Source organism: Myotis myotis, unplaced genomic scaffold (assembly GCF_014108235.1).
Source record: "Myotis myotis isolate mMyoMyo1 unplaced genomic scaffold, mMyoMyo1.p scaffold_m19_p_10, whole genome shotgun sequence".
Lineage (NCBI taxonomy): Eukaryota > Metazoa > Chordata > Mammalia > Chiroptera > Vespertilionidae > Myotis > Myotis myotis.
This window is the reverse complement of record NW_023416314.1, coordinates 32682721-32971078: the sequence shown is the minus strand read 5'-3', so window position 1 is coordinate 32971078 and position 288358 is coordinate 32682721. Positions and strand designations below refer to the sequence as shown.

General features: G+C 37.5%; 1 pseudogene; it reads right to left on the bottom strand.

Annotated features, from left to right (window-relative positions):
* Positions 1 to 143378: 143378 nt before the first annotated feature.
* Positions 143379 to 269289, bottom strand: LOC118664172 (annotated as a pseudogene).
* Positions 269290 to 288358: the final 19069 nt, after the last annotated feature.

Below are 288358 nucleotides of genomic sequence, written 5' to 3'. Positions count from 1 at the left end.
CCTAGCTCCTTCTACCCCTTCACCTGCCTATCCAGTCTTTATCTCTCATTCTGGCCACCATTTCTCCTAAGCACTCTCTTCTGACTATCCTAGTCCCCTGTCATCACAATGATCATATTTGGTTGAAAGGTCCTGTGAACTCAAATCGCCTATGTCCCTCCTGACTGTAAGCTCAGGGTAATTAGGAATCTTTATTCTCTTCATCACTGTGAAGCCTCCAACAGCTAGCCCTGTAGCTTGCTCATAGCAATTGCTCAATTGTTGCCTGAATGAAAACTAAGGGAGAGAAAAGAAGCTTTTAGCTGATGAGATTGTGTATGTGGGTCAATCATCAAAAAGACGGTATTTGAATGACCTTTAAATGTGATTTTTTCCCCCCTTTTCTACTCAACCACTCTGTGTGCACCACACACACACACACACAGTAGGTGCCAGTTCCTTTCTTCATGTTGAATGAAGATCCTAGTCTACATTTTGTATCCCAAACCAAATGTTTGGTAAAAGTTAGCTAAAATTTTTCATTTTATTAATTGGAAGATACTCATCCAAAGTAGGGTAGAAACAAAACAAAAATAATAATAAGCCATTAATAGTTATTTACTCTATGTTTGGGAACTTTTTGGCCCTTTTATATAGATTATTTCACATAACCCTTACAACAACCCTGAAAGTTAAGTGTTCTGTTCCTTTATTGATAGGTAAATGGAACCTATGAGAGAAGTAACTTATAAATGTCTCATGGCTAACAGGTGGTGAAACTGGAGGTCGAGCTAGGTCTGTCTGATTTCAGAGACTATTCATACTCCACTGGAGCATAAAAGATGATGACCTCATCTCTCAAATGTAAGTAACATTTATGTTAAAATTAGGAGCCATTTTTCCCTTGGAAACAAGGTAAAGGATTTCTGATTTTTTTCGAGGTAATTATTTCACTCATCTGTTATTTCTGTTGTCACAATCAAATTTCTTAAAGATGTGTTTTATTTAAGCTCATGCTACTTAGAGTCTCCTTGTTCATAAATACCTGATTAATCCATACAGTTTGTTTCAGTGTCTTATATTCCATCTACCTCCAAAACTTTTAGTTACAATTGACTGTTTAGAACAAAAACATTATTTACTAAATAAAAGAAAACAGCAGTTTATATTAATGAGGAGTGTTTGCTACTCTCTTTCATTTATGTATGTATATACTTATATATATGTAAGGCATTGTAGATAAACACATTTGATTAAAATATGGGGAAATATGTTTCTTTCTGAATATTTTGTAATTTATTAATGTTTAAGTTGATTTATTCAGCTTAAGCTAAACTGATACATTATTCATATTAACGGAAACACATAAATAATGTTGATTTTTATCTTGAAAATCTCCTTTTACAAATTCACTAGGAAGCACGCTATAACTCATTGCCAATGCATTATCAACTCATTAGAACATGAAATTTACAAGAACTTTTGTTCAGCTCAAGGGAGAAATGCTGTAACATTTTCTCACAGTTAATGTGAAGCACAAATATACCACAGACACATCCGAAAAATGGCAAATTATTACTAACTGAACATTTTACAAAAATAACTTTTGAAATGTATTATAGGTGGCTGTCCCACTGCATTTTAACTCTCTGCAAACTAGCCCCTCAAGCAGGAGAACATTTACATTATTTTTCAAAATAAAGATGTCGACATGATGGCTGGGAAAAGTATCTATGCTCCTAACGTTTTCAGTGCTATCTGTCCTGTCAAAGCCTTCAGTATTATCTTGAAAACGGTCACCAGTCAGGAACCGAGTGAGAAAAGTGTCTGCAGTGATTCAGAATTCTGTTCACTGTGTCATCAAGGAGTCTCTTGAGGCCACTTTGGCAGATTAACTCAAACATCCATGGAGAGGAAAAGGAGTAAGGCAGATGGAGACTGATAGCATCAGACAAATATAAAGCTCTGACCAACCGTGCATTCACTTTGCAAACATTTATCTAAAACTTACTCTGGGCTCTGAAAATGTAAGGGATGGGCTTGTGGCCAATTCAGAAAAGTCAAGTTGGCCAGGTCATGGTGTATGGATCCATGTGACGGGAAAATGCAAAAGAGAAAGGTATAGTGGGTAAGAAAGGATGATTAGGAAAGTGTCATTAAAGTCACATCACAAAAGACTGGTGCCAAGGAGTATAAGCTTTATCCACACCTTTATCCTGTAGGTCTGGCAAGCAGAATAATGGTTCCCAAGAATGTATAGGCCCAAATCCCTAGGACCTGTGATTATTGTATCTTATATTTACAAAAGGATTTTAAAGATGTAATAAAATTCACATATTTTAGATAAAAAATAATTATCCAGATTATTATAATCTAATTACAGGAGTCCTTTAAAGCTGAAAATCTTTCTCAACTGTGTTCAGAGGGATACTGATACAAGGTTAGAAGAAGCGTGAGAAAGACAACATTGCTGCTTTGGAGTTGGAGGAAGATACCATGAGCCAAGGAAGGCAGAGCAGCCTCCAGGAGCTAGAAAGGGCACGGGAACAAATTCTCCCCTGGCACCTCCAGAAAGTAACACAACCCTGCCGATGCCTTGATTTTGCCAGTGAGATTCATGCCAGACGTTTGGCCTCCAGGTAATAAGTGTAAATTACTTTAAGTCCCGAAATTTCTGTTAATTTGTTACAGTAGCAATAAAAGAGTAATATATGCAGCATCCACTGAAAGTATTTCCAGAAAATACTAAGAGATAAAAGTAACCCTTAGAAATTATTTTGTCACAAATAAGACAACCTGGCAAATAGTGGTTTACATAAGTAATGTATTTTTTCTGCTCTAACAGGAAGTACAGAGGTAGGAACTCCAGGCCTGAGAAGCTATACAAGGACCCGGGGTCCTTCTTATCTTTCTGTTCAACCATTTCAACAATTTAACTTGCATGTCCATGGTCACAAGATGGCTGTTCTAGGGGTCAGGGCTGTGTGCCAGAGAGGAAGAAGAAAGAGGATGAAATTATAGGGAGCATGCTAAGAGAGGAGGTCCTCTTCCAAAAATATTCTTTAAAAAAGCTCAACCCATTGACTATGTTTAAATTTCATTGAGGAGGACTAGTTTCTTTATCCAACTCTTAGATAAAAGGAAGTCACAGATTAGTATTTTATGTGAACACATTGCCAGAGTTCTGATAATATGGAAGATATAGAAAAGGGATATTGGGAAAATAATGCACATTTCTGAATTGCAAGCCTTCTCAAACCTCTAATAAGTTAGTGTATGCTGTGATTCTCTAAGACAGTGGTTCTCAACCTTCTGGCCCTTTAAATACAGTTCCTCATGTTGTGACCCAACCATAAAATTATTTTCGTCGCTACTTCATAACTGTAATGTTGCTACTGTTATGAATCGGAATGTAAATATCTGATATGCAGGATGGTCTTAGGCGACCCCTGTGAAAGGGTCGTTCAACCGCCAAAGGGGTCGCAACCCACAGGTTGAGAACCACTGCTTTAAGCGAAATATGCAGCATTTCTCAACTTATTTGAATAAGGACAAGTATGTTTACTTATTTTCATGTGGGGGAAGACCTCACTAGCCTAGTGTACAGAATAGTTTGTAAAATAGTATGATAAGGAAGGAGCACCAACAAATAATTCTGAACAGGAGGACAGCCCGATCCAATATCAGTCTGAGAGCAGAGTGGCCATGGGCAATAGGGAGATACCCCTTTGTATATCTTGTGCTTCTGCTGCATTCAAGGTGCAAGCTCAGCCTAGGTATAGGAGGGGATTCCATAGGCCTTAGCATTAGGTTAGGGCAGTAATCCTTGAAAATTCTCAGAATCTTCTCTCTTAAACTGTGTACAATTGTTCAGCAATACAACTTATAAATTAGAGAATTGATTCTGTTTGCATAAATCTAAAGAAACTAATTTATCTTTGTCGTTTTTTAGATACATTGGAAAGCCTTTAGGAAGATAATACTGTAATCATGATTTTTCTTTTAAAGTGCAATACATTAAGAACATTGATTAAATCCTTAGTAATACTGAGGAGAGAGCTTAACCAACCAGTCTATGATTACGCACCTTCTGATGGTGATCTTAGAGCTAAAGCCCAATTCTGTGATTACCCAGAGTGATGGTTTTCCTATTATTCCCTGGGACCATTACACAGTGAACTTCTTTTAAATTATTGAATCTTTATTTTTAAAAGTATTACATATATTCCCTCCCCCCCACCCCCCGCCCACTGACCTCTTCTAGCCCGTCCCAGTCCCCTACCCCAGGCCTTCACCAACATATTGTCTGTGTTCATGGTTTATGCATATATACATACAAGTTATTTGGTTGATATCTTAATACCCACCCCTCACCTTCCCTCTGAGATACAGTTTTACCTGATGGAGGTACTAAGTTTCAGGGGACAGTACAGAATGCAGTGACTGTGCATGTATAGACTAGATAGACCATTCTTCTGTAAAATAAAACTACCATCTCCTACCTTCTAGGCTTCCAAGGAGTTCAAATGGATGAGTTTTGCAAATGACTTTATGATGATGATAATAGAATTCTACTTTATTTTTTTTTCTATTTGGAATTAAACAATTACCTCACCTCTTCAATTCAGTTAACGTATGTGAACATAGCAGTAAATTTAGTCACATATTTTAGTATAACATGTTATGGTCATCCTTATTTATTTATTGAGCACTTGTTAAGGACAGAGCCCAGTTTTGGGCAATGGAGAAACAATGTGTGGGTTGCATGGTTATTGTCCTCAAGGAGATTTTAGTTTGGGTGGAGAGGCAAACATAATTCAGAAACTGGCAACTAAACCTGAAAGGCAACTAGAGCCTCAAGAAAAGAATGGGGTTGGAGCAGAGGGAAAATCACAATAAGAGCTCTGTTACTTCAGACTTGGGAAGCATCAAAGGCTACCCAGGCTGAGAATTACATCGTTGGGACCCAAGGGGAACCACAGAATATCTCCTTGGCTTAGAAAAAGAAAGAAAACAGAAGAAAAAGAAGAAAATGAGACCTTCTCTCTGCCCACTGCAGGGAGCCGCCCTTCCTTTGTGTTCTCCTGATAACCTGGGCCCACTGCTATCTTTGCCAGTTTCCATTGTTGCCGTACTCTGTAAGACTGTTTACCTATGTGTGTAACCAAAGAGTGATTTGATCTCCTCTAGATAATTTACCAATACTCTTCCATTCTTGTATATTCCATAGCAAGCAGAGAGCCAGGCACACAAGTACTGTGTCGGTGTTAATTAAATGAATTAATAAGATATGAAAAATTTCAGGAGGGGGACTATTCCCCCTCATTATTCTTATTTCTAGGAATATAATAGGTAGAGGCATTCAAACCCTCATTAGTCTAGTCTGAGAAGCAGCCTAGAGGTGTGAGAAATATATCGGACATATAGTCGTCACCCTTAAGTACACATTCCATTTCTGCCGCTTGTTATCCTTGGGCTTCTAGGTGAGTGACAACCTTTCTAAACCTTCATTCCCATAGGAGAAAAAGAGAGGTAACTAGCCTAATAGACGACCATGCCCCTTATAGTTTTGTAAACTATAAAGGTTTTGCAATAAAAATTAAGTCATTCTGTTGCAGCAGGCACCCTCTGAGCTTGCATCATGTCCCTTGGCACACTTTGATTTGGCCACAGGGAGGCAGACAGGTTCATGCAAACGCAGGCTCACCATGACTTCCAGTGACCCACAACAGGCAGACAGAACTATCCTTCCACAACACAAAAAAAGAAGTCTAGAATAAACCACAGATTTTACTTAATAATAATATGTAAATATTGGTTCATTAATTGTAACAAAAGCACTGTACTTAAGTGAGATTTTAATAATAGAGAAAACTGTTAGGGAGGTGCTGTGTTTTTTAATTTTCGGTAAGCCTAGAAGTGCTCTAAAAATAAAGTCTATTCATAAAAAAGGAGAAAATTGTGTGCAATATGATTATGTCTAATCTAAAACTTCAGCATGTTGAATTTTGTGTGTGGTGACTTCAAATGTATGTATTTAAATCCAGGAACAGATGTCAAGTTTAACTATGCACTTTGTGACAATGGCACATTTTCATTGTTTCTGAGGTGGTTGAAAAACAAGTAAAACTAGCAACCAGTTTAAGATAATATATATTCTTGTATACTCTTTACAGCTAACATGGTCACTATGGTTCCCCTTTCACAGCTGAGGAGGAGACAGGCACAGAGATCTGAGGTCAAATATCATACAACCAGGAAGCAGTAAGTCAAGATTCAAACCCAGTCATTTGCCTTAACATCCATGCTGCTTTTGACCATCAGAAAGAGAACATATAAATATTGGCTGTAATATACACATACCATTTACAAGGAAACTTAAACCTAACTCTTCAGTTCCTTGACAGACAGCATGGCTGGAGTCCACTAAGTATCAGTGAACCATCTGTTCTCAAAATATTGGCTTGTTTATTAAACAATATTCTGTTCAAAGGTCACCATTTAAATAATGACAGAATAAAGCAACAGATACATTTCTGGATGAAATACTCTTTGTTAATACTCCTTGATTTGTTCACAGTCATTCCTAACTAATATTTATACCTGAGTGAAGTTCCCTTCCAAGCAAGCAGTCATGCTCCTAGGAATAATGAGCCAATTGGTCACCCTCATCTCAGCACAGAGCTCTAAATGGTATGGGATGCTCCAGGTGAGATTGCAACAGAGTCCTATAGAGAGTATAGGGCTTTCTTTCTCAGAACATTTGGTAGGATAGGTTTTTGGCTTATGGAATATTCCCCTACTCATTGCAATACACGTGTACTGCTGCTCACCTGTCCCCAAGGTGCATTTGTACTGGCTTTTATATGTGTGCTGTCTAAGGACTGGAGATTCTTCTCTGCTACAACAGTACTAGTGTCTCAGTATTGTTGGAACAATTTTACTATTGAATCAGAAAATAGGTTACTTAGGTATATTATTTATATGACCAACAGTTGGAGATGGCAGGGAATGTGCCCAGTAGGACAAGCAGCTCCACCTCGGGATGTTTTTTGTTGTTTTTTTTTTAAAAAAAATAAAATAAAATATATATATATATATATATATATATATATATATATATATAATTTCTAGTTTCTTTATTTATTGTTTTATTGCTTAAAGTATTACAAAGGGTATTACATATGTGTCCTTTTTTTACCCCCGCCCTTGACAATTCCCTGGCCTCCCCTACCCCCCAGTGTCTTATGTATTTTATTGATTTTTTACAGAGAGGAGGGAGAAGGATAGAGAGTTAGAAACATTGATGAGAGAGAAACATCGATCAGCTGCCTCCTGCACAACACCTACTGGGGATGTGCCTGCAACCAAGGTATATGCCCTTGGCTGGAATTGAACCTGGGACCCTTGAGTCCTCAGTCCAAAGCTCTATCCACTGAGCCAAACCAGTTAGGGCGGGATGGAGTTTGAATTCCAATTATCAATGGCATCTGTTCTTAGGATAGCCACAGGCAAGTTACTTAAGATTTCTGAACCTTGTTTTCTCTTTTGGATAATAGAGCCTACCAGAATGAGTAGTATCTAGGACTTAAGATTGCAATCTGTGTGATGTGTATGGTGCATGTGTGTGTGTATGTGTATGTGTGTATTTTCCATCGGAACCATAATTCAGAATTTGCTAATTCACTGTTTGTGATGGCTTTACACAACTGCCACAAATAATGAGATTTACCTGCATATATTTGTACCTTAATCTCCTTGAGGATGTTATTTACTTCTTTATATACTACTGTATCTGACAAGGCCTATTGTATAACAAGGACTCAATTTATTTTTGTGGAAGATAACCAGGGAGGAATTGAGCAATGGAGAGAAGAGAGAAAGAAGGATAGCAGGGACCAAATGTTAGATGATTGCATGAAAGATGGCTTTAATGTTCATCATAAGGTTAACATGTGACTATAGCTCAAGACTCTTCCCCCCATCAGGATTTAACTGCTAGGTTTTCATGGAAATGTTCCTTGTTAATGCTTTTCAGGCTTGCCATTCTGACTCACTGTCATTTCCACTGAATGCCAAATATACCTCTACATGCTTTTCATTTTTCTTCTTAAAAGATTTGCCACCATTTATAGCATCACCTTCTTCATCTGGGTCATCTGTTTTTCCATTTATGACAAGCTCTTGCTAAATCTATAAATGAGGTCAGAGTATCCTTACTTTAGGTAGATTCATCTTTCTCCCTCCGCTCCACACTTACTGCCGAGACTGCCTGTGCCCTGTCTACATGTTATTTTTCTTTTCAAGCAAGCTGAGCAAGAAACCAAAGGAGCAATTTAACAAGAGTAAAGCCATTTTTTGATCTATTGAAAATCTTTGACTAAAAGTGATAGTAATAATACTTCCCTGAGTAAAATGACAGCTACATGCCAGGCATCATTTTGAGCCATTTTATGTACCGTTTGTGCTGAACTGTGTCCCACAGAGTTCAAATGCTAAAGTCTTAATCTCTGCTACATCAGAATTGACTTTATTTGGAAATGAGGCCTTTAAAGAGGTAAATTGAGGTCATAAGACTAGTCCCTAAATCAATATGACTCATGTCCTTATAAAAATAAGAGATTAGAATGCAGACACACAGAGAAAAAAAGAAGACCATGAGAAAACAGAGGCAGATGATGGTTATCTAAGAGCCAAGGAGAGGGGTCATAGAATAAACCAATTCTGCTGAAAAGCCTTAATCTTAGAACTCTAGCCTCTAGAACTATAAGGAAATACATTTCTGTTGGTTAAATTCCCAGGCTGTGGTACTTTGTTATGGCAACCCTTAAAAATGAATCAATTTACATTACTTTGTGTTTATTTGTTTCCCATGGTACCCTATAAAGAGCAAAGATGCAGTCCTGTCCCCTTACTATAGAAGGTGAAAGTAAGGCTCAGGAATAATGTTTGAAGGGTGCCATTTGAAGTGGAAAATCAACCCACTGATTGATGTGAGTAAATACAACCTAGAGGCAAACATAATCTAAGTCAATGGGTTTATGGTCTGATTCTCACATATAAAATATGTTTTCTGGTTCCCTACACTATTCAGTAAACTGATTTTAAATGTCTATTTTGTGCCAGGCATTGTGATCTATACTGAGGATACAGAAAGAAGTAAAGCATAGCTTTACCCCATAAAACAGGGGTGGGCAAACTTTTTGACTCGAGGGCCACAATGGGTTCTTAAACTGGACCGGAGGGCCGGAACAAAAGCATGGATGGAGTGTTTGTGTGAACTAATATAAATTCAAAGTAAACATCATTACATAAAAGGGTATGGTCTTTTTTTTTCAATAGTTTTATTCATTTCAAATGGGCTGGATCCGGCCCGTGGGCCGTAGTTTGCCCACGGCTGCCATAGAAGCTCTTGGCCTTTTAGAGAAGGCATACACAAAATATCTTCAATCAGTATGTTGTATTGAAAATATTATCCTCATATATCCACCAAATCTCATTGTCACAACTCTAGACACAGACATAATTAACTCTGTTGAGGATCAAGACAGTCCTTACAGAAAAAATAATGACTCATCTGAGCCTCAAAGCATTAGATGGTCAGACAGAATAATAGCTGATCGCATCTCAAATGCAGACAACAACAGATTATGCTAAATTTTAGTCGTTTGCTGGGCAAATAAGCAGACGATCAGAGAAACATGAACTGAGGCACTCCTGAGCCATTTGAGGGTTTCATCCATACAAGTCTTGCGCTGACCTGTTATTGATCCTATGAACAGAGCATGGCTACCAATTCCAGCACAGTTACCTGCAAAGAGTGAACACCCTGCCAATCCCGATGATTGACTAACTGAACAACTGGCTTATAGTTGCCCATTTATTTTTAATCTGGGCTAATAATACCACCAACCTCTTCCCTTGGGAACCTATATGAAGATAAATGAGGTACTTTATGCCATAGGGTTCTGAACTCCTTAGCAGAAAAAATGTTAAAGTTAATTTACAGTCATATTATATATTCTTTAATAAATATTTGATTGGATGTGCATAGAATATCCATGATCCCTTAAGAGATTTAGAGGAAGATAGCCAAGAAAAGACCCATAGGCCTGAAACTGCCCAAATCCCAGAAGATGAGTTAAGCAATGCAATAAGTAAGGAGGTTGACCTATTTCTCATTTTAAGGGCAGAAATAAAATTACCATTCATATCTAGGAAAAGGCTTTCTTCCAATATTAAAATCAAGCTTTTTTCTAAAATACTTCTAAGTGGAGTTAAGTAAATATGAAACAAGCTCAGGCAAATAGAAAAATAGGCCCATGAAAAGTAATCATAGTATCAGGTCCTTGACTATAAATCCACTTCCTTTTATGGTGTTCCTGAGAAGTTGGGGTACACTGTGGAACAAAGCAAGGGCTTTGAAGTCAGAATGACCTGCTTTCCAGTCCTTTTTCTTCCAATTACAAGCCTTGTCGCCTTGAACAGTGAATGACTTACCTTTCTATGTTCTGATATGCTCACCCATAAAACAAAGATGGTAATAAGCAATGTGCAGACTTGCTGTGAGTACCCAAGAAACTAATTTTCAAAAAACATCCAGTACTCCCCCCAAAGTATAGCAAGGTAGTCACCAAATGTTATATATATATATATATTTCTTTCTATATATATATATTTCTTTCCACAAACTGAGTGGCTTTGAACAGGCATGCCATTAGACTGAACTTTAGCACTTAGGATATGTTAACCTTGTGAACTAGGCAAATGATGTATGTATGCCCAATGTCACCTTCTCAGCTAAAACTGCTTTGAAAACTGCCATCTAATTTTCTTTCCTTATCAGAGTGGTGGCAATTTAACCTCATTGCTGTGTTATTATCTCATGTAATCCTCAGTAGCCGCCTATGGAATAGGAACCGTTACTGTTGCTATTTCACTGATGAGGAATTGGGCTTTAGAAATGTTAATGAACTTACCAGGTTCAGAATGTTAGAGGGTACACAGGGAACTTCACTCCAGGATCAGTACAGCAGGTCTTGGGATAACATTGTTTCCTTCAACGTTGTTACGTGATAAAGTTGATGAGAAGGAAAAAGAAAATCAACTCCCACCTGAGGCACCTGTCTGCGTGGAGTTTGCGCTTTTCCCCAATATCTGCAAGTTTTCTCTGGGGGCTCCAGTTCCCCCTCAAGTCCCAAACATGTGCAGGTGAGGGAACCGGAGTGTCTCAAGCCTCCCAATCTGAGTGAGCATCTGAGAAAGTGCAGGTAAGGACGTGATATCCGGTACAGGACGGGTTCCCACCTTGCGCCTGAGCTGCTGGGATAGGCTCTGGCCACCCACGTGACCCTAAACTGGACTAAGGAGTTTGGAAAATAATCTTCCTTGTTTGTGTTATCTTTCTTAAGTGCATGCACAGCTCAATTTACTTCAATATTAGGAGTGTTTTGGGACTTTCTTTAGAAGTGATGTTCTTCTGACCAGACCTAAGCTGTAGGAACTTAACTTTGTTTATATCAATTAGCCTACTGCAAAATTAGTCTCCTTGGAGCTGTTTCACCTGAGGTGTAGTTTCCAAGATCAAGTGAAGACTTTCTGTGAAGAAAGATTGTGCTCCTAATGTCACCACTAGGTGGCCTCTATAGGAGAAGCAAATGTTTTTTTGTTTGTTTTGGTTTTTGTGCCTGTCTGTGTGTGAGTGTGTGTGTGTGTGTGTGTGTGTGTGTGTGTGTGTGTGTGTTAATTTAATCCAAGCAAAAATTTAATCTAGGTCCTGTTGAATGATAATAATCATATTGATTATATCTCATATTTCTATAGCATATTTATATTTTATAAGATTTGTGTGTCATTTGTATACAAACAAAAAGCAAACCTTGAGAAGCAGGATTAAAGAAATCATCTTCCCCAATTTTCAGGGAATAAAAGCGATTTCAAGAAACTATAACTAACTCTACCTTATTTTTTTTATATAGGTGTACTAACAGAGTGTAGTTTTGTTTTTTACTAAAATCTTTTAACTCCCTTAACATGTCTTAAGCCTCTAACCCAGGGGTGGGCAAACTTTTTGACTTGAGGGCCACAATGGGTTCTTAAACTGGACCAGAGGGCCGGAACAAAAGCATGGATGGAGTGTTTGTGTGAACTAATATAAATTCAAAGTAAACATCATTACATAAAAGGGTACGGTCTTTTTTTTCTTTAGTTTTATTCATTTCAAACGGGCCGGATCCGACCCGCGGGCAGTAGTTTGCCCACGGCTGCTCTAACCTCTCTTAACTGCCTATCTCTATGGTGAATTAGCAGTTGTAAAAGTAGTCTCTATATAATCTCACTCACTAGAGTTGTCTTTAGCAGATGCTGCTGGGCTGTGGGGAAAAAGTCCTGGCCAGTTGCCTCATTTGAGCTGCTTGTTAGCTTTGTGAACTAGACAAATTATTTATAAATGCTCAGTGTCACCTTCTCAGCTAAAAATGTGTTGAAAACTGCCATCTAATTTTCTCTCCTTATCAGAGTGGTGGCAATGTAGCCTCATCACCAGTAGCTATGCCCCCATGGCTCAGACTACCTCAGACGCCTACAGTAATTTGGATCTCTCTCTCCATCCCTGTGCCTTGTACTTAGAGTTCCCTACTTTATCTGTCCTTTAGGAGAGACTGCCTAGTTGAATAATCATAGTTTGGCTTAAATTTCCCATCAGTTACTCTGCCTCAGACTCTTTTTCCCAAATTCATCTTCTATAGCCTGAGGGCACTCTTCCTCACCCCCATCCCCCTCCCCCCCCCCAACCCTGATGCTTCTCAGTCAGTTCAGGCCCCAGGATAATGCAATGCAGCCAGCTCAGAGTCTGAGCTGTCTCTGGTCTCAGAGAGCAACCTGGGCAGAATATAAAAGAGGCAGGAGACATGAAGGATGGAAGAAGGGCAGAGCTCAAAACTGAGTTGGTGAAACTGTGAGAAGATATGGATAAAGGTTGGTTATGTTCTTCACTGGGGAGGGGAGCAAGAGCAGCATCTGGAAAGGCCCTTGTGCTTTTAAAATCTTGTGTGACCCAGGCATTCCATGCCCAAGCACAACCGGAGATCAGGAACAGACTTTGTGGGAGTTCCTGAAATGCAGGTGCCTCCCATCTTTATTGTGTCTACTGTGCCTGTAATCATTGGAGCCACATGTGTGGTGGAGGAATGGGGGTAGATTGTTGAAAAAGAAACCTACCCTTCCCCAAAAAAAGAGCTTACCAAACATTTAAAATATAATTATTACCTAGACCTAAATGTTAACAATCTAGTAAACATTTCTATCCTATTTACTTGTGTGGGCAGAATAGATGTAGATTCCAATAATTTAGGTTTAGATAACCTGATAGTGGGAAAAAAAACGAGTGGAAACACAAGGTCTAAGTTTAAAACAAACATTAAGGAAATGTAAATAAATGTAGGTTTCATGTCATTGTGGTTCCAATTTTGATAAGACTAAGCACAGACATATGTTGACATGTTTGTGAAACAATGCCTCTTTTTCAGTATGTTTTAGAGGAAGTCCACATGTTTTATAATTGCTAAAACGTGTATGTTTGTTTTTTTAACATTTTTGAATCAGAGTGCATCTTGAAATTGATGGTGTGAATCGGTTAAATTGATGGTATTTTAAAAATGATACATAAAGTAGGAATGCATCTTAAAACTAGCAGTATCTTAGAGTCAATGACTTATGTTAATAATGTATGGTAAATGAGCATTTAAATGGCATAGAAAGAGAAGCCCTTACAAGCCACTAAAGAGTTTCAGTCAATAGTTTTCAAACTTTGATGTACATCAAATTCAATGGAGGGCTATTGTCACATAAATTGCTACCTTCCCTCCACCCCACATTTTCAGATTCAGCACCTCTACATTTAATGCTGATACGGCTGGTCTGGGAACCACTACTCCCTCATTTAAGAAAACAATGTTTTGCTTGCTTTCTTATTTCTTTTATCTCAATTTTTACTGCCACTGACTACAAATTTTAGTTGAACTTTTTATAATATCACACCCAGAAAATTATCACTGCCTTCTAAATCTTCTGCTTACTGCTATTCTCTCCTCATTTAGACCCATATTTCCTATAAATAATAGTTATCATATCTAATTATATTGCTCCCCCAAACATACACATACACAGACACACACACACACACCCACACACCCACACACACACACGCCCATCCCTTAGCTTATAATTGAAGGCTGTCCATAGACCATAATCTTCCTGATCTAAGTCTACTCCCTTAAATGCTTTGACCCTAGATATAACCCAATAATATTTTATTAAATAGTTCCCCAATATGTGAGCTCCTTTTACAACCAAATGCCTTGCACTTACTCCTTGTTACTCACCTTGAAGGTAAAGGCGTACTTGTCCAGCAGAGACACCTTCCAGATTTAGTTCTAACACCATGTCCTCTTTCAATTTTTCCCTAACTACACCAGAAGAGATAATTATTTCTTGATATGAGGTTAATTATTACCATGTAGTGTACATTAGATAATCATCATGTGTGCTTGCTTACTTTCTCCCTCATCTAGATTATGGTGATTTTATGCTGAGATAACATTTTATCTCATTTTCCTTGAATGATTCACAGAGTCCATGGCACATAGTTGAGGCTCAATAAATGGTGTTAAATGGAAGTGTATTTTGAATCAAGCTAATTTCCTATTAAATAAGTGCCTTTAGCCCTAGCTGGTTTGGCTCAGTGGATGGAGTGTCGGCTTGCAGACTGAAGGGTCCCAGGTTCGATTCCAGTCAGGGGCATGTACCTTGGTTAAGGGCACATCCCCAGCGGGGGGCGTGCAGGAGGCAGCTGATCAATGTTTCTCTCTCATCGATGTTTCTAACTATCTCTCTCCCTTCCTCTCTCTAAAAAAATCAATAAAATATATTTTTAAAAAAATAAGTGCCTTTAGACTGACTTGTATGCAAGTTGTCTTTGTATACATGTGGTTCTATTTGAGTCAACAAAAGGTTAGTGAACATGTGGAAGTTATTATCTGAGGCATGGAAAGAATAGAGATGAAAAGATGTGCAAGATCAATTAGGCAGTACATGTATTTATTGAGCACCAGTAACATATTAAATATATCTAAAAATCTTTCAGAGTAAAAGGTTAATGATATTCTACCAGGGGACAATGTTTTGAAGAATGCTATGAAAATATCCTAGTGAGTTAGAGCCTCAATATTGCTTCTTGTAGAATTCCACCGAGGTTGAACCAGAGAGCTATCCAAGAAGAATTAAATCGCACTCACTGGGGCCAAGAGGAAAGATGGTCCCCTCCAGACATGAAAGGAGGTGAGTGCATTTAGAAATAAATGACGTGACAAAGACGCACAGTCCTCTTGAGGGTGGAGTAGGCACTCCAGCTGGAAAGCTCTCAGACTAAATCAGACAGCAAAAGGTCATGACTGACAAAGAGGGAATCTCTTCTAACTTTTAAATTTTTTTTTGCATTTTTTAAATGTTAATAAGAGACTACTTCAAGCCTCTTAATGTGTGACTCAGTTTCAAGTGTAAATTGAAGCAGGATAGACAAAGATAGCAGGTTCAAAAAGTTTGGTAAATACTTAGTAGGCTTCAATACCAGCACTCTTAATTAAATAATTTTAAAGTATTTTATTAGAAAAGTGCACAGGACCAGAGAAAGCATCCTAAGGCACGGGATCAGCTTGTTCTAACATCTATCAAGATTCCATATAGATGAATTATATGTGGCAGAGGCTCTCCAGTATAGTAAAAAAGGGGACATTTCAAAAAATATGGAAAATTCTACATATAGTTTTTTCTAATTTATGTTGACCTAATTAACCTTTTAGAAACCACTGAATGTCTAATCTGTATATAAAAAATTATTATTTACTGATAAAAAGTGAGGATTAGAAAAGTCACATAGCCAATAAGTGGAAGTTGTACATATTCAAACCCACTGCTTTCAGCTGTCAATTCTCTTTATCTGCCTGTCACCCCATCCTTCTGCATTACTAAGCATCCCTCTCCTGGATGTATCCAACACTATATTAGAGTTTTAAATCTATGCTTCTTTGATCAGGCACACTGAATGCTTCCCTTGAAGAAACGTATCTTTCCCAGGTTTCCAAAAGTCATCCTTCTGAGAACATTCATTGAGTCAGAGGTGATCTTAGTCCTTCACGCAATCATTTAAATTATTCTTACAAAATCTATTCTACCCTTAGTAAAAAAAATTAAAAAAATCTCTGCTAAAATATTTTTTAAATATATTTTATTGATTTTTTACAGAGAGGAAGGGAGAGGGATAGAGAATTAGAAACAACAATGAGAGAGAAACATCGATCAGCTGCCTCCTGCACACTCCCTATTGGAGATGTGCCTGCAACCAAGGTACATGCCCTTGACCAAAATAGAACCTAGGACCCTTCAGTCCACAGGCCAATGATCTATCCACTGAGCCAAACTGGTCAAGGCTGCTAAAATATTTTTAAGTCAAAGGAATATGAGCATGAAATGGTATTTTTAAAGATTGCAAAAAGGAAACATCAAAGTTAGAAAAAAAATAGTTATCTATTCCTCCGTATTAGCCCTCCATTCAAAATTAAATGCAACTATCCCTATCCAGTTTGGGTCAGTGGATAGGGCATCGGTCTGCAGACCAAAGGGTCCCAGGTTTGATTCAAGTCAAGGGCACGTACCTTGGTTTCAGGTTCCTTCTTGGCCCAGGGACTGGTCAGGGTGTGTGCAGGGGACAATTAATTTATGTGTTTCTCTCACATCAATGTTTCTCTCTGTTTTTCATTCTCTCTAAAATCAATGGAAAAATACCCTTGGGTGTGGCTTAAAATGTAAATGCAACTATAAATGGTTCCAGGTAAAGTCAATGTTTCACTCTTACTCTCTTCTAATGTACAAAATGAGAAGTATGAAATAAAAATTAATATAGCCAAAAGTCATCACTTATATTTGGTATTCTCACTTAGAAATGATAGATTTTCAGTGTAAAGTGAATTGCCCAATAATCTTTTGATTGAAAAGCAATATCATGTGATTTTTAGACATAGTTTTTAGAACCATTTAGATTTTCTTTTTTTTTAAATTTTCAGGTAAGTTTAGTTTTATAATTTAAGGAATCAGAAGACAAACTATGAGAAGTTCAGCTTTTTTTCTGTATTAACACTGCAGGAGGTAATATTCAATAATCTTAACAGCTGAGAAATGAGGTTATAGATAGATTTGCTTCTCTATACTATTCTATACTTTAGATTTTCGTAATATTACTATTGTTTCTCATATTAAAACACAAAAAAATGAACTTAAAAAGCCATAAATTTTCCCATTTATGTCAAGAATAGAGTGTTTTTTGATGGGTACTTTAATCTTCCATAGGAGGAGGCCTTTATTGCATAGCTCTAAACAAAGTTGGGACAGAGTGAATATTAAGAATAAAGAGCTCTGGTGTCTGGTCACTGGGATTTAAATCCAATTTAACCACTTCCTAGGTAGATGTATGACCCTTGCAAGAAGGTATTCAATCTCTCTGTGCCTCACTTTCCTAATCTGTAAAATGGAGTCCTTACAGTACCTTTAAACATAGGGTTTAAATAGGTGATGCATTATTTTAAATATAATTTTCAAAATATTATATGTAACATTAATAGAATCTGCCTGTCACCCCATCACTCAGGTAAGTCCTTAAAAATGGTTATTATTTCTAGTGGAAATTGCATTTATTTCAGTGTCTGAGATTTTGGTATCCAGATCACTTCCCTCCAAAACCATAAAGGCATTTCTTCTCTCAGCAAACATGATTGAATCCTTGACTAAATGGTGAGAATATAATGCTCAACAAAATGCAGTTCCTGGCCTCACGGAATTTATAAATCTTATGGAATGACAGACTAGAAGCAATAACGCAGTTTGTCAGCTTTAAGTTTTCAATTTATAAAAGAAAGGGTTGATCTATATTATTTTAATCTCTTTCTCCTCTGTAGGGCTAAATTTTATGAACTAAGTTTACATATAAAATTAATTTATTCTAACATTGTCTATCATGTGTCTGACCTCTGAGAGTAAATGCAACAATGAGCATATAAATGTTTTCAAATATATTACTTTGACTAAGTAGTAGGAGATTATGTTACTAATGAATCTTTCTCTTTGATTGTTTTGTTGGTTTTAAATCCAAAATTTAATTTTAATTAGACCTACCATTAAAATAAACCTTTATAAAGCTATGTGCTTATCCAAAGAGTAAATTCCACATTACTTAAATGAAGATATAATATAATGTAAAACTATTATGGTAGTGACAAAACTGAGTACACATTAGAAATACTGGATTTTGTAAGACTATTAGTAGGGCAGACCACTGCAATAATAAAAATGAAAATAATTAAAAAAGTAATCACTGTCATAATATTAGAGTTAGAATAAGGTTATGTATTAGAAATATATTAATTAGCTAGCATTGGACAGATTCAGTAATTGAGTGAATTAGAAGAGTTAACATGAGGAGGTTTCATATAATTAATTTCTAGTATTTTACCTTAAAAAAAACCCTATAGGATAGTGTAATTCATGGAAGGTTCATCCCCATTGTGGTAAAGAATGGAATTTAGCACAGTTCCAAGAACAAAAGTTATACTCAGTATATTTTGTTGAATTAAAGAACAAATAGTCTGATATATGTATGAGTTAAAGTGGAGAGATTGAACTTAGTTTAGTTGTAGCCACCAATAGAGGTAATGAAGACTTCTTAGGGGAGAGGAAGCAAGAAAACAAAATTACAAACAACCACTGGAGGGGTAAAAACCGCTAACCCAAGGAGGTGGGGCTTCAAGACAAAATACTGGATGGGAGAAAGGCAGGGCATAAAGGGCTGGGCAGGATGACTGAATTCTCAGGTGAAAGAGCCTTTACACAAAGGTCCTTGGCACCCTGTTAAGTCCTAATATTTAGATCATCCTGGAGAAAAAGTATACCATCTCCATCCTGCTCTCAAGTAAGAAAGAAATGTCTTCAATATGGCCATTCTTGGATTTTATTCCCTCAGACCCTGAAATGGAAGGAGAACCTAGTAGCAGGTCAATACTGCTTAAGACTGTTACGGGCTGAAGTAACAGAAGCTGACACACACACAGGGGTCCTATAAATCTACTCTTCTCTAAAAGGCACTTTCCAGGAAAAAAATGCAGTTTTCTCAAAGCTCTAGGGAAACAGTGCCTGAAGGGATGAGAGAATAAGCACTAAAAGAAAAAGTAGAATATTCCTTGGATTTGCCTTTCAACCCTTATGAAGGTTCTGCCGTGTGTGTGGCTGACTGTATTGGATAGCGAGCCTCGGTAAGGAGTAAAGCAAATGGCACAGCAGCACCTGTCACTTGGTGTAGAAGGGAGTCCTCCTCATGCATCATTCACAGTCTTCTCTGAAATAAAAGCAGATGAACAAAGAACTCAAGAAACAGAACGTCTGCTTTAAGGTGATAATTTGTACAAGATATGATTTGCATAAACATTTATATTGTAAAATTTTTGTTAAATTTTTAATTTACAAAATAGCATACCTTCATTACAACAATATAATGTAGAAAATATAGATATAAAAATAAGCGTAAAATTACATATTGCCCACATGTTTCCACTATATAGAAATAATATGTATTAAGATATTTGTTTTGATCTTCTTGTCATATATTATAAATAAAATCAATTATAAGTGAAATCATATGCTAGATATAATTTTATATTTTTTCAAATTAAGTATATCATAAATATAGATACATATTATATATTTTATATATTTTTTAATTGCATTATTTTTTGAATGATACATAATTTATCCTACATTTAACTAGTCCTTAGCGTTAGACATTTAAGTTGACTCTCATTTTCCCAAAGAGTGCTGCAATTAACACTCTTATTACTAAATCTTTTCTCATGTATATGATTATTTTCTAAAAACAAATTGGTAGAATTTAGGCTTGTTTCTCACCACCAAATGTTATATAAGCTATCATTTTTTATAGATTCAAAATGTCATCTTTATTATATAAAAAATTAAAACCTACATATGTATCTGTATTTTTGCAGGAGATTGCGGTGTTTTGGATTTTCTATAACTTTCAAAGGTGTGGTAAGGTAGCCCATACTCAATGCATATCCTTAAAATATAGATAGTAAGAATATATAATTATAAGTACTTACCCTAATCTAATTTAATTCCATCATCTTGAGCTTCATTTGAAAAACAAACTTAACCACATGCATTTTGTTAAATAGCCCATTGGGCTATGAAGGGAAAAAAGAACCAAGATTGATCTGACTTGCATGGGAAAAGGGATTAAATTTTTCTTAAAAAAATTAAAACTATTTGTAGTTATTTCAAAGTATATTTGCCTGCATGTAATAACATAAGACAAGTAATTAAAATATACATATATTTAAAGGGATAAAGTTATGATTTTCAGAGTGTATCTCCCTAAAAAAAAAAAAGGAATCAACTAAAGTCATTAAAAATCTTTAATGATACTAGAACAATTAGAAAATGCATTAGGATAAAAATATTTTCAACTATTTTCCATAACAATAGAAAAATATATCAAAACTAACAAGGAAATGTGAACAGTCATTTGAAGAGATCAGTTTTAAAACTTGTTAAAATGCCACAGTTAACATGACACAAATACAATTAAACATTGGCCAACTTTCCGAGTCTAGGGTTTATTTTAACTTCCTCATTTTGCTGACGGTAATAGCAGTTTCTGGTAGAATGATCACACTTTGAATTATCCCATCTGCGGTGTGAGTCCATATCTGGCTCTTTGTAGATGAATGCTCTTCCTCATTGTCATTTCCAAATTGATATTGCAAGCCTCAGATAAATATTAGCTTCATTATACTCAATCTATAAGGAATTAACGAGGGCAAAGACCAATTCAGGCAGTTTCAATATCCAAGGAAGAGATAGGAAGGGACTGAATGAGGAGTTGAGAAGAACCACTGTACACAGACCACCAATGTGAGAACCCTATGATTACCAATCAGACAATTTAAACTAGCGTTGGAATTTATTGTTGGCTCACCTCAGATTGTACATTTATTAGGTTACTTAATCTGCCAAATCTAATATCGTCCTAATATAAAGTGAGGAAAGTCATATTTTGGAGTTACCTTTACTGTCAAAGTTTTTGTCTGTTTATAGTTTCATTTTTTTCCATTAAATATTAACTTAGGCATTCTAGCAGAACACAACTCAGAGAGTGGGAAAAAAAAATAGGTGGAAGCAAAGGGTAGGATGCATTGATCTTATTTAAGTTTTTAGGCTTTTCATGAATCTATTTTGCAAAATATCTTAAAATATTAAAGAAAAAATAATAATTTTCCCTTAGACTCAGCAAATGTCTATGAATGGATAACTTTTCTTCAAATGTTCCATTCCTACTGCCATCTCTAAATTATCATATATATGACTGCTCACATTTCCTCTCAAAGAAAGCACAGCTCTGCCAAAGTGATGCATTTGCTTAGAAGTCTGCAGGCTCCCTTCTGTGTACACAGTGAAGTCAAAACACTCCATCCAGCCTTTTATTCATCTCCCTTTTTAATGTCAGTAACCCAACTTTTCAATTTCATTTCCCCATGTGTGTTTTTACGACCCTGTCACTTGTCAGAGAATCACTAGATTTGTCTATCTTTGCCCAATATTTCTCATCTCCATGCCTCTACTCACACAAAGAATGCTTTCCCCCTAATTTCTCCAAGCCTTCAAGTCCACTCAGCTGATGTTTACTCCATGAATCACTTCCTGATTTATTTGCACAAAAAACCCACCCTCCCTAGTTTACACACATTAATTTCTGTATACCACTAGTTTATACATATTAATTTCTGTATACCACTTAGTAATTATTATATTTCAGCTTCAGTTTTATTTTATATTTGGTTTATCCACCCCACAACATAAAAAGGATTCAAAAAGAAAATAGAATGTACTAGTAAATGCCTTTTAGATTCTATATCATCTACTTAAGCTGAGTGTGTTTAGTTCTAAAAAAAGTAATAAAACTGGTATAAATTTTTATAACAATTAACAGATAAGGAAAGTGAAATAGTTAACCTAAAGGACAGTTGAATGACAATTACTAACATTTTTTCTTGTATTATCTCTGTTTTTTTTCACCATTGCTCTTTATTTCCATCCACGCTCCTCCAAATCTCTCTCTCTCTCTCTCTCTCTCTCTCTCTCTCTCTCTCTCTCTCTCTCTCTCGTTTCTCTACTTTTCTGTAAGCACATATCAGTCAAGACCATCAGATTTTCTTTCTCAAATTTTGTAGACTGCTCAGTTTAACCTCTGAGACATACATATTAAAAAATCTCCTCTTTTCTCTCCCCACACCATTTAAAAACTGACCATCTCAATTCAACCTCCATTGCATACTTGGGGGAGTTAGTTGCCCTATTAGATCCCCTTAATTGCTGGAATTCTCAGAGACACCTGCTGGTGAGGTTCCATAAAGACTCTTTTGCCTGGCTGGCTTGGTTCAGAGGTTGAGCATCAACCTATGAACAAGGATGTCACGGTTCGATTCCCGGTCAGGGCACATGCCAGGGTTGTGGGCTGGATCCCCTGTATGGGGGGTGTGCAGGAGGGAGCAGATCAGTAATTACCTCTCATCGTTGATGTTTCTCTCTCTCTCTCTCTCTCTCTCTCTCTCTCTCTCTCTCTCTCTCCCTTCCTCTCTGAAATCAATAAAAATATTTTTTAAAAAATAATATTTTCATAGCAGAGCTTCCTATGAGCAGGATCGCACTTTCCCATTAGAGGTTAACAAGGGTCTCAGTTCCTGGAATGTATTTACTTCACATTTCCTTTTCTTTCACCTAAGATTATGTGTCACTTGATTTCCCTTTTCTTTGGTTTCTTTTATTTTATTTTTTCTCCAGCTTGTCTGTCTCCTCTGCAGCCTCCTGGATCTTACATTCATCAAACAACTGTATTGATCCATTATATATCCTTGCTCACATTTGTTAATCTGCTGTTGGCTCAGAACTTGAGAAGGACTCGATATTAATGTGTTCCAACAAAGCAATACTAAAAGAAGACTTCCTGATATTCACCATCCCTCAGACAGGGAAATTTATAGATCAGCTGAATTTAGCTGCCTTCACGATACCAATTGTGTCATTTCTGTTGACAATATCTGAGGTCCACCCATTGTCTAATTTGAACTTGAATTAGTTTAGATGATAGGAAAGTTACCTACCTATTTGAATTCACAAGTACTTTCAAAGAAATATCTATGGGCACAGAAATGATAGCTAAAATAATTTAAATTCCTGCTCTATCCTCTGTAATCATTCTGAACCCCCAAGTTTTTAATCTCAAAAATGAAATTGCTAAGAAACCTCCTTTGTAGGGTTATTGTAAGAACTGAAATGAAATCATGTGTATGAAAGCACCTAAGGACTTGCACTTAGTTGATAGTCAATATCTTCCTCACATTTCCTTTTTGCTAAATCCATTTGCCAGTAATTCTCCCAAAGAGAAATAAGACCCTTAACATACTCATGATCAGATATTACAATAAGCAGATTTTAGGGGACCTTGTATACTAGGTTAAGAAATTGCAGCCCTATTCTGTAGTCAATATATGATTTTACCTTATTGTAGTTATGTGGATAAATGAATATAAAAATTCCTTAGAAAAGCCCTAATAATAAAAGTCAGGAAGTCCAGTCTTCTTAATATAGCTTTTCTTAACCTTGGCTCCCAAAGAAAAAAATGCATTCATTTTTTTTCTAGGATTTTTTTTTTTTAATCTGTAAAAGCAAATACCTAGACTTACATTTCCCCCTATATTTACTATTAAAATCAAGATCCTTCCACATGGGTAAGCAGATTTGCAAGACCTAAGACACTAAAAACATGCCTCTTATTGCTGTTGTTATGTGAAGTGGGGTATGCAGTGCCCTAAACAGTGGAATAAGAGACCTATCTTTCAGTTCTTGCTCTCCCACAAACCAGCTGTCTAATCTTGTGAGACTAAGTTAACCTAGTTTTTTCCTTTGCTAATTGATTGAGTACAATGATTCTAAGAGAGCTTTCAACTTCACTATTTCTTAGTAGTCCATAGTATAAGTGATATTCGAAAGAAGCAGAAATAATTTGTATATGAGTTATACTTCCTTTTCAATCACTTTATAAAGGTTGCAGACATATACTGAATCTGAAATAAAAATTTATAATCTAACCATACAGTTTTTCAGATGATTCAGAGATTTTCCCAAAATTATCCCATGATAAAATACCAGATAGCTCTCTATTTTTTTAGATCTCTGTATCCCTCCTCATGTTTTAAATATTTCTCTTTAGATATCTCTCTCAGTGTTTTTAGATGTCTCTCTTGTTATTTTTACATTGACACTGACCCATATTTAATATGGATGATACAAGAAAAAGAATTACCCTCCAAAATACAATAATATACCTTAAAAATGCAATATTGGCAACTTAATTTTTCATATAATATAAATAATTGTTTTTTTGTTCTTAGTCTGTGTTTAATAAAATGCTGTAGGTACAACAGTGAACATGGCAAAAGACTGTACCGTGCAGTAAGTAAGAGAGGTAATAAGTAGACAACTGCAGTATTACATAGAACATGCTAAGATGGAGTTATACAGGGTATGATGGGAGCATGTGAAGAGAGTAGACATACTGGTACAGGGATATCCAGGGAAGGTGTCTCTGGGTGAAGCAATAACTAAGCACAAGTTTGAAGAGCTATCCATGCAGAAAGGATGTAAAAGACACTATATACCAATGGACAATCAGAGTAAGTATTTATAAATGGCAGATCTTGACAGAAGCTTCAAACGGTCTCTGGTGTTTCTTATGAATAGTTTGAAGAAGACAGTGCTAGGAGGTGATGCCAGAAATATAAGAATAGGCCTTGTAAAAAGCAACTGGCCTTGTAATACCTGGTATGAAAACTAGACTTTCTCCTGATTGTATCATGAATCCATTATTTGGAAACTGGTTATCAGGAGCAAGTATGAAGAAAAATAAACAATGCAAACAATAACACACTGGTACAAACATGAGTGCAGAGAACCTAAAACAGTTTAGGGGTAGTCTGAATTATAGGTTATTTTAAGCACAGCCAGTGCTGCTCAATAGTTAAGAGTCAGCCTATGTACAAGGAGGTCACGGGTCAATTTCTCATCAGGGCACATGCCCAGGTTGTGGGCTCAATCCCCAGTGTGGGGCATTCAGGAGGGAGCCATTCAGTGATTCTCCCTCATCACTGATATTTTTATCTCTCTCTCTCCCTCTTCCTTCCTCTCTAAAATAAATTTTTAAAAATTTTTTAAAGACTATTTTAAATCTCTTTCCTCTGGCTCTATCCAAACTTTAATCTGGTTTCACAAGGTTCTTCTAGAATATTTCAAGATCAAGGTTTTCAAGTCATATTTTAATGAAGTATAATAAATAGTGTAACCAATAGACTGGAATATAAGAAGGCTGGGTTCTGGTACCTGTTCTACCACTAATAAATTCTGCATCCTTGGAAAGATATAAAGGGTGTCCCAAAATTCACGCAAGAAGTAATTTTGTTAGAAAACACAGGTTTTCAATTAAATATTGTAAATTTTTATTGTTTCATAAAGCATATAGTATAGGGTTATGTATGGAATAGCATATTGGGAAGATGGCTTCAATGGCTTTGCTGGAACATACAAACTCTTTTGTTATTGCCTGAGCAGCCGCATTTTCGAAGAATGGTTCGGTTCGATGATGCTTCCAGCCCAAAATCTGCACCAAACAGTGACATATTGTAGATGCATTTGTTTCTCAACAAACACTCATGGATTTTCTGAACACCAAAAGTGACAATTTTGTTGATTAACCAAGCCATCAAGATGAAAATGAGCCTCATCGAAATTCAGCCACATTTATGCAAAACGGTCATGGAAAATTTCAACAAAAGAGTGCATATGTGCCAGCAAAGTTGTGGAGGCCATTTACCCAATATGCTATTCTTTACATAACCCTATACTGTATACTTTATGAATCAATAAAAAATGTACAATTTTTAATTATAAACCTGTGTCTTCTAACAAAATTACTTCTTGCGTGAATTTTGGGACACACTTTATAACGTCTATGGGTACCAATTTCTATAAACGAGAGTATTTAACTTATTTAACACCAAAGCTATTTTCAGAACTGTGATTCTGAATACTTATAACATGATCAGTGGATTGAAATTTTTGTTTATAAGTGGATACTTTCATGTGCCTTAAATCTGTATTATTTATATTATGTACACTAATAAAAGGAAAAATGCAAATTGACTGTACCTTTGTGATGCTTACCAGCCAGTCAGAAATGAGTATGCAAATTAAACCAACAAAGATGGTGGGTTAATTTGCATATGCAGGCACTGAGCGGCTGGGGGTGGAGCGGGACATTTGTGTCATTGCAGGCATTCCACACCGCCCCAGCCGTTCTGGGCCTCTGGGCAGTGTGGGAAGGCAGAAAGGCAGCTCCAGGCCAGAACGAAGGCTGAAAGGTGGCTCCAGGCTGGAGCAAAGGCTGAAAGGCGGCTCCCGCTGGAGCGAAGATGGTGCTGGCAGCCAGGGGAAGGAAGGCCCATTCTTCCACGAATCTTTGTGCATTGGCCTCTAGCTAAATTATAAAAAAGAATTTCTATCCTACATAATAAAAGGATAATATGCAAATTGACCTTAACTGCAGAACAACCTGGAATGACCGGTTACTATGACATGCACTGACCACCAGGGGGCAGACACTCAACTCAGGAGATGCTCTCTGGGGGTCAGTGCACTTCCAAGGGGAGCACTGCTCAGCCAGAAGCCAGGTTAAATGGCTGCGGGTGCAGTGGTGGTGGCGGGAGCCTTTCCCACCTCCTGGACAGCGCTAAGGATCCCCATAGGGAGTGGGGCCTAAGCCGTCAGTCTGACATCCCCCAAGGGGTCCCAGACTGCAAAAAACCACCCTCCAGAGTGCATGAATTTTCATGTACCGGGCCTGTAGTCATATAATAAATAGGTAAGTGGTGCCTTGTTCATAAACCTGAAAATTCCCATTTAACAAAACATAAGCAGATTGACTTCCCATTTAAAGCATTAAGTTGAGGATTCTTCAAGAGCTTTATGGTGTTTTCCCCTTCTTTTCATTCCTTGTGTTTAGTCCAACATATGACAAATAATGGGGACGGAATAATTGTTGAATGGAAAATATATTTTTGTAATAGAAATCGCTTTCTTGGAGATACGTTGCTGAATGTACACTAAACTTTTAGATTGTAATGGGTTAGTATTATTTAATAGTATATATTGGCATTAAGTCCACTAGACAAAGGAAATGATGAAGTAAAGATATTTAGATGATTCGCTCAAGGTGACTGTTCAAAGTCAGTTAAAAATAGTTCTATATATTTGAATTCTTGCTTTGGTTAAGACTATGCTGACTTTATTTTTTTTCCTTTTCATATGTTTGATTTCTGCTAGTAACCATTACCATTGTGAATAATAGGTGTTAAAAAAATGAGGCATTACTTCTTCACTCATTTATTTATATTACGCATTTCAGTCTTGTACCTATTTTCATAGGAGATCACTGGATCTTATAATTTTCAAAATGTCAACATTCAACCTCAGTAATGGCTTAATGCCAAGATTCTACACACTGTACTAGAACCAAAATAAGATGTCCATCTCTTAAACCCAGCAAACAAAATGGCCAGACAATTAATTTTCTCAAAGAAAATCCTGTTCAACTTATATTCTCATAAATAGACCATAGTTACATTGGTTTGAGTGCTAACAAATATTAAGTGATCTATAATTGGACATCCATTTCAAGTTATTCTTAATATTAATTCTAAGGACACCTTTGATATACAATCATTTAAACATTTATTGCTTAATCATTTTAAATATTTAAAGTGAATGTCATTGTGTTATTTGTTCTTGTTCTTCATTAGTTTGACATGAATAAACAATGAGTAGTGATTTTAGTACTATTTTACACAGTTTTGGTTAGAAAAGACTGAACACATTTCTGATAATTATTTTCAAGGTAATTAATGCACTTGAAATGTTGTCATTATAAATTAGTTCTTGAAGTGAAATTTAAAAACAAAACAGAAAACAGGTTTAGAATAGAATCGTAAAAGGTTTTATTATGTGTTAATAGAAATTTCAAGTTGAGTGAAGTGAATATATGTATATAAATAACAACTCCCACATAAGTTTATGAAACATGAAAGCACATTAATCTCATAAATCATAGAAACCTTCCATTGAGGTTGTTGAATTATGTCACCTAAATCTGGAACTTTTTGTATAATAGGAGCTATAATAATACTAAAAGGAATAAAATTCAGTTACAAACACTTACTCTTCACCCATTTATTTACATATGGGTGCACAAAATTAGTGTACTCAAGGGGGTGGGGGGGTCCCTCAGCCCAGCCTGCACCCTCTTACAGTCCAGGAGCCTAAAACATCAGTCGGACACCCTTAAGGCTGCCGCGAAGGCAGGAGAGGCTCCCACCACCACCACAATGGTCACCAGTTGTGAGCCTGGCTTCTGGCTGAGCGGAGCTCCCCCTGTGGGAGTGCACTGACCACCAGGGGCAGCTCCTGTGTTGAGCATCTGCCCCTTGGTGGTCAGTGTGTGTCATAGCAACCAGTCGTTCCACTGTTTGGTCAATTTGCATATTAGCCTTTTATTATATAGGATTCAATAACCCTAGAAGATGTATACTTTTAGTTTTGATTTATAGGCGAGTAGACTTAGATAACACTTTCTTAAAGAAATTTCCCAGAGTCACACGGTAAAATGTGGGTTTGCCAGGCTAAAAACACAATTCTATGCATCTTCAAAACCTATCATTTTTTACTACCACCCAGCCTTACCTAATTGTATTATAAATAATCTATAAAAACACAAAGTATTTTTATTATTTTGTTACTATTGTTGCTTCAAATTCTCCATTCTAGCCACACTGCTTAAATTCCCAGCTGTTCCCATTATAAATGATATATTTTTTTAAATGCTTGAATTCTCATAAATTAGATCACTAACCTAGCTGGCCAGTCCAAAGTAGCTTCAAATTCAAGAGACTGATACTATCTCTGTGACTTTCATGAGCTCAGTATAGACACTCCTGTGTTATTTTTATGTTTTTGCTTTTTAAGTCTTGTGCTTTCTTAATAACTTTTGGAGTAAAAAGTAATAAAGCTGAGCTCTTCAGCAGAATCCCTAGGGTATGAGGTCTCCCTGACCATACATGAGACTATGAATATGGAAATAGGCACAGCAGCTTTTTACAACATATGGCAAATATTTTCCATAGAAAGAAAAGTATGCATGCCGAAACCGGTTTGGCTCAGTGGATAGAGCGTCGGCCTGCGGACTGAGGGGTCCCAGGTTCGATTCCGGTCAAGGGCATGTACCTGGGTTGTGGGCACATCCCCAGTGGGGGATGTGCAGGAGGCAGCTGATCAATGTTTCTCTCCCATGGATGTTTCTAACTCTATCTCTCTCCCTTCCTCTCTGTAAAAAAATCAATAAAATATATTTAAAAAAAGAAAGAAAGAAAGAAAAGTATGCAATATTCTGATTCCTCAGAGTTGGTAGCAGACAGGCAATGACCATTGCCAGACAGTCTGTGATCCATGCTTATATACTGAAGATAGTTGACAAATAACATAAAAATCAGAAAAGTAGCATGTCAAGAGTCTCTTGTCCCAAACAGAAATTTAAGGAATTGGTTAATACATGGATCTGTTATGGTAGTATTGGCCATATCCTCATATTTGCATTTACATTGAGGGCATCATGAACATAACAAGTACATGTACACATGTTCCACAGACCACACTCAGCACACATATGTGTAAAGTGAAGTGAATAGTATTAAAATGTGGTCCCTATCTAGTTTGGTATAAAAGTAATTGAGTCACAGATCCCACTCCAAGCTCTGTCCCTAGCAGTCTATAGCAATCCAGGCAAACTAAACAACCTCTTCATCCTGAAAACCTCAACTGTCACATGGACTCGATGCTGCCATTCATGGTACAGCTGCTCTGAAAACTATAAAAGAACATCTAGAAAGAGCATATAGCCCACATACAGCACAGTCTTGTGGTGAATAGGCACCAGTGAGTAAATGACTCAAAATAGCCTGGCTGGCATGACTTAGTGGTTGAGTGTCAACGTATGAACCAGGAGGTCACAGTTCAATTCTGGGTCAGGGCACATGCCCCAGTTGCAGGTTTGATCCCAGTGGAGGGTGTGTGTGTGTGAGGGGGGGGGGGGGGGGGCAGCATGCAGGAGATAACCAGTCAATGATTCTCTCATCACTGATGTTTCTACCTCTCTCTCCCTCTCCCATCCTCTTAGAAATCAATAAAAATATAAATAAATTAATAAATAAATAAAATTAGAATTAAATTACCGAATGTCCACTGTACCAGGGACACTGAAATCCTGAGATGAATAAACTCATCCTCTTTCATTGAGTGCCTTATGATTGAACAGGTAGGTGGTTATTTCCACAAAATAATCATTACTGGAAATGGAACATGAATATAAAAGTTTTTGGTATATGTAGGGAATAGAAATAATTTACTTTTAAGAAAATGAAGTGTAAGGTAAGACATACCAGGCAATAAATATAGTGAAAAAGCAAACCCCAAAACCTCTGAGAGCATTTTAGGCCATGCTGAAATAAAAAAACGCTTACCTGTTGTTTTCCTCTTCTGTCCTCATACGTTGCTATAGCTTATGCTTTGGTTGAGAAGACAATTAATAAATATTACTGAGGTGAAACATTGCTGTAATTATCTGAAATATAACTAGAAATACACTTTTAAGTATGGTGGGGACAGTTCTTCCTTTAAACATTCAATAAATGTAATTAAGAGACATATATTGAGAACTATTATGTGCATGGTATTCTGATAAATCCTAGAAGAGATGATGGAGATTGAAAAAGACAAAAGAAGGTTGCCTGCTAAAGTCCGTCTCCATAGGAAACACACATTGTTTAAAACATTAGACTGGCAATTAAAATAGGTGGGTTTAGTTCTATCTCGGTCACATAAAAGGGGTCATTGGCTACAGGATTATGAACAAGTTGCCTTCTGAGCCGACTTCCTTTTCTTACAATAAAAATAAGATTTCTTAATTTATCAAACGCACAGGGTTATTTTAATTTGTAACTGTGACAACAGATGTGAAAGTCCTCAGTGCATGGTAAAGCTCATATACTTGGAAAAATAGGGCAGGGTTTTTAAAAAGCAGGTTTTACTCAGATCTGGCTAAGTGTTTTTTATGCCTTTTCATAAGTAATTCTCACAATAACCATAGAGAGATGAGAAGCCGGTTCAAACATTTTAAACATCTGTAAATCCACATGGCTAACAAGTATTGAAATTACAATTCAAGTCCGGGAAATAACTTGATACCTGACCTTAATTCTCACAGTCTTTATCATCTCTGTTTTTTTACAAAGTGCAAATGCTACAAGCCTACTTATAAAACCAGGGTCTGGTGAAAACAAACAAGGTGAAATGACAAACACGGATGTTTCCTCTGAGCTTCCGGAAGAACATAGTTGGCTAAGAATGAGAACGGGTCAGAATTTTGTTGATGCTGGAGAAAATCAGAGAATATTCACCACCCAGACCGTGCCCCAGGCCTCCAGAGAGAGCTGACGTGATGAGAAAGAAATGAAAGGAAATGCCAGGCAGACGAGCATTCATCAGCCAGCGTGGGCTACAGAAGCGCCTGGCCTGCAAGCAGCATGAGCGAGGCAGTCCAAGGAGAGAACACCATCCCACCAGCAAAGAAAGGCCTGCTTCCCCTGGTGAGAGGAAGAGAGGCAAAGGCTCTGGAGACAACCAACAACTGGACCAAAAAAGGAGACCAAAAAGGCCCAGCGGAGGACTGAGGGATGAACATGGCTTTAATTATCTGTGAAAGAGAGCTCCGTCTGCTGTATGTGGCTGTGAAGAAACTTGATGCCTTCAAATGCTGTGAGTCCCAGAAAGGCTGTTCTGTTCTCTGCAGGCCTGTGGACTGTACGGACCATGAAAACACATTTCATCGAAATAGGTTTGTAGGACATATTTGATTTCTTCTGTGACAGCTTCAAAATTAATCCTTAGGGTGAAAATGGAAAAAAATAAAAATAGAAAAATGCAGAGCAAAATAATGCGATAGGAGAGCAATATAGCCTCACGACAAAATAACTAAAGCTGAAAAAATGATTAAGGAAAAAAAATATAAAGGGAAGCATTTAGGGACTCAAAAATGAGGTCACATCCAGGTTGTGATGCGAGTCTATGTCAATGCCTAGCATCCATGTCTCTCGCCTCCTAGCTTTCTCCTGTTCTAGGTCCTAACCCATCAGGAACTCTACCTTCTGCAACAAGCCTTTCATTTATGGAGATGTAACAACATGGTGAAAGCCCCCAAACCCTAGGGTTCTTCATAGTGCATCTTAAAAGACACAAGAAACACCCAGAAATGAAGGACTTGTGGGATTTAGCAAAAGTGTTAAAATAGAAGTGTTTAAAGTGCAAGCCCAGGCAGACCAAGAAAGAAGGGGTATTTTGTGATTGAGAATGTGGCTTGTGGACTATAAGGTGTCACCTGAGTTCAAATCCTAGCTCTGCAATTTTCTGGTTTTATGAAAGACAGATATAGTAATCATCTTCTTTGAACCCCAGTTTCTTTACCTGAGATAATACCACCCATGTTTTTGTGAAGATTAAGTTAAATTTTATGATCCTTTTATTCAGTACCTGGCACAATAGGTATTCGAGTATTGTTAATTCTCTGTCTAGTGTTAGATAAAAATTAAACTTCTGAGTCCTATTTAATCCTATAATCACCATTTTATAAGTAGAATTCATAACCATGCCAACTGTAACTGTAAAGCAATTAAAATTGATTCCATTTTAACTTGCTTAAATCCATGTCTCCAGGAACGGCTGCCCTTCGATATCTTTGCATTAGATTCCAATGCTGTTTCTGCCCCACATTTTTTCCTGGTTCCCCTCTGAGGAATTGTTCTCAAAATCCTTTTTCTAAAAAAAAATTGTAAAGACTTTTTTTTTTTTTAATCATTCATGACACTGCAGCCCGAGGCATATTTTAGAAATACAATTATCATAATTTCCCTATTTAAACTCCTTCAGTGGTTTCTCAATTGTTAACCAAAGATAGAAAGACCGAGACCCTTCTTCCCAAGACCTAAAAGCTGTGCAAGATCTTGCTTCCCCTTCCTCCCACCTCCCTTCTTCCTCATTGGCCTCCAGCCACACCATCCTCCTTTCTCATCAAGAGCAGCCAGTTCTAATAATTTTAAGGAATTTATTTTTTTAAATCAGGTGTAGTTTCACAACAAAATTAAGAGAAAGGTACCGAGATTTCCCATCTACTCCATGCTCGCAAACATACAGAGAGAGCCTCCCTGATCAGCAACATCACCGCCAGAGTGGCCCATTATCACATCTGAGGAACCCACATTAACATAACAACCCAGAGTTCATACTGTATATGAGTTTAGAACCCATTTTTGGTGAACAAATATTCACGAAATAGATATGAAATATCCCTTAAACAATGTCAAATAATGCCCTTTAATTGTAAAGTTTTCTATCATTTTGACACTTATTTCACTACAGCACAACAAAATGGGACATGACATTATTCACAGTGAGCCTAAGTAAGTACCTGATTTGAGTAATAAAATAACTCAATGTTAATATCTGCCATACCATATTTACAGACATATAACATGGAGAGCATACATTTTAATGTAGAAAAAAATAAGTTAAATTTATTGCTTAGATTATTCAGTTTTGTAGCAGTCCAGTTAAGGTTTCACAGATTTTGCAAAATGACTTATCTAACTCCATTCAATCAGTAATTTAAAATAATCTATAGCGATGTCTTTGTCAGTTGTTCAACATTTAATTTATTCAAGAGCAGGCCTTTTATGAGGATATATTGACTCTGAGTGAGTTCTCTAAACCTTTTTTAATCCTTTAAAATTAATTTTGGTATGTGGACCCATGGAGAACCTATACTCCCCTGAAAAGATTTGCAAAATATTCTGTGAAGATCTGCTTGCACATTCTTAGGAAAGGATCTGAGGGTTTCATAAGATTCCTTAATGGATAAGTGAGCTGGTTAAGAAATGCATTGGTCAATTCCATTTAACAACTGCTTATTGTTAAATATACAGGTGTACCCAAAAATGTGTATACACTGTGACAGCTAATAACTGTTAAAATTTTGAAAATGAAATGTATTTTAATAAATACTGCCTTTATAATTATTCAAAGTGTGTATACATTTTGGGGGACACCCTATATTTGAAGTTTGGTGTTCAAGATTTTTGTGTATATACTATGAGTTAAGTACAATATATAATTATTGTTGTTTTGGGCTTTTGTTAACACACATATTAAGTAGAATATTGACCACAACATGGCTTAGTCAGCAAATATCACAACATAAAATGAGCAGGGGGAAATGGGTTGACAATATTCTCTTCCCACTGATGTAAGCTTTGATTTCATCTCATAATAATGAATTGCTACAAAGTATTGTCACTTGGAGTGGAATCAAATTATCTGGTATATTACCACTTTTAGTATGATAGTAAGAAAGTGAAGGAACAAAACTTTATGAGTCTTCCTACATACTCCTTTTTTTTTTAAATTTTGCATCAAAATTTATTTTGTGGCAAACTTCCTATATACTCTTAATTAATCATCTAGCAAGGGTACCTTCACTTAGCCAGCAGAGCCTAGAGTCAGTGCACTAAAACTCACAGCATAAGGAAGTCAACTATTCAGACATGAACATCATCTGAAATATCCCTTTGCAGATTCTGCCATGGAAATCAACCCAGGAGAGAGCTGTGGTCCTTTCCAAGTTACTCAAATCAAACCGATGTCATCATATGCAAGGTTATTTGGCATCCAGCTGCAATTTAATTGGCTATATTCTTTGTTTCTAAAGGGCAATATTGTGCACAATATGTAGGTGTTCTCTGTTTGCTATTGCATTGACCTTTACGGATTCTTAGAAATAGTCTTTGAGGTTTCTTTCCATTTTTTCCCCCCAGACTGAAACAGCTTATTAAATGGTTTCCTCTGGAGAGGTGTGTACTAAGACTGTCAACGATATTCAAAGCACTTATTATTATTATTATTAATTTTTTGCAGACTTTTAGTTTGCTTAACTTAGTTTTAGCTTTTTATTCCTGTTTCATAAATATAGAATGATCAATACCATGGAAATATTTAATTGGAAGACAATGTATAAAATACTTCATGTAAAAAAATTATCTTTGTAAAGGTATAGAGAGCTCAGAAAATAAAAACTAGTATTTATTTGAAAAATATGCTGTGCCAGGTCTTTATTTTATTTTCAACTGTAAAAAATGTCATTGATAATTGGGAGAAATTTGTCTTATTAAAGAGTTCAAGTAATTTGGAAAAAACCACAGAAGTATTTAAAGTGGATCTCATACAAGTGACGAATCATAGGATCCAAAAGAAGTGGTTTTATTTTCTATATTTAATAATGCCACCTAAGGAAAATATCACTGTTACTATAAATACTATTGTGTATTAATGCTTATCTATATAATAAGATTGTCTTATGATTTTATATATTTTTCCATTAGTAAACATTAGGTAAAAGTAATTGACTCAGAACTTTTGAAGATGAAGTCTTTGGCCTTCAAGGAGACAATGTATCCTTTTGTGAACTGTCTCAGATGCTAGAAGGAAATTGAGACTTTGTGACACATGAAAATTAGGAGTATGAAAAGCCAGTTTACATTGCTGAAAAGATGTTAGGAAAACAGGCTTGAGTCAGATAACAAGATTTCAAAGTCCTGGTTCCCATAGTACTACGTGTATGACCTTGGGCTATTCATTTAGCTTCTTTCATCTAAATTTTCTTATTATACAACCAGAATTCTGTTCCTCTCTGGGCTCTGTGTGCTTCTGCTTGTCTTTGTTTTCAGAAAGCCTCCTTCTATGACCCCTTCGTACTGTCACCATCAGGCCCAATCTATCAACAGCCTTACCCTTCACATTTCCAGAGGTAACATAGGCAGTCCAACATAGGGGATATCTAATTAGAGAGGCTTAGGTTTCAGCTACAGTAGTCAGTGACTGGAGAGAGAAAGCTCTGATTAGCTAGCCTAAGCCATGTGCTTATTTCACCAGCCTCTGCACGCAAAGCTAGTGGGGTCATGTGGAAAAAGAAGGAATGCTGGGTACACACACATGAAAAAACACACAACAAAAATCCACCATAGTTAGCTATTATTATCACCATTATTTCTTAATGTAACATACACATTTTTTCATGAAAGCACAGAGAGCAATAGTAGGCATTAATTCCCACTACCTCTTATAATTTAATTTTAGTTATCCACTGTATTTATTATTTTTAGTAGTTTAGAGAAATAACTTAAGCCATGTGACTGAATTATGGCCTTACATTATGTATGACAGATGGACTAGCAGAACATTAAAAATAATCTGACACTCTTAGAATAAAAATACACTATTTTTGAATAGAAAATTAGGCAGCAGATTAGTCATTCACTTGGATTATAGGGATGGATTTATTATCTCAAAACCTTAAACAAATCAGAGAAAGTTGTTAAACTATTTCTTCTGTAAAATGAGATTGGTGAAGCTCATACATTTCTATGTTATGATTGTAAGTCACAGTCTTCTATTTGATTATTACCTGTTTATAGGAAGATGGCTTTCCCCCACTCATTTATTCATTCGTTCGTTCACCAACCAACAACTTACAGCCTTGTCGTGATTGGAAGCTATGTTAAGAAACAAGGATATGGAGACTAATTATAGTAATACAATTCACGCTGGACTCATCTCCCTTTTCCATATACAGTATCTGGATATATAACTTGTGTGCTCTCAAAAATGGCGCTTGTTATTTAACTGATAAGATCCAACTGATGAGATAAGAGTGTTTAAGTTCAGAGGTATAGAAACATGGAAGAGGCACCTTCCTTAAGGCAAGGGTACTTAAGCATTTTCTCCTGTTACATCTGCGGTATCATCATTTGTACAATCCACAGCTCCTTAGCTACTAGTAACGCTGCTTAGCAGAACTGCATGGGCCGCAGCTCACAGAGTCCAAATGGGGTGCTAGGGTGTTGGGCAGCTGTTCTGAGGCCCATCTCTGTGAGCAGGAGGCAGCTGTACCTAGATGTAAACCAGTTTTTCTGCAATGCTTCCTTTGACACAGTGGTTCTCAACCTTCCTAATGCCGCGACACTTTAATACAGTTCCTCATGTTGTGGTGATCCTTAATTTCATTGTTACAAATTGAACATAATTAAAGCATAGTGATTAATCACAAAAACAATATGTAATTATATATGCGTTTTCCGATGGTCTTAGGCGACCCCTGTGAAAGGGTTGTTCGACCCCCAAGGGGGTCGTGACCCACAGGTTGAGAACCACTGCTTTGCCGGTTCATCGCTCAGGTCTTCTGTTCCTAACAACAGCACACTACTCTCATTTAACTTGATTTGCAATCTTGACCAAGCGCTGTTTTCTTCTGAGCCTAGGTTTTCTCATCTGTAAAGTTAGGACTGTAATAACATTCCCACTTCTTGCCTAAGATTGACAACCAATGAAAACCTACTCTGTCTTGCTTTGATTATCTATTACTCTAAGAAACATTTTAGCCATGCAAAGCCTCAGTTTTCATATGTGCATGGTAGAATAGCGATAATTCGGTCTCCTATTTAGTGAAAGCAAATACACACAGAGTCTATAAAATCAAATTGGAAATTATTAAATATTATTCCATATGTATAGTATGCAGGTGTCTCCACAACAGGATGGCCATGATCTCTGTTCTTCTAAAGACCAGTCTGGGAAAATAACATGCACATATATTTCATAATTAAATAGCAGTTGCACATCAATATAAGTGACATGGATGGGGACTTGCTGGAGAAAGGGGATCTCTATGTGAGTTGGAACACAAGGGGCAGTTTCAGGGTAAGGCTGCAAGAATTTGAAGAGAGATACAAAAATGAAACCTCTACTTGGTAAATAGCAGTAGGTGAAGTTTGCTCAGTGGGGCCACCAGCAGTTGACCCTGGTCTATCATTCCTAATTCCTTGACATAGGTATGACCTTGACAGATGGAGTTATTTAACTAGAACTTTCTCATTGCTGAATTAGCGTAGATACCCTACTTTTCATCAATAATCTCTTCTGAGAATTGTTTAATTAATGCTTGTATTTAGCTAATTAGTATTACCAGTTGTTTTTTTTTTCTCTCAAAGTCTCTATGAAATATAAAGTAATATTTGAGTTAAAACGCATCAGCCACACCAGGTAAGGAAGCGGGTACACGTGACCCCCAAGAACTTGTGCTTGGATATGTGCAAAGTTTTTTGTTGTTTTTTTTTCCCCAGCAAGACATAGCATGAAGGACCCCAGAATAGTTGGTGTTAGGTTAATAAAGAATATCTCTGTCCTTCTACAGGACAAACACAGCTAGTATTTTATCAGCAGAAGGTGTGTTCTCAATGACTGTTTATGCCTGGATGTTAGAAAAGAGGCCCTTCGATTGACAGACTCTAATAGAAACAGGAAGGGCTTCAATTACACGTTGCTGAGAATAACACCTTGTGCACAGAGACGTGCATTTTCAGTGTCATCATTTATTTCAAAGATACTCATGCAAACAGGCGGAGAGCTGACATCTACTCTGTTTGTTGCAGGGTGTTCTGATTATATATGGAAATGGAGGTTGTGATAGGTCAACTAAAACATGGAATGTTCACAATAACACAAAAAAATCCAGTCGTCAATGACTGGTTTCTTATTAATATCATCCCTGAGTGAACTTCCTGCTTTTTAGCTGAAAACTACCTTTAATCTTAATAAATTGATCCTCAATGCTTTTGTTCGGAAAAAGAGGTCAACTATATATACCTCTTGATTTGTTGTGGAGATTAAATAACTCAAAGTACATAAACTGTCTGACACAAAGAAGATTCACAAGAAGTGTAAGTTTATGTCACTCTCCTTTTCCTTGTAATTAATATGAAATGGATACTCAATAGACACTCAGTGACTGCTTATTGCCTGAATGCCTCATTTGACCATCAGAGAGGTAAATTCAAAGAGGAGAATAATGATTCACACTAGAACAATGACACATATGAATCCATTTACGTGAAAGAAATTGCTGGAGTTTATTTAGTTTATTTTCAGAAGACTAATTTTTTATTATATAATTATACTGGAGGAAAGATAACGTTTCTATAGTCAGGTTTTAGAATCCCAACACCCAACATTCATTTATTACCTGTTATTTTCAGAACGAAGAGTACAAAGATTTTTTTTTTTAAAAAAAAGTATGGCTGTTTTCTTTTAAGAACTCAAAGTATAATATAGAATATTTTTTAAATATATAAACACATTTGTTGTACAATTGGAAGGCCTACAGAAGGGTCAGCTATTTCCCAAGAACTCCACCAGACAAAGAAGAAGAACGATCACAACCTGGCTCAGCTATACTCACCAATTTCCTTTACATTCAGAGAAACTCAATCCCTTCAGATAGAGTCTGGGCTACCTACCTTGTTTGCAGTGCCCAGTGCAACATGAAAATGTGGGGACACCCTTTGTTCATAAACATGAAGGTTTTCCTTTCTTCCACAGACTCTTTCTTGACCTGGCATGGTGTTCTGCCTTTGCCTTTAGTGTCACTCTCCTTCAGGCAAGGGCTACTCCTGGGACATGTGCAGATCCTCTCAGGTTCCCAGGCCCTACCGTGCCAACTGGCTCCTGTGCACGACCCACCAGCTGGCACACTCCTCTCCCCCCAGCCATGCCCAGTCAGTGAGAGGTAGAACCAGCACCTCCCCTGCCCATGGGTCTTCTGGTTACCCACCCAAGGGGGTTGAGCCACCAACAAGTGATTGTAACCTCTTCCCTGGTATACATACTTGACAGGGAATTGGCAGAGGGTCATCTGCCGAACTATGTGGCCACCTGAAGGCAGGGAGGCTCCTGCCATGCCCCAGCCTGAGACCCTGAGGTTGGAAAATGCCAAGTGGCAGAGCAGCAGGCACTGGAAAACCCATCTTGGGAGGTCGCAGGTAGGGAGGCTGCCAGGCAGGGGATGCTCTTGAGCCAAGTCCCCAAGCCCTCAGAGCATGCTCCATTGACCCATTGGAATTCACTTCCAAACCCCAAATTCACAGATAATGTTAATAATTTCAAAACAGTGACTGCAGGACCCTTTGGGGCATACAGCCCTATGTGACTGCTCTGGTTGTATACCCATGAGGTCAACCCTGGCCAGTGTGTTGCTCAGGCAAAATACCAGAGAAAACAGGTAAACCATTAAGGTTTATTCCCAGAATTAAATGGTCTTCAGGAAAGTGTGAAGCAAGGGGGTAGAGTGAATGAGGCAGAGCTAATCAGCATTTCTGATCTCAAGGTTACAACCTAACCTCTTCAAGGCAGAAGAGCTCTTACTCGGAGGCTGCAATGGGAAGGTGGTGAGGCTGAGCCAGCTCCCAGATAAGTGCAGATTTGGTGACTCTGTTGCCCACAGGTCTCACCATCAGTTGGGTTTGGTCTTAACATATATCATAGCAAAAGGAGATGCAGCTAAGCTCTTTTCATATAATGATAGAGAATGGCTTTTCCCTTTAGACAGAGCTGGGTCCTGACACTGATTTGTGACTGTCTGACCATGGGCAAGTTGTTCTGTATCTCTAAGCTTTACTTCCCTTATTTGTAAATGGAATGGTGCCTCCCTTGCAGAGATTTTGGAAAGTCAAATGTACTGAAATTTGTAAAAAGTATCTTATACATTTAGAAACGAATGTTTATTTGTTAGTTATTTTTTCCTTTTATTTTATTTTTCCTTACAACATCTCTCAGTGTTGGGATATAATTGAATTGTTAAAGAAATTGACAGGAAATTTCACATAACCAAAACATCAAAGCATGTAACTGCCAAGATACTTAAAGAGAATCTATAGCAACATACCAAACTGAATCAATGCTGTGTCAATACTACCCTTAAACTGAAAAAACATAGTATGTGAGAAATGTTGCCTTAAGCAGAAAACAATCCCTACATGCATTGTCTAAACCTGGAAACTCATTATCTGATACAGACTAAGCAAATGTACACAGAAATGTTGTTGGCACAGGGGGGAAAGTCCTACAGGAGATAACTTGTTTAGCATCCTTGGTTTGGGTTGACCATCAAAAGTTTGGGGTAATAGAAAAATGCCAGAGATTGGGTATTTATCGGGGGGTTGTCCTTGACTTTGAGCAAGTTTCTTCACACATCTGAATCTCAACGATATGCCTAAGAATACCAAGGATGAACTTAGAAGAGACCAGTGATGAATGTGTATGTCTAATAAAAGTATCCCTTTTCTTTTCAAAGAAGTGGTGGCTCCTAGGTAACAGAGAAGTGGAATGAATCTGAAGGTTTAATATCTAGCCTGGAAACAGAATTGTGCCATTGAAATGAATAATATTGATATTTCTGTGTTTCCAATTTAATGTTTAGGAGGTAATATATATATATATATATATATATATATATATATATATACCAAAACAGATTGCTTCTAGATTTCAAAATACCCTGTTATAGACTGAGTGTTTGTATCCTCTCAAAATTTAGATGCTGAAGCCCTAATTTGCAATATGATGGTGTTTGGAGGCAGGGCCTTTGGGAGGATTAGGTAAGGTACCGAGGGTGGAGCCTCCGTGTTGGGATTAGTACCCTCATTAGAAAGGAAGACCAGTGCTCTCTTTTTACCATTTGAGGACTCAGCTCAAAGGTGGCCCATGTAAGCCAAGAAGTTGTCCTTCTTCAGAATTGTTATCTTTTGGCACCTAGATCATGAACATTGCAGTCACCAGACTGAGAAAAAAAAGTCTGGGAGCTTCAGTCGCCCGCCAGCCTGAAAATGGCCCTCAGCCCCTCACCCAGACTAGCCAGGCACCTCAGTGGGGACCCCTACCCTAAAGGGGGTGTGGCCAGCCTGAAAACAGCCATCAGCCCCTCACCCAGGCTGGCCAGGCACCCAAGAGGGACCCCCACCTTGATCCGGGACACCCTTCAGGGCAAACCAGCAGCCCCCATCCATGCATCAGGCCTCTATCCTATATAGTAAAAGGGTAATATGCAAACTGACCCTAACAGCAGAAACACTGGAAATGACTGGTCACTATGACACACACTGACCACCAGGGGACAGACACTCAATGCAGGAGCTGCCCTCTGGTGGTCAGGTCGCTCTCACATGGGAGGAGCTCTGCTCAGCCACAAGCCAGGCTGATGGCTGCCAGTAGAGCGGTGGTGGTGAGAGCCTCTCCTGCCTCCTCAGCAGCGCTAAGGATATCTGACTGCAGCTTAGGTCTGCTCTCCGCTGGCAAGTGGACATCCCCCGAGGGCTGCCAGAGGGATGTCTGATTGCCATCTTAGGCCCAATCCCCCAGGGAGCAGGTCCAAGCCAGCAGGTGGTCATCCCCTGAGGAGTCCCAGACTGTGAGAGAGCATAGTCCGGGCTGAGGGACCCTCCCCCCCCCGAGTGCACAATTTTTTGTGCACGGGGCCTCTGTTTTATTATAGCAGCCCAGACTGACTAAGACAATCCCCTAGAACTTGTTGAGAAAAGTATGAGTTTTGATTTATAAATAAATTCTGAACTTAATTTAATTCTCAGATATATTCTGATGATGTGATTATTTATTATTCATGACTCAAAGAGAGTTTTTATATTTTGATGAATTATTTGTTGTTATGTAATTGTCTTCTTTATTAAACATGAAACAAATGTAAAGACCGTGAACTTTTTCTATTTTTTAAAATATGTATTTTTATTGATTTCAGAGAAGAAGGGGAAGGGAGAGAGAGATAGAAACATCAGTGATGAGAGAGAATCATTGATCAGCTGCCTCCTGCAGGACCCACTAAGCTACAGCCCAGGCATGTGCCCTGCACAAGAATCCAACCATGACCCCCTGGTTCATAGGACAACAGTCAATCACTGAGCCACACAAACTTGGCAAGTTTATCTATCTCAAAACCTGCATAAAAATGATCTGTTGACTAAATAATTATTTTATAAGATTGAGCAATTTGAATTATTCTCATGGTTAGCCCCTTCATTAATATATGCTGTCTAATTATATCTGCAAATTAGTTGATTTAGCTTTTGCTGAAACTCTGTTCTAATCTGGATTATCTGTAGAATGAAGGATTATGTAAGAGTACATAAGCAGAAACATCCAGTAACAAACACATCAAATATTAATTAAATGTAACCACATAATGAATAGGAACTTCAAGATTGATGCTTTGCACATATAATCTAAAAACCAGCTGTTAGTTTAACTAAGAGAATCTGTCTTATATCTAGACAGATATTTAGTCAGTGACTGTATTTTTTTTTCCATGTGTGTGTTTGTGTGTGTGTGTGTGTATGTGTATGTTTCATCTTCGTTTTTGCTATTTGATACAAGGAAGTGATTTGACAAATAGTACATTATTCTGATAAGCAGTTCTATTCAAAGGGGTATACCAGGATTGAACTATGACCTCCTGGTTCACAGGTCTAGGCTCAACCATGCTGGTTGAGCAAAAATTTCCAGAAATGTTCTCTTATATCACACACACACACACACACACACACACACATATATATATTAGAGGCCCAATTCACAAAATTTGTGCAAGGGGCTCATCCCTCACCACAGTGACTGCCTTGGTCCCTTGCAGCCACAGGTTCATCCTGAAGGTTGTTCTGCTGTTCAGTCTAATTAGCATATTAGCTCTTTATTATATAGGGGATATATATATATATATATATATATATATATAGAGAGAGAGAGAGAGAGAGAGAGAGAGAGAGAGAAAGAGAGAGAGAGAGAGAGAGAGAGAGAGAGAGAGAGGAGTCTGAAAGAAATTCCAACAAATAGCAATTTAAAATAAATTCCAGAAATTTATATATCTCTGCTATTTGTTGATTTCTTCACAATAGATTCCAGAAACTTCAAATGTCTTTACAATTGAAATAATTTAAACAGAAATATAAAATCTAAATGATCACATGAATGGTAGAGCTAAAACTCAGTTTGCATTTCTGTGCCTTTATATAATCACTGTGTTTCACTGTTTCTTTGGAATTAATTGTTTAATGTAGGAATATGTATTACTAGTGGTGATCCTAGGACGCTCTTTTTTCTTTAAATTTGCAGTAAATCCATAATAACAATGAGGCTAACCACCAGGCACAAATTCTTTGTAGATGAGAGATGAGATGCAAAACTTCTTTCATAAAATTATTAGGCCTAAATACATGTTGGGTATATTATGTCTGTTGTTAATGCTATTTCATAATTATTAGTGAGATATAAAAACAAATTGCATCAGTAGCTATTATGAGTAATATTGAAGCACATACAAATAATACCTTCCTCAGAAAAATAATTTTGCTGATCTCATAAAATATCTAACTTGTAAAAAATAAAATTTAAGCCCTAGCTGTTTTGGCTCAGTGGATAGAGCGTCAGCCTGCGCACTCAAGGGTCCCGGTCAAGGGCGTATGCCCGGATTGCGGCTGGGTTCTAGTGGGAGGCGTGCAGGAAGTGGCCGATCAGTGATTCTCTCTCATCAATGATGTTTCTATCTTTCTCTCTCCCTCCCCCTTCCTCTCTGAAATCAATAAAAATATATTTTAAAAATAAATAAATAAAATAAAATGTATATTTTATAGAATAAATGCAGGCACTATGGACTAAAATATAGACAAGTACATGGTAATAGAGACATTTAAAAAGTTATCCATAATTTTTCTCCTTCTTCCCTTACCTGAGAAAACTGATGTAAACATTTCAATGTAGGGAAAGCTCTTCTGAAAGATATTAAGCTCAAACATTCAAACAAAGCACAGCCTCAGGGTGATTCTTTTCTTAGAAAGGACTGTATTTTCGTTATTCAGACTCTCATCTGAAGTGCAGAGTACCATGTTGATTCTGCAGGATGTACGAAATGCCAATGCAATGGAGTGAAATTTGCCCACCAAACAATAAGATGGGAAACAATGCCTTTCATATTCTTTGCAAATCTGTTAAAAAATCTCACCATGAGACCCTCTAGGAAGTACCTCTGCTGTCCTTTCCTCTGAATATCATTGTTTAATGGAAAGGGCATCATAAGAACATTTCAGGGGACCAGAGTGCTATTTGATGTTAGAAAAGCTTTATTTTGGCAGAACCTATCTTCTCAAATATATAGAAGACTAAGGCTCAGAGATGAGAACAGGCATCCCTAAACTCTTACAGGATGAGACTGTAACAGCTAGACAACTTAACTATCTGGCTTACTTGGTTCTTTTTTTTTTTAAATACATTTATTGTTATTAATTTCATAGAGGAAGGGGAGAGGAAGAGATAGAAACATCAATGATGATGAGAGAGAATCCTTGATCGGCTGCCTCCTGCATGTCCTCTACTGGGGATCGAGACCACAACCCATGCATGTATCCTTGATCAGAATTGAATCTGGGATCCTTCAGTCCACAGGCGATACTTTATCAACTGAGCTAAACCAACTAGGGTTGGCTTGCTTGGTTGTTGATTCTGTTTAAAGAGCTGGGGGTCAAGGTGAATAGAAGAAAGGAGGAAACAGGTTGACCATGGTAGCAAATGGGGGGGGGGGGGGGAGGCGGCGCGCAGAAAGGATTGATTTGTTTACTTAATGTGCTTCAGTTTTACTTGGAGAAGACAGAGAGCAGGAGTCTTTCTGAGTAAATACAATGTGAAAGTGATACAATCCCCAGGTACTCTAATACATTCATAGAATTTATGATAAAGTTGGGATCCTCATAAGAGCTATTATAAATATTTTACTAATTTGTAGCAATTTTTTTACATGATCATGTCCAAACAAAAAATATTTTGCCTTCCTGTCTGAGACTACTTCCTGTCTTCTTATTTAAAATAGTATACTTTGATGTCTAGTTCTAGCATAAATGGATACTTATAACTTATATTCCGATGATATAGAAGTTTTAATGTTAATTTTTGGTTGCTTAATATTGAACACTAACTATATATGCAGCTCTCTTTTTGCGAAGTTTCCCTGAACGGACAACTATTGAAGAACGCTACATTATACACCTCTGACTCTAGTTTTTATCTTCAAGAGGAAATGGGAGACTAAAAACTTACAAAGAAAAGTGTCCTCTTTCAATTTAAATTTTGGAAACATTCATAAAATGTTTGTAGACTCTAAAACATAGCGAATATTTTATTGTAATATTTTTATTTTAAGGTGATTTAATCACCTGTTTTTTAAAAGAAGATAATGAATATGAACTAAATGTTTGAATACAGTAAATCCTAAAGTAAGACATATTCAAAAGGGGATCAGAAATAGACAAATAAAAGAGAATGGAAGAAAAATCGGTACTTAGAAATATAGATGTGCTTTTAAAAATTAACATTCTAGGAAACTAAGAGATATAGGTCAAGAAATAATCAGAGAGTTAGCAAAACATATACAATAAGCCCCCCCGCCCAGCCCCTCCCACTGTGGCCCCTGATCCCCTGTCTGGCGGCAGCCCCCCTCTTGCTGACACTGCTCCCATGCGCTGATGGTGCTGGCACCGCTAGCACCCACTGACGGAAGGAAGAGATTGGGGCCAGCACTAGCAGCGGATGCAAGCAGGGCTGGCGCCTAGCTGTAGCTGCTGCTCCAATTGTTCCCCAGGAGAAGGGGAAGGTGGAGAAGCCCTCAGGAGCGATCGGGGCCAGCAGCCACTGCTCACACCTGCTGACAGTGCAGAGCAATCGGGTCTGCGCCAGGTGCCCGCAGTGGGTGCGAGTGCTGGGCAAGACAATGGCATGCAGGAGCAAAAACTTTTCATTAACCACCAGAGGCTCACCCAGATGACAGACCGACACTCAACCTTACTCTGGCGCCCCCACTCACCTGCTCCATCATCCTGCCATGTTCTGCACTCTGATGCCTGCTGCCAATGCCTGCCATGTTCCACGTGTGCCCCCTGGTGGTCAGCGCACGTCATAATGATTGGTTCTTTGGTTATTCTGCTGTTCGGTCTATTTGCATATTAGTCTTTTATTATATAGGACTAGAGGCCCAGTGCACGAAATCCGTGTATGGGTAGGGTCCCTAGCAGCTCCAACCGGGGCCTCCCTTCCCTGGCTGCTGGCTGCTGGCCAGGGCCTCCCTTCTCCCTTTCCTGGCTGCTGGCTGCTGGCTGTTGGCCGGGGCTTTTGTTTATTCTGCACCACCCCCTGGTGGTCAGCACATGTCATAGTGAGCGATCAAACTCCCATCACTCAAACCCTCAGTGGACATTTTGCATATATCCTATCTAATAATAGAGAAACAGGGTAATTAACCGTAACTTTGCTACCCTTCCCATTGGCTAATCAGCAAGACATGCAAATTAACTGACAACCAAGATGGCGGCTGGCAGCCAGGCAGCTGAAGTGAACAAGAGGCTTGCTTGCTCCAGTGATGGAGGAAGCCAAGGTTCCCTGCCTGCTGCTGCCAGCCTCTGAGCTGCAGTCTAAGAAACAATGTTGCAATTATAGAAGCTAAACAATCCCCAGAAATCTGCTTTCAGCCAGCCAGCCTCAGAGCTGGAGCTGAAACAGTGTTTCAATTATGGAATCCAAACAAACCCAGAGACCTGCTTTCAGCAGCCGAGGTCTCAGAGCTGGAGCTGAGCCCCAGAGCTAAAGCTGGCTCTCAGCTCCAGTGACAGCCATAGAAGGTAAATAAATCCAAGAATAAAACAAAAAAAAGAAAAAAAGGAGAGGTTGGGCGCTTCAGTCACCCGTCAGCCTGAAAACAGCCCTCAGCCCCTCACCCAGACTGGCCAGGCACCCCAGTGGGGACTCCCACCCTGAAGGGGGTGCGAACAGATGCAAACAGCCATTATCCCCTCATCCAGGCTGGCCGGCACCCAAGAGGGATCCCCACCCTGATCCGGGACACCCTTCGGGGCAAACCAGCCGGCCCCCACCCGTGCACCAGGCCTCTATCCTATATAGTAAAAGGGTAATATGCAAACTGACCCTAACAGCAGAAAGACTGGGAATGACTGGTCACTATGACACATACTGACCACCAGGGGGCAGATGCTCAATGCAGGAGCTGCCCCCTGGTGGTCAGGGCGCTCTCACATGGAAGGAGCTCTGTTCAGCCACAAGCCAGGCTGATGGCTGCCAGTACAGTGGTGGTGGTGGGAGCCTCTCCTGCCTCCTCAGCAGCGCTAAGGATGTCCAACTGCAGTTTAGGCCTGCTCCCTGCTGGCAAGTGGACATCCCCCTACGGCTGCTGGGCTTCCAGAGGGATGTCTGATTGTCTGATTGGCATCTTAGCCCCAATCCCCCAGGGAGCGGGCCTAGTCCAGCAGGTGGTCATCCCCTGAGGGGTCCCAGACTGCGAGAGGGAACAGGCCGGCCGGGCTGAGGGACCACCCCTCCCCCTGCTTCAAGTGCACAAATGTTTGTGCACTGGGCCTCTAATATATATATATATATATATATATATATATATATATATATATATATATATATACACACATATATATAGTAATTGATTTCAGAGAAGAAGGGAAAGGGAGAGAGAAATAGAAACATCCATGATGAGAGAGAATCATTGATTTGCTGCCTCCTGCATTCCCCCACTAGGGATTGAGCCTGCAACCCAGGCATGTGTCCTTAACCAGAATCAAACCTGGGACCTTTCACTCTGCAGACTAATGCTCTATCTACCTAGCCAAACCAGCTAGGACCATTATTGTGTATATTTATAGACTAGTAATTTTCATCTCATGGCACACATAAAGTAATTACTAAAATATGCTGCACACCAAAAATATATTATATTTTTGCACATCTGACAAAAATAGGTATAATTTTCATTCATTCACACCAAACAGCTTTTCTAAGGGAAAGGAGGTCAGTGCAATGACTAAATAGTCCAATATTGACTATTTAAAAAATGTTGCAGCACAACAGTTGAAATTGCTATTATAGACTACACTCATATGTTGCAGCTTCACAACCTTAAGGCTCACAAATATTAAAAATATTTTAAAGGATTTGCTTTTTAATACTTGAGAAGGATGGAATGCATTTGAGTTTTAATTTCACCTAACATACCATTTTAAAGTTGGCAATTCATAAGATGTGGTTTTCATCCTCATGATTAGTCATACCCAATAATATTAATGATTTCTTGTTGAGTTCAGACCTAAAGAATTCTAGAGAATGAAAGTATGTTTCCTAAAATAGTTCTACATGTATATATGCTACTATTGGATTTACAATATTTTAAGTTGTTGAAACTATAACATTAAATATTGCATTAACTCATTACAGACCTCAAAATATTGATTGTTCCAGTTTCCTGTAATAACATAAAAACCTCAAGTAAGTACAGCATTAAAATTACTATGAGGTAAAGCTGATTTTCTCCAGTTTACAGATACAGGAGATGAAGTTCACACATACATTCATTCATTCATTTGGCGATATTTAATCTCTGGGCTGTGCTCAATTCTGGTTGAGTGGTAAACAAGTGGACAGGTCCCCCTTCTTTCCTCACAGAGTATAAAATATAATACTTAAAAATGGACAAAGCAATGAACACATAGATTTCTGATTTTTATTTGAGAAAGGAGCTATAAAAGTAACAGATTGCTGTGATAGAGAAAAAGGGGGGACCTTGGATAGAATTTTATGTGTGAGTATCTAGAAAGGGTGATAAGGAAAGGAAGACAGACATTAAGTTGAAATCTGAAGCATGAGAAGAAGGGCCATATTCCAAGCACTGGTGGCAGGGCCATCTAAGCCAGAGGACAGTTATAATAAATGTTTTGATTTGGATATTTTTAAAAATTGAATAAGTCACCTTAGCCAGTTTGGCTCAGTGGACAGAGCATCAGCCCGCGTTCCCAGGTTTGATTTTGGTCAAGGCCATACCTGGGTTGCAGTCTCGATCCCTCGCCCTGGTCAGGGCACTTGCAGGCAACCATTTGATGTGTGTCTCTCGTATCAGTGTTTCTCCCTGGCTCTCCCCCTCCTTTTCATTCTCTCTAAAAAAATCAATGGAAAGGTATTGCATGTTTTAAAAATTCTTGTGGCACACCTGTTGTAAATCGCTGGTCTAGCTTCATGATTTTATAGTAGTCAGCCACCATGGAGTTTAACCTGGAGAAACTGAAGTTCAGACAGGTAAAGTTTCAGAGAGGAATGTTTGGAGAGAGAAGGAGGGAAAGAGAGAGAGAAAGAGAGAGAGAGAGAAAGAGGAAGAAGGAGAAGAAGAAGAAGGAGAAGGAGAAGGAGAAGGAGAAGGAGAAGGAGAAGGAGAAGGAGAAGAAGAAGAAGAAGAAGAAGAAGAAGAAGAAGAAGAAGAAGAAGAAGAAGAAGAAGAAAAAGAAGAAGAAGAAGAAGAAGAAGAAGAAGAAGAAGAAGAAGAAGAAGAAGAAGAAGAAGAAGAAGAAGAAGAAGAAATAATGAGACAGTAAGAGTGGATCAAATCATACCATTTTAGATTGCCCTGACTGGTTTGGCTCAGTGGATAGAGCATCGGCCTGTGGACTGAAGGGTCCCAGGTTCGATTGCGGTCAAGGGCATGTACCTTGGTTGCGGGCACATCCCCAGTAGGGGGTGTGCAGCAGGCAGCTGATCGATGTTTCTAACTCTCTATCCCTCTCCCTTCCTCTCTGTAAAAAATCAATAAAATATTTTTTTAAAAAAATCATACCATCTTAGAGCTAGAACTGACCCTTGACTCCATTTAGACCAAAATAATCCCATTAATGAATCTGAGAGGTTTAGTGTTTGGCCAAGACCTTACAAGTAACCTGAGCATAACTAGATGAAAATCCAGTTGCCTTTAATCTTGGGGATACATATAAGCAAGAAAAAAAACAACAAAATACAGCAAATTTTGAAGATGCTTAATGGGTTGAGTAATACTCCCTATTAAAATGTGATTGTGGGTGGGGTGGTGCAGGAAACCAATTCCAGCATGTTCAGCAGGGCAGAATCATCTGGAGTGGCAAGGGCATTTCCCCAGACCTGAATAGGATACATTAAAATGGTTGTTTGCTTCCAGACACTGAAAGGCATCTTAATCTACATGTTATTGCCTCCTACTGGCCAAAAACCTGAACAGCCTTAGGCTAATTCCCCCATTCTTACAATGGACTCTGTAGGAAACCCTGACCCTTTAAAGCGTATATCTCTGCCTCGCCTCAGGACAAGTTGTGTTAATAAAAAGCATGGGGTCCTGGGACAAGGAGACCTTAGACCTTAGAACTTAGAACTTAGCTCCTTCAGCTAGGATCCTCTGACCCCCAAATGCCTTTCAAAATTATGCTTCATCTCTGGACTCCTATTTAATCTATGCACAGCCTTCTCCAGATTTCCTGAACCCTTCTTAATGCCACAACAAGAACACTGGCAAGGTGGGAATCCAGAGATTTAATTATCTCTACTGTGAAACAATGTACAGGTGATTTGCAAGTGCTTGAAGCACAAAACAAACACATTTCTCCCAATACAGGTGAATGTTGTCCCATATGGCAGATTTTCATTTTTTTCATTATAATAAAGTAGGATTTGGAATTAAGAGATATGTTTTTTTATATACTAATGTTAACAAACCACGAGGGCAGAGAAAACCTGTTTCATCTCAACTTTTATTTTGGAAAGAGACTGCTGTTATTATGAAAGAGTAGTTTTATATGATCAGATCAATCTTTTCCCCAATTCTTTCTACCATTTAGTAGGCCATCTATCCCCTTCCAATCCTCCATCTCTTTTGGGAGAGAATTATACCCCTTCCAATACTATGGGAAAAGCAGGGCCATTTTTAAAGGGAAAGATAATAGATACCTCTAAGGATTGATGGAGAGATTAAAAATGTGTTTAAAGATGACACACAAATGGGTGAAGACACCCATTTAATACCTGAAACACAGCAGATACTTTCTGTCCTGTGTGCAAACTCTTTCCCTATAGTCTCATGTGTACAGAAGCTCACTCCAATTTCTCCTGCACACAGTTTCTGCGGTAAGTCCAACTATCCAGTAATCTAGAACTACTTATAATTAATATATTAATATCCAAATTATAATTAATATCCAAAGTTAAATAACATATTTGATTAGAGAGAAAGTCAATAGTTATCTCTATTATGAACTTCAAGATAACAATGGTTCAACTTGTTGATACAATAAGTTGGTGTTATCTCTGCTTTCCAGGACTGTTTATGCCAATGCAACCTGCATGTAAAACACCTAGGCTATGTGCTACAGATGAGTAATTCATTTGGAAGGTTTGTTGTACTTACAATTTTTCTGATTATTTTGGGTATCATTCAGTGTAGTGGAGTTATATTATAACATGGCCCTTTTAAGTCAAGAAAAACCTCTAGCCACCTATTGGCCCACCCTGGATTTTCAGGGTACAGGAAGGAACAAGGACATGTTATTGCCTTTTAGTTGCTCTTACTTTTTGTGTTATTGGGGATTTTATTGGGGTGGATAATGTGGCTAATGTGAATGATCAGTTTTATGTGCACTTAAATATATCTCCATCAAAAACATCAAGCAAAATTCAAGACTGATAGTATCTTTTTACATCTATATTATAAACAATAATGACAATTTGAACTATATATCATCCTCATGTTCATTATAGGTTATTTTATTTCTACTTCTTATCAAAATAATTCAGCAAATATTTATTAAGTGCTGTTAACTTTCCAATATACTTTTAAAATAAATAAGAATAAGTAATTAAATACCTATTATGATCCATGAGATAAATATAGCATTTACTCCTCATAACTCTGCAAGGATCAAGGGAAGCTAGCTGGACAAGATGGATAAACCTCAAAGAGCTTGGGCTGGGCTTCCTTCTGAACATAATCTGTATCAGTGAAGGATTTTAAGTGAAAGAGTCACATGATCCAATTTATAAAAAAATTATTTTGAGTACACATCCAGCTTAGTTCTGACTTTTAAAAGCTCTCAGAAGGTTTCATAGCAATTGTGTTTTTCTCAGTGTGACAGTATTCCTCTGCCTTCTTCCTACAATATTTCATCTTGAATCATCTTAGAAATAAATAGGCAAATAAACTTTCAGAATTAGTTCTGGAGCACTGTTCAGAGGAAGCGTGTGGGTGTGTGTAATGAGGTCAAGTTGCCAACAAAGATATCCCTATTTTGGAGCTGGGTGGTTGTGTGGGCAGGACACAGCCACCAAACAGATGTCCTAGGGCTCTAGTGCATGCAGGGGCTGAGGAGTAGAATTAAGATTCCATCCTTTGTAAAGAAGGAGCAATCTGTAACAAACCTTTGTACAACAAGATCAATCAATCAATGCTATTTAATCCTACTTGTCATCTGTATTGTAAAATTAACTAGAGAAGAATAAATGAGGCAAGATAGAAACAGAGTGAAAATATAGTAAGGAGCATCTTAGTTAAACTGTGTTTTTTTGAAAACGTTATGTAGTCCAATAAAGATATAAAATTGTACCACAGTGTTCCATACCTTCTTTTGATCTACAATATTTGTATTTGTTAGACTGTCTACTTCATAGTGGGAAAAATCTGTGACATAGTTAGCTTTTTAGTTAATTATACTAAAAAAAGGACACACAATGATGTAATGACATATTTTAAATCATAAGGCAAAGTATCCATTAGCATTTGATTGTGTTTAAGCTGATACAGTATTAAGCTGATACAGTATTCTCTGTAAAACAAAGTTGGAGAATAAAGTATTTTATCATCTATTCTTTGCTTTGACTAGTTTTAGGAGTACCCAGCATAATAAGAGACAGATGCTCTCCTGCATTCCCAGGACTTATTGTCACTATAACCCAGCAGAAATAAATAAATAAATAAATAAATAAATAAATAAATAAATAAATAAATAATGATATTCACAACTCTATTTACAGATGAAGAAACTGAGATTACAGGAAATTAAGTAATCTCCTCTAGGCTATAGCCAAATATATTGGGAAACATCACTGATGCATTGCTCTGTCTGCCTGAGAGGTCACGTGCTTTCCATTATCTTACTCAGCCTGTGCAAATATTTCAGGTATTTTTTTCCTGGTGTGACCAAATCCTGGATGCTTTCTTTTTCTCTTCCTACTTCTGAGAATGTAGAGCTATTTGCCTTCTTCCTATACATATTCCAGCAGAGCTGCTGTGTGTTTTCTGAGTCATCTGTAGTTGTTTTCTTTGTTGATCTACAGCAAGGGCTAGTTCACTAGAGGACAAATAGTAGTAAACACTCAACCTACCATAACTCTGCCTCTGTACAAATCATCACATCTTTTGGCATGGCATACTAATCATTTTTCAGTCCTTTAATTGATATTCATATAGTTGAATGAAAGTACTAAGGCCCAGACATAGAAAACCTTAAAACAACAAGACAAAACTAATTCCCAATCTGATTTTCCTCTGTCAAGTGAAGCCTTCCTGTGGACAATGATTTCATACATTAACCAGACATGAGAACTTGGAAGCTAATATACATCTTGTGCTGAAATTGGGTAATCTCAGTGAGAGTCAGCAGGTTCAGCAGGTACTCTTTATGGTTTTAACCATGAGAGAGAAATTCTGGTAAGAAAAGGGGGGAATTTAAAATTATTTTGGAAGGATACTAGCTGAATGGATTATAAAGCAAATAAAGTAAAAAAAAAAAATACCTAAGAAAATATTTATAAATATTAGCAAGTAAATAGTAGATAAATGCTTTATTAATCACTAGAGGCCTGATGCATAAAATTTGTGCGAGAGTAGGCCTTCCTTCCCCCAGCTGCCGGCACCAGCTTCCCTCCAGCACCTGGGACCAGGGCTTCCCTTGCAGCCCCAGCTTCGTTCGGAAGGTTGTCCGGTCTAATTAGCATATTACGCTTTTATTATTATAGATAATATTTAGAAGAAGCAGGTATTTTGGTCAAATGTGCCTGGAAACAAATGAGTAAATAACTGTTATTCATGTGAATGTGTTCCTTCTACCTGATATAAATAATGTTCTACAGAATATACTATCAGAAACACTGATTTAAGAGAACATTGGGCTGAAGATTGTATCATAACAATAATTTGGACCTCCTTTGGTACTAACTTGCTGTGTAAATTTGAACCACCATTAAGCATCCCTAATAAGGGAGTTGACCTAGAAAAGTGGTTATTGAAGTGTGGCTCCAAATAATAATCACCATCATCATCATCATAGGACAGTGATGGTGAACCTTTTGAGCTTGGCGTATCAGCATTTTGAAAAACCCTAACTTAACTCTGGTGCCGTGTCACATATAGAAATTTTTTGATATTTGCAACCATAGTAAAACACAGATTTGTATTTTTGATATTTATTTTATATATTTAAATGCCATTTAACAAAGAAAAATCAACCAAAAGAATGAGTTCGCGTGTCACCTCTGATATGGGTGTCATAGGTTCGCCATCACTGTCATAGGAGAACTTGTTCAAATGCAAATTATCAGGTCCCACCAAGACCCACAAAATCAGAAAATTTCAGAATGGGGTCCAGCAATTTATATTTGAATAAGACATTGATGTATATTTTATACACAATAAAACATGAGAACCTCTGAATTCGACTATCTGTAAAGTGTTCTTAACATCAATATTCTAGGTTACATAACCTACTTTCCAGAACAACTTAATTCGTGGTCAGCTAGTTTTAGGTCGTCTTAGGTACCTGGGTAACTCACAGGGAATATAGCCAGGGCAATGAGCTGTGAGAAAGGACCAGGAACTAGATATGAAGAAACTATATTAGAGAAGGCTATTTCGGCTTTAGACTTAGACTCACACCTATCAAGATGCATAAAAATGAGAGACATTTGCTCACAAAAAGAAGTCAACGTTTAAAAAAATTAGAACAGTAGGAATAACATAATCTCATAGTGAGGGGGTTAATCCCATACTGAAGATATTGGGACATTAGGGCTGTGGAAACTTCAAACAATTCATTCATTCCAACTGTTGCATTCCATTATAAGAAATCTGAAGCACAGATTTGAAAAGAAATTGTCTCACGAGTCAGCTTGTGAGGGAATTAAAACATGCTATATATTCATGTAGCAGGTGATTTTAAAATACTTGTTGAACTTGGTCCAACAGATTTGTTAAGTGGAGGTAAGACAAATTAGTATCTTTTGGGGCATGATTCTATGCACTTCATCAAGCAATCTGAATATAGCTTTAAACATTCATGTAAGAACCCATTTACTATGTCACTAAGACATTTTTGGAACTTCTAGGATACCCGTCAACTTAAAATTATCTGGAAATGAGTCATGTTCTGTCTATTCCATCAGATCTTGATTTTTTCATTATACCATGAATTAGACAGTCTGTCTCAGATCTATATACTGGTACCAGGGCTAAATTTTTTTATAGCTTCAGCTACAGGTGACCATGGTCTGGCCTCCTGTGTGAAAACGATACAAAATAAAACAAAACAATAGCAACAAAAAATAAAACCAATTTTCCAATGATTTTTATATGTGGCTCCATTTCATTTCTTATAAAAATGTTATTGAAAAAAACGGCATGGTTTACCTGTATCACTTTGGTATAGTGGCAAAATATTATTAAAACAAATCATTTTTTTATATTTAATCACTGAGGTATGTTTAGATGCTGTGATGACTTAATGAGGCCAAAGAGGCTTACCAATAATATTAATTCAAAAAAATTATTCAACAAACATTTTGCACTTACTATATGTCTGGTCAAGGTACTACAGCTTAAGAATCTAAAGATTTTTAAAATTGATTTTAAGAGGGCAGAGAGAGAGATATGCCTCCTGCACGCCCCCCACTGGGGATCAAGTCCTCAACCCTGGCATGTACCCTGATCAGGAATTGAACCAGCAACCTTTCTAGTGAATGGGATGATGCCCAATGAACTGAATGAATTGAGCCACACTGGCCAGGGCAAGAATGTAAAGATTTAAGAAAAAGACAATATTTGTATTCAAGAATACATAGTCCAAGTTACAGGAAAACAATCTAATTATTGTGATAAAGTTACAATTTTTTAACCTAAGCATATGCAAAATTTATCAATCCATTTTAGTGACTAAGTCTATAAAAATTTAATTCAGAATTTTCAAGGATATAGGGTAAATTAATGTTTTGATATTGTTGATTTTTAGATAATTACTTTTATTGACATACTACTTCTTTTATTATAGAGCAAACTTATAACATAAATATCACCTAATTTTATGGATAAGGAAATGGGTACCAGGAACCTTTATAGTGACTTTTCAGTCATATATCAATTCTATAAGAGATCCAGGATTCACAGCTAGATTAAATTCTGGGTGTAAAGTTTTCTATTCAATTAGAATTTTTTTTTTCTTTTTAAGGAAAAAAAGAGATAGGAGGAAATAAAGGAATGGCCAGGAAGCGAGAAACAGACAAAAAGAAACAAAAGAGAGAGAGAGAAAATGTAAACATAAAAGACTTTGTAAATAAGGGTGGGTGAGTAAGTCATTTAGTCAATTTGATAAAGCAATATATACAGTGTCCCCCCAAAATGTATATACACACTTTGAATAATTATAAAGGCAGTGTTTACTAAAATACATTTCATTTCAAAAATTGAGTTATCAGCTATTAAAGTGTATACATTTTGGGGGGACATCCTGTATATGTATCAAGTAGACATCATCAAGTTTCTGAGGAATAAGAATTTTTAGCCAATTTAGAAAAGTGAAACCTGGAATTAGTTTTTAGTCTCTTCTTTTACTTTTTCAGCCTCAAGTCATCTAGATCTTCTAAAATATATTATATTTTATATTTTATGTTGATTCAATTTTAATACTTGTTTAATATTTGTTTGAAAAAAAAAATCATGTCACAGAGAACAGAAGGGCCATGGAAGCAGTGGCACCACTATCCACAGAACCAATTGCTAGAGTATGAATAAAGTTGGAATGTTATTAGTATGTTTTACTATTGAGAAAAAATAGAATAATTTATCACTTTCACAGACCGGCTCTGAGTAACCATAATGATGAATTTTGTAACACCTCCATGGAGGAGACTTATTCTTTGTCAGTTCAAAATTATTCTTTCCTACTGTCACTTTCCCAATAGAGAATCCCTAGGAGCATGCATAGAGAATCACAACTGTATCCACATACAGAAGGAATAATAACATTTTCTTCTCTCCAAAAAGAAGAAATCCAATTATTTTTCATTACAGGAAGATGATACTGTTTTGGAAGATTGGCATTTTACCACCCTTACAATTAGCATTGCCATTATTGTTTTGAGATACCTTTGAGCAGTATATCCCTCTCTGGCTGAAAAATTTACTAAAGTTTCTTAGCATAGATAGAATTTCTCCACATTTTGAAAGTTGCCCACCTCTTGCAGTAGCACATATTTGCTATCCTCCATATTTGCCCTGCATTCAATCTCTATTCTCAAAAAAAGAAGTTATTTGTATATCCTATCTAATAAAAGACAAAAAGGGTAATTAACCGTACCTTTGTACGCTTCCCATTGGCTAATCAGGGCAATATGCAAATTAACTGCCAACAAAGATGGCGGCTGGCAGCCACGCAGCTGAAGTGAGCAGGAGGCTTGCTTGCTCTAGTGATGGAGAAAGCCAAGGTTCCCCGCCTGCCACGGCCCAGCTCTGAGCACCGGAAGCAACAATGTTTCAATTATAGAAGCTAAACAAACCCCAGATACCTGCTTTCAGCCGGCCGTGGCCTCAAGCTGGGAGCACTAGTAATGGCAACAATGTTTCAATTATAGAAGGTAAATAAGTCCCAGAATAAAAAAAAAAGGAGAGGTTGGGAGCTTCAGTTGCCCGCCAGCCTGAAAATGGCCCTCAGCCCCTCACCCAAACTGGCCAGGCACCCCAGTGGGGACCCACACCCTGAAGGGGGTGTGACCAGCTGCAAACAGCCATCAGCCCCTCACCCAGGCCAGCCAGGCCCCCAAGCGGGACCTCCACCCTGATCCGGGACACCCTTCAGGGCAAACCAGACGGCCCCCACCCATGCACCAGGCCTCTATCCTATATAATAAAAGGGTAATATGCAAACTGACCGTAAGAGCAGAAAGACTGGGAATGACTGGTCACTATGACACACACTGACCACCAGGGGGCAGACGCTCAATGCAGGAGCTGCCCTCTGGTGGTCAGTGCACTCCCACATGGGGGAGCTCTGCTCAGCCACAAGCCAGGCTGATGGCTGCCAGTACAGTGGTGATGGTGGGAGCCTCTCCTGCCTCCTCAGCAGCGCTAAGGATGTCTGACTACAGCTTAGGTCTGCTCCCCGCTGGCAAGTGGACATCCCCCAAGGGCTGCCAGGCTGCCAGAGGGATGTCTGATTGCCATCTTAGGCCCAAACTCCAATCCCCCGGGGAGCAGGTCTAAGTCAGCAGGTGGTCATCCCCCGAGGGGCCCCAGACTGAGAGAGGGCATAGGCTGGGCTGAGGTGAGGGACCCTCCCCTTCCCTGAGTACACCAATTTTTGTGCACCGGGCCTCTAGTGTATATATATATACCTAAATGACTGTTCAACCATTAGACCATTCAACTAGTAGCTATGACGTGCACTTACCACCAGTGGGCATATGCTCAACACACATGCATGGAAACATGGAGCAGACTGATGAATCTCAGAGGGAATGGGGTAGGAGGGTGGGAGGAGATTAACCAAAGATCTTATATACATACTAGAGGCCCGGTTCATGGATTCGTGTACTGGTGGGGTCCCTTGGCCTGGCCTTCAGGAATCAGGCTTAAACCGGCAATCTGACATCCCCTGAGGGGTCCAGGATTGTGAGAGGGCACAGGACAGGCCGAGGGACCTCTCCAGTGCATGAATCCGTGAACCAGGCATCTAGTAGTTCTATAAATGTTGAATTATTTTATTTGAATATGCTTTTATTGATTTTAGAGAGACAATAAGGGAGAGAGAGAAACATCAATGTGGGAGAGAAACATGGATCTGTTGCCTCCTGCACGCCCCCTGCTGGATATCAAACCTGCACCTGCAACCCATGCCTGGGCCTTGACTAGGAATAGAACCCACAATCTTCTGGTGCATGGGATGATGTTCAACCAACTAAGCCACACTGGCCAGAGCTAAATGTTTCATTCTTTCTCCAAGTACATTGTCACTTGTCCAAGCTCCTGAGCTAAGGTACAAGTTTGTAACGTTGGCATTCCACGTAAGGTAGAAAACATATGTCAATGTCATGTACTCCACAGAATTATATGAAACACTCTGGGAAACAAGAAAAAAACAAACTCTGGCAATTAGGAGATTTTTTTTTCAAACATAAGGATGGAAACAGAGAAAATTATAGCTAATACTTAGAAAGTGCTTGCCATGTTTCAAGCACTGTTCTAAGTGCTTTATATGCATGAGAATATATTTAATCCTCACTTCAACTTCATGAAAAAAAATGCTATTATTCCATTTTACATAGTAGAAATCTGATACACACTGAGGTTAAGTGACTTATGATCACCCAATTGGTACATAAAACCATGAGAGGAAAAGGTGGTTGAATTCAAACACCATACCCTACCTGTCATAGGGCCTAGGGAAAAGGTTTACATATCAGAAGTATGCACTCACTTAACTGCACTTACTGTAGTATGAGCTTTAGTTACATAACTAGGAAAAGTTTCTGAGGATAGATCAAAGGCGAAAGAAATATTGAGATTCTGGTCCTAGATCAGCCGTGGGCAAACTACGGCCCGTTTGAAATGAATAAAATTAAAAAAAAAAAAAGACTGTACCCTTTTATGTAATGATGTTTACTTTGAATTTATATTAGTTCACACAAACACTCCATCCATGCTTTTGTTCCGGCCCTCCGGTCCAGTTTAAGAACCCATTGTGGCCCTCGAGTCAAAAAGTTTGCCCACCCCTGTCTAGATCCTTACCAATTACTATTGAAGCTAAGGTCTTCCGGTTAGAATTTTCATGGCATTTTTTTGAACTTCCCAGGACCTCAATTTTTTCATCTCTAAAAGGAAATTGATCATAGACTCCAATGTCATGGGACTGGATTGAAGATGAAAATAGACAACACTCACAAAATTCTAAGCACAGAATCTGCCACATAAAGTTCAAAACAACCAAAAACACTGGCCCTCCCTAAGGTGATTTCTGTCAGCACTGCCACATCGGGCTGGTATTTACATGGCAACCATGGGGATAGAGAAAGGAAAGACACAGTGAACTGGGAAGAAATGGGAGGTGAGGCATTGCACTCTAATCATGTGGGTAGTTGTTTTAAATATACCTAAGTAGCCAAAACCGGTTTGGCTCAGTGGATAGAGCGTCGGCCTGCGGACTAAGGGGTCCCGGGTTCGATTCCAGTCAAGGGCATGTACCTGAGTTGCGGGCACATCCCCGGTGGGGAGATGTGCAGGAGGCAGCTGATCAATGTTTCTCTCTCATCGATGTTTCTAACTCTCTATCTCTCTCCCTTCCTCTCTGTAAAAAATCAATAAAATATTTAAAAAAATATATAAATAAATAAATAAATAAATAAATAAATAAATATACCTAAGTAGTAACTTACACCAAGTTTATGTGAGAGTCATATGAGACACTTTCAGACTCTCTACAATACCTCTCTATGAGGCTCTCTTTAGATGTCATATTAGCTCACGACTTCACATCATGCGTCTCAAAATGCTGTGTGAACATGGTCTTCTGACCATCCATAACTCATCTGAATTCTGACCCTGATAGCATTTCCCCCAACTCCTGCAAAGAGATGATTCAGTCCTGAGCTCTTAAGTCTCAATCTTAAATGCATTCTCTAAGGGTCTGCTTTTTTTTTTCTTAACTCTCGCCTATTTTATTCAATGTTTTTCTCTACAAAAGCTTAGCCAAGCAAGGGCTTTAAATTATGCACAACCTAGAGACATGAAAATGAAAGCAAGCAAAAGGCATTTCCCTCACATGCTCACCCTTGGCTCCCACGAAATAAGCCTTATGTTGGAATCATATGAACTCTGTGTGCCCTTTCTCATCTCATTCCTTAAATTAAGGCTTTTAATTGGGGTTCTCTTAGAAGAGTAGGGGAAAGAAATGTCTCAGGCCACAAAGTCAGAATATTGGTGGCATTTCAACTTTCTTAAAGAGTATATTTGATGTAAAGCAAATACACCATGCACTTCCCACAGCTTATGCAAAACATTGAAGCTGGTAGTTTACTATGGTGCTTTGACTTGGCCACGAAAAAAAAATACTTTATTAAGAAAATATTTAGATAAAAAGGTTTGTTTTTACACAGGTCATGTAGTATTTGATCTCTAGGTTTATGTAATAGTTAACGCAAACTCCCTTGATACTTTCCTACAGCACCCTCGGGTCTTCCCTTCGGCCTGCAAACTGAAAATACAACCAAAAACAAATAAAATATTCATCAACCTGCAAAGATCTCCTCACTTGTCCCCAGGGAACAGCCACAGGGAGAAATGCAGTAATATTACATTTTAAGAAACAACCCAATATACCAATATTGACTATTCAATTTACTTGTATGCTATCTTTATCTTTTAAAATCCTAGCATTCATAGCTAGTGTTCCTAGGTTGTTGTTGTTTTTTTAAAATTAATCTAAATACCAGCTACCTCTCACTCAGATGATTCATTAAAAAAAAAACACCTCACAAAATGTAATTTTTTACTATTACCATAACTGGAATTTTTATTTTTTTGTGGATGATTATGGTTTCACCTTTCATAGTTGTTGTTTTTTTCTGACCAATTCTAATTATGTCTCAAAGGTCTTTTTAAATGTAGTCTCAGTGCAAAATTTCAGAAGCAAGTAAGAGTCGAGTTTTGAACTAACCCCTCTAAATCTGCATAAAATAGCTTTATATTCATCTAACAAGTATTCCTATTAAGACTTTCTAAAGTTGTTTGTGCTATGTTCTTGACTGAAGGTCAGGTCCAATTCTCAAAGGATTTATGTTGGGTGGCATAAGTTCAATTATTAGTACTACACTACACAATCCTGGTGTAAAAAATTAAAGATTAAATCATCTATATGTGGTTTTTTTGTTTGTTTTGTTTGTTTTGTGTGTTTTGTTTAATCAAGGCTAAAATCTAGACTTTGCCGAGATCCCTAAAAATGCTAAAAATAACATAAGATTTTTTTAGGCATGTATACAATAAAAACAAAAACATGGAAGAAATGGGTTAACTGCCTTGGGCCAATGGTATGTTTTGATAACAACAGAAACTTAAAATTGCCAAAAAAATGTTTTGCTTTCAAGGGGAAAAAAGCAAGTATCCTTTCATACTATACATGGCAACATACATGCAGGTCAGCCAGGATTTAAACCAATAAGCAGTAGGAACATAGTTACCGAACACATACAGAGCAAAGGTGTTTGTCACGTGTGACAGTAAAACTGTTCTTGGTAATTATTCAAAAATCCCAGTAAATAGGAGAGTCTCCTGAAGACTGATGATGAGGAAAAGTAACTTTCTAAGTTTACCACCCACTCAAACAAATTTCACAATGTATCATGATAGATGGAGTCTATAAAGACTTTTTAAAAGAAATAATGATTATTAGAAGCCCATATGGATTTATAAGAAATTGTGCCAACCATTATTTTTAGTTGGATTACTTTATTAAGGAGATATTTTAAAAGTAATTTCAGTAAAGTTTTGACAGTCTAGATTGAGATAGATCCTTACTAACAGAGTGAAAGCAAGCAGGTAGAAGTAGAAAAAAAAGATGCACAGTTAGGTGGATTTGTAGTTCAAACCTTGGTGACAATTAATGGGAATTATTGCCTCAGTGCCAAACTAGAGGGAGACTTACTGCAGGTTGCCGAACTCAATCTGCTCAAAGTCATAGATGCAAGTGCAGAAGACACGGAAGCCTCACATGTTAAATTCATTGATGACTCGGGCCTGAGTGCCTAAAGTAACTGGGTCAAATCACAGCTGCAAGGTTTTAAAATGTCTCAGCAGATTGGGTCTAGTATGATGAAACTTGGTTCTATTAAAAAAAATTAAGTGCTTATTATGGGCAAGTCACAGTGGAACACACAAAGACCTAACTCAGTGTTTGCCAATCTTCTGTGATTGTGATCATACAAATTATTAGCTAAAAATACTAATTCTTATTTACCATCCCAGAAACCCTAAATGAGAATAATCTCCATGGAGATTGATAACAATTTTTAAAGCATGTCAGGTAACTTATCATTGTGAAAGTTTTGGTGACACTGGTCTACGTGAATTAGCCATTAGCCTCAAGAAGTTTGTAGAGGGGACATTACACACAAAATGTCGGTAAAAGTTGTATGTACAGTGAATGGCTATATGCATGAGAGATTTATTCTTATTAACCTCTGAATTGTAAAGCAAAAAATATAAAAGGATTTTAAATATTGAAAAGTTATTTTTCTCAGTGATGTTAATAAAGACAAAATTGCAATTGCCACTTAAATTTTTGTCTTTTTTTTTTTATTCCTCATATCTTTGTAAAAGACAAATGAGAGTGGTTAACGTGCCCTTTAGGAGAGAGAGTGTGTCCTTTTAATGCTCTTCGCAGTGTTTCTTTTTTGCCTAAAGCTGTGGTTGAATGATGTACTCAATTAGCTGGAAAATACAAAAGCAAGGCAAGATCTAAGACACATGGTTCACACAGAAGTACAGATGTGAAATCTGTGGTGAGCATAAGAAAACCTGGACAAGGCAGCCACGGTGCTCAGTGAAATTAGAAAGAATGACACATGAGGTTCCCATCCCTACATGCAAGATGACACTCCTCTGGAGTTTTTACATGGACACACACACACACACACACACACACACACACACACATTGTTGTATATGTGGCATTTCTGGGTTCTCCTTAGCTGATTAACTTTAATTTTCAAGTTCTGTGCTAAAGACTTTGTACTTCCTCATATATCCTACAACAGATCCCCTGAATCATAACAAAACATTCAGTTTACTGCTCATCTGCAAGCTTGAGCCTGCTAAGAAAACTATTCATATAAAGTCTCCTCAAATTGAGACTGTAATTTGGTCTTACCAAGCAACCATTGTATAGCCAACCACTTTAATGTAAAATCCCTAGAATGTGAAGCAGGATTGGCATATTATTTACCTTTTTGTATTTGGAATATTGGTTTATTTTTCATTGTTGCTACATTTAAGGAGAATAGTAAGGGATCCAAAGATGATAATGGGAAGTCAAAAATTAATCATTAGAAACAAATAATAAATTGGAAAGTTTTTATCTAAATTAAAGAAAACCATGAGTACATGTTATAATCACTGTTGCTGGGTATTTAAAATGTTCATAAAAAAGTGCTCAGACATACCCTGGCCAGTGTAGCTCAGTTGGTTGGGTATCATCCTGTGTACCAAGGGATTGCTGGTTTGATTCCTGGTCAGGGCGCATGCCAGGATTGGGGTTGCAGGCTCGATCCCTGGTGGGGGCCCTGCAGGAGGTAGTCAATTCATGTTCTACTCTCACATTGATGCTTCTCTTTCTGTCTCTCTAAATATCAATAAAAATATACTTTTAAAAATGGTTAGACAATCATTGTTGGCACAATATAGAAAATATTTTATATTTTAATTTAATATATGTAAAATAATTGAGATATCCTGAATTACACATTTTATTTAGAATAATTAAGCACTATCCTATTACTTGACTATTAATAAGACAATTTATAGTCATTGTAAGAATGATTTATTTTGAATTACTAAATTGAGAGAAGGGTGGGATAATTTTCTAAATTATTTATTCTAATGAAATAATAATAACAATAAATATTATTATTAAAGAAAATACACAAATGCATTCATAATAAACATTAGCTGGGAAAACCACCCTAGAAGACAGGAGAGTTTATATCACCACACCTGCTCATTCAGAGCTTCAATTGACACATAGCAGTCACATAATGTTTTCTTCAAACTAGGAATATGCTGAAGACTATGTCTACCGTAAAGAGTGCAGACCGCCTGCCCCTGAAGGCATATACTTGAAGACAGCAGCACTGAGATATCCTCAGACTCTGAAGCAAATGCGGAAGGTCCAAAAATATCCTGCTCCTTAAACAGGTTGCTTCTTTTTAACCTGGTGTGATTTATGCAAAGAATCTGTAAAATATTCCAGTTCATCAAAAATCAAATTTACATACATTCAAAGGATATTGTGAAAAATGATTAACTGAATGCATCACAATTCAGAGAGTGAATGTTGACTGGGGATTTTCAAATTGTAAATGAAAAACTAGGAGGTCAAATGAGTATACTGGATTGTAGAAAATAAGAAAAAGGAAACAAGAAGAGAGGGAGAGAGGAAGGGAGTAAAAGAGAGAAGGTAAGTTTCTCTCCCTGCAATGCTTTATATTCTAAAGTTATGTGAAACAGAGGGCTCGTTTTTCTTGTTTCAAATCAGGGAATAATTAATTGTGTTGCTTAATACCCATCAACTTGAAATATATTAAAAATTACTACAGACCTGTGTGCATTTATTAATCAATCTCATTGAGTTCTAGCTTAGAGACCTACAAGGAGAGAAACCTTTGCTTGTTAAAATTAAAATAAATTTTAATCAAGATTGTATTTCCTATTATTGACACACATGAGCAAAGTCTCAGAGAAGAAAATCATAGATGAATAATACACTTTCTAATAATTTTCAGTAACACCTAACATTCAGTGGAGGTTTTTCTAAAGGTTTGAATATTCAAGATTATGACCTGGTATATTAAAACTATTTAATATGGTTTTTATATTTTCTCACGCTGACATTAGAGCTGGCCCTTAATGAATAGAACACTTTTATTATATCTGATTCTGCTTCAGGGACAATAAATGGAATAAGATGTATGAACTTATATTCATCATTTAGGTCTCAAATAAGCAGAGCATTACATGACTTCTGAGATTAAACAATGCATTTCTGCTATTTTTTTTTAAAAGAATGCATAGACAGAGCTATTAATTTATCCTGGTTGTGTGACCAAATAAATGAGTGCAGTTGAAGAACAACATAGATAAAGTGACTGTTGCCTAGAAGGATACTGAACTCAAGAACAACAAAGCAAATCTATGCACTTGGTCTTAAATAATGAATTAAAAATTAACCAAATTACCTGCCATTTGACTTGTCAAATTTGTTTTTTCTTTCTGATCAAAGTAAAATGCAATTAAGACAAATCTTGGTTTAATTGGATCTCTCCCATGTGTTTCTAATCCGTCTAAACTGGAAATAACTACCTGGAATACTTGTGTCCTTTATTGTAAAACTAGAGACCCGATGCACGAAGTTCATGCAAGGGACTCGGCCCTCGCAGTCCCGGCTTCATCCAGAAGGACGTCCAGCTGTCGGTCTAATTAGCATATTATGCTTTTATTATTACAGATACCTCCACACTTGCTATATATTTTTAGAGAAATCCATGTCCCAAAGGCATGACCTCAGTCACAACCCTTCCACACAGTTGTTTCCAGCCAAGAGATATGCCTCCTATCCTAATGCCAGTGCTGGCCTGAAGTACAGAGAGAGCTACACTGAAAGGATTATGGGAGTAAGGCCTGGGCTGTTGTAGTTCTAGTCATTGATTAGCTAGAGTCTTAAAAAGACATAGGAAATGATAGCCTAATGACTCTATTTTGATAAAGGACAAAGACATACATTTATATAATATATTTTTATTTTGTTAATATATTTACATTTATAGATGTGTAAATATTTCTTCAATCAAAACATGTAGACATATCAATTTATTTTTACATATAAAGTATTCAATAAGCAGGATAAATATCCCGAGGAAACACCATTTTATTTATCGCTTTATGATGTGTTTTCTTTATTAAACTATCTTGATACTTTAATATGCACGACATATGTACAAATATACATTACTAAATACATGAAAAATAAAGTTATTTTAGAAATATATGCACATAAGAAACAAAATTTTGAGGTGAAAGAGATTAAATATCAAGTTAGAAAAAATAGGACATAGTGAAGAAATGTGTACTTATAGCTAAACAATTGATTTGAAAAGCAGAAAATAAGAGTACAGAAACTTTCACAAAACCAACACTTGTCTGTGATGTAACAAAATTAGCAATGCCCTGTCCCATCAACTTGGAAGGCTCAGCCAAAAACATCAAAATTACTCTTCATCACCACGAGGTGGCTCACTCTCTATATCTATGCCTGAGCAGAGAGGCCACTGTGGCCCCAGAGGTTGGAGGCAAGGCAATTCTCTCTAGAGAGTACGGAACAGAGGAAAATTATCCCCTCAAAGAAAACCGAAAGTCTTGAACAATGAAACACCTGAGCTTCTCCCCATTCAGTTCTCATCAGAATTGTGTTTACAGGGACAGGATAAGTAGAAAAGTTGGCCTTCGACTAGAGACATTTAGAATGCCAGATGGAAACCTGTCTAATAACCATTCTGCATCCTGTCTCATATACTTGTATTCATCATGTGAGAAAAATACCCAGGTGGGGAAAAAGGAGTGAGAGAGAGAAGAGAAAGCACCACCTAAAATTAAAACAGCAACAACAAATCGCATTTTCTACTTTTGATTGAATTTGGGAGTACAGTAGCATAAAGTTAAAGGTGAGGGAAATAAAAATAAGCCAGCAAAGATGGCAAATTTCACATGGAGAGGACTTACATTTTCCTAGGGTTTCAAGATGGCTCTTAGCAATCCGTTCCTCCACCAAACTGCATTTTTGTAGAGAGAATATAATAGGGCAGTAGCCCTAGGAGCTGGTAATGCCATCCAATGTATTGCTATAAAAAGCTTTACCATCTGGATCCTAATTCTCCTCAATATTGAAACTGTAGAGAACCTTCTTCTAATTTACAGCTATCACTCAGTGAAGCCCTGAAGGGTGCACATAATATGCCATTGTCAGAGCTAGTGTATAATCCAACACAATTCAGGGAAAATCAGCTTGTGAGTATAGCTACAGTACATGGTTTTCTCAGGATTCAGCCCCTCTTTGCATTTTGTGAATGCTTATATATTTTGCCTGTACTTTATTTCTTCTCCTTTTCCTTTTGCCTTGGTCAAAAGAGGTCTGTATAGTCATCATGTATGTGCAGAAAAGTCTGTGGACTGAACCATCAACCCTACCCTGTGGATGGCTGAGAAATGAAATGTGCATGATCTAACAGTACTGAACATTAACTCATTAATCTGCTTCTCTGATTCAATCCATAGTATTAATCCCTGGTCTTTATTAAAAAATATCCAAAGCTTTGTCAATTGTGACAAAGCTACCCAAATCAGGCTCTCAGAGGGAGAGGAGGGGGGAAAAAGGTGTTTCAAAATTAAGAAGGTTGGTGACTAGAAGCCAGCATAGCGACAGAGGGCTATTCACCTCTGGGTTCAAATAAAATTAAATTGATTCCCTCTCAGCAAAGGCAGCTCTGAATGGCCCTCCAGTGGCTCTTTACCTCCCTTACAAATCTACATTCAGGAGGAGTGAGGAAGACCAAGAATGAGAAAGATCGTCGCACAACTGAATTAAAGGACTTTCAGCTCCACAGAAGGCCTGGTAAATATCTCATCTTTGTATCTCATGTTGCTTGCAGAACGGTCATCATTGGCAAAACAGAAACACAAAGTTTTCTTTCTCTTTCCAAGATTTCATTCCAGGCACACACCACCCACCCAACATGAAAAAAAAAAAAAGTTATGTGCCCTCTATCTCCTTGATGCTTGTGATGTCCTGTGTTACTAGGAGGAATATCAGTACCTTGGGCTGAGCCAGGAGCTGCCACAACTCCATGGCGAAAGTATTATGAACAGCTTTTACTTCAAGTTAGACTACGAATCAGTGTGAAGGAGCAAAAAGTAAAGTTGTGCTTTCTTGGTGTATTTATTACTGCACAGCAGATGATAGGGTCGGTTTTACCAAATTACTTTAACGGTAATCATTGTAGAAACCATAGAGATTATGGGAGCTGAAAGCAAAGGCAGAAACTATATGTTAAATGTTTGCCGTGGACTGAAGGCCTCTATGGAGCGCTGCAAAAGGACTGGTTGCATTGAACATGAATGAAGAGCAAGGAAGCACACTTCTTTCTTCCCTCTATGCTCCAAAGAGGCAGCAGCCAGCATCACCTGCAGGGTCTTTTTGCTCCTTGGGTCCTTCCATGGAGTTATCACAGGAGGAAGTACCTGGCTGGCTGAGCTAGAAAATTCCTGACTCTAGCTGATGGCTCGACTTTCAATACTTTCAAGCATAACTCTAGATCTGCCGGAAGTGCCCTGCTCCCACATCAAATCTGAGGTCATCACATCAAGACAGACATGCCTTAGAGCAGTGGTTCTCAACCTTCTGGCCCTTTAATTACAGTTCCTCATGCTGTGACCCAACCATAAAATTATTGGTGTTGCTACTTCATAACTGTAATGTTGCTACTGTTATGAATCGTAATGTAAATATCTGATATGCAGGATCGTCTTAGGCGATCCCTGTGAAAGGGTCGTTCGACTGCCAAAGGGGTCGCGACCCACAGGTTGAGAACCGCTGCCTTAGAGGCACTTCCAAGAAGGGCAGTGGAAAGAGACACTACGTTTTAGAAGAGCAGCACACACAAACTGCTGCCCGTGGAAACAGTCACAAAACCCAGCATCACCGGACTAATTCGCTACTTACCACAAACGCCTGTACAGCCTCCCTGTTAAACTCAGTGATAACTCATGAGTACCGTGAGCCTGCTTGTATAGAGAAAGCAGTCTTCTAAACAACATTTCCCTTATGATCCTTTCAACTAATTGTCTAACTTTTGGCTATAAATCTCTCATAAAACTTTCTGTGAGGTGGTATGCATAAAACAATTAAAATAAATATAAAAAGAATGGGGAGATTAAAGATTAAAAGGTTGCTGAAATTTTTCTGTTAACTTTTCTTTCCCTAGAATTTTGGCTAAAAACACATCCAGACAGGTTAGGGGCCCTAACATATGCAGGTGAGCACCCAGAAGGCAAGGAGACACAAATCAACAAGCCCTAGTTCTGTTTGGAGTTTAAAGATAAGCCTGTTAGCTAAGAACCCCGCTGAGTGGAAGCCCAGAACCTGGCTCATTTCAGCAGAATATATACTGTTAATACTTTAATGATCATTTTCCCCACCTGACCACAACAGACAGACTTCTCTCAATCAACAACTTTCCCTCTCCAAAGCCACAGGATCCAAACACGTGTAAGAGCTCAAAAAGATGAAAAGGCATTTACTTCCCCACTTGCCCGGACAAACACAGCAATTTGCATGAATATTAAACTTCTGTGATTCAGCAACTTTCACTCCTGTCTGTATCACTAAATAGTAAATGCTGAGAAAGAGTTTGAATCACTTGGCTTTTATTTTAGAAGACTAAGGTATGTTTTTTCACAGCCTAAGAGAATATGGACAGGTCTTTAAATGACACATGCAGAGTTGCCAAACAATTGTCCACTAACTTACGGGGTTAGAAACACACCAGTACTAAACGGGGAGCTGGCGATGACACAGGAACCGGGGCTGTTGCCAATGCAGAGTACGAGTAAGGGTGGGGAGAGAGAAGAAGAGTTATCCTCTGCATCAAAACTTTAATCAGGAAAATCATGGCTCAACTATCAAACCCTCAGCGCTCTGCTCCCTCGAGTGAAAAGGAGTTTGTCAGTGGAAGTGATCGCTCTGACTGAGAAGGCGTCCGCAGACCTAACAAGAGAAATTGCAAGCACCTACCTGAGAGTGGATTGGGAGGCAGCTGGCACTTAGCAAAGAGGGCGAGTAGGAAACCGTCCTACCTTTCGCACGGAGCAACCTCCTCCCCCGGGGGACCGGCTTTTGGAAGAGGGTGCCGTCTTGCTGGGGCTGAGAAGCAGCGGGGAAGAGGTGGCAGACAGCCACGCGCTGTGGCAGCGGCGTGTCGCCGGTCCCCTGGAAACTGGGCTCCAGCGCCGCTCCTCCACTAGGTCAGGCGGCGGCCGCTGGTTCCTCAGCCAAAGAAGCTGGGACTGCAGTTGCTACTGCCGCCTCACTTGAGGGGAAAGCGCTGGCGTGTGTGAGTGTGTGTGTGTGTGTGTGTGTGTGTGTGTGTGCGCGCGCTAACTGCCAGCTCCAGGCTGAGAGGATGTGTTCTGCATACTCAAAACACTCAGGCAGGGAGGAGGTTCCTCCACAAAGACCTCAGGCTCCCCGCTGAGGAATCAGTCCACTGACCTTGCTCCTTGGGGATTCTGGCTGCATGGCTCACTCATCAATAGATTAAACAATCAATCAAATAAAGGAGATGAGATCCTTCTTAGATAGAGACAACTGCTTCCCTCAGAAGCACCAATTTTTTTAAAAAAAAAAGCATATTTCTACTCAACATTTTGTATCTAGAATTGATTTTTTCCCTTTCAGCCCCTATGTCTTGAGCACACAATGTAATCGATGAGTCCCTACATCAGAACTTTTCAGGTGTTTCCCCAGGCAGGGTAGGATCTTACCTAGAAGCCAGTTCAAATCAGAGATCTGTCCACAGAGTTCTGTCAGATGCAGACTTGGATATATAACAATCAATGATGACAGTTTTAACTAATGAGCTACTTTTAAATCAGGGACTCTATGTTGTAGTGGATATATTTGGGATTAGAGGCAGACTGAGTTCTGAGTTCAAATTCAACCTATGTTTTCTTTAAACATTAATCCAATGCCAAGTGTGAGGAAAGCCTTGGGCTATGAGTGAGTTGTTTAAAGTGCACCCGAAAATGCTTTGTAAAGTATAAAGGGTTAACCATAAAATAAATACATATATTTGTTTAAGTTGCCACAAAGAATGTGCAAAGTTCTATCAGACACAAATGAGCTTTTTCAGGCTGTATAGCCTAAATGCTATGAGAAAATTCCATTGCTGAGCTCTGAGGTATTCACAGTGATTTTGAGCCCAGAAGCAAAATGTCCTGAAAAGCCAAGAGAACTGGCTAACAAAATATTGTATTTTCCATTCTCATGGTGGGGTGGGGTGGGGGGGAGATCCACATATGTTGAGGGCTGATTTAAGTTAAACCTACATTTTTAAGACACTACTAACCACCCCTACAACTCTCTTCTACCCCATGGTTGTTCAAGGGTCAACTGTAATGCTTATCACAGCTTGTCTCTACAAGAAGGCTGGAAAACTAAGATGGAAATTTACCTTCCCTCAAATTAAGGTCTACCACTAGCAATAATAAGTCAAACTCGAATTAAGAAATGCAAGAGAGAGAGAATTTGAGCCTCATTGGAGGGCTATATGGATATATTCATATATCTTGAGGGCTATGTGCATATAGATTTATATGTAGATCTATGTATCTATTTATCTTTCTATGGCATCTTCCTTTACTAGGTATTTCAGTATACATTTTATAAGAGTAGTGATATTTTTATATATAATAAAGTACTTTATCAATTTCAGTAAGTGTAACATTTATATAAGCTGAATCTAATTTATTGCCCATTTTCCAGTTTTTTTACTTTAACCAAAACTGTCCTTTATAGCATATTTACTTCTAGGATAGTATCCAATCTATGGCCAGTTATTACCTTCAGTCATCATGTCTTTTTGGTCTTCTTTAATTTATAAATTCCATAGCTGTTCTTTTGCTTTTATGACATATTTGAAGATTTTATTTACCTTATTTTTATTAGAACATTTTCAATTTTGCATTTGACTTATGTTTTCAAAGGATTAGATTAAGGTTATGCATATCAGTTGGAACATTGCATAATTGATGGGCTCTTTTCAGAGTATCACAGAATCTCATATTCAAGTCACAGAATGTCCTCTGCCTCTTCTTTTTCTATAACTTTATTTTAAATATATTTTTATTGATTTCAGAGAGGGAGAGATAGAAACATCAAAGATAAAAGAAATCATTGATTGGATGCCTCCTGTATGCCCATGAGCCCACCACTTGGGCATATGCCCAGACCTGGAAACGAACCATCACCTCCTGCTTCATAGGTTGACTCTCAACCACTGAGCCATGCTGGAGGGGCTGATTCTATGACTTTTGATCACCCAATCATGTTTTATTTTTTCTATATCTACACTTTCTAATTACTCCCCCCCCCCCTTGTAACTAGTAAAGCAATCTATGGAAATGCTATGCACATATCTTGCATCCATAAAAATGTCCCTGTATATTAACCTCCATTAATAAAATGATGATTGCAAAATAATAGTTTTCTGACTCCAGTAATTTTTACATCATGTCTACCAGGTATTCTATTAGCAAGCACACTTCTTCTTTGCTATTTCTTTCTCTCTCTCTGCTTGATCAGGAAGTATTTTTATTTTTTTTCCAATGGTCTATAATTCAGTGATATTCTTATTTCTTTTAATGCTCTCAGATTTGTCATACCCCTGTACCTGGTTCCCATGTCTTCACAGCATGCCACATCTTTCTTTCTTTTTGGCAATTTTTAATTTTTAGAAATTTTTATTTTAGTTTTCTGGAATGATAATATATTCTAAAATCATCTTTAAAATATTTTACTCTAGTCCTGGAAGCAGCCATTCCTATGGAGTTTTGATTTTGGGTTTTTTTTTTTTGTGTGTGTGTTTGTGTTTTTTAAGTAAGGAATGGTGTTAGAGGCAATAGTCTGGCCATTGAGTGTGTTCATTTCTATAAGGATAATAGATGTTTTTGCTTCTTGGCTTTTGAAGCTAGCAAAGCTAGGAGATATATTTACATATATACACATGTACATGCACATAATTAAGGAACATAATGTACCTATATACATATCATGTGCACAAATTACATATATATATATATATATATATATATATATATATATATATATATATATATATATATATATATATATATAATTTGTATATATATATATTAGAGGCCCGGTGCACAAAAATTTCTGCACTCGGGGGGGAAGGGGGGGTCCCTCAGCCTGGCCTGTGTCCTCTTGCAGTCTGGGACCCCTCAGGAGATAATGCCCTGCTGGCTTAGGCCTGCTCCCAGGTGGCAGAGGGCAGGCCCAATCCCTAGGTGCAGCCCCAGGTCGGGCTCAGAGCAGGGCTGATTGGGGAGTTGGGGCGCCGTCCCCTGTCATGCACAGAGCAGGGTGGATCAGGAGGTTGTGATGCCACCCTCAGTCATGCTCAGGGTAGGGCCAATTGGGGGGTTGGGGCACCGCCCCCTGTCACACTCAAGGCAAGGTCGATGGGGAGGTTGTGGCACCACCCCCTGTCACACAAAGAGCAGGGCCCATCAGGGGGTTGGGGCGCTGCCCCCTGTCACGCACAGAGCGGGGCCCATCAGGGGGGTTGGGGCTCCGTACCCTGTGACGCACAGAGCAGGGCCAATCAGGGGGTTGGAGAGCTACCCCCTGTCATGCACAGAGCAGGGCCGATCAGGGTGTTGAGGAGCTCCCCACTGTCACTCACAGAGTAGGGCCAATAGGGGAGTTGGGGCACTGCCCCCTGTCACACTCAGGGCAGGGCAGATCAGGGGGTTGGGACGCCGCAATCTATCACCCACAGAGCAGGGCCGATCAGGGGGTTGGGGCGCCACCACTCTCACACTCAGGGAAGGGCCGATGGGGAGGTTATGGCTCTACCCCATCACACACAGAGCAGGGCCCGTGGGGGAAAGGGTGTTGGGGCAGCGCACCCTGTCACACACAGAGCAGGGCCAATCAGGGGGTTGAGGCGCTGCACCCTGTCACACACAGAGCCGCAGGGCGATCAGGGGGTTGGGGAGCTCCCCCCTATCAGGCACAGAGCAGGGCTGATCAGGAGGTTGGGGCGCCTTCCCCTGTCACGAACAGAGCAGGGCGGATAAGGAGGTTGTGACCCCGCCCCCTGTCACACACAGAGCCGCAGGGCCATCAGGGGGTTTGGGCACTGCCCCCTATCACGCTGATCCCGGTGCTGGGAGAAATATTACCCTTTTACTATATAGAATAGAGGCCTGGTGCATGGGTGGGGCTGGCTGGTTTGCCCTGAAGGGTGTCCTGGATCAGAGTGGGGGTTCCCACTGGGGTGCCTGGCCAGCTTTGGTGAGGGGATGATGGCTGTTTGCAGCTGGTCATACACCCTTCAGGGTGAGGGTCCCCACTGGGGTGCCTGGCCAGTTTGGGTGAGGGGCCGAGGGCTGTTTTCAGGCCGACTGAAGCTCCCAACTGCTCTTTTTTTTCTTTTTCTTTTTACTCTGGGCCTGCTTTAGCTCTGAGGCTCCAGCTCTTAGGCCTCCGCTGCTGAAAGAAGGTATCTGGTTTGTTTCGGTTCTATAATCGAAACAATGTATAACTCCAGCTCTGAGATCCCGGGCTCGCTGAAAGCAGGTTTCTGGGTTTTTGTTTAGCTTCTATATTTGTTACTATGTTTCTTAAACTGCAGGCTCAGAGGCCGGCAAGGCAGGCGGGGAACGTTGGAGTCCTCTGTCACTGAAGCAAGCAAGCCTCATGTTAGTTTCAAGCTGCCTGGCTGCCGGCCGCCATCTCGGCTGGCAGTTAATTTGCATATCTCGCTGATTAGCCAATGGGAAAGGTAGCGGTCATACGCCAATTACCATGTTTCTCTCTTATTAGATAGGATATATCAAGACATCAGCAGACTGCTACTTCAGTAAATTGCAAATACATACTTAAATACATATAAAAATATAGCATAAAATGCAAAAATGTGTATTTTTGCATTTTACTAAAGTACCAATATGCCAATTACTATATTTTAATGGTATGCAGAGCAAGATGTATTAGAATAGATAACATTAAAATTTTTCCAAAACATCCCAGGACATTCTAAGAGGGAAAAAAGCAAGTCACAGACTGGGAGATGTTTACAGTATACTAATTGCCAAGAGAGTTTTATATTAAGAAAGTATAAATATTTTTAAAATAAATTAAATCACTTGGAAAAATGGGGAGGGGTGATTTTTATAGACTCTTTAGGAGGAATTCTAATTCCCAATTACACATGAGAACTGCTCAACTTCACCATCACCAGATTAATATGAAAACCACAGCCAAGTTACAAATCAGCAGATCAGCAAACATTAAAGAGTATCACAATCCTAAATGTCAGCAAAGAAGCGGACCAGCAGGAGTGCTCTGGTAACATGGCTAATCAGTGCCCTTTAGAAAGCTTTGGGGCAGTAGCTACTAAAACTGAATACATGACATGAGCCAACTTTTCCATTCCTATTCCCAGGAACCACAGAAATGCTCACGCATGACCCAAATGAAGAGGGTGGCATTCATAGCAGAGTAACTTGTGATGGCTGCACAGCAAAAATACACAAGCTGGCTGCATAAATGAATGGCGGTTCATTCACGCTGTGGAAAAGTAACCAGCGGTAAAGACCAACCATGGTCTCCCTGCCTGCTTTGCTGGCCCAGCAGTGGCTGAAGTTGCTGCTGCAGCTGCTGCCTAGAGGATTTAGAATAGCAATCCTTGAACCACACCTGCACTTGTTGATCTGGTAAAGATTGAACCTGGTGGCCAGGGTGTCCCGATTCTTGGAGGTCAGTACTGGCTCTTCTCAAAGAGTTTCTCCACCTCCTGTTGCCACCTCTTGAGGCTTAGCAATGGTGAGGGCCCTGGAATATTTAGATCCTTGAATTTTCCACCCTTCTCTGTCCCCTGTGCATCCATAAATGATTCTGACACAAGTGCAAAAGCAATTCAATGGAGGAAAGATAGCTTCTTCAAAAAAATGATGCACACATACGGGTTAATATGAACTTTGGCCTATATCTCAAAACTTACATAAAAATTAACTCAAAGTGGAACACAGACTTAAATATGAAATATAAAACTTTTAGAAAAGTAGGAGAAAATCTTCAATATCTAGGGCTAGGCAGAGGTCTTAGACTTGACACCAAAAGCATGACCCATAAAATAAAAAAAAATAAAAAATGGTAAGTAGGATTTTACCTACATAAAATTAAAACCTTGTGTTCTGTGCAAGGCCTTGTTAAGACCATGAAAAGTGGTAGAAAATATTTGAAAAACACATATCTGGCAAAGATCTGGTATCTAGAGTATATAAAGAACTCTCAGAACTCAACAATAAACAAATAGACAATATCAGAAAAAGAGAAAAATTATATGAACAGAGATTTCTTCCAAGATGATACACAGATGGGAAAAAAAAAAGCCCATGGAGTGATGTTAAGCACATTAGCCACTAGAGAAATGTGAATTAAAATCACAATGAGATATCACTGACTACTTAGCAAAATGGGTAAGGTAAAAAAATAAATAAATAGCAGCAACACCCCATGCTGGTGAGAATTCACAGAAACTGGGTCACTCATATATTACTGGTGGGAATATAACATTGTGCAACCATTTAAAAACCAGTTTAATATTTTCTAAAATAAAGTAAACCATGCAAATACCATATGACACAGTAATTGAACTGTATGTTTATCTCAAAACAACAAAGACATATACACACAAATATCTATATGTGAACATTGATAATAACTTCATTCATAGTAGTCAAAAGTTGAAAATGACTCACATGCTTTACCAGAAGGGTTAAAATGTGGTCTATTTTATAGCATATTAATCAGCAATAAAAATGAATAAACTTTTGATACATGCAACAATCTAGATGAGTACCCAGGGAATTTTAATCCATTTGGAACTTATACTTGTGTATGGTGTGAGGAATGTATCTAACTGTGTATTTTTCCAAATGGTGTGGGAGCAGCGGTGGTAGCACGGCTGCCAGCAGACAGGGGGCCTGGGCCACGGTGGGAGGGGCCTGGATGGGGGTGCAGAGGATGGGCCGGGACCCGCCACAGTGCCTAGTGCAGCCTCATGGCCCACAGTTCCTTTCAAGGTGTACGAATTCGTGCACTCAGCCCATAGTATATAAATAAATTTGTACAGTGTGCATTTTTCTGACTTCTTCCACTAACCAAAATATTTTTGAGAGTTAAGAGCATTGCTGCATGTATCAACAGTTTCTTTTTATTGCTGAGTAGTATTCTCTTTTATAAATGCACAATTATTTTTCTATTCACCTGTTGATGGATGTTCGAGATGTTTTGGTCCTCTATCAACCTTTCTGTTTAACATCATACTGGAGAGTAAAGAAAACAGAAAAAGTCATTAAATGTATAAAGACCAGAAAAGATGTGTTAAAACAATCCCTAATCACGGACATGATTGTTAATTTATAAAATCATCAGGGAATAACAAAGAAAGTCCTAAGATTAATAAGCAAATTTACAAAGTTTCATAATAAAAGTTCACATTTAAAATACCAATTCTATATAGGAACAACAAATGGTTGGGAATATTTCTTTTGTGCATTTAAGATAGCTTTAAAATATATATACTCTAATAGCTGGTAGCTCAATTATGAAAATGCAATATATTGTAATAAACACCAACTTTATAATTATTCCAAGTGTGTATATACATTTTGGAACACCCTATATATAATACAGTGAAATAAATTGATAAAAATTGGAAAAAATCATTATACTGAAAACATAAAATGTTGCTTAATTAAATTAGATCTAAAAGAGAGATAGAATATGTTCATGGATTGGAAAGCTAAATATTGTTACTATTATAAATATTCTTCCCTAATTAAGCTACAGATTTTATATAATCTCATTAATAATCATTTCTGGGTTTCTAACAGGAATTGATAAGCTAAATCTAAAATAAATAAAGAAAAGTAAATGACTTAGAATAGACAAAATATGTTTAAAAAAGGATGACGTTGTAGGATACACAGTAGATGACTTCAGCTCTTTTTATAAGACTACAGTAATCAAGATAGCTTTGTATTTGTATAACAATTAGAATATAGATTAAAAATGGCACCAAATAAAGACCCACATGTAAAATTTCCACAAAGTCACCAACCTATTCAACACCAAAAGTGAAATACTTTCAATAATTACTGTTAAAACAACAGATTATTGGTATGAGAAGATAAAAGAATTTCCATGCCCTTTTCACACATCTATGAAATTATCTCAAGATAAATCAGTCAAATACCTAAATGGAAGAGCTAGAACTACAAAATTTTAGTGGAAAATGTAGGAGAATGTCTTCGTGACCTGGAGATAGACAAAGAGCTATCCTAGGTGAACCACAGAAAGCAATACCAAACAGAAAGGAAATGGTATTTTGGTAACTTTAACAGACATTTTTATTAAGATAGATCCTTAGAAGTGGAATATGGTTCTGAACATGATGCATATTTTAAAGAAGTCTGATGTTTTAATACCTTGGAAACTCTCCCCATAAATACCCACGGCTTTGGGGATTTGGGAATTTCCTTCGCCTCAGGATTGACCAGAGGGATTTGGAGAAGCAGAGTTAATGAAGCTTATCCTTCACCAGAGAACTGGCAGACATGGCAACAGTGAATGATATAAGTGATTACAAATAGCACCATATTTATAATCAGAGTAAACTGATCAATTTATATGAAGTAATGCAAAGACACATGATGGAAATGAGGTGTTTGAAGCAGAAGGAAGATCAAGAGCCCAGCTAGTGAAATGCAAGACAAGTTGAATAGTAGATGTTTGGGAAGAGAAATAGTACAATAAAGAATACAAAAAAAAAAAAGATAAAGGGGGAAATGAGAATTGCTTTGGCCTCTGGCATAAAGGAGAAGAGAAGAATAGAAGCTCATAAGTACAGGATATAGGGATATTCTTTGTCTTATTCACAGATTATCTGCAGTAACTAAATAGAGTGCAGCACTATTTCCTGAGTGGAAAAAAATGAGGTAATGACAAGAAAACAGACATGAGCGGCTACTATGGTGAAACTCTACTATGTATTCTTTCTAATGAGGAAACAATCATGCAAGTAGTTAAAAACAGAGTTTTTGCTTCAAACCTGATATATTATCATCATCTGTGTGCCATGGTTAAGATAATTTCTCTGTGCTTCTTTTTGCCATCTGGAAAAATGAAGACAATAGTTACATGAGGGTGTTATTGTAATGGCTTAAAGATTATCTATATAAAGCATAGAGCCCAGACGTTATACTAAAGCATAAGTGCTAAATAAAGTTGGTAACTAGTCATATTATTCAAATACTAGAGGCCCAGTGCACAAAATTTGTGCACGGGGGGGGGTTGTCCCTCAGCTGGCCTATACCCTCTTGCAATCTGGTACCCCTCAGGGAATGCCTGACTGCCAGTTTAGGCCCAATCCTGCATGCAGCAGTCCCTAAACTGGCAGTCGGACATCCCTCTTGCAATCTGGGACCACTGGTTCCTAACCACTCCCTGCCTGCCTGATTGGCCCTAACCACCTCTGCCTCATCCCCCACTGCTGCAGCTTCGTCTGGAGGACATCTGGAATGAGATCTGGAATGACATCCAGATGGTTGTTCGGCTCTCTGGTCTAATTAGCATATTATGCTTTTATTATTAGAGATTCCACTTCATTTAATTAACCATTTAGTACTTACATTTACTTTGTGTCAAAGTGTCTACTGTGTCAAACACTCTGATATGGACACAAGGAATGAAATAGTAAGGCTCTGTCATTATGGGCTCTATGTTGATAAAGTTACACTCTGCATGCCAGTGAATGCTCCTCTTTATGACTCCTATGTCCTGAATGTATTCTATAGATTACTCAGCCCACGTCACATTTTAGCTACCTGGTAAATACTTGCTCTTGAAACACACACATTGTTATTTGCTTACATCTTTAACTTCTAAGGTGTAAACACCTGGAGGTCAACAGGTGTGTCTGATTCCGCATTGTTATTCTCAATGCCCAGTACAACGCCTGACACATGTAAGGGCTTAATGCTTGTGAAGGGAGTTGAAATATCACACATACAAAACTAGCAGCTAGACTACTTGATTTAAAGATGAGTTTAATAAAGATCAGAAAATGAAGTTACCAAGAGAGTCCAAGTCACAAAGAGGTCATATGTATAAAGGAGATATAGCAGCAGAGTAGTGAAATGTTTGACCTCTGATCCACACTACCTGGTTTTAAACCACAACTCTGCCAGCAACAAACTTTGTGATCTGTGCATAACCTTAGGCAAAACTGTAGGTCTCAGTCTTCTCACATAAAATGGAGGTTGTAACTATATATCTCTCATACAGTTGCTATAAAGATTAAATTAATTAATATAAAGCATGTGTACAAATGCCTCACATATGGTACATGACCATCATACAATCATCATCTTAAAATTAATTTTTTTATCCCAAGGAGTGTGGCTCAGTGGCTGAGCACCAACCTGTAGACAGGTATGTCGCAGTTTGATTCTTAATCAGGGCACATGCCAGATTCCAGGCTCAGTCCCAGTAGGGGGTGTGCAGGAGGCAGCCAGTCAATGATTCTCTCTCATCATTGATGTTTTTATCTTTCTCTCCCTCTCTCTTCCTCTCTAAAATCAATAAAAATATATTTAAAAATAATAAGTTCTCCACAATCAGAACTTACTACCGCTACAGTAATATATACATAATCCTAAATCAAGCATTAGATTGCTGTCATATTTTTCATGCACTGCATGCTTATAAATAAAATATATAATCAAAGAAATAGTATTTGGAGCAAATGTGCAATCAAGTACAACAGACAGAACATTATTAGTCATTGAGGGAGAAAATGGACAAAATTCAAGAAGAAAATCAGAATGGAATTTTCAAAGTGAAACATATGAAGTAAAACCGAGAAAGATTAATTCCATTATCTCAAGGATGGTGTCTATTTTTCAGTATTATGATTTCACTGTACATATTCAAAGAATATTAAGTTAAATGAACTGATCTCCCAAGCAATAAAAAGGAGCTTTGGTAGATCCGTGGGAACTCAGAAAGGTGTCAAGGATAAAACACAGTGGAAAATCTTACAAAGCACCAGAAAAGCATCAGATCTATTCAGAAAAAAAAATTATTTCATAATTCTAAAACTCCAAATCGTGTTACCACATTTGACCCCAAGAGATATTTGGATTTGGATTTTGTATTACTAAGTGAACTCCAGCCTAGCTTGATTCAGCAGAACCCATTATCTCCCTTGCTGGTATCAGAGAACTCTATGCTTCAATTCTCACCACTCAGGTTGTATCCAGCTGAATTAACCCTGTTCCTTCCAGAGGGGTAGGAGACATTCAGAAATTTACTAAGAAACAAGGTCTGGTTCCAAATTCTGCTCTTCTAACACCAAATCAGCATTGTTTTTTTAAAGAATATGCATTACACTATACACAGAGAAACAGAGACACATGTATTTATATTAGTATTTATAGAACATACATCAATATTATAGACTAGAGGCCTGATACACAAAATTCATGCAAGGGGCTCGTCCCTCGCAGCTGTGGCTTCGTCTGGAAGGTCGTCCAGTCTAATTAGCATATTATGCTTTTATGATGATAATATAAAATAATATATATATGAATTGTATATATGCATATATATGTATAAGATATAATTCTATGTAATATATGTATAAATATAAATAAATGAATGTATTTAAAAACTGCAGAAAATAAACATCATAAACTATCATTCATAAAAATTTACTATATTTTTAAATATTTTCTGCCACTTCTCTCTCTCTGATAGACACATACACAAATGTATGCAAGTTTTTCCCCCCATAAAATTGGAATTTTGAAGGTCATGCAGCTTTGTAGCCAGTATTCTCACAAAGTTTATTATGAATGTCTTTCCATGGCATTATATATTAATGCACAGCATTTTTACTAGTACTAGTGTATTCCTTTATATGGGTATACCATGATTTATTTAACCAATCATCTACTTTTATATAATCAAGTAATTGCCCATTTATTCCTTAATATACATGACTACGCAGTGCAAATCCTTACGTACAAATTATTATCCTCATCCTAGTATTTGTTTAAGATGTTTTGCTGAAACCAGAATTACTAGGTCAAAGAACATAAACACAATTAGGCTGCACATACCTGCTGCTAAATTGTTTTCTAAAGAGATTATACTAATTTATGTTTTCAGAGCAATGTTTGCTACCACTTCCAATTATCTTCCCACTATAACACATCTCTGGGGGCCTAAAGGAGATAGTGGAGATTAGCCTGTAGAAAAATGTCTGTCTTTTTCAATAGCAACAGTGTGGAAAACAAATAAAAATAGGAATTGCCACTGGAGATAGCATATTTTATTCAGCATAAAATATGTTTTAGTTCATTTGGAAAGGCAATAGACATGGCTCACAGGAAATAACAAAGTAATAACAGAATCTTCGCATGATAAATAAGATTTTTAATCTGGAAACAAATTTTCATTTTTATTTCACAGATACATTGCAGTAAAAAATACTTAAATGAAAAAAAAATAAATGGGTAATGATCATTATGCTTATTTCCAAAAAGATTTCAAACTGTTCTGCTGTTTTTTAAAATAATTATTTAAACTCAGAACTATTCTAAATTTAAAAAAAAAAATCTGTAGAGATGTATAAATCACAAGTTCCATAATGACAAGCCAGTCACACAACATCTTCTCAATCCTGCAGTGGCTTCTGTGGAGATATGTGTAACACACATTTTCTAGTTCTACCCTGCAGGTATTTTTCCCTTCTTCCATTCTAGCACAGTCCATATTCTGACTGAGTGCTCATTTCTCCACATGACTACCTCATCCCAATAATGATTATTTTCATTCCCTTTTTCAACCTTGGTATGAGGTGTAATTCCTGTGAAGGAGCTGCGAGTGTTGACCTGTTTCTGGGAAAGATGTTATCACTGTGAAAAATGATTGATTTTTTTTTTCAGGTAAAGAAAGAGGGAAAGACATTTTAGAGGGGAAAAAGTTATGATAAGCAGTTATATAAATTGTGTACTTGTAAATTGGGAGATGAAATTTCTGAAGGAGAACTCAATAAGTATGAATCTTTATTGAGAGAATCTTTATTCTCTCAAATATATTTATTAAGCATCAGCTATATGCCAGCCTATTTTTTCCTCACTCAGGGGAAAATATAAAAATAAAAGTAAACAATAAAATTTTAATTGCTATTAAGTGTTAATGAAGATACTACAATAGGATAATATGAGAAAGGTTGACAAAAGGAGGGTAATTATCACATTTTTTAGGTTTGATGGTCAAAGTGAGCATCTTTAAGATATTTGGATGAAGACTTCAATAAAAACATGAGAATTTATGACAGATGAAAATTCAAGTGAAAAAAATAAAAAGGTCTAGGAGTATATAAAAGTTTTGCTAATCAAAAGTAGAGAGTAACTCACATAAAGAGGCCATAATATTTAGGACATCAGAGTTCATGTTGAAAAGTTTATTTAATACAAAGTGAAGTACAAAATAAATGGAGTATTTTAAACAGGGGAGTGGTATTGCCTAATTTTTTAAAAAGCCCTCTGTTTGGATATTATACTGTAGACTGGAATAGAAAGCTGGGAGACCAGGGCAAAATAGTAGTTAGATTGTCCAGATTAGAGAGAATGGCATCATAAGGTATGATGCACAGTGGATAAACAGTAAAACCGAAGTCACCTTATGAAGGAAAATCGACAAGACTTGCTTATGTTGTTAATACAGGGTGAAGTAAAGGGAAATGAGTCAGGCTTGTGGTTGCTGTTATTTTGTCTAAGTGCGTGGGCTGTGATACCATATACTGAGACATAAGATTGGGAAAAGAACTATAGGAGGTGAAAAGGGAATCAATAATTATTTTAGATATAATATTTCAGGTACATTTTTCTAGTTTCTGGTGGCTGCCAGCTGAATCACTCTAGTCTGTGCCTTGATGGTTACGTTGCCTCCTTTTCTGTCTGTGTGTATCTACTCTCCACCAGCCTCTCTCTTATGAAAACTCATATAATTGTATTTAAGATTCGCTGGATAACCCAAAATAATCTCTTCATCTCAATATTCTTAACACAATCACATCGAAAAAACTCTTTGGTTGCCACATAAGGAAATATCCATTCACAGATCCCAGGGTTTAGAATATGGCTATCTTTAAGGGGAGATCTTCAGCCTACTACAAATAGAAAATAAAAATAGAGGGATACATAGAAAAATAAAAATTTTAAAGTTTTTTTATGTGTGTGCAATGTAACAACAAAAATGAAAGTAGTATCTGCAAGGCAAGTGGAGGCATGTCATTTCCTTATTTGTTTGTGTGTTTATTTATAAAAATGACAGATGCTAGAACCTGTTTGTGTGCTGATGGAAAGAACCAGCCATGAACGAGAAATGGTAATGTAGGGGAGAATACTTTGGCTCATAAGTGATAAGTCTGTTTTGAAGGTTTAAGCAGGGGAATGAAATGGACAAGTTAGTGTTTTTTATATATTGTATTTGGAGCAGTGAGGACAGACAGATTGAAATAAGGAATTGGCATGTAGAGGCTACTGTAATAGGCCAGGTTAGAGTTGATGAAATCCTATAGACAAGAGAAGTATAGTGAGTAATATAATAGGCCACAGTGATATCTAGACATTTAAAGCAACTTGATTGTCTATTTTAAATCCAATCACCCTATTCTTAGCAATCTATTTGAACTTCTTGAACACATTTCAAGTTATTTCAGTGATTGAAAACATCTACAAACTCCTTGAAATCCATATCATGATTTTTGCTCAATTCAGTCTTGCCCAATTCGATTCTCTTTCTAGATTTTCCCATGTCTTACTGTTCCCCAGTGCAGTCCATTAGTTCCATCTCCATTGATTTTCTTTCTCTATATATTGAATCTTAGTGGCAGCTTTTAAGAAAACCTATTTACCATAGAAGTAAGCATTTATTACTTGATCCTCAGTTATAGTCATTGATCACCCATGTTTTTCAATATCATGTATGATTTGATTATGGTAGCTTTGTAGTAAGTATTGAAATTGGGAATTGTTAAGTCCTTCAAATTTGATTTTTTCTTTTTTACTCAAGGTTGCTTGCCTACTCTGGGTCCCTTTTATTTCCACATGATTTTTAGTACCAGCCTGACAGTTTTTGCACACAGAAAGAAGCTACTAGTTAATAAGGATTATGTTAAATATATAGATCTGAACCGCGTCCAGCATGGCCAGGGGTGAACCTGAGGAGTGGCGGTGAAGGATTAAAGAAGACAGACAAGAGAATACAGTTGGGGCCAGGTAGGATCACTGTCTGGATGAGGAGACAGTTACACAGTCTGTAAGTGGAAGCTTTATTTTATGGCCAGATTACACGAAGCAAAACAAGGGGAGTGGTCAACATGTTTACAATGTTCTTGGGAGTTTCACATCTATTTAGTTACTCAAGCCTTATTTTGGCAGCACTTGCTGCACCTCCCACAGCCCATTAGCTACCTAGCAACAAGGAAGGACTATAAGGTCAAGCTTACTAGTGCTAGGAGAGCTCTGCCCTCCAAGCTGGGACTTGTTTGTGGCCCTGCCACAGGTCAGGTCAGTCCGAGGCTTGACCCTAGCCACTCCCTACATAGATCAATTTAGGGAGTATCAACATCTTAATTATATTAAGTTTTCCCCTCTTTGATTGAACATAAGGTGTTTTTTCCCCATTTTATTATGAAATGCAGTCATAATTATTTCAGTCATTTTGTGCTGTTACCTTAACTTCTGGATATTTTATATTTACTTCTCCTATTTCTTCAATTATCATTCTTTTCTTTCTCATTTGACCTTGAGCTACTTTAAAGAACAATACACTCTTTATTTCTTAATTTGCTCCTATATATTTGTTTTAGTTCTACAACTGAAATGTAAGCTTCTTGAAGACAGGTTCCATATATTTAATTTTTGATTAAGGATGAGTGGAATAGAATTTTTCTGTCCATATTATATAATATTTTTGTATGATATTGTTATCTATTTTTATTTTTTCTTATTTCATATGTAAAATTTTCAATTGGTTCTAGTCTTCTAAAATCATATCCCAAACACTGGAAAAGCTATAAGGCATGAGAGTTCAGTAACCACTGAAATTTCCAACTTCATAGCATACCATAGTTCCAAATAAAATAATAATAAGTTGCTTAGAACACCTAAACTTATTAAACTATTTTACATTGTGTAAGTTTGTATATATTTTTCCATCAGTGTAAGAATTCTTATTTACTATGCCCTTACTTCTCTGGCAAATTAATGTTTATCAAATCCCACAACAAACATCATAAATTTCATGGCATCTACTCTGTATACCCACATCTCATGTATTTATCCATTCCCTTTAGGGTACTATCTTTAAACCTATTCCAATATTTTATTGTTGTATTTGTAAAAATATGATATGACTAGTGTCCTTTATTGTGAGCCCAATGTAAGCAAGGTCAATGTCTTGCTCTTCTGCATATCATATTGCCTCATATGGAGCCAAGTTCACCGTAAGTGCTCAGTAAACATGTGCTTAGATGTTTGAAAAATTAATTTCTTCATCTGTTTCAGTTTAAATATCTTATTTTATGAGGATAACAAAATTATTTACTATTGCATTAATTAATTATTTAATTGCCTTATCCACTACCTATCTAGACTGAGCAAGTTTACTTGGTATTCTGAATATGCTTCAATTTGCATAATTTTAAAAAGTTTTTAGTTTCCCTTACCCTTTCCTTAGGTGAGATATTGCTGGAAACATTCTTCCCTGGGAGAAGATGTTAATTCTGGACAAAGGCTAAGAGTTTGGCTTGGACTAAAAGGACTCTTTGGAAAAAGAGAAAATAACAGAACTTTTGATAATCACAAAAGCTTGCAGGAAATATTAGAATCTGGAGAGTCCCCAAATTAATATACTATACTATACTATACTATACTATACTATACTATACTATACTATACTATATATATGTATATATATATATATATACATATATATAATATATTTATATATATCCCATGTTCAAAGGCTGTTAAATCACATTGTTTACCAATATCTTCAGAAAAAAGTCACTTATACATTCATGATAAACAACCTGCTTCCCTATTTATAATGGGCTGGCCCTCTCGCAACTTCAGCATGAAATTATAGCTAATTTGCCTACAAACGTCAGGTGGTCATAATAATCTGGCCACTCAGTATATATATATGAAATATGCTCTGATCCGCAGCTTTAATTAGGAAATGAAGAGAATGAAACCTCCTGAAGCCTCATAGTTTTTAAGAGATGAAGCTCAATGAGAGTAAGAGAACCTCTCTCAAACAAAAGACCAGTTTTCCTCTTAAAGACATTCAATGCATTTTGAGTCTCAATGGGATGAGGGTAATGATTGAAATGCCAAAACATTGAAAGAACAGAGCTGAACCTGGCTCAGTCTCACAGGTCTGAGAAATAATGCTATGCTTTAAAACAAAAGATTGAGAGTTTCACATATAAGGAACCAAAGCTGTAATTACTTTTTTAAAATATATATATTTTATTGATTTTTCACAGAGTGGAAGGGAGAGGGATAGAGAGTTAGAAACATCGATGAGAGAGAAACATCAATCAGCTGCCTCCTGCAACCACCCCCCCCCCAATGGGGGTGTGCCTGCAACCAAGGTACATGCCCTTGACCAGAATCGAACCTGGGGCCTTTAAGTCCACAGGCCAACGCTCTATCCACTGAGCCGAACCGGTTAGGGCTATAATTACTTTTTATGAAATTGCAACCTAGCTCTGATGCAACAAGATCCCCTATGGTAATCTACTGCTCACTCTAATTTATTGAAAAAGGAAAATGCAATTCTCCCTGATAAAAGAAAATCATCACAAACTTCAACACTCCTGTCATACAAAATCTCAGGCATATAATAATTTGTAAAAATAAGCTCCATGCACAAAGGCAAGATAATGCGACCAATTCAAAAGAGAAAAATAAAGAACAAAGGAAGAAGCATATCACCGATGTATCAGATGATGCAAATATCATTAAAACATTTTTTAAAAAGTATGGTATGAAAGTTTTAAAAATAATGCTATGGACAAAAATGTATAAAAAGAGGAGAATTTCAAAAGAAAACTTAAACATATGATGTATTCTAATGAATCACCTAGAAATTAAAAAGTACAATATCTGCACTTAGTCCATTGGATAGAATTTTATAATGCTGCATTAGAAAATTCAAAGATTATTTTTAGAAATTGTCCAAAATGAAGCATAATACAAAAGAAAAAATGAGTTAACAAAAAAGAATGTGAGAAATGTGTCATACAGCCCAAAATCAAGCATAAATGAAATTTCATATCCATAAGAGAAGTTAAATACACACAATGTTTGAAATCAATGAATGGCTAAAAATTTCTGAAACTGAAGAAAAATATTATCCACCAAGTTAAAGATGTTAAGAAAGTTACAAATATTAAAAATAAATCACATCTAAGTTTACCATAGTCAAATTGCTAAAAAAGAAAAAAAAAGAGAGAAAATAAAAGACAGAGAATCTTGAAAGCAGATAAAAAAGACATTGTGATCAAAGAATAAAAGGAGAGGGAAAGAAAGAGGAACTTAATAGACTTTTTTTCAAAAAAGATATGCATCACAGGTATATGAAAAGGTGTTCAACATCACTGATCATCAGGGTAATGCAAATCAAAACCACAATAAGTTATCACCTAATACCTGTTAGGATGGCTAGCATCAAGGAGACAAGGGATAATAAGCATTAGTGAGGATATAATACAAAGGGGACCCTTGCGAGCTGTTGATAAAAATGTAAATTGATGCAGCCACTATGGGAAACAGTATGGAGTTTCCTCAAAATATTAGAAATAGAATTGACATCTGATCCAGTAATTTTACTTTGAGGTATATATCAAAGAGTTGTACAGTCATATTCATAGCAGCATTATTCACAATAGCTGAGATATGGAAACAACATAAATGTCCATCAATGGGTGAATGGACACAGAAGATTTGTATACACGGATGCATACAAGCAATGACATATTCAGGCATAAGAAAGAAGGAAATCCTGCTGTTTGTGTAAACATAAACATGGATGGACCTTGAGGGCATCATGCTAAGTGAAATAAGCCAGACAGAGAAAGATAAATACTGCATGGTACTACTTATATGTGGAATTCTAAAAAAAAAAATTTTTAAAAAAGTTCTAACTTATAGAAACAGAATATAGGAAGTGGTGATCAGAGCCTGGGGATGAAGTAAATAGGGAGAGCTTGGTTTAAAGGGCATGCACTTCAGCTATAAGATGAATAAAGTTTGAGTATCTAATATATAGCATGGTGACTACTGTCAATAACATTTTATTGTATAACTAGAGGCCCGGTGCACAAAAATTTGTGCACTCGGGGGGAGGGAGGTCCCTCAGCCTGGCCTGTGTCCTCTCACAGTGTGGGACCTCTCGGGGGATGACCACTTGCTGGCTTAGGCCTGCTCCCTGGGGGATTGGGCCTAAGATGGCAATCAGACATCCCTCTGGCAGCCCGGCAGCCATCAGGGGATGCCCACTTGCCAGCGGGGAGCAAACCTAAACTACAGTCAGACATCCTTAGTGCTGCTGAAGAGGCAGGAGAGGCTCCCACCACCACTGCTGTACTGGTAGCCATTAGCCTGGCTTGTGGCTGAGCAGAGCTCCCCCCTGTGAGAACACACTGACCACCAGAGGGCAGCTCTTGCATTGAGCGTCAGCCCCCTGGTGGTCAGTGTGTGTCAGAGTGACCAGTCATCCCCAGTCTTTCTGCTGTTAGGGTCAGTTTGCATATTACCCTTTTACTATATAGGATAAAGGCCTGATGCACGGGTGGGGGCTGGCTGGTTTGCCCTGAAGTGTGTCCCGGATCAGGGTGGGGGTCCTGATTGGGTGCCTGGCCATCCTGGATGAGGGGCTGATGGCTGTATGCAGCTGGTCACACTCCCTACAGCGTGGGGATCCCCACGGGGTGCCTGGCCAGTTTGGGTGAGGGGCTGAGGGTCGTATTCAGGCTAGCAGGTAACTAAAGCTCCCAACCTCTCCTTTTTTTCTTTTTTTTTATTCTGGGATTTATTTACCTTCTATAGCTGTCACTGGAGCTGAGAGCCGGCTCTAACTCTGAGGCCCGGCTCCAGCTCTGAGGCCGCGGCTGGCTGAAAGCAGGTATCTGGGGTTTGTTTAGCTTCTATAATTGAAACATTGATGCTTCAGGAGCTCAGAGCCAATCGCGGCAGGCAGGGAACCTTGGTTTCCTCCATTACTGGAGCAAGCAAGCCTCATTTTCGCTTCAGCTGTGTGGCTGCCAGCCGCCATCTTTGTTGGCAGTTAATTTGCATATCCTGCTGATTAGCCAATGGGAAGTGTAGTGGAGGTATGGTCAATAACCATGTTTGTCTATTATTAGATTGGATTGAAACTTTGGTAAGAGTAGAACTTAAATGTTCTCACCAAAAAAAAAAAAAAAAGTTATTGAGGTGATGGATGTGCTAATTAACTAGATTGGAATAATTATTTTACAATTTGTATGAATATTAAATCATCAAAATACACATTTTAAATATTATACAATTTTTTAAATTATATTTTATAATCTGGAAAATAGAAAAACTATACAAATAAAATATTAGTAGAAAATAAAGTATCTTTGCATTATCATTTTATGTATAATAAATGTACAAAATAGACTTCATTTCTATATACTAAAAACAGAAAATAAAATTGAAATATATTTTTACATTAGCACCAAAAAGACCATATATTTAGTAATTACAAGACCACTATACTGAAAGTTATCCTAAAACATTGCTTAGATTAATAAAAAACAAAGACATGAATATGTATATTTGTTGTGAAGATGTCTATTTTCTCCAAATTTATTTGTAAAATCAATGCATTTCCAATAAAATTCTTAGCTTGCATTTTGGAACTCAACAATCAGACTTTAAAGTTTATATGATAATGCAAAAACTTGGAATGGTCTAGATTCTATGTTTAAAATGGATAAATCTGACAAACTTACAACACCAAATTTTAAAATGCACTATGAAGCTACAGTAATTAAGACAGTGGAATAACAAGGAAAGAATAGACAAATGAACCAATTAAATGAAGTAGAGAATATATAAACACCCATAATTAAATATTCCCTTGATTTATGTTAAAGATTCCACTGCAACTTATTGGGAGAATGTATAGTTTTTCTAATAAATGTATCAGAAAAGTTGCATATATTTCTGACAGTGACCCATGACCTCTACCTCATACATAAACATAAATTACATTGATTTAAAACACAGATCAAAATGTAAAAGGTAGAATGCTAAAACTTCAAAAAGAAAATATAAATAATATTTTCTGAACTTTACACAAATTTCTAAAACAGGACACAACATTTACTAAATATAAAAAAGATTTATAAAATGATTTTAATTAAAACTAAGAATATCTGTTTATCATATGGCATCAGTTAGTACACCAAAAGCAAAAGACTAGCAGATATTTGGCAAAGGACTAAAATTGATAATATGCAAAGAATTATTAAAATTATCAAAAAAAGGCCACAATTTAATAAAATGTGAGAAACATGTGAAGGAAATTTTCCCTAAAAGAGGCTCTGTAGGGAATACCATATGAAAAAAGTGTACAACGTAATTAATTTTCTAGGAAGTGCAAATTAAAACAAAAAGATTCAAATATACCGCTTTTAGAATGGCTATAATTAAAAAGACTCACACTATCAAGTGTGGACTACAATATGAAGCAAATGACACTATCCTTCATTGAGTGCACACTGAGAACACTGTTTTTTTAAAAATATATTTTATTGATTTTTTACAGAGAGGAAGGGAGAGAGATAGAGAGTCAGAAACATCGATGAGAGAGAAACAACAATCAGTTGCCTCCTGCACACCCCCCACTGGGGATATGCCCGCAACTAAGGTACATGCCCTTGACCGGAATTGAACCTGGGACCCTTCAGTCCACAGGCTGATGCTCTATCCATTGAGCCAAACCGGTTTCAGCGATAAGACTGTTTTTTAATGCTGTTTCACAGTACCCATTCATTCTTAACATATGCCTACCTATGCTTCTATATTTCTAATATTTAACAGTATATTTAAGGGAAATGCAGTTTTAAGTCCATTATTAAACCTGTTCAAAGCAGATTTATAGCCCCCAAATGGAAACAAATGTCCATCAACAGAATAGTTAAAGTGTAGTATAGCGATACAATGGAATATTATGCATTAACCAAAAGAACCACTAGTATACTTAATAAAATGGATGAATTTCACAAATAAAATGTTAAACAAAAAAAGCCAGACATAAAGGTATACATGTTATCTCTGTGTGTGTGTGTGTGTGTGTGTGTGTGTGTGTGTGTGTTTGTGTGTATTCAAACAAAACAAAGTTATGGTCAAAGAAGTCAGAGCAATGAGAGTTTATTGACTAAGAAGGGATTCCTGACTTTTGTACATGTATGAAAATCGTGTCCTATGTTGTGGCTAATTGGTGGCAAAAATATACAAAAATTTATATCTTTACACTTAGTACTTATGCAGTGTAATATCTGTACGTCATATACCAGTACGAAAGTTACAGAAAGATTAAAAAAAATGAAATTTGCAGAGGTTATAAAATCAGTGTAAATTCACATGGCTTACACTTTGTGGAGCATGGCTGCCAAACCAGGTCGGTCTGTCTCTAAAATTCATGTTTTTAGTATTCATTTTCCCCACAGAGACTCTTTAAGACCACTGATCTCCTTTTTCTTTTTTTTCTTTCCAAACCTAAATTACATCAGGCTTCAAATGAAAGGTAGAGCCATTGACATGGTAGTGAATATGATTTATAGTTTTTAATAGCTTCTATTTTAACAGCTATTTATAGTTTTCCCTGAAGGGATTGCACTCATAGCCTTTCACCCAAAATTACCTAATGACACCAATCACATTGAGAAGTCTAACCTAGTTTAAATAAGAAGTAGAAGCAGGGATGTTTTGTCCTTATTTTTTTATTATTATTATTTTGGCCATATCCATAGGGAAAAACAAAACAAAAATGTAAAATTAAATGTGTGACAACCTTTCACAAATAACTAATCATCAGAGGCACAGTAACTTTATGCTGCCAAACTTCAAACACACACACACACACACACACACACACACACACACACACACACACATTTATTTTGTTATCACAGAGGAGTTACAGTTAGTAATAACGAATATCTATGAATGGGGATGTATATAAAACATACACAAAAGTAGAAAATCATGGTCCAATAGAAGTGAATGTCAACATGTGCTAGCCATAAGGATCAACATAATTTCAGTGACTGACCTTTACATTTGTTTCTGAGCTTCCTCAGAGACAAGGCAAAATAGTAAACCAATCAGAGGGTAAATATCTCCATTAGTCAAAGAAATAATACCCTTTATAAGACTGAAATCCAAAAGATTTCTTATCTATGACTTTATGGAGAGAATCTAACTGAGGGAATCTCTGCTATAATATGGTTGTTGCTCCTGAAATAGGGCATTTATATTGCTCATTCTGGCAGTGACTTTAAAATCCAAAGGGATAACTTTAAAATGCAATTTAATGAAGGTAAATTATCTTAGTTCAAAAGTAAAGGTTCTGACCAGTCATAATGATCTAAAGATAGAATTTCCTGGAGAGTTACATGATGTATTTTTCTTAAATACATATCGTACATAATTAGTACTCCTAACAGCACAAAAACAAGCATGCCCCTTATAATGGTTTCTGCATTAGCCCAAATCCCTAGTGAGACGACACACAGAGCAGAGCTATAATCCTGAGTAAGGTGGATCCTGCAACAGCGTCACCACTGATCAGTTACATAATATATCATGAGGGCTAAACAAGTCTTTATTGATATAAATCCCTGAAATGCTGGGGTTGTTTGTACTTGAAAAAAATTGATACATGTAGAAATCATGTTGACAGAATGCTTAAGAAAAGTGAAGTGAAAATCAGGATTGAAATTTTATTAAAATATGGAAGTAAAATCATTTTTTTCTCATCTAGATGAAGTACTACATTATCTCCATAAAAGATAAGGAACATATACATAAAGAGAAAGAAAGCTAATTTATTGCTGATTATGAGTACAAATTGTCCCAGATGTTTTACAAAACACTCTTTAAATTAAGCTTTAAAGACTCTTTGAAGGAGTTATTTCTTTTTATTGAAACGAGTTACAAGCAAAAGTTCAGATAGTTCACACAGTCAGTAAAGTGAGAGATAAGAAATGAACCCAATATATACAATATTCAAGTTTTATTTATTATTTTGTGCCAATTCTTAAACATTATGCTTTTCATCAGTAAACAATAGTGGGATGATGTCAATACACAAATAAGTAATAAGCTAACTTTGAAGATTTCTACTTAATAAAACTTGGCTGAAATATTTTTTACCAAAAAAAAAGTCCATTATAAAAGATATATGGGTAGGCAAAAGTAGGTTTATAGTTATGAGTACACGAAACACAGACTTTATATTCTTGTATTATTATTTACCAATTATTTATTTGTATTGTAAATGTAAACTTACTTTTGCACACCCATGTATGCAGATTGGTACAGCCACTATGGAAAACATAGTGGCTGTACCAACTTAATTTGTTGAGTTCCAGGCAATCTATAGATTTAATGCAATCCCCATTAAAATACCAGCAGCATATTTCACAAACCTAGAACAAACTCTCCAAAAATTTACCTGTAATAAAAAAAAGATCCCAAATAGCCACAGCAATTCTGAGAAAGAAGAACAAAGTTGGAGGGATCACAATACCAGATATCAAGCCGTATTACAAAGCCACTGTTCTCAAAACTGCCTGGTACTGGCACAAGACCAGACATGCAAACCAATAGAACAGAACAGAGAACCCAAACCATTATGCTCAATTAATATTTGAAAAAGGAGGCAATTGCATACAATGGAGTCAAGATAGTCTCTTCAATAAATAGTGTTAGGAAAATTGGACAGATACATGCAAACAAATGAAACTAGCCCACCAACTTATACACAAAAATAAACTCAAAATTGATAAAGGACTTAAATGTAAGACAGGAAACCATAAAAATCTTAGAAGAATCCATAGGCAGCAAAATATGACATAGCAGACATATGTCATAGTAATATCTTTACTGATACAGCTCCTAGGGCAATGGAAACTAAGGAGAAAATAAACAAATGGGGCTTCATCAAAATAAAAAGCTTCTTCACAGCAAAAGAAACCATCAACAAAACAACAAGAAAGCCCACTGCATGGGAGAACATATTTGCCAATGTTATATTTGATAAGGGCCTAATCTGCAAAATTTATAGGGAACTCATACTTCTTAACAAAAGGAAGATAAACAATTGAATCAAAAAATGGGCAAAAAACTTAAATAGACACTTTTTGAAAGTGGACATACAGAAGGCCCAGAGACATATGAAAACATGCTCAAAGTCACTAATCATCTGAGAGATGCAAATCAAAACAACAGTGAGGTACCATCTCACACCTGTCAGACTGGCCATCATCAACAAATCAACAAAGGACAAGTGCTGGCGAGGATGTGGAGAAAAAGGAACTCTAATGCACTGCTGGTGGGAATGCAGACTGGTGAGGCCACTATGGAAGACAGTATGGAGTTTTCTCAAAAAATTAAAAATGGAACTCCCATTTGACCCAGTAATCCCACTTCTAGGAATATATCCCAAGAAAATATAAACACCAATTAGAAAGGATATATGCATCCCTATGTTCATAGAGGCACAATTTACCATAGCTAAGATTTGGAAACAGCCTAAGTGCCCATCAGCAAATGAGTGGATTAAAAAACAGTGGTACAACTACACAATGGAACACTGTGCTGCTTTAAAAAACAAACAAACAAACAACAAAAAGAACCTCTTACCATCCGCAACAGCATGGATGGTACCAGAGAGCATTATGCTAAGTGAAATAAGCCAGTCGGATTAAAATAAATAGCACATGATCTCATTCATTTGTGGAATATAATGAACACTATAAACTGATAAACAAAAATAGATCCGGAGACATAGAAGCGTTGAACAGACGGTCAAACTTCAGAGGGAAAGCAGGGGAGGGAGGGTGCAAGAGATCAACCAAAGGACTTATATGCATGCATATAAGCATAACCAATGGACACAGACACTAGGGGGGTGAGGGCATGTGCTGGGGCATGGGGGTGGCCGGGGAGAAGTCAATGGGGGAAAAAGGAGTCATATGTAATGCTATATGTAATACTTTAAACAATAAAGAATTAAAAAAAAATATTCCTGCCTACACCTACAGGGTGACATCATCCATACCTTAACTATACTGTTAGGCTATTCCACAGTTGCCAGCCAAGGTCTTGAGGTTATAATTGTAAACCCGAGATGTAACAAAAACTGGGAAAGTCTCCATTTCTTCACGTAGACATACAGACACATTTCTAAAAACCTAGGATAATTTTACTTCCTACTTTTTAAATTTTAGGGAATAATCTATTCCCATATAATTAAATATTGATAAGTAATCATAGAAGGATTATACAACGTATTTCTTTATCAAATATAAGCATAAAGCAAAAGAAACTAATCAGGCATCTATTGTATGTTCCCTTTACAGTAATATATTTAAATCTTTTGATCAAGTCATTGTCCTAGGAAATAAACATAGGTTATTTAATATACCACTCAACTGATGCAGGCATAATCCATAAAGGAAAAGGGGTTAAAACTAGCTGTTTTGATTTGTTTGAATTTTTGCGTGATTTTTCTCTTTGATTATATTGTATGCAGTATTGTTCTATTTTAATCAATTCACACAGAAGTCAAAGCAATTTTTTTCAAATTTGTATCTCATTTAAAATTCTTCAAATAACTCACCATTGTAATTATAGTAAAGTAAAAACACCTTAATATGTTACCTGAGAGCTGCAATATCTGTCCGCTGAGTACCTCAGCTTTGTCCTGTCACCAATTCTTTCCATCTATTTTATACTGACATTGAACCATTATTTTAATAAGCACACACAGGCTTGAAAAACAAACTTTGAGGAAGGTATTGGTCAAACATGCTGTCTCCACCATTAAAGAACCTTATCTTACAGAACAATTATCAAAATTATTGGTTTGCAGCAAAAGCAATGATTAGAGGGAAATTTATACTATAAAATTGATAATTTAAAAGAAGAAACTTCTAAAATTGACCCCTGAATCCTTCTTGTTAGGAAATTAGAGAAATAATAACACTTTAAACTTGAAGCTAGCAGAAAAAAGAGTAATGGCAATTAGAATGGAACTAAATAATACTTAAAAGAGAAAAACAGAGCACTCAACAAACCAAATACTGGTTCTTAGAAAAGATCACAAAATTGACAAAAATTCTATGCTGTCTAACCAAGGGAAAAAAAGACACATAATAGAAAAATAGAAATGAAAGAGGAGTCAGAGTCATCCCTACAGAGTAATGGATGTCAAAGTATTAATAAAGGAATAACACAATTTTATGTCTTATATTTGATAACTTAGATAACATGAAGCAATACCTTGAAATACAGTCAACCTACTATGATTGTATTGCTGTCCATCTCTCCCTTAAAATCCTCCAGAAGTTGGATGCTCCTGTATTGGGTACATATACTAGCATGTTTACCAGGATTATGCCCCCTTGTTGGATCAATCCCTTTAGTATTATGTAGTGGCCTTCTTTGTCTCTTGTTATGGCCTTCATTTTGAAGTCTATTTTGTCAGATATAAGTATTGCCAGCCCAGCTTTTTTTCATTTCCATTTTCCTGGAAAAACCATTTCTATCCCATCACTTTTATTCTGTGTGAATCTTTTGTTCTGAGGTGGGTTTCTTGTTGACAGCATTTATACGGGTCATGTTTTCTTATCCATTCAGCTACCCTATGTCTTTTGATTGGAGTATTTAAGCATAGTACTGAAAGGAATAAAGTTGAAGTGCTCATGTTACCATAGTTAGCTAAATATTAATAAGAAGGATGCAAAAGGAATCAGACATTATTGATCCTAATGGGCTGGGACACTGAGCCTGTTGTTTCACTAGAAAGTTACTGTTTGCAGCCCTCCTGCCTCAACCCCACCCAGGGAACCACCAGTCTGTTCACCACAAATCACTGGGGAAAGAGATAGAACAATGGAGGGGGAGGTAAACATAAGTGCAATAGAAATCAAAATGGTGCAAGGGAGGTGATGGACATAGAGGCCTGTCAGTCTAACCTGGGAAAGGATCATTGATCAGAAGACCACAAGAGCCTGAGAAGTTGTTAGTTATGATCAAAATCTTCCAATAATTATCCTAACATGAGAAATTTTAAAATTCTACTTACTAAGCAATTAATCAAAAGCGTTTTGTATCTTATTTAGGTGTGCGTGCTATTGCATCAAAATCTACATTAGATTGTTATACAGAATGGTTTACGTAGTCATTTTTCCTTTTAACAATTTGAGCATTATAAATAGAGACTACCATATTGTGGGAGCTAAGTCAGTTTTTTATTTTGGTAAACAAATTGTTGTTAGTGCTTCACTTATTAATGAAGTATCCAGTGAAGGTCTATGTAATAGATATCCTCTCAATGCTTTAATATGAGGAAACACAGTATAGAAACACAGAAAGGAAAACTGACTTTGAAATGCATAGGGACAAGTAATGGGTGAAATGTGGGAGAGGCACTGCACTCAGAGGGGCATTCAAACAAATTTTCAAAGAAAACAGTAAATAAGTATGTTGATTTTTCAGGAGAAGGTGTGCATAGTGAAGTGCCAGGAAGAGTTATGTGGATGCTGGAGAAAGTACCATCTAGATAGAGAAAGGCAATAGGGGAGCACACGGTACCCTCAAAGAGCTATTTATAGTGAATAAGTGTTATAGTAAAGGGAATGTGTAAGAGATGGAAGAGAAGAACTTACCCTGACTGGTACTAACACTGGTGGACTGTATATGACATATGAAGTAATTAGGATTTATCTTCAAGAGAGTGGAGAAACACTGAATAACTTGAAGGAGGGTGAAATCATCCAATTTACATTTTAAAAGATTGCTCACAGACAGTATGGAGGATGAATTAGAGGACATGAGATTAAAGGCAAGAAGTTAATGCAGTTCCACAGATATGATAGTCAGTCACAGTAATATCACAGTGGCATATTTTTTAAACTTGCACTACATTTTATACAAATTTATGGCATGGGAAAAAGTTGTTAATATAGAAAATTGTGACATTTCTAGCAAATAAATAATGGAATACATTCAAATAAATAGATCCTTCCAAGTAGCACTAATTTTTTAATTTATAAAAGTATGTATTTATTTTAACACCGCTTTTTAAAATACTAGAGTCCTGGTGCACAAAATTCATGCACGGGTAGGGTTCCTAGGCCTGGCCAATGATCATGGCTGATCTGAGCCTTCTGTCTGCCTGCTGCCAGCTGGGTCCTTCCTTCGTTCTGCCCTGCCCCCCAGTGGTTAGCACACATCATAGTGAGTGATTGAACTCATGGTCTCCTGTTTGAACTCCCAAGGGGATACTTTGCATATTAGTCTTTTATATATATAGATATTTGCATCTGCCTTCACGGTTTATGTCATACCAAAAAATGTGTGAGTCTTTTTTTTGTATTACCTTTAAATTGTTACTAGCACAAATTTGAACAAAAACACAATTGCTTTACTTCATCTCACATCCTGTTTACAAATATCCTTGCTTTTTCTCAACATTGAATAAAAGGAACTTTGGTTCTTTAAAAAAAAAAATACATGGGGGCATAGGATTGGTGGGATTGGTGGAGTAGGTGAAGGGATTAAGAAAAGAAAAAAAACTCATTGAACTCAGACACAACACCAGTATAGTGATTACCAGAGGGAAAGAGGTGTGGGGATAGGCAGAAGAGGGTAAAGGGGGATAAATGGTGATGGAAGAGTATTGAATGTCAACTTTGGGTATTCAACATGAACACACAATACAATCTACCGATGATGTACTGTGGAATTCTACACTTGAAACCTACATAATTTTATTGACCAATGTAACTCAAATAAATTAAATTAAAAATATATAGGGCCTGAATTGTAATAATTCCCCACAGGTGCTTTGTAAAGGCTGCCTTTTTAATAAAGAACATGTATGCTTTTTCTGGTTCTGCTTTTTTTTTTTATCACCTCCTCTACTCACTCAGTTGAAACCTTATAGGCATTTGATTTTCTTAGTTATACTACTTATAGAACCACAGTTTTTATTCTTATAAAAACATTAGCCAGAGCCCTGGCAGGTGTGACTCAGTTGGTTGGAGCACTGTCCTGTGCACGGAAAGGTTGCAGGTTGCATTCCTGGTCAGGGCAGATAACTAGATTTCAGTTTTGATCCCTGTTCAGGGCATGTGCAAGAGGCAACCAATCAATGCTTCTCTCTCAAACTGATGTTTCTCTCTCTCTCTCTCTTTCTCTCTCTCCCTCTTTCTATCCCATTCCTTCCTATTTATCTATGTAATCATGTAAGCATGTCCTGGGTGAGAATTAAAAAGATTAATTGGATTCATGTGAGGATTAAAGACAATGTATGCATAATACTTAGATTTGTATCACCTTAAAAATCATTTTTTTAAAAGTCATTGGCCCTTTTCATATATCTGAAACTTATATATTAATTAATGTTACTCTATTACATTTGATTTTTTAAAAAGTCAGTTAACCCAAGTGAGAGGCATAAATAATCTGATTTAATTAGTCAAGGTTTCTAGATGGCCCAGGTTGGTAATATAGAGAAAAAGAATGGCCTAGAAAATGTATTATTATAACATTAATATTATACTAAATAGCACTTTATCTTTATTTGGATGGTTCATTTATAGCATAATTTGTCAAGACCTTCAGGCCTTTATTTTGGGAACCAACATTATTTTATGACATTTTATTTTTGGTGAAAAATAGAAATACTAGAATGAGAGACAATGTATCTTTACATTGGTTAGCATATTTATACTAAAAAATTTCTCTTATTATGACTTGGATTTGTATTCCCTAATTATTTTTTTACTAGCAATGTTTATGCTTAATTTAATCTAATTTTTCAATCTCTGTTATGATTCTACCTTTTGGGTCCTGTTTAAGAATACTTTGCCTAAGCATAAAGTCATGAAATATTTTACCTATATTTTTATTTTTATCTTTCATATATAGATCTATAAAATCAGAAGTTAATATCTATTACTAGTTTTTGTGAATGGTCTAATTTATTCTATGCATGGATAACTAATTTAACTAATTTTATTCCTTACCAACCAATCTACAGTTTCACTTATCATAAATCAAGTATTCATATAGAAAATATAAAAGTCTCAATTTTAAAATGATACAAATTCAGATAATTAACTATACGTTAGGAAAACCTTCTATACATTAGAACACATAACAAATACATGGTAAAATTTGTACAAGAAACACACACACACACACACAAACTATAAAATATTTACTGAACAAAGTATAAATCTTGATTAGATCCTAGAGAATAGAATGCTACAACACATATTTTTTTTTAATAAATGGGAAATTTTAATATAGGACTAATATATTAGATGCCATTATTAATGACTAGAGGCTTGGTGCATGAAATTTGTGCACTGGGGGGGGGGAGTGTCCCTCAACCCAGCCTGCACCCTCTCCAATCTGGGACCCCTCAGTCCCAGATCATCAGGCCTAAACCAGAAGTCGGACATTCCTCTCACAATCCAGGCCTGCTGGCTCTCAACCACTCACCTGCCTGCCTGCCTGTTTGGCCCTAACCACTTCTGCCTGCCAGCTTGATCACCCCCTAAACACTCCCCTGCCAGCCTGATCAACACCTAACTGCTCCCATGCCGGCCCAATCGCCCCAACTGTCCTCCCCTGCCAGTCTGGGTGCCCCCAACTGCCCTCCCCTGCTGGCCTGGTCACCCCCAACTGCCCTCTCCTGCCAGCCCAGTTGCCCCTAACTGTCCTCCCCTGCTGGCTTGATCACCCATAACTGCCCTCCACTGCCGGCCATCTTGTGGCTGTGGGTGACTCTGTCTTTGAGGGCGGGGAAGTCAATTAGCATATCCCCACTTTATTGGCTGTGGGTGCCACCATCTTTGTGGTGGTGTGAGGGTCAATTAGCATATTCCCTCTTTATTAGATAGGATGTTAAATATCTTAAATGTGTACTATATTTTTCTGTGTATAAGATGCCCCCTACTTTTCCAACCCAAAAGTAAAAAATCAATATCTTAAACATAAAACAGAACACAATTTTATTTAGTAATTACCACAGGTAATGTTTACATACCAGTACTATGATATTATGCAGCATATCACTTTATTCAGCCTGTGTTGAATCACTGCTCTCTTCTTCATCACTATTAGTTCCAGACATACCAATTTCTTCAACTTCTATTGTATCACTGCTGTCTTCTGAGTCACTGTCTCTATATGTGAGATCATCCTCATAAACTGGTGGCATTTTTTGAGCTAACATGGTTCTATGGCCAACCCTTCTTCCCTCATGAAATTGAAGCACTATTTTGGCTTTCTTGTAAAATCAAAAAATGTTCATTTCACTTGCAAACATTCTGGCCTGAGACTGAATAAGCTTGGTTGACACACATAAGCCACTCTGGCGCTGCTCCATAATCCAAGTCTTAAGCCTCTGCTTCAAGTTTGCCCATTCTGTTGGTTTTTCCTCTTAAGGCTTTCTTTTTTTTGGCATCTTGAGAAGTTGTTCTTCCTGTTTTCTCCACTGTCTTATCATACATTCAGTGGGAGGAGGTTCAGTTTTTTTCTCTGCAGCTCTTTCCTGGGTCTTCTATATAGTTGATTACATTCAGTTTGAATTTTGCAGAATAAGACAATTGCTTACTGGCATTTTCTTTTTCTTTTTTGACATCTTTATGGGCTCAGAATGCTCTGGTCCCTGTTGCATCTGTGCACTCTCTACCTCCACCTCCAATTACTGCATCAGCTGACGTCAGTAACTATAAGGCTCATGATTGGAGGGAGCCTATTTGACAAGGTATAGGCAGCTAAGGCACGCATCTTTATTGCTGGCTGACTTCCATGTATTTATAAGATGTCCTTGATTTTCAGTCTAACAATTTAAGAAAAAAAATAGTGTCTTACACATGGAAAAATACTGGTAAATTGTACTGGCATGATGTACTGGCCTTGCTTTTAGAAGATTTATGATGAAACATTAATATTAAAAAGTGAAGAGTTATGAGTTCTGAAACTGGAGTTTCAAATGTTTCTTATGAGCAAATGTACATATATATGAAAATGAGGTAAATTTACATCATCTTTGATATGTTTGGATTTTTTACATAATAATTTTTTGAAACAAAATAATTGTATTTAAAATACTTTTGCATGAACACCTGGAGAGACAATAAGAAGACCTAAATAATTTAAGAGATAAGCAATGTTCCTGAATTGTAGACTCAAAATGTTAAGTGTCAATTTTCCATTTTGTTCTGTAAAATTCAATGCAATATCAATTAAAAACCCTAGATTTCTTTTGAGATAACTGATGAGCTGCTTTTCAAATTTTATATGGAAATGGAAAGGACCAAATATGGGCAAGATGACATTAAAGAACCACAAAAAGGGAGAAGTAGTGTTACCCAATATCTATATATGTCATGAATTTACAGAGATTAAAAAGTGCTATTGGTGTGAGGGGCAAATCAATGAATGCAGTAAAATAAACAGTGCAGACACAGACCCACATATACAGGACTGGGAAAAAGTAGGTTTACAGATGTGCATATGGAAAATAATACAATGATTAATAAATAATAATATAAGAATAAATGTTTTGTGTACTCAAACTGTAAATCTACTTTTTCCCCACCATGTATGTATGCACCTTAAATGTACATATTTACTGTACAAATAATTTATTTAACTTGTGTGATGACTTTATACCATATCTTATAAAGAACTGTTGAAAGAGAATATTAGCCTAGGGACAAAATGACAATGGCAACATTAAAATAGATCTATGTGGATGACGTCTAAGAAATCAGAAGAAAATTTGGAAAATAACATTTGTTAAATAAGTTCTACACAAAGGTAGCATGAATAACCTAGGGCAGTGGTCGGCAAACTGCAGCCCCTTGAGTGTGGTTCTTCCACAAAATACCACATGCGGGTGCTCATGTACAGTGCAATTGAAACTTCATGGCCACACTGAAGGGGCCAAAGAGCCACATGTGGCTCGCGAGCTGCAGTTTGCCGACCACTGACCTAGGGAAATATGTTTCTACTACCAGAGGGACACAAGAATAGATTACAAAACCTGTGCTAGACTCTACCAATCTAAAGGATTGTGATTTTGTGTGCAATTCTCCAGAAAAAGGTAGATTGTTAGTAGAGATATTATATGGCAGTCATATAGTTATCCAAATATAACACTATTTAAAAAAAATCTCTTGATGGGTATTAGCATTTTTAGCCTGCTGTATGAGCCTCAGAGAGATTCAACAGCATTTGGGAGAATGCATTTTCCTTATAAGCAATAGCATATTATATATTCATCCCTCATAAGGATTTAAAGAATATAGATGTCAAAACAAAACACTCCAAAAAATTAAAAATAAAACTGCCATTTGACCCTGTGATACCACTTCTAGGAATAAATCCTAAGAATTCCAAAATACTAATCAGAAAGAATGTATGCACCCGTATGTTCATAGCAGCGCTAATTACAATAGCTAAGCTTGGGAAACAGCCCAAGTGCCCACCAGATGATTAGTGGATAAAAAAGCTGTGGTACATTTACACTAAGCAATATTATACAGCTATAAAAACGAAGGACCTCTTACCCTTTGAGACAGCATGGAAGGACCTGGAGAGTATTATGCTAAGCAAAATAAGCCGGTCAGAGAAAGACAGGTATCGTATGATCACACTCATATGTGAAATCTAAAGAGAAAAATTAACTGATAAATAAAATAGATCCAGAGACATAGAAGCATGGAATAGATGAATTAATCTCAAAGGGAAGTAGAGTGGGTAGGAGGAGACAGTTTAAAAAATGTATATGCATAACCTATGGATACAGATAATAGTGCAATGAAGACCTGGGGGGTGCAAAAGAGGTGTGGAGGGGGGTTCATTGGGGAAAAATACTTTCAATAATAAAGGTAATTTTTTTTTAAAGAAAACAATATATAGCATTAAAGGCTTAGAAGATTTGTAGAAGCTGTGTCACCCTTCATAAGAAATATAAATGATGATTTTTTTGGATAAATTGAAATTAAAAGAATCCTGTAAATTATACCATTGCATCTAATTTGCCAAATGCTTAAAACTAGAAATAAATGATAAATGCAAAGAAAACAGCAATCACCTTTTCTATTTCCTTTACCCTAGGGCTGCATTTAAGAAGACTCACTTGAGTGAGGTTAGGTTCAACTATGTAGAAGGAATGATTAGAGCTCACTGTAATGGTCTATCAGATTAGCTCAGGTGGTGTTATGATGTTAAGGTGGGCATCTAGCTAATCTTGCCATTATACCAACAAGCACTTGGGTATTATATAAAAACTAGAGGCCCAATACATGAAAATTTGTGCAAGAATAGGCCTTCCTTTCCCCTACTGCTGGCACCAGTTTCCTCCGGCACCTGGGACCCAGGCTTCCCTCTTCTTGCTACCCACAGGCACCCAGGACCCAGGCTGGCTTCCCTCCAGCCCGGCTTCATCAGGAAGGACATCTGGAATGATTTCCAGAAGACGTCCAGTGTAATTAGCATATTACCCTTTTATTATTATAGACTAGAAGCCCAATGCACAAAATTCGTGCAAGGGGGTTGCCCCCCCCCCCACTGCCACCACAGCTGCCTCAGCCCTCACCACCGTGGCTTCATCCAGAAGGCCATCCAGTCTAATTAGCATATTACACTTTTATTATTATAGATTTGCTACCTAGAGTAACACATTATCCACAGTCTACGCCAAAAACAACTACCCATTTAACATAAGATATAATTAATTACCCTTTTCCAGTTTTCCTAGTGTCTAGTTTCTGCCTTGCTGTATTTTTTCCAACTAAATCTTGGTACATATGTTTTTCTTTTGAACCTTTGCTTTCCACATCAAATTTATTTTCCAAAGATATTAAGCCAGTGACCTTTAAGCAGTGTCTTATTGCTATTATTGTTACCTTACATTGTACCAAAGTGTTTGACTCTTGTGGCTAAAACAATTTTCCACTGGTAGTGTGAGTGAAAAAAATATTGAGTAATATGGATCAGGCTTTGTGAAAATAATTATACATATTCTTCAAAATAAATAGGCATTTAAAATAACATTTGACTTTGATATGGGAGTAGACCATTGTGCGGATCTTTTTTTATTTTTAAATCACTGAAGGAACCACACAGAAAGAAAATTAAAAATAGATTTATGAGTGGCCAAATCGATGTCATAATTAATTCACTGAACCTCATGAACTTAACTTAAAAGCTAATTTAAAGCCTATTTACTCTTGTTATATATGTAATTCTAATCAGCCTTGCTATTTTATTGCTCTAAAAGGGTTGAAGAAGACACAAAGATAAGAAAAATTGAGACGTAATGAGGGGGGGAAAGCACAAGAGTTCAAAGGTACAAATTTGAAGTTATTTAATACTCTTTTAAAATCCTTTAAAAGTTACTCATTGCACTCAAGAATAAAATGCAAATATTGCTTTCATGACTTTAACATAATATTCCTTTGATTCATCTCTTTGCATTCATTCACATTTTCCTTCTTCTCTTCACTGTATTTGTTTCCCTTCTCCCCCTATATCTCTTTTTCTCTTCCTCTTCCATCCTCTGTCCTCCATCTTTCCAATTTTCCTCCACCCACACTGCCCTTGTGACTCTTTTCCAAACATAAACTCCATTCATCCTAGTATCCATGTAGTCTATTGCTACTACCTGAAATCACTCCTAACTATATATTTGTAAGGCTTGCTTTTTAAATCTTTCAGATATTAGTTCATTATGTCTCAGAGAGAATTTTCATGATTACTCCATCAAGCCAAGGTCTATCGTCTTACTGAATTTTAATTTTATTTATTGCTACTCATGTTTTTCTTTTTCTTCTTGATCCCTTCTCCTTACTATATGCCACCAAATAAAATATTGCCTTCATAGGGGTATCAACATCTTTCATCTTGTTTTTCTCTTACTCTTCAGAGCCAAGAATAACTTATTTGTAAATTATTGGAACTAGAAAAATGAGTCTTAAAGGAACAAATATCATAACAACCTTTTAACCAGACTGTAGGCTATTTCAGATTATCATCATGTTTATGTAGGTTGTTTTTAAAATAAGCATTTTATAATAGTTTTAGATTTATAAGAAAAATTACCAATAAGAACAAAATTTCTATGTAATCTTAACCAGCTTCCCCAATTATATAACATACTAGAGGCCCGGTGCACAAAAATTTGTGCACTCGGGGGGGGGGGGGGGAGGGGGAATCCCTCAGCCCGGTCTGTACCCTCTTGCAAACTGGAACCCCTCTGGGGAGGCCCACCTGCTGGCTTAGACCTGCTACCTGGGGGATTGGGCCTAAACTGGCAGTCAGACATCCCTCTGGCAGCCCGGTAGCCCTCGGAGGGTGTCCACTTCCCAGCAGAGAGCAGGCTTAAGCTGCAGTTGGACATCCTTAATGCTGCTGAGGAGGTGGGAGAGGCTCCCACCACCACCATTGTACTGGCAGCCATCAGCCTTGCTTGTGGCTGAGCAGAGCTCCCCCTGTGGGAGCGCACTTACCACCAGGGGGCAGCTCCTGCATTGAGCATCTGCCCCCTGGTGGTCAGTGTGTGTCATAGTGACCAGTCATTCCCAGTTGTTCTGCTGTTAGGGTCAATTTGCACATCACCCTTTTATTATATGCCTGGTGCATGGGTGGGGGCTGGTTGGTTTGCCCTGAAGGGTGTCCTTGCTCGGGGAGGGGTCCCCCCTGGGGTGCCTGTCCAGCCTGGGTGAGGGGGAAAGGGCCATTTTCAGGTTGGTCACACCCCTTTCAGGAAGGGGGGTCCTGCTGGGGTGCCTGGCCAGCCTGGGTGAGTGACTGATGACTGTTTACAGACTTGCCACAGCCCCTTCAGGGTGGGTGTCCCCACTGGGGTGCCTGGCCAGCCTTGGGTGAGGGGCTGATGGCTGTTTTCAGGCTGGCCACAGCCCCCAGCAGAGACCCTCACCCCTTGAGGATGTGGCCAGCCTGGATGAGGGGCTGATGGCTGTTTGCAGGCTGGCCACAGCCCCTTCAGAGTGCGGGTCCCCACTGAGGTGCCTGACCAGCCTGGGTGAGGGTCTGATGGCTGTTTTCAGGCTGGCCACAGCCCCCAGCCACCTAAGCTCCCAGTGGAGGCTGGCTGGAAGCACTTATCTGGGGCTTATTTATCTTCTATAATTGAAACTTTGTTGCCTTGAGCAGAGGCCACAGCCGACCAGGGCAGGTGGGAAGCTTGGCTTCCTCCATCACTGGGGCAACCAAGCCTCCTGCTTGCTCCAGCTTTGTGGCTGTCGACCGCCATCTTGGTTTGGGTTAATTTGCATATAGTCGCTCTGATTGGCTGGTGGGCATGGCTTGGGGCATAGTGAAGGTACGGTCAATTTGCATGTTTCTCATTTATTAGATTAGATTAGTGTGGTGCATTTGTCAAAACTAAATAATCACTATTAATACATTGTTATTAACTAAATTCTATATTTCATTCACTTTTAAAATCTAATATTCTTTTTTTTCTATTATAGGATATCATATTGCATTTAGTTGGCATGTCTTCTTTGGGTTTCTGCAACAGTTTTTCTGACTTTGCTTGTTTTTGATGATCTTGACAACTTTGAAGGTTACTGATCATGTATTTTGTAGAATATCAGTGGCTTTTTTTGGATATCATTCTCATGATTAGATTGGCATCTGAGTTTTGTAGAAGACCACAGAGATAAAATGCCATTTTCATAATGTCATGTCAAAGGCATATGCTATCAACATGACTTATAGCTGATATTAACCTTGAATGACTGGTTGGGGTAGTGTTTTTTTCATTTCTCCACTGTACAATTACTTATTTTCCCCTATCAATGCAGTATTTCTTGGGAAAAAAATCACTATTCACAGATATTACTTATAAAGTGGAATTTAAATTTCACTTCCTTGAAGGGAAATCATGTATATAGATTTTTTGAAATTATTTGTATGGTTTGTCTATTCTCCACTATTTATGTATTTATTCAACCATTTATGTACACTAATATGGAATCATGGGCATTTATTTTATACATTATTCATATTACTGTTAAAATTTTTCATTTTTGTCCTTTGGGAGTTCTTTCAGTAGGCATGTTGTTTCCTATTTCTATTAGAGCTTTTAACCTACTAATTACAGTTATTGTAAGTTATCTGTCTAATAATTCTAAAATCTTCACCATATCTGAGTCAGATATCATCCCCCCCCCCCTTTTTTGTCCTATAAGACTGCTTTTTTTTCCTATGACATTGCATGCTTTAATTTATTGTCAATAGCTGGGCATGACATTTCAGGTAACAGAAACTGAAATAAAGAGATTTTTATCATGAGGTTTGGTGTTAATCTGGCTGGGCTGGACTGTGTTTAGTTTTTGCTATAGCTATAGTTGCTAGAGGCTCTAAATTCCTCCACTGTCCTCTTTTATTTTCTTGTCATTTCTGTTGTCTTTAGATTTTCGTAAGTACTACTAAAAGAAGGTGAAGGGAGTAAGCAAAAATCATATATACATAGCACATGGACACAGACATCAGTGTGGTACTAGCCAGAGGTAAAGGGGGATGGGGGAAAGTGGAGGTGGGCAAAGTGGGGTATGGAGATGGAAAGAGACTTTGCTTGGGGTGATAGTCACACGATGCAGTGTGCAGATGAACCAGTGTCACCCCAACCAAAAGTATATGGATTGCTTCACAACTCTTTCAACTGTTATCACTGTTATTTTGGTGGGACACTGTTGATGTGGTAGTAACTGTGGGGAATGGAAAGAATTATATAATTTTATGATTAAATGTTATTCTAATAGTGAGCCTGTGTCCTTGTGCTATGACTTTCACAAGTGTTTCTTCTCTTTTTTCCCACCTAAAGTGAAAGAGAATGGCTAAGGGGGCTGGAGTTGGGTAATTGGGTTTCTGTGTAGGTGAGGTAATTTCTGGCAAAGTGTTTCCAAAGAAGAGTATGTTTTTGTTACGGTAAATGCTCTTTGAGTATTTCAACATAGTCGCTTTTCTCCTGCCACTCCATAGAGGAGGAAAGATTTTTCTTAGCTCTTTCCATGAGAACCTGGTGGGGTACCTGGACACAAAGCCTGTGAAATTGTGAGCCTCTTCCTAAGAGTGAAGTAGTTTCTCACTCTCAAGCTAGTGTGGTCCACACCCAGCCTCCAGAAACTTATCAAAATCACAACTTACCTCTCCTATTTGATTTTGCAGTGAGTAGGACTGGGGGCGGGGACTAGCCTAGGATACTTGAACCTTCTTCACTAACTATATGGCAGGTACCAGTTGGAAAGCCTGTGGCTTGTTAAAGACATTCTCTGTGGGAGCAAGTAGAGAGATGACAAAGCAAATTAGGGATGTTCTTCCAGGACTAAATCCAAAGAAAACACACATGACACAATATTTATAGCACTTATGAAAAAAGATGTGGGGACAAAGAGTAAGTGAGATATCCCCAAGCTCTGAATAAAACAGCAGTGAAGTGCCCTAACCAGTTTGGCTCAGTGGATAAAGCATCGGTCTACAGACTGAAAGGTCCCAGGTTTGATTTCAGTCAAAGGCATGTATCTTGGTTGCAGGCACATCCCCAGTAGGAGGTGTGCAGGAGGCAGCTGATCGATGTTTCTCTCTCATCGATGTTTCTAACTCTCTATCCCTCTTCCTTCCTCTCTGTAAAAAATCAATAAAATATATTTTAAAAAAGAAACAAAAAAGAAACAAAACAGCAGTGATGTGACACCACAAAGTTTCAGGTGTTAGCAGAAAATATGGAAGGAACTCCAGGGAGGGAATCAGTCATGTCTTAGAAAGTACCACCCAAGGTTCTGTGTGGGGGCAGGTATGCCATTCTACAGTATGCTAGTTCACATTATTTGTCACAGTTGATTATTTTAAAAGGGTTATTAAAGATTCTATTTCAACCAGGGTATTAGGAAAAGCAAAATTTACCAATGAAGATATTTTTAAAGCATAAAACTAAGAATTAAGACTGGGAAATTTTGCTAGATTTTGAATTAGAGATTGATTATAAATACCTCTTTGAGAGTAATATACCCTTCAAGATATTCCAATCTGCAAAAATCAATTCACCGAAGTCAATTCCATCTTCAGATTACTGTGTACAAGTCTCAAAAGGCAAATAGACTAGGTAAAACCTATTGAATCTGAACCAGTGAATAGTAAATCATTCCCTTTTATTCCATTGCACCTTATTTTTTTTTTCATTGTAAGAAACATTCTCTTCAATGCACAGGACGTCTGGATAACTTTGGACCTGTGAGCTATAAGGTTTGTCTAGAAGTAATTAGGAAGGAGATGGCTAATGCTGACCTGAGCTGATCCTGATTTTTAAAGAGGGAAGAAAGATAAAACATATATATTTGGTATGCCCACACCATGGTCATTGAAAAATAAAATGTTGTGAGAACAGTATAAGGTTTATTATAAGGATTTTCCATACCGTCTCTCTCTGACTCATTCTATTCATACAATGTGTTAGTGTTTTCAATATATGTCTCCCTCTGCCTACCTTACATTAAGGAAGATTTAGGTGTAGAGACCACCAAGTTAATCTATCAAGACTGGTTCATGGAGTGTATAAGGTTCAAAAGAGGACACAGAGCTCAAGAAAGTTAGTGTTTCCTGTTGCATAAGCTGGCCAAGGGCATGTCCCTTAGAAAAACCCGAGTCCTGCATATAGTGGCTCATTTCTATGGAGGAGCAAATGACCAAAGACCTATTCCTTTAGTGAACACTGTTAAAACCTCAATCTAATTTCTAAGGGAAATAGTTTCTTAAATTAATAGTTTAGGGAATAGAGCTTTGAGAGTAAAGAGTGACTTCTTTCTTTATGGGCATTCTTCTCTTTTGGGTGGTTTCTCAAATTATCCACTTAGATAAAAATGCCCAGGTTCACCTCTTAAAGACAGTCCTCCCCTTGCCTCAAAAGCCCCTTGGATGACAAAGTAGGAATCAAGATAGTGTCCAGAAAGATAAAGCTATGAGTATAGCCACTTAAATCTCTTTGAAGTGCATGCAGAAGAACTTAACCACTCCAGAATTTTTAACTGGGTAGATAAAAAGTCTACATCAAGGGGAGAAACCAAAGCACTGAATGGTAATGAACTGAATATTTGCACAGTCCCTAGGTGGTGCAAGTTAGGTCTTTGACCTTCCAGCTTAATGTCCTTTAGTTAACAGAAAAATGTAAGGAACTGGGTGGAAATAGAGTCACACCTCAGTGGAATAAAAAGTCAGAGAAATAGTCCTTTAATATCAGGTATTTTGTGGCATAGGAATGTGCAAATTTGAATCCACTGGATAAACTATAAAATTTTAAAATGATTTTCAATAACATTTTCCACTTTCTGAGAAAACTAGCCTCTATAGATTCCTTATGGTATACATAAAGAGGCCATTTGCCTTTAATTGTTTTTTAAAGTAACTCAGGATTAAAAAGTAAAGGGGGTGACCCCTAATTGCCTAGGGCTTTTTTTATAGGACCAAAGTTTTGGAAAGAACATTTATCATGGCTCGCAAAGGTAAATGTTGCACATACTATCTGCCTTATATTATTATCTTATGCATTTTTTACTTTTGAGAATCACTGGAGATTGTTCAGTGATACACTACCAGAGGTCGGATTTAAATACTCTGATGCTATCCAATATTTTCAAGCGTTCCTGATCCTTTATAATAGATGATAGCTGGGAGAAACTAGCTCAGTCTTAGATGTCTAGCCCATTCATTCCATTATTTTAGATCATCTAATTTCACAGTTCATAGAGAGAGCATGAAAAAACTGAACCTCATTCTATTTATGATGCCTCAGCTAAGGATATTTATTATATATAAAATTGAGAGTATTTATAATAATATAAGAAGTGTATTGAGTAGCAGAGAATATTCATTTATGCTCCCTAATTAAAGAATCTCTGGTTCCTAGGTCTTTTTGAATCAGAGACTTTTACAGTTCTAATCCCTTAGCAGTGGTTCTCAACCTTCTGGCTCTTTAAATACAGTTCCTCATGTTGTGACCCAACCATAAAATTATTTTTGTTGCTACTTCATAACTGTAATATTGCTACTGTTATGAATCATAATGTAAATATCTGATAGGCGGGATGGTCTTAGGTGACCCCTGTGAAAGGGTCGTTAAACTGCCAAAGGGGTCGGGACCCACAGGTTGAGAGCCTCTGCCTTAGAGGAATACACAGATGACCCTGGGTCACTGGGATATGCTTTCCCCAAACTTTTCTGCCTAAAGTCTCTTTGGTTAATCTCTCAGGATTAAGCATTCCAATTTTAAATTCCAATCTTACAAACTCTTAAGATTTTCTACAGTACTATCCCAAATGGCTTTATCCACCCTTTCTTCCTCTAACACTCTGTAAAGAAGGTTTATTCCAGACATGCTGAAAATCAGTTCCCAACAGGACCAACACTTTCCAGACTCTGTGTAATATTTTACTGAATTTTTTAAAATAAACTTTGACTTTAGACAAAAAAAGTTTGGGGAAGGCATATTCCAAGGAAGTATATCCATATATAACATGATCCATGTACACAGACCATAGTGTGGTGAAGGCCTGGGGCCGGGATGAGTGCAGGCTAGAAGGGGTGAATGGGGAAAAAAGGGGGGGCATCTGTAATACATTCAACAATAAAGATAAGTTTTAAAAAATAAATAAAATTGGAATCCTTCTCCATGAGGACACATACCTCTTATTCCTAATCTCCCCTTCACCATCAACTATCTGCATGTGGGTCTGTGTGTGGTATTGTATGAGAGTAGAAAAAAATGCAAAAATAACATTTTCCAAAATAAACATCAGTAGAGGAGAATATGAGCAAGTACATAGTGTTTACTTGAAATACTCAATCTTGGTAAACTCTTCAAGTCATAAAAAATGGCTATTCTGGAAGCTTTGGAAACATTAGTTACACAGAAGGAAGGTTAACTGATGGCCCAGAAGCCACATCAGAGAAGGCAAGATGGGTGAAGAATGCCACAAGATTAGAAACCGGTTTGGCTCAGTGGATAGAGCGTCGGCCTGCGGACTGAAAGGTCCCGGGTTCGATTCCCGTCAAGGGCATGTACCTGGGTTGCAGGCACATCCCCAGTAGGAGATGTGCAAGAGGCAGCTGATCGATGTTTCTCTCTCATCGATGTTTCTAACTCTCTATCTCTCTCCCTTCCTCTCTGTAAAAAAGTCAATAAAATATATTTAAAAAAAAGATTAATGTGGCTTTAAAAGCAGTTTTCACACCAAGATAATATTAGTATATCCTACATATTCTATTAATCCCCAGAGGGAAAGTAGGGGAGGGTGGGGATAAGGGGAAGGGATCAACCAAAGGACTTGTATGCATGCATATAAGCCAAACCAATGGACATGGACAACAGGGGGATGAGAGCATGAGTGGGGGGGTGAGGATGGGGGTTAATGGGGGGGGGGGCGGGATGAGGACACATTGGTAATTCCTTAACTAATAAAGAATTTAAAGATTAAAAAAAAAAAAACCTACAACACTGATCCATAATGCCACTTACACAGAAAAGGTAAATTTAGATAAAGGGACATGGGTTACTTTCTTACAAAAAGCTCTAGGATTGTTGTTGTTTGGAGTAAACTGGGAAGAAAAAATCTATCTTACAAAAAATATTTTCCTGTCTTCTGTTATCTTATTAACAATCTTAAAATCTTTCTCAACAACACAATTGTTCATATAGCAAATTAGAGAAACATTCCTCTATATTGTAAAAAATCTACTTTTACTCTAAGCAAGTAGGTCTTCTCTGTATGCATATGACAATTTTGGTGGTCTGTAGTTTACTTATTTTTAATTTAAGAAATCTTGTTCTTGCAATGCCTTAGGTGATAAGAAAATACAGATTCTCTCTCTTTTTTATTCTACTACTAAATCTCTGGTGTTGGACTTCTCATTTTAGTGATCCTGTGTCATGTTTTTCTGTTTGAAAAAAATATTCCAAAATGGAGAAATAAATCAAATTGATTATTGATGTATATGAATTGCTAGTACATGATGAGGGGCATTGCTATTACATGAGTGATCTATACTTTCTGATTGGCCTTACTGCTACACTCTGAAGTTATATACAAAGAAGAGTATAACTTTCTAAAGATTAGTGGTGATAGAATATAATACACTTATGAAGATTTATAAAGAGATAGTATGAAGTTGAAATAGGTACATTAATTCTTATCATTTTGTCCTTATAATAACTCAAATCAGGAAACAAACAGCAATATATACATTCATACATAAAGTAACTGAAATATTACTGAGGCTTAAGTGGAAAGGCGCTGGGAATTAAGCACCATAGGCATCTGCCCACCTCACCATCTCTGACCATTCCATGAACATTGGAATCTCAGGTCTACCTGTCAGCCTGCTGCCTGCTTTGGGAATCAATCATGGGGCACAGCCATGCCTATTTGTTCAAGTATTGGTTATGGCTTATTGAACAGCTGTGACAGAGACCTCATGGCCGACAAAGGCTACAATATTTACATGTTGGTCCTGTGTAGAAAATAGCTACTTATTCCAGCTCTATTTCATCAGTAGCTCAGGAATTTGATTTTTTTTATTTCAACCCTTGCTTGAGATTAGCTGGTATTCCGTATATAATGCTTGAGCCCAGCCAGCATTCCTAAAAGAAGGATTGAAAAAAGAAAGGATGGAGGAAAGAGAATAACAACTGAGCAAGTGTCTGGATTTGACCTTATCTAATCTCTTTAACACAAACTTTCTTGTCAATGAACTAATTAACCATAGTTTTATGACATAGAGCAAGTACTAGTAAGCACACAAAGGAATGAATAAGGAAATTATCTGCTACTCTTTAGTCACTGCTCAGATTTTTTTTAAAGGTCATACAAAAGGCCATAAATTCACTGGATTATTTTAAGAATAAATGACAAATCTTTGGATATACTCTCAACTTTTGTGTAAGAAGCACCACAGCCTGGCTTCTACCATGGCAAATGTTTTGTAGATAAATCTTCCCAGGTCTGTGGACAACTTTGATTATTAAACTGTACTCACATCATTTCTGCTGATTGCTTTGCTAACAAGCAAAGCTTTATTTTTGGTAAAATTGAGTCACATACAAACAGCACTTTAAAAACACAGCCATGTTCAATTTAGATTTCAAATGATATTAGATTCCAAGTTTTGCCTATTATATTAGACTAAAGAGTGTGAGAAGTTCATCAAACTAGTGAAGTTAATTAGTTAAGAACTCTTAGGTTTTAAACAGATTGAGCAATAGTACCAACTCACATTTCGATAAGTCTTGTCTAAGGCTGTTTCACTCTGTACCACTCTTTGTATAGAGCAGGCACTGGATGTCACCCTGCTTTAGGGGGTCCCACCCCCCCCCCCCCGCCAAGATCAAAACCAAACTATTGGGCAAGGCAATCAAGTCCTTTCCGGATCTACCTCTTGTCTACCAGTTAATGCTTGGTACATCTCTTCATACATCCCAGCTAAATTAAACTATCTGCTGTCTTCTTTATGTGTGCCATTCCTCTCACCCTCTATTTCTTTAAGCTACCCACTCTCATCTTTAAAAGTGGGAAAATCAAGTTGGATTTTTAAAAAAAAAAATATATATCTCTAGCTCTGAAATACTCAGAATTTCTGAAATTCTCAGAATTATTCTCCTAAAATCTAACGAGAAAGAAGATGAAATGGACATCCAAATCTTTTCTAAACCTCTGCAGGCTCTTTTCCCTAATATTCATTCCAGCAAGGTCAATTTCAGTGTTCAAAATCAAGAAACTGGAAAATTGCCTTCCTTACAAGTTTGCTTCTATCCATTTCACCTTTCTATTCAATATCATATTCCCTCTATATTTATCCAAATCCAGTCCTTCCTTCCATTTTATACACAGCAATTGGCACATTATATATATATATATATATATATATATATATATATATATATATATATATATAATTTTACTGGGAATTCCACTGTGGCTTTTCCAAATGCAGAAATCATTTTTTTAAATATATGCATACTGCCCATTCCAGAGTTTGCCCCCACCTCCTCCAATGCATATCACTGCCTTATACTTTGTAGTCACACAATAACTTAAAGGTATCTTTAACTTTGTCTTGCTTCAAATGTTCACCATGCCTCTGTTCAAGGGTACTTCTAACTGGACAACTATGAAGGCCATCTTTTATTAGTCCTTTTTCCAAATTCTACACTTTCCTATTAGAAATAATCTCACATTCCAAAATGTTTCCAGTGTTCTTAATATTTAATTACATTATTTGTGCATATCTAAATAGATATATACTTGAAGAATTTTCATTATTAATTTTTATTTCCCTAGTCAGTTCTGGTAAAACTCTTAGCACTGATAAGCATTAAATTTGTTGATTAGCTGATTTTTAATTTTTATCAGAAAGTCACATTGAAATCTACTGTTGAGTTGCATCTTGGATAGAAGAAACAAAATATTTTTGATGATATAATATAGGAGTCTTTTAATCAAAATCATTAAACTCACTCCTAAGTTCATTTGTTGACCATAGTTACCTGTTTGTTAGTAACAACCTTATGATACCAGTAAGCATCAAGTTTATAATACACTGGAAACAACACCAGAGTTCTTTCTTATCTCTTGCACAGCTGTTGATATTATAATGCTAGATATATGTCACTTATATTTGTCCAAACCCATAGAAGGTACCACAGAAAGAATGAACCCTAAGGTAAACTATGGACTTTATATGATTACGATATATCAATGAGGGTTCATCTTTGGTAAAAATATACCATTCTGGTGAGTGATATTGATAAAGGGAGAAACTATGCATGAGTGCAAAGAGGAGGTAGTATGGGAAATCTCTGTACCTCTCCACCATTTGATTGTAAATGTAAAACTGCTGTGAAAAAATAAATTCTTAAAAATCCAAAGAAGGAGAGAGAGAGAGAGAGAGAGAGAGAGAGAGAGAGAGAGAGAGAGAGAGAGAGAGGAGTTAAGGCAGCTGATGAAAATATCTCCAGAATTTCTGGATTTATGTAGAACTGTTGAATGCAAATTCAAGAACAAAAATTTAACTAATGTATATGTTCAATTTAACTGAAGAATGTGATCTCCCTTAATTGTTATGTTGTTTTTTTCTTAAAAGGTTTGGCACTTGTATTTTCTTTGGAAATTAAAAAAAAAATAATGATAAAATTCTCACTGCTGGTATGCAAACCTTCAGGAGCTGCTGCCATCAGAAATAGCCTGCAAACTCCAGTCATCCCCATTGGCTTACCATCTAAAATGGAATTTTTGGCCTGGCCAACATGGGTCAGCGGTTGAGCATCGACCTATGAACCAGGAGGCCATGATTCAATTTTAAGTCAGGGCTCATTCCCAGGTTGTGCGCATGGTCCCAGTGTGGGGTATGCAAGAGGCAGCTGATCAATGAATCTCCCTCATCATTAAAGTTTCTATCTCTCTCTCCCTCTCCCTTCCTCTCTAAATCAATAAAAATATATTTAAAACATAATGTTTGCTTTTTAGCCCGGACCTCATTCTTAAATATGGAATTCTCTACAATGTGGGAACATGCAGCTACCTTAAATCAGTATTTCCAGTTATAATACTCGAATTGGATATACTCAAATATATTTTAATTATGGGTATTTTAAGTGGACTATCAAATCTAATCTTACTATATAGTAAATCCTTAAATGTTATAAATAATCCTATATTTTACACACACATACACACACACACACACACACACACACACACACACACACACACCCTGCTCACAAAAACAAAGCAAAAACAAAGGAAGGAAGGAAGGAAGGAAGGAAGGAAGGAAGGAAGGAAGGAAGGAAGGAAGGAAGGAAGGAAGGAAGGAAGGAAGGAGGGGAGGGAGGGAGGGAGGGAGGGAGGGAGGGAGGGAGGGAGGGACGATAGGGAAAAGGAGAAAATGGGAGTAAGAAAGAGAAGACTAGAAGATACAAAAGAAGGATTTGCTAAAATTTAACACCATAGTTATTAAAATCCATTTCTAAAGTAATATTTCCTTACTAAAGAAAGAAATATTAATAAGCAAACATTTATGTAGTCTGGCACTTGGTAGCAGTGTGTTTAAAATATGATGTTTACACTTCAGAAATTTTTTATGTTTGAGAGAAGAATCCATACTATGATTTTTATCAGTAACTGCAAAGAAGACTGAATTACAGTAGTTCTAAGAAGAGTGAAAACTGCACCCATGATGTCATTTATGACAATAAAATTGAGATCAGGGTAGCGCTTTACTTCAGGTGGCTGAAATGCCTGGGGTTGAGCTGACTTTAAGAGCCACACTTACAAACCAATGAATAGTACAGGCAGTGCAGGCAGTCCATAAAAGACTAACCAGAGAGGGTGAGATGACTTTGAACCATGCCATTAAAGGAGTAAGTGGCAGCTCTGGGTTCATTTAGCTGAAATAAAAATCTTGGGGCTCATGAGAGTTGTTATTTTTTGTTCGTTTGTTTGTTTTGTGTTTTGTTTTGTTTTTATCCAAGGGGAAGCAGGAAAATCAAGCAATATGTATTTTTTGTGTGTGTGTTTAAGTTAAATTTGTTGGGGTGACATTGGTTAATAACATCATATACTATGTTTCAGCTATACAATTCTATGGTACATCATCTGTATATTGGGTGATGTGTCCACCACCCAAAGTCAAATCTTCTTCTGTCACTAAGTATTTGAGCCCCTCTATCCTTTCCTTTCCTACACCTTAACCCCCTTCCACTTGGTAACCACCATACTGTTATCTGGTCTATGAGTTTTTTGTTTGTTTTCCTTGTTTTTGTTTTTTTCCATTGGTTGCTTTCAGTTTTATATTCCACATATAAATTGAATCATATGATTTTTAACTTTTTCTGTGTGATTTAATTCACTTAGCCTGATATTTTCAAGATATATCCATGTTGTTACAAATGGCAGTATTTATCTTTTCTTATGGCTGAGTAGTATTCCATTGTATATATGTACCACATCTTCACTATCCAATCATCTATCAAAGAACACTTTGGTTGTTTCCATGTCTTGGCCACCATGAATAATGCTGCAATAAGGGTGCATATATATTTGTGAAAATATATTTTCAAATTTCTCAGGTAGATACCCATGAGAAAGGTTGCTGAGTCATATGGTAACTCTAGTTTTAATTTTTTGAGGACTCTCCATATGTTTTTCACAATGGCTGTACCAGTTTACATTCCCATCACAGTGAATGAGTGTTCCTTTTTCTCTACAACATCTCTAACACTTGCCATTACCTGTGTTGTGGATAATAACCATTCTAACAGGTATGAGGTGGTATCTTATTGTAGTTTTGATTTGCATTTACCTAACAGCTAGTGAAGCTGAACAGATTTTCATATATATTTCTTCTTGGGAGAAGTGTCCTTTGACTCAGATTTCAAATTATCCTCAAATTGAATAAATTACTATGGGAGCTACCAATCATCCTTCAGATGACTGCTGGATGGGGAATGGTTTAGAGCAGAATCAGGATGGACTAGAGAATCTTTATAATCTTCCAGTCTCAAGGAACTTCATGCGTAATCTTAATAATACCACCCCTTTCTTGTCATTGCACCTGATTAAAGACCACACTTGTCTTAACAACTACATTTAGAGGTGGGAGAAAAAAATGGTTCAAAAACTCAGGAACACTAAAATAAACTGGTCAGGTACACCAAACTCTAAATTCTTATAGACAAGAATCACTGTCCTAATATGTCTTCATTATCCAGGGCCTAGAACAGAGCCCAGTAAATATTGGATGAAACATGTTGAGTTCACATTACTGCTCTTTGTGTTTCTGCTTATATAAGCACTATTCTCCATGAGAGTGGAAAACCACACTCTAAATAATTACAATAGATCATTTCTAAGTATTTTTACAGTATTGATCTATTAGCATTACAAATATGTGATGCTGTTGAGCACAAAGATCTTTCTTGGATCTGAATCCAGTGACCCGAATCTTTCTTCCTCCCCTTCCTCAACACTGTTTTCTTTCATGACTAATCACCGTCTTCCTAGACAATGACAGCAAATCACCAACTGGTCTTCCAGCCTCCTGACTTTCCAGGTTAACTCCATCAGGTCATACTATGTAATGTTCCTATTTTAAAATCACCATTGGCTCCTGCACTGTCTCCAGGTAAAATCCAATCCCCTTAGCAACACACACACACACACACACACACACACACACACACACACACACAAACTTCTCAGACATCTGAGATTTTTTACTGTAGTTACCTTTGCTACAATATTTATCTTCAACTAGTCTTTCTGTGAACTACTTATACTTTAAGGCACAGATTATATGTCCTGATTCTGTACAAACTGCCCTAACTCTCTTGTCAAAGATAGAATTTATATCTTCCTCCATTGTTTTCATATGGAATTCTGACAACATTTTCTTTCTTTAAATTCTTAACTCTGTGATTTGGCTTTGTTTCCCCTGGGTGCTTAGAACATATAGGTAATTAATTTATATTTATTGACTAAATAAATATTTGAAAGTTTTAAATAAATAAAAAATAGTCACCAAAAATCAAAGCTAAGAATATTGTAAATCTCCCTCATCCCCCTCTCACAATATGTACCAAGATAGTGATTTTTACTACTGCATGGTTATTCCTTTAAATTACATTTTAAAAAGCCCATACATTTCTCTTTTTTTCACATTCTAGGTGAGAATAAAGCATAAAACAGATTTTTCAGAGTTGTTATTACAGGACACTGTGGCTAAACATACACATAAAAATGCTAGTTGGAAATATTAGAGATTTTGTAGTTATTGTATGTTTTAATTTTCAGTCTTCTATATACCCAAGTTGATTTCTAATAAATTTGTAAGTAATACAGCTGCTGTCTGTATTATACCTACTATTGAATATTTTAAGTAGTATATAAACTAATAATAAGGCATGGTGAACCATCACAGAAAATATAATAAACATAATCAAGGCTCTATTAAAGTGTTTTTTCTTATCTCAAATTTGTTTCATCCTTTCTAATATACCAGCAGTCAGTGTTGATAGAGTAGATGCCCCAACATCCATCATTTTTAACACCCTTGGTTTGTTCAAACTGTAATGAGAAAACATACTTTTCTTTATATTTTAGTTGCTGCCTTTCATAATTTGTTTTCTATATTTCTTCAAATATATAGACAACTAAAAACCTACCCTTGCCCTTAGTGACAACTTCAGCCCCTAATCAGTAATCACTAGGCATTTATTGGCATTCAGATCAATTGCATCAATGGAATGCACCAGAAATATAATAAAAGGTACAGTATGGAATGAGAATAGAAAGCCAGCCTAAGGACTGAAGCCTTAAAAGAAACAGCAGAGATCATGTTGCTACCAAACAAATAAAAGCATGACTTCTGCCATCACCTCTCGCTTTAATATTCTGGAAAGTAATTATCATATAATAATATCATTTGCCTTAGTAACCTTTTCCAGTGGATCTAATCCTATCATGTGACTTATCTTCCCACCACACCCCCCAGACAAATCTACATTAATTATTGTGCTCCTTAAGAAACTTCCAGGGAAGTCAGTCACCTTCACTCTACTCCCATGATGCTCTCAGGCAGGTTGAATTGTCTTCTTCCTTCTGAATGAGAGTATTAAGGGCAGAATTATTCCAATATTCATATATTGAAGGTCTAATACCCAGTATTTCAGAATGTGTTTGGAAATAGGGTCTTTAAAGAGGTAACTACAATTTAAGGAGGTCATTGAGGTGGAACCTATCCCAATTTGCCTGGTCTCCTTAGAAGAAGATATTAGGACACAGACACATATAGAATGACCATGTGAAGGCAGAGGGGAGGAGATGGCCATTTACAACCAAGGACAGGGGCCTTAGGGGAAGCCAACTCTGATCTCAGACATCTAGGGTTCAGAACTGTAATAAAATACATTTCTGTTGTTGAAATGCTCTCTGTGCTATTTCATCATGATTCTAGACTAGCAAACTAATATAGGAATACATTTTTGTTAATAAAACACCTTTAATTTTTTTATTGTAATGGATTTTGGCTAATTTGTTCTGGTTTCTTCTTGGTACAATTGGCATGATTTCACAACTTCTCTCCTACCCCTTTTTTAAAATTTCAAAAATGTGTTGGTGATAAGTTGTTGGGTGTAATGTATGAACAAAAACAAGTTCTTCAATCAGCAAATGTCAAGTACCTTCTTAGAACAGAGAAAGTAAAAAGCAAAGAGATAATATAGGCACTTGTCATCACGTTCAAAATGTAGGAGGGATGAAAACAGCAATATATTGTAAGGTTAAAATTATGATATGGTTCCTGTCCTGCTTTAGAGAACTTGCAATATAGCAGAGAAGTGGGAATATAGACTACCCAATTTTATACAACCAATGTCCTAAGAAATATCCTATATAATAAATAGGTAATATGCAGATTGACCATCACTCCAACACACAAGATGGCCACCTCCATGTGGTCAAAGATGCCCGCCACAAGATAGCCAGAAGGGGAGGGCAGTTGTGGGCGATTAGGTCAGAAGGAGAGGGCAGTTAGGGGTGACAAGGCTGGCAGGGGAGGGCAGTTAGGGGCAATTGGACTGGCAGGAGAGGGTAGTTAGGGGCAATCAAGCTGGCAGGGGAGGGCAGTTAGGGGTGACCAGGTCAGCAGGGGAGGGCAGTTAGGGGCAATTGGGTCAGCAGGGGAGCAATTAAGAGTCAATCAGGCTGGCAGGGGAGTGGTTAGGGGGTGATCAGGCTGGCAGGCAGAAGTAGTTAGGGGCAATCAGACAGGCAGGCAGGTGAGCATTTGGGCGCCAGCAGTCTGGATTGTGAGAGGGCTGTCCAAACGGGCAGTCAGACATCCCTCGAGGGGTCCCAGGTTGGAGAGGGTGCAGGCTGGGTTGAAGGACACCCCCCAAAGCACAAATTTTGTGCACCGGGCCTCTAGTATTATTGTAAAGTAGAAACAGAGTTATTTAGGAAACATTTAAAATGAGAAAAGAGAAAAAAAAGAAAAGAGAGAATTAAAGAAGGAAGAAGAGGGAGATTAAGAGAAAGAACATGTCTCCACATTTCATATTTTAAAAATTATAAAATTAACAATAAATTTAAATGATTCCCAATATCCTCCTCCTGCCTTCTCTTTATGTCATTTTGATAAGGGTCCATGAATGAAATGAATGTTCTGTCAGTTTTCATTTGTCAAAATAATTCTTCTTCAGTAACAAGTTGCTGTTTTCATGGTTTCTCCACTATGAAGCTTTCATGAATTCACCAGAAAATGACTTGGCTTATCATATCCTTTCCCATAGTACTTTGGACATTACTATCCTAGCATATACTATACTGCATGACAATTACTGGTTTACATGCCTTTCTCTTCTATTAGGCAGTAAGCCAATGGGACAACTTTAAGTCTTAAGTAATAATTCAGTAACCAAATGACTAAAATGACAATTAAGAAATACCGAAAACAGATATCTTTTGAGCTCAGGCAAGAAGGAAAGATAATCTTTGGACTTTTTTGAAAAAGTGCATTTGTGCTGAATAGTGAAATAATATGAATAGACTGAGTGACACTTTGGAGTGCTCATTCATTCAACAAATGTTCAATGGGGACCCATTATTGGTTAAGCATGGGGTTACTTGGAAGAACAACTGCAAAAGGCAAGTAAAAAAGTTTTTTTTAAAAAATATATTTTATTGATTTCTTACAGAGAGGAAGGGAGAGGGATAGAGAGTTAGAAACATCAATGAGAGAGAAACACCGATCAGCTGCCTCCTGCACACTCCCCACTGGGGATGTGCCCGCAACCAAGGTACATGCCCTTGACTGGAATCGAACCTGAGACCCTTGAGTCCACAGGCCGACACTCTATCCACTGAGCCAAACTGGTTAGGGCAGAAAATTTTTATAATAGAAAGAAAAAATAATAATAGGAAAGTACATAAAAATAACTGTTAATGGAACTTTTATCATCATTGCTATTAGTAAACACTGCCTCATTGTTTTCATCTTATGTTTCCCAAACTGGAAAGTAATAAATCAACATCAAATCTATAATTCAGTAAACTCAGTGGGAGCTGCACAAAATTGAAGTTTAAATTAAAATATTTAAGATCCTTAATACTATTAAATTAATGTCTTTTAAGGTGTGTTTTTTTTTTTTAAATATATTTTATTGATTTTTTACAGAGAGGAAGGGAGAGAGATAGAGAGTTAGAAACATCGATGAGAGAGAATCATCAATCAGCTGCCTCCTGCACATCTCCCACTGGGGATATGCCCGCAACCCAGGTACATGCCCTTGACCGGAATCGAACCCGGGACCTCTCAGTCCGCAGGCTGACGCTCTATCCACTGAGCCAAACCGGTTTTGGCAAGGTGTGTGTTTTTAAACCAAAGATGTTTATGGACACATTAAAATTTCATGATATGTGCATGTCCATCTATGAATGTTTTATGGCTTAGTAGAAAGCATGATTATAATGAACCTCGGCTTAATAAATTTTCTAGGAAAATGTCATTGTCATTATGCTCTTATTTTTACATTATGAGTTTTATGTTATCCTATCTAATAAAAGAGAAACATGGCAATTGGCGTACGACCGCTACCCTTCCCAATGGCAAATCAGCGAGATATGCAAATTAACTGCCAGCCAAGATGGCGGTCGGCAGCCAGGCAGCTTGAAACAAACATGAGTCTTGCTTGCTTCAGTAACGGAGGACTCCAACGTTCCCCTCCTGCCTTGCCGGCCTCTGAGCCTGCAGTCTGAAACATTGTAACAAATATAGAAGATAAACAAAACCCCAGAAACCAGCTTTCTGCCGGGAGCCGGTCCATGCTTGCTGTTTCAAGGGACCTGCCATATGGCATACGGTTCTTAATATGTTTGCTTACCTTCTTGGCACTATGTGTTTTAACCAAGGTCTCTGAGAAAGGTTGTTTCCCCAGGTAGGGATTTTCCCCTGAAGTTAGGGAGGGAATAAAACCTCTTAACTAGTGCCAGGTGGGTAATTAATCACTTTAACTACGAACAATCATGCTTAAGCTACATAATCTTTACTCCCTGGAATGAAGATAAGAAACGCCCTAACCTTTGTAATAGAGATTGATAGGATTGAATCAACTGGTATAAATACAGATGTAATAAGACAGCTAGAGACAGAACTTAGAATACGGAACCAGGAGAGACAGAACCTAGGCACAGAACCTACACAGAACGTTCCCTACAGACAGAAGAATTTCGCTGGAGAGAACATGGCAAAAGATCCTGGACTGAACCTGACTACAGAAATTGGCAAGAGAACCTGACTAGAACCTGGTATCTGAACCTGGCTGGAGAACCTAGCGAGGGAACATGGCTACAGAACCTGGCTGGGGCTCCGGACCAGAACCTCTCTGGAGATCCAGACCAGAACTTCGCTGGAGATCCTGGTTAGAGATCCTGGCTAGGCTGCTGATCAACTGAACGCTGTCTCCGTGTCATTCCTCCTTCCCCGACTCCATCCACACCTTTGGGGACCCCTGGACCTGCTGGGGTTGGACTCCGGCAGCTTTCAGCGAGCCGGGATCTCAGAGCTGGAGTTGATACAGTGTCTCGATTATAGAACCCAGCAGAGGCCTCAGAGCTAGAGCCAGAGCTAAAGCTGGTCCAAAAGAAAAAAGAAAAAAAAAGAAAAAAAGAGCAGTTGGGAGCTTCAGTCACCCATGAGCCTGAAAACAGCCCTCAGCCCCTCATCCAGACTGGCCAGGCACCCCAGTGGGGACCCCAACCCTAAAGGGTGTGTGACCAGCTGCAAACAGCCATCATCCTCTCATCCAGGCTGGCCAGGCACCCCAGTGGGGACCCCCACCCTGGTCCAGGACACCCTTCAGGGCAAACCAGCCAGCCCCACCCATGCACCAGGCCTCTATCCTATATAGTAAAAGGGTAATATGCCTCCCAGCACCGGGATCAGTGTGACAGTGGCGGCGCCCCAACCCCCTGATTGGCCCTGCTCTGTGGGTGATAGAGTGTGGCGCCCCAACCCCCTGATCGGCCCTGCTCTGTGGGTGATAGAGTGTGGCGCCCCAACCCCCTGATCCACCCTGCTCTGTGTGTGACAGGGGGAGGTGCCCCAACTCCCCTATCGACCCTACTCTGTGAGTGACAGGGGGAGCTCCTCAACCCCCTGATGGGCCCTGCTCTGTGCATGACAGGGGGGAGCTCCCCAACCCCCTGATCAACCCTGCTCTGTGCGTGACAGGGGGGAGCTCCCCAACCACCCTGATGGGCCCTGCTCTGTGCGTGACAGGGGGGAGCTCCCCAACCCCCTGATTGACCCTGCTCTGTGCATGACAGTGTAAGGAGCCCCAACCCACCTGATCGGCCCTGCTCCGTGAGTGACAGTGGGTGGTGCCGCAACCTCCCCATCAACCCTGCCTTGAGTGTGACAGGGGGCGGTGCCCCAACCCCCCAATTGGCCCTACCCTGAGCGTGACTGAGGGTGGGCATTGCAACCTCCCAATCCACCCTGCTCTGTGCATGACAGGGGGCAGCGCCCCAACTCCCCAATCAGCCCTGCTTTGAGCCCGACCAGGGGCTGCACCTAGGGATTGGGCCTGCCCTCTGCCACCCGGGAGCAGGCCTAAGCCAGCAGGTCGTTATTTCCCGAGGGGTCCCAGACTGTGAGAGGGCACAGGGCAGGCTGAGGGACCCCCCTCCCCCCCCCCCCCCGCGTGCACAAATTTTTGTGCACTGGGCCTCTAGTATTAAAATAAAGGAAATGCTGGATTAAGTACAGAGTATTAAGGATGTGCCTCTTTGAGGAGAACATAGAACTAAACTGACCCTTACACAGTCCCTCTCGAGTACATACTATTATTTGAACTTTACAGTTGGAGAAACTAAGACAGAGTTTGGTGATTTTCACAAATTCATAGAGCACATCACCACTGCATCTGTCAGGATACAGTATCCTGACCTTGCCATCCATTCAATGACCTTAAAGTCATTCATCTTCTTTGACCCTCCCCATCTGCAAAATAAGTGAGTTATTCTAGTTACCAATGATCACTAAAGTCTTTCTAAAGCTGATACTATGGTGTATGTGTCTACATTTATGATATAAGAATTACAGAGTCTTTTTCTTTCAAATTTTCTTTAAAATTAGGGCAAAAATAGGCCATAATCTCAGAGCTTTAAATAAAAAATAAAATAAAAACTTTATAGTAGCCCTAGCTGGTTTGGCTCAGTGGATAGAGTGTCGGCCTGCAGACTGAAGAGTCACGGGTTCGATTTCAGTCAAGGGCACATGCCTGGGTTGCGGGCTCGATCCCCAGTAAAGGGTGTGCAGGAGGCAGCTGATCAATGATTCTCTTTCATCACTGATTTTTCTATCTCTCCCTCTCCCTTCCTCTCTGAAATTAATAATAAAATATTTTAAAAACTTTATAGTATTCTGAATGGCAAAAAAAATTGTCAAGTAATACATAAATATATATATATATATATATATACATATATATATATCAACACAATGATATTTTTGGTCTCTTCTGGTTTTAAATACATATATTTGCAAGCACTTTATAAGAAATGAAATGGTAACTATCATTGTGTTTTTATTTCATATTTTATTAGTTATTATTTTGAGTAAAATAATAACTTTTCCTTACATATACATGGCATTATAGTCCTAAAATTGCTTTCACATATCTATTTTTCTTGATTCTGACATCTTGATTCCAATTAGAGAATTTTTTTTCTTATCATGATTTATCACTAGACAAAGCTCAGTGAGTATAAATAACTACAGCAGCATTTAAATGCATCTTCTGTTTCTGTGACCTTTCCTTCATGCATCTCTGCTGCCTTAGATTAATGCAGAACATTAGAATTAAAGTGGAAATTATTTTTTCAGGAATTATGTGCATCTCCCATATTACATCTTCCTACTTGTGTCAGTCTAATAGCTGTTCAAAATTATAAAAGGCATATGCTTCTTTTCACACTGAATGTAAACTCTCTGGCACAGAATGCAAAGTGTGGATCATAGAATGCTACACTAAATCAGGAAAAGGCAAAGCTCTCTGTAAGCACCTCTGCCCTAACCTTTGAGTATCAGCAGAAAAGAGGCATCAGGACACACATTCACATGCTTACTTAGTTCAGGTAAGGATACAATTTAAATAATTAGAGTCTAAGAAACGTCAGGTCATAAATGAGGGTGGCTCCCTGATGTCTTCCTTGCCCTTCCTGAAGACTTATCCTAGGTGAGATCAGAAGCTAAAGTTGTCAGACCAGAATCAAGTTGGGTCAAGGTGGAGGGAAACTAACTCTCCTCATTCTGGAACATTTTATACCCTATCAATCAAAAAGGCTACTGCTGAGACATCTTAAGCATTGAGTCTACTTTTTGTGTGCTTTGTTTTACATCCTCACTCAAGGACAAGCTCAGAGAGAGGATGGGAGAGAGAAACATCAATGTGAGAGAGAAACTTCAATCAGTAGTCTTTTGTTCGTGCCCCAACAAAAATCTAACCCAAAACTCAGGCATGTGCCCTGACCGGGATATCAAGCCCATAATCCTAGCATGAGCACTGCCTGGGAATCAAACCGTGACCTCCTGCTTCATAGGTCAATGCTGAACCATAAGCAACACCAGCTGGGCATTATTAGTACTCTCAGTATGAGAATCAGAAAAAAAAGTTTGAAAAATTCTAAACTTCTGATACATGTTTCCCAGTGTGTTCCTGCACTAGTAGTTTGTTTTTGATAATGTCTCGCACACTGCAGTATCAGTTTTATTTTTAACCCTTTTGAATTAATTTAAAAAATCATGCCTAGGCATCTAATTTTAATTTCTTACCTCTTAAGTGTTTTTTTCAAGTTTACTGACTCTATTTCTTCTTTAAACGATTTACTAGCACATGTGCTTTGGAAACTTCTCTTAGTGTGTTTAGATTTTTAATGTTTTTAGATTTTTTAATATATTAAAAACAATCATATATATTATCTAAAATATTTTCTTCAGAAAAATATATGAAGCCTTTCCATGATACCTTTGGGTAATGTGTTTTAGCTAAATCCCTCTTAATTCTAGCATTAAAAGAACACACACACATATGTTTTTGTAAAAGGCATTGCTAAAATTTAAATATATGAAAATCAACAGCATAATGATGCAATGTGCTATGAGATACTTTTATTTCCATTTAGTTCTCTTTCTAAAATTTAATTAAAATTAAAACCATATTAAAGCTAAAATTATTTTATATTATGACTGATTCACATTGTCTCATTTTATTTGATCTTATATTGCCAGAAATTCTGCATTATGAAAAATTCTTATCATAAAGTATTTTTTGACATTTTCTAAATCTCAGGCATATCTTTTAGGCTGACCTTTTCTTATCTGGGCTAGCCAAGATATTCCCCAAATTATCAGTAAAGTAAAAAAGAATAACCATGGTTGGAAGTTTTAACTACAGAAAGTACAGAGCTTTTTTATAATTTTTTCTGTCCTACAAACTCTGTATACTGTATATTATTTATTTAGTCATTCATTTATTTATGCAGCAAATATGTATTGAACACTCTAGAGCAGTGGTTCTCAACCTTGGCTGCACATTAGAATCACCTGGGAATCTTTTTAAAATCCTGATTTCTGCGCCTCATCCTCCAGAAATTCTGTTTCTTTGTTATGCGGTGAGGCCACAACATTAGTAACAAAGAAACAGAATTTCTGGAGGATGAGGCCCAGAAATCAGGATTTTAAAAAGATTCCCAGGTGATTCTATTGTGCAGCCAAGGTTGAGAACCACTGCTCTAGAGCCTACACTTCCCTGGTTCTTTATCTCATAAATGGAGCTAACACAGGATAGCTGTGAAAAGTATATAATCTTGCCTGTCAATAAAGATTTAAAACAGGAATTGATCTCTAATTATATGCTGTGACAGTTCTCTAAGCTATTATAAATTGTGGACACATAACTGGGTTTTTTTTAAGAGATCTTTCTGTTACACAATCAAACCCGCCATTACATATTGAAACCAAAGTTGCCTTTAGCTACAAGAGATATTCACTATTATTGAAATTTAGGATTTGTCTTTGTATTGCTAAGGATTTAAGAATTTCAGAAAAGCCATCCTTAATTTAAGCAAACAGTAATGTCTTGCTCAGGATTCTATTTGAGCAAGGCCACTGAAATAAATGAATGTGCATATGACTTCATTTTCAATGATGACTCTACAGTTCCAGAAAGCCATCGTTATGGGTGTTAGGCTGGGGCACCTCTGTGGTTAGGTCCTAGTCTCTCATCAATGCCTTCAGTATTGGAGAAGGAACAAACCACATCGTCCAGCTGCTTGACTTCAGTGTAGATCTGTGTTACCAGGTCAACAGCTAGACCCTTAGAGCTCATCCCAATACTTTTCCTCTCCTCTATTTGTTTCCATTTACCATTCACTTCTGTGGCCTTTTCACTTTTCACAGGCCCTAACACCAACCTCTTCTTGCTCATATGTCAAATCAGCTTGAATTTCTCCTCAGAAAACAGAATTCTGTTAACATTCACTGAGACATAATGTGTACTAGGCGCTGCACTAGATATTGGACTGGGTGGAGAAAAGAAAATGTCATATACACAGATTATGCATTATGTATAAGACAAGAGGCCGAGTGCATGAATTTGTGCATAGGGGGGGTCTCTCGTCCTGGCCGGCGATCGGGGCCGATCAGGGCCGACCAGCCAGGGGGAGGGACCGTGGGAGGTTAGCTATGGAAGAGCACTGACCACCAGGGGGAAGCTCCTGTGTTTAGCGTCTGCCCCTTGGTGGTCAGTGTGTGTCATAGCGACCAGTCAATAGGTCGTTTGGTCAACCAGTCATAACAGTTGCTTAAGCTTATATATATATATAGATAGATAGATAGATATCATGCTCAGTATTTTATGTAAGTAATTTTATTATCTAAAAATATCTGTGAAGTTGAGCCAAAGACCAAGTCCTCTGATCTTCTATTTCCTGATCCATCTATTTATAAAATTAAACCACTTATTTCACTCACATCCCTTTGAAGGTAATGAGTGGGAAAATGATTTTTCTGTCCTTTTGTGAGAGACTCTAAAAAATTGGCTTATAATTTGAACAACAACAAAAACAGAAGAAGAAGGAAGGAAGAAAGGAAGGAAGGGAAGAAAAGAGAAATATATAATATGATTGAGAGTATGAACCAATCAGTCAGGGTATTTCACCATGTTTTTAGCATGGTCTTGAGCAATTATGATTGACACAACTATGTATCAATCAGTATTATATCTATATATATAAAAGCCAAGCGACCGGAATAATGGAACAACCAGAACAACCGGAATGACCAGTTGCTATGATGCACACTGTGGTGGCCAGCCGGCCTGATTGGGGCCCCGATTGGCACACCCTAATGCCCTGCGGCCCCTCCTCCCAGACCCCTATCGGCCCCCCACCCCGATGGGGGCGGGGCCAGCGGCCAACCTCCCGCAGCCCCTCACCCCCGCCAGCCCAGCCCCTATCGGGCCCTATCAGGGCCGGCCAGCCAGCCGGACCCCATCTGTGCACAAATTCAAGCACCCGGCCTCCAGCGTATTATAAACATACCACAGAAACTTTATAATCAACCTATGTCCTAGGTAATGTTTTTATTGTACTGATGAGAACACAAAACTATAGAAGAGCACTTAAGTTCCTTGTCTGCTAAGACATAAATAGCAATTGCAGGCCTGTGTCTACCAACTCCAGATCTATGATTCTTTAGTCTTTTCTTAATTGGAGCATTTATAAGCCTTGAGAGCTTAAGAGGCACCAAGTTATCAAAGAACAGCTGAAGATGAGGGGAAACTGATAAATTCCAAGAAGAACTTCATAGCATTAAAGGATGTCATCCAGAGCATAAACATGCAGATCCACACCACCAAAGGACTTGTGTTCTATTAGTGTGTTTGGGAACAGTCCTACTTAAGCAGTTTTACAAATATATATATATATATATATATATATATATATATATATATATATATATATATATATATTTGTGTATATATATATATTTGTGTATATATATATATATTTGTATATATATATTTGTATATACATATATATATCATATATAGCATATCTATTATATCTATCATATATATTGACATAATGTTAGGCAAAAATGTTCTTTGAGTCATTTCTCTATAAAATTCCCTTCTTTTTTCAAGAAGGTTTGGATTTAGGTATCATCCCTAACTTTTATCTTATAGTCTTACAGTAATCAGTAATTAATCCTGTAGGAATAGCAATAATTAGCCTGTCCTCCTTTTATAGAGCTTAATAGCTCACAACATGCCTCTGCATACATTATCTCTAGTTGCAGATGCTGGTATGTGTAATCTAACTTCATCATTCTGAATTTTTAGATAAAGTGGACTTGAAAAATGGATGGTAAGTCATGTAACAGCGGCTATTTTTAAATTCTTTCTTTTAAAACTTTAGCATTTATCTTCTCTAAAATCTGGTAGCTGCAGGCTGTTTGCATTTCCTGATATTCTTTATCACCTAAACCTACCATTTTCTCTTGTTTTTTGATCAATTCAGAGCTTTTTCTAAGCTGTTAAACAAAGACACAGTAAAGCTTCTAAGGGGGAAAAATACATATTTTTAAAGGCACTAAAAATCCAAACCATAAATATCTAAGACTAAGAAAGCTTTTAGGTCATTGATTCTGCAATATTCCAAAGGTATAGCAATAGCTGAACCAACAAAATCAGTTACTCAAGAATAGAATGACTATTAATATCTTTAGATGCAATTTAATATCTTTGCTCTGAGAACACAATTTGCTTTTGAGTGGATGTTGTGGTTGTTTCCACTGAAAGGTAAATAACCTCCCTTCTTAGTAACATGCTTTAATGGAGAAGAGCCCATCCTATGACTGAACTAATGTGCCTCACCACACATCCGTAGTCCCATAGCTAATAAAAAGGATTATCAGGTGAATATAAATGTAGTTTACAGTTGCAATAGCTCACACCATTACTTTTTACCTCAATAAGTAAATCAAGCATTTATGTCTGAAAACTACTTAAAAGCTAACTTTTCCGATTCTGTATTCCTCTGACAGCATATAATGAATATATTGTCATGGAAAGTAACAAATTTTATTATAGCGCTAATGTTTAAAATTCCATCTGTTTCCATAAACTGAACAAGAATTACAGAGAAGCAGCCATGAATCATAAAATGCATAAGAAGTCTCCTAATAAGCAGCTTCTAAAAGACATTAAAAATAGTCAACACATTAACGATGGGATACTGTCTGTCTGACACATCAGTTATATTCACCAGTTGCTCAGAGCCCATTCATGTTTATCCCATAGATATCTGTAAAAGAAAGACACTGTCCTTTTAAAGTGGGAAACTATGCCTATTGGGTAGCAGAATAAACAAGTTCCACTTGCCATTTTGTGTATAGTCTTGCAATTTGAGAGCAGTAAACAAAGGACTTAGGCTACAGAATGAAAGAATTTCTTTCATCAAATTACTTATTCACTCATATGTCCTTCAAACATTTATTGAACCCCTATGATGTGTCAAATACTCTTTCCTGAAAAATTCAGAAAAAAAAGACATAGCCTCTGTCTTCCAGTAATCACAATTAGGTGGATATTGACAACGCATAAATAGGGTATATGCTAGAAGAGATATGTGTACTATAATCAGAGGGAAATTGAGGAAATATGGGGAGGGTTTTAAATAAAGACTAGGCATGAAGTAGGTGAAAAAGAAGATACATTATATTCTGTGGGTCATACTTTTTTGCACAGTAAAGGTGACTGATAGCAAGAATTTAAGGAGGATATAGTGTAATAGCCTAATTCATATCATTCCCCACCATTTAAAAATGAGAATACAAAAATATTTGAAAAGTTAAGTGGCTTTTAAGGGTCATTGTTTTAATTAAACTGAGACAGGCAAGGATTATCCCATTAATTAAAAAAAAGCAGTGTTACATGTACAGACACAATGGAATATTATTCGGCCATACAAAGAATGAAATCTTGCCATTTGTAACAGCATGAATGGACCTGGAGGGAATTATCCCAAGTGAAATAAGTCAGTCAGAGAAAGACATACCATGATTTCACTTTTATGCGGAATCTAAAAAACAAAACTAAAACAATCATAATTGCAGAGAACAGACTGATAGGCTGGGTCAAAAGGTGAGGGACTAATAAGTGCAAATTGGTATTTACAAAGTAATCATGGAATATAAAGTAGAGCATAGGGAAAATAGTCAAAAATATCGTAATAACTATGTATGGTGCCTGATGGGCACTAGAAATATCAGGGGAACACTATGTAAAGTACATGATTGTTTAACCTGAAACTAATACAAAATGATATTCAATATATGCTGTAATTTAAAAGTAAAAATTTAAAAAAATTACAGAGGAAAAAAGTCTGCCACCAAAAAAATAAATAAAAGAATTATTCCATTGATAGCGCCTTTTGTGTTTTTCACACACACATATAGTATATGCACATAGATTACTGATTAATAATAATTGATTATTACTTATAATTATATTTTTGTAATTATTTGTTTACAAGTTTCTTTAATCAAATAAATTATTTGTTATAATTCTATATTTGGGAAATTATTATTTTTTTGTTTTACCAATGTGTCTCTTAGCTTTCAATTTACCTTTAAGCCAAAATTCTTCCTAGAAAAATATATTTTTAAGAGTCTTGTTGGATTACTGCAAAGAGCCCTAGAATCAAACAGACATATTTTTAAAAATTGGGTTTATCTTTTATGGTTTGTATTGTCATTGGCCAACTACTAAACACCAGTTAATTCCTCTATAAAATAGGAATAATAATTTTTCAGGGTTATTATGAACTCTAGCAGAAACAATATATATGAACCACAGAATGGTGTATGGTTATTCATTTAATTACAATGTCTAGTGAGGGGTTTATGTAGAGAAGTTGTTAGAGTTAAATGTTCAATTATGAAAGAGAAATGTACATGCCTGACGCTCATAGAACTGTGAATTCAGTGGGTCACATAGCATACATAGCATATTATATTAGTGGCAAGAACCCTATGTGGTTTTGCTTACAGCTTTCCAACTGAGTGTCAGTACGGGGAGAAAACATTCATTCATTTCTTATTGCGTTATTTGCTGCTCCGCACATTATGCTAATGCAGAGTTTTCATGTTTCCTTGCTTTTCTTAGCGACTGCTTTTTACCAACCACTATATCCTCTTGCTATCACTCACCTTTACTGTGCAAAAAGTATGACCGACCGAAGAGTCTTCCACTCTACGGGAGAATTTGCTTCCTGAAAAAAGCAGATCTTCTTTCTTGCTGTATTGTGCAGGTCAAAGACATTGCAGCTAGAGGTGCCAATTGTCTTTCATTAGACATGCAAGCAATCGATCCAAAGGCAGTTTTTAAATTCTAGTTCTATCCCCAAGAGTTTGCTGCTGCTGGCATAAACTGATACACAATGGCTTTAAAGAGGTAATTAACAGATAATTAAATATTTATACTATGTATAAGCAATGGGCTAAGTGCCTCAGTGGGGGAATGGATTTAGACTTACTGGCTTATTTTGCATGGAGAAGCAATTGCCATAAGAGAGTAGAGAGTAACTAAAAGGGTCTTGTCTCCAGATTTTGGCCATGTGATCCCAGAGAACTAGAACTATGCTTATTTTCTCCTCTGCATTCAAGAAACAAAATGTGTTATATGTCTGTTTTTTTTTTTCCAGTTTTTGGACCATAAAGATGAATTAATAAATGATCTCCTTTTTAAGAGCATGCAGTCCAGACAGGTAACACAAACTGTTTCTTGACACACACATTATATAAATTTCATGTTGAAGAAGCCAATTTATTTGTTTATGGACTGTCTATGGTTGCTTCCACACTGCAACCAGAGTTGAATAATTGTGATAATGACCTTATTAACTACACATGTTAAAATATTTAGTATCTGGTCCTTTACAGGAAAAGTTTGCTGTCCTCTGTTTTAAAGGGATTTTTCAAATATCTTTTTTTTATCCTTAAAATATTGGGATAAGAATTGTGGGGAGGAGGTAAAAGAGGAGCAATGTGACTGTATTAGTCTTATTTTTCTACTTGCCTTGGGACTTGGACAATTTTTTGGGTGAACCACTTTAACAAAAGCTGCATTTGATAAATTATACAGTGATTCTTATTCATTTTATTTCTAGAAATGCAACCTTTTATTATTTATGGTCATTGTATTATTTATTGATTTTTTGTTTTTAGAGAGAGAAACATGGATTCTTCATTCCACTTATTTCTGCATTCATTGGTTGATTCTTGTATGTGCATTGACTGGATACAGAACCTATAACCTTGCATATGGGGACTACATTCTAACCAACTGAGCTACCCACCAGAGCCCATTTATGGTCATTTTTAATATTTTAAGATCCTATGTAGTAGAAGTTGGATGAGTCTGCAGAACACTGTTGCTCCACCAGCCAACACCTTACCCTCTCACCCTTCCTTCTTCTATTACGATGAGAACACTTATTTTGTTCAGGTTTGATCATTGTACATACGCAGGAGCAGAAAAGGCTGAATTTCTCCTCAGTTTAAGCTAATCAAGCTATTTATATTCCACTTAGCAAGTTGTCCTAGGTATACTCATGTGATATTTCTGGCCACTTACCAGTAAACATAAAATAATATCTTCTAGAGAGAGATGTGTTTCCACATTCTTGCCTAATGTTCTCAAAACAAAAGGCAACTGAATCTAAACACAATTACTGTTTATAATATGTGCCACTGCCCATATCAGAGATGGCTCTACTCTGGGGTGGGAATAGAATTGAGTGGGTGGGGCGATGTTCCGGTATGAACAAAGATACATTGATTAAAGTGACAAATCCTTCTGTTTAGATTTCTGCATTTTGGAAAGTATAATTACAGATTAGCTTTGAGACCCACTTTCATTTTTTTCTTCGTGCACTAATGTGTGGTTCTGGAAATACACAAAAATGATCATGTTATTCAAAGTAGTTGTTCATGTAAGCTGAAGATAATTGTGTACTGTTAAATAATTTATATATTACAGCAAAATGTGAATATATTCAGGTCTAAATATAACATTCCTGAAGCATAACATTTACATTGGCAAGTAAATGCTAATTGGATGTTAGAAGTGGGAAAGTATGTTCTAAATATTAACAAATTTCATCAATTAAATTTTCAAAAATTAAATAAAAGTTCATCAGTATTATGATCATTTGTATTTAAAATTTTTACATCTTTTAAACATAAAGGCCTTTTATTTTACCTTTTAATTTTACTAGGTATTTTTGAAAGTTTAGAAAATAATAATTTCATAAAATATGTAAAATAATTTTAATAGCTTATTCTTATATTTATTAGTATTTCATGACCTATTTTTAAATTTGTATATGTTGAATATAGTTTCCTTTTATTTTACATTTGTTAGCTTACTATGGAAATACAAATGTATTATGACTCCCATGTACACATCATGAAGCCTAAACAATCCTTCCCTGTTAGCCATCATCCATTTCCCCATATTATTTTGAAGCAAATCCAAACTATGTTTTTTCTTCCATTAATATTTTGGTTTGTAACATAAAAGGTAAAAATTATTTTCAACTTTATTTCATCTAAAATATATTAATTCAAGTTACTTTCTGTCATAAAATATCCAGCTAGTTTTCAAAATTCCAATGGTCTCTAAATGTTAAAAGGCTACTCCATATGGCTACTAAACTCTTGAAAGAAATGCAGGCAGTGTAATCCAGGAACTGAAATAAGTAAACTGAGTCTCAGAGGTGTTAGCAGTTTTTTCAAAGACAGATAACTAGGAGATGGTCATATCGAGACTAGAATTTAGGTTTTAAGTCAATAATCTTCCCACATCACCAACAACAGGGACTTGTTTTTTTAAGGCATCTCTACTGTAAGTTACTTAAGTGAAAGATCAAATTTAGGATAGCTTTAATTCTAAATAAGATATTTAAAAATCTCTATCTTTTCTCTAAACTATGATACAACTTTCAAATTTTTAGAAAGTTTTCCTTTTCTTTTCTTCTTTTCTTGACAAATGTGTGGTGCTACATTATCTTCTCAGAATAAAGGAAAGAAACATGCTTGTGGGATTGTCGGAAGCAATAAATACTGAATTTTACTTTTATGGATTCTGTGAAAGCAGTACACCATATATCCTCATTTCCTTTCTAAGTCAGAGAACTCTTTTATATCCTTAGGAAAACTCAAGAAGCTGAAACTATTTTAGAAAGTGTATATGTTTGCCCACATGTAGCATTTGCATTACTCAGTGTTTTATTGTGGTATAAAAAGTTCACAAAAGGTGACATAAAAAGTTCAATTTGGAAATTTACCCCCTAGGAATTTCCTCCAAAAATCTAGTTCTGGTGCTTAACATGGCATTTCTCTGACTGGAGTCATGCCCATCATCATAATAATGAAGTGATACCAGTCACTTCTTGTATCTTCTTTGTGTCGGGCTCCTTTCATATATGGCATGACAATTCAGTTAAGGGATTAGTGTGCATAAGACTTTGTTGATATCAGAATAAAGCAAAATAAATGCATAGTCAAAATGATGTAAACTCAGTACCCAGAACCTCCCACAGCCACATCAAAATTACAACTTAACTACAAAACAACCATCATTCAGAACTGCTAAAATCTAGCTGAACAAAAGTCCTATGAATAAGGATATAAAAAAGAAGCCATATCCAGACGGCTAGGAGGAGCACAGATGCAGAACAGCCTGGTCCCACACCCACGTGTGGCAGATAAAAATCAGGCTAGCCCTGGACAGCGTTCTCAGTGGTTAAGCCCATGGCCAAAGGGTCACGGGTTTAATTCTCAGTCAAGGGCATGTATCTGGGTTGTGGTCTGACCCCTGACCCCAGTGGGGGCACATACAGGAGGCAACTAATTGATGTATCCCTCTCACATCTCCTTCTCTCTCTTTCTCTCTCTCTCCCTCCATCTCTCCCTTCCTCCCTCCTCTCTCTCTCTCTCTCTCTCTCTCTCTCTCTCTCTCTCTCTCTCTCTCTCTCTCTCTCCTTTCTCTCTCCAAAATATCAATGGAAAAAATACCCTCAGAGGGAGGATTGACAACAACAACAATCAGGAGGGTCATCTCTGTTGCAGAGGGTCCCCCATAGGAGTGAGGGGCTCAGCTCAAAAGTCCCCTTACATGTAGGAGGAGGAACTGAATTGTCTGGCATTAGCTTGAGAGCTGGAGGGGCAGCTTTTTCTCAGGTCCAAGTGCTGGGAGAGGCCATTGCTCCTTTTTAGAGCCTTCCTCCTCACAGAGCCAGCAAGCTAGTGCTGGCTCAGTCCCGGACTGGGACCTGGTACATGTGAGAGGCACAACCAATTGAGGTGTCTCTCTCACATAGATGTTTTTCTCTCTCTCTTTCTCCTTCCCTCCCTCCCTCCCTCCCTCCCTCCCTCCCTTCCATCTCTCTAAAAATCATTAGCCTCCCAGTGGCCACCAACAATACTTATTCACTTACATGATACCTCATATTTTAGCTACTGCTACGTACAAGGGACTGCCCTAAATGTTGATACTAAAGTTTCAGACATGCACCTTTAGAAGGACTAAGTGGGTCTCTTTCCATGATGAATGAGCCAGATTGAAAGAATATGGGCTGATATATTGCCGTTATGATTTTCCCTTACTCTTTACTTTATTAATTGTATGTTTATTTGTTTGTTACCATTTATTGAAGGAGGCATTATAATAAATGAGTAGAATGCATGAATAATAAATGTTTGGGGTGGAACACAAATGTAAGGTAGTGTACTTCTTCAGTAGAAAGGGACTGATTTCTCACTGTGGAGCAGAGACAAAATTCAAAGCCTTAACTCTGTCACTGGCAGCAATTGGACCTTCTTTGCACAGGTATTTAACGTTAGTAAGTCTTGGTTTCAATATCTGTAAAATGGGGGAAATAGTACACACTTTATAGAAGTATTACAACATTTATAAATAACATGGAGTTCTTGGCACATAGCAGTCACTTAGGCAACAAAACAGAGCTATTTGCTAGAAAGACTGATTCTGAGTTAAACTCAAGCCAAATACATTTATTGAATTCAATACAGCATGCCTCTTATTTGGTACCTCATGCTGAGAACACACAAGGGAAAGAGACAGTGACTGTAATATTTATCACTCACATCAGTAGTCTTGGCTGATCAAAGGAAATACATTTACCAGTCAACTAAGAAGCAGCCTCATTTTGGTTGCTTGAATATGCAACCTTAAAGGAGGAAAACATCTAAGCCTGAATTCCATCAGAGCTCATTAATTTTGTGACAACAGAGCTGTTTACTTTGAAGCCAGTGAAAATGAAAATATTAGCACAGGGAGACAAATAGGTATTTGTGAAAGAATTAATTTACCTCTGAAAAGAATAGGCTGACTTAGCAATTAGGACTTTATGAAAGTTGAACAGTCTTTATTCAGTGACACCACTAGAATGAACATGTCTTTCGTTTTACTTCCATAGTATGAACTCTTGCACAAAATTAACATGCATGGGCAAAAAAAAAAAAAAAAAGAGAGAAAGAAAAAGTGGAGGAGGGGGTTGCAGAAAGACGTGTGTGTGTGTGTGTGTGTGTGTGTGTGTGTGTGTGTGTGTGTTGATCCTCATTCAAGGATTTTTCCACCCATTGATTTTTAGACAGAGTGGAAGGGAGGGGGAAAGACAGAGAGAAAAACATCCATGTGAGAGAGACACATCTATTGGTTGCTTCCTGCATGGGCCCCAACTGGGGGCTGAAGATTGAGCCTGCAACCAAGGTAAGTGCCCTTGACCAAAATCAAACCTAGGACCCTTCAGTCCTTGGGCTAATGTTCTAACCATTGAGAAAACTGGCTAGAACAAGACGTTTTAATTGATAACCCAAATGCATCAGAAAATATTTAACTTCCCTCGCCTGGCCCCATTTCCTTGGCTGTCTAATCTAGCTTCCTGGGATGGATTCAGTGGAAGGTGGAATGGAACTGTACCAACTAACCCTATTTAGAGAGAGTGATCCCAGAAGACCTATTCCCAGATGGGAATGGGAGGCAAGATGTTCTAGTGGAGGGAGAAAAGTCATAGTCAGCAAAGTAAGCAGGGGAGTAGAGGGCCCAAAGAGATGTGGGATCCATCAAATTAGACAACCCAGCAGTTAGGAAATTAGATGAATGAGCCAAAGCTTGGAGAGAGGGAATCAAAGGGGATATGGGAGAATGGCTAAATAACATTTCTAGGCTACTATTACTAATGAACCCTATATTTCTCTGTTCTTTCCTCTGATCGGAATTTTGGCAGGGCTGCCTGAGCTGGGGACACATCTCTCAAGCAGCAGAATCAGTCCCAGAACACGGAATCCAAGAAGCTGCTGCTGTAACTTCCAAAGGGCCCATTGGAGAGTCAGTGCTGGCCCAAATCGCCATCTGCTGTTTGTTTTGTCCCCTCCCCTCGTTTGGCTCTTCCCCTATGCTTCAGAGACTGACTCATTCCTAGTCAACACCAAGTGTCATTTGAGATAAAAAAATAATAGTAATAATGTCAGTTTCTACACAATATATTGGATTTAAAAAATTTACTATGTAACCTCTTTTTAATGTGTGTGTTTGTTGTTGTTGTTGTTGTTATTTCCCCCACCAGGACTTGTTGCAAATAGTCCATAATCCTAATTCAATTAAATCAATTTATATTGAATGTTTAATACTATTCCTGGTTATAAATAATGTAAGACTCTAGTTCTCTAACAGCCCAATAAGAAGGACACTATTCATATGTGTGGCCACTGACATCTGTTAGGGAGGTGCAAGAGGGGACTGAAGTATCAGAGACATGGGCCTAGCTTGGTGGTCTCAAACTGGAGACATGCACCTCAGGGCTCACTGATGTATTCCACGGGCATTGATTTCCAGGTCCTCAGTTGCTCTGCCTAATCTTACTGGTGATTTTAGTTTCTACCTCCTATTTAAATACTGTTCTTCTCTCATAATACAAAAGTAAGCATATAACACTGAAACATCTAGAATTACCATAGTGCACTGCCCAGAATTGACAAAATCAAAAACTCTACAATGTCAAATACACAGGAAGTTAAACATATTAGTACCAGAAAAGTCTCCTTTAATCAAAGCTTTATAATTCACCCACCATATCAACACAATTTTTCAATAAAATTTAAATTATTATGTTAATAATTACCAGAATTCCAGTTGTTGGCTCAACTGTATACTACTAATATTGGAACTAAAATATGTTTTAAATATAAAAAGTGCAGAAAATAAAAATACAGATATATCAATTATATTTGATTACATACTTCATTGTAAAAATATGATAGGTTGACTCATAAAAGATAAAAATATTCAAGTATGAAATGTATTACATTGGGATACAATTCTGAGGGAGAAGTGGGATAAGATGTAATATCAAGGAAAGAAAGAAGGAAAAAACTCATTTATATATTTTGAAAATGTATTTTGATGGTTATCAATTTATTGTCACATGGAATTCATTAGAGATCATGAAACCACATGGCATGATTATACTTATTCAATGATCCTATTGTAATAGTTTTTCTCACAAAGTCTAATTTATATAAAAATGATAGGACTACACCTTTTCTTTTGGTTGGTATTTGTTTTCTGTATATTTCTCTGTCCTGTGCTTTTACTTTCAATATATACATATATTGAAAGTAAATATGTAAAAGTAAATATATATATATATATATATTTACTTTTATATGTGTTTTTTAAATAATATATAGTTGGTTTTAAAAAGAAACTATTTAGTAATTATCTTTTAATTAGACTATGTAAGTTGACATTTATATTTAATGTGATTATTGATATGCATGGGTTTAAAACTATATTTTAGAATATTATTCTATTTATTGTGCCTAGTATTTGTTGTTTTTTCTCTTTCCTTGCCTTCTGCCAGGTCATCATTTTTAATTATACCACTTTTCACTTTGTTTATAAGATCAACATTCATTTACTAATATTTTAGTGGTTATCCTTATAATTTCAACATGCTTCTTTTATTATTAAAAGTTAGTTTTACCTTCTTCCTAGGCAATGCCAAAGAACTTCTGGTAGGAAATCTCCATTTACCTAGGATTCATCAAGCTAGCACCTGTTCATTGCTTTAGTTTTTAATGTTAACAGAATAGTCTGTCCTAATATGCTTCCCCCAAACTAAAACCAGTAATTAAAAAAAAAAATCATCTCTGTATTTATTTAAACTGCACTATATTTTTACTCAACTATTTTTCCATAAATCCTCCATTATTTTCAGAAAGTATGTTCTGAGACCTCCAATGGATGCCTCAAACTGCAGATAATACCGAACTCCATATAAACTACTAGAGCCTGTTGTGGAATTTGAAATCACATGGCACTGCCCACCCTCGAGTCGCCAGTCTGGCCCTGCCTCCCTCCCTGCGCCCCGCAGCAGCCGCGGCCCCTGCTGGTCCAGCCCTGCCTCCCTCTCCAGCCCTTGAAGCATCTGTGGCCGCTGCTGATCAGGCCCTCCCCCAGCGCAGGTGCGTGGAGGACCCTGCCTCCCGGCCCCTGACACTGCACATGCAACCTCCTCCTTCCGGTTGACCCGTTATGGTGTCCTGGTTAATTAGCATATTTCTCTATTTTTTATATACTTTTTCCTATAGGGACATACCTAAAATAAAGTTTAATTTATAAGTTAGTCATAGTAAGAGGTTAAAAAACATAATCAATAATAAAATAGAACAATTGTAATCAAGTGCTGCTTAAAAATGGGGACATATTTTCATTTTTAGGTAATTTCCTCATTGTGTGAACATCAAAGAGTGCACTTACACACACCTTGTCCGAATAGCCTTCTACACATCTAGGCTATATGGTATCATCTAATGCTCTGTGACTACAAACTTGTATAGCATGTTACTATAATGAATACTGCAGGCAATTATAACACAATGGTAAGTACAGGACTTTTATAAGACTGGCAGTACAGTAAGTTTGTTTATACCAACATCACCACAAACTCCTGGGTAATGCATTGAATGTTGATGACTAGTTTCCCATAAAAGGTGTCTGAGACCCTATGGGTAGGAGTGGTTGCTTTCAAGCTTGAGGGCCAATGAGCCTTTTTGCAATGATTAAGATATGGGTATATAGAGGAGGACAGGCTAGGAAGAGGAGGGAGGGAAGGTAAAACGGAGAGGTGAGTCCTACTGGGAAGTCAAATATGATGACACAAAGTCATCTCACAACCACACTTTGAGTCTTGCCTGAGCAAAGAGGGTCAAAAGCCTACCACATCGCTAGCTGATAGAAAAAAATTCAGCTTCATTAAAATCTTATGGCACCATCATCATACATGTGGTCTGATATTGACTGAAACATTGTTATGCAGTATATAACTGTATAACAACATAATGTAATAAAAGTTATATGAATGTAGTCTCTCTCTCTCAAAATAAATGGAACTGTACTTAACCTTTTTCTCTTCCAGGAAGCATTTTATGGCTTCTCCTTGGCATATCCGAATTGCCAGCATCATTACTCTTGGGCTTTGAGGTCGTTATTAAGTGAAATAAGGGTGACTTGAGCACAAGCACTGTGATTCTGGGACAGTAGTTCTAGTAACCAAGATGGTTAGTAACTACATGACTAACAGAGGGAGCATCATATCAGGCCTGGGGCAGGGCCAGACAGCATGAGATTTCATTATCATGCAGTTTAAAAGTTATGTGAAATAAGTCAGTCAGAGAAAGATAAATATCACATGCTCTCACTTATTTGTGGATTATAATGAACAACATAAACCGATGAACAAAAACAGATGCAGAGACAGAGAAGCATCGATCAGATGCTCAAAACTCAGAGGGAAGGCAGGGGAGGGTGGGGGTAAAGGGGAAAGATCAACCAAAATACTTGTATGCATGCATATAAGCATAAGTGATGGATGTGGACAACACGGGGGAGGGTGAGGACAGGATTGGGGGGATGAGGGGACATTGGGAGGATAAGGACACATTTGTAATATCTTATTCAATAAAGAAAGAAAGAAAAAAATTAAAAAAATAAAAGTTATGAACCATTTATTTCTGGGATTTTTTGAAATATTTTTTATTATTGATTTCAGAGAGGAAGGGAGAGGGAGAGAGAGATAGAAACATCAACGATGCTCAGGTTGACAGTGGGTAACAAAATGCACAAAATGAAACCATGGATGAGAGGGACTACTGTATATTTTCTTTGGATGACTTATTTCAGGCCTACTTTCTACAGGAGAAGATAATCTTCATGGGATTAAGGATATTTTAATCTTGTATGCTGTGTCTCATATCTGCATCTATCAAGGCTGATTTCAATCTATCAACAAGATATCACTAAGTGTAAATTTGGGAAGATAAGTATACAATTAGCTTCAGCACATGACTGAAAGTGAAATTTTTGTCACTTGCATTACAAATTGTTAGAAACCTATTAAACTAGATCCGAATTTCTCTTTTTTATTATGGCCTAAATGAATATTTTAAAAATGTCCTTGACACATGGGGTATTTTAAGAGAAAAAGTCTTGGAGTAAATTTTTATTACTATTTTATATGTATTTTCCTCCAAACCATTTGAGCTTTCTGCCGCATTAACATCTCTGTTTTTACTAAATCCAGCTATATTAAGTAATAAGATTATTTTCATGGCCGATTTGGATAAAAGTTGATTTGCCTATAAAATGAAATGTATATATATTTGCGTGTGCGTGTGTGCATGTGTGTATTCATCTTTGGTGAGGAGAGTGGTAGCTACGTTTACTTAACCATATTACCTACCCCTACCCCCAACACTCTAGACAGGCACAACCTACCTGATATGATTCTTTTAGTGCAACTCACTGCAAGTCTCCCATTTAAAATAAGACAAAGAGAAATTTGCAATAAACACAGATCATTGATATATTAGTAAACTAAAGGATTTCCTGCTAACAAGGTAAAGTATTTTTCTACATTAAAAAATGTGATTTACTCCAGAAAGAAAATAATTAAGTATTGGTCAATAGCTAAGGCATTTTAATAGTATCTCTCTAACAGCCAAAACTACATTAAAATAATAAAATCTGGACTTGAGAAAGTTTCATTCATTAAACAAAAATTCATTTTCTTCACACTGGAAAACGGTTAAAATGTTTTCTAAAATGGATATCAGATTAGGCAGATACAACTTCACATTGAAATACTTTGAGTTCATGTGGGTCCTAGAATCTGGAAGCATCAGCTGTTTGATGAATTCAAACTGGGATAAGAGCTCAGATTATATCAATGTCTTATGTATCACCAAAATGAATTAAGCATAGCATGTGTGCAGGGCTCCCTCTGTAACCAGCTAAGCCCTGTGGGGAATATTATAGAGGCCTGAAAAGGGCTCTGATCTCAGGGTGCTTTGAACTGGACTTGGGAACCAAACAAAGACAGATGAAATAATAAAAATGTAAGAACATTCAGTTGGGTGATACTATGTAGCTGCCATTTAGAACAGCGGTTCTCAACCTGTGGGTCGCGACCCCTTTGGGGGTCGAACGACCCTTTCACAGGGGTCGCCTAAGACTTTCGGAAAACACATATAAAATTACATATTTTTTGTGATTAATCGCTATGCTTTAATTATGTTCAATTTGTAACAATGAAATTGGGGGTCATCACATCATGAGGAACTGTATTAAAGGGTCGCGGCATTCGGAAGGTTGAGAACCACTGATTGAGAGGAAGGACAAATGAGTGTGGGCTACAGTGGTTAGAGAAGGATTTTTGTGACAATTCTCTGTGTGTGAGTATGTGTGTGTGTGTGTGAGAGAGAGAGAGAGAGAGAGAGAGAGAGAGAGAGAGAGAGAGAGAGAGAGACAGAGAGAGAGAGACAGAGAGAGAGAATGGAATATAAGTAAAAACTATTTTTCAGGCTTTTTAACCTGGATAGAATGGGGGGGGGGAGGAGTATAGTTTTTTTGGAGGGAAATAGCCTAAGCAAGGATTAGGAAAAATAATTATCAGGTGCCTGCTAGGACTAGTGAGATATTTAGAACACCACCCTGATTTCCTGGACTCATGTGGGCTAATGGGGCTGAAATGATACATAAGTGCCTAATGACCTTATAAGGCTAATAGAAAAGTAATAATGATAAGAATTAATAATAGTATATTTAATGTGTAAACTATGTACATGATTTAATTTTTACAACAATTCCATGTATGCTTTATTTCACTATACAGATGGGAAATGGATTCTTAGGAATGATATAAGCCAGCCCAAATCTCATACTAACAAATGACAGAGTTGGGCTCCAATTGACTCCACAGCTGATGTCCTACCCAGACTCTGCCAGCACAGGTAAAGTTTTAACAGAAGGTTACAAAAAGGAAGGTCATAAAAAAACCCCACCTCAATGCCTGATCTCTAGGGAGATAGAAAGGTATGTTTCCACAGAGTAGGAAACAGATTCTGATCCATACAATTTCTTTGTTTACTCCAGTTCTTTCATGTGGATTTGCCTTCTACATTCAGAGAAGTGATGGGTAAGAAGTATGACACAGTTGGACAAGCAGGCCTGTTCTTCACTTGGTAACTGACTTTCTAACTCCCCAGCCTCAGTTTCCTGAGACCTCTCTCCTGTATAGAATGGAGATATCAAGCCATCCTTGCCTGATCTCTGAGAGGGTGAAATGTCATAAGGTGTCTTATGTATTTAGCAAGAATATATGGCCCTAATTATTATGATTCCTTTGTTTCCAACACAAAGGAAATTACAGCTTATATTCTATTATAGTTTCTTAGTAAATAGAGACCCAATCAGGATTTGTTACATTCTGCTTTGTACATCTTGCTCACATCAAGGAACCTGAGTCTCAGAGAACAAAAACTATGGTTGATTTGTTTGCACCTCTCCCACCTGGTGATACAGGAAGCGTGTAGAATTTTTTAGACACAAGCAAGAAGTACCTTCTTTAAATAATGATAAAGACATATCTAGGAGATATAGATAGTAAATTCCCAGCAGATATTACTATTATCCATATTTTTTAGGTACAGACCCTGAGGTACAAAGAGGTTATTAGTCAACTTGCATAACTTATAACAGGTAGAGTTGAAGTTTAAAACAAATAGTGACCCAGCCGGTGTGGCTCAATGGCTGAACGTCAACCTATGAACTAGGAGGTCAAGGTTTGATTCCCTATCAGGGCACATGGCCGGGTTGTGGGCTCAATCCCCAGTACTGAGGGTACATGAGGCAGTCCATCAATGATTATCTCTCATCATTGATATTTCTATCTCTTTCTCCCTCTCCCTTCATCTCTGGAATCAATAAAAATATATTTGAAGAAAAACCAAAACATAAAACAAATAGTATAGTCCCAAGGTTTGCACTCAATTGTTTTACTGTAACAAATGTATTGGATTTTAATTTTAACTCACCCTCTTTATTACATAATACACACACACACACACACACACTCTTTTCATTACTGCATTAACAAATCTGTCACTTAATCTAAGTCAGATCAATTATTGGAAAATGGAAAACAAAGATATATTAAACATGGCCATAATCAGAAATGGAAATCAATAAGTGTCATAAATTGTTATGCAATCTATAGTCAAATAACATGTTGGGTGTAGCAGGAGTGCAGAGGATGGAATGTCCTGCTCTCCCTTGAGTGTCAGCAAAAGTTTCAGAGAAAAGATGAAGCTCTCAATTTTGAAAGATGACCAACGAGGCATTAAAAACAGGTATTGTCAGCTACTCATAAATGATAATTTAATGTGAAATTAAACTAGTAATGTAAAGTTTTATAAAGTGTGCTTGTCAGAACATTTGTTTCATGGGATATTAAAAAGATACCCTGTCTAAACAGGCAAGGCAAAACCTTACAGCTAAATAGGTTAAACAAAAACAGCCTCGATGGCATTTGTTATTTTTTTCAAGCTGGTGACAGGCTATAGAGTTTGTTCTGAAAATTAAGGTAATACCCCCCTCTAGATAACATTTCTCAGGGAAAAGCTTTTCAAGGACCACGTTTGTGCGATGTTGAATTAGGGCCTTCCCCTAATTTAGGGATGGTGAGGCTCAGCATGGGAACCATTCTGTACAATGGTCACTTCAGTATGTTTGTTAGATTTCATTACAGTCCACTTCCTCTTTGCTAGTTTTCTAACTCGGATGACCATACCCTTCTGCACTGTCCAACTCTAGAGGTTCTTGTAAGGCTTGCCTAATTTCAGTTATGTATGCACCTGGGTAACCAGTCATTCTCCATTATCCAAATAAATCCATTTTTGGGGATTTGTGCTCTTGCTAGTCACGTAGGCATCCCTGAATTAATGGAGATGTGATATTAATTTTAAGTGGCCTTCTATCATTGGTTGGAAGTTAAACATAGGAAAGTAAGAAAGAAGTTGGCATTACTCCTGGTTCTCAAAAAGTTTTGTCTGAATCAATAGCTGTCACTGTGGGGAAAAGGACTCAGGTGACAACTATAAAAATAACAAATGAAAGATACAAAGGGAATAATATGAACAAGAACAAAAGTATCACTGCCTCTTTCCTACCTACCCTTGTAGGATCTCAGACTTTTCAGAATCCTAGCTTTTCTAGTTCTCAGTAGATTTCTCATATGAACTCTTGAACCATCTTCTCTTGCTCCACTGCTAGGCATCCACTGGGCACCACTTCATTGAAGGCCCTCATATAGGGCCCTAGAGCACTAAGCACAATCAGACCACAGAGCTATAGTGTGCAGTTGTGTCACGTGGGAGAATGCCCCATCCCATTAGTACTATACCCCATGAGAGAGATTCCAAATGAACAATTATGACTGTCCAGTTTCCCACATTTGTTTGTTGTTGTTTTTATTAAGAAAAAAGAAAAGAAACAAAAGCTTCTGTTATTTTATAACTAGAGGCCCAGTGCATGAAATTCATTCATCAGAGGGGTTCCCTCAGCCCGGCCTGCACCCTCTCGAATATGGGACCCATTGGTGGATGTCTAACTGCCTCTCACAGTCCGGGACCACTGGCTCCTAACCCTCGCCTGCCTGCCTGCCTGATCGCCCCTAATCACCTCTGCCTGCCTGCCTGATCACTCCAAACTACTCCCCCGCTAGCCTGATCTCCCCTAACTTCCTCTGCCTCGCCCTGCACCCTGGACCCAGGATTCCCTCCTCCAGCCTGTCCCAGGCACCTGGGATCCGGGCTTCCCTTCCTCTGGCCAGCCACAGGCACCCAGGACCTGGGTCTGCTTTGCACAGGCTGGCCACAACCACAGGCACCTTGGACTGTGGAGCAGGTGGCTTGTCCCTCTCCTGGGCCGCAGCCTGGTTGGTTCCCATTCCTCTCTCATGAGCTCATTTGTGCCTGGCTGGTCCCCATTCCTCTCTCCCCAGTGTTGAGTGTCTGAGCAGTTACGGCATGACGGTGTGAGGGTGTGACAGCCTGAGGGCGTGACAACCATTTGCATATTAGCTCTTTATTATATAGGATGCTCTCTCACACATGTTACCACACTCCATCCCCACAACATGGAGGTCAAACAAGAATTACTATTGAAATTTTACATATGAGGAATCTGAGCCAAAGGGACTGTCAGAACAACAGCCTTTTCTACTGTTTTGATAATTCTCTAACGCAGCATCTTTTACAAACAACCCCAAGTGGGCTTGGGATAGATCTTAGGAAAATAAACAAAAGTACAGCTACTAGCCAAGCTGTTGGCAAATAAGTAAAATTATATACTAGTTTACACTGCTAACATAAAGATTCTTATGACCTGTTGCTGGTACTTCCCAGCATTTCTACTGTGGTTCTTGTTCACTATCATAGATTTCCTCCTTCTGAGAACATTTGGTCTCTGTAATCTTAAAACACATTTTTATAGTCTTTATATGCTCCACATCTAAATAGATTTATACACGCATGTAGAACTTAAAACTTTAAATATAATTGTATGCCTATTTAAATCAGCCACACCAAAACAAGATAGATGCAGATTTTAAAATAGATATATTCACACAAGTCATAGAAATTGAGGTGTGAAAATACATTTATAATCAAACATTTCGAATTATATCTATACTAGAGGCCTGATGCCTGAAATTCATGCACAAGGAGGGGGGGGAGGTCCCCTTAGCCCAGCCTGCACCCTCTCCAATCTGGGACCCCTCAGGGGATGTCCAATTGCCGGTTTAGGCCCGATCAGGATCAGGCTTAAACTGGCAATTGGACATCCTTCTCACCATCCTGGAATGCTGGCTCTTGATTGCTCACCTGCCTGCCTGCCTAGTTGCCTCTAACTGCCCCCCCCCCCCGCCAGCCTGGTCACCCCTAACTGCCCCAGGCTGCTGGCCAGGTTGCCCCAACTGACCCCTCCCTGCCAGCCTGGTCACTCCTAACTGCCCCCCCCCCCCCGCCGGCCTCGTTGCCTTTTACTGCCCCCCTTGCCGGCCTGGTCTCCCCCATCTGTACCCCTGCCTGCCTGGTCACCCCTAACTGCCCCCCCTGCCAGCCTGGTTACCCCACAAGCCTGCTATTCAGTCGTTTGGTCATCCCTCACTAACCCCCCTGCCAGCCTGGTTGCCCCATGCAGTCTGCTTGTTCAGTCCTTTGGTCGTCCCTCACTAACCCCTGTCTCAGCCTGGTAGCCCCTGACTTCCTCCCCACTCTGGCCTGGTCGCCTCTTACTGTGTCCCCTGCCTGCCTGGTCACCCCGAACTTCTCCCCCCTCCCACTGATGGCCTGGTCATAGGCAGTCATCTTGTGAGGGTGTGAGGGTTAATTTGCATATTACCTCTTTATTATATAGGATAGGTAGAATATTGACTCAGATTTCCCATGTATACAGAACTATAGAGGTCTTTTTAAGTTTTGTTTTGTTGTTGTTTTTTTTTAATTAGCCATTACTAGTTGACATGGACTCACATTTATTATTCATCTTTATTACCTCTGAGTATAAAAATGTTTTTTTAAGTTTACAAAAGAGGTTCACCTAGATAGATAACTAGAGTGAAGCTGGAATTATAGTCCAGGCCTTTGCACACCACAGTTCATGGTTAATCATCAAATGGTCCCTAAGGGTTTTCCAGACTTCACATTCTATAAGTTGATTTTTCAATCAATGAATATTTGTGGAGCAACAACTTTGCTCCAGACATCATACTAGTTGCTGAGATAAAATTTCTTGCTCTCAGAGAGTTTAATTTGAAATTGATGAATTGAGGAAGAGTAAGGTGGCAATGACAAAAAGTAGTAAGTAAATTCATATAGAAATGATAAAATTTATTTATTTGTTCATTTAAGAAATTATAATGTTTAAAAAATATATTTTTATTGATTTCAGAGAGGAAGGGAGAAGGAGAGATAAATAGAAACATCAATGATGAGAGAGGATCATTGATTGGCTGCCTTGTGCTTGTCCCCTACTGGGGGTCAAGCCTGCAACCCAGACACATGCCCTGACTGGGAATTGAATTGTGACCTTCTGGTTCATTGGTCAATGCTCAACCACTTAGCCACACAGGCTGGGCAGAAATGATAAATTTTTAAACTGTAATATTGTAAAGTGTTGTGAAAAATATAGAATAATGGGGATGAAGACTGATCATTAGCCTGGCCGTACTGTATGGATCTTAAAGGTCACGTTAAAATGTTTTAATATTTTTCTGAATGCAATTGAAGACTTTTAGGGGAATGTTATCATCTGATTTAGATTTTTATATATTACTTTGACCACTGATAGAAATAAATTGCAGGGGCAGAAGTAAAGTAGATATATCATCCAGGAAACTGCTATGTCATTCAGAAAATGAAAAATACTGGTTTGAACTAAGATAATAACAGTGGCTATAAATTCTTTATAATCCAAAAAGTTCCTGTATTATTCTTTTTTTTCCTCCTTAGGATGTTCAAATGTAGAGACATTGGTCACTTTCTGGCTCTGAAAAAGTCCTTCCATCAAAATCTGTTGCCAATTTCTGATTCATTATTTGAGCATAAAGAGACACATGAGAGCCCTTGGGCAGCCTTAGTTCAGTCTGCTCCCTACTGACAGCCTTCTTCAACCCACTCACATATGGGGACGTTGAGGTTCTCTGTGTCCCCCAAGGAAGTTTTATGCTTCTTATACCTTTGCCTTCCCTAATTTATGAGGGAATTTACTTTTAAACTCTTGACAGAGTCAGAGAGGGAAAGAAAGATGAGAGCCACAGGTTGTAATGGTAAAAATGAGAGGGAGCTGAAAGTATATAGCAGAGTCATGGACGAGAGGAGAGGCTGCAGAGCGGTGAAGATCACAAAAGCAGTCCTATTACCATTTGCTTGCTAGGATTCAAATGAAATTTTCTAGCATCTGTTTGCAGCTTACCAGGACCCAGTGGGACATGCCATGCACAGGAGATCCCAACAGGCATCACTATTTGACCATGCGAACAACAACTGAGAAAATAATTCCATACTCGCAAATGACAGATGAAAACAAAGCAGGGCCACAAGACTGGGGGAGCTGGAATGTTGGCAACATATTAGAACAAATGCTCAGCTTGACATGTAGCTTGACCCAAAATGGTATGCCTGCATGTTCATTAAGACACAATTCAAATGTCCGTTGTTTGTAGATATCATCATGGACTTATCTAGGTTGTTTTAGATCTGTTTCAGCATTTAATTTGTCTATTGTGAATATCTTACTTTGCATTAATCCTTTCTTTTTAATTCTCACCCGAGGATACTTTTTCCATTGATTTGTAGAGAGAGTGGAAGAGATAGGGAAAGACAGAGAGAAACATCAATGTGAGAGAAACACATCGACTGTAACCGGTTGCCTCCTGGGGAACAGCCTGCAACTAAGGTACATGCTCTTGAAGGGGGTCAAACTCGGGACCCTTCAGTCTGCAGGCCAACACTCTATCCACTGAGCAAAACCGGCCAGGGCTATGTTAATCCTTCTATTCAAGTCCTCTTCAAGGACTCTGAATTTAATTTATCATTGGATTTTCCTACCTTTAAGAATCTCTCTGGCCAGGCCACTGTGGGTCAATGGTTGAGTGTTGACCTATGAAGCAGGAGGTCACTGTTCAATTCCTGATCAGGGCACATATCTATATTGTAGGTTCAATCCCCAGGAGGGGGCTATGCAGGAGGAAGCCAATCAATGATTCTGTCATAATTGATGTTTCATTCTCTCTCTCTCTCCCTCTGCCTTCCTCTTGGAAATCCACGCAGGGAAAAAAATGGGGATTCAGATAATGGGACATAGGCAAACACACAAAAAAAGAAACACACTTTGTGTTTTGAACTGGCTTTAAAAAAGATACCTCTCAAGATGCACATCATGAGACTAATTACTAATGTTGCATAAAACCAGAAAATGACTAATCTTCAGGCTAACCTCCTTTTAAATTATCTATTTCATGAACAGAGTAAATACCTGGTCATAAAATTGGAACTAGGGCAAAACCTGTATTGGGAATAACATGGAAGAATAACATTAGGAAGGCTGGACAATTTGGTGGGCTGGACACAAACAAATTCGCTCAGATCTGTGTGAAACTACCTAACATTCTTCCACAGGAGAGCATTTAATCTGGAGAGAACAATAACACATACTGCTATCAAAGGTATTGGTTTAGGAAAAGTACTTCTATTTATATTTTTACTATCTACTAGAGGCCCAGTGTATGACATTCATGCACTGGGTGGGGGGTCCCCAGCCTGGCCTGTGCCCTCTTGCAGGCCAGAACCCTTTGGCGGACATCCCCCTAAGGGTCCTTAGCGCTGCCACAGAGGCAAAAGAGGCTCCCACCCCCACTGCTGCACTCACCAGCTGTGAGCGCAGCTTCTGGCTGAGAAGCACTCCTCTTATGTGAGCACACTGACCACCAGGGGGCAAGTCCTGTTTTGAGCGTCTGCCCCCTGGTGGTCAGTGCGTGTCATAGCGACTAGTCATTCTGGAGTTTGACCAATTTGCACATTAGCCTTTTATTATATAGGACTAGAGGCCCATTGCAGGAAGATTCCTGCAAAAATAGGGCTTCCTCAGGCCTATTCCTGCAAGAATAGGGCTTCCTGCGGCCTTGGCGGGCTTCGCTCCCTTCTCCGCTGCCTCACTCCCTCCCATCTCCCCTACCTCACTCCCTCCCATCTCCACTGCCTTGGCTCTGCTCCCATGTCTGCTGCCTTGGCTCCGCTCCCATCTCCACTGCCTCAGCTCCCTCCCTTCTCCACCGCTTTGCTCCCTTCTGCAGCGCTTGGCTTCCTTCTACTCTGTCTTCAGTCTCTGCTCCAAGCCTGCGTATGCAAATTAACTGCCATATTTGTTGGGTTAATTTGCATACTCATTCTGATTGGCTGGTGGGCATAGCAGAGTGACACTGATTTGCATGTTTCTCTTTTATTAGTGCAGATATTTTGTACTACTATTTAATTTATAATAAAGGGATAGTATAACAAAACTTAATTACTATTTGTAAATACTAATTTTAAGTATCCCATTCTAGAACTTAAACATATTTTTTCTTTTTATAGTTGTTTTTCTATGTTTTATCTAGTTAAAGAATGGTTTCTGTATAGTTTTGGGTGTTGTTTGATTTTGCTCTTTTGTGTGTGCATGTGTATCAGTGTATGAATGTGTGTGCCCATTTATAAAGCATATTGACATGGCTATATTCTATTTTTCTGCATAATCTTCAATGTTCCTTAGTTTTCTATTATTTCCATAACAAATTACCATGAATTCAGGGGATCACACCACATAAGTGTATCATATCACAGTTCTGTAGGTCAGAAGTCCTCAGCTGGGTTGATTCCTCAGCTTTCAAACTCATAGGTTCCAAATCAAGGTGATGGCAGGGTTGTCTTCCTTCCTGGTGACTGTGGAATAATCCGCTTCCAAACTCATTCATATTGTTGATAGAATTAAGTACCTAGTGCTTATAGAACTGAGACCTGCATGTCCTTGTTGACTGCTTATAGTGGGGCCATCCTAGTTCCTAGAGACTTCTATCTTGTGTTTGCATGGAGTCCCCTATATTTAAGAACCAGCAATTCCATGTCAAACCCTTCTCACACTTGGAATCTCTCTGATTCCCTCTTCTGCCATATTTCTTCTGCTTTTTCTGTTACTATCATCTCTCAACTTAGCTGGAGAGTGTTCTCTGATTTCGAAGGTCATGTGATTGAGTGGGTTCACCTAGATAATGCAAGGTAATTGATCTATGGCCTGTGACCTTATTTAAATACGTAAGATCCATTTTGCCACATGAGGTAACATCTTCACAAGTCTCACTGATTAGGATGTTGACAGTTTTGGGGAAGGACCATTATTTATCTAATCACAGTATGTATCATCTTTACAAACTTTATAACTTTGATATATCAGAATATTAAAGAACATTTTCTGAGGATATATATTTGTTTTTATTTTTGTATTTTCCAATTATAAATGACATCTTCTAACCTAGAGCTCTTGAATTATTTTCTTTCATCAAATATCAAGGAGATTATATATATATATATATATATATATATATATATATATATATATATGTATACATATATATATATCCTTTTCTTTAACCAAATATCAAGGAGCTATATATGTGTGTGTGTGTGTGTGTGTGTGTGTGTGTGTGTGTGTGTGTATATATATATATATATATATATCTCCTATCTAATAATAGATAAACATGGTAATTGACCATACCTTCGCTATGCCTCCCATTGGCTAATCAGCGTGATATGCTAATTAACCGGCAACAAAGATGGCAGCTAATTTTCATACTGCAGGCAGGGTGGTACAGCACAGCCGCCATCGTGAGCCGCCATCCCAGGCCACAGGCCGGCCCCAGAAGCCCCAGAAGCCAGTGATCGGGGGGAGATGGGGGTCCCCTGCCCAGGCCTGATGCCTCTGGCAGAGGCGTCAGGCATGGGCAAGGGGCTGATCCAGCCATCAGAGGGTGATGGAGGTCCACGCCTCTAGTAAAGGTGTCAGGCCTGGGTGAGGGCGGAGCCGGTGATCGGGGGGAGATGGGGGTCCTCTGCCCAGGCCTGATACCTCTGGCGGAGACGTCAGGCCTGGGCAAGGGGACGATCTGGCTATCAGAATGTCAGGCCTGGGTGAGGGTGGAGCTGGTGATCAGGGGCAAATGGGGGTCCCCTGCCCAGGCCTGAAGCCTGGGCCAGAGGAGTCAGGCCTTGGGTGTGGGGTCCCAAGCTGTCAATTGGTGTGAAGTGAACTATGGTGGAAACGCCGTTTCTGACCACTCATTGGTTAAGCTCCCTGTATGCCACTGGTAATATTCTTAGTAACTTGGGTAATAAGAATCCAAAAAGGTGATCTAGGGTTTTTCACCATACTCCTGATGAAAAAAATCAAAGGTCCACTGCTGAAGGGCTAGGAAATGTCATATCCTGCCCTAGCCAGTTTGGCTCAGTGGATAATGCCTTGGCCTGCCGATGGCAGGGTCTGAGTTCAGTTCTGACCAAGGGCATGTACCTAGGTTGCAGGCTCCTCCCTGGCCGTGGCCCAAATATATTATGCAGGATGCAACCAATCAAAGTATTCCTCTCACTTTGATGTTTCTCTCTGTCTTTCCCTTTCTCTTCCACATTATCTAAAAATCAATGGAAACATATCCTCAGGTGAAGATAAAAAAAATAATAAAGAAATTATTATATGAAAGACACATCTTGAAAATGCCTAAAGAAAGTTGTCATTTTTTCCTGGTGAAGGGACTGGAGTCCGTGTTGATGAAAAAAACCTTGCTCGCTGTGGTGACTGGCAGTGGCTGCAGCAGCGGGGTGATGGGGCTGGTGCCTTCCCCTGATCAGCCCGGTCACCTCCCACAAAGGGAGGCCAGACTGTGGCTTAGGCCCTATCCCCAAGGGGAGCAGGGAGCTGGCCTAAGCTGTCACTAGGACATCCCCTGAGTGCTCCCAGTATGTGAGAGGGGGCAGGCTGCGCTGAGGGCCACACCCCCCAGTGCATGTGAATTTTGTGCACCGGGCCCCCAATATATATATATGTATATATATCTCCAGCCAAAATATGCTAGAGAATATTAACATAGAGACAAATATATTATCATTTTAATGACCTCCAATATTATTTTATTAATCACCTTTTGGCATTCTGATGCTTTATATAAGCTACTTAAAATTATAGGAATTATCCATTCTTCTCATATATAGAGAAAGTATTTTTTCATAGAGGTTGCTACTCTATTTTAGCTTAGTATTTTTCAATGCAGATAGTGTTATATTTTAAAATTATTTAAATTTGTCATTTGTTCCTTTGATATTGTTATTTTTTATTCAAATCTTACCAAGTTATCATTTCTTCCCAGATCCTGTCAAATTTTTAGCTGTATAAAGTATGTCATACTGATGTAGGTGTAATATTTTTGTCCACCTTTCAAGGACTGATTGGCTTTCTGGGCATTTTTCAACAGAGGGCAGCATTTTGCATCCGTTCTGCTTTTTGGATGCATATTTCAATGACAGGCTCCAAATGTTCTGAAATCTTGCTCAAGCACACACTGTGAACAACATGTACAAGACCATTTCTATGGAAACAAAGGATGCATTTTCTTATCACAGAGCTTCTGGGAGATTCTTAAATCTTCTTTGAAAGGTAATAAATGTTCTTTAAATTAATAATTGTGGTGAAAAGAATAAAGAAAGAGTGCATGTTTGGGGAAAAATGAGTCAGCTTTAGAAGAAGGCAGCAATGACAGAAGGCTTTATCCAAAACTTTAGTACAATTGAAGATGACCGAACAACTAACCCAATAAGGCTTGAATTGGTTGCAGATAATGTAACTGATTTTGGCCAACCATTATAACTAAAGCTTTATACTTTACATGATTTAATTTTAAAAGTCTACATTATGTTTGTAATTCTCTTCATGATAAATTCTAATTTTTTACATGGCTCACAAGACCTTTTATGTCATAGCCCCAGGCCTCAAATGACAAGCAAGTTTCTGTATTCTAGTTCTAGTCAAAGTCAGTGTTTCCCGCCCTTTGTCCTTATTATCTCTCTACTCCACAATTTGAGCATACCAGAGAGCACATACTAATACTCAATAAGTAAAGTATAAAATGATACTGAGATTTAAAATGCTCCACTAAATAGCTTTGTAATACTTTTTTCCTAACATTTCTAATATTTGTCATATGTATATTTTTTTCTCACTTTAAAATCTTTAATTTCAGTAAATATTGTGCCTTTTTCCTTCCAGGGATCTTTGTGGAATGTAATCAGATGTTTTTGGAATCTGTGTTGAAATTCTTAATTGAAATATATCAAGGAAACTAGAAACTGTAATTCCAAAAGGAGCCTCAGGCTAAGGTACATCCACTCCTGATTTCTAAATGCATCACAATTTTAGGGCCATCTAGGCTGGAGGCCATGAAGGAGGTGAGAAATGATACAGTGTAATAGTTCTGACTTATCTGGACTGAGGTGAAAGGAAAGACAACTTCGTATGTAAGCAGAAATTCATAAACTTTGAAATGACCATGAAGCAACAAAAGGCCTGTCATTTGTCCAGCTTCCTTAAAGCACAGATAGGAAAATTATAGAATCCCTCTTGAAGCTTCTATTCAGGGTAAATACTCCCGCTGAGGCTGCTCAGTGCTGAAACACTTCCAGAGTGAGCACAAACGTTAGTCAAGGATTCTGGGAGGCACACAAGATGAAATCACAAAGAAGATAATATGTCTGTATAGTAGGGCCAGAGTCCTGGGATAAAATTGTGCCTCAAAAAGTTTCTTCATTTAAGATGATTAGAGACCTAACCAAATTGTGAGTGTAAATGCGCTTCCTTCTTTGTTTATCAAAAATCTTCAGCAACATCTCCAGGATCGTCTTCCTTACCTAAATTACCTCTAGTAAATTATATACTTTAAATATTTCTCAGGATTCTAGTCTGAACTTGCAATTTTATGATGCTGTGAACTCTGTAGGGAAGAAGGCCTAGAAGGGAAAAATGTCTCTTATTCATCATTTGTCCTTGGCACCAGGCCTGGCACAAGGTGTAGAATTGTAGATTTAAAAAATGAGTGGATACATGAATGAATAAAGAAAAAATGAAGAGTAATTTGTAAACATGTCTTCACTTTTTATTATAAAATATTTAAAACATTTGGAGAATAAAAATGTGATCCCACTTCCAGACTAAAAATGCAAATGCAACTAGTTTCCACATCACCTTTAGATGTTTATAAAATAAAAAGTAAATTATTATATAGAGAGCCTCTCTGGTATTTCTTCTCAACCTCATTTCCCCTTTTTTCATCCTCAAAGGCATAAATATTCTTTTTGTTTTAATTTTTATTTAACGATGAGTGAGAGAGAGAGAAAGAGAGAGAGAGAGATTTTTTTCACTTATTTATGCATTCATTAGTAGATTCTTGTCTGCGCCTTGACCAAGGATAGAACCTGCACCTTTGGTGTATCAGGACGAAGCTCTAACCAACTGAGCTACCCAAACAGAGCACGAATATTTTGAAGTAGGTGTTTAATCTTCTCTTTCATGTTTTTATATTTTAATTTCTGATGTATAATTTAATGAGCAATATGTATTATATTTATTTTATTAAACATAAACGATAATACTGTTTAAATGTTTGCAACTTAATTCTTTTACTCTATGCTATGCTTTCAAAATTTATGTTAACAACTAGATACATTCTATTCTAAGTGCTATATAATATTTATGAATAAAACACAGGTTATTCGTTCTACTACTAATGAACATTTTGGAAGAATAGAATTTGTTGCTATTATTTAAAATGCTAATTAGTCCTTTTGTGTGTCTTCTGTACACAAGTTCCAGGATGTCTTTAAGACTTGCACCCGTAACTGTAATGACTGGTTATTTCAAAATGAACATCCTCAACTTTTATAGATACCTACCTTACTCAACAGTGTTTGTAAAAATTTACATTCTCATAAGCACTGTATGAGTTTTCCAGTTTACTTACATTGTCATCAAACTTCAGTTCTATTCCATTCATCTATTTCAATCCCTGAGTCAATTCCACATGTTTTTAATTACTCAATATTTTTACCACATTAATATCATGTTAGTACATCTCTCACTTCTTAAACGGTCTCTCAAAATTATCTTTGCTGATCCTGCTCTACACTTTTCAATATTAATTTGAGGATCAATTTATCAAATACCATGAGAAATTCTATGGGGATCTGTGGCTACAATTGTATTGAATTTGTGGATAAATTTAGGAACAATTGGTATCTGTATTATATTAACTCATAATCCACTGATATCATTTATAATACTTTATAATTATGTCTACAAAGGCCTTCCAAATATTTGATAAATTTATCCCTGGAAACCTTCATTTCTTTCTTACAATTATATATGTTATTTCTGGGGTTGTTTGTGTCTTGTTTAGCTATCAAGTTTCACTAAGTTCATAAAATTAGCAGAGTAGCAGTTCTGTTTTCTATTTTATAAAACAACTAGAGGCCCAGTGCACAAAATCATGCACAGGTGGTGTCCCTCTCCTGGCTGGCGATCAAGGCCTATCGGGGGGCCTGCTGGCTGGGGGGAGGGATCAGGGATCCCTGGAAATTGGCCAGGATGGGGGAGGGGCCACGGGAGGTTGGCTGTGGGAGCCACTGACCACCAGGGGGCAGCTCCTGCATTGAGCATCTGCCCCCTGGTGGTCAGTGCACGCATAGCGACTGGTCCACCAGTTATTCCTGTCATTCCAGTCATTCAGTCATACCGGTCACTTAGGCTTTAATATATATAGATATTTTAAATAACACAGAGAATTTCTTCTGATAGCAACAGACTCATTATTTACCTCATTAAAGGATCATTGAGTCAGTTTCATTAAGAAAATTATAAAACAACTGATTTTAAACTGTCTTATGATTTAAAGTCACTTTTTAATTATAAATTTATATTTAAACTTAATAGAAATATTTTTCTTTTAAGTTTGATACTATTATTGACTTTTCTTACTTTTTTCTAAGAGCAGTCTATATATTTTAGAAATAAGAAATATTGGCTATTTTTATTCCTTTATTTTAGATTATATTCTTTTATTTTATATGTCTATATTTGATTTGTTTTATCAAGATTTGTTATTTTGCTAACTTCTTTGGTTTACCTCTTTATATGTCCAGAGATATCTGCTCAACATTTTGCTTTTAATTGACTTTGTGGGTCTTATGTTTTTTGTTGTTGTTGTTTTTTTTTCTGAGAGAGAGAAAATGAGGAGAGGGGGAGAGAGAGAGAGAGAGAGAGAGAGAGAGAGAGAGAGAGAGAGAGAGAGATTTGTTCTACACTTATTTATTCATTTATTGGTTGATTCTTTTTTGTGCCCTGACCACTAATGGAACCCACTACTTTGGCATATCCAGATGATGATCTAACCAACTGAGCTCCCTGGCTAGGGCCAACATTTTGCTTTTGGAAAAACTTGCTCATAGCAGGCATTGCAAATTCAATATAGAATGAGAGATGGGAAAGAATGAAGAGCAACTCTTATGTCAAATATTTGTATTACTTCTCTTATAAAAAAGCAGGTTCTGTCATTAGGCATTCTGTTCAGGGAAACCAGAGCCACTCCTTTTGTGTGGAAATTATCATAGAGTACCTCCCATCCACCACTGCAGCAGGAACCCTCACAGCACAGACACCAGGTCCATAGTTCCCACACCTGGGGGCGCTGTTCTCTGTGCCTCAGTACAGGAGGGCACTTGCCTCAACCTTTCATACTCCACCAGGATTCCAGGAAACTGGCTTTTCCACCTCATCCTTCTGTACAACTGATTGAGCTGTACATCTTCCCCTGGTCTGGTCTGAGACCCTGAATGGGTGTCTCTGAAGTCCTTTTCTAGAACAGTGTATGGTTGTCATTACCTTCAGTGGAATTGACCCTGGGAACCTCTGCACTTTACCAAAGTCTAAAAGAAACTTAGGGCAAATTGACTCTTCTTTCAAAGCTTCTTTTTTGAGAGTAAGAGGCGTCATAGGCTGATGGCTAGTCTTCTGTTAATTTAACCCAACTCCAAAGTCCCTGAGGACTCAGATCTGGGATAATTTAGGAGGCTGCTGGATTGTGTCTGTCTCTTAGTGATCATAGGTAAGGAAACAGTGTCAGAAGGTGCCAAACCCACTAGTTCATCTAGGCTCTTTCTTCTCCCAGAGAGCAGAGACCCACGGCATCTCCAAATCCAACTTCACCTCCCTCCTCATCCAGACACTAAGCTTGGAGCATAGGGACAAGAACTACCAAAGACCTAAACAGATCTACTTCCCCCAAAAGTACTTCTTCAATTCAACAAATCACCCCTATCTCCATCATCTTTTTTCCCCTAGTTTTATTGGGGTAATATATTTCTTTCCTCTACAGGTTAAAAGATAGATTTTAGTTATTTTTCTTAAGGTTTTCTTTAAATTTTGTAGATATAAATTTATCTACAAGCTTTTAAAAACAAATTAAATGGAAATCAGTGTTTCTATCACATTACCAAGTACCAGTATGTGAGGTATTTACATGCTTAAGTTACACTTTTAACACACCATCTTCTGCTATCATTATTGTGATATAAAGTTTTAGTTTTTATCTTTCCCATTAAATTTCCTGTTATTACTTTTCTATGTATCCAACAATTGACTTTACTAGCATATTATCAACTTCTGTGCTTGTCATTTCCCCCTACAACTTCTTTCTGCATCTCTTTTTCTTGACATTGTCTAGTCTTTAATAACTCTTTTCTAAAAAAATAAAAATATATATTTTTATTGATTTCAGAGTGAGGAAGGAAAAGGGAGAGAGGTAGAAACATTGATGAGAGAGAAACATTAATCTGCTCCATCTATTGGGAGTTGAGCCTGCATCCCAGGGTTTTGCCTGACTGGGAATTGAATGAGACTTCCTGGTGCATGGGGTGATGCTCAACCAACTGAGCCACAGGGACCAGGCTTTAGCAATTCTTTTTAGTAAGGAATTTTAGGTAATAAAGTCAACTGGTCTTGGTACATAGGAAAACATATTCATTACTTTTTTCACTTGTATTCTGCAGGTTATAGAATTCCAATTTGAGTTTTATCTCCAGCATTTTGGATATTACTCTGTGCTTCTTCTATCTTAGAAATGTTCTCATCTATCTTGTTTCTATGTTTACTTCACTGTCCTTTTCTATTATTCCTTCCTTTTTATGACAAAATCCATCATATTGTAGGAAGCCACAGGGGATAAAAATGGTGTTGAGAAGCAGAATAAAGCTAAGGAAGATGATGATACTGAAAATCATCAATTTATAGTGCCAAGAGAGAGGAGCAGAGAGATCAGAGAGCTTCATATTAGGGTGCTTTGAGGATGTCATGGCAGAAGGACAAGGCAATCAGTGAACTGAAGACTCTGCTGACAGCATTAGATGAACAGAATCTGATTCACAAGGGAAAGTCTGAAAGGAGTGATTTTACAGATTTATGTAACTTAGTTATAGCTTCTTTCTCATTAAGAAAATCCAATGCAAAGGAAATCTGGATCCGCTCAATCACCTGGAAACTTTTATTTCATCCTTAGTTCTGGCTCAGCACATTTTTCCATGGAGACAGCTCACTCTTGAGATGACCTGAACATTTTTATGGGATATCTTTGTTCTCATCCATTGTTCCAGGTTCAAAACACAGACCTTTTAACTTATTTCCTTGGTGTTCTGATGCCACTTACTAGTATCCCACTGTGTCAAAATAGATTTGACTGGATTTGATATAGACAGAGGGCTCCCATTTTCAACAATAAAAACTTAGCTTTGAATATTAGATATCTATATCCCCTTTTAAAATAAAATAAACATATAAAACTTTTTCTATTATAAAAAAATCATTTAACAATTTTTCCAGCTCTGGCTCTAATATATGCGGTATCTAAAGTCCTAGGATTTAGTCACTTTCTCTCTCCGTCTCCCTGGTTCTTTCTATCAAACTCTCACTTATTTCTCTCTTCTCTATTTCTTTTTCTTATTCTCTGATCCCTGTGCTTGAGGAAGAAAGAGATAATTTCTCCCACATTGCTTTACGTTGACATTATCTCCAGACCCTACTCCCAACTAAGTAAAGCCATTATTTTGGTTAATCAAGAATGTGGCCAAAGTTTGCCATCACAGATTGTGAGGTACCACCAAACAGAGTGTCCAATGGAGATTCCTCCCCCCTATGTCCTTAATTGCTAGGGCAGAGTTGCACTCAGGGGTTGTTAATCTGTCTACCAGAATTATATTTTTCTTCACAACACAATTAATAAAAATATGGAATCTCTTAATATATATAATGTAGTTAAAACAAGCAACAACACTATCCAGAGAAACTAGAATGCCATGAAATCAACATAGTTTGTAGTCAAAGTACTTATTGATGAGTAACTATAAGAAAGAAAAATCATAACTGAAACGCACCTTAAAGCACAGAATCAATTTGCACAAATATTGAATTACAATGAATTGGTGGAGTGAAAACGATGAGATACATCTATATCACATTCAGTAACAAAATAATTACATAGAAGAGAAATACACTTTACCTTATGCCACTGACCTTAGAGAAATTTAATTTTTTGATGCATCTGTAATGAGGACATACAGCTACCTATTATCTTATAAGTTTGTTTTGGGTCAGATGAAAGGATCCAGATTCTATCATTTAATTACTATGACTTAAATGACCAAAATTATTCTGAATCTCATATTCTTCTGTAAAATAGGATCACTAATATATAATTTCCAAGGCTATTAGGGAAATACAGAAAAAAATTATATTTGTTATGATGTTTCTACAAATATAGAAAAAAGTATTTAATCAATTCTAGTCCTTAAATTCTATTCCATTTTTTGAAAAGAGTAACAGCTTATAAAATGCAATTTACAAATATGGAAACAAAAATTAACCCTGGTGATCAATGGGGTGACGGATGTTGCATCCAGGCTGCCCTCACATCCAAAGAGTTAAAACAAAACTGAACATTTCATATTTAAAGAAAATAGTTACAAAGATCAGGATTTATTTTTCCCTCAATTCTTTGTTTGTTTTTTCCTCCCTAAAATTTGTACTGTTTTAATACAACTGCTTTTCACTCTAAACTAACACCTTTCAAATGTTGCAAGGTGAAGTGATGTGGAAATAACCAGAAAGCAAAAGGAATCAAGCGCACATGAACAAGCTGTATTCCTTTGAGAGAAGCAATTGTGTAACTACAGATGGAAATTGCAAGAAGTCACATTTACCAAGCAAGTTCCCTGTTCTTTCAATATTGGAAATGAAATCACTGTAAAGAGAGCTGTCAGACCATATATATTTCAAATAACCCAATCACTCTCCTTCTCTGTCTTCTTGCCCACACGTAAGATATTTTTCACTGCTTTTAATTCCATTAATGAGAGAGAAAGGACATTCAGGTAAATGCCTGTTATACAAAATAATACACTTATTCAGGACATAAGTGACTGGGTAGAGAACATCACTAAAAACAAAACATTTTCAGAAGACTTGAAGGACCTCATCTATAAAGTGGTTAAGTAGTAACAAAAACTGCTGTAACTCTATGGTGAGAATGAGCTGAAATAAAATGCATACATACATCATAAGGAAGTAGTCAAACATAATGTGTAATGCAGTGCTTTTATGTTTATATGACTGGAGAGGACCCCAGGCGGGCATAGAATTTAGTTCTTCCTGAGATAATCAGATACTGGTTACTCAGAAGGGTTTTAGGAATGGCTCCCATTATCTCCCCATCTGGTGAGAGTGATAGAGAGAGTAAAACCTTGAGAGGAAGAGCTCAGACTCTACACCAAACCGCCTGTGCTCAGTCTATGTGACTCCAGCCAACTCACTTATAGTTCTGTGCCCCAACTTCCTAGTCTGTATAACAGGGAATAACCAAGGCCCCTATCCCATAGGGCTTTTATACAGATTAAATGAGTTATATGATACAAATAAGTACTTAACAACATTAACTATGATTATTCATGGGCCATGGCATACTTACACCTTATGATCTCCAATTTATAGTTTGCAGGTGGCTATGCCAGAGAAGCAAGCTATCTAGTAGCCCTACTGGCTATATGTCTTCCAGAATAGTTGAGAATGGCCACAGGGGCATAAGACTGGGCCCCACCCTTACCCCTAAAAAGACACAGTTGAGCTTCTGGCCCTTGGGAGGAACTGATACCAGTTTCCTCCACTCAATAGCTGGTTGCCATTTATGTTCTTCTCTTCACACAATTAAGTTGAAACCTTTATAGACAAAAGGCACCTGCATCATTTATATTATTTTTAATAAGTGGTATCTTTTCATTAGTGACAATGAACCTAGTGACTACCACATGGGGAATATGGACATTCTGTTAGGGAACAGATGCATTAGAACATGGTCACAGGATTGATGGTATAAAAGTGTCCAAAATATTTCTGAATCCCATAAGGTTTCAAGTAGTAGAAATATCCATTCCAGACATTAATCAATAAAAGCAGTTCATCTGACCATGTTGCACTTCTTCATCAACCCCACTATAACTCTCTATTGCCCTTAAAATAAATGCCAACATTTTTTAACATGTTCACCTGCCTAATTTCTGTCTTATTGTGTACCAGTGTCTCTTATCTGTAGCCATGTTCTTTTTGGGATCTTTGAATGTGCCATGGATTTATTTATATAATCTCAATTTTTTTAAATATTAAATAAGAACATCACCTCATACTTATTTCAATCGGTTATTTAAAACAACAACAACAACAACAATTCAGCCCCGCCAGTGTGGCTCAGTGGCTGAGCATCAACCCATAAACCAAGAACTCATGGTTCAATTCCTGATCAGGGCACATGTCTGAGTTGTAGGCTCCATCCCCAGTAGGGGGTGTGCAGGAGGCAGCTGATTGGTGATTCTCTCATATTATTGATATTTTTTTCTATCTCTCCCTCTCCCTTCCTCTCTGAAATCAATAAAAACATATTAAAACAAAAAACATCTCAAAGTAAGAACAAATGTAAAGTCATTGACTCTTGTAAAAGACACAACTGGGTCGGGGTTCAAATGTTGTCACCTGAACTCTTGAAGCCTCTCTTTTGGCTATGCTTCTCTCTGGGTTGGCTACTCTCTCCAATAGATTCAGGAAAAGGTGGCCCCTCACAACCCCAGGTTGCTGCCTTCCCAGATAGCAATATCAAAGTCGCCCTTCCTCTCCTCCTCCTGGAGAGCCCGAAGCCTCAGCAGCTCTGCTCGGGGCAGATATTATCCCAAGGAACCATCTAAATGAAGTGACTGGGGAAATGGTTTCTCTGATTTGCTCAAGGTCACATGCTACCCCACGTGGCAAAGAATTGGGTGGCTCAGCTCTATCCAAACCCCATGGAAACAGAGGATGAGTTTTCATGACAATAGAAAAAGATGCTGAAAAGAAAAAAGCAGCATATCTGTCACAGTCCACCTTTCTCTTGCTAATTTCTTGTGTTACTTTTTTTTTTTCCTTTTTTCTGGCTTACTTTATTTTTTTTTATTATTTATTTATTTATTTATTTTTATTTTTATTTATTATTATTATTATTATTATTATTATTATTATTATTATTTTTTGCGTTTGGCCAAATTGAACAAACAATAATAAGGATAGAGAAAACAGAAAATAAATGGATTCATTGCCATAATCTTGGCTTTGATCTTTTATATAAGTCTAGATCAGAAACTAACAGTAGGAGGGAGGATATTATTAGTTTTAGCTAAATAAAAGTTGTTTATCAGAAATGAAAAGATCATCTGGGAATTTAGAACAATACAATGATAAATTTAGAATGAAACTTAGGTATCATTTACTTGTCCTCACATGCTTCTGATATGACAAACAGGTTCAGACATGTTTAGTAACTTACAAAAGGGCTACTGGAGAATATAGTAGTGTTGAAACAAACCTTGACCTCCAGTTCTAAGTCCAAAACTTTTCCCCTTATGATGAAACACACACTATGTTTCTATCCATTTAGACAGTTCTTCTACACTGACTATTCTCTTAGTAAAAATGAGGATTTCATGTCTTCAAAGGCACCACTGAATGTTAAAAGAATCTACCATAGAGAATGACAACATCATGCCAAATATGACTACAGGTTTTAATGCTTGACATTTCTAGGTTTGAATTGTCTCTGTCACTATTTTTAGGTGATGTGGTAATTGTCAAATTGATCTAACAAAGCCTTAGTTTTCCAAGCTAATCATGAAAACAGCTTAAGTTTACTCTAACTATCAAACTAGATCTTGGTTTAATGTACCTTCTTAGAGCCTGTCATATAATAGTGATCAATTAGCACTGCTTCCTTTCGCCACCACTCCCATGGAGAGGACACCTTTTTAGGAGATAAGATGATTTAGCAGAAGGCCTGGATCTTGTATGAGACTGGATACCAATCCCCACTCCTGCATTGCTGTATGTATAACTCATGTCTCTGACATTCAGGTTTCTCATCTGCTAACCAGGGATAATGCTGTTACATGTCCAACTCTGATGATTAAATGTCTGGCATATAGTAAGCACTCAGCATTTGCTATGTAACTGCTTGCATTATTTGTATTAGAAACCATTTGAAACATAATACAAATTTGATGGTTTATTACAATTTTTAAATGAGTTAAAATTTGTTATAAAAATATTTTTAATCTTTGACCTTATTTATTTAGAGAATAAAGACAATACCATGGAAACAATTTACTAGTAACTATATTTCTTCTTATACACCTGTTTCCAAGAAAAAACTACCATTAGAAAGTCCTTATAAGAATATTTGCCAAAAATAGTTTCTAAGCAATGTAGGTGATATCTATTAGATTATTTCTTAGCAATGACCATTTATATTAAAAACACATACTAATAATAATGAGGAGGAGGATAACAACAACTAATAGTATACTAAGTGCATCATATGTTATTGTTAATTCTCGAAACAACCCTCTGTATTATTTTCCTCACTTCACAGATGACAAAACAAGTTTTCCAGGGAGTTAAATAATAGCATGCTCAGGCTGACACATTTAGTAAGGTATTGACTCTGGATTTGAATCCAGATATAGTTGTTACCAAAGGGCTTTCATTTTATAGAAATCAAGTCACTTTTCATTTCCAATATATAAAATGCTCTATTTTCCTGTGAAGAGGGTGATGTAATAAAAAAATTAAAAGAAATATAGAGAAATTGAGAATACAAAAAAAGCAATACTGTAACCAGCTATTCCTTCTGAAATTCCTGGCTTCCTATTCAGTAGACAGTAACATGTACAAATACCTACACACTTGTAGTTGCTTATTTTGGTTGACTTCCATAGAAATTAAAATAAATTTTGTGCAACCTTTTCTTTCCTGGACACTAGTCTTATAATTAATGACACCACCTTTTCTACTAGGACTAATTAAATTTTGTTAATTAGAAATTGAAACCAGAAGTGATAGCTTGAGAATAACATGCTTTTACTATAGTGGAATTTATAAACATCAGATTAATGATTACATTCTGCACAAACAAAAATTATGCATATCCTCTGTAGGTAGAAGATGTCGATTTGCTTTCACAGTTTATGACAAGATCAAGCTCACATTTTTGTCCTCTGTGCCTGGGAAACTTTTCTCTTCTAGCCTCTAGGCATTTTCCTGCTATATAATTTGAAAACACCGCATCATGGACAGCAATGTGAAGGTTACGTCTTAAGGCTCAGTTTGGATCTAGGCTCTGCCACTTACTAACTATACAAACTTAACAATACTCACCTTCCTGACTTTCAGATTTTCCTCATCTGTAGATGGAGGATAGCTGTGCAGCCCGATTTTCAGATCTGTTTGAAGAACTGAATGAGAAAATGTATTTTACCATACTTGTTTGCAGATTGTAGAAGGCGAATGAAAAGCCCCTGATAGAGTGTGCAAGTGTGTGTCATGTGGTGTGAGTGTGTGACCATTTGCTGCAAGTGCTTAGGAGCTGCTTGTCCTCTCAACGTCTTCCTCTCCTGAAACGTTTTGCTTTGTTTTTATTTCAGGGGTGAATGCTCTCCTCCCTGGAGTTCCTGCCTCCCTCCCTGCCTCATTCTCTCTTCATCCTTTCTCCTTCTTTTCTTATTTGCCCCCTACATCCATAACTGTGTCTTTTCTGGTCTAAGTATAACAATAATATGGATGGTAAAGGTAATACCTAGTGTTTACTAAATACTACTTATAACATGTCAGGCATTGTTCAAAGCACGTTGCATCTTTTATCTCAAATTTATAACATCCTAATTCTATATAATAAAAGGCTAATATGCTAAGTGCCCCACCATTCGACCATCTGACCAGTCGCTATGACATGCACTGACCACCAGGGGGTAGACACTCCGACCAGTAGGTTAGCTTGCTGCTGGGGTCTGGCCAATCAGAACTGGGCGAGATGGGCCGGACATGCCCTGGAGCCCTCCCATGGTCCTTCCCCAGCCCCAATCATGCACCGGTGGAGTCCCTCGGCCTGGCCTGCATGCTCTCAGAATCCAGGACCCCTCCGGGGATGTCAGAGAGCTGATTTTGGCCTGATCCCCTCAGGCCAGGCCAAGGGACCCCACTGGTGAATGAATCCATGCATCTGGCCTCTCTGAATAACTCTCTCTCTCTCTCTCTCTCTCTCTCATCTCTCTCTGTATGTTATTGGTACTTTCAATATAAATGAGCTACAAAAAGTTTAGCAATTATTCTAACTACACCATCATCACTTTTTTCTCAGCACTATTGTCACGAAACAATAGCTGTCATGTGAACTCTCTTTCATAATTTAAATAGTGTTTTCTCGAGTAACTTCATTTTACTCTAACATAGCAAATTTGGAAATCCAGATACACAGCTTCCCCCCACACCCAGATTACAGGGCATTTACAAATTTTAGTTCCTGTGGACTTCGGATTTCAAGGAGAAACATGATCCTTCTGGTGTTGTTGAGCTACTACAGTGTTTAGTGAGAGTTCAGGAAAAAAATAGAAAAGAAACTAATATTGATTTTGTGACTGCATGGCTCCAGGAGAGTCCTGGGTATCTCACATATAGTGCAATAGCAGAAAGTCCATTTTTTAGTGCGTTCTTAAGTCAGGGTTAGTGAGGTTTCATAACTTGCCTATGGGTCAAGGGCACAGGCAGAAACAGAGCACAGGCCTGTTGGTTTTCAACATTCTTCTGATTATAGGTAGATGTTCATTCCTTCTGGGAAGGAAGGTTATGCTGTGTGCCTTTAAAAATCAGGTTCTTATCATTCACAGGAATTCCCTGGTGTTTAGGGCCATTTCAGTCATAGTTCTGATTCTTAGGACATTAGTTCCCTGCCCTCTAGAATACCAAAAAGATAACATATTAAATTGTATCTTAGCTCTCCCAAAGTTAATAGATGTTTAAATTGTTCCTGAGTTTTAATCAGAGAATGATTTTAACCCCTGAGAAAATCTGATTCAATAACAGTTGGAATGGTATTAAAATATGTAATTTAACCATCTTAGATATGAAAGACATTGATGGAATTTTTTGATAGACCCCGGCCTTTTCTCAAAATTTGGGTGCTGTAAAAACATCCCTTAAATCAATTGAACCATTTATTTCCTGGTGTTCTCATCTTTCCCTTACACTTGATGATTTTGCTTCTCTTGAATAACTGCAGATTGCAAATCATTTTAATGTTTATTTCTCCAATTGACTTTCCTCTGAGATGTGAATAATTCATCTCTACTTCTTTCTGTGAGTCTCAAGTGCCAAATCCTATTGTATGAAATGCTAATGTAATCTTGATGACTTTTGTGGGGAAAAGGAGGGAGAGTAAAGTCAATTTATCTTGAAAAAATATATGGCCTTCATTGAATTTTATATAAAAAGAGAAAAATAAATTAGTTGGAAAGACAACAGATTTTTATTTATTCAACATTACCTATTAAATTCTGTGGCATAATGCTTGGTATTTATATTGAGGTATGGGCCATAAATGTCAACAAACATTACTTTTACATTCCAGACAAAATGGTACCTTTCCAAAATATTAGAATGATTATATCATGAAATAAAATTGTTTGAGTTAGAAGGCACTCAAAAATATAAGGATAATATTGAAATGTGGCATGGCTAACTAAGAGTTGACATAACGGATATATGACTAGCTTTTCCCTTGAAATGGGGTCCAAAATTCGGGCGCTTTCACACATTTTGAAAGGAATCTGATTTGCAGTTCAACATTTTTGAACTGCCCGCAGGAAAGAATACCACAATTAGAAGACAAGACATTAGCAGAAATAAGGTATTTCTAAATGGCTCATACCATGATTAACAAAGGTGGCAAGATCCTCTCCCAAGGCCGGACATACTCTTTCCTTCTCTGGGGAAGCAGAGGCAGTTAGGGGAGAACCACAGAGTTGGACATCAGCAAGGCCATTGAAGGAGTCACTGTTGACCATCCTACAGAAGAATAAATACATGTAACAGAATCTAGAATGATTAGTCTGATCAGAAGCTGACTGAATAATGAAAGTAAGTTTTGATATGCTAACATATATTCTCTAGAATGAGTTTTCTAGTAATGTAGCCTAAAACTTTGCCGATAGAGCCCTCTCTGCCCACCTCTCTCCAGTCTCACCCCATGCCACTGTATTTTACACTTAACCAGTTCAATTTCAGTCCTTCAAACAGGTAATTTCAAAAGCTTCTATTTTCTTTCTGTCAGGGACATTCCTCTTTCAGAACATTCCATACATAGCACACCTCTCTTAGCCTTCAAGTCCTTTATTAAATGTTACCTTCACAGACCACCGTCCCAGGTCATCCTACTTAAGTGAGATCTGACTACTTAAATACACAGCACTCATAATTCTCTATGACTTCCCTGATTCTTTTCATCATTGTACTTTCAAAACTTTCATTGTATGTATTTATTTACCTCTGAAGCTACATTTTAATCAACTTGATAATAGAGCCCATGCATGCTTTCGTAGATGCCCAAGAAATGCCTGTGCATAAAGTAGAAGATGGAGGCATGGAGGAGAGGCATAGCAATATTTTCTAAGTGCTCAATGAAAAAAAGCAGAACATTTTTAGATAGAAAATTTGTCAAAGGAGTAGGATATAATTAAGTGAGGAAGACCCTATGCTTGCAGTATGGATGTTAAATAATTATAGCAAAATACCTTAGAGCCCTAGCTGATTTGGCTTAGTGGATAGGCAGGGGTGGGCAAACTTTTTGACTCGAGGGCCACAATGGGTTCTTAAACTGGACCGGAGGGCCGGAACAAAAGCATGGATGGAGTGTTTGTGTGAACTAATATAAATTCAAAGTAAACATCATTACATAAAAGGGTACGGTCTTTTTTTTTTTTAGTTTTATTCACTTCAAACGGGCCAGATTCGGCCCGCGGGCCATAGTTTGCCCATGGCTGGAGAGCGTTGGCCTGCAGACAGAAGTGTCCTAGGTTCAGTTCCGGTTAAGGGCACATACTGGGTTGCAACTTGAACCCCAGTAGGTGGGGGGGGGGGCATGCAGGAGGCAGTTAATCAATGATTCTCTCTCATCATTGATGCTTCTATCTCCCTCTTCCTTCCTCTCTGAAATCAATAAAAATATATTTTAAAAAAGAAAAAATAAATAAATAATGACTTAGAATCGTTTTTCTCTTACTACAGAGAAGTGAAAATTAAATGAAGAAATCTGTGGCACATGTAAAAAGATAAGATAAATATAGGACACTAAATGGCATCAAGGCAAGGACAACAATCTTATGGAAAGTTTGATAAGACTTTCACAGTTTTTATAGTACACAGGAGGGAAACTTGCAGCAGACTCCACTCCATGCTTTTTGCTGGTTTTGGCAGTTTGAAGAGACCTAGCTAACTTGTGTGGGCATATAATTACTTCAGGCAAGAGCTCAGTTGCCATGTATGCATTGCTGTTGGGAATACAAAGGTTACGGTCTTTTCAAAAACTGTTATTTATTGGAAGCCCCCAACTGCACATGCCATTTAACCTCACAATTCCACCTCTGGGACTCTGTCCTTAGATACCAATACAATATAGGTTTTATGTGCAGAGATGTTCATAATGTCATTTACAGCAATAAAATAGAATTCCCTTAAAGGCAGTCATATAGGAAAGATCACATAGTAACTAAATTTTGTTTCCAGAGAGTTTGTAATGGTGTGGGGAAATGCACGTTATTGTTTTAGTGAAAACAGGTGAATTTAAATATTTGCAATAATAATTTTATTTTATTTATTTGTATGATAAAACTATATTTTATTTTTTAAATTATTTATTGTTGAAAGTATCACATATGTCTCATTTTCCCTCATTGACCTCTCCCAGCCCACACCCACCCCCTAGCACTGGCCCTCACCCTCCTTTGTCTGTTTCCATTGGTTATGCTTATATTTAAAAATTGGGTAAGTCAACTGTATGAAATATACTTAGAGTCCTATATTTAAAATTTTAATTCCTTAGGACAGATAGCTAGGGTGGGGGATGCTGGGCAGGTTGTAACCCCACTGCTATGAGCTAGAGCTCGTTACTCACAGGCAGGCAGGCAGGCAGGCAGGCAGGCAGGCAGGGAGACCCAGCTCTGTTTGTGTCTAAGAGCTCATGGAAGGCCTAAGCACTCTTTTAAAGGGCTTCAAACTGATTAAATAAGGTCCACCCCAACTAGTATCCCTTTTGATTAACTTAAAGTGTATTGATTAAGGGCTTTAATTATATCTGCAGATCCCTTCACAGCAGTGGTAGTTAGTGTTTGATTGAATCGCTGGAGGAGGTGTGTGTTTGCTACAAAAGGGTTTCTGCCTACTTTCATCTCCCAGCTCTCTTGAGAGACAGCCCTGCAGCCACGTCCAACTGGCAACATCCTAGAAAAGGAATTCTGGGGCTGTGGTTCAGAACAGCCAAGCTGATGCATCAACAAGCCATCCCATTTCTTTTATAAACAGAAGAAGAAAAATAAACTGATTAAAATATTGCCTCGCTGGTATGGCTCAGTGGTTCAGCGTCAACCTATGAACCAGGATTCCTGGTCAGGGCACCTGTCCTGGTTGCAGGCTTGATCCACAGTGCAGGGTGTGCAGGAGGTAGCCAATCTATGTTTCTCTCTCATCATTGATGCTTCTATCTCTCTCCCCCCTTTCTATCTGAAATCAATAAAAATATATTTTTTAAAATCATAATATCTTTCATCATAATAGAAATAAAAGGAAAGATACTATTTCTTGTGACCTACTATGTGAAAGTTACATGACTTATACAATGTCATGTGTCTAATATTATAAAATATTTATAATTCTTTTGCTTTACTCATCAATTTGAATGTAAGTTATACAAGAAAGGAAGTTGGTCTGTCTTTTTCAATACTGTATTTCCTGAAGAGGATCTGGCACTTAAATACTTGCAAAATAAATAAATAAGAAAACCAAAAAACAAATAAATGTTCACCTTAAGGCTACAAAATAAATATGATCACCATTTCACAAATAAGAACATAAACATTTAAGCAAATAAGTGGTAGAAACAGGTTGCAAATCCCTAATTTGGTTCCAAAGTCTGAGTTCTTTGTATAATACTTTTCCACCCACTAAATATATTAGTTTACAAAGGCCCTTTGTGAATCCTAAGATGTCATTCAGATTAAGGAAATGTCATTACTCATTGTGTTGTCTCAGATAAGGAGAGGGGAAGGAGGAAGGGAAGCATGAGTGGGCACACTCGCCTCCATGGAGGAAGGCTGTAAAGCAGAGACCATGAGCTGTAGCAGGTGAGGTCAGTGGAAAGCCATTTTGTCTGGAAAGAGCCCTCATGGAGTGAGACAGCCTTTAAGACAACCAAGGTCAAAATGAAAATCAAACACATTATCCCTGCTTACATCCCAGCTACTGGAGTGTGAGCAAAGGAGTCGAGATTAAGTGATGGATGTCCCACTTAAATGACACTTTGCAAAGCCTTCCGCGTGTACTGGCAGAAGAGTCAGAGGAGAATAAACAACTTTCTTTAAGTTCCAAGAGCAGGACAGGGGAGACAGACAGAATGTCGCAGTCCTGGTCCGATTGATTTGTCAGCCGCTGATGCTAAAGAGCAGTCTCCAGAAGGAAGAGAAGGTTCACAAATGCACAGACTGAAGGAAGTTTGAGTTGCCTATAATGACATCCAGAGTACTTTATTTCTTTTATTTATTTGTAAAGAAAATCCATTACCCATTATACAGAACTGTAACAAAATGACATAAAAAAAGGTGAAAAAATGGTCATTATATATATATATATATATATATATATATATATATATATATATATATATATATATATTCTACTACTTCTACATTTTTTTTCAAGTTTTTACTTTCAATGTTTAGTAGAAATAAGTTTCAGGCTTAAATTAGGCTGTGGCAAACACACTTGCAAATCATTTATTGAAGCTTCCAATTAATAAAACCAAATAGATTAAAAGGCAAAATATAGTGAGAAATTATTTGAAAATTACAAATATTTCTTACTTGCTCATCCTATACTTTCTGTAAAGTGTGTTTTCCTTATGCATACATTTTACTGACTATAAAGTTTGGAGAAATGTAAGGAGTAGGGAAGAGCGACAGCAATATTTCAACAACAACAAAAAAGTATATGGTGATTTTTGAACAATGTGAAACTAAAGTAGTTACATCATACATCTAGGTGCAACTAGAATTCAAATTATGGGGGGAAATGCACATTAAAAATAATCCTCATCAAGAATGCATCCGGTGTAGACAGTGATTCATACATGCCTATAAGAATTAGACTTCCATTATGAAAAAGGTGAATCCCTTGGTAGGGAATGGGTGAAGTAACTACAATAACAAGGGAAAGATAGTTGCTTGAAATATAATTTTTTCTGGGTTATATTTCTCAATTAATTTATTTATGTCTTCAAATATTTTAATATTTATTGAGGATCTATTATGAACCTGCTACTATCCTAGGAATTTCTGATTTATTGGTTAGAAAACTAAGGTTTCTGGCTTACAGTATTGAGAGACTGGAGAATTTAGGCAAATAAGGAATCTCAATTTCACACAAATAACTGATGAGTTAATGTTGTGGACCACAGGAGAGACACCTCAACTCTTCTCAAGCTCCCATTTGACCCAGTGATCCCACTTCTAGGAATATATCCCAAGAAACTAGAAACACCAATCAGAAAGGATATATGCATGCCTATGTTCATAGCAGCACAATTCACCATAGCTAAGATATGGAAACAGCCTAACTGCCCATCAGCAGATGAGTGGATTAAAAAACTGTGGTATATCTACACAATGGAATATTATGCTGTGGTAAAAAAGAAGGAATTCTTACCATTTGCAATAGCATGGATGGAACTGGAGAGCATTATGCTAAGTGAAATGAGCCAGTCAGAGAAAGATAAATATCACATGATCTCACTCATTTATGAAATATAATGAACAACATAAACTGATGAACAAAAACAGATCCAAAGACAGAGAAGCATTGATTAGACCATCAAACCTCAGAGGGAAGGTAGGGGAGGATGGGGGTAAGGGGGAGAGATCAACCAAAGGACTTGTATGCATGCATATAAGCCTAACCAATGGACACAGACACCAGGGGGTGGGGGTGAGGGCATGAGTTGGGGGGGAGCACAATGGTGCAATAAGTACACATATGTAACACCTTAATCAATAAAGAAAAAAAAGAAACAAACAAAAAAGATTCTATATGTTTTTTAGAAGAGGTGATGCCTAAGATGAGCCTTGAACAAAAGAGCAGGAGTGAGCAAGATAAAGATGGTAGAGGCAGAGATGGCAAAAAGAAAAAATAAATACAAAGACACAGATAAGAGAGATCATGGCTGAGGGTGGAAAATTAAAATAGTTTACTGCATGAGTTCTTCAGAATATGTGGTTTATATGTACAATGGAATGCTACTCAGCTATAAGAAAGGATGAAATACTGCCATTTGTGACAATATAGATGGATCTGGAGAATATCTTGCTAAGCTAAATAAATCAGGCAGAAAAAGTCAAGAACAATATGATTTCAATCATATATAGGATATATAACTGAAATAAAACAAACAAACTCATAGACACAGACAACAGTATAGTGGTTACCAGAGGGAAATGGAGATTGGGTGCGGGGGGGGCAGGGGAGGGGTGGGTTGAAGAGAGAGAAAGAGAGTAATGAGGGTCAAATATATTGTAACAGAAGGAGATTTGACTTTGGATGGTGAACACACAATGCAATTTACAGATAATGTACTATGGAACTGCCTACTTGAAACATATATAATCTTATTAACCAATATCACTGCAACAAATTTAATAAATTTTAAAAATTAAATAGTTTACTGTGATTAGAGCATGAAATAATGATAAAATTGGTTTTAGGTGAGGCTGAAGAGATAAGCAGGGACTAGGTTATGAAGAAATTCATAATTCAAGATGTTTCTTTTTTTTTTCCAGAGTATTCAGAGGTCATTGAATTCTTTTAATCAGAGGAATTGTGTCTCTCCATTCCAGGTGTTGTGGTTTCTCACTGTCAGGTAATGAGGTCAGATTTCATAAGGACATGGGAGGCTTTGCTAAATAAACTCATTTCTCTCCCTAACTCTGAGACCTTCACAGAGCTGGCATGAACTCTGATTCACCACTTGGGGAAGGCCACTGTAATGACAGCCATGAAACTTTCAGAACATATTCCCACATTAAGAGCACACAAATACAGATCTATTACCAACCTGCAAAAGAAAATTACAGTCATACATCAGTGCTCTAAAAATTCAGTGAAGCTGGTTGCAATACCTTTACCCACTTGGCTTTGAAATTCTAGTCCAACATACTCCACAATTTTTAACTGTGAACTAACATTGAACAAAACTATCAGGACACTTGTCTATATTTATAGTGTATTAAGGGCCAAACAGTAAATAACAGTTCTTTGGCATCTTTGTGTACTAACTCCTTGGGAAAAGTAACTAGAGTGCAAGTCCACCTGCTTCTTCTTCTCTGTTTTGGCTTCATGATTCAAGAAACCAACAAAAGTCTCAGTAGATTCCAGAATTTTTTTCTCTTATTCTATAATATAACAATTGCAGATGATACAAACATCAGAAAAGTCACAGTGAAGGAGGAAATATTTGAAAACAAATATCTGGCAAGGCAGGTTAAAATAATGTATTTTAAGAATGGGAAACAACCCCTAAAAGGGGTAGGGATAAATGACTAAAAGAGAGTATGTCTTCTGGGTGCTGGTAATTTCTACTTCAACTTGGGTGCTTGTTATATGGCTTTGTTTTCTTTTTGAAAATTGAGTAGTTCATATGTAATTTGTGCTTTGGGGGTTTGTTTCTTTAATTTTGTCAGAAATGTGCTAATGAAAGTGAATTAAAATATATTTTAAACAGAAAATTGCTGTGTGAGTGGCTGGTGTATAGTAGATATTTGAAAATTATTTTTGGATTAAAAAGTATATAATTAATCATAACTACCTAATAAATAAATCCTCTCCAAAATTCCAAAGATATACCCTGGAAGTTATACCTATTTTCCTGAGGGTTGCACTCAAGTTACTCTTGCCAAAGAATTAGTACACAAAGATGCCAAAGAACTGTTTATTTTTGGTTCTACAACTGTCTCGGATGTTATATTTTTAAGTTGAGACTGGCAGTGATTGATTTTATACAGTTGCTGGATTTACTCTTCAAAATCAACAACCAATTGTGAACACCAATTAATGGACTAAAGATTTTTCTACCTGAAACCTCAATTCTATTTGATTCTAATGGCACATTTTAAAGGTGTTATTTATCCTTTTAGGATGAGAAAATAGAGGCTAGTTGCACTTAAGTAACACTATTAACTTCAGGTTCCCAATTCCATTAACAATAGTCTTGTTTCTACTTCAAAAAATGGCAGTCAGAGTAGAAGATTCCTGTTTGTCTACTCTAGTTGTTTCTATGTCAATCTGTTTTTCCAGTGCCCCAAAGACAGGCCCATGGCCTCTTACAGTGTGTGAACATGGCATGTGTTGGCGGATGGCATCTAAGGAAACTGACTCAAATTTCCAGAAGAGTGTGAGACTTTTCTGGGGTTCAGAAATGGAACTATGAGGTTCTATTGAAAACAACCCAGCATTGATATTAATTGCCCTTTTATTTTGTAAAAATCTGACTCTATAGAATGACTAAGAAGACTATGACCTGACCTCAATTTTTTTTCTTCCATTCTTAAATTTCCCATGAAACACCTTTAGAGTATTTGTATGTCCACTTATTCACTTCTAAGAGACTGGTTGACTTGTAGCTATAGGGTTTGTGTAAGCAGTGAACACAGTGAATTAGAAAAAGCATAGATCTAGAAGAAAAGTATAAGTAAAGAAACATTCTTTAAGGAGTTTTTACCGTGTGTCAGGTAATTTAAATATATGATCTTATTCTCAAAATGTGCTGTATATCTCTACCTTCCATTCTGGCAACTAATCTGAGTCAAATGTCTCACCCATTCATGAAATTAAGCCATTTATACCAAGTCAAACCATTTCAGAAAGATTCTTCTGTTACTTCACCTGAAAAGTGAAATCTTCCCCAATTAACAACTTTCTTCACTTCATTTTTCTTACCTATCCCTTCCCAGTAAATAGCTTTAGCTTGGAAAGACCCAATGACTAACACACAATTCTGGCTTGTATGCAAAGACTATTCTGTTTTCCTTTATTCTAACAACTCTCCATCTCTTCTTCCTAAATAAGAGCCATCTCTATTCTTCCTCCTCAAATCTGGGTCACGGATTGTCTTGCCTGGATTTACTTTTTCTGCTTATTATACTTTATTATTACCTTGTTTTGATTAGTAGGACCATGAAAAAGATTTTATCTTTCAGGAAATAGGCGATGCAATTTACAATCATACCTGCTTAGTCCAACTCTTGTTGTGACTTCTATCTGTTAATAGTGATTCTGATGGGTCCTTCTAGTTCTTGCTAGAGTCTTTACCCTTTTTAGGCTTATTAACAGTTCTCTATATTCATCCCTTCTATCTAACCAGTTATATCAAGAACACACATGTTTATGTTTAATAAAACTATACTTAAAAATGACAACTGAACAATAATGAACCTTGACAAAAACAACAAACTAAATCCAACAAGTCACACTTTACATGTACAGCAATTGAATATGGTAAAGATAAGAAAACTGAATAAAGTCACACAATTACAAGTGGGAGACTCAGAATTCAAAAACTTATCTGTAGAGAACCCAAATCCTGGGTTTTTATATCTATCACTTTATTAACACATATGCCCTAACAATGTATGTGGACTTGGCCTTCTTACTAGTTCTACTGGGCTTCAATTTCCTTGTTTTTAAAATGAACATCTTAACATTTATTTTACATATTTTTTATAATTTTGAAAACTAAAGTTGTAGATGTTTTATAATGGCACAATAGATAATATCAATATCTAAATATTATCTACTATTTGAACTACCTTCTTAACTTATGTTAAAATTTCACTATATGATTTAATTATTGTATTTTGCCAGTCCTGCCCCCCCCCCGTATTCTATAAACTGAAATGATAGAGAAATTCCTATGGATAAACATTTAAGACATATTAAAAAGATATTTAACTGAAATTATAGTCCCTAGGGATTTTATAATTCTTTTCCTAAAGGATTTTTCATTAGTCTATCATGTTAAAAGATAAATGGATGGCTGATTAGTTGATGTGCTTTTCTCTTAAAAACTTCTTTAAAAATTATAGCCTGAAAAAAAATCAATGCCTTGAATCATTGTTAGTTATATATAATATCAAGCAATAGGTAGCCAGAGTAATTGAAGAAATTATGCATAGCTTTCAGTGTCTTTCGGTAAGCCATGTTGAATGTCTAAAGGTTGAAACAGGCTAAGTCTAAGATGATCAGCAGTGGGCCATTATAAATAAAAGAAATTTTACTTTCTCTTTATTGTAATCAGTATTCCTTGTAACTCATGCTTGGCAGAATAATTCATTATATGCTAATATCCTATTGAAGTCAAAGAGCACACAAGTACAGGAACTAAATATGAGACAACTATTTTAAAATGGCATTTGTATTTATTACTTTAAAAAAGTTAAGATTACTCTCAAACTCAGTTTTAAGAGTCACTTGAAGAATACTATGTTGTAAAACAAAAATAAGTATGCATGTAGAGTCGTCTCTGCCCCTGATTCTTACTAATATTTGGTCTTCGACTGCAGTTCCTGACATAGAGTTCCTAAAACTATTATAATTTCTGAGTAACAGGAGTGTCTGACACAGAGGTCCTAAATCCCTGGGGATTCCCTGAATGATAGAAGCATCTATTTTTCTAATGTGTTGATTATTATAGGCATGTTCTTGCATAGTGGAAGTAGATGACCTCTTATAGTATTTTCTATTTTACTCTCTTTCCTCTTACCCTCTTTATATGGAGATTAAACAATATACTTCAAATAACATATGGGTCAAAAAAGAAATACTGGTATCAACTGAACTTAAAAAAAAATTTGAACCAAATAAAAATGAAAACACAACTTTTCAATATGTGTGGTATGCTACTAAAGCAGTGCTTAGAAATGAATTCATAGCATTGAATGACTATACCGAGAAGAAAAAAGATATAACATCAATAACATTACTTCCCAGCTTAGGAAACTAGAAAAGCAAAGTAAATTAAATTCAAAGGAAACGGAAGAAAGGAAATTATAAGATTTAGAGCAGAAAGAAATGAGGTTAAAAATAAAATATCAATAAGAATAATGTCTACATGATTTGGTAAATAATCATACTAGAACTAAAATACTAATCATATAAGTTAGCAGAAATGACAAATTGTCATGAGAAGTTTAAAAATATTGATTAATTTTATACTTTAATAAATTAAAAAAGCATGTTAAATATTAAAGGTAACTATTTGTTTTTAAAGTAGGTTATATAATTTCAAATTTGATAGAAGTAAACTTCCTAATAACAACATCAATAATAATAATATTATAATAATAATAAACTTAACTAAAGCAAAACAAAGGTGTGTGTTGGGGTGCGAGGGGGAGTCAAGAGAATACAAACAAAAAAAATAGGTAGCACAAATAACATCAAATAAAATCTAGAAACATTTATCAAAATATAACGTTAATCACAATGAATGTAAATATAACAAACTCATTAATAAAGAGGCAAATATATTCTAATGTATATTTTCAAATACAACTCTTATATTTAAAAGAAACACACCTAAAAACATGAAGACACATAAATTTGAATTTAAAAAAACCTTAAAAAATAATAAAAAATAAATGATATAATTATATTTATACTGGACAAAATAAAGTTCAATACAGGAAGAAAGAATATGAATATATATATATATATATATATATATATATATATATATATATATTCATATATATATATATGAGTTTGAATTTATATAACATGTAACAATGCAAATGTAAATGGACTAATAACATAACTTCAAATTATATATATTAAATTGAGGAAAAAGTAGGTAAACTGAGTAAATCAACCATCATAGTGGAACAATAAAGTATACCTCAGAACCTGATAGATTAATCATTTAAAAAAATAAATTTGTTGTTAAATAAATAATCAAAAAGTTTGATCTACCAGAATTATACAGGGGGAAAAAAAACACACAACTAAAAAAGAACACATATTTTTTCAAATATACACAGGACATTTATAAAAAAAATTCTGGTGCACAAATTTCTCCATCAAATCTAGAAACAAATCTAGAATTTTGTTTCTAGAGACATTGTGCGGTATTGCTTAGTTTTTCACTTTGCTTATCCACCTTGAGTCCTTCCTTCACAAACACTTCCTTAGCCGGTCGTCAATTCCATAAAGCTCTTTTCTCCTTAGAGATTCTTTTTGTCCACTTCCTTTCAAACAGCTTCTATCCTGCTTTCATGTAGATGGTGATGACCCCAATGACAATAATAATTACTACTATAAAAATCACTATCATTTTCATTTAAAATTTTCCATTTTAAAACAATGAAAGTATGTCCCACAATCTATTTAACTCTGGAGGCATAATATAAATAGACGTAACATTTGTCACCCAGGAATTCAGAGTAAAGTTGTGCCTCTGTGATGTTTACTGGCTAATTTTATCTACACAAAAGATCTTTTAAAGTAGGCATTATGCCCATACCTCATTTTTTAAAAATAGGGGGGAGGAGGGGGGAAAGGCGCAGAAAATTAGGTCACTTACCCAGGTTCACAAAGGGAAAGGGGCAAGAGCCATAATTCAAATTCCCTTTTCTCATATTAATATAAAAATAAATAAATAAATAAGCAAGCTTGTGTTTTATCTCTTTACTATGCTTTTCCTTCTATAGGATGTCCCAAAATAACATATATACAAACTTTGAATAATTAAAAAAGGCAGTGTTTATTAAAATACATTTCATTTTAAAAAATCGAGCTATCAGTTGTTAAAATTTCTATACATTTTTGGGACACCCTGTATATGTCAGGCAGTATTCTAGATTGTTTAATTGACCTAGAGCTTGAAGTAAAATAATACAGCTGGAAAATAAAGAGGGAAAAGGACATTCCAGACAGTACAGAAAATCTTACAGAAAGATATGAAGTTATAGCCCCAGGAAAACATTAATTATTCACAGTGATTGAAATAAAGGGCCCTATTGGACTTTTCACAGAGGAAGCAAGGGATACATTACAGGTGTAGTTTTTAATGCTAAACTGAAAAATATATTGAATGTTTTTAAGCAGGAGAGAAGCATATATTAATTTATATTTAGGAAAAACCTCCTATCCTGTCTATTAATAATATCACTGGAAACAATATTTAGTAGTTTTGTCTTTGAATTTAAAGCAAAACAAAATTTTATGCCCTTATCAATTGGTACAGTACTGTTAGCATCAGTAAATTTCCCAGTGGGGAAATAAATGTTAATAAAACTTGACTTCTGCCTTCCAGCAAAACCTGGTTTGATATTTAAAAAACTTGTCATGTTCTAAAACTGAAATTATTTTTATCAATATGTGTTTGCTTTGGAATTTCATCATCGGTTGACATTCTTGACTTTAAGCAGACATGTCTTATTAGTATGACCCGTAGCACTATTTTATGGTTACTTCTAGTGCCACTATAAATTTATAGAGCTTTGGTGCCTGCAGCATGGATTCCATCTTCAGAAGAGCAAGTTGAAGACAATGGATGACTTCTCTGGGGTTACACAAAGTATTTTCTGTGTTAGGAGGGATATTAATAAGTTCTAAATAAATTTACCAAAGAATATCTCAATGCCTTTAATATGTTTATATTCCTCATATATCAAGGAAGGGTTGCCAAAACACATTGGCCAAGGGACACCTACTTTCCTCCTAAGCAACGTGGGGCCACACATGAAGAGAATTGTGTTGTAACAATAATAAAATCACAATGTGTTAGACTTTTATTCTGTTACTGACATTCTTGTAGCAGAATTATATAATTTTATACTAGAGGCCCAGTGCACAAATTGATGCACCAGTGGGGTCCCTCAGCCTTGCCTGTGGGATCAGGCTGAAACCAGCTCTCTGACATCCCCTGAGGGGTCCCAGATTGTGAGAGGGTACAGGCCAGGCTGAGGGACCCCACTCCTGCACGATCAGGGCCAAGGAGGGACTCAGGAGGATGGCCAGCCAAGGAGGGACTGCAGGAGGGCTCCAGGGCATGTCCATCCAAACTCACTCAGTCCCGATTAGCCGAGCCTCAGAAGCAAGCTAACCTACTAGTCAGAGCATCTGCTCCCTGGTGGTCAGTGCATGTCATAGTGACTGGCCGCCTGGTTGACTGTCTGCCCCCTGATGGTCAGTGCACATCATAGTGAGCAGTTGAGCGGCCTTAGCATATCATTAGCATATTACGCTTTGGTTGAACAGCTGACTGGACAACTGGACACATAGCATATTAGGCTTTTATTATATAGGATATTTTCATTGAGTATAACATTTAAAAATAATTCTAAATAGTAGGCATGTAACTAACAGTGATAAACTGAAAGTCAAATAAATTAAGTGCATATAGTTATTGGTTGAACTAGTATTTGGAATTTAATATGTATAACTATGGAATCTATATCCTTGTCACTATGCTTTAGAGAAAAAGATATAATACAAAACCTGGAAATAGAGTGGCAATTCAAGAAGGAAATAACACCAAGGGCTCAGGCCTAGAGAAAACCCAATAAGAACATAATGTCTACCTGTGAGAGTCTAACATATAGTTAGCTCCTACAAGGCAGGATGTCTGAATATAATACCTGAACAAGGCAGTTATTATTTTTCAATCACTTGGGCTATGTTTGAAGGCCAAAGTCCAATCTCTAAGAGGAAAAGAGAGAGAAATGGAAAAAATATCCTCAGAATCTTGGAAGTTAAGTGAAGAAGGCTGCAGCCTAGGAAGAAATTGGATTCTAGCAACCAGAATTTAAAAAATGAATGAAACCTGGTGAGCATTACTATCTGGAACCACAGTGATACTCAGGTATAAAGGGAGAATTGTTAAGAGGATAGAGTTCTCACTTTGATGACCTGGATTCAAAGATGGATCTGTAATTTAACAAGCTTTTAGTTCACCATCTTGAAACTCAATTTATGAATCATCATCATCATAATAATATTTTCCTATCTCCTGTATGGTTAAAAATAGAGATAAGTTTATATAAACATGTTGACTATAGGATCTGTCAATTAAAAGTGTATGAAAATAGCCATGACCAGTTTGGCTCAGTGGATAGAGCGTTGGCCCGCAGACTGAAGGGTCCCAGGTTCAATTCTGGTCAAGGTCATGTACCTTGGTTGCGGGCACATCCCCAGTGGGGGGTGTGCAGGAGGCAACAGATCGATGTTTCTCTCTCATTGATGTTTCTAACTCTCTATTCCTCTCCCTTCCTCTCTGCAAAAAAATCAATAAAATATATATTTTTTAAAAAGTATGAAAATGATAGCACTAGTGTTATCTTACCTAATAATAGACAAACATGCAAATTGACCATACCTTTGCTATACCTTAAGCCACTCCCACAAGCCAATCACAGCAACTATATGCAAATTAACCCAACCAAGATGGCGGCCGGCAGCCACGGAGCTGGAGAAAGTAGGAGGCTTGGTTGCCCCAATGATGGAAGAAGCCAAGCTTTCCGGCTGGCTTTTGCCTCCTATTAAGGCAACAAAGTTTCAATTATAGAAAGTAAATAAACCCCAGATACCTGCCTCCAGTCACCATGGCCATGGAGCTGGAGCGAATTAAAAAAAAAACACACCAAAAAGGAAAGGCTGGGAGCTTTGGTCACCGGGGGTCTTGGTCAGTCTGAAAACAGCCACCAGACCCTCACCCAGGCTGGCCAGGCACCCCAGTGGTGACCCCCACCCTGAAGGGGGCTTGACCAGCCTGCAAACAGCGATCAGCCCCTCACCCAGGCTGGCCAGGCACCCCAGTGGGGACCCCCACCCTGAAGGGGGTTTGGGCAGCCTGAAAATGACCCTTAGCCCCTCACCCAGGCTGGCCAGGCACCCCAGTGGGGACCCCCATCCTGAAGGGGGTTTGGGCAGCCTGAAAATGTCCCTTAGCCCCTCACTCAGGCTGGCCAGGCACCCTAGCGGGACTCCCACCCTGATCCAGGGCACGCTTCAGGGCAAACAAGTCGGCCCCTACCCATGCACCAGACCTCTATTCTTTATAATAAAAGGGTAATAAGCAAATTGACCCTAACAGCAGAATGAATGGGAATGACTGGTCACTATGACACACACTGACCACCAGGGGGCAGACGCTCAGTACAGGAACTGCCCCTGGTGGTCAGTGCACTCCCACAGTAGGAGCTCTGCTCAACCACAAGCCAGTCTGTTGGCTGCCAGCACAGCAGTGGTGGCGGGAGCCTCTCCTGCCTCTCAGCAGCACTAAGGATGTCTGACTGCAGCTTAGGTCTGCTCCCCTCAGGCAAATGGACATCCTCTGATGGCTGCTAGGCTGCCAGAGGGATATCTGACTGCCAGCTAAGGCCTGATCCCCCAGGGAGCGGGCCTAAGCCAGCAGGTGGACATCCTCCAAGGGGTCCCAGACTTCAAGAGGGCATAGGCCGGGCTGAGGGATTTTTTTGCACCGGGCCTCTAGTGTTATATAATTACTAGAGGTCTGGTGCACAGATTCATGCACATTGAAAGGAAATTAATTAGAAGGTGGCTGGCGGGGAAGGACTGGGTGAGACCAGCCGGACATGCCCTGGAGCCAACCTCTCACAGTTCCTCCTTGCTGGCCACACTGGAGGTGGCACTAGGGCTCGAAGGGTGTCTGTGGAGTTAGCGGGGTCCCTCAGGCAGGTATGGTCCCTCAGCCTGGCCTACGGGGATCAGGCCAAAACCGCCAGTCCAATATGCCCTGAGGGGTCCCGGAGTGCAAGAGGTACTCTGCAAAGTTGCTGTCGCTTGGCAGCTCCTGCATTGAGTATCTTCCCCTTGGTGGTCAGTGTGCACCATACCTACCAGCCGATCGGCCAGTCACTTAGTCTTTTATATATATAGATATGCATTCATCTGACCAAAATTATTACAAAGAGCAAAATTTACTTAGTAGTAACACATTATTGTTTATGTTGGAATTGATCATCTTTCTTTTTAAAAAAATATATTTGTATTGATTTAAGGGAGGAATGGAGAGGAAGAGAGAAATGGAAACATCAAAAATGAGAGAGAATCATCTATCAGCTGCCTCTTGCATGCCCCATGTTGGAGATCAAGCCTGCAACATGAGTATGTGCCCTGACAGGGAATCAAACCCTGACCTCGTGGTTTATGGGTCGACGCTCAACCACTGCACACTGGCAGGGCTGATCATAATATACAATAAAACCCTAATATACAAATCAACCAAACAGCAGAACAACTGTCTTTATGATGTGCACTGACCATCAGAGGGCAGACGCTCAATGCAGGAGCTTCCCCGTGGTGGTCAGTGTGCTCCCAAAGGAGGCGCACCGCTCAACCAAAAGCCAGGCTCACAGCTGGCGAATGCAGTGGCAGTGGCAGGAGAGGGCCTAAGCCGTCAGGTGGGCATCCCCCAAGGAGTCCCAGACTGCGAGAGGGTTCAGGCAGGGCTGATAGACTCCACCCGCCCCCCCGCCCCAACAGTGCACAAATTTTGTGCCCTGGGCCTCTAGTCTTTATATATCCTATAAGAAATGTGTATTATATCATTATAGACTATAAAGAGATGACATTTATTAATCACAATTTGTACAGCTGATTTATTGTACTAGTACTTGCACATTAGAATTTTTAAAGTTATCTTCTGTCATATGTTTTATCTATATTTCCGCCTAACATTTTTGTTGAAATTTTGAAATGTTGAGAAGGGAATAGGTTCTAAATGCATTAATAGATATATAGTCCCATGTTGCACACTCTGTTCTGTTAGCACATATTTAGTTCTTTTAATGTTTCTGTATAGTAAAACTCACAGATTTTTAAGCACACACTTTCATTAGATTCAGCAGATGTATACATCTCTATCAGCATGTGGAACACTTCCTTCACCCTCTAAAGTTTCCCTGTACCAATTTCCAGGCAGATTCCCTCAGACACAATCATTGAATTGCATTTCTCTCACCATAGATTAGTTTTGCCTATTTGACAACAATATTTAAATGATTTATATATTATCTGCTTTTTCCTGTAAGATTTCTTTCACTCAGTATGTTGAGTTGGTTGCAACCATTTTTCTCTTCTTCCACTCATATGTGGGAATTCTGATTCTTCCACATCTTTATAAAAATTTAATACTTTTAGTCTTTTTTATGTAAGTATGTTTTCATGGTATCTCATGTGGTTTTAATTTTTATCTTTCTAATAATTAATGATGTTAAATAGTGTTCTATGCTTAATTGTCACTCATATATCTTTCTTTGTGAAGTGTCTTGTTCAAGTATTTTGCTTATTTTTTTTAATTTCAGGATGTTTTACATTGTAATATTGAGTTGTTGTTTCTTAGATATTTGTGATATAATTTGTTATATCTGTGATTTATGATTATTCTCTACTATATAGTTTTATCATGCTTTTCTACACAATTTTTAATTCTCTGCCTTTTAATTCTGGGATGTTAAGATAATTTGCATTTGATGTAATTTTTTACATGGTTCAATTTAAATCTAACATCTTAATATTTATTTTTATTTTTTTCCTGTTAATATTCTATTTCTCTCTCTCTCTCTCTCTCTCTCTCTCTCTCTCTCTCTCTATATATATATATATATATATATATATATATATATATATATATATTATCTACTGCCTTTGCCTACTCCTTTTTGCTATACTTTGGATTAACTAAATATGTTTTATAATATTTTTATCTCTTTTGTTTGCTTATTACCTATAATTATTTTAGTAATTGCTTTGGAGTTTACTTTATATATCTTTAACTTATCACAGTCTCCCTTCAACTACTATTATAACACTTTACATAAAGGAAGTGTTTATGTAACAGTGTGGTGATTGTGTGTGTGTGTAAAATAAAGAGAAAAAGAAATAGGAAATGTAAACCAGTAAGCTTCCTTCTTTTCTTTTTCTTTCCTTGAGACTTTTCACTTTTGTTGTAAAACATTTTACATATATATATATATATATATATATATATATATTTCATCATAGTGAATTAAAATGTCCTCAGTAAATATTATATAATGACTAGAGGCCTGGTGCATGAAATTCGTGCACAGGTATGGTCCCTAGGCTTGGCCTGTGATCAGGGCCATCTTCCCCAGCTGCCAGCAGCTGACCCCACCTCCCACCAACACCCACCCCCAGATCCCCATTTGCCATCAGGCGATCGGAGCCTGCTAGCCAGGGGTAGGGATCCAGAAGTTGGCCATTCCCAACTGTTTGCTGGCCCCGCCCCCACCACCTATTGCCCTCTATGTGTGGGCAATTGGCTGGGCAGGGGCCTTGGTCTGGCACTGCCCACGTCTGCCACCACCCATCCCCAGTTCCCCTTTCCCCATCAAGCGATCGGTCCTACAAGCTGGGGGCAGCTCCTGCATTGAGTGTCTTCCCCCTGGTGGTCAGTGTGCATCAATTGCCACCGGCCGTTCTGCCATTTGGTCAATTTGCATATTACCCTTTTATTATATAGAATCATTTGGACAGCATCTGGCCAACGAGAAAGCAAGATATCTTTTATGTTAAAGATGAGGCACTTAATGCTTCAGTGACTTAATAAAGACTCTGATTACTGGTGAATTACATCTTTCAAAAATAACATTAGCTCTTAAATACAAATATTTTCCAGATATCAGCTGACCATTACCCTAGAAATCAAACCCACAGCTAATGTGTATAACTGACACTATTTTTATATCACCTTTTAAAATGCATATGAACAAGCAAGGAATCCTCTAAAACCTGAGGCTATCTTCACTACGATGCCTGTTTATCATAATGACAGGATGTAAGGTATTTTAAGGAAAGAAATAAAGGATCGAAAAAAAGTCTGCAAACCATAACTTTCATGATAATAAATTAAGAAACCCTAACTGCCAGGCTATGAAACTCAATTGATGGGCAGTAGCCCTGAAACAAACAAACAAAAAAAATCACAAGTCTTAGAAACCAATAAAACTGCTGTGATAATAAATTTCTTCCCTTAAACGCAAGAAGTTGGATAATACTGTATTCAAAAGGCCAACTTTGTGAAAGTGATGGCTAAAGGATTGTTCCAATAAACACTGGGTGGAAAAACAACATATTTCCCTGTCATGCAAAAAAGAATTGCCAAACTGAACCTTTATCAAACGTGAATGTATAGGGTTCTTTCTATATAACCTAAAACTGTATTAGGCTCTACCTGAAGAGCTTATGTCTCTCTATAAATTAAAGAGGCAGAATTTCTATTGTAAGAATGATCACAAATACCTCTGCCTCTGTGTTTGAGGGGTGAGGTATTTGGGATGGCGACAAGGGAGTGGAGAAAACTATGACTCTCGGTACTACAATGTCAGATTGGCCTCTCTTGTTTGGAGGTCAGAGGTAGCTCATGTTAGATCAAATATAAAGATTTTGATTCTATATATTTTTGTATACTTTATGGAAAGTAAAAAGCACATAGCTGTTAATTTCCATGAACTAGGGCTACAACCCACAGATGATATATAATATTTACCTCACTACAGAATAATTGTTTATGTCCTTTCACTCAGTCCTCACTGACAGGCAGACTTGTCCTAATTTATATCTGATTGATTAGTGTTGACATCCATAAGTTTCACAAAACGGAATCGTAGACTTCTGCTCTGACTGAGATTAGATCTACCCTCCCACTTGAAAGAAGTAAAAAGTCAGAGAAAATATATGCATGAAAAGGGGGTATTATGGCAGTGGGCATCAGGCAATGAAAATCAGTGATCCCTGAGACAGAGGCAACAAACAAGTTGAGCCTCACAGTTGTCCCTGTTTACTGCCATGTGTGAAATTCCAGGTGACTGCTTAGAGCTGAGGGACCCAGGCAGAGCAAGAAAGGCCCCTTGAGTAGAAGACACAGTGCTGAGTCAGGAAGGTCCAAGTGGCTAGAGTTTGCAGGGCATAGTACCAGCCATAGGATTTGGGTGACCCACATGGGGCTTCCCTTAATCACTTAGAAAATACTAACCAGGTCATGTGCATTAGTGAAACATGCCCAAGTGAAAGTAAACAGCCATTATAAATAACTAGAAGGAAGAGAACCTAGCATTCACACAGACCAGGCTTAGTGCCAGCCATTAGCCAGATGGGAACACCAAATAGTTTATAGGGAACTGAGTAGAGTACTCAGAAAGGTCTTGTTTCACTGAAAAGGGATAATTAATCGTAGCCTAACAACTGCCCTTGTCCCACATAGCATCCATTAAGAGAAAGACCTGCAAGGATCAAACCATTTCCAAGTAGCATAACTGCATTTCCAGGGAGAAAATATATTTTAGGAACACAAAAAGTATCGGGCAATAAATAATGTAAAATCCACAAAGTCCAGCATCCAATAGAAATGTATTAGGCTTGCAAAGAAGCAGATAAATAAACCCACTAAAATCCAGCTCAGATCTTAGAAATTTTAGATCATAACATTAAAACAGTGACTTACTACTGTATTAGATATGGTTTCAAAGGTTGAGATAGATTTAATGTGTGAAAGCATGAAATATATAAAAGGTAGTGATGAAAACTACAATGCACCTGGAGAAAATGCCCACATTTCTGCATACATTCTTGATATTTATATGAATATTATCCATCTTATTTCCCAACTAGATTCATTAGGATTTTTGACATAATATTTCTTATTTGTTTGTTTGTTTGGTTGGTTGATTTTATCCTCTAATCATTGCAACATCTGGGTCGTCTTTTTGTCTGTTACTATAAACTGTTTCCTTTCCTTTCAGGATTGTGGGTCACATTTTATTATTTTTGTATAATTCTTAATTGAATGCTAGAGATATTTATAACAACTCAGTGAGATTGAAGCAAGTCAAATCTATCTTCAGAAAGTGCTATTAGCTTCTGACAGAGTTCTAAGCATGGGCTGAGTTGATATGTGGCAAGGTCCTCTTCTTTTGGGCTTCTTTCAGATTTAGCATGATTCGGTTTCAAAAGTAGGATCAACATTTTCTTATGACTGTTAGCCGAACTGTGAGAAATAGCTTTTACTTTCTGACAGGTAAGTAAGATATAATGCATGTTTTGGCAGAACAAACCCTGTACCCAGTTTTGAAAGCATGCTCTCCATAAGCAATGAAACTCTAACCTACTAAATTTCAGTTGCCTAATCCACAAACTAGATTTACTAATACCTCCATCATAGGGTGAGTATAAAGAACCAAGGAGGTAACAGCTTTACAGGGCTTAACAGAGTACCTGGCCCTTAAAATCTGTCAAGTGAAGAAGTAGAATTCTAAATCTAGGTTGTTAGATACCAGTGACACACTCTTACAGTGTTGGAGAAATACCGAGATGAACCATGGAGAAATACTCAGATGCTAAGCTACATGGGAGTTGCAGAATTTCATCATCAACCTCTTGAGGAAAATTCAAGACTACAAAGCTATTAAGTTTTATATTCAACTATTTAAATACAGACCTACTTTCATATGATTAATTTGAACATATTAATGGTGATAAAGAGCTTATGGAAGGCACACTGTTGTGATGGCCATGAGAAAGCCATTCCATTTGGCACAGCTTTCTGCATGAAGGGAATAAAGAAACTGGATCAGATGGACAACGCTATAGAACTTGCTGAAAGACACTTTACTAGTGAAAAAGAAAATAAATGACTAATTCCTTCAACTTTATGAGATTTTGACTTTTGATAAATTATTTAATAATTAAAGGGATTGTAAACACTTCAATCCCACTCTTAAAGAATTTACTAGCTGTAAACCTGGCTTTAAAAGTTGTTATATATATAATAGGGTAAGTCAAAATTAAATTTGTGAAATCAAACTTTCCTAGATGTCAATTCCTAGCTCAAATGCACACTTTCTACACATTAGACACGTGAGTTCATATCTCTAAGTCTCAATTTCCATATTTGTAGAATGAAAATAATGGCAATAATAACACCCAGGAGAATTGGGTAGTGCCATGATAAGTGAAATAATCCACATAAAATGTGATATAGAAGAATATCCACTGTGAATTCTTAATAAATGTTAGATTTTATTATCTAAGTAAAAAGTGCCATTTACCTGGTATAATTTGTGGTGGGATACCTATCTGGAAACTCTGTATATGTGTGTGTGTGTGTGTGTGTGTGTGTGTGTGTGTGTGTGTGTGTTATCAGCATAGAATTTGATTTAAAAGCTAGGTTTTGAGTATTAAATGTACATTATAAGAAATATTTCTAAACAGCTTTTTGTAAATGGGTCAACTTAATATTAAAGGATTAAATGTCTAATCTACATGGTAGTTTTCAAATGAATTAGCTGTGTATATTACTTTAGCATTGGATATAAACATAGCCATTGCCTAAATCTACATTTTTGTCAATGGTTATTTATCAAATATTATCATTATTGAAAACATGCATCCTTTTTACATAACTTACCTAACCTCATTTTTATATTCACATAACTTACTTAATCTTCTTTTTGTAGTCATCTAACTTATTTACCTAAGTTTCCAAGGCTCTAAAAGTGCTTAGTGATTGTGTAAGAGTAGAGTCCAATCATCCTGATTCTAATTTGGGGGCTACCCTAACAAAACAGAAACAAAGCTGACATTGTTATATTTCCACGGACTGAAAGAATTGCTTCACAGAGATCAAACTTATACTGTAAGTTAAGTTTTTTTAAAAAAATGGAAGCTATTATAAAATAATTATATAAAGGTTTCATGAACACATGGCCACATTCTTACTTTGCTAAGTAAAATGAGCATCCACTTGTGCTCTCTCCCTAGGAACACACACACACACACACACACACACACACACACATACACACACGTATAGGCGCTGGTGAGCACACAAGTACGTGTGTGTGTGTGTGTGTGTGTGTGTGTGTGTGTGTGTGTGTAATTACCCTTACTTTGGTATAGAAGAGTTACTAGCATACTATTATTTACTGTTAAATTGGATTTTATTGAGATTTGACTCATTAAACTAAAATATTTTTGGAATTTTGGGTGTGAAGTGAAACTCTAACACAAGTCATAATTATTCAAATATAATATAGCATGTTATGTTTTGATTTAACTCCCTAACCCAAAAGAAGTTAATTCCTTAAAACATCTTTTACTTATAATGAAAATTTTATTAGCTTTCCACATATAAGCTTAATACCTCTTTTTCTTCAGATATATTTGTTTAACTTTCAAAAATTATATTAATGAAATTTCTTTCTGTACAACTACAAAGTTTAAGTAGCCTCGTCCAGCCAAGATTACATAGGGCATGATCAATCTCTTAGCAAAAAAACATTCATGGTTAAAAGCTTGAAATTCTAATTTTTAAGGCAAAATGAGAATTTATTTTTATCTCAAACCAAATTATTGTTTGTTAGGAGAAATGTATTGCATTTCTGAAGCACCACAAGATAAAAATAATGCTGATATAGGCTGCATTTTCCTTTTTTGCAAGCCATTGTTTATTTAAGACTATTTTATTTTCGCTGTGCATATTTCTGGCTTTTTCTTCCCAAGCTGTTTGCTGTTTTATAGCAAATGAAAACATGTTTGCGGAAATTGCATATCAAACTGTTTATTGAGACTTAAATCTTCTGTGGCTGTTTTGTGTTTTATTCCAAACCTCTCAGTTGCCTGTCTCTTCTCTCTCTCTCTCTCTCTCTCTCTCTCTCTCTCTCTCTCTCTCTCTCTCTCTCTCTCTCTCTCCTCTCACTCACCAAAGAGCATTAGTATAATTAAAATCTTACATCTTATATACCCTTAGTCTGTCATTCATTCCAATAGTTTGGCTTGACACTGAGGTAAAGTGCAGCTATTTAATGTTGCTGAGTACATGAGTAAAGAAACAATAGTTGCATGCCCAGGGTCCAAGAACATTTCTATTTTACACATAACAAAAGAAGTTAATTTTTGCACATTATATTGGTTATAACATAGGTATGGCTACATATAGAGATTCAACAGTGGCTTAACCACAACAGTGTTATTGTTTTCTGAGGGTAAGTCCAAGTGTAAGCAGATTAGAACTAGGACTGCAGTGCCCCAGTGGTTCAGAAGTGGCTGTTTCCTGGTGGCTGCTATGCGTTTCTGAAATGCAGTCAACGGAGCTGGATAGAGGCAAAGGGAAGAAGGACCTTGACCCCACCAATGAAACAATAGCTCCAAAAGATGCACCGATCTCTCTTCTCTCTTGTATTGCTTTGACTGGAATTAGTTATAGTGGCTTAACTGGCTGTAAGGGAGTGATAAAAAAGTGATATCCCTATCAGGTGGTCACAAGCCTGCCTAAAACTCAGACTCCACTGCTGAAGAGGCGAGGACACAACCCTGGCTGGTGTGGCTCAGAGGGTTGGAGTGTCATCCCGTACACCAAAAAGCGGTGGGTTTGCTACCCCTGTCAAACCTGCAACTTACGTATGTGCCCTGACCTTCTGGTGCAAAGAGCCACTCCAAACTGAGCAACACCAGTCAGAGCCATTCAAATTTCTGGATGCAATGCAAAGGCCAGGTAAGTGGTGGGTTTATCATGAGAACATAGATGACCTGGCACTTTTTAAGATGTAAAACTACCTATTACATATTAGGACCTTGGCTCAGTGGTCCTGGAGATAGAAATGAATCTTAACAATATACATCCTCATAAGATGTACGTTCTTAGAGATCAGTGTCGATTTGATCGCTGTGTACTCACTGCCTGGCACAGTTTCTCACTGAATAGGTACTGACTATATACATCACTGAAAGCCACCACGAACTCCTCATTAGACTACACCTCATTTCATTCCCACAGCAAGTTAATGAGGGAGTAATGTAATTAGCTTTATCCATATTTTATACGTGAAGGAACTGACATTTGAAAAAAAAAATCCTTCTCAGATCATATAGCTGATAAATGGCAAAGCCTGATTTAGAGTCTATATTCTTAGAATGAAAAGATGAAAATGATACAGCCCAAAACATTATGGAGGCCCTCATGTTCTATCTGCAAGAAAGGGAGATAAATTGCCAAACACAGCACAGTTGGGTACAAATGGGCAAGTAAAGAATCATAGAAAAGATATCATTTGAAATGAATCTTAAAGAATCAGTAAAACTTTTTTCAGGTGACAGGAAGGAGAGAGAGTAATCATTCCAGGCAGGAAAAATTGCCATAGGGAAAGTTCAAAGGTATGAATGAACACAATGAGTTTTTTTGAACAATAAGCAGGTTATAAAACAAGTGATTAAAATGTAGGGGTGTGTGTGTGTGTGTGTGTGTGTGTGTGTGTGTGTGTGTGTGTGTGTGTGTTCTGGGGGTGTAGATGGGGTGGACATAAATACTAATGAGTCTTGCATTTAATTCTAAGTAATTTGGACTTTATCCTGTATACATTAAGGAAGTTTAACTATTTTTTAAAGGTAAAGGATGTGTTTAAATTTGTGTTTTAGAATTATCCCTTTGAAAGAGTATGGATGATAGAATGAGAGTGGTTAAGGATAAAGCCAGGGAACTACCACAATATGTAAAATTGCTTGTTTTGTGTGTTATTGCTAAATAAATAATAATTAAGTATGGAACCAATATAATTATTATTATTTTTATTTCCCATACAACTGATTTGATTAACACTTCTTCTGTCTCAACCTACCAGCTAAAGTTTACTGTTTGTAGGGTATCATAGAAACATGATTATATACAGATAAAGGTAATTCTAAAATAAGACTCAATAGGATACAAATAGCACCATAACAAAAGTTTAGAAATGTTGTATGATGAAACTGGCATTTAACATGTGTGGACATATGTTCACACATGTCTGCATATTGGTGTGAGATAGAGAGGTGTAAGATGAGTTCAGCAGAATGAGCAAAGGCATATGCCAGTCTGAGAAAAGGAGGGCTTATGCCACACTGCAGATTTGTAGCTAGTCTGTGGGGCTGCTGGGAAACCTGCCTGTGATTCCCTGTCACTTCACTGGGGGACATATGCCATATATCACCAAATATTTCAGCTGAAGTGGCAAGACACATGAAACAATGGCTCTCATGTTTTTTTTTTCTTAATTCAAATAGCAATTATTGTGAAAGAGCCATAGTGATTTGAAATGAAAAGGAGTTCAAAGTTGCATGAAGAGGGATGCAAAATGAAGGGGAATAGAAAACATCTTATGCTGCTCTGAGGTGACTATTATCTAGTACAAGAAGTGACTTTTTAAAAAATATATTTTTATTGCTTTCAGAAAGGAAGGGAGAGAGACAGAAACTTCAATGATGAGAGAGAATCACTGACCGGCCGCCTCCTGCATGTACCCCACTGGGGATCAAGTCTGCAACCCGGGCATGTGCCTTGACTGGGAATCAAACTGGGGCCTCCTGGTTCATTGCTCAACCACTGAGCCACACCAGTTGGGCAAGGAGTGACATTTTTAATCACATTCTTTTATTCAACAGATATTAAAAGGTTGCTGTGTATCAGGCATTGTGGATACAAACATAAATATTACAGAGCTCTGCACTCAAAATTCTGTAGTAAAACATACCCAGTATAATGATCCATGTAAAAGAAAACTATTGCAATATTGTGATTGTATCTCCAATAGATATAAGAAAGGAAAACCATGAGAACTTGGTAAAGAAAGTGATTAGTTGTGCTTTGGGAAAAGAAGAAATATAGTGGTTATGTTGTAGACACAAAAGTTGGTAATTTGAATATGCTAATTATGAAGCTTTAGGTCAAACAGCTATTCTTTAGATCTGGAGTTCAACTATAGACTCTAACCCTGTGCTATTTCATTATACCACTCTGCTTCCGATACCTGTAGTGTTTTGACTTATAGGATTCCACCTGAAAAGATATGAACCTTGGATAAGTAAAACACCAGAAGTACATGACTTCTAAGTTCTCCTACTCTGTGAAGAGCCTTCATGTAGGTGGAGTAGGTGCGGGACCAATGGTTGGAATTATACCTGGCTCCCTATGAGAAAATACTTTCTAATAGTCAGAGCTCTCATCAAATTGAAACATATTTTTCATATGAGAATAAGCATCCCTGCTACTAAAAATATTCAAAGATATGATGACTAGTGAGTCAAAGATGCAAATGTCTTCTAAACACCCTTCAAATTCTACAGGTATTAATTATACCGTCAGTCCATAAAAGATGAAAAGCAAGCTCCAAAGTGGTATTATAGAAGAACAGCAATATATAAAAGTAGTAAACCTTAGAAATCACCAAGTTCAATTCCATCTTTTATTATTCAGATAAAAGAGTAAGAAGTAAATAGGCTAAAAGATGTCCCAGTGGCCAACTCTACTGTTAGCGCTTATCACAAAGTAGGTCTGGATATATGGGACACAGGCTGTCAGAAATTAAAATTAAAAACAAAAAACCAACAACAACCCAGTTCAAAAGTATCTATTGTGGGAAGGCCAGGGATTGGATGCAGAAGTCACAGTAATAGGGAGGAATTCTGGACAGACCAGTTTAGCTAATAGGCACTTAGTACCTGAGAATTAATTAAAGAAAAGAAGGAAAGGACAAAGCGGTATCACATTCTAACTTCAAAATCTTTTAAAATTATCTAATCCTCACCAAGCCATTCTAACCAAGGAGTGTCTATATATAGAATTCAGTGTACCAGTGTGAAGGCAGACAAAAGCGACACCTTCATTTACACGCCCTACAATGTTGTCTATTAAAGTGGCCATGGGGTATTCCTATATTAAACAAATGCATGAGCAACTCTGCAAAAGACTAATGAATGTCATGGATTTTCTTTAATGTGAAAATGTTCCTTGTCCAAAGCCACAGATATCCATAGACATAATAGATTATGTGTAGCATTTTATATAAACTCAAGATATTCATTCAGGTACAAAGCCTAGGAGTGGAATGTTTACATATATTTTTACTTCATTCACTAACTGGATTATGCATTGATTAGAAGAACCTTACCATAAGTGAAAAAAAAACTAAAACAATTTAAACAATATCTCCACACATAATTTGTTAGATTGATTTAATATAATACACACTATATCATTGACTGCTATCCTTTTAACCTTGAGCACATTGTTTATCCTGTCTGAATTTTGGTTTTCTTCTCAGCAGCATAGATATTTTACTTGCCTAATAGTTGCTGAAATCAATCAATAAGACATATTTTTATTATTATTAATACATTTGTTTACAATTTATAGAGCAGTTGAATAAGTACCACATTCTGGAACAGATATTTGGTACATAAAAATGAGTAATACACATGGTACCTAAATAAATGACCCCAGCACAGTGCCAAAGAGCTATTGAATTCTCATAAGAGTTTAGATATAGGGTTATTTTAATAGTTTTTGAGGAAATACTTGCTAGTTGAATTTTGAACTTACAATAGCAATTATAGAATGGCCTTACAATTATTATAAAATATTAGAGATCAGGAAAGTGAGGCATCAATAACTAATGATTTAAATTTATATACTATTTTACCATTGATTGAGTACTGTCACTTACATGATTACATATGTTACTCAGTCACCTTGTGGGGTCAATGATTGGTATTATTATATATCCTATTGTTTAGACAAAGAAACTTAAGCGACAGATGTTAAGTGGGTGTTTCAATACCATTAAACTAATAAGATATAGACTTTAGTTATGTGAATTCAAAATTCAATTTCTTCCTTCTAAGCCAGGCTGTTTCCACGTAAGTTATACTTTAATCAAAGATGGCTTGAAGTAGGAAGAGGGACTTAAGTGTTGTCTGTGACTTGGTAGGGGATGATATCATAAAAGAGATTATTAAAGTTTATATAATAACTAAAAATAACTAAATAACAACTATTTCTGAACTGATGACATTTCACTTGTGAGTTGTCCACTTGCCTTGAGAACTACATAACATTTTGTCATTAGTGTCTTCTACCCATTTGTCTTAATTACCCTCGAGGGAGTAACTGTGTAATTGAAGATGATAAAATGTTTGCTTTAATTTTAGTCATTGGAGGTAATCAAATCTGGCACCAAATGCATTTGTATGTTGATCTTTAATTATTCCCACCACAGAAGATCTCTATTTCATTCTATCTCTTCTTGATAAGACCATTAAGGTGTTAAGTGCAAAGTTACCACTTGATGGAACAAGGCTCCAGACAGTCTGAGTTGGAAAACCAGCACTGTGACTTAGTTGTCACAAGATACTGTTGATCAAACATTAGCTAACTTGGGACGATATCAGAAAGAGAAAAAAAGTCAATAAAGAAAAAAATACTGAGTACTTCAAAAAGGATATTCAGTATAAAGTTCCAAAGTTGTTGATAATTTCTTCAATATCTTAGAATGTCATAACTTTGAAAAAGGTTATAGTTTATAGGGGGAAAAGGACAAAAATATTTCTTAAGTCATACAGTTGAAACAGTTTAAGTTATTCAGAATTTGTCGCGTCTAAATGTGAACATGTAAAAAGAAAAGTTTGTACATTTCAACACATTGGACTGATATTAACATTTTAATCTATCACTAAAATCCTTCAAAATATTAATGGAAAAACATCTGTTAGAAAAAGTATTTAACATTAAATATACATTTAGATTAGTTTTTAAAAAGACCTTATTTGAAACATTTTATTTTCTGTAGTTCTCCTTGTGAAATTCAAGTCTTCATGTTTCCAATAGAAAACCTCTTTTACTTGAGCTGTTATTTTTTTCCAGAAAACAAATTAAATTTATCTGTTTCCTTGTTATCTGCAATTCAGAGGAAACACTTTCAGTCTAATGGAAAGTTGTTTGAGAACTATTTTGGGCTTTTCTTGGGCAGATAAAAAGCTCCAACTTTTTCACACATTTACACTTTCCACCCAAGAGAAAAGTCATCCTAGAGAAGAGCTCTGAAGAGAATTTTGAGATAAGCTGGATAGAGACACTTTTATATTCCTCCCAAAGGCTTTGCTTCCATGACAAAATCCTATAATTTGAAAAGACAAGTCTTTTACCTTTAGATCCTTTTGGCTAGAAACAATATTAGTATCAAAACCTTATTACAAAAAGGCTAAATTGGTTAGGGATAAATCACCTGTTGTGATGAAGTTCAGCCTTTGGCAGGGAGTAGGGCTTTGGTCTAAAAGCTGAATTAAAATACAGGAAGATGGGTGCAACCTAGATCTAGGTTCACTAAGATGGACCTTCTGATTCTACAATCTGTAAAACTTCAAAACCCGGTAAATTCTTAAAATTCCTCCTATTTATTTTCTCATGGCTCTTCTTCTTCATGTTCTTCCACAACAAATGTGGCACAGAATTAAGCCTCATACCCAATTTATGCCACAAATTCTTTCAGCCCATGCACATCATAAGAAATACACTTCATAGCATTTTCAAAGGATCATGGAAAGACACAAATCAACATTGTACAGCCTCCATAATCTTGGTGGCCTCCCTTATGTTATCACAGTTCTCCATCTCTATCTTAGGTTTGCCCCCCAATAAACAAAAACATTCTCCTTTTTCTATTTAATTAAGAAATTGGGGTCCTTTCCAATTGAAGACCCAAACTAGCAAAGCATACTGAAGTATAAGACTTTCACTTAAATAGTCTTTCCCATTGCTACCCAAATGTCTTCTCATTTTGGACCACTTAGAAAATCATGATTTTTATCAGTGCTATGAGATCAACCAAGAAAGCTTTGGGAGCCTAATTTGAATGAAGTGAAGCCACTTGAGCTCTGAGAAGATCAGCACTAGAGCATGACTGTAAGTCTTTTGAGGTTTAGCAGTGAGCTCACATGTTGACTACTCAGATTTCGAACAAAGCCAGGTGAAGACAGGTGAGATTACAGAGGAAAAAGAAAGAGAAGGACAATATTATTTGGGCTTATCTCCAGATATCATTTATACATTAAAAATCAATGATTATAGAATTTTGGAGCTGAAATAAGGACATATTACAAATACTCTAATAAATTCTCATTCTGTATCTTTAATTCAGCCTTCCTTCTTGGAGAGCCATTTAGTAGAATGCCTTGGGTTTTCCTCATATGTTTCAAACTCAACCTATACTAAACTGATACCATCATCTTTCTCCCAAAAGTACTTTTCCTACGGTGTTTTCTGACCTGGGAGAATGGTGACCATCAGTGATCCAGATGCACAGGCCAGAAATCAGGGCTGCTCTTTCTCACTTGTCACTTTAAGACATCCATTAAGCTTTAAGCTTGTTCTATTCTTCTATAGGTTTCTTTAATTCCTCGATTTATATCTATTCCTTTTCCAGAAACCAGCTTAAGCAATAATTGATTCTCACCCCAACTGCTACTACAGACCATATTTTGTCTCTCTCTCCATCTACTCTCTTTATATCATTTTCCACAAAACAGCCAGAGTTATCATTATAAACGAGAAATATGATCATACCATCCACAGATTGAACATTTTCAATGACTTTCCATTGGTCTAAGATAAAGTCCAAAATCATTTTCATGGCTTACAAAACTCTTCACAATCTCATGGCTGACTAACCCCTTAGCCAATTTACCCTCCATGTACTATCATCAAGCTCCTCAAAGATGCCACACTTTATCACCTCTGACAAAGGGCAGGCGGGAGGCCAATATTCAATATTTAGGGGAATAAAAACCCTCTATGCTTTTATTTCTCTAGTGAAGGAGAGTTATGCTGCTTAGGCATAGTTTCTCAGAGCAAAGCAGGTCACTTATATCATAGAGGGCAATAGGGATATATAGAGTTCAGGGACTGGGGGATTTTCAGGGACCACTATTGGGCATAATTGGTTAAATGCATTTGTAGACCAATTTGTAAATATTTAAATACTTCAGTGGATGTATTTTTTAAAAATTAATTGGCAGTTCAGAAGTTTTCATTGGAGTATTTTTATTCCTGATTGTCTGACTATTAAATGTGAGGAACATCATTGATTCATCAGCTTGTAAAAATGTCTTCACTGAGGTAAGCCATTCTCCTTGACTGATTGAACGTGTTCAGAACATTTTTTTTTTGGTGGCTACTCATTACCATGGCTATAAAAAATAGGTCTGTTGTTTTATTCTAGGAGTGTGTAGACTTGTTTTATTCCCATGTCTCACTATTTATCCTTATTTGCTTAGCATCTGTTTATGTTTGGATTCAGATTACTTGTCATTCCCTTAGGGATGATTTTTCTTAGATACTGATTTTTTTTCCCTGCTAAGCATCACCATTACATTCCATCCTTCCAGTTCCTAACACACATCATATTGGAAACAAATACTTCTCTTACTACCTTGTCTGTAGGGCTATCCTCTCCATAATGAGAGGACCCATATTTGTCTTGCTTGCCAATGTATACGTCTTCTTACACAGGACATTGAAGTTGGAAGAAGGCTGCAGTTAACCTACAATTACGCACCAGGTCACAGAGACTCTAAGAGATAGAACCCTCTTTCAATCTCACATCTTCTGACCTAAAACCAGTGCTTCTTCCACCAATACCCCAGGCGCCTCCCATTAGCAATATTGAGAAGGAAATGGCAGAAGTTTCTGCAACCTTACCTTAAAATGCATCCTCACTTTTCTACTGAAGTTTGGGTAATTTTTTAATACTGTAACAAACCTCCTTTAGAGCAGAAGAAAAGCATCCTTTGCGAAACTTTCAGCAGGGAGTAGCCGCTAAATCCCTCTACTACACTGTGGCTGTTAAAGTCTTATCACATTATTATAGCAGCAATGAGACATGCCAGAAAATGATGGAGTGCCAACCAGCTTCCACAAACAAGAAACATATATTCTGTGAAAGAGGGAGTCAAGCAGAGACCTTTTCCAATAACTGGCAGTGCACCAACTCTCACTGAGAGCTGACAGGTAGCCTTGTGATATATATATACCTTTATTGTTTTCATTATTTGTGGGCGAATTTAAGTCTAAAAGATGTAAACCCATTGTATGTTATTTGAACATCTACTAAGCATCTTCATCTACTGTCACTAATACTGATAACTAAGTGAAGGCTCTGTCCAAGGTAGCCCTTTTCTTCACCAAATATAATCTATCTTAAAAAAAAAAATGGAAAGAGAGAGAGTTCCACTTTATTTTATATATTAGGAATATCTATTATTAAATACTTTATCCAGTACTGCTCAAAGACACCTTCCCTGAATCTTTCTGGTCTCAGGATGTGAGCTTTAGCCTCTATACTGTAATACAGGTTTTGATATAGTAAGACTAAGGTTGAAGAGCATAGAAATAAACTTGCAAAATAGCCCAAGAAGTTTCATAAAAAGAAACCAATCCTTGAAGAATAGAGAACCAAGAAGATAGGCTTAGAATAAAAACAAGATTTGCTATTGAAGGGGAAACATACTAGTATCTTTTCAGATGGCTTTTTGATGATAGTGTGCAAAAACTTCAAAATTATGTGATAAAAACCATTTGTTTCCCCAAAGCCCCAATCTCATCTAATCGTAGAAAAATTTGAGGAAATTATTTTCATATTAAAACAACACAGACTGACAGCTGTCAGAGGGGAGGTGGAGGGAACTGGGTGGAAGAAGATGAAGGGGTTAGCCAAAGAATATATATGTAAAACCCATAAACACAGGCAAAGGTGAGGTGATGGGCAGAGGGAAGGGTAGAGGCAGGAGCTTGGTGGAGCTGAGCAAAGGGGGGAGGGGGAAATGGGGACATCTGTAATAGTGTCAACAGCAAAAATAAAGTTAAAAAAACTACACACATAGATGTACTGAAGAGCATGAATATTTTAAATGTTTGCTTAAAGTTGTGCTTTCACACTTCTCAGCTGTGTGAAAGCAGAGGTACTTTAAGGAACACTTAAAGTGTGTGGCTTAGTGCTTGCTATATTTTTTCCTCCAGCCCATCTTCTCTATGATCTTGAGTATTAAATGGAAATATACGTATTTCCAAGGTCTTGAAGAGATCAGGGACACAGGATAATATTTTGTTAGAATAGGGATGGGAATGGGTAGAATTTTTGCTGTCAAGGACTGTTAGAACCTGAAGGAACACATTTTGAAAATTTCGTACCAGTCAATAAAAAGGACACTACCAGCAACACTAGAAACAAAAGAAAGTAGTTCTCCAATGGTTGCTAAAAGAGTAACAGATATCAATAACAGCCAGATATATTTTTATCTACAGTAAATTAGACACCCCATGAGGATTTCCTGAACTGATTGTAAAGAGATGTTGAGCTTCCCCAAATCTGTAGTTGAAGGTAAAGAGAAAAAAAATTCTATACAGTATTCTATACACTGGAGTTGGCAAGAGTAGGTTTACAGTTGTGAATATACAAAACACAGTTTATTCTTGTATTATTTATTTATTTATTTATTATTTATTTACAGTATTTGTCTCATTGTTATTATTTCATATCTTTACTTATGATATATCTTTAAGTAATGATGTCCATAACTTAATCTACTTTTGCCCAACCATATATATATATATATATATATATATATATATATATATATTTAATATATATATATACTTTAATATATATATATATATATACTTTAACAACTGCTTGCTATTATATTTTGAAAATGAAATGTCATTTAATAAATACAGCTTTTATAATTATTAAAATTGTGTATACATTTTTTGGGAAATTCTGTGTATATACCCATTTTGAAAAGATTCCTCCATCTATATATTTTATTTTGGGGGGGGGTGGGAAAATGTGTAAGTTCTACTCTTTCAGTAAATTTATATTATGCAATACAGTGTTAGCAACTATAACTGCCATATTCTACATTAGATCCCTGGGATATATTCATTTTATAACTGAATGTTTATACCTTTTAACCAACCTCTCTCTATGGCCCTGGCAACTATTTTTCTACTCTTTTTTTCTGAGTTTAGCTTTTTTTTTCCTAGAGCAAAACTCCTTTGTTAGGTTTTCTTTGGATACTATGTCCAGATGTGTGAAGGGAGTGTATACACATAGATTGAAGAATATGAAATTTCATTTTTATGGGAAACTATGAACCCAACAGTGTGAATGGTGCTAAGTTAGACACAGCATCTGCTTCTCTGGAAACACAAATGCTGATGAGCATCTAATCCAGATTGTGAGATAATTGAATTCTCAAAAAAGGACATCAGCTGAGTGTGAAAGAGAGAATGTATCAGATTCATGAAAGAAGAAACTTGGTTCATGCCAAAGAATAATATTTGAGAAATGATGGAGGTTTAAAAGAATGGGAAGTAATTTAGGAGAGTATACATAGTTTAGTATGATGACTAGTGCTTATGAAAGATTAGTGACTAATTAAAATAGTTAGGAAAGTGTATTACTATTTATGACTGCATAACAAATTACCCCAAATTTAGCGGTTCAAAACAACAGACACTTACTATCTCCTGGTTTCTGAGGACCAGGGATTTGGGAGCAGCTTAGCTGAGTGATTCTGGCTCAGGTCTCTCATTAGGTTGCTATAAAGCTGCATCATTTGCAGCTTGGACTGAGCTTGGATGAATCACTTCCAAGAAGACACATGGCTGTTAGCTGGAGTCTCTTTACTCACTAGCTCGAGGCCGGATGTCTGTATGCCATCATGTGGACTTTTCAAAAGGTCTAATAATAAGAGAAAAAGAGCCCAACATGGAGTAATGAAAGCCTGTCGTTTCCATCCTGATCTCAGAAGAAGTGCCTTTTCATCATTTCTGCTGTGTTCCCGTGTACCAATCATGCCACTATGTGCAAAGAAACAAAACAAGGGTATAAACTGCAGAAGTTGGGGATCACTGGAAGTCATCTCAGAGACTGCCTATCACAGAAGGTTGCAGATAATAAAAGGAAGGCAAAAAAGACCATTTCAAAGTAAGGTATATGTACATTACTAGTTTGAAAATAAATAGCTTCCACCAAATGGACACATTTGCCTTCCCATTTTCAGCCTACCCAAAATATGCATGGTTGACTTTGATATCTTAAATTCACATCCATCTAGGATTATATCCTAAGAAACCCAAAACACCAATCAGAAAGAATGTATGCACCCCTATGTTCATAGCAGCACAATTTACAATAGCCAAGATTGTAAACAGCCCAAGTGCCCATCAGTAAATGAGTTGATTAAAAAACTGTGGTACATTTACAACATGGAATACTATGCAGCGGTAAAAAATAAGGGTCTCTTACCCTTTGAGACAGTATGGAGGGATCTGAAGAGTATTATGCTAAGTGAAATAATTCAGTCAGAGAAAGACAAGTATCACATCTCACTCACTTATGGAATCTAATGAACAAAGTAAACTGATGAACGAAATAGATCCAGAGTCATAGAAGCATGGAATAGAATGATGAATTTCAGAGGGCAGATGAGGGTAAGATGGGTGGGTGGGGAGAGATTAGCAGAGGAACTTATATGCATATATGCACAGGCCTTGGACACAGAAAATAGTGTGGAGAAGACTTGGGATGGACGGGTGCAGGATGGAGAAAAACAAAAACCAAACAAACAAACAACAAACAAAGGGGTCATCTGTAATATTCTTAACAATAAAGATCATTTTAAATAAATAAATAAATAAATAAATAAATAAATAAATAAATAAATAAATAAATAAATAAAAACATTCCGCACAATTTTGTAATAAGAATGTAATAATTTCATAATGAGAATTTATGAAACAATAAGGAAAACAAGCCATTTTCTTCAGTGCTCTCTCATTTGGTTTAACTGTGACAAATCACTTTTATTTCTCTAAAAATATAAAGCTTAAATGGCCAATTACTTCATAGTAGATGTGAGGGCATCAAAGTCCATGTATGAAGTAGTATCTCCATGGTGTTACAGGTTATTAACAAGCTGTGTTCAGAATAAAATCCTACCCTGTCTGCACCCTCTTCTTCCTCCCCTGCCTCTTACTGCCTTCTTTGTAGCTATACATTGTAGGATTGTCTAGTGGAATCTTCATATTCCTCATGATCCATGGTTGTACTCTCCAACATGGTAGCTATTAACTACATATGATTATTTAACTTTATATTTAAATTAATCACTATTAAATAAATTTTACAATACTAAAAAGTCAGTTTCTTAGTTGTATCTGGTACCTTCCAAAGGCTCAATAGCCTCATATAGCTGGACAGCAAATACATAGAACATTTCATCACCACCTGAAAGAGTTATGGAAAAGCACTGTTGTATTGAGTATCTCAGATTGCCTTTTGTTTGCCTTATGAGATATAAGTATAGGCTAGGAGATACTATGACTCTCCCAAGTCCAAACATTAGTTTTCCCTCTTATACCTAAATATCTGTGATATAGGTTAGCCTGTGGCATTTAATGGTTAATTAATTTTGAAAGGCCACAATGAAAATTTTAATTGGTTGTTCCACATCCTTTACAAAGATACCTACAACTATTTAATTAAATATCTTTCAGAGAACAATTAATGAATTAGGCCACTATGAAGGAAAACATCTCATCAGTCACAGAGTTCTATTCCATTCCTTGTTCTTTATTTTATTCCAGGTAATAAAAAAAAAAAAAAAAACTCATTACCAGGATAAATTAAATACTACATTTCCCTTATTCCAGAGTCTTATATTTGTTTCCTCAGTTTTTATAGGAGCCATCTATTTGGTTTCCCTGCTTCCATTCCACCTCACTACCATGCACCCTGAACACTATCAGATTTTTCTTTCTAAACACTAATCTAATCAAATCCCTCCTCTTCTTAAAGACTTTTTTCATCCTTGATAAATTCTAACTCTTAACAAGTTATACTAAGGTCTGCATAATTTGGAACCAATCTATCTCTCTTTATTTGTCTCCTACCATATCTTCTACCTCATTAGTCTTAGTTTTTGTTTATTTTCTATAAGCAGAAAGCAATTTCTTTATAATCTTTGCAATGTTATTTTTCTCCATTCTTTTATTTGAAACTCTTATATATCACTAAGGCTCAGCTCAAATATCACCCCTATGTAGACTTTATTGGTAAAAGTTAAAAGCTTTCCTCTGTGCTCCCATGGCTCTAAGCCCATATACCAAGAATTTATTATAGCACTTCCTCACTTGTATCAAGAAGTTCGTACCCTCTTCCCGTCTATAAGCTTCTAAATGACTGGGCTATGTTTTAATGATTATAGATAGCATTCATGACAGTATTAGCTATCAAACATAGTTTTAGAGTAAATGAATGAATGGATATATGGGTAGGAGTATTGATTAATTAATTATTGAGTGAATGGATACATTAATATTTATGAAATAACAACCCCAAAAATTATTGGGGTTTTTTCATTACTCTTTCTGGGCTTAGCAGTGAATATCAATTGAAATGTCTTCTTTCCACATTTTTCCATAAATAGCACCAACCTCAAATTTCATGTTTACACTTATGAGTTATTGGAAGAAATGTTCTAAAAACATGATTGAACCTCAATGGTCCAGCTAAATGAATGCAGCTAGACATCTAGTTTATGTTGGCCAAACTGGGTCTCACCAATAAATTTTGATATGAAATAAAAAGATTCCATCTTTGGTCTGGCTATGTTTTTTTTCCAAAAAGAAGATAGATACATTATCAAATGAAGCTAAAACTGCTTTTAAATACAAGTAATCAAAATAGTACCAAATAATATGACATCCATTTAAATAGTTCCAATTCAAGATATAAAGCAATGCCATAAAAAGTGTCTGCTTTGAATTTAATTAAAAGATCCACAAGAACAGCATATAATACATCTTCTCGATTATTTTATGTAAACTATCTAAAAATTCAACTTCCTATTATACATTTTCTTCTTTTGAAAATTACTATTTTTGTCCAATTATTTTTCTACATTATTTCTATCTAATCTTCCATCTCTTGGTGCATTCCTTATCTCTGACTTTCTCTGTAAGAGGTCTATAGCTCTGTTCAAGAAAGTTATCTATTCATTCCTGTTCTAATGTAACAATCCATGCTCTTTATTTATATCTCTGCATGTATCTGGCATACCATTATAATATTAATCACCCAAAGTGATGAGTTATTATAATGCTATGCCTTTAACAATAATCATATATTATCTGCTTGCACATGCTTTGCAACTAGTATTTTTTCAACCTGGCACTATACTGGTCAAGGTTCTGCTTAATAGGATAATACTGATTACATTTCTTGCAAGCTTATTTTGGCTTTTCAATATCCCCCACCCTCCAAATAACATTATAGCTCATTTTATTTTAAAGTGAATTTACTGAGGGGTCATTTTTTGCTAGTCCTGTTAAGTGTTTTTCCTCAAGTAGGTCAAAATGTAGATAGAGAGCTGTATATACAAATTGGCAATTGCAATAAAGTCTGTCACAGAGATATGCATTGTAGGCAACCCAATCAGCATGAACAAAAACATCAAGTTGTTCCAATGATATGATTAATGAGAACTATGAATAATCTCCCTAACTTGGGAATATGTTTAAAGATGAATAACGGTAGGAAATGCTGGACAGGTAGGCAAGTGTACAATTAATGAAGGTCCTGGGCTTTATTTTGTAGATAATAAATATTAATGAAAGGGTTGTTAGTAATACTACAGACTACATATTTTGTCTCACGGAAATTCAAATGTTAAATCCTAACATTCAACATGTTGGTGTTTGGATGTGGGGAATTTTGGAGATGATTAGGTTAGGAAGGTGGGGCCTTCATGAATGTGATTGTTGCCCTTATAAAAGAGATTCCAGAGAGATCCTTCCCCTTTCGCCAGGTAAGGACACAGCCATCTATGAATTAGGAAGCAGAGCCTCACCAGACACGGAATCTGCCATTACCTTGATCTTGGATTTCTCAGCCTCCAAGAGTGTGAGAAATAAATTTCTGTTGTTGACAAGCCACCCAGTTTATGGCATTTTGCCACAGCAATCTGAACACACTAAGAAAAATAGATATGCTATGTCATCAGATATGTATTTATTGATACTTTTGCTGTGTAATATTTTTGTTTACTAAATTATAGAAAAGTGATACTTTGAAAGTAAAATGTTCTGTAATCCTACTCTTTACACATAATCACTGGTTAATGGTTTAATATTGGGATTCAACATTTTCCTATATACTCAACATACAATAAAAACATTGAATTTTGATGCATATACATTTCTGTAATTTGTTTTTGTCAATTAACATGTTATAGAATGAAAGTGTAGATCATTCTGCATTCTTCTCTAATGGCTGCAGAGTACATGTCTCATGATTTAAGCAGTTCTCTTTTAGTAAAGATTTAAACTGTTTCCGTTTACTTATTTAAATGATACTGAGGCACACAATTCTCTACATATATCTGTTCTGTTGCACTTTTTCCTTTAGGATAAATTCTTGAAATTGTGAGTCAAAGTCAGCACTACAACACTGAATGATTCCAGAAGACATGATTCTGATCATGATCTATAGGAAGCATAGTGCTAGCTTTCCACTTCACAAACCACACTCTTGAAAGTTATACTGCCCCTTGGTATGTGCCATACATTGTTATAAATGCTTTACATGCAAAAACTCTTTTATTCCTAACAACCCCATAAATAAGGTATTTTATCCCCATTTTACAGACGAGAACATGGATGCTTATAAAATTAAATAATATGTACATGGTCATATAAACCTTCAGTGAATGATATATGAACTTGGATAGATAAATATAGCGGGATGTCAATTTTGGAAAATCAGGGTCTACAATATGGCCCTCAAAACATAGAGTTGGAAAAATTCTATAAAGGCAAAGAAGTTAACACTGAGCCTGCAAAAATTTATTGTAAAATAAAAAAAAAGGCTTCTGATGAAATTTCTTTCTGAAGCTCCCTGAATTCACTGTATCAGAGAAATGGAATGGAACTCTCAGGCCAACAGTGGAAGCTGTAAATCTGGGGCTTGTGTCATGGCATTAAATTATAGTGTCAGAAATAAAGATCTAAAGCCCGTCAGTGGTATAAATAACTGAAAAGAGATTACAGTCTAAAACAGGCTGCATACATATTTAAAAAGTGCTGTGTACACCGCTTGGGAAAATATATGATGCGAAATCTAATAGCCCATCTTGCTTCCTAACTCTTGAGCAGTAATTTAAAACCCTAGCATTTTGAAAAAGGACTATGAATATCATGAACACATGTAAAGTTAAAATGTACTAATGCCTACTATGGTATAAATGAAAGACCACCACTTGGAGCCATGTTATTCTTTATTGTGCCATTAATGATATTTGTTAAATTAAATAAACAATATGGCCCTATGCCAGGGCTGACCAGCAGATCTTGAGCAATGGATGAATAATTGCTCTGACAAACATTTCTGTGAAAGAGAGGGCTAAGGGACTGCTTGGCTTGAGAAACCAAACAGTCCTATTTGCCTGCCTCCTCAGGCTTTTATTGAAGCAACAGCTTGAACTAAAATTAACTATTAGATACTTTCAGTAGGGTAAGCATCCTTGAGAAGACACATGTGTCTGCAATGTCCTTTAAGCAAGGACATCTAAAGGCTAAGCATAAAGATTCCAGTAAACACCTGGGGGTTCATACTTGTTTGAAAAAGTCAAGGCAGGGACGGTTGCCTTCAGCCAACTTTTTTCCCATGCCTCCCTACAGCCCTACACTTCTTAAGCTTTAAGAATGTTCTCGTGTGTATTTCTATCCCCTTATCATTTTTTAGGAGTTGAAAATGGGATGTAAGATGGAGGATACCCTTAAAGTTTATTTCAGGCTCAAATGAAATATATAAATGTTTATCCATATAGAAATTTTGTAAAAAAAAAAAAAAAAATTACAGTACACACAGTGGATTAATCTTACTGGTGGAATATTTGCCCACAATACTATATTTAATTCTGAGGAGAAAAATACAAGTTTTCTTTTATTATTTTGGCATAAAAATAATACAGGTGCCCTTTTCGGTATTTAAAATAATTGTCCATTATATTGTCCATTATATTCCACAAATGAGTGAATAAAAAACATAAAATGATGAACAAAAATAGAGACAGAGACATAGAAGCATCAAACAGACTGTCCAACCTCAGAGGGAAAGCAAGTGCGGGGGGGTAAGAGAGCAACTAAAGGACTGGTGTACATGCTATATAACCCATGGCCAAAGATAGTAGGATGGTGAGAGCATGTGTTTGGGGGGTGGGAATGGCCAGGGAGTGGTCAACGGGGGGAAACGAAGACATATATAATACTTTAAACAATAAAGAATTCAAAAACAAATAAATAAGTAAATAAATAAATAAATAAATAAAGGTCAAAGTCATGAAGTAGCCTATTTTTAAGAAAAATTGAGAGATGCCTGATCAGTAAAGAAGATTCATTTTAAAGTTTATTTCTCGTGTGAAATATATTTTTATCAGCAGTTGAATAGCAAATGCTCTTAGTTGATAAGTTACAAGTTTCTAAATGTCACTTTTAAATATTCAAAAATTATTTCATTATTTTATCTTAAATAGGTTTATTGCTGAGTACTTCAGGGAAACTTATGTTAGGTGAGAGAACTCTGAATGTTCCTAAAATATAATTTCCCTGGTGCCTTTTTTTGTTAAGAATTAAAACTGGTCCCCATGTGTTTATCAAAATGGGGTCAGGATCCTCACTGCATCATTGGAAGACTCTCTCACAAACATGTAAATCTTTTCAAGAGGTTAGAAGAAATTTACATGTGGGCATATGTTTGACAAGTAGAGGGAAGCACATTATTTATGTCAGTCAGACCAGAGGATTGGTACATGTGTAGAATCCTACTCACCTGAAATGTAGTGTAAATGGTTAAGAGGGGATAACACATTGAAATCCCAAATCTTAGCGCAGGTATTTTCTTCCACTACACCTCGCATGTATTTTCTACTTCCGTCCTGCTGGTATTATAGCAATGGGTCATTTCTCAGCATTTCCCTAAAAATAGGCTCTATTGAATTTGCTAGGATCTTGGAAATAAACAGATGGCACCCTTTGAAAATTAATTGTAAAAGTTTAAAGGTGGAACTGTTGTTTAAAAAGATGTGGAAAGAAATAAGGAAGTAAACAGGAGGTGATTAAGCATTCAGGCACCAGTTACATTAGGGAGCCACTCTCGCCCAATTGGAAGACCAAAAGGACAGTGAAAAGGAACAGAGTTTATGCATTCTGATAGCTGTGGTCATGGCAGCATAAGCATTTGATATTAACTGTGGCCATAGATAGATGAAAACAGCCACTGTCCTTGTAAAGTCATTGCTTTTTTATGGTCAAGCTGGGAAGGAGTAGAGGAAATAGACATCCTAATCTCTCTTTCCTCCCAACCTCTGATTTTCTGCTCTTGCTTCCCCTGAGCCAAACCACAGTAAGAGCAGCCTTTAGATAGTGAGGAATGCACAATGAGATATAATCTCATCTGCCAGAATAGCTGACATCAAAAAAGAGGAGAGATAACAAGTGCTGGTGAGGATGTGGACCTAAGGGGACCCTTGAGCTCTGTGGTGGGAATGTAAATTGATACAGCCACCATGGAAAACAAAAGGGAGGTTCCCAGAAAATAAAACTACCATATGACCCAGCAATTCCACTTCCTGCTATATAGCTAAGAAAATGATATCACTCTCACAGAGATATCTGCCCCTCTATGTTCATTGCATCATTATTACAACAGCCAAGACACCTAAGTGTTCCTCAAGTTATATATATATATATATATATATATATATATATATATATATATATATATGGAATATGCTGATAGTATGCTGATTGACCCTCACACCATCACAAAGATGGCGGTGCCCACAGCCAATAAGGAGGGAATATGCTAACTGACTGCACCGCCCTCAAAGATGGCAGCACCAACAGCCAATAAGGAGGGAATATGATAATTTACTGTCACACCCTAAAAGATGGTGGTGCCCACAGCCACAAGATGGCAGCACCAGTCCCCTCAGCCCCGATGGGGTGGCAGGCGCATTGCAAGGCAGGACCACCCCCAGGCAGGCGTGGCCACTCCACGCACCTGCCTCTGGAGTCCCACAGTCCTCTCAGCCCCCAGCCACCCAGGGCCGGCTCAAGGAACAGGCAAGCCTTGGATGTTGGCTGTCTGACTGCCCAGACCACCCAAGGCTCAGGTAACCAGGGCCATCTGAGGCTTGTGCTGCCAGCAGTGGCAGCATCAGAGGTGTGATGGGGTGTCACCTTCCCCTGATCTCCGGGCCGCCTCCCACCCCTGAGGGCTCCCAGACTATGAAAGGGGTCAGGCCGGGCTGAGAAATCCCCCTCCAGTGTATGAATTTTCATGCACTGGGCCTCGTGTGTGTGTGTGTGTGTGTGTGTGTGTGTGTGTGTGTGTATTATTTAGAAAGAAAGAAAGAAAGAAAGAAAGAAAGAAAGAAAGAAAGAAAGAAAGAAAGAAAGAAAGAAAGAAAGAAATTAATTCTGCCATTTTTGAACACAACATAGATAAACTGTGAGGGCCTTATATTAAGTGAAGTAAGCCAGACAGATGAAGACAAATACTTTCTGATTTTACTTATATTTACAGGGAAAAAAAAAAAAAAACTCATTGAAAAAGAAATCAGATTGTTACCAGTACTTGTCAGAAGGGGGTGATAGGTGGGGGAACTGGGTGAAAGTGGTTAAAATGTACAAATTTGCAGTTATATCATAAGTTCCCAGGATGTAATATGCAGCATGATAACTTTAGTTAACAATACTACATTGTGTATTTGAAAGTTGATGTGAATAAATGGTAAAAGTCCTCATCACAAGGAAACATAATTTGTAACTATGTGAAGTGATGGATGTTAACTAAATTTATTACTCATTTCACAATATAGATAGTTCCCCCCATTATATGCAGTTTCATTTTCTGTAGTTTCAGTTGACAACAGTCAATCATGATCTGAAAATATTCAATGGAAATTTCCAGAAATAATAAGTAAGCTTTAAAATATGGACCATTTCGAGTACGATGAAATCTTGTACTGTTAAGCTCTGTCCTACCCAGGATGTGAAGTATCCCTTTGCTCAGCATAGCCACAGATTACTATCATATATCAAATCATTAAGTTTAAACTTATACAACCTTTATTATATTTTAACCATTTTTCAATAAAATCAGGGTAAAAAATAATGGTGAAGAATGAAAGGAGCAGCAGATCCATTAGCCACTCATCCATTCTGTGGTTCTTTTAGATAGGGAAAAACAACTATATCACCACCAAGTGGAAACAAATAGTTCTATCAGCCACTTTATTGTTGCAGGGGAATTAGTTCAATTATGCCATTATTATCATTTGAATTTGCAAGACTAACCATCATCTCTTTGCACTACAAGGAAGTAGGAGAGCAGGTTGTATTTGGCGATGGCTAGTCCCCATCTGGGAGTGGGGACTATAAACCTGGCTATGGTCTCTGCTTTTTTAGCTGTTCTAACAATTAGGCTGGTAATCATGGATCTTATTCTACTTACTTTTCTCTTCTTAGATTTTGCTGGAATTTGGCCAGAAGAGGTATTTAACCTAACGGGATAATCTTTATTTTGTCAGGCTCAAAGTCCTTCATGGTGTTCTCTCTATTGAATTACAGTTTTTCATGCACTGTTACTACTTTTGGATCTAGGAATACTGAGATGTGTACTGATGAGCCTATAGATCCCAGGCATAGCTCTCATCCCTCCTTTGTTGGACCAGCCACCAACTTTTCCATTCCTCTATGGGCACTGGAACCTACAGAGTCACCAAGTCCAAGATTTTTAAAAAGTGGAAGCAAAAATTTCCTTAAGTGAGTCCTTAAAAAAAAATACTATCAGATGAGTTGAAATATCTCTGGGTCTCAATGTTCTGGATTAGATTCTACTGCTGCCCCTGGGATGGCACTGATCAGTTGCTATCATTTCTGGATCTCAACTTTCCATTCTTAAAACAGAAGATACTTTTGAAGATTTTTCCTATCTCTAATATTCTTTCATTCTATAATTACAATACTAATTCATTTTAATCAAAGACATCTAAATTGATTAGGCCTTTCAAGGGGAAAGGTAAGAAATCATGAAATAGTAACAATAATGATGACATCAGTTAAGTCATAGAGCATTTATTTTGTGCATAGCACCATCCTAAATCCTTTGCATGTCATCTTAATCCTCTAAGAACCCTTTTGAAGAGATACTGTTTTATCATATTCCACTTGTAGAAATCGGCCTAAAGTACTCAGTTAGTAATTTAAAGTTAGACAATGGAATCTAGTAACCAACCACAAAATGTTTTGGAACAAAAATGATTTGCCTGCTGTAGGTCAGCGAGAATTGATGACTCGGCAGGCTTTGTGTCCTTTAAGACATCCAACATGTTATTAAAAAGAGTAAACTGTTCAACCACATTAAAAGAATCAAATGAGAAATGGGTCTGGCTTAAAAAAATGATTAGGGCTCACATTTTGTATGTATTATAATGGATATAATATAGGTTAAGAAATTTCCCTATAGTGTATTTTATATCAGACCCTGCAATTTTATAAGATAATAATCACTATTAGCTCCATTACATAAACAACTGAGACTTATAGAAGGTTAATAACTTGCCCTAGTTCTTATATTTAGTAAGTGCTGGATTCAGAGTTCTCCCTGAAGTCTAATCTCCCTGAAGTGCTGGACTTTCCTCCATTCTTGGACACTATCTACAATTGATCTGTCATTGGAAGAAGGTGAGCTATGCCTTTGGAAATCCAGGACTTACTTTTAAGCAGGGTTAGAGTGACTTTTGCAAATATCAGACACCTTCCATATCCACATCTAGGATTAAGTATTCTATACATTTGTGGTGTAGAATATCCCTAAATGCATTTATTCTCTAGTTATCTAAAAATATGACAACCCAGCCCTAACCAATTTTGCTCAGTGGATAGAGCATCAGCCTGCGGACTGTAGGGTCCCAGGTTCGATTCTGGTCAAGGGCATTTACCTTGGTTGTGGGCACATCCCCAGCTGATCAATGTTTCTCTCTCATTGATGTTTCTAATTCTCTATCCCTCTCCCTTCCTCTCTGTAAAAAATCAATAAAATATATTTTAAAAAATAAAAATATGACAACCCAGACTGTAAGCTGAATAAATGTTCATTAAATGTCCTTGTCCATAGATCAATGGAACAGAACAGAGAACCCAGAAATTGACACAAGCCCTTAAGCTCAATTAATATTCAACAAAGAGGGAAGAGCATACAGTGGAGAAAGGGAAGTCTCTTCAATAAATGGTGTTAGGAAAATTGGACAGGTACATGCAAAAAAATGAAACTAGACTACCAACATACACCATACACAAGAATAAACTTAAAATGGATAAAAGACTTAAATGTAAGTAGTGAAACCATAAAAATCCTAGAAGAAACCACAGGCAGCAAAATCTCAGACATCTCTTGTAGCAATATGTTTGCTGATACATCTCACAGGGCAAAGGAAACTAAGGAAAAAAATAAACAAATGGGACTACTCCAAAATAAAAAGCTTCTGCACAGCAAAACAAAACAAAACAAAAAAAAAAACCCATTAACAAAATGAAAAGGGAGACCACTGTATGAGAGAACACATTTGCCAATAATGCATCCAATAAGGGGTTAATATCTAACTCATACAACCTAGCAAAATGAAGAAAACAGCCCAATTTAAAAAAAAAAAAAATGGGCAAAGAACCTAAATAGACACTTCTCAAAAATGAACATATAATTGGCCAAGAGACATAGGAAAAAATGCTCAAAGTCACTAATCATAGGAAAGATACAAATTAAAATGACAATGAGGTATCACCTTATACCTGTCAGAATGACTACCATCAACAAATCAACAAATGACAAGTGCTGGTAAGGATGTGGAGAAAAGGAACCCTAGTACACTGCTCGTGAGAATGCAGATTGGTGTAGCCATAATGGAAAATAGTATGGAGTTTCCTCAAAAAATTAAATATGGAACTTCCATTTGACCCAGCGATCCCATTTCTAGGAATACATCCTAAGAAACCCAAAACACCAATCAGAAAGAACATGTGCGCCCCTATGTTCATAGTAGCACAATTTACAATAGCTAAGGTCTGGAAACATCCCAAGTGCCCATAAGTAGATGAGTAGATAAAAAAAAAAAAAGCTGTGATTTATTTACACCATGGAATGCTATGCAGCTGTAAAAAGGATCTCTTACCCTTTGAAACAGCATGAAGGAACCTAGAAAGTATTATGCTAAGCAAAATAAGTCAATCAGAGAAAGACAAGTATTTGTTCATTTGTGGAATCTAGTGAACAAAATAGATCCAGAGACATAGAAGCATGGAATAGACTGATGAATCTCAGAGGGAAGGCAAAGGGGTTGAGGGTGTTATTAACCAAAGAACTCACATGCATTTATGTATAACCCATGGACACAGACAATAGTGTGTTGAGAGCCCCAGGGGAGGGATGGGTTGGGGGTGAAGGGGGTCAAATAGGTAAAAAATGGGGCATCTGTAATTGTTTCAAAAATAATGATAAATTAAAATAAATAAATAGCCTTGTCTATAGAAATATCTCCATGCTTTTGTAGTAAACATGGCTACTATCTTTTCAGTAGAATGCCATTTACAAATCTTGTAAATTTTGGCATAATAGCTATTTAATAATTAAGTGCAAGGTCTGGAGCTATAGGCTGGATCATTCACTGATTACATGATTAGTCAAGGTACTTAAGATTTCTAAACCACATTTTCTTCTCTTAATATGTAAGATATGGGTAATGACTGTACCCATCTGACAAGATAGTTTAATATTAAATACTTTCATTTATGTAAATTACTTAGCGCAGTTGCTGGCCTGTACGAAATGCTATACAAGTGATTACTCTTCCTAAGGGTGAGTGGTTTGTCTTGCCTTTGGAGAACAACTTTCTCTTTTTTGTCAAGTTTAACAAGTATGATCTAATTTAATTAAAATACAGTAGGCCTATGAAGCATCATATTTTTATATGTGGAAACTGAGACACAAAGAGACTAAATAATTTTTCAAGGTCACAACTCTAAAAGCCAATGCTTAACAAGACACTAGGTTTTCTGACTATTGGTTGAGAGTAATACCATGCCCCACAATTTATAAAACTATCAGCAATTCTGAGCGGACATGGCTTCAGAGTGCAAGCACAGTTAACATTTGACTCAGAAAACAGCATCTTGTATATTCACCAATTCACCAGACTCACAGATCACAAATACTTCTCAGCCCTCAGCATGTAAGAGGAACTTCAAATAATGACCAGTGCCCATATCTTTGTATCCTAGTTAAGATATCTCACTGCTTTCTTATCCCCAAAGTTTTTGATATGGTACTACCACAGCGTAAACTTCCAAATGAGTGACACACTTTTCACTTTTTATTTTCCTGCCTAATTTACTAATCACAGCTTTGTTTCAACTTGGTCATCATTAGTCCTAATAAAAGGTGACTATCACATTGCTAATATATTTATTTTTACTATGCACCATTCACATGTCTACAGACTTTGTACAAGTAAAAGCTAGGCTGTGCTGACTCAGGATCCAGACCTTTGACCTGAGCTTGGGCCCTGTGTCTAGCTTCCTTGCATCTTAACTAAGGCTCACAGCCCACAGGGGCCACCCAATACTAAATTCAGGGTGGATTGGTTATGTGAGCCTCTGAGCTATAGCAGGTTGTCTCCAAGGGTTGTCATTAATGCTTTTGTATTCTTCAGCTTTAGTTGTCATAGTTGCTTTCCTTATAATTTATAATAATAAAAGTGTAATATGCAAATCGACCGAATGGCCCAACAGTGGAACAAAGCCAGGCCTGTGAGGGCTGAGGCCGCAGCGGGGGCAGCTGCAAGGGCCTACCCTTGCACAAATTTTGTGCATCAGGCCTCTAGTATAGATATAAATAGTGTTGGCCCCTAATATAATTATCTTCCCTAAAGAGCAGCAAACAAACACCTATTCCCCCCTTACCTATTGTTTTTAAGCAGTTGGCATTCTTTTATACTAAACTGCTAATTGTTATTAATTACCTTGGCATTTTGAGGAAGAGCATTAATCACGGCATTGGCATTCTGTATTTCGATAGGAACATCATTTGCGTCCCATCAGAAGGAATTTCTTTCTTGAAGGCTATTCATAAATGTGTCATTTATTGCAAATCACCACTTATGAGAATGAAATCCAACATCTGGAGGAACATTGGTAAGGTCAAAGATGGCAGGGCTAATTTCAGCCCCCTTACATTTAGATCAATCATTCTGTTCCCAGGCAGCACCACTACAAGAAGGAGAGCTGTTAGGAGAAGGGAGTAAAGAATTTCAAGACTAGAGAAATAAAGAGGCATCAGTGCTAACATTAATAATAATAATAGCACTCATCAAAGGCATTGACTTTTAATATATGCCTGACAATATGATTAGTGCTTTACATACACAATCATTTTTAATCTTTACAAATATCTTAATAAATTAATTTATTTGTCCTATTTTACAGATGAGAAAATTAAGGTTTAGAGTAAATGACTTGTTCAGGATAGAACAACTACTAACTATGAAAACTGGGACCTGAATCTAGATCCATTTTGATGAAAAAGTCTGAGTTAGTGATCACAAATAAGACCTGGTCTCTGCATTTGAAAACCTTAGAGTTTCGATAAAGGAGGTGATTGGCACACGTGGTAAAGTGAAAGGCTGATTGCAAAATCAGTACAGTATTAAAGGATAAAGAAAAATTGAAATCAGAAGAGAGATAAGAATTGATTACATGGGAAAACTAGGATTTGAGCAGAGGCAGTTGGGTGTTTTTACAGCATATGCTTTGTCACAAGAATGCTTAGCATTCACTTGTTAATTGCCATAAAAGCAGTACTTAATTTTGCTTTGATTTTATTCTCTAAAAATGAGTATTATATCTTATATACAGTATGGTGGGGATTAGATTATATCAGATAAAATAACATTTTTTTAGAACAATGCTGATGTATTATGAGTTGTGTAAATGATAGCTATTATTTAAACAGCATTACAAGTTATGGAATAAATTTGAGCAGTATGTGGGAGGATGCATGTTGAAAGAAAAACAGTGACCAGTGTGGAAGTTACCTGTATGCCAAGTAAGACAACCTGGCTTTTATTCTGTATTTAAAAGGGAACTATTAGGACGGGTGTGTCATGATTAGAGCTATACTATAAGAATGAGGGGGTCAATGTAATGCACAGATTGGTGCAGAGAAACCACAGAGAGAAATTAATTAGGCCACTGCTCCAGTAACACATAGGAAAGAGGAAACTGAGTCATCAGCGCAGTCAGAGTAGAAAGCCTGGGACATGTGCGGGAATATTTGGTGAACTGATTGGCTGTGAAACACTGAGGATATGAAAGAGTAAAACATGACTGAGATTCAGTGTCTGAGCTGTGATGAGAGAGGAATATATTCCTTTTGTATGACACTGTATCCAATGGCTTCTTTAATAGAATAGTGATAACATTTCAGGAAAACTTCTATCGAATGCTTATAATGTACTGGTTCTTCATCACTTTATTATATCTTCTCCTTACAAAAACCTGACAAAGAGGATAGTACTCTTCTCATTTTAGATATTAGAAAACTGAGTGGTGTAATAATTTCCTCAAGAAGATACAATAGCAAAATCTGAGTGGACTTTAGAATTACTTGATTTTAGAGCTCAATACTCTATCACTCCATTGTGCATCTCAAAGAATAAAGTGTAGCATTTCATATGTAAGTGATTTCCTACAGGTCTGAGTAAATACAGCTAGGAGATAATCCTGAGAAGAGAGAGAGAGAGAGAGAGAGAGAGAGAGAGAGAGAGCGAGAGAGAGAGAGCTATAATTTTTATAGTCTTTCAAACTAAAGTTTCCCAAAAGCATTGTTGTCATAATTGTAATAACATCTATGTTGATATATCCTATATAATGAAAGGGTAATATCCAAATTGACCTTAATGGCGGAATGACAAGGAATGACTGGTCTCTATGATGCACACTGACCACCAGGGGGCAGATGCTCAACACAGGAGTTGCCACCTAGTGGTCAGTGCACTCCCACAGGGATAACTCCACTCAGCCACAAGCTAGGCTGATGGCTCCAAGTGAGGCAATGGTGGCGGGAGCCTCTCTTGCCTCCTCAGCAGCGCTAAGGATGTCCGACTGCAGCTTAGGCCCAGTCCCTGGGGGATCGGGCCTAAACTGGCAGGTGGACATCCCCGAGGGGTCCCAACTGTGAGAGGGTGCAGGCCAGGTTGAGGGACCCCCTGAATGAACAAATTTTTGTACATCAGGCCTCTAGTGTTTTATAATTTAAAAGTTTGCTTAGTTATAATTTAAATGCACTCTTATACTAGTCTTGTAAGGTGAGCAAGACAGGAGCTATTATCAACATTTTACAGATGATAACAATGGGGCTTGTAGACAGACGAGAAATGACATCAAAGTCATGTGTTTAGAAAGTGGTAATGCTGGATCTAGACACCAGTCTACAAACCATTCCCAGTACTGTTTCCAACCTTTAAATAGTTGTAAGTAAAAGGCAGTAACCTCTTCTCCTATAAAAATCAAAACAAAACAAAACAAAAACCAAAAAACAAAAAAAAAAACAAAGAACACAATCTGGCAATAAGAGGCAGAATTGATGTCAGAAAGCATAGATATTTTTATAAATAGTATTTTAAATGTAGGTTGAAGATGATTGTTTTGAGATATTTTTCCTTTCTGCATCACAGTAGTCAGACTCCCACACAAGTGTTCTTGGTGTCACTGGTCATTCCCCTTATAGAAATACTATCTTGGGATGATTTATGCTTCTAATTGAGATGTAACAACAAGATTAGATTTATATCCCTGCTTGAAACAACCAAAATATGTTCAAAACATTGGACCTTAGAAAAAGAAGAATAGTGATATCTGAAAAAAAAGAAACAAATAATATGAGCCCCATGATTCTCCCGCGTTAATTGTTCGAGATCATTGAAGCCAGCCTAGAAATTTGTGAGGCTCACAAGGTTCTTTGTACCATGAATTGTGTAAGACTGAGTGGAAACCTCCTTAGGCCTCCTATAGTTCAACTGCTCTGAATCTCCAGGGAAGCTGGCTGATCACAAATTCTAGGCCCACCTCATTAGTGTTGTTGCTTTGAGAAGTCCATTCTGTCTCCCCTGCTTCCCTTTTCCACTCTGACTGCTCCAAGTAACAAGGTCTAACTGGAAGCCCAAGTTTTGCCTCTGTCATTGTAACTTTTTATTTTTGTCTTTGCCTGAGCTGCCTCTGTCAATAGAAATCAAGTTTCGAGTGCTCATTTCTAAGCAGCCCAGCCAAGCTCTGCATTTTTAACATCATCTCGCCAGACATTGAACAGATCTCTGATTGGGCTGAATAAGTAGTCAGAATAGAGTTGAAATGCGTCACATGCTGATAAAAGCAGCTGGCAACCACAGAGGCAGGACAGTGAATCCGTGTCCTACAAGGATCCAGGGTGGGTCTAAAGAAGGGCAGGCATTGGGCTCCTTTCTCCTTGAGGCAGGATCTGCACAAGCCCCTGGGACCTCTCACCAATTAGAGTCACCTGGGAATTTTCAGCTCTGAATAGCCCCCCAAAAGCATATTATCTCCCCCCTCAAACCTGTTCTTCTAGAACATCTCATCATTGTTATCTCAAGTCCTATAACAGGAAAACGAGAGATGTCAAAGTCTAACTAGGAAATTATGATAGGAAGAAACTATGAAAGGAATAGTTCAAGAGTCTTCTTTGAAGTGAGGCTTGCCTAAGTTCTTGACTATTGTGATCTCCTTTAACAATCACACAGTCCTTTGAGATATCATTGTCCCTATTTCACAGATAAGAAAACCGAGGCTTAGAGAACTATGGTGACCTGTTGAAGACACAGATAAGGTAAAAATGTCAACAATTGACTTCATATCATGAATGGCAATATAAATACATATATTAGGAATAAGTATTAAATGCTGTGAAGGACAAATATTAGCGTAAAGTTATTTTATATTTAAATTATTTATTTTTAGATATAATCATTTTAATATATTTAACACATTACCAACTTGATTAACTGAATTTAATCAACTTAATATTCCACTAACTGTGTTTAATGGTTTTCATGTTCCTTCACTCTCCAAGTTTTAAGTTTCTGGTTGCTTAAAAAGATCTAAACAACATCAAATAAAGGAACTAGCAGGGAGGACTAAACAGGATGGGTCAAAAGTAGGTTTACAGATGTGAAACATGAAACTTAGAGGTATTTTTGTACATTTATTAATTATTGTATTATTACCATATGAACAACTATAAACCCATTTTTCTCTACCCTGTAAAGCATGATTCAGAATGAAAATTTCTATTAATTGAAATAACTAACATTTATGTAGTACTTTACAGATTATCAAGCTGATTCTCCTAGATGACTTCATTTATTCTTTTTTAAAATATATATATTTTTATTGATTTCAGAGAGGAAGGGAAAGGAAGAGGGAGAGAGAGATAGAAACATCAGTGATGAGAGAGAATCATTAATCGGCTGTCTCCTGCACTCCCCACACTGGGGATTGAGCCCGAAAATCGGACATGTGCCCTGACCAGGAATGGAATCATGACCTCCTTATTCATAGGTTGATGCTCAACCACTGAATGACACCAGCCGGGTGACTTCTTACATTTTTACAAAAAAAAAAAAAAAAAAAAAAAAAAGCAATGAAATAACAGTCTTTTTACAACTGAAACTGAAGCATTAAAAAATGTGCTTTGCAAAATAGGTACTAACTTATTCTTTTAAATTGAGAATGGAGGCTTAGAGAATTTAAGCAATCTTAGTCACTTAGTCAGTAGGTATTGGGGATGAGACACCTACCTGGCTTTGTCTATCCATGTCCTTTCTGCTAAAACAGTCTACCTCTCTCAAAGCTATAAATTGACTTATCTACCACTATTCTTCTTAAAGCCAATGACTTCAAAGTAGGGTATAAATAATGTGTATCCATATAACCATATAAATAAATATCTACATATCATGTGAAATTATATTAACATGTTTTTTGATGTTTATTTAATATGTTGTCTCAAATAATGTTTTTTGATCTATCACCTATTCATTTACATGGGGTTTTAAGGTGGTACCTCAAACAAACAAGAAGTCAACTCTTAGAAAAGCTGTTATTAAGCTGCTTCTTACTTAGGCAACTCTCTGTAGCCTGCTCCCGGATGAGTTTCAGCAGTCATTTGTTTTCCTCAGACATACAGGGCAGGTTAGCTAATGCATTCTGAATCTACGTTCAACTCCAGACTAAGATCTTCATTCTGAAAACTTCAAAAATTGAACATGAAACATGTCGTTGGTAGCATAGCACTGTGGTTTAGTGTGAGGCTTTTTCAGTCTGCCCAGGATCAAGCTGGTACCACCAAACATCTAGAGATGTACTTAATATCTGTAAATACCACACAGGTTGTCCTGAGTGGTAAATAAAACAAAAGGTACTAAGTATGCACCTAGCATAGAGTACATTCTCAGTGGTGCATTAGTTAAATTCATTCATTCTATATAATAAAGAGGTACTATGCAAATTGAAAATCACACCCTCGCACACGATGGCCGCCCCCATGTGGTCACAAGATGGCTGGCAGGGGAGGGCAGTTGTGGGTGATCAGGCCAGTAGGGGAGGGCATTTGGGGAACCAGGCCTGTAGGGGAGGGAAGTTGGGGGACCAGGCCTGCAGGCAAGGGAAGTTGGGGGCAATCGGGCTGGCAGTGGAGCAGTTAGGCATCGATCAGGCTGGCAGGTGAGTGGTTAGGGGGTGATCAGGTTGGCACTCAGAGGAGGTTAGGATAATTAGGCAGGCAGGCAGGTGAGCGGTTGGGAACCAGCAGTTCCAGATTGCGAGTGGGATGTCCAACTGCCGGCAGTCGGACATCCCCCAAGGGGTCCTAGATTGGAAAGGGTGCGGGCTGGGCTGAGGGACTATCCCCCGACCCAGTGCCTCTAGTTTATTATAGTTGAAGATGGTAAAAGAAAGTCAATCAGTGGAAATGATGATCTGAAGCCCTCATTCATCAACAATCTCAATTCCCTTTGGTCTTACCTTTCAGACAAAACTCCAGTTTGGGCTCATTTTTAGTTTGTAGTCTTTTCCCAGTATCCAGCCCTTGATATTTATTGGAACAAATCATTAAGGATAAAGATTAGCACCCTAAGTTCCAAAGTCAGACAGCTTGGATTTGAACACTGACTTAAGCACTTATTCTTTACAACTCTGGGAAAATCAATTAAAATATCTGTGGCAATTTTCATACATAAAATGATGGTGACAGTAGTATGTTCTTCATGCTCCTATTGTGAAAATTAAATAAAATATAAATATTAAAGTACTAAAATTAGTGCTTGGCACATAGTAAGCACTGATAACTTGATATGAATATGATAACACCCGGGTTACTCAATGCTGTTAATAATTGGTTAAAATATTTATTGGAACTACTGAAAAGTCATGGCTTCCAAATTCAGCTGGATTGCATGATTCTTCTAATTTACCTTAACTCTTTCTCTAATTTTCCAAAGATGAATCTAAACAACATTGTGAAAAGATGTGGTTTTAGTCAGATATTCGATCTCTCATTACCTGTATGTATAAATTTGAACAATATAATATCCTTGTGTTTTAGTTTATTTGTCTGTGAAACTGATAAATTTACTATAACTCCTGTGATTGTAATTAAGGATTAAGTGAAAAAGCATATATAAAACTTCAGGCACAAATACTCTCAATAAATAAGATGTATTCAATATTAGTTATGTACCTTTTGATACTCAGTTAAAAACTAAGAAAGTGGGGAAAAACCAAGATGGCAGCATAGGTAAACACCGAAGTTTGCTGCCTCGAACAACCACTTCAAAAATACAACTAAAAGACAGAACGGACATCATCCAGAACCACAGGAAGGCTGGCTGAGTGGAAGTTCTAAAACTAGGAGGAAAGAGAAAAGCATACCGAGACTCAGAGGAGGCGCAGTGCTGAAGTAAAATACTAAGGTGCAGAGTGCATGCAGAGCGGGCTGGTGGCTGAGGGCGTGGTTATCGTTTTCAATCGGGAAGGAGTCTCAGGCTCTGAGCTCCAGTTCCAGGCGAGTCTCTAGGGACCCAGACTCATACTGGAGAAGCGGGACTGTCTGGCATTGCTCAGAACCCTAGGGCAGCTTTCTCTCCGTGGGGCTTGCAGTGATTACTGGGACACTGAGAAGCAGAGCCTCTGAGGGCAAGACTGAGAGCAGCCATAATTGCTAACCCCACCCTATTGATCCCCTGGGACCCGCCCCGCCCAAGCCCTGCAGGGAGACTTTTGCTGGATAGCCTCAGGCAAAGGCTAGATTAGCACCTCCCTAGAGATCCAGGATCCAGGAAGCCCAGAGGTCAGAGTGGGACCATCCAGTTTGCAGCTCCGTGGAACCATAAAAGACACACTCAGGGGGCAGACTCAGTGAGTACCAAAGCCCCATCGAAGCAAGTCTAGCCCCAGAGGGGTGTCTCCAGCACAGAAGTTCTCCCACTGCAGACACAGCTGATTCTCACAGCCAATTGGCCTGGAGGGCAATTCCTTACAGTGATAACTACAACAATCAAGGCTTAATTACAACTAGACTGTGCACAAAGCCCACAAGGGGGTGCACCAAGAGTGTCTACCTCAGGTAATTGGGACACTTAGCACAGAAAGGCACTCTATCGACACAGTGAAGCATAAAAAATGCTGAGACAAAGAAACAGGACACAAACGACAGAATTGGAGGAATGCAAACTGCTTGATATAGAGTTCAAAACCACACTTTTAAGGTCTTTAAAGAACTGTCTAGAAGCCTCTGATAAATTTAATAAGGCTCTCGAAAAGACTGGTGAGACCGCCGATAAGTGTAGTGAGATCTTCAAGAAGACTGGTGAGACCATCAATAAATGTAGTGAGATCCTCAAGAAATCTAATGAGACCCTCGATATTGTGATAAAGGACCAACTAGAAGTTAAGCATACACTGATTGAAATAAAGAACATTATACAGACTCCCAACAGCAGACCAGAGGAGCGCAAGAATCAAGTCAATGATTTGAAATACGAAGAAACAAAAAACACCCAACCGGAAAAGCAAAATGAAAATAGAATCCAAAAATACAAAGATAGTGTAAGGAGCCTCTGGGACAGCTTCAAGCATACCAACATCCGAATTATAGGGGTGCCAGAAGAAGAGAGAGAGCAAGATATTGAAAACCTATTTGAAGAAATAATGACAGAAAACTTCCCCTACCTGGTGAAAGAAATAGACTTCCAAGTCCAAAAAGCACAGAGAACCCCAAACAAAAGGAATCCAAAGAGGACCACACCAAGACACATCATAATTAAAATGCCAAGAGCAAAAGACAAAGAGAGAATCCTAAAAGCAGCAAGGGAAAGAAAATCAGTTACCTATAAGGGAGTACCCATATGACTGTCAGCTGATTTCTCAACAGAAACTTTGCAGGCCAGAAGGGAGTGGCAAGAAATATTCAAAGTGATGAATACCAAGAACCTACAACCAAGACTACTTTATCCAGCATAGCTATCATTCAGAAGTGAAGGCCAGATAAAGAGCTTCGCAGATAAGAAAAAGCTAAATGAGTTCATCACCACCAAACCATTATTATATGAAATGATGAAAGGTATCCTTTAAGAAGAGGAAGAAGAAGAAAAAGGTAAAGATACAAATTATGAACAACAAATACACATCTATCAACAAGTGAATCTAAAAATCAAGTGAATAAATAATCTGATGAACAGTATGAACTGGTGATTGAAATAGAATAAGGGACATAGAAAGGGAATGGACTGACTATTTTTTTGGGGGGGAAGGGGTGTGGGGGTGAGGGGAGAGATTGCACAATAATCGTGCACCTATGGATGAGGACAGTGTGTGGGGAGCGAGGGCGGAGGGTGGGGTGGGAACTGGGTGGAGGGGAGTTATGGTGGGAAAAAAGAGTAACTAATGTAATAATCTGAACAATAAAGATTTAATTTAAAAAAATTAAGAAAGTGGTAGAAAATTGAAAATTGATAAAGCTTTATTTTAATAATGATATTCTTTATAAGTTTGTGAAAAATGGCTTCCTATTAATAGGAATTAAGTTGGTAGTATTAGTGACTATTGTCATAGTAACCATAACTTGGCAACAAGAAAAAGATGAAATTACCTGTTGTGCCATCATGATGCTGCTACTTTTACATTTTCACCCAGTGTATTTCAAGATCTCCATTTACTGACTAGATTCAAGTGATGGTTGGAAATACAACAATACTGCTTATTGGTCATATTAAATTGCTCCTTGATTATAACCTTCTCTCCTTGCCCTGGTTTTATTTTATTATTTTATTTATTTTTAATTTCTTTATTGATTAAGGCATTACATATGTGTCCTTTCCCCCCCATTTCCCCCCAGTTCCCCACTCATGCCCTCACCCCCCTGTTGTGTGTGTCCATTGGTTAGGCTTATATGCATGCATGCAAATCCTTTGATTGATCTCTTCCCCTTAGATAAATATCACATGATCTCACTCATTTATGGAATATAATGAACAACATAAACTGATGAACAAAAACAGATCGAGAGACAGAGAAGCATCAATCAGACCATCAGTCCTCAGAGGGAAGGCAGGGGAGGCTCTGGTTTTATTTTACTAATGGCTGTGCTATAGTACTTTTATAGTACAACTGCTTAACATCACCTTTCCAGAAACAACTAAATAGTTTATGTCAAATTAAAATTCCTGGCCTCTGGGGACAAATAGCAATTTTTTAAATATAAATGCTAGAACAGTGAGGGTCAATGCAATTAAAAAGTCTCAAGAACTTTTGATCAGGCAAAAAAGAGGATGCTACTATCTAAACAATATAAAGGTATAAAAGACATACTCTTTCTGCTTGGAATATATTCATTTCATTCTTGTCACCCTTAGTTACATGAACAACCTCTGACCTTAGTCATTTTTTCATTCTACTCAGAATCTACTGTTTTGCAGACACTTAGTTTCTTATACAGTGATTTGACAAAAATATTGAATTTTAATTGTCATTCTTCAAAAAATTAAATAATCAAGATACATTGGAGAAAAACTGTTTCAATTATAAAAATGGGATATATCACTATGAATATCCAAATATGCACACATACACACATATTAATAATAGCTAGTATTCATTGAGTGTCCCCATATGGAAAGTGCTCCTCTAAGCATCTCATAAATTAACTTATTAATTGTTCTAAAAGCAATATGAGATGGGTACTAATTATCTCCACTTCATAGAATAATTAGTATTCTAACTCACCATTTTATAAGTGAGGAACCAAATGATACAGAGATTAGATAATTGTTTAGAATCACACATCTAGCAAAGCAGTGAAAATGGGGTAGAACCCCAGGCTCATATTCTTCTTGAGAGTCAGTGAAGTATGGTGAAGTGTGTAGTACAGAGCCCATAACACAGGGTATTTAATGAGCAGCTCCTTCTCCACTGGTTCATGCCCAATAATCCACCAGTGATTACCTGAAGTCACGCAGGAGCATTTGATATTCAAACTGGAAAAATCCCAAATAACACATAGTCTGGACCTTTTTATTTTACAAATAAAGCAACTGAGACACTAATACAGGGGTCCTCAAACTTTTTAAACAGGAGGCCAGCTCACTGTCCCTCGGACCGTTGGAGGGCTGGACTATAGTTTAAAAAAAAACTATGAACAAGTTCCTATGCACACTGCACATATCTTATTTTGAAGTAAAAAAACAAAACGGGAACAAATACAATATTTGTATCTGCATGTGGCCCGCGGGCCGTAGTTTGAGGACCCCTGCACTAATACATGTGATTTGTTCAAAGTCACAACATGGTGGCAAAAATTATAACTCAATTTCTGGTCTCCAGACCCCTAGACTGCACTGTTTCTATGACATGAAGCCCCACTGCTACGCTCAAACATACAAATTGATTTCTTATGTCAAATTCAGCAAAACACATGAGCCCTGAAATGTGGATAAAATCAGCTTTCTTAATTTGGGCATATATTGATCCTCACTAATGCATCAAATGATACATCTCAACTGCCAAGTACGTTGATTTTGAGTGGTACCTATTTCAATCGGAATCAAATTTTAATGACCTTATTTTCAATGTAAGAAGATGAATTATATAGAAAGAAATGAGCACTATATCCTTAACTACCACACAGCCTCCAAGCACCCCTGCACAACAGCTTTCTGAGCACACCCTCAATTAAATGTCTCCATCAGTGGAGAGCAAATGGGTCACAAGTGCCATCCTGTGGCTCTTTATCACACTATTGCTTACTCATTTTTGGTTCTGTGTTCATTTAACTATGACAGGGTGGTTTCTTCTCTCATTCTGCCTTTATGAGACCTTCACCTTCTCTGCACCCAGCTCAGGACTGAAATCCTTATAGTCTTTATTTACCTTCCTTCCTAGGATACCAATAAAATCTCCATCTATGTTAAAAAATTAATATTGGTGTGCAGATTGAGTATGAAATGTTCCAAGGCAACTTTCAAATAAGTCTTGATAATTCCATTAAATCTTTTTAATAGCCCCTGTCAAGCCAAAAGCCATGTTCTCAGAGAATATGACTTGCAGTATTTTTTCCAAATAAGCATTTGCTTTTTTATTATTATTTCAGGAAACAGCCAACGCTAAAACAATAGACAATTTGTTTGATTAAAATCAAATTAATTAAAACTCCCTGGTTAAATTTCTTCCTGTAGCATTTAATAGATGTGAATGTATTAACACAGAACAAGAAATCTAATTTTGGAGACTTGTTCAGCAAATTATTGGGCTACATGAGAACTCTACGTTTTCTGGCTCAAGAGTGATTTTTTTTTTTAACTTGCAAATCTGGAAAGAAGTGACAGTCTGGAGTTGTAACTCTGCTGTCCTGTGATTATAATCAGAATTCCCTGAAAAAACTGTCAACAATCTAGAGATACCTGGATGGCTAAGAATATTCATGGATTATTTAAGGCTTGCATACAATGGGTGCACCTAATCAATGGATGAATACAGCTTTTTATTTTATTTGAATTTATTGGGGTGACATCGGTTAATAAAATCACATAATTTTCAAGTATACAATTCCATAATACATCAACTGTATATTGGATGTGTATTCACCATCCAAAGTGTTATCTAAGTTTTATTGTGGGAAATATTTTCAAAATATGCTTGCAAATAGGTTATCAATACAAATTCAACCCAAAGAGGTTAGGCTATAAGGACCAACCTGGTTTTGCCCAGTGGATATTTTAGACTAACTTGTGAAGATGGACCAAAAGAGAAGACATGATAACTGGAAGCTATTTAAAATTCACTTTTAGAGTTGCCAGCTCTCTTTCCAGGGAGATACAAGGGATTTTTTTTAAATAAGCAAATCATTGAAACTATGCATGTGAAAGATGGACAAAACAGCATAGATATAAAAAATAAAACCTAGAATGGAGAAGGTGGAGTATAGATTAATTCAAGAAAACATTTATTTGGCCTTTATTTTGCATCAGGCACAATGCTCTGCTAGGCACAGAGAGTATACAGGTAGCAAGGGCAGCAGGTATGTGAACAATTACTTGCAATCCAGTGTGCGAAGTACTACAATAAAGGAGATGTATACAAAGTGTGGAGGAAACACAAAGAAAGGAACTCCCTCTGCCATGATAGAGCTCCTGAGAGAAGGTGATAGTTTAGCTTAACTTAAAAAATATATTTTTACTTTTAGCAAAGTCCCTCAGTTACCATACCTATTTTTAAGCCCTATTTTGTACGGGATTTCAAATCTTTCAAGTGTTCCTCTGTAACTGACTTTATAGTTCCCAATACTGTTAATAATGTTTTGTGTATTTTTTTTTTGACAATATTAACTGAAAGTTCCCAGTTAATGCCCTGACTGGTTTGGCTCAGTGGATAGAGCGTTGGCCTGCAGACTGAAAGGTCCCAGGTTCGATTCAGGTCAAAGGCATGTACCTTGGTTGAGGGCACATCCCCAGTAGGAGGTGTGCAGGAGGCAGCTGATCGATGTTTCTAACTCTCTATATCTCTCCCTTCCTCTCTGTAAAAAATCAGTAAAATATATTTAAAACAAAAAGAAAGTTTCCAATTAATACAGCTTTATTATTTTTCCCAATATAGTTAAAACACATTATTATGACTCTGTAAATGTCTAAATGATACTGATGGACCAAGCTAAACACTGTGATTATGTTTCTTTTGATCCTTTCTTCAGTTATTTTCCATCAAAAATATTAGTCTAGATTTTACATTTCTTCTTTTGATTGTTTTGTCAACTTATTGTTAAATTCTTTGAAATACCCCATAAGAATTATTTAAAAATCTATTAATATTCAGTTTATTTTCTGGTTCTTGTTTTGTTCTGTTTCTCTGTTTATTTGTTGCCTGGAGCCAATTCTCCCAGAATTCCCCATCCTCCTGCTCCAGTGTAGATTGCCTACCTTTTAGGCCTACAACCCAGCCATCCTTCTGGTGACTTCCTTGCCTTCACCCTAGGACTTTTCTATTTTGTTTTCTTTTTTTTTCTTCTATTTTGTTTTCTAATCCTAGTTCCCATGTGTAGTAGACATTTGTGATTCCATATGGTGCCCAGTAACTACCATAAACTCATTTTATGTAGGTGAAATCTTACATATTATGAGCCAGACTCACATTACGAAAGCTAGAATTGCCAAATAAGGAATTGTCTAGTCCCCCTTGCAACATGGATATGAACATCTGACCTGGTTTCCATGAACCAGATCCATTTACTCTGGACTTTGAATCAGAAGCAGTTGACACAAATGGACAGGAGCAGGCAGCATAATTCAGCTGTGGCAGTGGCAGCGTGGCAGTGGTTGCATCTGGAGCAAACTGTGACTGTCACTGATGGTCCTGGCAGCACTATCTATAGTGTTTGTGACCAGCTAGCAGTAGTAGCATGTGTGTCTTCACAGATCCGCTTGGAGGACATAGCATAAATGTTAGATGTGGCTTTTGCTTATCTTCTGGAACTTCTACTAGTATAATGGTGAAGCAGCTAATTTTCTTCTTTCTCTTTAATTTTAAATTACCTTCCTTAATGTTGGAGGGAGGCACTGTTTCTACTTCCAGAGAGATTCTCTCAACTTCATCTCCCCACCCTTCTATGATTTCTATTTTAAATCTCATAATTTATATTTTATTTTAAAATAATGCTTTCTTGATCTTAATTGTTCCTTTATTATGATGGTATTGTTCTATGATATTAGTTTATGAATATGGCATATTTCCTTAATCCTCTAAGCATAGTTTTTATAGATTTTTTTCAATAACATTTTTTTCTTCTCCCCCTTACATTGTCTTTGTTTCCTCTCAGTGTCTATTTTTTGTGTTTCTTCCTCTTTCATGGTGGAAGTTGTCTTTATGAATTCGGCTTCTTCTTGTATTCTTCTCCATAATTGAGAGAGAGGTGCTGATTTAGAGTAAGTTTGTGTAGGCAGGGCTGTTGACTGATATGATTGTTAAAGAGTGACTGAGTGATAAATCACATTCCCCACCCCACCCCAAACCCCCACTGGTTGAAAATAAAGATTGTATCTGGATGTCTTTTTTGAGTTGTTCAGTACTCCAAAAATAATCTTCCCAATATCCTACATGAAGAGGTCTTCCTGACCACTGATATTTCAGGCCCAGAAGAGAGATGAAGCTGCAGAGCCGGATTTCATTGTGTGACCCTTCTTTCATTTTTGGTCCCGTGACTCTCCCTGACTTCTGCTGTATCTTTTGTTTGAAGGTGGGCGATTGTATGATTTAGTTACCTAGTCTTAGACAATAAATCTTGCACCTGATTCTGCCAGGAGAAGGGGGGGTGGGGAAGAGAAATAATGGTCATTGGTCTCCCTTCCCTATAGGAAGGGCACTATCAAATTATTTCCTATGAAAGTTTAACCAGTACCCTATTATCAACTCCAGACATCTTACAGCTCTTAACACTCTAGCTCTTCAGGCACTTACATTGCAATTCCCTCTGCTCCTCCAGGTACTACTTCTCCATACACACTCCATTTTCAAAACGTATTGTAATCTCCTTCACCATTCTTCTACCATTCTAAAAATTCTTTGGGCCTATCCCTTTTCTCCACTTTGCTACTATATTATACAGAGTTTTGAAAATGAGATGAGATAAATGTGTGTGAATAATCTACTATATTTAATGGGTTAATTTATCTGAATCTTAATAGAAGGGTAAGATTTCAGTAAGTGGGCAAGAATGAAAGCATATAGGGCAGGACATTCTGTATTGTTAAAAGAATAGACAGTGACCAGCCTAGTCAGAAAACCACAACAGCTAAATATAGTTAGAATAGAATAAATGTAAGTGTATGATTGAAGCAGTTGAGAAAGGCAGGGTTATAATATAGGTAGATATAAAAATAGAGCCAGGTAGTGAAGGATCTTGCTTCTTATACTAACTTCTTTGAACTTAAGGATATAGGAATCAGAAGAGAAATTCACAGAATCTGACTAAAGAATTTAGCTAGGCAATATAATGTATGGACCTAGATAAAATTCAGGCTTTTTAACCACATAGGTGAGAATATGACCCTCCTATGAGTAAAACATGTGATGTCAGGGTCATCCCAAGGTAAGTTAGTCAGTATCTTTGTATTTGTGTCATCTATAAGATGAGGTTTAGGACAAAAATTAAATATTTTTATGAATAATAGATGAGATTATACCTAGATAGTACTTTTAGTGCAGTGTCTGGGCCAAAGTGGATGCATAGTTAATAACAAGCAGTACTTGATCACTCTGGGTGAAATGTGGAAAAAGGATTCACAGAAGTATGAGGCTGAAAGAAAAATGAACAGGTGCAATTGTTTCAAGAATCTGAGGGGGAAAAAGACATTTTAGAATGTCTGAAGGAGAAGCAAAAGTCTAGAATGATCCTCAGGCTTATATCTTAAAGATACAACTGAATGGTTATCACACATTTATAAATAAGTGAGTATTGGGGTTTGAAGAAGTGACAATCTATGAGTATTAATCAAATCTCAGGGAAAGTTAAAAATAGTAGAGGTAAATATTTCAATGTAGGGAACATTTTCAGTGTAGTGACCTACCCATGAATGTTTGAAATAATTTAATGTATGAACAAGAATGGGAAGTTATAATCTATGACCTTGAAATCATTATTTAATCTCACTAAGAATGCCAATTAATTTCCTTTTTCAGTTTCCATTGGCCACTTCTTGTTTTCACTTTTTTAAAATAATTATCAACACTATGTTTACCTATTTTATAATTCTGTGATATCTGACTGAATAATCTTTTTCTTGAGTCCAGCCATGAAACTGTTATGGGCTTGCACCAAACAGACTAAAGTTTGGAGAACATCATACCAATCAGGAAAGTAGATTTAATTTACAATCATGATTAGAAACCAAATGCTCCTTCAGCACTCCCTGGAAATCCTAACTCTTTCTCTTCCTCTTCCTCTTCCTCTTCTTCTTCCTCTTTCTCTTTCTCTTTGTCTTTTCTTTTCTTTTCTTTCTTTCTCTTTTACTTTTCTCTCTCTCTCTCTTTCTTTCTTTCTTTCTTTCTTTCTTTCTTTCTTTCTTTCTTTCTTTCTTTCTTTCCTTCCTTCCTTCCTTCCTTCTTTCTTTCTCATGCAAAAAGCAGTACAGATCATATACCATAATCAATTAGAATTTATTCCAGGGATGCTAGAATGGTTCAACATCCACAAATCAATCAATGTGTACATAACATTAACAAAATGATGGATTAAAATCATATGATCATCACAATAGATGCAGAAAAAGTATTTGAAAAAATTCAACACCCATTTATGATAAAAACTCTAAACAAACTGGGTATAGAGGAAATATAACTGAACGTAATAAACGCTATATTTGACAAGCCAAAAGCCAACATCAAATTCAATGGTGAAAAGTTAAAAGCTTACTTTCAAAGATCAAGAACAAGACAACATGTTCACTCTCACTATTTTTACTCAACACAGTACTGAAAGTTCTAGCTACAGCAATTAGTCAAGAAAAGCAAATAAAAGGCATCTAAACCAGAAGGAAGTAACACTATCACCACTGGCAGACAACCTGATATCTATCATAATAAAAGTATAATATGCTAAGTAGGCCAGACAGCCGAACAGCTGAACGACGGTCCAGATGACCATTTGGACGAAACTGGACTGACGCAGCTGCTATGGCTGCGAGGGCTGAGCCCCTTGCATAAATTCACACATTGGGCCTCTAGTTATATATAGAAAACAAAAAAGTCCATCAAAAACTGTTAGAACTAATAAATTAAGTAAATTTTCAAGATACAGCATCAATATACTAAAATAAGTTGTGTTTTTATGCACTAATAGCAAACTATCAGAAAGATAAATTAAGAAAACAATTTTTTACAATTGCATCAAAATCCTATATAATAAAGAGGTAATATGCAAATTAACTCTCACACCCTCACAAGATGGCTGCCTACGACCAGGCTGGCATGGGGATTAAAGAGGGTTGACCAAATGACTGAACAAGCAGGCTGTGTGGGGCAACCAGGCCAGCGGGGGGGGGGGGGGGGGCAGTTAGGGGCGACCAGGCCAGTGAGGGGGCAGTTGGGGGCAATTAGGGCAGTGAGGGGCTACTAGGCCAGTGGGGGGGTAATTAGTGGTGACCAGGCTGGCGGGGGGGGGGGCAATTAGGGGTGACCAGGCAGGCAGGCAGGTGAGCGATTAGGAGCCAGCAGTCTAGGAGTGTGAAAAGGATGTCTGACTGCCGGCAGTCAGACATTCCCCATGGGGTCCTGGATTGGAGAGGATGCAGGCTGGGCTGAGGGGAGCCCCCCAGTGCACAATTTTGTGCACTGGGCCTCTAGTACTAAAATAATTGAGGATAAATTTAACCAAGAATGTGAAAGATCTGAACAATCTAAAAATTGTAAGAGATTGATCTTTTAAAAATTGAAAAAGAAACAAATAAATAAAAAGTTATTCCAATGTCATGGATTGGAAGAATGAACATTGTTAAAATGTCCATACACCTCAAACAATCTACAGAATTACGCAGTCCTTATCAAAATTCTAATGGCATTTTCCACAGAATTTAAATAAATAATCCTAAATTGTGTAGAGAACCACAAAAGACCCTAAATTGCCAAAGCAATCTTATAAAAAACAATGCAGCTAAAGGCATCACACTTTTGTTTTTGTATTATCCATCCTAACAGAAGAGAAATGATATCTCACTGTGGTTTTAATTTGCACTTCCTTGAGGAGAAGTTGCATTTATATATGGCTTTGGGTGTGTCATGTATCCTTGTTTCTTTGTGATCCTTGTAGTGTTGCACTGGTGTTTGTGTATGTGAAGAACAGTCACCTCTTTCAGTATTTACAGACTGGCTTAGTTAGGGAAAGCCCTTCAGTAGTCAGCCCACCCAGAGGTCCTGGGCAAATTGGCCAGCAGGTGCATAGGCAGGTGTGTAGCCAGGGTTTGTGGACAAGTGGACCTGGTGTCAGGGTCCACCAGCTAGCAGGCCAGGGGCCTGGGTGAATGGAGCCTGGGTCTGTGAGGACAGGTCAGAAGCCTGGGTCCATGGTGGTCGTGGTCCTGGCACCAGGGACCACAGCAAAGTCCAACAGTCACTTGACTTTTTCCTCCAAAGGAGGAGTACAGGCTGAGGGCATCTCTATTGGTGCAGCACTGCACAGGCTTGGAGGAGAGGTGAGGCAGGATAAGTGAAACTATCCTCCTACTCTCCTTAATGTGCCTTTTCTTATCTCTGTGCTCCATTCAGATGCTGTCATCTCTCACCTGGATTCCAACACTGTGTGAAGGTGTTTTTCTCTATGGATGATTCTTAAATTGGTGATTTTGTAGATCAATTAGGAATGAAATGTCCTAGTTTACCATCTTGCTGACATCACTAAAACATTTCAATATTGCTATCTTATTTTAGTAAACATTGATACCTTCTCTTTAAATGTTTCCCATCTTTTTAATTTTCAGATATCTCATCTCATTGCTTATAGAGAAAAAAATCCTATATAATAAAAGCCTAATATGCAAATTGTCCCCTCAACAGGGAGTTTGACCAGGAGTTTGACCACTCATTATTATGTCTGCTGACCACCAGGAGGCAGCACAGAACATGGCGGGCATCAGTGATGAGGCACTGGCAGCAGGCAGCTGAGGAGGCCTTGCCATTCCCAATGGGCCCAGAAGAGAGCGGAACCGCAGTGGCATGGTGGAGCAGGTGAGTGGGTGGTGCCAGGCCAAGGCAGATGCGAGGGGGCCCTGATTGCCCGATCAGGGCCAGGCCCCTGGCTGGGACGGGTAACTGGTGGTGGGGAGCTGCAACCTCTCTCCAGCTACCTGGGGGCAGTGGTGAAGGGGATGGAAGTGCGATGAGAATGAACAGTATCTGCCGAGCTCTCTCTCACTCCCCCTGCTACCCTCCCCAGGATGCCAGGGCTCATGCGAAGGGGAAGTCCCCATGCTCTGGTGCTGGACACCCACAAGGAACCCACTCTGCACCTGTGCGGCTTCTTCTGGCTGAGCCGGGCTGCAGCCGCCGGAACCACAGGAGCTGGTCAGGCCCTTGTGGGTTCGTGCAGGAGCCAGTCTGTGAGGCCAGCCGGGAGAGAGAGTGCTGCCCACCCAGCTTCCATGAGGTGCTGCTGGGTGGCTCAGAGGCCCACACTGTGCCCCAGCCCATGGCATCCAGCCACACTCACAACATCTCCACATGGGAACTTGGGCACCAGGACTCAGGCAGAGTGGGTTCCCGGGGGCCCAGGTGCTGCCCAGGGCCCAGAGGTCAGCTGGGACCTGCCCTTCCATGTCAGATGCTCACATTTCAGTTGTTGGCCAGACCTAGGGACTGCACCCATGCACGAATTTTGTGCACTGGGCCTCTAGCATAGAAATAAAACAAAATACATACGTGTATAAATTTTGTATATAAATATTTATGTTTTGTTTTGCCATCCTTTCTATACTAAAAGCTAATCCTCCTCTCTCTTTTCTTTCTTATCTATCTAGATTTCTTCTGCTCAGTATGGTATCCATTAGTCACATGTGGATTTTAAAAAATTAAACGTTAAATCCCCAATAACATTAAGTATTTTCAGGGGCTCAACAGTCACTTGTGGCTAGTACCTTATTGGGTTAAAAGCACAGATGTAGAAAGATTTAATCATTGCAGAGAATTATATTCTAGAGCACTAATATAGATTAATGGATCTCATTTATTCTCATAATTTTAAATAGCATATGCTGAAGTCTCCCAAATATATTTCTTTATTTGTCATAGATACAATGGGTAGATTCACTCAATTTAAATTCCCATTTTCTTTCTGTCTTGCTTATCTCTATTTTAGAGACTGTAAAAGAAAATTCTTCCCAACTTCCCATGCAACTAGATTATGGGGAAGGCATCTATCTGGTCATGGTTTTGACAGAAAAAATCCAACATGTACTTTTCCCTTCCCTTTTCTCTTGCTGCTTTGTCAGTATCCCATGGCTGAAACTGGGGACACTATTTTGTATTCATAAAGAAATTCAATAAATCACATAGATGCAGATGCTAAGCCAAAGCCATGAGTTACCTATTTGCAGACTTTTATTATATAGAAAAGAAGCAATTATTTAAGCAGCTATTTTTGTTATTCTATTGTTTGAAGCCAAAGAATATTTCCAATGGATACTCCTGCCAAATCCACTGTAGAGTAATAGATTTTTTCATAAAAAAAATATATTGTCTCCCTCAATCCTACTACCTAAAAACATTTTCCTAGACCACCTCAGTGACCACCAAACACAGAACCTCTTCACGGTCTCTGTCCTTTCCAGAATGCAGGCTTCATGAGGCCACAAACCTGTTCTCTTCATCACTATGTATGTAATGTCTGCCTGTCATATGATTAGTACTCTATACATATGTTTGTGAAAATCAAATACTATGCATATTCCACTTAGGGGACAGAATGAATACAGACATAATGACCCTGAGGAACAGAGACTGTGAAATAAACTCAGATGATGAACCACTCAATTAAAACCATTTAAAAAAATAAAAATGTCCCATCCCCTGTAGATTGAGAGGTAGGGGCTGTACCTCTGGAGGCAAAGGGTGGGACAGAGATTTCTTCAATGTCTTTGTAAATCCCAACAGATTTGGTGGGGGTGGGGGGCTGCTTGTTTTTTGTTAAACAATTTTTTTTTACATTACACTGGAAAAAATAAAGGCTATTCAGTAATGATGCTACCTAATAGAATCACTGGCATATAAGCCCCTCATCTACCTGCCATAACACTTTAACTATGATTAAAATATTAACTTTCCTCATTTCATGAACAAATGGAAGTGTTGAGAATTTGTGCTATTTATGTAATATGAACAGCCCTTTAGAGGCTGTGCCAATTCTGGGACAAATCATTGCCCATAGGATGCAGTGTCATTAGCCTCATGACTTTAAAATATGCATTACAAATTCATTCTTTATGACACAGTAAATTCACATTCCCTCAAATGCCAGAGTTTTCTGCACATCAGCATCAGAGAAATAAGAAGCTGAAAATGTTTGTCCTATTGTGCTCTGATTTATAGGATTTTATTGTAGTCTGCTAGGTAGTCATAATTTTGCAATTTGTAAGATATAGTGAAACTGTTTAGTTCTCTGTGATAAAGATCTATTGCTAAATATTAGCTGTCACCAGAGGTCCGCAGTTTAATCAGTCATTATTAGTCATACTGTTTGTATTGGAACATGGCTCACAATAATCTAGCACACACAAAAATTCAAAATATTTCTTGGATAGAAATCTTACCTTGTACTGCATCTGAACAGATTATATGTACCTTTCTATCTACCTACCTATCTATCAAGATAAGAGGCAATATAATTCCATGGAAGCACAATTAATTCAGCACTTGCCATGTGTGAGACATGCTGCTAAGTGTTGTAGAGAAAAATAAAGATGAACAACGTGCTCTCTACAGGCAAAGGCCTCTCATTTCAGCATAATTAAGTATGTACTAACAAATAAAAATATGTTGCAAGGTAGAATTCCATAAACAAATAAATATAATAATTTACTAGTTTTGTATTATGGTAGCGTGGGGAGCAGGCCTAAGCCAATAGTCAGACATCCTTAGCACTGCCACGGAGGTGGGAGAGACTCACGCCACCAACGCTGTGCTTGCCAGCCATGAGGCCGGCTCCTGGCTGAGCAGCACTCCCCCTGTGGGAGTGCACTGACCACCAGGGAACACTCCTGTGTTGAGCATCTGCCCCCGGGTGGTCAGTGCGTGTCAGAGACTGGTCGTTCGTCATTCGTTTGATTTGCACATTAGCCTTTTATTATATAGGATAGTTATTATAAGCACATCAAAGATTATTTAAAGCATGTAAGAGGATGTGCATAGGTTATATGTAAATACACCATTTTATATAAATATTTGAGCATCTGTGGATAGCTGTAGCCATGAGAGGTACTAGAACCAATTCCCTGTGGATACCAGAGATGCTTGTACTGTATCCCTGTGATGCTCAATTTCTTTACCTTACAAAATGGGAGATAGTATTTATCTATTAGAGTATTAAATATGTTAAATTATGAGAAAAACATAATACATCAACATAGCACAATTTAACTTTTCAGCATGGTCAAAAAAGGTTAACTCTAGAGGAATTATTAGTCAGAGATGTAGAAGATAGAAAAACATGGAATGTCATCTTATTTAAATTTGTTGGATCTAAGAGTATGTGAATTAGATAAACTAAGAAAGGTGGACACCAATAGTTACTGTCCTTGGGAAAGAGAAAATGGGGTTTATATATTTTTTTTGGTGAGCAATATAAAGTCTTTAATATTTTATAGCAACAGAATTAAAATGGAGAAAACCTGGTTTTGGAGTAGGCACAGAGGGAGGCGAGAAGAATATTGCACCACTTCGGCATGGAGAAAGGGTGCATACAATCTAGGTAATGGCAGTGGTACTGGGGAAGAAGGTGGATAGGAAAGGCACAGGTGAGTTCAAAGCCTAAGGACTTAGGAAGGGTTAAATGCAGTCCGGGTGTATGGAGAGGGAAAGTGATGAGTCAAGGTGAATGAAGGTTTGAGGAACATAGCAGCGAAAACAGGAGATGATACATTCAGTTTCTTAAAAAACACACCTATTTGACTATTTTGTAATTTACAAACAAAGCACAGGTAGGTAAATTGAAACTGATGCTATCAAATAGACAAGATGCAACAGATATCATAATATACAAAAATTAATACCTATGTATATAAAACCCTAATATGCAAATAGACCAAACAGCAGAACAACTGAAAAACCGGTCGCTATGATGTGTGCTGACCACCAGGGGGTGAGCATGGAACATGGCAGGCATTGGCCACAACAGGATGGTGGAGCAGGTGAACTGGGGCACCAGACCAGGCAGGGTGCTGGTTGCTGTCATTGGGGCAAGCCTCTGGGGGTTACTGAAAATTCGTTGCTCCTGCACGCTGTGGTCCCACCCAACACTTGGACCTGCTGTCAGTGCCCGTCCCACTTGCAACCGCTGCCAGCACCAGGTTTTGGCCCTGATCACTCAGCACCATCAGCAGGTGCAAGCAGCAGCTGCCGGCCCTGATTGCCACTCAGGCTTCCCCACCTCCCCCTGCTCCCGAGGGGCAACTGGGGGAGCAGCCGCCGCTCAGACCTGTGGCAGGCGCGGGCCCTGATCCCTCCATGCTGTCACTGGGTATGAATGGGGCTGGTGCTGTCAGCACATGGGAGCAGTGGTGGGAGTGGAGCTGCCAGCAGACAGAGGACCATGGGCCCTGGCGGGAGGGACTGGGCGGGGGCACAGAGGATGGCCTGAGACCTGCCCCTGTGCCCACCACAGCCTCATGGCCCACAGTTCCTTTCATGGTGCATGAATTCGTGCGCTGGGCCCCTAGTATAAAATATAAAAAGAAACAAACCCTTGATCTTGGATTTCCCAGCTTATAGAGCTATGAGATTTCTGTTGTTTATAAGACCCAGTCTGTGGTATTTTGTGAAGGAAGCTCAAACAGACTAAGGCATGCACATTGAAAAAACTTAACTAGAAAGCAAACTCTATAAGGGCAAACATTTTTATTTATTTTATACACTAATGCATCTAAGCCTCGCAATGCCAGGTACACAGTGATCAATGAAAATTTGTTGAATTAATTAATACACAGAAATTTCACATTTAGTTCATGTCTTTATGGGTTGCACATTTAAAATCTTGTAATGAGAAATCTTTCATTATCCTGAGATCATATAAATATTTTCTATATTCTCCTCTAAAATGGTTAGTTTTCTTCTTTACATAAAAGTTTACTTTTTCTAACCCACGTAGAAGTGAATCTTTCCTATGATGTGGTAATAATTGTCCTAGGACAGTTAATTCACATGCATATGTTTCCCTAGCCACTGGAAAAGAGACTTTTTTTACATATTAAATGTCCATATAATAGTGAAAATATCCCTGTGTCCTCTATTGATTATGTCTCTTTTCTCTTCCCAAGACAATTATTCTTAATAACCAAATAAATGTTCTAGTTTCTGTACTTTTTAAAATAATACTCTTGATACCATGCAGGATATATCCTTCCACCTTTCTCTTTATTTTTTTTTTCAGAAGTGGTTGAGTGTTTCTGATTTCTTTGCTATCATATAATTTTAAAATAAGCTTCAAGTTGTTAAAAAAGAAACTATTGGGGGTCTTAATACTATTTTTATTGACATTAATGATCCTAAAGGTAAAGAAAAAATATGTCTAAAATATTGAGACTTTTTCTCCAAGAGTAAAGTATATTTTCTCACCTTTTTGGTCTTCATAAATATCCTTCAATATTTGTTTTTATTTTAATTTTGCAGTAAGATATTGTACTTCCTTTGTTAGTTATATTATTAAGGATCTTACATAGTGTTACTATCATATAAATTTTATCATTTTACAAACCACAATATGCATGTATAGCTGCTTTGTAAAATTCCTACTGACTTTTATATATTAGCTATATATTGAGACATCTTAATAAACATCCTTCCACATTCTAATGAATTGTAGATCCTTTGAAGCATTTCTTATTTTAGACAATTTTGTCTACAAATATTGGTGAGTTTTTTTTTTTTACTATAATCTTTTGTAAACATTAAATTTAGTTGTTTTTTTTTCCCTCTGTGTTTACTTTTTTGAAAAGAATTTCTGGTAAGTTGTTAAACAGAAACAGTCTGTGAGTGTCTTAATCCTTTTTTTTATTTTTGTAACCAACTTTGCTATAGGCTTTTGGTGAATAATCTTTTACAGGACTAAGGAAGTCCTTTCTATTCTACATGAATATGTTCTGTTCTGTTCTGTTTATGTATTTTCTAGTCTGTGACCTTATTCACCTGTGGCCAGAAAAGTATATGAACATATTAGGCAATAATTACTTGTAGATTGAATGAATGTATGAACAAATGTGTATATGATCAAACATTGACCATATTATTCCCCTGAATTCCTGAAGAAGTTAATTATAAAGCCAGAGTAGTTAATGTTTGATTGAGCTATACAAATTTTGAGTGACATTAAGTACCTAGTGACTAGATAACATTAGTAGCTGAGCACCCAATGAAGTGTGAGTGACAATGAAGAATAACCCATATTCAGGAAGTCTTAGCCAAAGTCTCAAAGGGTTGCATTAGGGACTGGTATCAGGAGAGTAACCATGGAAAGAAGCTGATGTCCTAGAACTAGGAAAACAGATTATTCAACAACACTTAGAGTCACATGGGCAAACATTTGTTGGTTTAGCAATTTAGGTGGAGACAATTTATCTAAGAGGTACTTTCAAAGGACTTTGCTTTTTTAATAGTTTGAGTTGCATTTCATCTTAAGGGTCTACACGGTGCTTGATATAATCTTACTGGCAAAGTTCCCCCTGTAGTAAAATAAAAACTTAACTTCTCCCAAAGAACAAATACATTGATATTATGATTTTGCTCTACAAACATAGTTATATTAAATATTCCTTGAGCATCCAGCCTTAATGGATGATGCATCAAGATTATAAGAACATTTAAAAAACAAACAAAAAATATCCCCTTTATTGTGTGTATGAGTCAATGTAATGTTCACATAGTCAAACATTTATTTGAATAAGAGTAAAGCATGATATCATGCTAAGCAAAATATGTCAGACAGAAAAAATTAAGAACCATATGATTTCACTCATGTGGGATATAAAACTGAAAGCAACAGATGAACAAGCAAGAAAAACAACAAAAACTCATAGACACAGACAACATTATAGTGGTTATCAGAAGGAAGGGGAGATGATGGATAATAAAGGGAAAAGGGGGTCAAATATATAGTGACAGAAGATGATTTGAGTTGGGATTTAGGGCACACAATACAATATGAAGATCATGTATCATTAAAATGTACTCCTGAAATCTGCTACTATCTTCTAAGCTACAACCTAATCCCTATAATCTCATGCATAATTAAAAGACTACTTTACCTGTTCAGATTAAAGTTGGAAGCTGTCATTCAGCATGTTTTATGAATCTTAATTCTGCCATAGCTGGCCAGGATCACTGAAATCAAAATTATTATTGTTAGTATCTGCAAGTTGTGTAACTTATGACAAACTTCCTTATATAGCATCTATCAAATAAGGATCATGACAAATATTATGCCAAGAATATAATAAATTATTGATAAGTATTTTAATAGATACAGCTATATAATAAAAGTCTAAGCGACCATTATGGCAAAATGACCAGAACGACTGGTCACTATGATGCACACTGACCACCAGGGGGCATATGCTCAACACAGGAGCTGCCCTGCTCATGGTCAGTGTGCTCCCACAGAGGGAGTGCTGCTCAGCCAGAAGCCGGGCTCATGGCTGGCAAGTGCAGCAGCAGTGACAGGAACCTCTCCCACCTCCGTGGCAGCGCTAAGGAGCAGTGAGCAAGTGGTAAGGAACAAGGGGTCCCAGACTGCAAGAGGGTGCATGCCGGGCTGCGGGGACCCACCCCCCAGTGCATAGATTTCGTGCACCAGGCATCTAGTTTATAAATAATTTAATAAGACTATAAAAAGTGAATACACAATGCCTTGTGCTTAAATGCTCAGAAGTGAGAGCTGTTACTGTTAATATTATTTTAAATATCATAATGCAGTAAGATAAGTGGAATTATGACAACAGTTAGAAAAGGGAGCATGTTTTATGCAGCAGTTTTTAAATTATAAAAAATGAAGATTTATGTATATATAAAGGTATAAAGGAAAATGTTCTATCAAGATTTGATTTTGTATCAAAAATACCCACTAACCCCTTGTTTAATTTATATTAAACAAGATCTGAGTGTAGATGCATACACTTCTCTAACTCTCCCATAAATAAGGCAAAATTATAGCTCAAATGCAGCTGAGAGATGCATAATCTGGTGTAATCCCTTTATAATACATGGAAAAAAATAGAGCCCTCAAAATATTGATAACTTTCCTTATGCTACATAGCCAGTTAGAGTTTTCTTCTAAATAATGTACTTTACAGATATACCCTAGTTCCCTAGGCTTGCATAGTTGATAAAGTCTTTCAGCTTTCAAGTATCACAATTCAATGAAACTGTCACTAATTCAGTGATCCGAAAATCAACTGAAAATATTACTGACCTATGCTTTGATGAATATAACATGCCATATTTTCAGTGTGATTCTTTTCCTTGATTATATTTTTGGATTTTATTTTGGATTTCAAATCCATTCTCCCTGAGAGAGGGAAATTGTATTGTCCATTTGGCTGACAAGAAATGTTTTAAATTATTTTATAGCAAGCAATTTAACAAGAGTATTTTGAATTCCAAGGCGGTTCAATAAGGGCTCAGTGATATGTGAGTAAAAGAGAAACTGTGAATAGATTGCATATAAAGCAAAGAAAAATCAAGCAAGAGAAAATATACCTAAGATTCTTAGAAGAATAATCTTGTTAAAAAAATACGGACTATTTTGTTGATATTTTTAATATGAAAGTCACTAAATATCAGTTATTTTAGTGGCATACAAGAAAAATTCCAAGAGGCACCTTTCTAATAGTTTTACTCTCGTTGCTCCCACCAAAACCCATCACCAAATTTATAATATTCATTTCCCTGAATTTCTTAATAAAATCTAATATAGTTCAATGACTAGAATCTTGCATGTAATAAATAGGAAAAAACACATTTTTATGGATTGAGATAATCTGAGTTTGTGCCTCAGCATCACCATTTTTTCTGCCAACCAAATTCTAGCCAGCTTTCTATCACAGACAACTCTCTTGGTGCACAATACATGAGGAAAATGTACTACATTAATATTTTTCTGTACTTCTATATATTCCATATATCAGTGTTCCTGGAGACACTGGAGACTGGCACATACTAGTTCATCCTGAAAATTCAGTGTGTAGCTTAAAGTTTGAAAATAGCCTCTTGCATCAAAACAGCAGGGTGGGAAAGGAATGTAGAAAGAAGAATCACAACTAAAGAATTACTCAGATCTAAGGAACAAAGTAAAGAATGAAACTCACTTTAAAAGAGACTTGGAAAATTTACAATGAGCAAATAATATTTAACCCTTTTACAAAACTGGAGCTTCAGAATAAAGCAAATAAAATTATAATATATTAAATATCTCACCTATAGAATTCCCAAACTGAAATTAGTATGAAATAAATTGAATGGTACTACTTAGGTTTTTTTATATACAATTGACTGTCCAAAATGGATGTTTTTTCAGCCAGTGGATTTATGTTTAGGTTTCAGATGGTTAGAAGCAAAATCTTCTGAGATGTGATGATGGTCAAAAGAAAACATTCTACTAAAGCAAAGGAAGCAGTTGAGGATGGTTTCTAAAGGGCTATCTTTTGAAAACAACTGACTTCTTTGTAGGCATGGAAAAAAGGAAAGCCCAACAATATTTTCCAAATGTTGATGGCAATCTAAAAACTAAAGTTATTTTATAAACTGATATATATTCTTGTTTCTCTGTAGACCTACCTAATCAACCAGTGGTTAATATCACATTTATACTTAACCTGAAAGTAATAAAAATATTTACTTATTTGAAGGAGATATTTTATGACAGAAGAGGTAATTTAGAGCCTCTAGATGCCATGTACTTAATCTCAATAAAAAATAAAAATATCCCAGCCTATGTGGCTCAGTAGTTGAGCATTGACCCATGAACCAGGAGGTCACGATTCCATTCCCAGTCAGGGTCCATATCCACCTTGTGGGCTCAATCCCTAGTAGGGGGCATGCAGGAGGCAGCCAATCAATGATTCTCTCTCATCATTGATGATTCCATTTCTGTCTCCCTCTCTTCCTTCCTCTCTCTGAAATCAATAAAAAACATTAAAAACTATAAGGAAGTCTTAAAAAAATAATGTTGCAATTCTAATCATATTAATAATTTTTTTATAAAAGTAATTTTTAAACACATTTTATTGATTTTTTACAGAGAGGAAGGGAGAGGGATAGAGAGTTAGAAATATCAATGAGAGAGAAACAACGATCAGCTGCCTCCTGCACACCCCTTACTAGGGATGTGCCCGCAACCAAGGTACATGACCTTGACCGGAATCGAACCTGGTACATGCCCTTGACCGAAGTCGAACCTGGGACCCTTCAGTCTGCAGGCCGACTTTCTATCCACTGAGACAAACCGGTTAGGGCACCAATCATATTAATTATATGATGTTACTAAAAGTCTCTTCTAAATTTTAAATACGTTTTCTTACATCTTATTTCATATAGTGTTAAATTCTGTTCTTTAATAAGTATTGAATCAAAAGTATTTTAGTTTATTTAAATTCAATACAACATTTGAATGTAACGTTTTTACCCAAATAGAAAAGCCTTAATGTGAATGGTATAGAATATTTTAATATCATAATTATCTTAGATTTTTTTCCTCAACAGAAGATGCCCAATCATAAAAAATGCTTTTAAAAAATTGATACCAGAACAATAACAATAGAATTAGGATTATAATGGTATATAGCATTTTTTATTGGTGTTTCAAAATATACACAAAAAGGATTATATAAATCATCTCAGTTTACACTCACAAAAAGCCCGTATGGCATATACTATAATTATTCACTTTTTTTTTTTTAAGAAAAAGAGAATCTTAGTTTTTATTATTTCAATAATTCTGGAGTAGCTTGAATAGAGTAATTTTCTTACATATAACAATTATAAAATTCAAGCCAAGATTAAAACACAACAACAATATGTAGTGACTAAAATGTTACCAAAATCAGGCAGAAGATATGAGAGTCTGCCTTGAAAGACAATATATAACATGTGTGATTTTTTATTTTGTAGTCTGTTGACCAAGGGCACTTTATATCCTTCAAGATTTGGGTGGCAGAGAGACATAATTTTCCATTCTTGAGATGTCAGATAACAGAGTTCAGAGATGGCAGAATAGCCATATATTTAATGACATTGAGGGACAGGCGCTCCTGGAAAGAGTTAAGTGCAAACATTTGTGTATAAAATTCACCCTAATAGCTATAACCGGTTTGGCTCAGTGGATAGAGCATTGGCCTGGGGACTGAAAGGTCCCAGTTTTGATTCCGGTCAGGGGCATGTACCTTGGTTGCGGGCACATCTCTAGTAGGGAGTGTGCAGGAGGCAGCTGATCAATGTTTCTAACTCTTTATCTCTCTCCCTTCCTCTCTGTAAAAAATCAATAAAATATATTTTTTTAAAAATTCACCCTAATATTGGTTGGTCAATATATGGCTCGCTTTCAAATATAATCTCAGATGTCCCAGAAAGAATGCATTAACTGGAAGCTGAGAGAAGTGGATATCTCAAATTATTCTTTGTGCTGGGAAGACAAAGTTCAGTGTGGCCAGGTTAACTGCTCATTAAAATGGAAACATTTTCAGAAACCATGAGAGAATCAAGATTTTCTGCAACATATTACTCATAACATCCATTATCCCATAAAAATCACTAGACATGTGGAAAACATGAAAATGTTATGTATACACACACACACACACAAATCAGCCAATAGTAATCAAACCCAATAAGTAATGAAGATAACCCAGATATTACAATAATCGATAAGAATTTTAAAACAGGTATTATAAATACTGTTTGTAAACTTAAAGAAAAAATATACATTATGAGTGAACTGATAGTGATTCTCATCATAAAAATAGTCACTATAAAGAGGACAAATGGAAAGTTTAAAACTGAAAGGTACAACTGAAAAATTATAACCTGGATAAAAGTTAATAGAAGATAGAAGACAGAAAACATTCTTAGAGATAAACCCATTGAAATGAATAAATCTGGAGAACACACAGTGAGAAAACAAAACTGTCAATATATATAAAAACCTAAGCGACCAAACGACTAGTCGACTGGGTGACCGGTAGCTATGACGTGCACTGGCCACCAGGGGGCAGATGCTCAATGCAGTATCTGCCCCCTGATAGTCAGTGCGACCGACGCTCAGCTAATTGATGGGCGCCAGACACCATCTAATGCCTGGCAAGCACAGCTGCGGCGACAGGAGCCTCTCCTGCCTTCGTGGCGGTGCTACTGAGCTGCAGTGGTGGCAGATGCAGTGGGGCTGGGATGAGCGGGAGCAGCACAGCTCCTAATATGGGCTCAGGCTCCTCCCCAGCAGCCTGCCACTTCGTACACTAATGCATCCCTGGGGGGATGTCAGACTGCCAGTTTTGGCCCGATCCCTGGGCAGAAACCAGCAGTCTGACATCCCCTGAGGGGTCCTGAATTGTGAGAGGGTGCAGGCCAGGCTGAGGGACCCCACTGGTGCACGAATCCATGCAGCAGGCCTCTAGTAAAGTATAATTAATAGAGTCTTATACCTGGGAGATGATATCAAGTAGATTAACATACATTTAGAATCCCAAAAGAAAAAGAGAAAAATAATAGAAAAGAAGAAAAATAGAAAAGTAAAGAGCTTAAATTTCCTGAATTTTTGAGAAATCCTCAACTTCCAGAGGTAAAAAATCTTAATAAACACAAACAGGAAGAATTCAGAAACGAAGAAAAAACATATTCAAGCACTTTATATTCAAATGGTGATTTAGATGGACTAGTTTAATCTGACACTTGAGTAAGGTCTTTAAGGCAGTAGAACCCTGGCTGGTATGGCTCAATGGATGGAGCATCGGCCTATGGACTGAAGGGTCCCAGGTTCGATTCCAGCCAAGGGCACATGCCCAGGTTTCGGGCTTGATCCCCAGTAGGGGGTGTGCAGGAGGCAGCCGATCAATGATTCTCTCTCATCCTTAATGTTTCTATCTCTCCCTCTCCTTTCCTCTCTGAAATCAATTATATATTTTTAAAAAGACAGTAGAATGGTACTTAAAAATCTGTTTTCCCCAAGTAATGCTAATATAAGTTCAGTGGTAGAATTCAGATACTAGAATAACAAAAAGAGAGGAGAGATCATAGATAAGACTAGCTTTAATGTGTCTTCCTACCAAGTTTGATTATAGTATAATATTGTGGTTTGTATCAGAAACCACTATCTTAAGAAGAAAGGAATGCAATAGAGGAATTAGCCCTTAAAAATGATCCAGAGGCATGAAGGGGCAGACACAGCTCCAGTGGCTGCTGCAAAGCATTGGAAGAATTAATATAGATTGGAAACTGTCTTCCCTTAGGACATCTCTGAAGAGAACCCAGGTTATAGATTATAGAAGTCTAAGAAATGATAGTCAACTATTCTCTATGTTAGGGAGCTAACGTACTTGACAGTGGATTATCTAACATTCTCACAACTCTGATGAGTAAATAAATTCAACTTCATTAATCAGTATGGTAATTGCTACTTATAATAACAACAAGCTGATTTTTCACGCAATATACTGCTAGGTTAAAATATAATTTTTGGTTACAGACATCAAATTACACCTCAGCCCAGTGATGTAATACAATAAAAATATCATAATATTTAGGTACTTCTCTAAGTGTTTAAATGTATTAGTTTATTCACTTCTCATAAAAACCCTATAAAAACTTCTTTTGGCCAAAGCCGGTTTGGCTCAGTGGATAGGGCGTCGGCCTGCGGGCTGAAGGGTCCTGGGTTCTATTCCGGTCAAGGGCATGTACCTGGGTTGCGGGCATATCCCCAGTAGGGGATGTGCAGGAGGCAACTGATCGATGTTTCTCTCTCATCGATGTTTCTAACTCTCTATCTCTCTCCCTTCCTCTCTGTAAAATATCAATAAAATATATTTAAAAAAAAAAAACTTCTTTGGTTCTCAGAGTATTCTTATTATTCCCATTTTTCTGTTGAGAAACGGACAATTTAAAATCAACTCTGTTAAATTTAGGATTCCTTCTCCATCATTTCTAATTTGAAAGAATATATGTTCCCATATGTTCAGTGCAGAGTTATTTGCCATAGCCAAGATTTAGAATCAGCCCAGGTGTCCATCAGTAGATGAGTGATTATAAGATTCATATTAAGAAAACATGAGGCATTATTATCAATGCACCAATATTACTACCATCATCCTATTCTTCTGCTAATATCCTTCTACTACTATTTTTATCATGACTCTAACAACTTCTATAACTATTACTATGCTTACTATGTCCTAGAAACTGTGATACATACTTTTATAACAACTTAAAAAAATTAATCTTAATAAAGCTCCATGAGATATAGTTTATTTTTAATTCCATTTTATAATTGAAGACCTGACTTTGTAACTCATTACGGTAATATAGATAAGAGGTAGAGTCAGGGTTAAAATCTAGATATAAGTTAACCTAAAACTTATTAATGAAAAGTATCTATGGTGATGAAGATGATGGTGAAGATCCTGACAGTAGTGATGACAACATTTTCCTACAACAATCACTTACTTAACTTAAATTCTGTAGACTAACAATCTCACCTATTTAGTGAAGAATTAATAATTGAGATATTAAATTTTAAATAGTGGAACATGAAGTTTATGCCATCACTTTTAAACAAATATTTCAAAATGTAGTCAATGATAATTTAATACATATTATTCTAACAAGCTAGATTGTAAAATTACTCTATATATAATGGATTAAATTAGTACTTTGTTGTAAAGGTTTTGAAATGGAATAGTTATTCTAATAGCAACAGAAAATGAACATGACAACTTTCCAGATAGAAGAAAAATATAGTTGCAAAATTTTATAAATCACCACGCTGTATAAAGTCAATATCTCCAATTAATTCAGCCACCAATGAAGTTATTATGATAAACTATAAACCAGCATTACCATTAGTTTTCCAAGAGGAGTATAAAATATGTTTTAAATACTTTATTGTTAAAGAAAAGAGTCATATAAAACTGTCAGATATGTATATTTAAATTGATTATTTATTTTAACATTGACTATTAATACAGTATGTGTTAACACAGACAGCATGTTATACTTGAGAAAGAGTGAAAATTTGAATCTTTCATTATACTCCCTTCTATGTTAACAACTATTACTATATCTTTGGCCAAAATATCTAAATAATCTTAAGCATAGATAAGACTAGCTTTAATGTGTCTTCCTACTAAGTTTGATGATTATAGTGAAACATTGTGGTCTACATTCATTATACTTGTACATGAGAACTCCATGGCTTATTTCCTACTTGCTACACTTTTGTAGCCCTAAAGAACATCTAAAACTTAATTATTCAAAGCTCTAAAAAGAAAGGATAATTATAAAATGTGATAAAGGTGCTAAATATCTTTACAATGACAATCATATTACAATATATGAATGTAGCAAATTAACATGTACTCTATAAATTACATAATATTATATGCCAAATATATTCAATAAAAAAGATAAAAGCATCTTGCATCTCTAATATTCTAAACTCACAGTGTACTTTCAAAAAATGTGCTGACATAGGAACCTTTATTCAAAGCATGTCAGATAAATCAGGAATTAATGCCATGGACAATGAGATAATGGGTGTACTCTAATGCATTAGTACTGTGGATATAATACTATAGCCCTGCATATTATAATTATTCATCCATAGAAAGCTACAGATAGAGCACATACCAGTTTGCTAATCACCCCCATAAGAAGACTTTTAAAAATGCTTCCCTTCCATCTTAATTGTCTTGTAATATTATATCTTAATCTCAAGGTTATTATGATTATCTATCTATTTGTCATGTATCTATTTATCTATTTACTTATTTATCTGCTGTTTTCATTGTAAATAGGGGCCTGTTGCATAGCCTCCACACTCATTTATAGAAAAGATTAAATCCATAAATCATCAGAATTCATAAGCTGCCTACTTGGAGCTAAACAGCCAGTGCTATACCAGACTGATGGAGATTTATGATGCTCAGACAGTGCCTCTCACACAACTGCAAGAAGACAAAGGGAAAGAAAAGCTATCCAATTAACTTGATGTCTATAGACAATACTTAGATAAACAGATGGGATCAGCTACCTGGAGGACAAAACCTCTGGGAATAGGAGGGTGTATAAGGAGAGGTGAGTGTGTATTTACCTTGTCCTTTTACATGTTGAAATCTCAGCTACACAGGAGGCCTAATTAAAGACACCCCCTTTGGCCAGTGTTGCTCAGTGGTTAACCTTTGAACCAGGGGGTCATGACTCAATTCCTGGTCAAGGCACATGCCTGGGTTGTGGGCTTGATCTCCAGTAGGGGCATGCAGGAGGCAACCGACCAATTATTCTCTCTCATCATTGATGTTTCTATCTCTCTCTCCCTCTCCCTTCATCTCTGAAATCCATAAAAATATATTTTAAAAAATTTTTAAATAAAGGCATCCTTTTTTCTGAAGTTAATTAGAGACTGTAGTTTATGTGAAACTAAGATTTTGCTTAAGAGAAAGGAAAAAGAAAATACAATAATGAGTTAAGTTCAATTATATGTTGTCATAAAACAAGCATAAGCTTTGACCTATTGCTATGTAACCCATTTCTTACATTTATTATTTTATATAATAAAAGGCTAATCTGCAAATTGTCCCCTCAGGAGTTCGACCGACTGGGAATTTGACTGCTCGCTATGACGTGTGCTGACTACCAGGGGGCAGCACGGAATGAAGGCAGCCAGGGGAAGAAAAGCCCCAATTGACCTTGATTGCCAGCCAGGCCTAGGGACCATCCTGTGCAGAATTTCATGCACCAGGCCTCTAGTGTCCCATAATTGTCTAAAATATATCTTTAAAATCTAAGTATTTATGCCAATATATAGTTTTTAATTTTAAAATGGAAAATAGATATTCAGTTTTATAATAACTTGACAACAGCAGAATCATTATCTATACTAATAAAAGGGTAATATGCTAATTAGACCAGGTAGATTGGACATCTTCCAGTTGTCCGGTCCTCCTTCCGGACAAAGCCACAGTTGTGGGGGCCAAGGCAGAGGTGGTTAGGGTGATCAGGCCGGCAGGGGAGCAGTTAGGGGTCATCAGTCTGGCAGGCAGAGGCAGTTAGGGGCAATTAGGCAGGCAGGCAAAGTGGTTAGGGGCAATCAGGCAGGTAGGCAGGTGAGCAGTGAGGAGGCAGCAGTCCTGGATTGCGAGAGGGATATCCGAGGAGTCCTGGATTGGAGAGGGTGCAGGCTGGGCTGAAATACACCCCCTCCCCCGTCGTGCACTGGGCCTTTAGTCTATAATAATAAAAGCATAATATGCTAATAATACTGGACATCCTTCCAGATGACCATCTGGATGAAGCCGGGGCTGCGAGGGAAACCTGGGTCCCAGGTGCCAGAGGGAAGCCAGTGCCAGCAGCCAGGGGAAGGAAAGCCTACTCTTGCATGAATTTTGTGCATCAGGCCTCTCGGCCTGGCCTGTGACCTCTCACAATTTGGGACCCCACCAGTGCATAATTGGGACTGGGGGAGGATGCAGGAGGGCTCCAAGGCATGCCCAGCCCATCTCACCCATTCCTGATTGGCCAGACCCTAAGCAGCAAGCTAACCTACAGGTCGGAGTGTCCAGCCCCTGGTGGTCAGTATGTGTAGATATGAAAGATAATAAAATACATTAATTATTCTAGAGTAAATTTGTTATAATTTAATAATTTTGCTTCAAACTGAAAACCAGGCTTTGTCAACCCTACTGGACTTTAAATATTGTGCATTTTTAAATATTGTTTACTCCGTAAAGAACAAAGGTAAAACAATGCATTTAAATAAAGTACAGGGTGGGCAAAACAGTTGTGAGTATGCTAAACACAGATTATTATTGTATTATTATTTATTAATTATTGTGTTATTTTCCATATGAACAACTATAAACCTACTTTTGCCCCACCCTGTATTTCTAAGGCCCTGAATCTTATATATGGGATTAAAATTTTTAGAGAAAAATTAATGACATCTGGTCACACCAACTAAAACAAAACAAAACAAATAAATGTGGCAGGATAATCTGCTTGTCATTTGAAAAAGTGCATGAAATTGTCTTCCCTATTGAAAGTGACATTTAAATGCAGTTAGATTTTAGTAAAAACATGATTAGGAAAGCAAAGCTTCTTTCCAGGCAAGAGTAAGAGGATGCCACAGACGCCCACACAACATACTTTCTCAAGCGGGAAAATAAATTATGAGATAAACCTTCATGGAAGAATCTTGGAATAATCTATCTACATAAAAGCCTAAAGGATCAGTTAGCTGGTTGATTGGTCGACCAGTCACTATGATGCGCACTGACCACCAGAGGGTAGATGCTCAATGCCGGAGCTGCCACTGGTGGTCAGTGTGCTCCCACAGCGGGAGCGCTGCTCAGCTGACCGAGGGGCACCAGATGCAGGGTGAAGTGGCAGCGAGCCTACTGAGTGGCAGGGGCGGTGGTGGCAGGCGCCACGGGGCCGGGATGAGCAGGAACAGCAGGCAGAAGTGGCAGGTAGCGTTGGACTGCCAGTTTTAGCCCGATCACCTCAGGCCACGCTGAGGGACCCCACCAGTGCACGAATCCATGCACCGGGCCTCTAATATGATATAAAATGTAACACTCTAACGTGTGATCTTTAGAGAGAAAAATGTTAGTCTATATTACAGAGTTTGAATCACTTCATAGTGTATCCTGGTATATTACAGTAAGAAGTGCAATCAGCTTTGTAGCTTCTTGCCAAATTATTTATTCTAATTTTTTTTTTCAGGAGTAAAAAACAGACAAATCCAGAATGCAGGACATGCTCATATGACCAACATGACATTTTTAAAAGTTAAGTCCATTAGAACTTAGAGACACTAATAACCAACGACAATGTATAAACATTGATTAGATCATAGACTGGGGTGAGCGAGGAAGGCTATAGAACACTTCTTTGGAAAAATTAGCAAATTGTAAAGGTTTTAAAAATAAATTGTGTTTAGGTAATATTAAAAAATAGTTTATTTTTCTTAAGTCTGATTATGGTATCTTGGCTACATAAGAGAATGCCCTTGTTGTTAGAGCATGCATAATTAAGTATTTAGTAATAAAGTGTTATGAAGTTTGAAATTTTGAATGGTTTAGAAGGAAAAAAAGGGAGAGACAGAAAGGAAGGAGGGAAAAGATAGAGAACACATGGCAAATGTGGAATAATGTTCCTTTCAAGGTGCACAAATTTGTGCACTGCCCTCCCCTGCATGCCTGGTCACCCCCAACTACCCTCCCTGCAGGCCTGGTCCCCCCCAACTGACCTCCCCTGCAGGCCTGGGTCCCCCCCAAACTGTCCTCCCTGCAGGCCTGGTCCCCCCCAAACTGTCCTCCCCTGCAGGCCTGATCCCCCCCAAACTGTCCTCCCCTGCAGGCATGGTACCCCCCAAACTGCCCTCCCCTGCAGGCCTGGTCCCCCCCAACTGACCTCCCCTGCAGGCCTGGGTCCCCCCCAAACTGTCCTCCCTGCAGGCCTGGTCCCCCCCAAACTGTCCTCCCCTGCAGGCTTGATCACCCCCAAACTGTCCTCCCCTGCAGGCATGGTCCCCCCCAAACTGCCCTCCCCTGCAGGCCTGGTCCCCCCCAACTGACCTCCCCTGCAGGCCTGGGTCCCCCCCAAACTGTCCTCCCTGCAGGCCTGGTCCCCCCCAAACTGTCCTCCCCTGCAGGCCTGGGTCCCCCCCAAACTGTCCTCCCTGCAGGCCTGGTCCCCCCCAAACTGTCCTCCCTGCAGGCCTGGGTCCCCCCCAAACTGTCCTCCCTGCAGGCCTGGTCCCCCCCAAACTGTCCTCCCCTGCAGGCATGGTCCCCCCCAAACTGCCCTCCCCTGAAGGCCTGATCACCCCCAACTGCCCTCCCTTTCAGGCCTGGTCCTTTCCAACCGCTCTCCCCTGCCAGCCATCTGGTGGCAGCCAGCTTGTGTGTTGGAGTGATGGTAATTTGCATATTACCTCTTTATTAAATAGGACATTTACTTTATATATTTTGTTGTGTCATTATTTAATGCACAATGATTTAATACCATTTGGTTTGCACTGTTGAGTGACTGTTTTAGAAATACAAAATGATCCTAATCTTCTTAGTCATTATGCTTTGCCTTAAATTCTTCCGTTTGCTATTAGCATTTCCATTCACGATTGCTTTCTGTTTTTCCATGATGAAACTTTACCCATTATTTTACTTAAAATATTTCTATGTCATTTTCCTGAGTTGTTTTAAATTTGATTTAGTTTTGTCATTCTTTCTGAGAATATTTCCTTCCTAAAAACAGACTAGTTTAAAGCAATTTCCTTTAGTGTTATCACTGTTATGTGTAGCCTTAATTCTGTCACTTTGTTTTATGTTCTCAGTTTTGTTTTTATATTTCTTTTTTGTTGCATTTGCCTCTTGTCATTTGTCATGTGGAATCTGTATGCTTGCTTCTTATCTTCTATAGTGATGCGAAAGGTAATTATTCTTTTTATTTCCACTAGTGGGTTCTTATGCTTTTCAAAATAATGTTTGACTTATTTTCTAAATTAAAATCAATAACACTTTTTTAGTTTCTTGTTCCAAGTCCAACCAATGTGCCTTTGTAAAATTAATTCTTATTTGTGGAATGTGCTTTCTTATTAGCATCAAGAATGTATTTTATGTTATTTATTACATTTATGTTTAATTTTATGTAACTATTTATAGTATTGATTTTTATTTAGTTTTATGTTTAACACATTGATAATCAGATAGTCCTTCATACAGGAATACTGCCATGTTTTATTTATTAATTTTTATTTATATTTTATTAGGCTTATATATTCAGTGTTTTCTTCTCATAAGTCAATATTCATCAATATTCACATTTTTTGAAACCTTACATATTTGAAAGTATCTTCTGTTGCCATATAGGAAAGAATTTTAGTTCTACATAAAATTTTTGAGAAAGCACATTTTTCTTCCAAAATTGACTAGAAATTGCTCTAATATCACTTTTTCACATACTACATTCATTTATTTATATTTTGATCCCACAAGAAGCCATAATTCCATCAATGGTAGAAAAGTACAAATTTCAAACCAAGTTGAAGTTACTCTTTTTGAAAAATAATATGTCTTTTTTTTTTCTTTTTTTTAAATATACATTTTATTGATTTTTTTACAGAGAGGAAGGGAGAGGAATAGAGAGTTAGAAACATCGATGAGAGAGGAACATCCATCAGCTGCCTCCTGCATGCCACCTACTGGGGATGTGCCCGCAACCAAGGTACATGCCCTTGACTGGAACCAAACCCAGGACCCTTCAGTCCATAGGCTGATGCTCTATCCACTGAGCCAAACTGGCTAGGGCAAAAAATAATATCTCTTTATTGATTTTTAGAGAGGGGAAGGGAAAGGAATAGAGAGGTAGAAACATTGATTAGAGAGAAACATCATCCATCAGCTGCCTCCTGCACCCCTCCCCCTACTGGGGATTGAGCCTGGAACCCGGGCATGTGCTCTAATTGGGAATCAAACCAGTGACCTCTTGGTTCATGAGTAGATGCTCAATCACTGAACCACACCAGCCAGGCTTCAGTTACTCTTTTTGAAGCAAAAAAAAAGCTTCTCGCCCTGGCTGGTTTGGCTCAGTGGATAGAGTGTTGGCCTGCAGACTGAAGGGTCGCAGGTTCGATTCCGGTCAAGGGCATGTACCTTGGCTGTGGGCACATCCCCAGTGGGAAGTGTGCAGAAGGCAGCTGATTGATGCTTCTCTCTCATTGATGTTTCTGACTCTCTATCCCTCTCCCTTTCTCGCTGTAAAAAATCAATGAAATGTATTTGGAAAAAAGAAAAAAAAGCTCCTCATTTTTAGATGGTTGCATCATTAATTCCATAATAGCATTTACAATATCACTACCATTGTTCTTCATGGCTTGAACTGCCTTCACACTCAACACATTTTCTTGTGATATGACCAGTTCTATGTCCTTAACTTCCACACCTATTTCATCAACATCTTCCTCTTCACTCTCCTCTTGCATAGTTGTAGTGTGTGTTTTCTTGAATGTTTAGCTTCACTAAATTTTGAATTTCTCTGCAGCTTTTAGCTGTGCTGGCTGAGATGAATCATTGATGTTGGCCTCCCCCAAAACTATGGAGATATCTAAAGCTGGGCTCTTATAGACATCTGGTTTTGTGATGACACAGAGGATAGGCTTAGATTTCTGGATAGTTCCCTAGTAACCCCCGTAACCTGTCCAAGACACAATATTGTAAACGTGTACATATTCTGTATACTTTACAGCCTTCCATGCCTTCTTTTTACTCGCACTCTGTTTTTACTTAATGATTGGTTCTCCATGGATTTCAGCCGCTGTGGCCAGTTGGGTTTGTCCTGTGGAATCTCTGGTGCTGATTCATCACTGTTAGATTCTGTCCCTGTCTCAGATTGGGGCTGTGGCAACTCCTGCTCTGTAGCAGGGACAGTGTCCGTGGCTTCACTGGGCATTTTACGAGGGAACACAGAACCAAGATGGCAGCAGGAAGAGTATGTATGTGTGTATGTATTTATTGGTGGTAAGAACACTTAACATGATATCTACCACTCCACAAATTTTGAAGTACAGAATACTGTATTGATAAAGAAAATATGTTGTATAGTACATCTCTAGAATTTCTTCATTTAGCATAACAGAAACTTTATACCCACAGAACAATTTCCTTCTTCCCCTAGCCACCAGTTCCTGGCATCCACCATCCTACTAAGTCGATGAATTTGATTCCTTTAGATATCTCATATAGATGGACTTATGCAATATTTGCTCTGTGACTGGCTTATTTCATTTAGAATTAGGTCTTTCAAGTTTATCCATGTTGTCACACATCTTCTTTATCCATTTGGTGAAGAATACATATTTGGTTCATTTCCATATTTGCCTATCGTAGTATTGCTACAACGAACATGGACATACAAACTTTTCCTTGAAATTTTGATTTCAGTTATATTGGATAGATACACAGAAGTGGGATTGTGGGTTTGGTTCCTAATGCAGTTCTTTGTTTAATTTCTTTTGGGACCCTCCCTGATATTCTCCATAACTGCTGCATTATTTTACATTTCCACCAAGAGTGTGCATGGGCACAAATTTCCCTAAATACTCTCCAATACTTACCTTTGGGCTTTTTTTGTGTGTTATTTATTTATTTTGCTTTGTTTAATGATAAGTATTCTACCAAGTTTGACATGACCTATCGTTTTGTTTTGATTGGCATGACCCTGATGATTGGTGAGGTTGAGCGCATTTTCATATACTCATAGATCATCTGTATGTCTTCTTTAGAGAAATATCTATTCAAATCCTTTGCCCATTTTTAATATGGCAATTTCGTTTTGTTTGTTTTTTTTTTACTTTTGAGTCATAGTTCAATCTACGAGGTAGAAAGAAAACCTACAGGATGGGAGAATATATTTGCAAACCCTATGTCTGATGAGGGGCTAATAGCCTTCAGTGTTGTTAAAATATTCCCTTTCTCTATCTTCACCATTGGAGGTATTTGCTAGCATTTTATTTTTTTAAATATATTGTATTGATTTTTTACAGAGAGGAAGGGAGAGAGAGACAGAGTTTTAGAAACATCGATTCAGCTGCCTCTTTCATGCCCCCTACTGGGGATGTGCCCACAACCTGGGTACATGCCCTTGACCAGAATCGAACCTGGGACCCTTCAGTCCCCAGGCCGACCGTCTATCCGCTGAGCCAAACTGGTTAGGGCTATTTGCTAGCATTTTAATGCAAGAGAGATACAGGGGATGTGAAAGGTTATCATCACTTAAACTCCTGAACATGAATTTTAATGTCATCATTTCCTTTCTGTTACAGCTGCTACTAATTTTTCCTCCCTGCTCTTCCTCTAAGCTATTATGGCAACTTTTTTCTAGCTATCCCCTTCCTGCTTCTGTATTCCCAAATCTAATACTAACTCAAATATAACTATTTTCATAAAAGGCAACAGCTTCCTTTCACATCATAGCCTCAAGGTGTTCCTTTTCTGAGCATTTCTGTGGGGAAGGGTGCACCATCTGTTTAGCCCTTTAGGGACAAATGTAGAAAACAACCCAACTGCTGGAATGCTGTCCTCTTTCAGGTGAGCTTATGGGACAGGGGTTGGATTATTCTTCAAAATATAGGTGAGTGTGAATTGCAGGAACCAATTTTCACTCATATGTGGATATGGAGGAATAGACGAGAGGATGTATCCTGAGAGACGTTAGGGTTGGCATATCAGCCTAAGGGCTTGAAGAAAGCAGCTTTACTATTTAAATGTCTAACAACTTCTCCTGACAGCGATTCTGTTTTTAGTATTGGCAGTACAAATGATAATGGGGATAAAATCTACAGCATAAACAGTTGTTCTGAGGCCCCAAGAAAGCCAAATACAATATGCTAACTTGCAGGAGGGACTAAGAGTGTGTGTATGCATGTATGAATTTTCTTAGTTGGTCATGAATTGCAAGATACATGGAGTAGTTTAGCTTAACTCCAGAGTGGTTCTGACTTGTTAGTTATTCTTTAATGATAATATTAAATAGCAATGATCTAAACTATGCATTTTGTGCATGTTTGTGTATGTGTGTGCATGTATTACTTTGCAGAAGACAACTAGTTAGAAACTAGCTGAGATACAAATGTAGAGGCTATTGCTTCTAATTAGTAGATCATCCTGAATGGTCACCAGAAATGAGAAAGTCATGTACGTTTTTTATGTTTATGATGGGATTCATGAAAGAATAGGGGCACCATCTATATATATAAAACCCTAATATGCAAATAGACCAAACATCGGAACAACTGAACAACCAAACAACTGAACAAGTGGTTGCTATGATGTCCGCTGACCACCAGGGGGTGTGTGTGGAACATGCCCAGTGTCGGCCGTGGCGGGATGGTGGAGCAGGTGAGCAGGGTCACCAGACCACGGCAGGGCACTGGTTGCTGTCATCAGGGTGAGCCTCTGGTGGTTACTGAAAATTCTTTGCTCCCACATGCCTTGGTCCCACCTGGTGCTCGCACCTGCTGCCAGTGCCAGGCCCGCTCATACCTGCTGCTGGGTCTGGAGCCGTCCCTGATTGCTAGGTGCTGTTAGAGGGTGCAAGTGGCAGCTGCCAGCCCTGATCGTCCCTGAGGGCTTCTCCACCTCCCCTGCTCCTGAGTGGGTGATTGGGGTAGCAGCCGCCAGCGGGTGTGAGTGGGGCCACTGTCAGCATGTGGGAGCGGCAGCGGAGGGAGTGAGGCTGCCAGGAGACAGGGAACTGGGGGCTGTGGCAGGTGGGGCTGGGCAGGGGTGGGGAGGATGGGCCAGGACCCACCCCTGTGCCCTCTGCAGCCTTGTGGCCCACAGTTCCTTTCAAGGTGCACAAATTCGTACACTGGGCTCCTAGTTAATTAAAATGAGTCAGGGGTGCAGGGGAAGCAGGTTTAGTACAAATGACAAAGTCTAGACTTGTAGCATTCCTAGTCACCATGTGTTTTTATGTCAATTATAACTTCAAAAGAATTTCTTTTAACAACCTCCTTCTAACAAATCCATAAAAAAAAAAAAAAAAACACAAAAAACTGTTCTCTCCTAAAACATTTTAACAGATGCCCAAATTACCACTGAATGTGTATAACTAACTGGTTGCTCTTCAGAACACCTTCAGACTTCTCCTACCTGGCAAGCCATAAGGTCAGAATAAGTAGAATTTGTTTTCAACCCTACTCCTGCCATTTTCAATCATTATTAAATAAGTAATACATTAAAATATGAGTGCAGAATTAGAAATATTGTTTCTACATGAGTAGATTATTTGGAGAGGCTAAATAAAGTAAGCAACTAAAAATGCTGGGGAATATGTTGTTAATATTGATTTAAAATCTTAGAATACTTTATATTTAGATTTATTTTATATTATAAATATTAACATTAAACTATACAAGATCTACTCCAATGTGTGAATCATGTTCAATGAAAAATCCTGGCCTGAAAGTAAAAGATGTGTGAATAAATATACATTTATATATTTTAAGTTAAAATGTTTATGTATCATATTATATTATTCCTCATTAATTCAATTTTGTTCAATTAATGGGCCAAGTACTGCACTTGATTATAGTGAATAAGAGGTCTTCCATGTATTTAATCAGCTTTGTTTGAGAAAATTGCTACCCAGAATCATTCTGTTTCAAAAGGAATTAATCTCTTTTTGCCAGCTCCAAATGTGTTATTCTGGGAGAATGTTTCTAACCTATTAATTGTCTTTTTCTAAGTCATATTCCTCTATGGAAAATTTATACAAAAACAAAACTGTAATAACTATGCAGCAGTAAAAAAGAAGGATATCTTACCCGTTGAGACAGCATGGAGGGACCTTGAGAGTATTATGTTAAGTGAAATAAGCTAGTCACAAAAGACAAGTAACACATAATCTCACTCATATGTGGAATCTAAAGAACAAAATAAATTGATATACAAAATAGATCCAGAGACAAAGAAGCATGGAACAGACTGTGGGATCTCAGAGGGAAGATAGGGGTGGGGGGATGGGTAGGAAGAGATCAAGCACAGAATTTATATGCATATATGCATAGCCCATGGACACAGACAATAGGGTGGTGAAGACTTGAGGCAGGGGCCAGTGAAGGCTAGAAGGGGTCAATGAGGAAAAACGGGACATATATAAAACTTTCAACAATAAAGATTAAAAAAAAAAAAAGCTGTATCCCTACTCCAAATGGCCCCTTGTCCACTAATTAGTCACCAGTCTGCTCTGTTGTTTTCAACAGCTTTAGAGCAGGATTACAAGAAATAACATTAAAAAAACAAACAAACAAACAAAAAAAAACCTCACTGAATCACATCGGTGTTGAGATTGGATAGCAATATTGAAAGCTGTTAGTTAATTATCATCTGTAGGATGAAATCTAATTTCTTGATTTGAACTGTTTTTGAAACTAAATCTCCCATATTGAAATTAGTATTTTTTTTTTTTTTGATTTTGAAATATTTTTTTTTTATTATTTAAAAGGCAGCTCTATCTGGCCCTTAATTCCTAAAGTGCTAAAGGAGATTTCATCTATTATTTTTTTATTATTTTTTTAATTTTTTTTTTTTATTGCTTAAAGTATTACAAAGGGTATTACATATGTGTCCATTTTATCCCCCCGCCCTAGACAGTCCCCTAGCCTCCCCTATCCCCCAATGTCTTATGTCCACTGGTTATGCTTATATGCATGCATACAAGTCCTTTAGTTGATCTCTTACCCCCCTACCTCCTGCCCCGCAACCCTCCCCGGCCTTCCTGCTGCAGTTTGACAATCTGTTTGAGGCAGCTCTGCCTCTGTATCTATTATTGTTCAAAAGTTTATAATGGTCTCTATTATCCATGAATGAGTGAGATCATGTGGTATTTTTCCTTCATTGACTGGCTTATTTCACTTAGCATAATGCTCTCCAGTTCCATCCATGACGTTGCAAATGGTAAGAGTTCCTTCCTTTTTAGAGCAGCATAGTATTCCATCGTGTAGACGTACCACAGTTTTCTGATCCATTCATCTACTGATGGGCACTTAGGCTGTTTCCAGATCTTAGCTATGGTGAATTGTGCTGCTATGAACATAGGGGTGCATATATCCTTTCTGATTGGTGTTTCTGGTTTCTTGGGATATATTCCTAGAAGTGGGATCACAGGGTCAAATGGGAGTTCCATTTTCAGTTTTTTAAGGAAACTCCATACTCTCTTCCATAGTGGCTGCACCAGTCTGCATTCCCACCAGCAGTGCACAAGTGTTCCTTTTTCTCCACATCCTCTCCAGCACTTGTCGTTTGTTGATTTGTTGATGATAGCCAGTCTGACAGGTGTGAGATGGTACCTCATTGTTGTTTTGATTTGCATCTCTCGGATGATTAGTGACTTTGAGCATGTTTTCATATGTCTCTTGGCTTTCTGAATGTCCTCTTTTGAAAGGTGTCTATTTAGGTCCTTTGCCCATTTTTTGATTGGATTGTTTATCTTCCTTTTGTTAAGTTGTATGAGTTCCCTATAAATTTTGGAGATTAGGCCCTTATCAGATATGACATTGGCAAATATGTTTTCCCACACAGTGGGTTTTCTCGTTGTTTTGTTGATGGTTTCTTTTGCTGTGCAGAAGCTTTTTATTTTGATGTAGTCCCATTTGTTCATTTTCTCTTTCGTTTCAAGTGCCCTAGGAGCTGTATCAATGAAGAAATTGCTTCGGCATATGTCTGAGATTTTGTTGCCTTTGGATTCTTCTAGAATTTTTATGGTTTCCTGTCGTACATTTAAGTCCTTTATCCATTTTGAGTTTATTTTTGTGTATGGTGTAAGTTGGTGGTCTAGTTTCATTTTCTTGCATATATCTGTCCAATTTTCCCAACACCATTTATTGAAGAGACTATCTTGGCTCCATTGTATGTTCTTGCCTCCTTTGTCAAATATTAATTGAGCATATTGGTTCGGGCCAATTTCTGGGTTCTCTATTCTATTCCATTGATCTATATGCCTATTCTTGTGCCAGTACCAGGCAGTTTTGAGAACAGTGGCTTTGTAATACATCTTGATATCTGGTATTGAGATCCCACCTACTTTGGTCTTTTTCAGGATTGCTGCAGCTATTCGGGGTCTTTTTTTATTCCAGATGAATTTTTGGAGAGTTCGTTCCAGATCTCTGAAGTATGCCGTTGGTATTTTAATGGGAAGTGCGTTGAATTTATAGATTGCTTTGGGTAGTATGGACATTTTAATGATGTTGATTCTACCAATCCATGAACACGGTATGTTCTTCCATCTGTTTATGTCTTCCTCTATATCTTTTTTCAACGTCCTGTAGTTTTCTGAGTAGAGGTCTTTTACCTCTTTAGTTAAGTTTATTCCTAGGTAGCTTAATTTTTTTGGTGCGATGGTAAATGGGATTGTTTTTATAATCTCTCTTTCTGAAAGTTCACTATTGGTGTATAGAAATGCCTCGGATTTCTTGGGGTTAATTTTGTATCCTGCTACATTGCCAAATTCATGTATTAAGTCCAGTAGCTTTTTGATGGAGTCTCTAGGGTTTTGTATGTATAATATCATGTCGTCTGCAAATAAGGACAGTTTTACTTCCTCTTTTCCAATTTGGATGCCTTTTATTTCTTCTTCTTGCCGAATTGCAATGGCTAACACTTCCAGTACTATGTTGAACAGGAGTGGTGAGAGGGGGCATCCCTGTCTTGTTCCTGTTCTTAGGGGAAATGGTGTTAGTTTTTGTCCATTGAGTATGATGTTGGCTGTGGGCCTGTCATATATGGCTTTTATTATGTTGAGGTATGATCCTACTACTCCCACCTTGCTGAGAGCTTTTATCAAAAATGGGTGTTGAATTTTGTCAAATGCTTTTTCTGCATCAATTGATATGACCATGTGGTTTTTTTCTTTCAATTTGTTTATGTGATGTATCACGTTTATTGATTTGCGGATATTGTACCATCCTTGCATCCCTGGGATAAATCCTACTTGGTCATGGTGTATGATCTTTCTGATGTACTGCTGGATCCGATTTGCTAAGATTTTGTTGAGGATTTTGGCATCTATGTTCATGAGGGATATTGGCCTGTAATTCTCTTTCATTGTGTTGTCTTTACCTGGTTTTGGTATTAGGGTGATGCTGGCTTCATAGAATGAGCTTGGAAGTGTTCCTTCCTCTTGAATTTTTTGTAGTAGTCTGAGGAGGATAGGTTTTAGTTCTTCCTTGAATGTTTGGTAAAACTCCCCTGTGAAGCCGTCTGGTCCTGGGCTTTTGTTTGCTGGAAGCTTTTTGATGACTGCTTCAATTTCTTCCATAGTTATTGGCCTGTTGAGATTTTTAGATTCTTCCTGATTGAGTTTTGGAATGTTGTATTTTTCTAGGAATTTGTCCATTTCCTCCAGGTTGTCTAGTTTGTTGGAGTAGAGCTGTCCATAGTATTTTTTAACAATCATTTGTATTTCTGTGGGGTCTGTTGTTATTTCGCCTCTATCGTTTCTGATTTTGTTTATTTGGGTCCTCTCTCTTTGCTTCTTGGTGAGTCTGGCTAGAGGTTTGTCAATCTTGTTTATCCTTTCAAAGAACCAGCTCTTGGTTTCATTGATTTTCTGTATTGTTTTTTTGGTCTCTATGTCATTTATTTCTGCTCTAATCTTTATTATCTCCTTCCTTCTGCTCACTCTGGAGTTTTCTTGTTGCTCTCTTTCTAATTCTTTGAGTTGTAGAGTTAGATGATTTACTACCATTTTTTCTTGTTTTTTTGAGATAGGCCTGTAGAGCTATAAACTTCCCTCTCAGGACTGGTTTCATTGTGTCCCATAGGTTTTGGATTGTTGTGTTTTCATTGTCATTAGTTTCCAGGATGTTTCGAATTTCTTCTTTGATTTCATTGGTAACCCAATCAATATTTAATAGCATGCTATTCAGCTTCCAGGTGTTTGAGTATTTGGGGTTGTTTTTATTGTAGTTTATTTCTAATATTATGCCATCTTGGTCTGCGAAGACGCTTTTTATGATTTCAATTTTCTTGAATTTGGGGATACTTTGCTTGTGACCCAATATATGGTCTATTTTTGAATATGTCCTATGAGCATTTGAGTAGAATGTATATTCCCTGGCTTTCGGGTGAAGTGTTCTGAAGATGTCTATTAAGTCCATCTGATCTAGTGAGTCATTTAGGATTGCTGTATCTTTGCTGATTATTTGTCTAGAGGACTTATCCAGTGCTGTCAGTGGTGTATTAAAGTCCCCTACTATGATTGTATTGTTGTCGATCTCTCCTTTGATATCTTCCAGGAGTTTTTTTATGAATTTGGGTGCTCCTGCATTGGGTGCATATATGTTTACCACGGTTATATCTTCTTGTTGTATTGATCCCTTTAGTATTATGAAGTGGCCTTCCTTATCTCTTGTTATGGCCTTCACTTTGAGGTCTATTTTGTCCGATATAAGTATTGCTACCCCAGCTTTCTTTTCCTTTCCATTTGCCTGAAAGATATTTTTCCATCCTTTCACTTTCAGTCTGTGTGAGTCCCTTCTAATGAGGTGGGTTTCTTGTAGACAGCAGATGTATGGGTCATGTTTTTTTATCCATTGAGCCACTCGATGTCTTTTGTTTGGAGCATTTAGTCCGTTTACGTTTAAAGTTATTATTGAAAGGTACATGTTTGTAGGCATTTCTGTTTTTGTGTGGCTGTTTTCTTTCTGAGCTTTTTATTTCTTATTTTTATACCAGTCCCTTTAGCATTCCTTGCATTGCTGGCTTGGTGGTGATAAACTCCCTTAGCCTTTTTTTGTCTGTGAAGCTTCTTATTTCCCCTTCAAGTTTGAATGATAGCCTTGCTGGATAGAGTATTCTTGGATTCAGTCCTTTGCTTTGCATCACTTTGTAAATTTCCGTCCATTCTTTTCTGGCCTGATGTGTTTCTGTTGAGAAATCATTTGACAATCTAATGGGAGATCCCTTGTATGTAACTTTCCGTCTCTCTCTTGCAGCCTGTAAGATTCTCTCTTTGTCCTGAACATTTGCCATGGTAATTATGATGTGTCTTGGTGTGGGTCTTTTTGGGTTCACCTTGTTTGGGACTCTCTGGGCTTGTGTGACTTTTTTCTTCCCCACCTCAGGGAAGTTTTCTGATATTATTTCTTCTAATAGGTTTTCTAATCCTTGTTCATCCTTCTGTTGTTCTGGTACCCCTATTATTCGTATGTTGTTTCGTTTCATGTTGTCCCAAAGCTCCCTTAGGCTCTCCTCCTGTCTTTTCATTTTTTTCTCCAATTGCAGTACATTTTGGGTGTGTTTTGCTTCCTTGTCTTCTAAATCACTAATTCGGTCCTCCGCTTCTCCTAGTCTACTGTTGATACATTCAATGGAGTTTTTCATTGCAGCTATATCACTCTTCATTTCTTCTTGGGTCTTACTTAAGTTGTTGATTTTTTCATCTGTTTCTTCTAGCTTCTTCCATATGTTATCGATTTTTTCATCTGTTTCTTCTTGCTTCTTGGAGAGGTTGTCGATTTTTTCCTCCATCCGGTTTATGCACTCTAGGACCCTTATTCTGAATTCTTTTTCTGTCATGTTGCATGCCTCTGTATTACTTAGCTGCTTTTCTGGAGAGTCCTCCGTCTCTTTCCTTTGGGGGTTTCTTTGTCTACCCATGTTTGATCTCACTGACATATCTAGACGTTGAGTCGTTCAGTGGCTGCTCCCTTGATGGCAGTGACTCCTTGGTCTGTGGTTGCTCTTCGGGCGGTTGCGGTAGCAGCTGCTCTTCAGTTGGCAGCAGCTCCTCTGGTGGGTGCTGTTCACAGCTGTGGTGGCTCTTCTGGCTGGTGGGGCAAGGTTTCACGTACAGCTGCTGTTCCTCAGCAGAGGGTGTGGTGCTCAGGAGGTTGCTGTTGCTTGGATCTGCTGCGTTGTTTTAAAGGCACAAAATACAACACAACAAGGCACCACGTACCAGGCACTATACACAAATATATTCACGATATTAATAACCCCAAATAAAGGTGACCACCTGAATTAAGAGAATTAGGGGATAAGGAAGAAGGAAGAGAAAAAGAGAAAAGAGAAAAAAGAAAAGAAAATTAGGGACCAAAAAAAGGAGTGCAAAAATGAAATTGGGAAAAAGGAGGGGGGAAAATAAAAGCGAGAAAAGAAAAGAAAAGAAAAAAAAAGAGCGAAAAGAGAGAATGAAGTGGAAGAGGGGAAGAGACTTTTTTATATGAGGAGAATACTCCTATAGAACAGCCATTAATCCCAACAAATTCCAGCAACAGCTCCCTGGAGATGAATGCAAACTAGAAACAACCAATAATATAACGATGAAAATAGAATGGAGAACACTAATCCCAAAATAAAATAAAGAGAAAATAAAATGGCACTTTAAAAAAAATGGTAAAATGGTAGCAGTAATAATGCTGGTTAAAAATAAGAAGGTAGTAATTAAAAGGGTAAAATCAGGTGATGGAAAAAAGAAGAGGAAAAAAAAAAAGAAGAAGAAGAAAAAAAAAGAAAAAAAAAGAAAAAAAATTGGTTTCTTAGTTAAAAGGTGAAAAAAGAAAAAAAAATATTGCAGTAGTGAAGGTCCTTCGGTTCTTCTATTCTTCAGTGTGTCTCGCCTTAGACCTGCCAGGTATTCAGGAGAGTGTTGAGTTTCCCTGCGATACCCTGTTCCTCTGTGTTGTAAACCACAGTCCTTATTTTAAAGCAAGCCGCATTTGTTTCCCAGACTGCCTTATTTTGTGTTTAGCAAAGAGTCAGTTTGTGGGTCAGCCTCTGGGTGGCAGTGTTCTGGGGTTGGCCTCTGAGGCTATAGGGCCTCTCTGTCCAGTGGAAGTTCACTGCCCAGAGCTGGCTGCGTAAGAGTTACCAGTGCTGTGTTGTTGCTGGGATTGAAAATCCCTCTATAGGCCAGACCCTGTTAACTCCCAGGGACTGATCAGGTTATTTTAATCCTTGATCTCCTACAGGGTGGAATCTGGGTGTGGCTGTGCTCCTTGCCTGGGGGCTGGGGGAGGAGTCTCACTCTCCGGAGAGAATGGCTGCCTCAGCCCTGGGCTCAGGGGTGACTCAGCACTCAATTCGCTGCCACCTCTCCCGGCCCCCCTTCTCTCCTCAGTCTCTCCCCAGATTCCACTCCTCCGCACACTCTCCCTCTCTTCAGCACAGGTGAGTGTCTGTATCCGAAATGTCCCACGAACAGGATTCAGTGAAAACAAACAAACAAACGCCGGCCGCGGAAACGGGGAAGGCTTGGTTTCTGTAAGCTTCTTCTCTTACCCGGACTGCATGGTCTGGTCAGCTCTTCAGGCTGCCCCCTTTAGGCTCAGTCCTCTGTGATCACAGACCGAGCTCTCAATTCCCCCGGCAGCGCCAGGAATCCCGCGGTTCTCCTTTCCCCCGTCAGGGGCTGTGCCTGTCCCAAGGGACGCGGCTGTCTGCCACACGGTCTCCCTCTGACTCTCTGGGCTCAGAGGTCTGGCGAACTTTCCTGCCCAAATCCCTGGTTTTTTTACCTTTCCAGGGGAGTTCTGCTCTTCCCGGCTGCAAACCGTCTCGCCAGCTGAGGAATTTCGCCAATTCGGGGTGGATGTTACTAGTTTCAGCTGCTCACTCCATTTGCTCAGGGACACGACCTGGGACACGTCTGCCTATACCGCCGCCATCTTCCCCAAAACCTCATCTATTATTTTTTGAAATTAGTATTTTTGTCCCCAAAAATATTCACTATCATCCTGGCTGCAAAAAAGGATGGAATTAAAAAAGAAAAGCTCTAAAATTATTGTTTATGTTGTTTAGACATGAAATTAAAATTTTGATGGTCATTGTGTTTCAAAAAGATACTTTCGAAAGAGCTAAGAAAATTTAGAAATTGAATTTATTTTATTTTTAAAATCTCTTTCATTTATTAAAAGGACAAGTGAAAGAAAACACATTGTTTGTAGAATCAGAGCATCTTAGAGTTTGAATGATCTTATTCTTTGAGATGTATTTTACATCCACTGAGAGCTCAGATTTTAAATGTATAATTCAATTAGTTTTAATAAATGATATGAGGACACATCAATTTTACTTTGATAAATAATATGAGAACACATTATATACCTTATGCCTCTTCCTATATAATCCTAATTCTAGAAAAACTAATGATATGGTTTCCTTCACCATAGGCTAACTTTGCTTATTCTTTAAATTGATGTAATGGGAAAATATAGTATGTATGTTTGTGTCTTATTTCACTCAGTATAATATTTTGAAGGTTCATCATGTTTGCCCTTTATTAGAAGTCTATTCCTTTTAATGAATGTATATCCATCTTTAATTTTTTCTTTATTCTCATCTTGATGGACATCTTTCAACTTCAGGACTAGTAGGCATAATGCTCTGTGAACATTTTGGATAAAGTTTCTTGTGGACTTGTGCTTTTCTTTCTCTGGTTATATATTTAGAAGCAAAAGGCCTAAGAAAAATGTATATTTAACTTTTTAAGAAACTGACGATGAATTTTCCAAAGTGACTGGACCTTTTGTTGTGGGGGGGGGGGGAGCCTACTCTAAGATAATATAGAGCCTAGTCTCCGGAATCTGTGATTAAGTGCCTTATACGGCAAATGTGACTTTGCCAAAGTGATTAGGATAAGCATTTTAAGATAGGGACATTATTCAGTATTATAACAGGTGGTCCCAACACACTTATATGGATTCTTAAAAATGGAAGAGGAAGGCAGAGGGTGGGCCAGAAATGTGACAATGGAAGGAGAGGCAGTAGAGATTACACACATGAGAGGAACTTGATCTACTCTTACGGGATCTGAGATGGAGGAAGGGGCCAAAAGGCAAGGAAAGTAGGCAGCTTCTAGGAGCTGGGAACAGCATTCAGTTTATAGCCAGCAAAGAAATGGTGATTTCAGTAATAAACCACAGGAGTTGAATTCTTCCAACAACCTAAATAAAAAATGAAATGGATTCTCACTTTGGTCCTCCAAAAAGTAACACAGTCTCTCTAATATTAGACTTCTGACCTACAAAACTGTAAGATCATAAATGTGTGTTATTTTAAGCCATCAACTGTGTCGTGTAGTAATTTGTTACAGCAGCAATAGAAAAATAGCAGTCCATTTTCAAAATCCCACCAATAATGTGTAAGAGGTCAGGTTGTTACAGATTTTCTGCAACATGTGTTGGTGTCCTATGTCTATTAGCTATTCTAGTGGATATATGTTGGTATCTCATTTGATTTTAACTTGCATTTTTCTGATATCTAATAACGATAATAGTTTCATGTGCTTAATTGTCATTTGTCAATTCTGTGAGGTGTTTGTTCAAAACTTGCTCATGTATCTTGGAAGATTCACGTTTTTCTTATTGCAGTATTGTTCTGCAATTTTTGTGAGTTCAAGTTCTTTATCGGATTTTTGTTTTGCAAAACAGTTTTCCCAGACTGTGGATTATCTTTAATTTTCATAACAGAATTTTTAGGAGAGTAGTCTCAAATAAAAACAAATCTGGGTTTAGAGAGAGACAAACTTTATTCAGAAGAAAGACTGCTGTAATAGGGAGAACCCTGTGATCTCAGAAATCTACTCAGGATCTCATAATTAAGCAGAAAAAGGCTTTTCTTTCATAGAGAGGGATAAGCAGTAAGAGAAGAAAAATGAGGCAAATGAGGGAAAATGGCCAACAATGTTTGAGAGAGACCGTGTCTTTGCTGTGATTATCCAACTCTTGGGATACGAGTTTTTCACAGTCCTACTTTATCCACAGAGGGCACCTCTCGGTGATGGTATGCCTTCCCCATTGGGTGTCATCTTTTGCCTGGTACTTGGTACAAGGATGTGAAATCTTAAGTAACTGAGATCCGGGCAGCGTTAATTTTCTGCTCTGGTCTCATACTTAAGCAGGCTCCATGTACCTTTACTTCTGGAGTAGGGCTCTCTCAGAATTCTTGCCTGTCCTCCAATAGCAGAGGATCCCTGACTCAAATTCAGTAGATGGTTCAGGGAGCAGGCAACTGTTCCGTCCCCTTTCACAAGCAAACACCCTCTGTCTTCTACTTGGTGCAGGGTCAATATATTGTATATATACAATGTTACGACCATAGGCAAGTTTCTATTGATTCTCATGCTTTACCTTCAAACTTTGAAAGGACTGTCATGCGTGCAACAAAGAAGGGGTCACTCGTGTCTGATGATCTGACCCCACCTTTCTCATGGCAGATAGTACAGATTTCTATTGTGTTGGGGATCCAAATAATTACAAATGGTCACACCAGCTATACTTCCTCTTTAAGAACTTGCTCAAAAATGTAGCTATCCTTTTCTTATCCACTTACAGAAAAATATTAATAAACAGAAACTTCATTTAAAATGAAGTAGGGAGCCCAGAAGGGGGCGCTCTCACAGAGCACAACAGGGACTCTGGACTAGCCCTTCCAGTTCACTCTTCCACTCTGCAAAACAGTTTTCTCTCTTTTGTTTTAGCGGACTTGCACATGGGTCAGCATTGTTGCATATTCTAGATTGTGGTGTTTTGTTGTTCCTAAATAAACCCATTTTGCTGAGGAAACAGTTGGCTGACGTTTTGTTTAAGGCCAACACACTTCTGTGTTGGCTACCACATTCTCCCACTGTCCTGTCAAAAAGAAATGCATTCATGTATCGCACTTTCTCTTGGAGGGGCTTAAAACTCTTAGAATGTATATCATTAGATTACCTTACCATCCACCTCTGGTGGATCTAAAAGATATGATGTTGTCTTTTAATATATACTTCAAAAATGTATATGGAACCAAAAAAAAAAAAATACCCCCAAAAGGACAGAATCTCAAGAAAGAAGAACAAAGTTGGAGGTATCAAACTACCTCATATCAAACAATAGTACAAGGCCATAGTAATCAAAGCAGCATGGTACTGACATAAGAACAGGCATACAGATCAATGTAACAGAACAGAGAGCCTAGAAAAAATGCATGCCTTTATGGTCAATTAATATTTGACAAAGGAGGCAAGAATATATATAATGGGGTAAAGACAATCTCTTAAATAGTGTCGGAAAATTTGGACAAATACATGGGAAAAAATGAAACTAGACTATCAAACACAGGAATAAACTCAAAACATAGGCAGTAAAATATCAGACATCTCTCGTAACTATATTTTTCCCAATATATCTCTTTGGGCAAGGGAAACAAAGAAAGAAATAAACAAACAGGGCTATATCAAACTAAAAAGCTTTTGAACAGCAAAAAGAATCAATAAAATACAAAGCAACCCACTAAATGGGAGAACATGTTTTCCAATGATACAACTTCTACGGGGTTAATATCTAAACTATATGAAGAATGTATACGCCAAGAAAACAAACAATCCAATTTAAAAAAATGGGCAAAGGATATGAATAGATACTACTCCAAAGAGGACATACAGATGGCCAAGAAACATACCTTTCTGAAACCCATAACCCCACTGTAATTATGGGAAAGACATCAGAAAACCTCTATTGATGCAAAATATCTAACCAGTTCTCCTCAAAACTGTCAAAGTAATAAAAAACAAAGGAAGTCTGACAAATTTGCACAGCTAAGTGGAGACATGACAACTAAATGTAATGTAATGTGGTAACTTGGGATCCTAAAACAGAAAAAAAGGAAATTAGGTAAAATCTAAGTAAATTTAATAAACTATGGATTTCAATTAAAAATAATCTATCATTGTTGATTACCTTCTTTTAACAAATAGACTGATGTAAGATGCCAATAAGGGAAGCAGTACAGCATATACTTCCTCTGCTATCTTCCACTATTTTTCTGTAAATTTAAAGCAGTTCTAACAATAAAATTTTGTTTAAAGTAATAAAGCAATGAGGTAAGTCTTATTATGCAAATGCAATGTGATGAAGTGGCAAGATCACTGGACTTGGGAGTCAGGAAAGTTGCAGAATAATCTCTATAATCCAGAAATTTCTCTGTATAATCTTGAGCATATTATTGAACCTCTCTGGGCTTTTGATTTCTCACCTGCAAAAATATGACTTTAGTAACAAAAGGTTTCCTCCCGTTTTTAATGTATATTTCTAATGTAACAACTAAGTTCAATAAATCTTTATACCACTTGCTTTGATTTTTGCAGGAGGATTTGTGTCAGGAAGAAAATTCCATTACCTTTGTTTTATATATGGGATTCTTTTTCTATTTGTATCCAATGTATAAATAATATACAATGACAGGGCAATTTCAACCCAATTTCACTGTTTCTGACAGTGTTTATAGTAATCCAAAATGTGATGCTTGTTACCAACTGGTCATGTTTCAAAATAATTTATAATTCTTTAATACCTTTAATACCCTTTTTATTGTTATTGTTGATAGGGTTGTGATAATGTAACACTGGCAGATCATGAGACTCTAAGTTGCACTGAAAAATAGCTTTCCAAATATTTTATTATATTTCAAAATTAAGAAATGTTTAACAAACTATTTCATAGTTGGAGGTCTCACTTGATATTCACAACAAAGTAACCATTGTTTTATAGAGAAAATGGGAACGCTGAATGGCTGTATGAAGATTCATTACACAGCAAGTCAGTTTCATAGGCAGATTTTTATTCCAAGTGGAGAGTTAACTTTATTCAGACTACAAAATCCACTTAGGGTGGAACTTAGTATATAAGAGAAGATCAAAGATACTTGTGGCATTGCCTTGGCCTGATGGCTTAGTTGGTTGAAGCATCCCCCATGCACCAGAGGGTTGCAGGTTTGATTCCTGGTCAGGGCACACACCTATATTTAGGGGATGCGCCTATGGGAGGCAACCAATTAATGTTTCTCTCTCACATTGATGTTTTTCTCTTGCTTTCCCTTTCTCTCTCTCTCTAAATCCTTATCCTTAGGTGAGGATTAAAATATATAATTTGTGGCATAAATAATGGATGCCAGTTCTCTTTCCATTTACGATGTGGCCAACTGTAGAAGAATACTACTCCTAGAGTAGCTATGATGCAAACCCAGGTAATCTACAAAATCGTTGGCCTTTTTTTTGGTCAACAGTGATCCAAGATTACAAGACAAACAGGAGAACTTAATTCCAAGAATGTGACAAGCCTCTTTGAGAAGAAACCAGACATACAACCTGATTTTGTCTTTGGTAAAACTTGAGAGGAAAAAGTGGCAGAAAATTAAAATAAAACAAATTCTTTTTTTAAAAATACAGTGGGGCCTTGACTTAGGAGTTTAATTCGTTCCGTGACAGAGCTCGTAACTCAAATCACTCGTATGTCAAATCAATTTTCACCATTACAATAAATTGAAATGCCATTAATCCATTACGGACACCCAAAACACACTGCAATTGTTTTGTTAAATGTTTTTAAATAAGAAAAATGTATTTAAAAATAATGAATATTGTATAAAAACACAATACTGAACAATAGAATGTAGTGCGATAAACTTGTTTTATTAAGTTTAATGTACAGCATTTACCTTGGAGATCAAACGATTTAAAGATGCTGATGGAGTTGGAGGAGAAAGGCTGAACTGAATAACTGAATAACTGAATCTTATTTGCTGATTTTTGCCCTTTTCGCCACGCTTTCATCACTTTCATCTACAGGAGTTTTCGATAAAAACCTGTCCAATGAGATCTGTTCCATCCTCCCTTTCAGAATATTTCTGAAATGAGTTAGGCAAGTGTCATTAAATAGCTCCATCGCACGCCCAGTTGCAATTTTTTCTGGGTGTTTCTTTTGAATAAAGTCTGAAAGGTTCTCCCACATTCCCAACATTTCCTTTATCTCACCTATAGAGATAACCTCCTCCTCCTCCTCCGTGTCATCTATTTCCTCCGTGTGCTGCTGTGTCTGTGGCTCCTTTAGCTCCTGCGTTGTCAGTTCCTCGGAGTGCTCCTCGATGAGCTCATTGATGTCACCTTCCTTTATATCCGCGCTCGCTGCCTCACCATGTCTGACAACGGAGTGAATGCTGGTCCTCTTTATGAAATTTTCGAACCAGCCCCGACTGGCTTTAAATGGCTTGCCCGATGCCTCGTCCATTGAAGTGCCTGGGGTCTCCTGCAGCAAATCAGTGTAAATAGCTCGTGCCTTCTCGCAGATTATAGCCTTCATCACGGTATTTCCTGCGAGCTGCTTCTCCGTTAACCACACCATTAGCAGCTTCTCCATATTTTCATGGATAGCTGTCTGCTGTTTAGAAATTATTCTAACGCTCTTGGCTGGAGTTGTAGCCTGTATCGACTCCTTCTGCTTCAGTATGGTGCAGATCATAGAAGTGCTACGCTCGTACTGCTTCGCTAAGTTGATTACACGCACACCTTGGTCATATTTTTCGATAATTTCTTTCTTTAATTCAATGCACATCATCTGCTTTTTCTCAGCACTGTCCTTCGCACTTATTTTCTTCAGATCCATGGTTGAAAAAAACGAAGTTTTGCAAAATAACTGCAAGCAAAATGCGAGCACAACACTGATGCTTCAACTAAGAGCTACTGCTTAAAGTGAACGAGTGAGACACGTGATGCTGGGCTGATGTTGTGGCATTCACTGTGACGTTCGCTGCGCCACCTAGCGGTGGGGTATCTGAAGCTGGCTCTTAACCAGAATTTTAGCTCGCAACTCAAAGCAAAAAATAGGCCGAGAGAAGGCTCATATCTCGAAAAACTCGTTAGTCGAGACACTCGTAAGTCAAGGCCCCACTGTATAGTTTTATTGATTGTACAGAGGAAGGAAGAGGGAGAGGGAGACAGAAACGTCAACGATGAGAGAGAATCATTGATTGGCTGCCTCCTGCACTGGAGATTGAGCCTGCAACCCGGGCTTGTGCCCTTGACCGGAATAGAACCTGGGACCCTTCAGTACACAGGCCAATGCTCCATCCACCAAGGCAAACTGGCCAGGGCTAAAACAAATTGTTAAAGAGCAATTGTGGTCCAGTGTGACAGTTCAGAAACCCCAGAAAAAAGTGGTAGTCTACATCCTCTCACCATTTCCTTGTCATGGGTCTACTGA